Consider the following 288,358-nt stretch of genomic DNA (forward strand, 5'->3'; position numbering starts at 1 on the left):
ATCAGGGGGAATTAAAACATTTCCAGACCATCACTGAGTGGATTTCCAACCAAGGTACCAGCTTTCCAAAAAATACTAAAGGGAGCACTACAGGCAGATAGGAAAAGGCAGGAGTGAGGGGTCTTCAGAAGAGTGTAAAAATGAAGACTCTCAGTAAGGCTTAAAAGAGGAAAAAACTTTGATATGATGTGCAAAATCCAAAAGGCAAAATGGTAGAAGAAAGTATTGCCTTTACAGTAATAACACAAAAAGGTAATGGATTAAACTACCCAATCAAAAGACACAGAATGGCAGAATGCATTAAGAAAACAGGATACCCCCCCCACAAAAAAAATAATAAATCTATATGCTGTCTATGTGAGACTCATTTTAGACCCAAGGGCAAAAATAGGTTGAGAGTGAATAGGTGGGAAAAGATATTTCATGAAAACAACAATCAGAAAAGTAGCTGTACTAATATCTGACAATTTAGATTTCAGATGCAAAACAGTTAAAGAGACAAAGAAGGACACTATGTTTTGGTAAAAGGAAAAAATCAACAAAAAGACATAACAATGATACATATTAACGCATCGAGCCTGAGTGCTCCAAAATATGAGAGGCAAACACTGAAAACACTAAAGGGAGAAATAGACACCTCTATCATAATAGTTGGAGACTTCAAATCCCCACTCTCATCAATGGTAAGAGCATCTAGACAGAGGACCAACAAAGAAACAGAGACTTTAAATAATACAATAAATGGACTAGATTTAATGGACACTTACACAACATTCATGCCACCACAGCAGGATACACCTTTTTCTAAAGTACTCATGGATCATTCTCAAGAAAAGACTACATGCTGTGTCACAAAGTGAGTCTGAATAAATTTCAAAAGATGGAAATCATACAAAACACTGCCAAGGATAAAAAAGGAATTAACTTGGAAATCAAAAACATGCAGAGGGCCAGAAAATTGAAAAATGTATGAAAGAAAAACAAGCATACTCCTAAAAAAAATCAGTGGGTCAGAGAAGAAATTACAAGAGAAAGCAGTAGATATCATGAGGTAAGTAAAGATGAAAACACAACATATCAAAACTTATGGGATGCAGAAAAAGTAGTGCTAAGGTGAAAACTCATTGTCTTAAAAGCCTATGTCAAAACAGAAGAGAAAGAATCGAGAATTAAGCATTCACTTGAAAGGACTAGAGAAAGAACTGCAAACTAACCCCAAAGCAAACAAACAAAAGAAATAATGAAGATTAGAGGAGAAATAAGTGAAATGGAGAACAGGAAAACAATCAAGAAAATCTACAAATCACAAGATGGCCATTTGAGAAAATCAATAAAATTGATGGACCCTTAGCAGGGTTGACAAAAAGGAAAAGAGAAGAAGCAAATAAATAAAATCAGAAAAGGAAGAGGAGACATACCAATGACCCCACACAAATAAAGGAGGTAATGAGAGGACACTATGAGCAAATATATGCTAATCAACTAGACAACGTAGATGAAATGGACAACTGCCTAGAAAGGCTTGAACAATGAGCATTGACTCAAGAAGACAGAGATGACCTCAACAAACCAATCACAAGAAAAGAGATTGAATCTGTCAGCAAGAAGTGCCCAAAAAAGAAAAGTTCAGCACCAGCTGGCTTCACATGTGAATTCTACCAAGCATTCAAGAAAGAATTAGGACCAATCCTACTCAAACTCTTCAAAACTTTGGAGTGGGGAGAAGACTTCCTAACTCATGTAAACCCAACATCACCCTCATACCAAAGCCAGAAAAAGATACTAAAACAAGAAAAAGATAGACCAATCTCTCTAATGCACATGGGATGCAAAACTCCTCAAAAAAATTGTTGCCAATTGAATCTAGCAGAAGAAAAGTCTACCAAAGAATAGAGCAGAAATTAGTTAAATGGAGAATACAAAAGAGCAGAATCAATAAAACAAAATTTGGAATCTTTTACAGATCAATAAAATAAAAAACTCTTAACTGACAGAGACCAAAAGGGAAAAGACATCAACACAATCAGAAAAAAGTGGGGTGTGATTACCACAGAATCTGAAGAAAAAAAAAGTTCATGGAAGCTTACTATGAGCAACTGTATGCCAACAGACTAGATGACTTCAATAAAATGGACCACATCCTAGAAACATACTAAAAACATACATTGATTAGAGAAGAAATGGAAGACCTCAACCAACTCTCACAAGTAAGGAGATTGAATCAGTCGTCAAAAACTTCCTGTGCCAGAGTGAATCGATTATGAAACCCAGGAAAGCAATGTTTTAATCCTGGCCCAATCTTTTGGAGGCAGCCTGTTCTTTTAGTCCTATTTAATACATTCAATAGTTTAGGGGAGAAACTTTAGATTAGATTCTCACCACAGACATGTGACACACCCAATAGTAGGTGTGACTTTGGGATTAGATAGAGATGCGTGTCCACCCATTTTAGGTGAATTTTGATTAGCTTACGGGAGTCCTTGAGAAGACGGAACATTTTGGAGAGAGCTTAGATCTGACAGAGCAGAGCTGACATAGATGCCGACACTTGGAGAATAGAGACATGGATGTTTGGAGATGCTTGGAGCCCAGCAGACATCACCATGAGATGTTAAGCAAGCCAGAACCTGGACAGAACCAAGGGAAGCCAAAAGATGAAAGCCAGCCCTGGAGAAGAAAATGAGGAACCCCCACAGGAACAGAGCTGAAAGCAAAAGAACCCAGGACTAAGGGGCCAGTAGATGCCAGCGGCATGGCTAGCCAGCTGACAGAGGTGTTCCTCACCCATCAGCCTTCCTTGAATTAATGTATTGCTCCCTGAATCTGTTAGTTGGGACATTTTTATAGACTAAAAACTGTAGACTGGAGCTTAGTATATTCCTCATTTTAAAAGCCATTCCTCTTCTTGTATATTGCATTCCAGCAGCTTGCAAAGTAAAACAACTCCCAACAAAGAAAACATCAGATGGCATCACAGGCGAACTTTATCAAGCATTCCAATAAGAATTAATACCACTCCTGCCTGCACTCTTCCAAAAAATGGAGCATGAGGGAACAGTACTTAACCTCATTCTATGTAGCCAATATCACGCTAATAACAAAGCCTCAAAAAGATACTGTATGAAGAGAAAACTTCAGACCGATCTCTCTAATGAATAGAGATGTAAATATACATAACCAAATCCTTGCAAATCAAATCCAACTGCATACTAAGAGAATTATTCATCATCACCAATAGCTTTTATTCCAGGTATGCAAGGACACTTCAACACAAGAAAATCAGTTAATATAACTCATCACATTAACAAAGCAAAAGGGAAAAACTACATGATTATCTCATTTCATGCAGGAAAAGCAAATCACAAAATTCACCACCCTATCTTGATAAAAACACTTCAAAAAATAAGAATTGAAAGAAACATCCTCTAAATAATGAAGGGCTTATATGAAAAATAAACTGCTTGCATCTTACTAAATGGTAAGGGACTGAAAACTTTCCCTCTAAGATGGGGAACAAAGGATCCACATTGTCATCATTGTTATTCAACATTGGGCTAGAAGTTCTAGCAAGAACAATTTTGCAAGTAAAAGAAATAAAAGTCATTTAGACGGGGAAAGAAAGAAGTAAAACTTTCCATATTTGATGAAGACATGATGGTATATTTTGTCAAAACTGAAAAAAAAAACACCCCACAGCAATGCTACTTAAGCAGATCAATGATTTTAGCAATGTGGCAGGATACACGATCAACATGCAAAAATCTGTGCTGTCTCTCTTCAGTAGTAATGAGCTATCTCAGGGGGAAATCTAAAACAAATTCCTGTCAGAATACCAAATAGAAAAATCAAATATCTAGGAATAAACTTAGTGAAGAAGGTACAGGACCTGTACATAGAACATTGCAAAACACTGATAAAGGATATCAAAGAAGACTTAAATAAATAGATAGACAATCCACGTTTATGGATTGGAAGGCTAATTGTCCTTCAGATATCAATGCAATACCAAACAAAATGCCAAAGACTTACTATACAGAAATGGAAAAAGGAATTGTCAAATTAATTTGGATGGGAAATGGGCCTCAAATAGGCAAAAATATATTGAAACAGAAGATTGAAGTGGGAGGCCAAATCCTTCCCGACATTAGAGCATATCATAAAGCCACAGTGGTCTGTGCATCTTGAGACTCGCGTAAACGTGGATATATCAATCAATAGCATCAAATTGAGAATTCAGAAATGGACCCTTAGATCTATGGTCAATCGCTGTTTATTTTGGGTCTTTTGTGCATGGGCGGACACCGCGAATCAAACCCGGGTCTCTGGCATGGCAGGCAAGAACTCTGCCACTGAGCCACCACTGCCCATTCCACCTCCCATCTTAACGTTTTTAGTTTGCTGTCTCTGTGAGTTGTGACTACCATTCCCAGATTATATTGGGCCACTTCCTGCCCACTGGGAATAAGATATGTTCTTAAAGCAGTTGATTCTTATTAATTCAAACAGGAAAGTAAGCCCTGAGAACTACTCTTAGGGGTTTACAAAATTGCCATCCCAGATTCCATAGGTCTGACAAGGGAGGACATTCCAGAGCCAATATGGCCCAAGAATGTGCTTCCCAAAATGGGCTGCCATTCTGCCTATTATCCCCTGGATATGGGTACAGTGAAGCAATGGAATAGGCACTGTGAGTCTAGGCTCAGGACACTCACCAACTGAAACGTCAGCAGGACAGCCTTCTTTACCCTCACAGGTGGTCTAACTTCTCAGGAGTAGTCCTGTTTATGGTGCTGTGCCACTCCCATCACATGCTTCCTGATGGAATTCAGATAACAATTTAGTCAATACCTGGTTCAGTTCCCCAATTATACCCACCATAAACTTTTATTGTTGTTAAAAGGAGAGAAAATAGAAGCAGGTCTGTCATGTTGTCTAGATTGGGAAAATGAGAATATGGGAAAAGGTTAATGGACTGAGAAAAATATAGAAAACATTTGGTTATAAAATGACCACCCCAATGCCGTTTGCTTACAAATCTGGAGCAGCAATGTAATGAGAAACCATTAGTGTACAAAGACAGGAGCTATTTGTTCCCTTTTGGGGTAAGTTCCACAGTGTATGTCCTGTTACCCCCTATGTATCTGCCTGGGACAAAATGGCCAGATGGGGTAAGAGGGGGAGGACTGTGTTTGGAGGCCAATCATGGATTCTAATGATTCATTAATGCCTGATCACTGCTCAGAGACCATCTGTGAGGGGAACCTGGGTTGCAGGAAGTCTCACAACTAGGGGAGGGCTCATACTGCCGGGAGAAGATCACCAGTGGACAGAAACAAATGCTGAGCTAGCAGGCAGTGCCAGGGTTGCAACTCATTCAGCAGGGGTCAGCTGCATGCCCAAGGAGCTGAAGTTATGGACTGTATCCATGTGCCAAGGTGAACAGGAACAATGAAACTTATTTTCTTAGGCTTAGAGAAGTGGAAAGTTGTAGCAAAACTGTGGCATTCTGCTGGCCACACAGGCAAACAGACCAAGACTTTACCTTTAGTTTATTGGTATGTTAGTCGATAAATAAATGGCCCCTGCTCTGTGTCATAACTCTCTGTCTGGGAATTTACAAGGGATAGATGAGACAACCAGAAGTGTAAATTCATCATAGTTCTTTCAATGATTATTTTAATCTTTAACCTCCCCACTTAACGCTGTCCCTATCTTCTCCAACAGGCCCTAGTTTGTTTGTTTTATTGCCCCAGCTTGCACCCCTGGAATATTATTAATTGTGGATTCTTTCAAATTATCTGCCTTTGTTCAAAGGGACAGAAGATACCATTTCATATGTCTACTTTTCTAATGTGGGATTAGTTTATATTGGGTGGGGAATTTACATCCACATAATTAAATCACCAAATATTGCTGTGACAGCCTTTAGGCTATGGGAGATGCCAAGTGTATCAATCTATTGGCTGTAGGAAAATGGTGCAATTCACAAGGAGCAAAACTTAGTTTGTTCTATTTCAACAAGGTAATTTATATGTATTTGTAACTAAGAGAGGAAAGTAAAGTTAGAGATGTTCTACAGGCTTTATATCTTGCTTAAAATTGCCTGGAAATTGCCTCTGCATTTTGGATTGATAATTCCTCTAAAATATCATGGAAATTGGAGATACATTAGTTAATGGACCAGCAGAAGGACAAGTTCAAGAGATCTCAACTAATCTAGCCTTTGAGTCTTTATGAGACCCATTTGATGTCTTTACTGGTGACACTGAGTCCCTCATGACAAGGCCTGGGGCAGGATTGGGAAGCCTCCCACACTATTGTGTAAGTGGAGCCTGAATTAAATACCCGGTGGAGGTAGCCTGGAAAAGGAAAAGTAGGAGACAGAGATGACACAGGAGATCAACACTGAGATTTGCTCATAACGGACACTGACATCTTTTTTTTAACAGGAGTCATAGCTTAGTTGAGCTGTGTGTTTCCTTCAGACATGATTCAAATAACATTCCCCTTTGGCTCAGCCAGCTAGAAGACCTTGGACAAACCACTGGATCTCCCGGAGCTTGAGTTTCTGCATCTGTGAAAAGGCACTAATGGTGCCTGAGTCATAGGATTGTTGTGTGGGTTACATTAAACTCATAAGACCTGAGGCACCAAGACTGGCACAAAGTAACAGTTGGAAAAATAGTATAACTCTGTGGACAGGGTCCCATTTAGCTCAGTTTAATTTATTCTATTTAGTATCTTAGATTTTTCTTTTGTCTTCTCATAGACTCCTTAGAACTGAAAGGAACCTCAAAGGTCACGCAGCCCCACTCTCATTTTTAAAGGAAGAAATTCAGTCTGAGAAAGGTTATGTGCCTAGCCAAAGGCCACCCAGCTTTCTGACCCTTGAACTTCCCTCATCAGATCCATTCTGAGGTGTCTTCTCTGCTGACATCTCCTTTTAGGCTGAACAGAACAGACTCTACTTTCATATCCTGTTGACAATTACATCACTCATCATGTTATTTATAGCTTTGACTTTATATCTTTGGAAAGCACCTTAAAATACACTTGCAAACATTCTACCCATTTTAATATGCACTCCACATGCCTAATAATGAGGCTTTTAGTGGTGGCACAGGAGAGTAGCAAAATGACGGCTCATGTGAAATGAGAGATCTGAGGTTAATGGGATGTAGTAATAGACTTAGGGTGACACTAATTGTCTGATCATTAATCTGAAGTTATATTGGTACATTTTGTATTTTGGAATCATAAAATGTCAGGTCATTACTCAAATACTGGTTAAGAGTTCAATTATTTTGCACAATTGTAGCAAAGTACCTCAGGATTGTTTTTTTCCTTGTGCCAAGTGTTATTTTTGATGTTCCTGACATATGTTTAGAAGTTATATGTCCTATTATTTGTAGGTCTGTGCCCCCCAAAAGGCTCTATTTCTTATTATCTTTATAATTTGATTTTTCTATTCTTGTAGTAGAAATTCTAGTTGCTTTTAGATTTTTGACATACAGAAGATGTGCTATTAGCTTGCCAGCTTTAAATTTAGAGCATTCATTTTTTCATTGATTTTTCAAACTTTTATTGAAAATACTTATGTGGAAGGCACCAGAGCAGGTAAAAGGAATGTGAAAGTGAGTGAAACAGGGTCCTTATTGTCAAGGAACTCAGAGTCCCACGGAAGAGATAGCCATGGTTTTGACAAACAACTATGAGGAAAGACAGAATGTGCCCAGAGAAGATGACATGGGACTGAACTAGATCTGAAAGAATACCTGGACATATAGAAAGTAGAAAAGAGGTTTTGAGCATGGGAGTGGGAGGTCAGGAAGAGAGGTGAGGTGTGTGCATATCCAGATGGAGGACACAGGAAGAGCAAGGGATGAGGTTGGTAGGCGAGGAGAGGCAGGCAGAGATCTGATCATAAGGGGACTCGGAAGCTATGGTGTTTGTATCTTTCGATCAGTGGTGAGCTACGGGTGGGTCTTAAGCAAGCAAGTGACAGGATTAGATTTATGTTTTTAAAAAATAAAAAAATAGCCTATAGGGAAATAACCCCCCAATATGGCCTTTGGAGATGTATAAACACCTACTTTTATATTTGGACCGAATAACCAAATGTTTTTCTTAGTTTTGCTTCTTAACTCCCTCCCTTCGGAGTGGGTTCTTACCTAAAGCCCAGCTCCCTCAGGTGCACTCATTGTGCCTGGGCAACTGCCCTCACAGAGATCTCAGAAAGAAGACTCACCCTTTTCCCAAGCCAGGGCCGAAGGCACCCTGCTCTAGGACCTCAGAAGGAAAAATGGACAAATGTTATCATTTGCCAAACCTAAAGTTACCATTGCTTCCAAGATACCATGTGCTTGAATTTAACTAGCAAATGCAAATTATGTATCTTAAAATTTCATCTAAGGACTCCAGGCTAGATCAGCATTGTCAAAGAATAACAATTCTGAGGATACAAATTATCCTTCTTGCCACAACTGAAAACAAATTCCTGATTGATGGATATTTCCTGAATTTTGTTCTTTAAAGAGAGTCAGCCTGGAGAGAACCAGCTTGTCTCCTCAGTTTACCTCATCAAACTTCAACGCATTTTTTGGGCATTCACTTTCTTAGCCTATGAATAAAGTTGAGGAAAATAAAGACTTTCAGGCCCCTTAGCTCTTGTCATTCAATGACTTTGCCCAACTTTATCTGTTAATTGATAGGTTTCTTTGTGTTTTTGGTTACTTGTATAAATAGAAGCCATTTTCAGCAACTGCATTAACATAGGTGAATAGGAACTATCCACACAAAACAGGCCAAAAAGTCAGTAAATTTTTAAGGTTCAGTGTTTTTCATGGTATCAGTGGATACTTCCTACTAGCAGTTCCAACAGAGAGAGTTTTATATATCTGATTAGATTTTTTGAGTTCAACTGTAACTCAAAGGAGCAGGGACTTGTGATTAAAGGTGATGGGTTGAGAGTGCATTAAATCCACTCCCTCCCAACATTTCATTTAAATGAGACTGGATGGATTTTTTGTTTAAAAAAAACTTTCTACTTAGAAATAATTATAGATTCACAGGAAGTTGCAAAAATAATTATATAAAGGAAGCTTCCAAGTACCCTTCACTCAGTTTCTCCCAATGGTAACATCTTGCATATATATAGCATAGTATCACAACCAGGAAAATGACAATGGTAAAATCCACAGACCTTATTTAGAATTCACTGCGTTCACATGGGCCTGTGTGTGTGTGTGCATGTGTGCGTGTACTTCTATGTGTAGAGTTTTTGCAATCACCACAATCAGTATATAAAATTGTTCCACCACAAAAAGATACTTGAGGGATTCTTTTTAATAAGAATAAACCCAAAAGGACAACTGTGATTGGACAATAAGCTACACAATTTTAGACATTGGAGAATGGTAACTGACATAGCAACCTGAGAAAGCTGATTCCTTAGCTAGTTTAAGGGAAAGGAAAAAGGAAAACCAACCCAAGAACTGAGAACCAGCCCTGCTCATGAATAGATAGCACTAGAGTCTCTGAAAGTGGAACTTACCTCAGCAGAAATGATTGTAGTCTGATTGGGAAGCAGAGCTCTTCTATCGCTAAGGGTGGGCTATTGCCTCTCACCCTCTAGAATAATTGGGATTGTTGTTCAGCAAATATTCACCCCCTCTGCTTCCTACTGCGGGTGGAATGTATTTCCCTTCCCCATTGAAGTCAGATTTTCCGTGTGATTTGCTTTGGACTCTGAAATATATCATTGGATCGACTTAAATGTACTTGTCCTTTACCCTCTGGCAATCCACCATGAGAGGAGAACTGCTGTCCTACAGCCTTGCCCTAGAAGAGACACACATGGAGCAGGACTAAATCTGTTCTGAATCTGGGAGCCAGGTCCTGCTAAGCTGCATCCAGAGGCAGAGACACCACACTGAGCCTGCCATTGTTGGTTTGAAGATAGAGAGAGGGGGGCATGAGCCAAGGGATGCGTTGACCTCTAGAAGCTAAAAACAACACAGACTAACAGCCAGCAATGAAATGGGGACCTCGGTCAAGCAGCCACATGGGAGCAAATTCTGCCAGCAACCTGATGAGGTTGGAAGCAGGTCCATCCGCAGAGCCTCCAGAAAGGAACCCAGACTTTGCAACACCTCAATTTCAGCCTTGTGAGATGCTAAACAGATACCTGCTGAGTGATGCTGTGTGTAGACTTCTGACCCACAGGAACCATAATTTTAAAAATTTGTGGTTTCTTTTCCCTTTTTCTTTTTGAATAATAAAGTTTTAGAGCAGTTTTAGGTTTAAAGAAAAATTGCACAGAATTTATAGAGAATTGCCATATACCACTCCTCTTCCCCTGCCCTGGATTAACTTCCCCTATTGCTAACATCTTGTATTAGCATGAATACATTTATTAAAATTGATTGTGATACTCTAAAACAAAGCTAATACAGAGAGAGGAAATGGAGAAAAAGAAAAGAAGGAGAGAAAACCAAATGTCAGGAATCTAGGTACTACGTGATGCATTCTACATGTTGCTAATGAAACTGGCAACACAACTCCTTTAACAAACAAAAATAACCACCCTTTAATATTGATTGAGCTAAAACTTTTCATTCTAGGCTTCAGCTTCAAGGTGATGCATTTGCTTTTTTTTTTCAAGTGCATGGAAAGTGTGTTTTAGTCCCCTTTTTAGTTATGAGAGGATAGGGAAATAAGAATAGAAAAAATATGTTCCCTTTAAAAAAAAAGTGAAATATTTCAGAATGTGTTAAATGTTAAGGTTTTCTGTGGAAAATACTCAGTGTGGAATAATGGTTTGGTTTAAGTTTTGGGGAAACAGACATAAAAATAGCAGATGAGGTTGTCAAGCAGCCCCAGTTGGGTCCTTTTGGCAGCCTGGTGGTCTGGGAAGTTGCCTGATTAAGTGGGCTCTTGTGACTCAGCCAATTTTGTTTTCCATATTTGTGTGGAGTGACTTACAATAGGTGGGCATTTTTAGGAGAGACTTGCATAACTCCACAGAACCCTCAATCCCATGTTCTAATTCCCCTTGAATTTGAACCCACTACAATATGCAATTTTGTTGGAGGACCCAAATTTGTGATGTTGGACATTTTAACTTTTTACTGTCAGGAAATTGAGATTTTTAGTTTTTTTTTTTTATCTAGCCTGGTTATAGCAGTATCTTCAATGCATATGGGATTACTGATAAATAAAATTCCCTGAACCATTGGACCATACAGGAAAGGTGTGGCAAGGATGCTTGAGTATTCTCTATGCCCAGAGAGGGTACACTGGAAGGCAGCTGGGCTTGAGGTTGTTTGCAGTGTCCAAGAGTTGGGGCAACCCTAGCCACAAAGCCACAGGTTGTCCTCTGGGTGTGATTCGAGGATGTTATAGAGTCTGGGCAGTGAATTGTGTCTGCTTTGGAGGACCCCACTAGACCTGTGAAGAACTCAGACACAGTTCCTGAATACCACCAGTCACTCGTGTGAGCCAGCAAAGCAGTAAAAACCAACAGGGAGCTTTACAGCTGGGCCCAAATCTTGTCCCTAACTTTTGAACCCAACAAACTAAAGAAAAACTTGTTCTTTTCCTTCGCCCTGTTCCTCACGCCAACACACTGGAGGGGCTGTGCCTTGGAGAGCCAGGGGAGGTCAGTGTCCTAAAAGGTGACTGTAACCCCCACCTCTCACCTATCCACCTGATTAGGTCTCCCTCAGGCTATCACTGGAGGATGGGGAGAGATGAGGCTTCAGTCAAGTTTGAGAGTTTATCTATGGTGTGAGCTCAAAATATCATCAGGAAAGGAAATGGGGGATTTGACAGGGTCCTGCTAAAAATAGTCATTGGAGAAAAATATAACCCTTTTATGCTTACCTGACCCACCTCCCAGAGCTGAGACCCACTCAATAAATGAAGAATGTCATAAGGTAGAAAGATGACACTGGCTTTAGATTCCACTGACTCTAGATGGCCTCCTAAATTCTGGCTGTGATGGATTTGAACTTAACCAAATAAAATGACAAGTGGTTGAATAAGTTGACCAAAGAACAAGCTCCCTTTCTCTGGAAAGATGCAAACAGATAGGGGAGGTTGGAGCAGAAAGATGCTCCTTAAAGTCATTTCAAGCCTGAGGCTCCTCTTCCTCCTCTGGGATCCTTGGCAGAGGTAGGTCGGGGGTGAAGAGGGAGAGTATGTTGCTGGTGTGGTGGTGATCTGCAATTTGCTTCCTTGGGGTGAATGGACTTAGGACCTGCCTAGGCCTAGAGGTTAGTGACACAGCAGCTGAAGTCTCCTCCAGTTGCCCTTGTATAGACTAAGGACAAGCTCTTGTGCTGGTCATGACTTTCCCCCACTCTGGTCATAGATCCAGAAATTGTTGAACTAGTTGGCTGTTGGGTCTGGCCTGAGGACTCCAGGGGATATACAGCAGTGACAGGCCACCACAGGGAACACACCCAGAGCTCTTGTGTTCACTTTTATTTTAGGTGGCCTTCTGGCTGCACTGCCCCCACTCCTCAGTTCTGGTGGGGGGGGCAACTGCTCACTCCTCCAAGGTGGTGTGGTCTTGTCATCTCTTCTATAGATATAGATAAGGATGTGACTATATATAGATAAGCACAAGTTGGAAGGGTCTGCATGTGGAGCCTTGGCCACAGGCAGCCAGCAGACTGTGGTACTTAGTCTCGGGTCTTCACACCTTGGCTCACATGCTTAACCTGGCACAAGGAGTGGGAAAAGCTCAGGTCCATAGCTTCTGAGGACCTCCTTTATCTCCAAACCAATTTCTCTAAGGACTTTACAGCAATTCTTTTATATTTTCCTGCCCTCTTGACTATATAGAAAAGCCACCCCCACTCCCCAACCTTATCTTTCCTTGGCCCAATGACATCCTCTGTTATTTGTATGGGAAGTACATGTATTAAAGAAATCCATATTGGCTTTTGCAATGTGGCCAGGGTTGTCAGATCTAGCAAATGACAATATAGGATACCCAGTTATGTTTAAATTTCAGATGAACAATGAATAAGCTTTTAATATAAGCTTGTCCCAAGTATTGGATTGTTGTGTATCTGAAATTAAACTTTAACTGGGTGTCTGAAATTTGTTTTGCAACTCTAAATGGGGCTCACTTCCACAGTTTAAACTTCTTTCCCCAGAAGTAGTCAGAGCACCCAGTTTTGGGAGTGGGAATAATTCCCACTCCATTCTCTCTCTCTCTCTCTTGCAGGAGGAGATTTGAGCCCCTGGGTGTCACCTGAAGGACCTGAAGGTCCAGCTTAGGGCACAGACATGGTGAAGTCTTCTCTGAAAATTCTCATTTAGCCTGCAGTCCCCACTTGCCCATCTTAAAGACTGTCCAGAGTCTTCCTCACAGTATCCTTGTACCCTGGGGTTTATTCAGCCCTGTGTCCTAACATTAGGCAGCACTACCCTCCTCCTCACCCTGCAAAAACAACAACAATGGAATTAGGTCACTGTGCAATTGGACTAATTTGCCCTTCTGGGTTTGAGGTACCTTTGTCCAGTGCTGCAAGGGGCCCTTCACTCGGGCTGATCATTGGCAGGCCACGGTGGTTCTCCAAGGGAAGCCACTTGCACAGTTGGCTTCAGGTTGTGATGGTTCTGTGTCAGCGTGGCCCTGACCAGCCAGTCCTGGAGAGGATCTGGGCTTATAGGCCACAGACCCCTCTTTGCTCAGGATGTTTTCCTTTGGGGCTCTCCGCCCATTCCTGCCAGCTGACCTTGATCAGGATGCTCCATCTAACTTCTTTGTGGTTTCATTTGCTATCATGAAACCTCAAAGCAGCAGGTCAGTTCCTCATCTCGGTGCTCCTGGGCCATGTTCTGACCTCCACACTCCCCTCAGCACCCTGCCCTGCATATAAAGTAAAATTACAAAGGGTCCTTCTTAAGGCCTCAGGGCAGGGGAGGCCGGCTCACCTCACCTTTACATAACCTGGAGAGGTCACCTAAGCGACTTTCCAACAAAATGTGCTGGGCCTACTTAGTCAGAGAAGCAATTATGAATTTTAAGATGGCAATTTCTAATTTCTAATCGGAGAGATTAGGTTATCTACCTGAATCAGAGACAGAAAATAGGGGCCTCATGCTGAGTTTTGGTAAATCAGATTACCTCACAGTTTGTTGAAAAGAGTGTTTGCAGCTGGTTTGGAATTCCTATACCACAAAAGAGCATCCTGATGGGATACCTACATGCACATGTGCATGGTTGTATGTGTTTGTGTGTGTTTGTGTGTGTGTGTGTGTGTGTGTGTGTGTGTTTGGCATAAGTTCAACAAATCTTTGGATCTCCCTTAGAGATCCGTCAGGCCATTGGAACAGCCAGTCGGCAGGTCTCATGCCACAAAGCATTTCTCTAAAGCAGGAAATAAACATATAATCCATATTGTGTTTGAAGAAGACAACTGTTTCAGCGAGTTTGCTGGGCTGTTTCTAACATTAGAGTCTGGAAGGAAAATGATGTCATATGCTGGCAAGAGTGTCCAGATATTCCAATCAGACCACAGCTGAAGCATTCTTGTTTTTATTTGTTTCTTTCAGAGTTGGGATTGTTTGCAAAAATAAGTTGAGTATAAATCCCTCAATCCAGAAGGCTTTGCAACTTGAACTGTACCCAGGGCTGCACTGTCTCCTGTGTCTCCTGTGTCTTGTCAAACAGGGGTGAAAGCTCCTGCAAGCCAACCAACTTGATCAAACTGCATGAGCTAGTGGTAGAGGAGGAGGGATTGTCTCCTGATAGGGGATGGATTTACTCACAGAACAGCAAAAGGCCAGCCATATTAAAATGATCCTCATCAAGATTTTCTGACTCTGCTGTGTGATCTTGGGCAAGTTTCTAAACCTTTCTGATTTTCAATCATCTCATATGTAAAATTGGGTACTACCTACCTCAGAAGATTGTTGTGGGTAATGAAAAAAATAATGAATGAAATCTACTATTGCAGTGCATACTACTCAGTAGGTATTGAATAAATATTTGTTCCCTTCTCTCCTTTGTCTTTTCCAAGAATGCGTTTTATGTCCCACATTTTTTATTATGGAATAAAGGTTAAAAAGACACCTCCACCCCCTCAAGCCCTTCTAACCTAATGCCTTTAAGTGGAGAAGAGAACTCAGAAGAAATAAAGTCATGGTAGTATGTGGGGAAGGGAGAGAAAGTATAATTGTAATTTTTTTCCTGGCCCTTTGGGAGTCATGGCTCACCTTTCCTCATGAAATGGTGGTTTTATTGGCAGATAAGTGACATAGTCAATGCACTGGTTAGGGAATCCGGGAGCAGGTTTTTCATTTTAGCTTGTAAATTGCCTAAAAGAGGAAGGTCACTGCTCTTGGTCAGTACTCCCAGGGCAACCTGCTCTGGTATTTATGTTCGAGGCCATTGGATACCTGGGAGCCTCTGGGACATCCACTGGCCTCTTGGTGGGAATCATGCTGTCTAATGTTATTTCACTTTTGTTCTCTTGTCTGATTTTCTTCTTTATTTGTTTAAAATGGGGAGACTGGAGACAGTTGATGATTACTTTAGGGGGAAATTATTACTTTTTAGGAAACTCTTGAGACAGAAGGAAGAGAGGCAGGCATCAAGCAGGAGAGACAAGACTCTGCTTTCAGAACAGGAAGTCACACCTGCCCATTCCTTTCAGGGGGAGCATTGGTTCAGTTCTGGGCAGGAGTGGGAGAGTGGGTGGGGGTGAAGGATTATCAGTTCTCTACTGTCATATAAAATCTAGAAACAGACCCAGCTTCCTCCTCTCTTCTATTCACTGCTCATATAACAGCTACAGGCCAATAATTTTGTTTCATGACAGAGTTTCAGAAATGACCAATCATGGTGCTTTGGGGCAGCTTCAGGGCAGAGTGATTCAGGCAGGTGTTGACAGAAGTAGGAAAAGTGCCTGTTCTTATAAGAATGACGCTCCTGTCTACTGTTAACATTTATATCCAGACCTGCTTGCTTCACCTGATGGCTGAGTGGCAGACTTAGGCCACTGGTGTAGGCCAATAGGGGATAAGCACTAATGTACGATGGCCAACTAGGCTTGAGTGGACCCTGGGAGACCCAAAGGGAGCTCAGAGGATGGACACTTCAGTGGACTTGAAAGGTTAGGGAAGTCTTTCTGGAAGAAGTTAAGTTGGTGACGTGTAGGATGAACTTCACACTTGATGCCAGGCAAGAGGAGTAGAAATAGAAATAGAATTTGCAAAATTCAAAATTCTGGAGGAGAGTCAGTGCACAGAATTTTGAAGATGACTGCAACTGCTTAGTCTAGTTAGTGCAGAATGCATGAGGAGAAAAGGAAAAGGTTGGAGAGGGAAGCAGGGGCTGATCATATAAGGCTTCTTCTCAGACACAGTTGGGCCAGCTTGATTGAGATGCCCTCCCCATCAGTACCTCACACAGGATAAACATGGGAGTTGGAGATGTGGAACAAATGCCCCATCTATATCTTCTCATCTTTACTGTCTCAACTTTCATCAATGCCCAGACTAGCATTGCTTCACAGAAGCTCTTTCTTTGTCTTCCAAACTGCCTTTGCTACCAACATGTCAGATTGGAAGTGCCAAAAAATGAATGTCCCCAAAGCATCACTGAACTAGTGACTCTTAGGAGGGGGTGACTAAATACCCCAACTCCTTTGCCACCTTGAGAGGGATAAGTGAAGTGTTTGTTGCTAGCTTTCAGAGTTTTCCTATGGGATTAAACCCAATGTGTTTAAACTCAGACTTTCAAATGTGTTTAGAATGCAAACTTCACCTTCCCAATACCATTTTTAAAGAAAATTTTAAATCACTGGATACCCAAACTTCCAAAACATGATCTTTTATAGATGATTCTATTTGTAAGGAAATGATTTGACTGCTAAAGCACTAAAATAACAGTGTGTTAAGAAAGATAAAGATGGTTTTTCTCTCACCAATGTGAACAATTTAGTAGTGATGGTACTGATATGATTTCAGGGACCCAGCATCTTTTTAATTTGTTGCATGGTGTTTTAGTCAGGAAAGCCTAGATTATGCTACAATAATAAACAGTCCCCAAATCTCAGTGGTTTAAAAAAACAACAATTTCTTTCTCCCTTTTGCTACCTGTCCTCTAAGGATCAATGAAGGGGTGCTGTCTTCATCTGAAACCCAGGCTGATGGACTAGCCACTATCTGGAATATTTCTGGTGGTCATGATAGAGGCCTCATATCAGCAACTAAATGCTCAGGCTGGAAGTGACACACACAATGCAATCAACAGAACTAGTTATCTGGCCTCATCTCACTAAAAGGGAGCCAGGATGTGAAATCCTACAGGTGTGCCAGGAGGGAGATGAGAACTAATTACTGCCCAGCAGCACCATTGTCTACCATACTCTGCCATTCACAGCAGGTTTCCACCTTCTGGGTCTACAATGGCTGCTGTAGCTCTTACCAGCACATACACATTCCAGCCAGCAGTAGAGGCAAAAGAGAATTGGACAGCATGCTCTTTTCCTTTAAATTCATGACTCAGACATTGTACCCATCACCTCGAAGAAAATCCACTGGTCCCAATGTGGTGCCAGGGCCAGTTTAGCTGCCTGAGAAGCTGAGAATTGCAGTCTTTATGATAATGGCCATATAACCCAAGAAAACTTGCAGAAAATTGATAAATGGATTTTGGGAAATCTTACAGTCTCCACCATACAGATTGTTAGGAGGATACTTGGGCAGAAATGATAATTTCTACTGCTTTTGGTTGATATTGGGGTGTCTTGGAAAGATGTGGTAAGTGAACACAGTCTGCCTTCTAAGACTGCTTTACCCATTCTGTTTTCAGCTATAGAATATAAACTCCCCAAAGTAGAGAAGTTCTTTATGGTCTATTTTGTAAAATACTCAGAACATATGGGGGCTCGGTAAATGCCTTTCAAAGATACTTTGGGAGTTTACCCAGGATCTAGTTTTGAGCTGAGGGCCACGAGAGGTCATTAGTGCTCTTATTTATTACAGGTGGGTAATCTACTTTTAGGAACAACCATATCTTTTTATCATATTTGAAATAGGGGGGACCTGGTGAAGTTTTGTGAAGTTCAATGAATATTTCCTAAAACACAAGTTGGAATTTCAACCCACAGGAGGATTTTCTTTCTAATTAGAATAATGCCCATGTTAATCAGCAAACAAAGCAACTGCATTTCCTTTACCAGAAATGGTGACAATTGCTGGGCTGTGGGTGGGGATGGGTTAGATTTAGTTATCAGTTCAGAATCTACCATTAAAAGCCTGAGTGGCTATGGATAAGACCTTCCTGGGCCTCAGTTTCCTTATTTATAAAACAAAGTGTGGTGGACTGCAGATGGTTACAGAATCTTTGCTACTCTTCCCAATAAGAGGTGGGAGCTCATTTCTACCCCTCCTGACTCTGGACTAGCTCTAGTAACTTTCATGACTGATCCCCCCCACAATGTGGGAGTGATGCTCTGGGACCTCTGAGGCTGAGTCATAGGATGCCTTGCAGCTTTGGTGTGGGCCTCTAGGAAAGCTCACTCTTTGGACACTCCCTCTTTTTTTAAAAATATTTTTATTGAGAAATCTTCAGACACATACAGTCCATCCACAGTACATAATCAATGGCTCACAATATCATCACATAGCAGTATATTCATCACCATGATCATTTTTAGAACATTTGTATCATTCCAGAGAAAGACATAAAAAGAAAAAACTCATACATCCCATACCCCTTTCCCCACCCTCTCACTGACCACTAGTATTTCAATACAAATAAAATTACCAATTTATTTTATTCCTTACCCATTATTATTTATTTATTTATTTCCTTTTTTTTTTAACTCATCTGTCCATATCCTGGATAAAAGGAGCATCAGACACAAAGTTTTCATAATCATGTGGGGACAGTCCCTCTTGCAGCTCAGTTTCCAGGCTGTGAAAAGCCTAAGCCACATGGAGAAGGGTGTGTAGTCACTGAGGTCTCCAGTTCCAGCTGCACTTTCAGCGGACAGCCAGCCCCAAACATCCACCGTGCGAGGGAGCCACTGTGGATGTTCAGCCCAGTTCAGACCTCAGAAGATGCAGCCCCAGCCCACATCTGACTGCAGTCACATGAGAACCTTTATCTGCATCCAGTAAACCCACCAAACTATGAGAAATTATGTTATTGTTTTAAGCCACCAAGTTATGGGGTGGTTTGTTAAGCAGATGAAGCAATACATGACAGGAACATGAAGGATTTGTAGAGACATCCTTTAATGTGCTTTCAAGCTTTAATAAGTGCTGACTCTCTATAAGTGCAGGGGTAAGTCCTTCCATGAAAGGAGGTTAAGAACCTGGGATACACCACAGAGTTTTGGTGGGACATGATGGGTAGAGTGGTTCATCACACAGTCATCCTTCCAGTGCAAAGAGAAAGAATGATGAAGACATGGCTGTTTTCCCAAATACAGAAAAATGCTCTTTTTTTGAGGAAACATGAGATATTCTAACCATAGCTTTTTCTAATATCAGTAATTAGCTGCCATTTAAGGACGTATAATCCAAAGATGAGAGAAGAGACGTATATAAAAGAGGGGATTACCTTCTCCTGCACTTATGATAATGAAGATCAAGTGAGATTTATCCCAGGTATGCAAGGGCGGTTCCACAAAAAGGTCAGTCAACATAATACACCATATCAACACAATGTAGGGAAAAAATCCACATGATCATTGCAACTGATGCAGCAAAGCATGTGATGAACTCTTGCACTGCTTCTATTTTTAAAAAATATTTTATTGAGAAATCTTCATACACATACAGTCCATAAATGGCATACAATCAATGGCTCATAATATCATCACATAGTTGTGTATTCATCACCATGATCATTTTTAGAACATCTGCATCAACCCAGAAGAAAACTCATACATCCCATGCCCCAACCCCTCCCTCTCATTGACCACCAGTATTTCAATCTACTCAACTTTTTACTCTTTATCCCCCTATTATTTATTTAATTTTTATCCTTAGCACTTTTTTTTTTTACATCGGTTCATAACTTAGATAAAAGGAGCATCAGACCCTAGGTTTTCACAATCACACAGTCATACTGTGAAAGCTATATAGTTATATAATCATCTTCAAGAATCAAGGCTACTGGAACACAGCTCTAGTTTCAGGTACTTCCCTCTAGTCACTCAAATACACCATAAACTAAAAAGAGATATATATGTATATATAATGTGTAAGAATAACCTCCAGGATAACCTCTTGACTCTGAAATCTCTCAGCCACTGAAACTTTATTTTGTCTCATTTCTCTCTTTATGCTTTTGGTCAAGGAGGCTTTCTCAATCTCATGATGCCAAGTCCTGGCAAATTCCAGGATTTCTGTCCCAAAATGACAGGGAGAGTTACACCCCTAGGAATCATCTCTCATATGGGGGAGGGGGAGGGCAGTGAGTTCACCTGTAGAGCTAGCTTAGAGAGAGAGGTCACATCTGAACAACAAAAGAAGTTCTCCGGGGGTGACTCTCAGGCATGTGTGCCAGTTTGAAGATATTATGTATCCCAGAAAAGCCATGTTTTAATCCTGATCCAATCTTATGGGGGCAACCATTTCTTTTATACTCATTTGTTAAATCTTATCTTTTCTGTTATAATCCTTTTTCTCTTTAAAAAACTTACATACACAAAAGCAACAAATTTCAAAATATTTCACCACAATTAGTTGGGGAAGAGTTTAGAGGATGGTATAGGTTATAATTCCATAATTTTAGACTTTTATTTCTAGCTTCTCTAAGGTACTGGAGACCAAAAGAGTTATCAGTATAATGATTCAGCACTCATATTCATTTGTCAAACCTGATCTTCTCTGCATAACTCCACCATCTTCTTTGATCTTTCTCCCATTCTTTAGGGGTATCTGGGCTATGCCCACTGTAACTTTTTCATGTTGGAATAGGCTGCTGATACTATGGGATGGGGGATGGAACTAGATGATGTACTGGAGGGGCTGGCCCCTCTAGGTTTCAAGAGTTATCTGGTCCAGGGACACATCTGTAGGTTGTAGTTTCTGGAAAGTTACCCTAGTGCATGTAACCTTTTTAGAATCCTATATAATGCCCTAGGTATTCTTTAGCATTGGCAGGAATGGTTTTGGTTGGAGGTTGGCAGGTTATGATAGGTAGCAATGTCTAACGGAAGCATGTTTAGCCTCTTGACTCGATTTGAACTCTCTCAGTCACTGATACCTTATTTGTTACACCTCTTTTACCCCTTTTGGTCAGGATGGCATGGTTGATCCCATGGTGCCAGAGCCAGGTTCATCCCTAGGAGTCATCTCTCACACTGACAAGGAGACTTTCATCCCTGGATATCATGTCCCATGTAGGGGAGAAGGACAATGGTTTCACTTGTGAGTTGGGCTTAGAGTGAGAAAGGCCACATATGAGTTAAAAAAAGACATCCTCCAGAGGTGACTTTTAGGCATATTTATAGGTAGGCTAAGCTTCTTTGCTACATACGCTTCACAAATGCAAGCCTCAAGATCAAGGGCTTGGCCTATTGATTTGGATGCCCCTAATGTTTTACACAGTATGAAGGTTTCCCCGGTGGTAAAGTTTAATAGTTTCACATTTTTTCTCCCATCCCTCAAGGGACTTGGCCAGTACTTTTTGTTTATCTGTTCAATATACTCTGGACCGTACCCAGACATTACATCAAGCTACATAGATTAAAAGTCCTCATTCTTATTCTGGGCTCCCTCTGTTTCAATTGTGTACATGTGCTATCCAGACAGGTTGAGTTAGATTATGTGCTACAGAAAACCTAGGTTCTGGACATAATAAAACTATCTTCTTTTGGTTTCAAAGAATAGGTGAAGTTTTAAAATACAATGTCTTCCTTACCCCTGTATTCTGGATTACCTTAATCCTGACCTGATCAGCTTCATTCTTTTCTCTAAATACCAGGCTATACATATATAAAACAACCCATCAAAATCAAGAAATAACAGTTACCACTCTGGATGGATATGTGACTGGTATAAAGGCTTACAATATAGGCCCATGCTTCCTTACAAGTATTTTCTAAATGAGATCATCTTTTGTTTCTGGCTTATTTTGCCTCATCAGATGTCCCACAAGTTCACTCACATCATTTGCTGCCTCACAACTTCATTCCTTTTGATAGCAGCAATGTGTTTGATCTTATATTTACATCATCGTTCGCCAATCTACTTCTCAGTCAGTGCATCTTTCAACCACTTCCATCTACTGGGCCTCATGCATAATGTCCAAAGTAAACAGTCCATCAAAACTCTCAATTTTAGATCATTTCATTATCCCAAGAGAAAGACAGCCAATATACACAACCTCACCAAATAGGAAATCCAAACCTCATCCTAACTTTTGTCCCTCTCCCAATCATACAACCTTAGTATGTTGCAGAACTGTTGGTGTTTTCCTTGTGAAGCACAGCTCATAGCATGCAATAGTATGTTCCCACCTGTACCCCCAAATTATACACTCTTTGTTCAGAGACATTTCTTTCAATCCTTATTCAAGATTGTAGGGTAGAAATTTTGATTAGGCTTTCTCCATGGAGATGTGACACCCATACCGACAAGTGGGTGTGACCTTTGGTTAGATGGAGATGTGACTCTACCCATTCCAGGTGGGTTTTGATAAATTTATTGGAATCCTTTAAAAGAGGGAATGTTTTGTAGAGTTAGAAATGACATAAATAATAGAGATGACAGAAACATCACAGCAGGGCTGACATAGATTCCCACACTTGGAGGACAGAGACACGGACATCTGGAGATCCTTGGAGTCCACCAGATATTGCCATAGAGATGTTAAGCAGGCCAGAACCTGGAGAGAGCCAAGAGAAGCCAAAAGATGAAATCCAGCCTTAGAGAAAGAAAGTGAGGAACCCCCACAGGAACAGAGGCTGAAACCAATGGAGCCTAGGGGCAAGAGACCAGTAGATGCCAGCCACACGGCTACCCAGCTGAGAGAGGTGTTCCTGATCCATTGGCCTTCCTTGAATTAAGGTATCTTTCTCTGGATGCCTTAGTTTGGACTTTTTTATGGGCTTTGGACTGTAAACTTGTAACTTATTAAATTCCCTTCATAAAAGCTGTCCCGATTCTGATATACTGGTATATTGCATTCTGGTAGCTTAAAAACTAATATAGTCACTAAACCTTATTTTTAAACTATTCTTTCCTTCTTTTTGGTCAGCATGGCATTGTTGATCACATGGTGCCAGGGCCAGGCTCATCCCTGGGAGTCATACACCATGCTGCTCAGGAGACTTTCATCCTGGGATGTCAAGTCCCACGTAGGTGTGAGGGTAATGATTCCACTCAGAGTTTGGCTTAGAGAGAGAGAGAGAGAGAGATGCCACATGTGAGCAACAAAAGCAGTCTTCTGGAAGTAACGCTTAGGTATAACTATATGCAGGCTAAGCTTCTCGGCTACATAAATAAGCTTCACAAGAGCAAGCCTCAAGATCAAGCACTTGGCCTATTGACTTGGGAATCCCCAATGACCCACAACTTCTTGAATCAAACAAATAATATAAAATAAAGTTTGTTCAGCCTGAGAGACTAAAAAGAAAGACCATGGAAAACCATGCTGTTGTCTGACTTCAATTTCTGAGATATGAACTACAAGTCTATAGCCCTTTCAAAAATTAAGATTCTTATTATAGTAAGGCTGAACGCATTGTAGAAATTTTATATATTTGGGGAACATCATATATATGATAAGTTGACTGAGGATGAAAAATATCAAGCCTGGTTTACAGATCAGTCTGTATAATATGCTGACATCACCTAAAAGTGGTTAGCTGCAGCATTCCTACCCCACTCAGGGGTGACCCTGAAGGACAATGGTGAAGGGAATTCCTTCTGGTGTGCAGAATGTTAAGCAGCATATTATATTATAATACACACACGTACATATATAAGAAGAAGAAGAAGAAGATGGACAAAATGATGCTTTCTGCTGATGTGGGTTTCTTTCACCAGCCATCCCATGATTGATTTGGTTAATGGACCCATGAACGAAGTGGCCATCATTGACAGGGATGGAGAAATGCATGAACTCAACATGGACCTACCCTTATAAGGCTGAGCTGAGCTGGCTAACACTTCTGCTGAGTGCCTAACCTCCAACAGCACAAACCAATGTGAAAGTCCCTTTGGGTAGCTTCTCCAACACATGGTTCCTGAAATATACAGTGGCTACCGGCACCCCGTGGCCAGCACTTCTGATGAGATATCTCCCTGTAAACAGCTTTCTCCAGCACCATAGGGGAGTAGATTTCCTGCATGTTCCAGAGGACAAATTTCCAGCAAGTTCCACTGCAAGATGCAGCACCACAGCATCTTCTCTACCATCTTGTGAACCATGGCTGTGCCTTTTCCTATCATGTTCCAAATCTCAGCCCTAAGGATGTACAAAGAACAGAATAAATAAAAGTCTTGCAAGCCCAAGAAGCAGCACCTATGCTACACAAATGAAATTTATCACTCAATCAACAGAGGAAAATTTAGATTTTGTGGGACTTGCAGATATATAATTTTGGGTATACTGTTTACTCTTTTGTTTCCAATTTTATTTTTTTTTAGTTTGCATTATTACTTTAAAGAATTTTAAACAACTGAAGTTGATAGCACCTACCCTACCTTGACTCAAGCAATTTCAGTATATAGAATGACATTTTTCCTTACAGAATTGTTTGAGATTGTAAGTGCACTTTATAGTATTATTGTTTCAAAACTAAACATTGGACATATGATCTATATATTTCATTGACTTGCTTGCTTTTTAATAATATGCTGGACATTACAGGGTATTTCTCACATGTAAGAAGATAAACTTAATTTTGCCTTTTTATTTTTGTCTTTTACCTAATTAACAATTAGCTGATATGAGTATCAGTTATTCAGGTAGTCTTTTGGAAATGCTCAACATTAAATAGGAAAAGGAAGTACTTACAGTATATATTTGTGATTTTTGTTAAAAATAGAACACTTGCCTAGGTTCTAGGATTGGGAACCAGACCTGAAAATGATAGTAAGTTTATTTTCCCTTGCACTGTGGAGAAGCAGTCTAAAAGGTGTGGGTGTGGGGTGGGGTTGGGGGTAAGGCATAAAATTACATACAAATACAATTAAAATGAGAAATCACAGTATCTTGCTGGAGATATGGAGATTCACTTCCTTTTCTTCTGAGATCTGTTCCTGAAATTCACCAGAAATGTTTATGTAGAAATGCTTCATGATTACAATCTGGCTTCCTCTTCTCCCCTAGAAAATTCTATAACTTTCAGCAATTCAGCTACTCACAGGAGCCTGCTCAAGTAAGGAGTTGTCTTCATCCCTCATTTCATTTGCTTCAAGGTAAATCCATGTCTTTTCACAAAGTAAACTGACTGGGCTCCAGGTGAAGAACGCTGTTGAACAAAATGATTTTTAATAATTCCTAGTAATCTACTGTACTACATTTTACCCAGATGCTTTCTGCTGTACACTTAAAATGTCACTATAAGCCACTTTGGGATAACCATCTTTATAACTAAATATTTGCATGCTTCTCTGGCTATTTGCTTAAGGCAAATAAATGCCTGTAAGAGGATCAAAGGGTTTGACAAATTTTAAAGCTTTCGATTTGGTAGGAATATTTTTTCATTTTCTTTTTTTTTTTTTTTTGCATATTCATCATTTCTTAGAACATGGGCATCAATTCAGAAAAAGAAAGAAAAAGACAACAGAAAAAGAAATAAAATGAAAACAGAAAAAAAAGATTATACATACCATACCACTTACCCCTTGCTTTCATTAATTACTAGCATTTCAAACTAAATTTATTTTAACATTTGTTCCCTCTAGTATTTATTTTTATTCCATATGTTCTACTCATCTGTTGACAAGGTAGATAAAAGGAGCATCAGACACAAGGTTTTCACAATCACACAGTCACATTGTGAAAGCTATATCATTATTCAATCATCATCAAAAAACATGGCTACTGGAACACAGCTCTACATCTTCAGGCAGTTCCCTCCAGCCTCTCCATAACATCTTGAATAACAAGGTGATAGCTACTTAATGCGTAAGAATAACCTCCAGGATAACCTCTCGACTCTGTTTGGAATCTCTCAGCCATTGACACTTTGTCTCATTTCACTCTTCCCCCTTTTGGTTGAGAAGGTCTTCTCAATCCCTTGATGCTGAGTCTCAGCTCATTCTAGTGTTTTTCTCAATCCCTTGATGTGGAGTCCCAGCTCATTCTCAGTTTTTTGTTCCACATTGCCAGGAAGGTCCACACCCCTGGGAGTCATGTCCCACTTATCCAGGGGAAGGGCGGTGAGTTTGTTATGTTGTCTGGAGAGAGAGAGGCCACATCTGAGCAAGAAAAGAGGTTCTCTTGGGGGTGACTCTCAGCTCTAATTTTAAGTAGGCTTAACCTATCCTTTGTGGGGTTAAGTTTCATTTGAACAAACCCCAGGATTAGGGGATCTGCCTATTGATTTGGTTTTCTGGAGGCCTTTTTTCATTAGTCAGAATTTGTTAATTAATTTTGCACTTGGAACTTGGTTGTGCTCAGGCCCTTGCTGTTAGTAAAGTGTCTTTCCTTTCCCCTCTGGGACCCAACCTGTGTGAAAGGGGGGCCAGCCTTGGCAGCTTAGGATACTCATGGTTCTGGGTGGGCTTGCAGCTGGTCCAGCTTTTCCAGACTGCTGTACATAGTGTGTCACTAAATTCTGCACCTCACCAAGCCCCCATCTTGTTCTTATGCCATGGTCTTTTAATCCAATCCCTGCATGCAGATTTACTGTGGGTGGGATTTTTTGATTGGGTTATTTCCATGGAGTTGCAATGTACCCAGCTGCAGTTGGAACCTTTTGATTAGATTATTTCTGTGGAGATGTGACCCCCTCTCATTCAAGTTGGGTCTAAATTAGTTTATTGGAGTCCTTAAAAGTTGCAGAAGGAAATACCGCAGTAGACACCTGAAGCTGAGATAGCTGTTTGAAACCTCAAGCCAAGAGAGAAGGCCGGTAGATGTTCCCATGTGCCTTCCCATGTGAAAAAGAAATGATGGACAATATTGCCTTTCTTGAGTGAAGGTATTCTCCTGTTCATACTTTTCTTCTTCTTCTTCTTTTTTTTTTCACATGGGCAGGCAGTGGGAATTGAACCCGGGTCCTCTGGCATGGCAGGCAAGCATTCTTGCCTGCTGAGTCACTGGGGCCTCCCCTCTTGTTCATACTTTAATTTGAGCATCTTTATAGTCTTAGAACTACATTTTTAACTTATTAAACCCCCCTTATGAAAGTCAATTCGTTTCTGGTATATTGCATTCCAACAGCATTAGCAAACTGTAACAAGGATTATGTCATTTGGAAATAGGAAAAGTTTTTCTTCTTCCTTTCTGATTTGGATGTTTCTTGTAGGTTTCAGAACTCTCTCTTTGTCCTTGGGATTGGACAGTTTCACCACTATATGTCTGGGTATGTTTCTTTTTGAGTTTATCCTATTTGGACTTTATTGGGCTTCTTGAATGTGTTTCATTAAATTTGGGAAGTTTTTTGCTAAAAAATTAAGTTCTTTTTGGGAGTATTTTGACTCTTTCTTCTGCCCCTCTCTTTCTTTTCCTCCTGGGATTTCTATCATGCATATTATTGGTACACTTGATAGTGTCCCACATGTCTCTTAAGGCTTTGTTTACTTTTTAAATGATTTTTTCTTCTGCTTCTCAGCCTGAAGCATTTCAGTTGTCTTGTCTTTGAGTTCACTGATTATTTTTTCGGTTAGTCCCAATCTGTTGAAATCCTCTAGGGAATTTTTCATTTCAGTTAGTATGGTGTTCATTTCCAGTATTTGCTTCCTTTTTAAAATTTCTGTCTCTTTATTGAAATTCTCATATTGTATATTTATTATTTACCTGATACCATCTAGTTCTTTTTCTGAATTTTACTTTGATCTGTTTGAACATAGTCCAGTATGTCCAAAGTTGATGATATCTGGATATTTGTCTTGTTCCTTTTCATGAGTCATTTTCTTTTTCTTTGCTTGTCTTCTAATCTTTAGTTGCACACTCTTGTTTAATATGGAACTCTTGGTATTTTAAAGTGTAACTCTAGGATATAGTCCCTGATCTGTCAGTTCCTTAAGTTTACATGGAGGTACTGTAATTACAGAGATTTCCCTGTGTACCAGGAATGAAGAAAAACAAGCAAGCAAACAAACAAACAAAAAAACACCTCTCCAAGTGTTTTTAACTTGACTCCGTGCTGGCTGGTGCTCTCCTTCAGACTGTTGTCCTCCTATCAGAATCAACTTGAGGTGAATGTGAAGTGCAGATTCCTCTCCATCTTTTCTGATGTCTTGTTCTGGGCTTATGCTTACTCTTGGCCTTAAGTGTCCCCCCATTTACAGGAAATCAAATGCCCCCTCTATTCTTTGCGAAATAGACTTTCTCCCTGGGTGCTCTGTCATAGGACTTAAAGTAGGCAACTCTTTCCTGCAGACCACTTTGACATAATTGATCTTGTACTACTTTAGCTGTCTGCAAACTTCTGTTTTGCTTGCAGGACACATTTTTAAGGGGCGAGCCATAGAATAGTTTCCTAGTTTAGTGTATCAAACTGCCACCTGATGTATCGGCACCAAACACTGGCAACTTAGTATAAGCATAGGGATTACTCTGCTCTCTCTGGAACAGGGTCACAGACCCACATTGGGAGCAACCACTGGCTCTACAACATGCTGGGTAAGAGCCAAGAATGACACCATGATCTACCATTTTTTAAGCTACATTTCTTAATTCATCACTTCTTAGGCACTGCAACCCATTAACTGTTCTCTGGAGTTTTAAGAAGGGATATCTATATAATGCATAGGAATAACCTCCAGGATAACCTTGTAACTCTGAAATTTCTCAGCCATTGTAACTTTATTTTGTCTCATTTCTTTCTTCCCCCTTTTGGTCAAAAAGGCTTTCTCATCCTGGGCCCTAGCTCACCCCGTGATTCTGTCCCACATTGTCAGAAAACCTTATGCCCCTGTGAGTCATGTCCCAAGAGGGAAGGGCAGTGAGTTCACCCACCAAGTTGGCTTAGAGAGAGAGGCCACATCCGAGCCACAAAGGAGGTTCTCTGGGGGGTGATTCTTAGGCCTAATTTCAAGTAGACTTAGCCTGTGCTCTGCAGAAATAAGTTTTATAGGGGTGAACCCCAAGATCGAGGGCTCAGCCCATTGACTTGGTTAGCCACACTGCTTGTGAGAATATTGGGAATTCCTCAAGTGGGAAAGTTGACTATTTCCTCCTTTCTTCCCATTCTCCCAGAGGGACTTTGCAAATACTTCTTTATTCACTGCCCACATTTTTCTGGGATATATTGCAAATACTTTTGTTTTTCTCCTTAATACTATATAATTGTTTTAATATCAGCTATACCTAGAAAAAAGTAAATTCATAGAAACAGAAAGTATATTACAGGGTACTGGATAATTGTGGGGAGAAGGGGAGTCATTGCTTCATGGGTACAGAATTTCTGTTGGGGGTGGTGAAAAAGTTTTGGTAATGGATAGTGGCAATAGTAGAACAGTAATGTGGATGTAATTAATATCTCTGACTTGTACACATGAAAATGGTTCAAATGAGAAATTTTGTGTTTATATACATGTTAAACAAAATGTAAGAAAAATAGTTATTTTTGGTATTTTTGGTTAAGTTTTGACTTTAGGTGTTTTTGTTTCCTTGATTTTATTGTTTTTTAAATTAATTACTTTTATTATATATTATATATTCACATACCATGTAATCATCAAAAGTATACAATCAGTCATTCACATATCACCATATAGCTGTTATATGAAATTTATCATCACAATTTTTGTGAAAAATAACATATATACAAAAAAACAATAAATTTCAAAATATGTCACAACAGTTAGTTGTAGAACAGACTTTAGAATTTGGTATGCATTACAATTCCACAATTTCAGGTATTTACTTTTAACTGCTCTAAGATACTAGAAACTAAAGTGAATAGCAGTATACTGATTCAGCAATCATACTAGTTTGTTAAACCTGACCTTCTCTGCATAACTGCACCATCAGCTTTGATCTTTCTGTCCCACTCTTTAGGGGTATTTGGGCTATGCCCATTCTAACGTTTTCATGTAATAGGGGCTGTCTATAATATGGGATAGGAGGATGGAACTTGTTGATGTTCTGGAGAGGCTGGGCCCTCTGCATTTCAGGACTTACCCGGTCCAGGGACCCATCTGAAATTGTAGGTTCTGGAAAGTCACCGTAGTGCACGGAACCTTTGTAGAATCTTATATAATGCCCTAGGTGCTCTTTTTTTTTTAATTTAGAATATCTAATTAAAGTGATGATTTCTAAGAGCTTTATTTTCAAAAAGCAAACCAAATCAAAACAAAATCTAAACACCAACCATGAGACTAAGACTACCATAAACAAATAACTGCTAGACCTATTTTCAACTAAAACACAATAGTAGGACAGTATCTAATTCCAGAGGATTCAATGAAATGGTGGTGTTCAGTTTGTCTATACTAAACATATGTATATATAAAATGTTATCCTAGATGTTATAAAAATAACAATGTCTAATAAAAAATCAAATGTAGCATCAATTAAATAACAGCAGTTAAACTAAAATGAAAACAATTATAGTTACTTTTATTATTTATTTATTTATTTATTTTTACTATTTTTATTGATAATCAACATGCAAACACAAGCATTCTTAGCGTACAAACATTCCATACATGGTATACAATCAGTGGCTCACAATATCATCACATAGTTGTGTATTCATCACTGATAATTTCTGAGAACATTTGCAATACTCCAGAAAAAGAAATAAAAGAAAAAAGAAAAAAATTCATACATGCCATACCCCTTACCCCTTCCTCTCATTGACCACTAGTATTTCTATCTACCAATGTATTTTAACATTTGTCTCCCTATTATTTATTTTTAATCCATATTTTTTACTCATCTGTCCATACTGTAGATAAAAGGAGCATCAGACACAAGGTTTTTGCAATTACACAGTCACATTGCAAAAGCTATATCGGTATACAATCATCTTCATGAAACATGGCAACTGGAACACAGCTCTACGTTTTTAGGCCCTTCCCTCTAGCCTCTCTAATACACCTTAAACTAAAAAGGGGAAATCTGTAAAATGTGTAAGAATAACCTCCAGGTTAACCTGTTTTTACTTTGTTGAATTTGTAGATAATTATGTACAGATTTCATATTAAACTGATGCAAGATGATTTCCCCCTTGCTCTTGATGTTGTTTTAGGATTCTTGATGCTTGGTTGTGCACATAGGAAGTTAAAAACCTGCTGTAAAATTTCATTACTCTCCCATGGTTGGCATAGGATATTAGTGTTTCACAGAAATCCAGAACTTTTTCAGGAGGAGATCATTAAATATCATCTTGAGTGTGTTTTTCCTTCTTGACACCATCTTCTTAGCCTGAGTAGAAGAGTCAGAGAGAAGTTTTCTTACCCATTTTGTACCCGTTTGCTAAGAGAGGGAAAATACTGTACTATTTTGTTCAATTTTGTTCTTCCAGGTCAGCAAGTCCAATTAAAGCAAGTCTATAAAAATGTCCAAATTAAGGCACCCAAACTGTGTAGACTTGCAGACCGCCACCTGTCACCAAATTAAGGCACCAACAAGAGGTTACCTTCACTTAAGAAAGGTCAATAAAGTTCAGAGTTTCTCTCTCAATTGGAAAGGCACGTGGCAACATGGCAACATCTGCTAGCTTACTCTCCAGGCTTCTTGTTTCATGAAGTTCCCCCAGGCATTTTCCTTCTTCATCTCAAATGGTCTCTGACTGTGAACCATTGATTGTACACTCTTGATAATTGCATGGTATGTGAATATATAATATCATTTATATGTAAATATATAAAATTATTTTTATCAATAAAATTGCATTAAAATTAGAAACAAAAACAAAAAAATGAGAAAAAGAAAAAAGTCAGTCTTATGACTTTATAGTTATACATTGCATTTAAAATGTTTTCTAAGAATGTTTGGATATGTTAATGAGTTAAAATTGATTAATCACATATATATTTTAATAAATTATGTACTATCTTTAAAAAAAAAACCTCACCCATAATTGGGTGTGTCATATCTCCATGGAAACAACCCAATGAAAGATTCCATCCTAGATGTTAGGTCTACCCCACAAGATTGGATTAGGATTAAAAGAGCATGACTTTTCTTTTTTTTTAACAGAACAGAAAACCAGCACATTCTACCCTGTTTCAAACCAGCACATTATACCCTCTGAACCCCAAAAAGGCATGTTCTTTCCATATACAGAATATATTCATTGCATCACAATATCACAAAAGCTTTAAACTATTTCAGTAATAATAGAAAATCAGAAACAGTACAAAATCTCATCAAAATAAGCCACACACATAATTTGTCCTAAGGCAAAATTCTCTTCTGGCTGTGGACCTGTGAAGCTTAGAACAAGTTGTCTGCTTCCAGTACACAATGGAGGGGCAATCATAGGATGAACATTCTCATTGTCATAGGGAGAAATTGGAAGGAAAACAGGTCATTGGACCCAAACATTTCCAAAAAACTGCAGGGCAGACTTCCTTAGATTTCAAAGTCTGCAGGCCCTTTATCATCCTCAGGGCTTGGGAAAGGAGCAGTCCTACCCTTTACAAGCATTTCTGCAGTGGCCCTGATCTCTCCAATGTGGGAATGGCGCTTGCAACCTTGGGGAACATTGGGGAGACCACCTTTTTCTCAACTCCACTGCCTCCAAGCATTGGTGCAGCACTCTGACTCTCTTCCATCTCTGAGGCACATGCTCAACCCTCTCAGATCACTGCAGTGGCAGTGAGGCTCTGCCCAATGCTCCGGGAATGTGCTCTGCTTTCTCTGAGACTCAAGGAGATGAAACTCTTCTGCCTGTCCACTGCCTCCAGGGTAAACTCACCCTTTCCATGTGGATGTGCAGGTTCTTTCTCCTGGTCCGAGATTTCATGGCTTCAGACATTAGCTTCCATGGTTTTACTGCTGAAGTTTTTTTTCCTTCAGTTTGTCCATTTTAGTCCAGATTGGCAGTGGTTCTGTTTATACAGATCTCACAAAAAATATGTTGGTTTAGCATGTACTATACAGGGGTTAAAACCATCAGAAAATAGGACTTAACAGAGATCTTTTCTGTTTAACTCCCATCTCCAATCCTGGCTTATCCTGACATGGCTGACTGGTTCCATGTTTGGTTCAATCCTCATGTGTGCCATTGCTGCTGCTGCTGGGGTCTCTGTTTCTGAAAACTCAGAACTTTTCAGACCATCAATTTCTGGCTACTTTGTACCCAAGAGTTCAGTTCTCAATTTATCCCTTTCCTGTTGGATTTTAATCTAAGCTACAAGAAGAAGCCAGGTTGCATTTCCATATTTAGTTTGAAGATTTCCTCAACTAGATATCCTAGCTGGTTGCTTTCAAATTCTCCTTTCCATCTAGCACCAGGACTCAATTTTGCCAAATTCTCTGCAACTTTAAAACAAGGATCACCTTTCTTCCATTTTGCAGTGGCGCATTGCTCATTTCTAAGCCCTCATCAGAAGTATCTTTAATGTCCATATTTCTACCAACAGTCTCTTAAAAGCATTCTAGGCCTTCTCTGTCAAGTTCCTCACAACTCCTCCAGAATCTTCCCCTTTTCCTTTTCAAAAGCCTTTCCAACATGTTTGGTTTTTGCAAACCACAGCATCTCACTTCTCTGGTACCAAAATGTGTTTAAATCTGTTTTGGTTTGTTCAGGGTGCTGGAATGCAATATTCCAGAAATGAATTGTCTTTAATAAAGCAGATTAATTGTCAGAAGTTTACAGTTCTGTGCTGGCTTGAAATGATGTATGTACCCTAGAAAAGCCATCTTTTAATCCTAATCCCATTTTGTAAATGCAGCTGTTTTTTCCATTCCCTATTCAGTATTGTATGTTTGAAATGTAATGAGATCATCTCCCTAGAGATGTGATTTAATGAAGAGTGGTGGTTAAACTGGGTTAGGTAGAGGTGTGTCTCCACCCATATGGGTGTATCTTGATTAGTTTCTGAAGTCCTATATAAGAGGAAACATTTTGGAGAATGGGAGAGTCAGAGAGAGCAGATCAGAATGACATAGCCATGAGAAACAGAGTCCAAAAGCCAGAGACCTTTGGAGATGCAGAAAAATGTCTCCCAGGGAGCTTCATGAAACAGGAAACCAGGAGAAGAAGCTAGCAGATGATGCCATGTTTACCATGCACTCTTCCAGATGAGCGAGGAACCCGGACCATGTTCAAGATGTGCCTTTCCAGATGAGACTGTGTTTGCCATGTGCCTTCTCACTTGACAGAGAAACCCTGAATTTCATCAGCCTTCTTGAACCAAGGTATCTTTCCCTGGATGCCTTAGATTGTACATTTCTATAGACATGTTTTAATTGGGATAGTTTCTCAGCTTTGGAACTGTAAAATAGCATCCGATAAATTCCCCTTTTTAAAAGCCATTCTCTTTATGGTATATTGCATTCTGGCAGCTAGCAAAGTAGAAGAAGTTCTAAGACCATATAAATGTCAAAACTAAGCTTTCAAGAAAGATATTTTGATTCCACATAATGACCAAATGGCATCAGGGATTTCTTGTCAGCTGGGAAGGCATAAGGCTGGCACCTGAGGTTCTTGTTCCCTGTTCATTTCTTTGTTTCTGATTCCAGTGGCTTCCGCTCTGAGCATCTGTGGGCCCTCACTTAGCTACTCTGTATGGGCTTTCTCCAGGTTCTGGCTTGCTTAGCATCTCATGGGAAGGTATACAGCGACCCTTGCTGGGCTGTGGTTTCTAACATCTCTCCAAGCATCTCTGTTGGCATCCCAAGCATCTCCAAGTATCTGTGTCTGAGCTTTTACTCCAATATTTCCCTGTGTCGACTCTTTTAAGGACTGTAGTAAACTAAGACCCAACTTAAATGGGCAGGGCCAAACCTCCATGGAAATAATCTAATCAAAAGGTCACACCCACAATTGAGTAGACCACATCTCTGTGAAAACAGCCGAATCAAAATGTTCTACCCTAAACAATGGGCTTGCCCCCACACAATAGGATTAGAATTAATAGAATATGGCTTTTCTGGAGCACAGAACAGATTATAACCAGCTCAGGGGGAGACTAGTGACAACAACGGCTTGGACAAAGTGGTAGTAGTAGGTGTGGTGAAGTGATCAGATTGTGGATGTATTTTGAAAGCACAACTATTAGGACTTCTTGGTGGATTGAATGTTGGATGAAAGAACTCATACATCCTATATCCCTTACCCCTCCCTCTCATTACCACTAGTATGTTAATCCACCTCATTTTTTTAACCCCTAGTCCCCATCTGTTACTTATATTTGTCCTTATTTTTTTTGATCATCTGTCCATACCCTGGATAAAAAGGAACATCAGACACAAGATTTTCACAATCACATGGTCACACTGTAAAAGCTGTGTTATTATATAGTCATCTTCAAGAATCAAGGCTACTAGAATACAGTTCAACAGTTTCAGGTACTTCCTTCTAGCCACTCCAATATACTGTAAACTAAAAAGGGATATCTGTATAATGTATAAGAATAACCTCCAAGATAACTTCTTGACTGTGATTGAAATCTGTCAGCCTCTGAGGCTTTATTTTATCTCATTCCTCTCCTCCTGCTTTTGGTCAGGAAGTCTTTCTCAATCCTATGATGCTGGGTCCTGACTCATCCCTGAGAATCATGTTTCATGTAGTTAGCAAGATTTATACTCCTGGGAGTCGTGACCCACTAGGGGAGAGGGCTGTGAATTCTCTTGCTGAGTTGTCTTAGAGAGAAAGGTCACTCCTGAGCAACAAAAAAGGTTTTCTTGGGATGACTCTTAGGCATTATTATAAGTAGGCTTAGTCTATCCTTTGCAGGAATAAGCTTCATCAGGGTGAGCCCCAAGATCAAGGGCTCAGCCTGTTGAATTGGTTGTCCCCACTGCTTGTGAGAATATCAGAAATTCCCCAGATGGGGAAGTTGAATATTTCCTCCTTTCTCCCAAGCCCCCCAAGAGGACTTTGCAGATATATGTTTATTCTCTGCTCAGAAGAGAGAAATTCTTTTTTTTTTTTTTACCATTTTTTGTACTTTATTTTTATTAATTGTTAAATTTTTTTAAATACCAAAAAAATACCAAACGTGAACATTTGTAACTTTTGATCTTCTGTTCTACATATATAATCAGTAATTCACAATATCATCACATAGTTGCATATTCATCATTATGATCATTTGTTGGAATATTTGCATCTATTCAGAAAAGGAAATAAAAAGAAAACAGAAAAATATGAATACATACAATTACCCTCACCACTTCCCCTCACCGACTACCAGCATTTCACTCTAAATTTATTTTAACATTTGTTCCCCCTATTGTTCATCTTTATTCCATATGTTTTACTCGTCTGTTGATAAGGTAGATAAAAGGAGCATCAGACACAAGGTTTTCACAATCACACAGTCACATTGTGAAAGCTATATCATTATACAATCATCTTCAAGAAACATGGCTACTGGAATACAGCTCCACATTTTCAGGCTGTTCCTTCCAGTCTCTTCAGTACACCTTGACTAACAAGGTGATGTCTATTTAATGCATAAGAATAACCTCCAAGATAACCTCTTGACTCTGTTTGGAATCTCTCAGCCATTGACACTTAATTTGTCTCATTTCACTCTTCCCCCTTTTGGGTGAGGAGGTTTTCTCAATCCCTTGATGCCGAGTCTCAACTCATTCCAGGATTTCTGTTCCATATTGCCAGGAAGGTCCACACTCCTGAGAGTCATGTCCCATGTAGTCAGGGGTAGGCTTGAGCTGGCTGTGTTTGCTGGCTGGCACACGTGGGGCTCACTTGCTTTGTTCGACTTCTCTGCATAGGTGGGGAAATAAGCTGGCTTCCTTCTCCCTCTGAACACCTCTGGCCCAGAGGACACAGCAGTGTGCTTTCTCACGGACGTGCCCAGCCCAGCATGGCACACGCCCCTTGTGTTTCCCGGGACTTTCTCTCTGTCTTCTCACCTGTGTTCTGTTTTGTTTCTTGGATGTGCAGTTTTGTAAAGCAAGCTCGAGGTACTGTATCTCGCAGCTCATCTGCCTCCAGCGTGAACTCACCGTGAGTTACTCTGCTGCGATGTCCCAATGTGGCTTCATGAACACACTGCAAACATTTCCCTCCTCCCTTGACTCACTTGCTTAATGGGGTGGCTCCCGGGCAGCCTTCTCGTGTCCTGGCATCTTCATGCCCCCTGGCTCAGCCCCTCCTCTTCTTTCACTTGCGTTGTCTGTCCTGTGTCTGCTCTCTGTCCGTGTGCCATCACTCATATCTTGAGCGTGTCTGCCTCTTCTGAGTTGACTGCTCAGGCTGCAGCTGGCCTCATCATCTCTCTGTGGCTCACATGGAGCTGGGGACCCTGCTTGCCCAGCCAAAGGCCCTCAGAGGGCAGGGGTGGGTTGAAGCCAGAGAAACAGAAGGTAGGTCAGTTGCAGGAAGTCTCTGGAACAGGCCCAGCTGCACTTCCAGAGGGAGATGAGTAGATCCTGGCCTGGGGTGGCACATGCCTGCCAGGGCTGCGGTCAGATGGCCAGAGAGGCCACCCACACACTACCCTGCCTGGCCCCCAGACTGGGCTCCTCTGTTCTGTACAGATGTGTGAGGCACCCTCTGACATCGGCTCCCACACCCCTGCAGCCCAGACTTCTCTGAGAAGGGGCCAGGCTTGGTGCTCATTAGCCTCGGAGGCGCCAGCTGGAGGCCCAGCTCGTCCCAGCCCTCTGCAGGTCACCTGTGGCCTCCTTGGGCTGCGGCTCTGCCTTGTTGACCAGTGTGGCCAGGTCTGGCTAGACCACACATCTCCGTCAGATACTTGTCTCCTCTTTTGCCTGAACCTGGCTCCATGACTGCCTTGCTGAGGGGCCCTGAGCACATATCCCCTCCATAGGCTCAGTCCACTGATCTGTAAAATGGGGACAGCAGCAGTGCCTGGGGCTTGGAGTTGCTGTGAGGGTTGGGTGAAGGGAGGTGCAAGGAGCTGAGGCCTGCATGCCAGTTGGGAGAGTTCCTTGCGAGGCTGAAGGCTGTGGTGCTGGCTGAAAGAGGGGCGTGGGCTGGGGTCGCCTATCTGGGGGACTTATTCAATAGGAGCCAGATGCCAAAGGCTTCCCTTGCCCACTGGGGCTATAGAGTACACATAGGGTGGGGGAGGGGGTAAGGGCCTTTATTAGTCTGGAAGTGGGGCTGACACGGTGTTGCTGGCTCTATGTGGGCCAAAGAAAGGGGGCGTCGATGGCCAAGAGGGGCACATCCATGTCCCCATCCCTGCCCTAGTCCCAACTTTGGGCTCCTGAAAGGGGTGGCTGCCAGGCAGTGCTGAGTGCTCTGGTACACCACATACCTCGCATCGGCTCCACTGGGACTGGCTGTCCTGGCTTCCTTCACCTCAGAACGTCTCTCTCCTCCGACCCCCTCACAAATGCCTTCCTGCTTCTGGCTTGTGGCTTTTTTCCTGGGGGGTGGATATGGGGGAGTTCCTTTTGGAGAAATGGCTGCGTCTTTGGGCCCTTCCACTCAGGTCTCCCTGACAGGCTGGGAAACGGTGACTGCCTCCTGCCTCTCCATCATTCTGCCCCATTTGAATGGTGCTTTCCCTCCTTCCCCTCTTTTGTCTTTTCTGGGCTGAGGGTGCGAATCCTGGGAGCCAGTCTGTGCCATCTTGCTGCCTGCCAAGGCAGGCAGTCAGTCTGGGGGAGGTGAGGGACTCCGTGAAGGGCGTTCGGAAGCCGGTTCCCCAGAGCTCTGGGTGGGCCTCTCTAGATCTTCTTCTGCCTCGACTCTGAGGAGTCTTAAGGGCTCCTGCTGCCCCTCCTCCCTCCTTTCCTGGCACCACCCTCCAGCCCTCCATTGCTGCGTGTCCATCTGCCGCTTTCTCTAGGCTAGGCAGAGCGGCGGGGCAGCCGGCAGGCACAGGTGCCCGTCGCTCACCCATCGTCCTCCCCACAGCTGGCAGCAGAACTCGGCCAAGGCGCGCTCCGTGTGGGCACAGCGCGCCAGCCAGCTACGGCTGCAGAACCTGCGCGCCAGCTGCGAGGCCCCTACAGCGAGCTGGACCCTGAGGAGCGGCTGCTCTGGCCACCACGCTCCACCTGCGGCCCGACATGAAACCTGGACCGGCCCCTGGTGGCGTTGCCGGGCCGCGACGGCCCGCGCGCTCCCACGGGGGCCACGGCCCGGCCTGGTGCCTGTGGCTCCGACGCTGCCGAGCCCGCCCGGCCGCCGTGCACCCGGCCGACCCGCCCCGCAGGCACCACCGCCACCGTGACAAGGACAAGGCCCCGATCCCCGCGGCGGGGGGGGCAGGAGCGGAGCGAAGGCCCCAGGGCGGAGGGCAGGGAGCCCGGGGCCCGGGAGGAGCGGCCTCGGCCGCGCCGCAGCCACAGCAAGGAGGCCGCAGGCTCCCGGACCGCAGGGCTGAGCGCGCGCGGGGCCCGGGCCCGGAGGGCGGCCGGCGCCACCACCGCAGGGGCTCTCCGGAGGAAGCGCCCGAAAAGGAGCCGCGGCGCCACCGCGCCCACCGGCACGCGCCCGAGCGGGGCGAGGATGTCCCCGGTGCCGGGGCCAAGGCCGAGCGGCGGGCGCGGCAGCGCGGCGGCTCGCGGGCCGGCAACAGGGAGGCGGAGAGCGCCGAGGAGCCGGCGCGGTGGCACCGGCCGCGGCACAAGGCGTTGTCTGCCCGACTCCTTGGAGAAGGAGGTCGTGGAGAAGGAAGGCGAGGCTCTGGGCAAGGAGCAGGACGCCGGCCGGAACCATCAGCCCAGGTGAGTCCCTGGGCCCACAGGGGCGAGTCGGGGAGACAGCGGGGCAGCTCGGGTGTGGGGTGGAGACCTCCAGGCAGCCCGCCCTATCCCTTGCGGTGGTCTGCACGTACCTTTCAGGGCTAAGGTATGGAGCTTGCCAGACGGGTCTGATCATTGCAAGGAGCCCGGGAGGAAAAGAGGGCTTGTGGAGAGATTGTTGGGACTGGCTTGGGAGGCCCTGACTTGGGAATGGTAGGAGAGAATAAAGTGTCCAGGGAGAAGAGAAAATGAGGGAACACTGTGGAGGAGGGAGAGGTGGGAAAGAAGTATCCTGAGGGAGGCAGCCCCAGTGGGCTGGTCCTGGGCTGTGAGCACTTTGGGTCAAGGAGGCCTGGCTAAGCCAACCATCCTTATAAGCCCAGTGCATAGCTGGGAGGTCAGTGCAAGGCCTAACCTGGACTTTAGGAAGCATCAAACTCTAGGCGTCTTCATCCTGCAGAAGGCTTTGCTGCTCACGTGTGTGACGATGCCACTCTTGCCACCTTCCACACGCAAAGGCACAGAAGTGCACAGATGATATGAATTTTACGAAATGCCAGAGGAGCAGAGGAGGTGGTCAATGTTTTCTCAGTCTGGGTAGGGGACTAAGGAGCTGGGTTTGCATACTGAACAGGAGTCCGGGGCAGTGTCAGACCTTGGGATGTCATTCTTGGTTGCAGGGAGCCGCACTGCGACGTGGAGGCCAGTGGGATGATGGGTGTGGGCCCTGTGCACGCACTCCCCAGCACCTCTCTCCAGAAGGTGATGGAGCAGCCAGAAGATGGTGACAAGCAATGAAACATCTCTCGGATGGGCAGCCAGCCCTTGGACCCGAGTGCTACTATGCACACCCCAGTGATGCTGACAGGCCCTCCTGGAGAGAGCACGGTTGTCCCCAGTGAGTATCTCCCTGCTCCAGCAGGGCCCCCATCCTTCTCCGTTGGCAGCTGCCTGGGCACCCAGAGAACCAATGTGGTCACTCCCAGCTGGAGAGAAAGGCCTTTGCTGTCAACGCCTGTCCCTCTGTCCCTTGCTTCGAGGTGCCCAGAAGTAACTCAGGCTCTATTCTTGTCTTCCCAAAAGATTTGTAGGTTACTGGCTAAGTGCCAGTGCATGGTGAGGTGCTGGGGGACCAGCAGGAGGGAACAGTGGGTGCCAGGTGGGTGTCCAGTCTAGCTGAAGATGTACCACAATCATAGGTCTTTAGAGTTGTGCTCTAGAGTTACAAGGTTGTCTAAAGTTGTAAAAAAAAAACCCTTTTTTCCTTCCCAAATAAAATTTTTTTAATTAGAGAACTTGGCAGTGTTCAGAAAGATTATGGAGAAAATACTGAGTTCCCATACACTCACCCATATTTAAAAAAAAATTATTGATTAATCTTTACACACAGACATTCCATACGTAGTGTATAGTCAGTGGCTCACAATGTCATCACATCATCACCATGATCATTTTTTAGAACATTTACATCACTCCAGAGAAAGAAATAAAAACAAAAATGAAAACCTCATACATACCATACACCTTATCCCTCCCTCTCATTGACCACCAGTATTTCTATTTACCCAATTTATTTTACCCTTTATCCCCCATTATTTATTTATTTTTTCTTTTTATTTATTTTTCCTCACTGCCATTTTTAAAATTTTGCATTATTGTAGTACATTTGTTACAATTGAGAAAATATTATCATAATCACACTATTAAATATAGTTCATGGTTTAACATAGTTCACTTTTTGCATTGTCAGTTCAGTGGATTTTAAAAATTTTTTATTCTAGTTGTGTACGTGCGACATAGAATTTCTTCTTTAATCACGTTCAGATACGTAACTCAGTGCCATTAACTATGCTCACGTCATTGTGCCGCCATCACCGCCATCTATTATCAAAACTTTCCATCATCCCAAATAAAAATTGTTCATTTAAAAAAGTTTTTTATTGTGTAATAAAAGATTTAGACAAATGAAAGAAAAAGCAATAATTTTCAAAGTACTCTTTAACAGTTATTTACATAACAGATTTCAGACTTTGTCATGGGCTACCATTCCACTATTTCAGATTTTTCCTTCCAGCTACTTCAAAACACTGGAAACTAGAAGGAGAGTTAATGTAGTGATCCATCAGTTGTACGCGTTTGTTAAATCCTATTTTGTCTGTTATAACTCCTTCTCCTTTGATCCTTCTTCTAACCTATAGGGATCTTTAGGGAGTGCCCGTTCTGAATTTTTCACATTGAGAAGGGGTATCAACACTAAAGGATAGGGGGATGTAATTAATTGATAATCTTGGACAGCCTGGTCCCTCTGGGTTTCAGAATTTATGGCCTAGGAACCCTTTGGAAATTATGTGTTCCAGGAAAGCAAATTTTGTGCATGAAACCTTTATAGAGTCTCAGTTTGCACTCTAGGTGTTCTTAAGAGTTAACAGAAGTCATGTTGGTTGGCAAACCATGGCAGTTAGCACTGTCTAACTGAAGCTTGCAGAAGAGTAGCCTCCGGAATAGCCTCTCAAATCTATTTGATCTCTTAGCCACTTTCATTACCCTTTTTTTCTCCCTTTTGATCAGGAAAGCATTGTCAATCCTACAGTGCCAGGACCAGACTCATCCCTGGGAGTCACGCCCCACATTGTCAGGAGACTTTCATCCCTGAATGTCGTGTCCCATGGAGAGGGGACAGCAATGATTCTCCTTGCGGAGTTGGGCTTCGAGAGAGAGAGGCCATATCTGAGCAACAAAAGAGGTCCTTCAGAAGTAACCCTTAGGTCTCATTATAGGTGGTCTTAGTTTCTTCCCTACAGAAATAAGTTTCCTAAGGGCAAGCCTTAAAATCCAGGGCTTGGCCTATTTTCTAGGGAGTCCTCAGTGGTTGAGAGGGTACCTGGGTTTTCCCAGTTGGGAGGTTTAATAGTTTGAGTTTTTTTCCTTCAGACCCTCAAGAGGCTCTACCAATACTTTTTAATTATCAGTCCACCACAGTCTGAGATGTATCCTGGTATTATGTTAAGCTGTCTAGAATTACAAGCTCTCATTCCTGTTCTGGACTCCAGGAGTTTGGGTTGTTTAAATGAGCTATCCAGACAGGTTGATTTAGATTGTATGTTAAAGAAAATTTAGGTTCTACACATAATAAAGCTTTCAGCTTTTGATCTCATACAGTAGGTAAAGGTCTAAATGCTATACATTTTTTAAAAATTATGTATTTTTATTGATTTCTTTTTGTTAGGTTGTAGATTTACAAAAATATCATGCATAAAATACATTAAAAATGACATCTTCATACACTGCCCTATAACAGCTTGCCTTAGTGAAGTGTATTTATTATAATTCATGAAAGAATGTTTTATACTTGTACTATTAGCTATAGTTCATCATCCACAACAGGGTTCATTGTGTTGTACAGTCCTGTTTTTCCTTTTAATTTTCATTCTAGTAACATATATATGACTTAAAATTTCTCTTTTTAACCACATTCACATTTATAATTCAGTGCTGTTAATTATATTGACAATGCTGTGCTATCATCACCATCATCTATTCCCAAAACTTTGTAATCAAACCAAATAGAAATTCTGTAAAATTTAAACATTAACTACCCATTCCCTACCCCCAGTCCAGCCCCTGGTAACCTATATTCTAGATTCTGACTAGTTTTGCTTGTTCTAATTATTTCATATCAGTGAGCTCATACAATATTTGTCCTTTTGTATATGGCTTATTTCACTTAACATAATGTCTTCAAGGTTCATCCATGTTGTTGAATGAATCAGAACTTCATTCCTTTTTAATCCTGAATAATAATTTATTGTATGCCTATACCACATTGGGTTTATTCATGACTTGATGGACATGTGGGTCTCTTCCATCTTGTGGCAATTGTGAATAATTCCACTGTGAATATTGGCATGCAAATACCTGTTCAGGTCCCTGCTTTTGATTCTTTTGGGTATATATACCTAGTAGTGGGGTTGCTGGGTCATATGGTAATTCTGTACTTAACTTTCTGAAGAGTTTGAAACTATTCCACAGTGGCTATACCATTTTACACTCCCACCAGCGATAAATGAGTGTTCTATTTCTTTATATCCTAACACTTGTAATTTTCTGTTATTTTAATAGTAGCCATTCTAGTGGGTGTAAAATGGAATCTCATGATTTGGATTTGCATTTCCCTAATAGCTAATGCTGATGAGTATATTTTCACTGGCTTTTAAGCCATTTGGAAAAATGTCTATTCAAGTCTCTTGCCTGTTTTTAAATTGGATTGTTTTCTTTTTATAGTTGAGTTGAAGGATTTTTTTATATATTCAGAATATTAAACCCTTATTGGATACGTAGTGTCATGGTTAGGGACAGGTGTCAACTTGGCCAAGTTGTGGTACCTGTTCATCTGATTGGGCAAGCGCTGGCCTGTCTGTTGCAATGAGGACATTTCATAGGATTAGGTCATGATCACGTCAGCTACATCCACAGCTGATTCCATTTGTAATCAGCCAAAGGGGAGTGTCTTCTGCAATTAGTGATGCTAAATCCAATCATGGGAAGCTTTTTAAGGAGGACTCAGAGGAGACAGGTTCCATTCCTGCTTTGGCTGGTGAGCCTCTCCTGTGGAGTTCATCCAGGCCATCCATCAGAGTCATCAGCTTCGCAGCCTGCCCTGTGGATTTTGGACTCTGCATTCCTACGGTCATGTGAGACACTTTCATAAATTTTATATTTGCAAGTGTTCCCTGTTGATTCTGTTTCTCTAGAGAACCCTAACTAATACACGTAGTTTCCAAGTATTTTCTCCTGTTGTGTAGGTTATCTTTTCACTTTTGTGATGAAGTCCTTTGATGTACAAAAGTTTTAAGTTTTGAGGAGGTACCACTGATCTTTTTCTTTTGTTGCATGTGCTTTGGGTGTTAAAGTTTAAGAAACCATTGCCTAACACAAGATCCTTAAGGTGCTTATGATGCTTCCTTATGTTTTCTTCTAGGAGTTTTACAGTCCTGGTTTGTATATTTAGGTCTTTAATTCATTTTGAGTTAATTTTTATATATGGTGTGAGATAGGGATCCTCCTTCATTCTTTTACATATGGGTAACCTGCTCTCCCAGCACCATTTGTTGAAGAGACTGTTCTTTCCCAATTGAGTGGACCTGGCAGCCTTGTCAAAATCAATTGGCTACAGACTTGAGGGTCTATCTCTGTATTAGTTAGGGTTCTCTAGAGAAACAGAATCCACAGGGAACACTTGCAAATATAAAATTTATGAAAGTGTCTCACGTGACCGTAGGAATGCAGAGTCCAAAATCCACAGGGCAGGCTGCGAAGCCGACGACTCCAATGGATGGCCTGGATGAACTCCACAGGAGAGGCTCACCAGCCAAAGCAGGAATGCAACTTGTCTCCTCTGAGTCCTCCTTAAAAGGCTTCCCATGATTGGATTTAGCATCACTAATTGCAGAAGACACTCCCCTTTGGCTGATTACAAATGGAATCAGCTGTGGATGTAGCTGACGTGATCATGACCTAATCCTATGAAATGTCCTCATTGCAACAGACAGGCCAGCACTTGCCCAATCAGATGAACAGGTACCACAACTTGGCCAAGTTGACACCTGTCCCTAACCATGACAATCTCCAAACTCTCAATTTGATTCCATTGGTCTATATATCTATCCTTTCAAGCACTGTAGCTTTGTAATAACCTTCAAAGTCAGGAAGTCTGAGTCTTCCACTTTTATTCTTTTTCAAGATGTTTTTGGCTATTTAGGGCCCTTTACCATTCCAAATAATTTTGGTAATTGGCTTTCATTTCTGCAAAGTAGACTGTTGTCATTTTGATCAGGATTGCATTAAATCTGTAAATCATTTTGGGTAGAATTGACATCTTAATAATATTTAGTCTTCCAATCCATGAGCCTAGAATGTCCTTCCATTTACTTAACTCTTTTTTAAATTTCTTTTAGCAAAGTTTTGTAATTTTCCATATGTAAGACCCTTTACATTGTTGGCTAAATTTATTTGTAGATATTTGATTCTTTTGGTTGCTATTGCAAATGAAATTTTTTCTTCATTTACTCCTCAGTTTGCTCATTACTGGTGTGTAGAAACACTAATGATTTTCGTGTGTTCTTCTTGTACCCTGACAATTTGCTGAATTTCTTTAGTAGCTCTAGGAGCTTTTGGGGGGAGGATTTTTTAAAAACTTTTTAAAAAGTTTTGGTGTAGGTTATAGTTCCACGATTTTTCATTTTTTCTTCTAGCTGCTCTAAGACACTATAGACCAGCAGAAATATCAATATAATAATTCAGCACTTTGTTCATTTGTTAAATCCTGTCTTCTCTGTTATACTCCTCCTTCTCTTTAAATATGTTGTTGGCAAGTTATGATAGGTAGCAATGTCCAACTCCAGCATACGTACAAGTAACCTCTAGTGTAGCCTCTTGATTCTATTTGAAATCTCTCATCCACTGATATTTTATTTGTTACACTTCTTTTCCCCCATTTTGGTGATCTTGTAGCTTTGTTGTAGATTTTTCTGGACTTTCTTTATATATAGGATCATGCCATCTGCAAATAGTGAAAGTTTTACTTCCTCCTTTCCAATTTGGATGTTTCATTTCTTTTTCTTGCTTGATTGCTCTGGTTAGAACTTCCAATATAATTTGAATTACAGTGGTGAGCGCCTCTTTGTCTTGTTCCAGATCTTAGAGGGAAAAGCTTTCAGTCTTTCACTATTGAGTATGATGTTAGCAGTGGTTTTGTCATAAATACCCTTTATCATGATGAAAAAGTTTTCTTCTGTTCCTATCTTTGAAACTGTTTTTATTAAGAAAAGATACTGGATATTGTCACATGCCTTTTCTGTATCAATCAGGATGATCATGTGGTTTTTTTCCCTTTCATTTTGTTAATGTTGTGTATTACTTTAATTGATATTCTTATGTTGCATACCTTGCATACCTGGGATAAATCCCACTTGATCATGGTGTATAGTTATTTTAACTATACACTGCTCCTCCTGGCCGAGCCCCACGCCCCTAGACACACAAAGCTGGGCTCAGAACCCCAACCCTGAACCCGGGAAAGCACAGTCAGTGCCTGGGGCAGCCCTGGACTGGGGTCCCTGGGAGGGGCGGCCGGAGGGGCTTCTGAGGCTGTGGCAGAGGCAAGTGGAACTGGTGCCCCCCGCCCAGCACCAGCTAGGTGCTACCGTGCTCTGGTTTCTTGTTGGAGGGCCTGGGCCTGTCTCGGGGAGTCCCCGGGGGTCCCAGCACCCTGTACCCCTGGCACCAGGTGCCCAGGCGTGTGCGGAGAGCTTGGGTCATCCCCTCCATCAGCGTGTCTGAAAACTACAAGTGCATCCCTTACACCCTGGTGCAGGTGAGGGGCAGGGGGCACAGGGCGGGACGTGCAGGGCAGGAGCTGAGGTGTCCTCTTCGTCCCTCAAAGGTCTGCATGGAGGCTCTGTCCACTCCCATCCCACCCCCACTCCTGTTCCCAAATGTCTTCTGGGAACCCTGGGCCCAGCTCCCCCCGTCTCCCCCAGGGCTTTCTTGTTCTGGGCTGAAAGCAGGGCTCAGACCTCCCCACAACCAGGGCCATGCACCCCTGCACTCCCTCTGCCCCAAGGGTGTTCCCCCGTGGGCACACTCCTGTGACACACTCCCCCTCCGTACATGCTCCCCCCTCCCTGTGCACATGCTCCCCCTGCATACACCCTCCCCTGTGCACACCTCCCTTGTGCACACGCTCCCCTTTGCACACACTCCCACTTTGCACATGCTCCCCCATGCACACTCTCTCCCCGCCGCTGCACACACTCCCCCATGGACCCACAGATTCGGGTGAGGCCCTAGAGACCAGAGCCCACATCTGCCTAGGCTGTGTCCTGGGGGAGGCTTCAGGACCCCCCTGTGCCAGCACCACTCTGGATTGGGGTTGAGGTACCCCCCCCCCCAGGCCCGGGGTGCCTGCATCTCCCTGCCCTCAGTACGGAGGGGCCCCCAATCCTCTCCTTGCCCGTCTCCCCGCTCAGATCAAGTCTGACAAGCAGCAGCTGGGCAGCATCATCTACAGCATCCAGGACCCCGGTGTGGACAAGGAGCCCTGGGGCATCTTCTCCATCGACAAGTTCCCTGGGAAGGTCTTCCTCAACGCCACGCTGGACTGCCAGAAGACCAATTGCTTCAAGGTGGGCCGCGTGGGGAGCCCAGGTTCCATCCCAGGTTCCGCCTCATCCCTGAAGGGGCTGAGACCTTGGACCCGCCAAGCCCATGGCTTTCGGGACTGCTGCTCCTGTGGCACGGCCCCTGGAGGGGGCGAGCTCAGGCCCCAGGAGACGGTGCCCCAGGGATCCCGGGAAGTTGGGTAGAGCCACAAGCAACTGCCTTTTGATTCTCGGGGTGGGACTGGCCCCAGGGAGTTGCTCACAAGATCTGCCCCTGGGGGCTCGGGATTCTGGGGACCAAGGTGAGCTCCAGAGGGCGGAGGCCAGGAGGGGTGCCTGCTGGGGGGAAGAACCCCCACACCATCCTGCAGACGGTGGCCTGCCCTGGGCTGGGGAGAGGGGACTGCCCCCTGCGCTTCTCGGGAGGCATAAGACCCTTTTATGTGCCCTCAGTCTTCCTTCAGGCTTTGAGAGAACTCCTGATACTACACAGAGGACATGGAGTGTTTTCTTTTTCCTGGATATTCTATCATCCCCGTTCTCCAAAAAATAGAAGGCAGTTTAATTTAAATGTTCACGTATGCAGGGGAATTTAAAATAAACTTCAAGTGGAACCAAAACCATGTAGAGAAAGGGAGAGAGGCAGGACATGAGTGAATCCCTTCAGTCCAGCACTGAATGAGCTTCCTGGTGGCCAAGGCAAGCAGAGAAGTAGACAGTATCCTTGCTAAGAGAAAGCAGGCTCTTCTTCGGAGGAAGGGCCCACGTGCTGGGACAGGCCCCCACGCAGTGCCATTTCACACCTAAGTTGGCAGTGCCCCACTGGAGGCAAAGCTTGCCCTTACTGCCCTTTCGCATGATCCTGATGGGGTCACCCAAACGTGGGACCCCATGCCAGCCCTTGCTTCCTGCCTGACCAGCTAACGGCCTTTGCCCTGGACCTGGGAGGATCCATTCTGGAGGATCCCATGGACCTGGAGATTGTCCTTGTGGATCAGAACGGCATCCGGCCCATCTTCCAGGAGGAGGTGTTCACTGGCCACGTGCTGGAGACTGCCGCCCCAGGTGAGAAGGGGGAGGTGCCCAGGTGTGAAGGGGATGGCACCCCGGGTAAGAAGGGAGAGGCTCCACCCCAGGTGAGAAGGGGGAGGTGCCCTGGGTGAGAAGTGGGAGGTGCCCAGGTGAGAAGGGAGAGGTGCCCAGGTGAAAAAGGGGAGGTGCCCAGGTGTGAAGGGGGAGGCACCCCGGGTAAGAAGGGAGAGGCGCCACTCCAGGTGAGAAGGGGGAGGTGCCCAGGTGAGAAGGGAGAGGCGTCCCAGGTAAAAAGGGAGAGATGCCCAGGTAAGAAAGGGGGAGGTGCCCAGGCTAGGGTGGAGGTTCTCAGGAGAGAAGGGAGAGGTCCCGCCCCAGGTGAGAAGTGAGAGACATCCAAGTGAGAAGGGGGGAGTGCTGTCCCAGGTGAGGCTGGAGCCTTGAGGCCCCCCACCAGGGAGAGGGTGCCCTCTGCTAAGGAGCTCTGGGTGGGTCAGAGGTTCAGGATCTCCCTTGGGTGGGAATTTCAGAGGTTCTTCAAAGACTCTAACCCTAAGTAGAGTCATCAGGACCAAGAGAATTTCCACAAGTCAGGCCACTTTCCAGGTTGACATACATTTCAAACCTGAAATACAAGGGGAGGGTTGGTGGACGCAGCCCTCGGGTTGCTTTGTAACAGGGCATCTGGACTGCAGACAGGCCACAGCTCCCCTGGCAGAGAGCCCCGAGGCCCCCCAGGGCTGCTCCTTCCTGCCTCCCTGTCCAGGCAGGGCCACTCCCGACACATTCTGGGCAGTGGAAGGCTGGAAACCCTCTTTTCTATCCGTGCTTATGCCACCTCATCTTTTCTTCTGTTTGTTTTTTCCAGGCAGTTCTTTATCTTTTTGTTTAACTTTTTAAAAGAAAACAGTTATTTATTTAGACATAATTTCACAGTTACAGAAAAATTACAGAGGATTCCTATGCGCATTTCACAGCTTTAACCATTTTTCTTGTTTACTCCCCCCACCCTTTCCTTCTCTCCCTCTCCATCTCTCTTTTTCCCTGAACTCCCGGTGATGCCGTGAGCTGCCTTTCTATTTCCTACTATCCCAGCCACGATCGATGGTGAAAGTCAGGGGTTTACCATCAGCACACGCACCTAACCCTAATCCTAACCCTAACCCTAACCCCAACCCTAACCCCAACCCGAACCCTAACCCTAACCCAACCCCCACCCTAAACCCTAATCCTATCCCCAACCCTAACCCTACCCCAACCCTAACCCTAACCCTCCCATCTGCCGCCCTCTGCAGAACGGCCCGGCGGCCCCACGCACCTATTTTCAGCAAAAGTGGCACCACTTGGTGCACTGCCTGCAGCGTGCGGCTTCTTCTGCCTCCTTTAATCTGGTCTGTTTTCCCAGCCCCGTCCCCCAATCCCCGTCCCCTCTGCGCGGGCTCTGTTGATTGACGGGCCTCGGGCTGCTGCGATTCGGCTCCGTGTCCCTATGTCCCCAGCTTGCTTCTCTTCTCCGGCCACCGAGCAGCGGCACGGCTGCGGGGAACCGTGTCTGCCCGACCGGCACGGGCCACAAGCCCAGGTGGGAGCGCCTGGCCCAGGGCCCCCAGCTGGGGGCTGTGCGGCTCGACGGTCCCCACCTCATGCTCCAGCTAGGCCTTCACCCCAGCGGCCCCTACCCCTGGACCCTGCCGGCAGCGCTGCTGTGCACGGGGCCCATCCGGCTGGCGCTGGTGGGGCTGCTTCTCTCGCGTGTGCTTGGGGCTGGTCCCCCCACCCCGTGCCCCCAGCACCCCCACCCCCGCATCCCGGGCAAGGAGGCTGCTGTGCGGGAGGAGCACCCTGTGCCCCCAGCTGTGTGCTTCCTGCCCCCCTGCTGGTTTAGTGTCTCACACCTCAGGCAGGTGGGCGGGGTGTGGTGGCGGCCCTGTGCCCCAGGTGAGGACAGCTGCAGGGAGATTGGCTGCAGCCCCCTCTCCTGCGAGCTGGCCCAGAGCTGCCCGGGTCTCGGGCGGCATATGCCATGCAGCTGAGGTGGGAGCTGGGGGCCTGGGGGCCTGCTCTTCTCAGCCCCTCGGCCATCTTCCAGGGAACCCCTTTGTGAAGGGCTTGGGGTCACGCAGGTGGAAGGAGACACCAGCCTCACCCACTTGGCCTGAGCCAGGCCAAGGCCCGTGTGGCTTGGGGAGAGGTGCCCGGAGGCCAGGGCTGCACCCAGCACCCAGAGCCGACCGCTGCCAGCAGTACGGGCCCCCAGGCCCCACGACACCCTGAGCTTGGCCCCAGCACCTCCTGCCCCCACGCACCCCCTATTCTTCTCAGGCACCTTCGTGACCCGGTCCGAGGCCATGGATGCTGACAACCCCAAAAGGGACAACGCGGCGCTGCAGTACTCCATCGTGCTGCAAGGGGGATCCAAGCCCTTCAGCATCAACGAGCTCACAGGCGAGATCCGCACCATGCAAGTGGGGCTGGACAATGAGGTGAGCCCCCCACGACCGGCCACGCAGTCTGCCTGCCTGTGGATGTGGCCCTCCAGGCACCTCTCTTGTTTGTGCTTCTGTCCAGAGTCCCCACCAGGGCTCCCAGCCCCAGTTCAGCCTCATCTTAACTAGATGACTTCTGCAAAGACCCTCTTTCCAAACAAGGCCACCCCCATGGCACCTGGGGTGAGGACACGGACCTGTCTTTTGGGGGGACACTGTCCACCCCACCTCCCAAGATGCTGCGAATGCCTGGCCGCTGGCTGTGGACTCATTCCCAGCCCAGTCAGAGTCTGGTCTGGCCATGTGCTGCCTTCAGTGGGGACAGTGACCAGGGGAAGAGCCCAAGTCCTAGGGGAGTGTGTCTTCCCATCCGCCTGCTGAGCACATGACAGGGCCCCTCCCTTCGCGTGACACACTCTGGAGTGACTAATTTCTGTCTGCCTGTTCATCTGTCTGTCCTTTGTGCATCTCTGCTTCCTATTGGGACACCTACTGCTCCTGCTGCCTGAAGATTCCTCTTGGGAAACCTTCCTGAGACCTGGCCCAGCCTCAGTTTACCCACAGCTGCCCGGCATGGAGCTCTGTCTGGTCACTTGCTGTCTGTGTGGGCCTTGTCCATTTCTTTTGGCCTCTGCCACAAAATCATGGTCCCCAGGGGCAGGGACCAGTGTGTCAGTGCTGGCCTGGCCCGCCTCATGGACCATGTCTATGATTCTACGCAGCATGGCCCCTGGGCTCCTAGTCGGCAGCTCACAGCGTGTCATTGCCTGGACACAGGGTGGGATGCTCAGACTTGGGGGCCTCAGGACACTTGTAGGGCTGCCCTGGAGGAACTGACCCCCCCAACCTGAAGGGTCCCCAGCGCCCTCTCATGCCACTGCCTGTCCCCCAGGTGGTCGACGTGGACAACCTGACCCTGCAGGTGGCCGACATGTCTGGGGATGGCCTCACTGCCATGGCCTCTGCCCTCATCACCTTTGATGACATCAATGACCATGTTCCTGAGTTCACCAGGGATGAGGTGACCCCCAGGGCTGCCCTGTGGGAGGCACAGAGTCCCAGTGTGGGGCCAAAGACGAGAGACTGGAGGGGTGTCTGGGAGCCCAGGGGCTGGGAGCAGGGGCTGGTTTTCCCCAGACCCCTGCTGTGGGGTTGGGCGCCCTGCCTCCCGGGAGTAGGGAGCTCCCCAGCATCTGCATACACAGAGGCTCATGGGGCTGCCCGGGGGCGTGGAGAAAGTGAGGAAGCAGTTAGGGCGTCTTCCCCGCAGTGTGGGGGTGCAGAGGGGAGCTGGGAGAAGGGCGTCTGGACCGAGGTGAGTGACCCCTGGCATCCAGGCTGTGGGAGGCCCCCACTCTGTAATCCTGCAGGTAACTGGGGCACCTTCCTCAGTTTTTCTTGGAGGCAGTGGAGGCTGTGAGTGGCTTGGATGAGGGTCGGCTCAAGGTGCAGGATGCAGATCTGCCAGACTCCCCCAACTGGGTGGCCAGCTTCTCCATCCTGAAGGGTGACCCCGACGGCCACTTGGCCATCCGCACAGACCCAGGGACCAATGCTGTCATCCTGTCTGTGGCAAAGGGGGGGGCACCCCATCCTGTGTGGTGTGGAGGGCAGGGGGTGGCAGGGAAGCCCATTTCTGAGTTGCCAGCACTGACATGAGGAAAGGACTCAGGGGTGCAGATTCTGGGTGTGTCCTCAGGAGAGGGGAGAAGGTGCAGCCCCAGGACCTGCTCCCCCCACCGTTCTGCGTGTGTTGCCAGGCAGAATCGACATAGGTGGGCCATGCGGTGCACCTCTGCAAGCAGGGCTCGGCCTGAGGCACAGCCAGGGGTGGCTGTGTACGCATGTGTACACACACATGCGCAGACATACATGGACATGTAAGTACACACACATAAAGGGATTTGCTGTTGGGAATGGGCCTGGCAATGGTGGGGGACAGGCGCGGCTGGGGCGCGAGCTGGGCCCTACCTGCGAGCTGGTGACTGCTCAGAGCCACAGTGCACCTGTGCAGCCGCCTACCTGTGGAGCTGACCTCGTGGCACCCAGCAGATTTGGTTGGGGAGGTGGCTACCTGTCCTATTATTTTTACCTTTGTGCACACTTTTTATTTTTCAAGGTTAGAAGGGGAAGGACAGACTGCAGGGCTCTCAGCACAAGTCCGGGAACTGCCGCCCTGGGCCTTGGCCATCTCGGGCCTGCCCCGGGATAGGGTGGGTGCCCACGTGCCAGGCAGACGCCATCAGCCCTGCTCCTCCCACAGCCCCTGGCCCATGAGAGCTGCGCGCTCCACCAGCTCCGTGTGGCAGTGCAGAACGAGGCCCCGCTGCATGTGGCCGCCCCAAAAGCCAGGCGGGGCCAGGTCGCAGTCAGCGTGCAGGTGCAGGATGCCAACGAGGCCCCCGAGTTCCTGGAGAACCCACTTCGGACCAACCTGGCTGAGGGGGCGGCCCCGGGGACCCACGTGGCCATCTTCTCTGCCCGAGACCCCGACACCCAACACCTGCAGAGGCTCAGGTGGGGGCACCTGCATTTGTTGGGCTGAGGCGGTTGGGGGCACAGACGGCCTCAACCCTCCTTCCTGGCCAGGCCCAGGGCCCAGGTGCCTGGGCGGTGGGGGGCATGTGGAGTGCCCTGGAGCCCCGGAGCAGGATGGGATCCGTTCACAGGGGCCGCCTTAGCCAGTCAGTTCCTACCAGCCAGTCTGTCTGAGCTGCGTGGGCATCCACCTGGGAGTCCTGGCCGCCTCCCACCCCCACCTCCCCAGAAGTACTAGCGCCAGCTGAGGGCCGAGGGGGCCAGCCTGGGGAGCTGAGGAAGACCCTGATGGGGGGAGACTCAGGGCCGCCCCACCCGCCCCCAGCTACTCCAAGGACTATGGAACCCAAGGACTAGCTGCAGATGACCCGAGCCGCGGGCCGGGTCCAGATGCGGCGCGTGCTCAGCCCTGCCTCCCCCTTCCTCAGGAGCGGCTGGTACCGGGGCATCATCTTGGCCAGCGATGACGGTGAGTGGCCGCGCGGGTGGGGCGCCGCCGGGGCACCCCCTTAGAGTGGGGGCACGCCGAGCCCAGCCGGTGCCCCTGCCCGCAGCCTCCCCGCTGCGCATGGCCACAGGCACCCTGTCCATCTCGAGATCCAGGAGGTGAATGACCACGCGCCCGTGCTGAGCCTGCCAGCCGGCAGTCTGTGCGGCGACCCCGGCCGGGGCCCCGGCCTCCTGCTCGGGGCCAAGGTCGAGGACCTGCTCCTGCACGCGGCCCCCTTCCACTTTCAGCTGAGCCCCGGAGTCCCCAAGCTCGCCTGCCACTGGAGCGTCACGCAGGTTAACGGAGAGGCCCAGAATCCGGGGACCCGCCCGAGAGGAGGCGCGGGGCGCACCGTCCGCTGACGGCAACCCCCGTCCCCGCAGCGAGCCACGCGCGGCTGCGGCCGCGGCTCCGTGTCTCCGAGGGGCTGCACCACCTCAGCCTGCTGCTCCGGGACTCGGGACAGCCGCCCCGGCAGCGCCAGCAGCCCCTGAACGTGACTGTGTGCCGCTGCGCCCAGGACAGCGCCTGCCTGCCCGCCAACAACCCGCGCCGGGGCGCCGGCCTCAGCCTTGGGGCCCTACTCATCGCGCTGGCCAGCACCGCCCTGCTGCTGCGTGAGCCCCGCCCCTTCCTGTCCCGCCCCCTCCCTCCCGTCGGCCTCAGCCTATGCGCCCTGCTCGCTGCTCTGGCCAGTGCCGCCCTGCTGCTGCGTGAGCCCCACCCTGTCCCCCTCCTCCAGGCCCCTCCCCCTCCTGCTGGCCCCAGCCTCCCGCCGATTGCTCCTTCTCCTGGCTGCCCTCCTGGGGAGGTTCCGCCGGCATCTTCTGGACAAAACCCTTTTTGCACAGGCCACTGGACGACCCACGGGACAACGGCCTGGACTACCACGAGTAGGGGGGCGGGGAGGACGAACATGTGAGGGGCAGGGTGGCGTGGGTGCCGAGTCTGAGGAAGGGCTGCCTCGATCTGGCCAGGAGCCCCGGGCCAGTCCTTTCCTGGAGCCCATTCGGGCTGCCCAGAGACTCAGCATGGGGCCCCCGCCTGTGGTCCAGGGTTTGCTCCCCGCAGGATGCCTATGAGATAAACCAGCTGTGCCACCCAAAAGGGCTGAGGGCCCTGGGTGTCCCTCTGGGGTGGCCAACCCTGCGCTGTGATGCCCCATTCAGCCACAGCCCCCCCACCAGCCACCCTGAGGGCTGCCCAGCAGCCCCTTCGACATTGCCGACTTCGTCCGTGAGGTAGGTGTTCCTGGGAGCCGTGTGCACATGCACACTCACACAGTGCACTCAGAAAACGACATGCACACTGACATGCTCCTGAGAACAAGCCCCCACACCCTGTCAGTCAGAAGGGAAGGGGGGACGCAGAGGCAGGGCAGAGGGGCCTTGGGCGGCCCCTGAGGATGTGAGGGTTCCAGAGCAGCAGCCACCCAGACTGGTGGGGGAGCAGTCCCGTGGGGGAGAGCAGGGCAGGGCTGCCCTCTGCCCGGCACTGACAGGGGACAGATTGTCACAGTTGGGTGTGGCATGGGCAGCCAGACACCCAGGGCAGGCCTGGTCTGGGACCTGGCATCGGCCCTAGCCTCCCACCTCTACCTTGGAGGCCCAGTAGGGAGTATATGCGCATGGGTGGCCATGCCATGCTGGTGCTGGGTGCCACCCAAGCCCCCAGGGCTGTTTTGAGGTCCTCACTCGCTGTCAGCAGGAGCCTGGCATCTGGGTGGCTCCTCTGGGCACCACAAGGCTGACTCCCTGCCCCTGGCCGGGAGATGTCCCGAACAACATGGGAAACCAAACGCTGGGGGGCAGGGGGCTGTCCACGGGCCTCCTCTCCCTGCAAGGGGCAAGCAGGGGTGCAGGCTGTGGGACCAGCCAGGAGGCTGGGGAGATGCAGGGGTGGGGTGGGGGCAGGTTTTCCGGCTGGAGTGGGCATGGGGCTGAGATCAGTCCCATCTCATAGTGAGGCACCAAGGGGCTGGGGAGGAAGACGAGCTGCCCGAGTGAATCTGAATCCTGAGTGGGCACTCCTGACAGTGATGCAGTACCCCGTGCCCCAGCCACCTCTTGATGCCCCATCGGGCAGTGCCCATGCCCCTGGCTGACCTGGAGAAGGGGCCCTGCCACCTGACCTGAGTGGCTGCAGCATGGGAAGATGGTGCAGGGCCAGCCAGGGCTTGAGCTCCCTGGGGCCTCTCCGCCAGAAAGAGGGGGTGACGCCAGCATCCCCTCCTAAGACACAGCCCTCATCTATAACTATGAAGGGGACGGCTCTGTGGTGGGAATGCTGCGCTCCATCCTCCCCAGCCTGGTGACGAAGACCAGGGTTGCAACTACTTTCGGGACTGGGGTCCCCACTTCACTCGGCTGGTGGACATATATGACCATTCATGTCAGGCCAGGAGACAGCTGCTGGCCACAGTCTTCCCAAGCCAGGGAGGCAGGAGGCTACCTCCTGTGGGCACCTGAACCCACCTGCCCAAAGCCAAAGAGCCGGGAGCACCGTCCCCCGGAACCAGGGGCACATGTGACCATGGGGGACCCTGGCTGGAGCTGGACCAGGTCCCAGTGTCAGAACCAGAAACGTGGGCATAGGGCAGCCAGGGTGGGATCGCAGCACCTCCAGGGCCGGGCAGTCCCACTCCCAGCTGCCCCGCTGGGAGCACAGTCCCCCACTGTCCCCTTTGCCTCACCACTCTCACAGCCCCCGCCTGCCTCTGAAAGCATGCCGCCATTTTTGCCGAATTTGAATAAAAAACCTGGTAGTCTCTACGAGGTGGACCCTGGCCTCCAGCGCCACAATGCCCCCAAGTGGGGTTTCCAGGGGTCAGCCTGGAGGGGAGCTCCCAGCCTCATACCTTCCCAAGTTGCCCCAACTCCGGGATCAGTGCCAAAGTCAGGTCGTGAGACGGGGGGGGAGCATGGGCAGGCTCAGCGCGGTGGGGTGGGGGGCTGTGGCCACGGCGGAGGAAGGAGCAGGGCGAGCCCTTGCGGACCCGCCTTTATCCCCCTCACATGGAGGGCGTGGCTGGGAGGAGAGACCCCGCCCGCCCCTGCGCTGTCCCCAGTGTGCCGCCCTGCCTGCGGGGACACGAGTACCCGGCGGGGGCCCTCCCAAGCCGGGACGCTGGGACGCTCAGCTGGGCACCCCTTCCTGGTGCGGGGGCTCCGCCAGGCCGGAGTAGTGCTGCCGAGGGTCGCAGGTGGCCACACGGGGGGCTGGGGGGCGGCAGCAGGGGCTGGTGGGCCTGGGGGCGCGGGCGGCCGGGGAAGAGCGGGCCGCGGCAGAGCGGGCCGCGGCGGAGGCGCTCGGTATCGGGCAGCCTGCGGCTCTCAGGCAGCAGCGGGATGAAGACGAGCGCGAGCAGCGCGGAGGCGGCGAACAGCACGTGGCGCAGGAAGAAGCCGCGGCAGCCGTGGATGGCGGAGAGGGGCGCGGCCACCTGGTCCAGGAAGCCCGCGGCCAGCACCAGGCCCAGGCCCGCGCCCCTGCCGACGGACGGACAGACGGACGCCCGCCTGCGTCAACCCCCGGTGACCCGCCCCGGGGCGCGGCCAGCCCTTAGAGGTCAAGGCGCCCGGAAATTAGGAATAAATGAGGGGCTTGGGCAAGAGCTGCTCCCCGCCCTGGGAAGAGCTTTGCTGTGTAGTGAGGAAAATGGCGTCAACTTGCCCCTCAACTGCTACGCCTGTGAGGCTTTCCTGTCTCTTCCCCCACTCGGCCTGCATTGCCCCCGACCCCGACCCCGCCTGGCCGGGGCCCTCTTTGAGCAGGTCCCCACCCCCCACCCAGGAGGAGGGCTGGGAGGAGTGCATAAGCCTGGGGGTGTCCTCCCGGCCTCTCCCCTGCCTGGGGGCTCCCCATGCCGGGGCGCTCACCAGGTCACCGTGGGCAGGAGCTCCGCCGCGTAGAGGCAGCTGAGCTCGGACAGGGCCGGGGAGGCCACGAGACCCAGTGCAGCGGGCGGCAGCAGGGCCCAGCCGGGCAGGTCTGGAGGTGGAGGGCACAGGCACCCGCTCAGGCCCAGCTCCCTCCCACCCGTTACCAGCCTTCTCCAGCTTCCTGACCTTTGAAGGGTCCTGTCACACAGCAGGGCTTTCCCATCGCGCCCCCCACTGCGCCCTGTTCTGGCCTCCTCACCATGGGGCAACTGCAGGTCACCCCCACCTGTGGTGGCTCCTGCCCCCACCCTGCACCCTGTCTGGCCTGCATCCTGATATTTATCTCTGTCAGGTAGCAGCCTTCTTTGGGTGGGCCTTAGTTTCCCCGAGCACACAACACGCTAGATAGTTGGGATAAAAGGAATGACGGCCACCCAGTCACCTCCCCTGGGCCGCCAGCCTGGGCTCACACTGGGTCCTTGCGAACAGCAGCAGGGATGCTAGGCCAGTGGCCACGGTGGTCAGCAGCAGGACCGGCTGGCGTCCCCAGCGATATGCTGTCAGGAGCAGGAGCACTGTGGCCACCGCCTCCAGGCCAGCATCCAGGAAGTAGGGCAGGTAGAAGGACGGCTCTCGTGGGGCCAGAGTGCCCAGGAAGCAGAGCCTGATACCCCGGCCAATCAGCCTGGGAGGGAGGGCTGTGCTGGGGGCCCGGCAGACCCCAGAGTTCAGGGACCAAACCCGAGGGGTGATGGGGTGATAGCTGTCCACAGGGTAGGTGGGCACCAGTGACCAGGAGGGAAGGACACAGGTGTTCGCTATCAACCCCGCTGCAATCTGGCTACAATTCCTTACTAGCTCTAAAGTTTGTTAATTCTGTTGAGTTTTCTTGGGCTGTGATCATATTAGTAAAGAACTCAAATATTATTTGCAGTGAACTCTTACTTCATTTTGTCCCTTGTGTCTCTGGCTTGGCTGGCCAGGAACAGGCAGTGCCAGTCCCACCCAATGCTGTCAGTGACCGTGGGCATTCTTTTCTTATTCCCAATTTTAATGTTACTGCACCTAAAATGTCACATTAGTACAATGTTTTTGGGTATGAATGCCTCCAATTGTAGATTTTTAGTATAAAACATTTACAGTTAAGTTATTTTCTATGCCTAGTTTAAAGATACTTAAAAAAAAATGATACACCGGTGTTAAGCATCATGAAAGCCTCCGGGTTATGGGTTGTTTCCCTGGTCTTTACTGTGGTGACTGCTGCTGGCAGATTTTCTGGTGCCAAAACGCATCTCAATCCTGAGAGGAACTGTCAGCAGACTAACACCCTGCTAGGGTAGGTTATTTCTGATGCTGCTGAGAACTTCTGCACCCATCTTTACCTTGGTGTGCACTTCTAATTTTCTTTTCTTGTACTGATTGCTCTGACCTGGTGTGCATTAACTTCTTACAGAGTTTGGGAAGTTTTTATTCTTTATCTGTTTTCTAGAACAATTTACTCCTTAAAGGAGTATTCTGTAGAGTAGGCCTATTCTGTAAAGCCAGTTGGGCCTGTGGCTTTTGGAAATGGAAGACTTTGACTATCACTTTGGCTGTATTATTCAACTTTTCTGTGGTCTTGGGAATCAGCTTTGCCATATTTTTCTTTTAGGAGCTTACCTATTTTTCTAGGTTTTAATTTATTAATGTAGAGTTGTTTATAATACTCTTTAACATTTTTTACCCCTTGTCTGTAGGTAACCCTCCACCCCATTTCTTGCTCTACGTTTAGTTTATTTCCTGATTGGTCTTACAGGAAATAGGTTTAGCTTACTAATCCTAAGGAAGGTTGCTGAGGGCTTACTAATCTTTATATTTCACTCCTCTTTTCATTGATTTCTGCCCTCATCTTTATTAAAATCTTTCCTCTGCTTCTTTCAGTTACTCTGCTGATCTTTTTCCACTTTTGTTTAATAACTCATCTCATTTGTTTTTAAACATTCAGTTATCCTGATGAATTAATTTAAAATTAAATACACCACTAAATGTTATGTAATATATTACAGATTTTGATTTATAGGGTTTTTTTTGTCATTGAGCTCTATGTGTTTTGTACTTTCTTTTTACCTAACTTATTAGTTTTTGCAATTATGAAGTTTTACACTATTACTAGTTTATGTATGATTACATTATGTTCAGGTGATAAAATACAGAGAATTTGGATTTAACTGAGATTCACCTGTGACCTGTTATATGATCTACCTTTAAAAAATATCCTGTGTGTGCTAAAAAGAATATTCTCTGCTATTAGGTGAAAGGGCTATATCGTATCTAAAGGCTCATAATTAATTTTCTCAGATTCTCACCATCACACTTATATTGTTTTTAATTTGATCTATCAGTTTCTGAGAGGCATATGTTGAATTCTTCAACTATAGTTGTTGACATCTATTATTCTCTGTAGTTCTAATAGTTTTGACCTTGTATTTATTGAGGTATCTGTATATTAGTGATGATTATATCTATTTGATTTATTCTTCCTTTTATTTTTATATAATATCCCTTGTGAGTTCTACATATTGAGATATTAAGATTGTGTTCATAGCTCCCCTTAGTTTATTTTTGCCAATTATGTTTTTCTATCTTTGTGCTTCATTTTGCTTAAAGTGTCATTTATAGAGTACATCTAGTTGGATCTTATGTTTTATCTAATCTGAAAGCCTTTTAAGTGATTGATTTTATCCATTTAGATTTACTATAAGTTCTGTTATATTAGGACTTATTTCTGCCATCTTACTTTCTTTTCAATTATTTTTATTATTTGCTTTCCAATGAATAGGTCATCTTTTTTCTGGTGCTATTAAGTAGGTGCATTGTACTTTTGTCCTTTTTTTTTTAACTCAAGGCTCATATGCATTACTTTTTATTAATATGTGACTTTTTCCAAAGTTATGTCAACTTTTATAATTCATTTGTAAAAAAACAAATTTGTAAAAGCATCCACATTATTAAATTTTATGAAACATTGAGAGTTCTTGGCACAGAGAAATTGCTGAAAAATTCTTATTCTTATTCTTTGATTCTGGCTATTCACTGGTGACACTGCATAAAGAAAGTGTTGCATATTGATCATTTTTAGGGAGGTGGTGGTTTGGTTTTGTGCTGGTTTTTAGGAGCAATCCAGCTAAGCGGGCCTCGTGGCTAGCACGCGTACCTGCTGTGGCATGTTGGCATTCTCCTCCACGGCGGGCACACTCACGGTCTCCTCCTCCAAAATAGGCTGGCCCGTGTCCACCATGGCACTTCCAGGCCTGGCCCTGAAGGACTTCTGACTTCCCTGTGTGGATTTCTTCTTCACATGCAGTTCTTGCTCTTTTTTGGAGGCAGCATGAGTTAAAAGAATTTTCTTGCTAGCTGAAAAGGAGAAATGTTCATTACAAGTTAAAGTGTATGAAGGGCACAATGTCACCGACTGCACTGCTCCATTGGATCCATTTGTAAAGTGCACACAGAGGGAACACCCTTTCTGTGAAATAGGATGAAAACCAATACCACCGGCTTCCAGAAAGAGTCTGGTCTTAAAGAAATGTATTATAACAGCATGTAACCTGTACAGAGCAATGCATATTCTGAACCACTGAATATTAAAAGAATATATAATCTTATAACTCCTTATTCTTTCTGTGCCAAGAAATTACACTAAACCAACACTCCACACTAACTTTCAGTATTTAATATCACGTGTGCCTAAGTCATCTCACCTATAAAGCATCACACATAGAAATTATCATGATTTTTTCTCTACAGCCAGTATTTTGTAATTAGCAGATAATGCAAGTGCCACTGAGAGGGACAGACATATAAATGTGCTGAATGTCATGGATGAACTCATCAAGTAAGCAGTGAGTGCACAGAGGGGATGGCACAGGAAACCTCCAATTCCAGCCATTGCAGACTAATGGGCATTGGACTCATTATCACACCAAAAAATGATAAAACTGGACAAAATGCACAAGGCAACTGTTTTCAGTCATTGGACAACAGACTGCTGAGGCCTGTGCTGAGAATGGAGCTACCTGGGGCAGGTACCCCACTGCAGAGATGTTGGGGCCATAGAACTCAGACAGAGAGGAGCACGTGGCCAGGCTCAGCAGACAGAGATGGGAGCTGGGGCTCCTGATAAAATGACATTGTGTGGGGCAGGGCACCAGAGAGAGGCTCTCTGTGCAGCAAAGGAGCCCAGAAATATACTTAGGACCCACCTGAGCCTCCGGCTCACTTCTAGGCCTCACATGTGCAGGGTGCAGCTCCACTATGCTGCCCGAAGACTCCTCACCAGGGGCCTGTGGGCTGGGGGAGAGCTGAGGAGTACAACCCAGGGCAGGCCATGCTCTCAGCGTGCAGTTCCCCTAACGTGTGGCAATGAGGCTCAGGACCGCGTCCCCATAGGGTCACGCTAAGCTGTTGAAAACTAACTGCCTGCAGGACTGAGTGAGGCAGGGTGGTGGCCGAGGGGGCAGCAGGTGGGAGGGCGGTGGGAGTGGGCACTGGAGGAGGAGAAGAGGGGAGAGGCCGCGGGGCCCAGGGCAGGGAGCATTTACTGTGTTTACTGCATTCCTGCTTAATATGTGTCCTAATGGAAAGCACTGAGGCAGCCTATTTAAATGGGCAGGGATTTCAATTGTGCACTGCTGGGAGTTGCTTATATTATGCTAATATCACATGTTGGGGATGACCTATTTGTTAATGCATCTTTATAAATATATATATAATTTATATTTCATATATCTGTGCATTTTTGGTGGGGGTACTCCAGTAATTCATATCATAAGGAATTCATAAAGGTTATGCTTCAAAGAGAAGCAACAAAAAAATGGTCAGAAAGAAAACGGAATTTCAGTATCTGCTCATGTAATTCATCAATGCAAATTAATAGCATCTGTTTAAAATTAGATTGTGTTTGACATGTAAAGGAAGCAAATATCTAATTTACAATGACAGAGGCTATCAGTCTCTGGGGAGACAGCTTTAAATCTTCTACGTGAAAATAAAATAAATCATGAATAAATGGAAAGAAGTGGCCTTGACTTGGATACAAATTTAACACTGCGAAGGTGTCAGTTTTCAAGTTAATTTATACGTTCAAGACCATCAAAAGGAAAACAATGACAGACTGTACTAAAGCTCATCTGAAAGTACAAACGTGAAAATGGTGTGGCCTGTGTCTGAGGACAGCAGGCAGGGGACACCCAGGGGCTGTAAGCAGCAGGAGCCCGCGGGGTGGGGCGGCCGAGGCTCTGGCGGAGGGTGTAGGCATGACGCTGCAGCCCGCGGCCACCTGGGAGTGGATACCCACCAGGAGGTCCGGAGCAAATAGCCACAGATGGGCCACCCCGCTCGACCCCTCATGCTGAGGCCGAGGCTGATAGATATGATTATCCTCCAATGAGCGTGGCATGAGATGCAATCCATGCCAAGAAAGATGGAGGATGCTCAGAGGTCCTGTGGCATGACACAGGAGAGAGAGAGAGACAGAGAGAGAGAGAATTCCAGCCTACACAGTGTTCAAAGATTGTGTGATTAACACACTTGTTTGCAAGTATTACTTAAGAATACAGATGTAAAACAACCTCCATGAAGTGCTTGCAGATCACACCCACTGCTATTGTATTAGTCAGTGTTCTCCAAAGACACAGAACAATGTTGGCTGGGGGCAGTGGTGAGGCAACTGTGGCAAGTGGGCTCACAGACTCTCAAAACAGAACTGCCTGTGCCTGGCAGTCCACCCCCAGGGAGGATGATTCGGAGTCCAGGGTCTGCTCAGGGCTCATAGGTAGGCGTCCGCATGGGAAACCAAAGTGTCTTGGGGGCAGAACGGGTTTTGACCAGAGTGTCTTGTTCCACCTGGGGCCCTGATTACTGAGGGTGGGGCATCTCCTGGGCAGATGACCAAGCCTCAGTCACAGCCAAGTGGTCAGGGGAAGGAGGTCGCTGGGCCCACACCTCCAGGTGCCCCTAGAACCCTAAAACCCATTTCCCCTGGGGCTGCTTTCTCCCCCTGGGGGAAGATGGGTGTGCCCACGGAAAGCCTCTCAGCCCAGGCCCATGCTGGGGAGCGGACCCCAAGAGGGCAGAAGGATCCAAAGGGACCTATCCAACCCCGCACGTGGGGCAGCTTCCTGGAGGTAGTGGCCTTGGGGCTGAACCCTGTGTCCCCTCCAGAAGGCCACCCCCCACTCAGTTCTGACTGTGTCCTGGGGACACGGCTGAGGGCTAACCTTATTCATGCTTGTTTCTGGAACCCAAGAGGGCTAGGGGAGGTGGGCAGGCCCTGCTGCCCGTATTCAAAGCAGCCAAGGGTGGAGGGCAGCATCTGTGCCTTCGCCCTGAGGTCCCATGGTGCCCGTCCTGGGGGAGTCCGTGCTCCCTGGCCCACGGGACCTGACACAGGCTCGTCATGGGTGCCATTGCCCCTTCTGTGGCTCAGGTGTTGCTTTCTCGGCCGGGGTGCCTCATCTGTGCCCAGAGCTCTGCATGCTAGGACCCGGCTCATCCAGGGCGATTTGGGGCTCCACAACCAGCAGGAGGACCCCAGGGCCTAGAAATCCGAGTCCAGGAGGCAAGCCCACCACCCGCTGTGCCCGCTGCAGATCAAGGGCCCAGGGCATGTGCCCAGATGGTGGGCCTCCATGACTGGCCCTGTCATCCCACGGCCTGCTGCCCAGGGTCCCCAGTGACTGGCCCTGCCTCCTGCAGCCTGGCGGGTAGTGTTCCCTGTGACTGGCCCTGCCCTGGGCTTCTGTGGAGCCCCTCATCCAACCTGAAACATGGCCCAGCAGGCCATCTTGGCCAAGAGACCTGTGCCGAGCTCCCATGTACCGCCCGCTCTACAGAGTCCTCCAGACACTTCGGGGTGCTGCTGGTGTCTCCTGAGCTGCAGGGCCTGGTGCTGCAGTGTCCGGGCTGCCAGCCCCTCCCCGACCCTCAGCCGAGCAGACCTGGGACCCCGCACACTGCAGACCACCTGCGGGGGACTCAGGTTCCCATTTCCAAGGCCGCCGTCCTGCTCTAGGGATGCCGACTGGCCAAGGTGGCGAGTTGCGGCATGAGGTGGGGTCCCCGCGATCCAAGCCGGGAGGCGAGGGTCTGTTGGGCGCCCGGGCGGCCTACAGGGGCCGATGGCCAGAGCCGCCTGGGCAGGGATTGGGGTGGGTGAGGACCGCCACAGAGAGAGCGAGGGGTCCAGAGAATGAGAGGGGGCAGGAGAGTGGGGGAGAAGACGGGCAGGGGGACAGGAGAGCTGGGGTTAGTGAGCGCTCGGGCCGGGAGGGGGTGCCCGCGGGAATCGCCCTCCCTGAGAAAGTGCCCCTTCCCCTGTCCCTGAGCCCGGCGGCAGCAGCAGCAGGAGGTGTCCCCGCAGCCCCCGGCCGGCTGGCTGGAGGGAGCCGAGAACGCAGCCTGCTCCGGCACACCCAACTCCGCGGCGAGCCCTGGAGAAGCCGGGGGCGAGCAGGTCGGCACGGGCGGGTGAAGGCACGCGGGGCCCGGCCGAGCGGAGGCGGGATCGCAGCGAACGCGGGGTCGCTCGAAGGCACCGCCGGCCGCGGGCGGCTCCCAAGACCCTCCACCGCGGGAGGACATGGCTCTCGCGCTGCACGCCCGGCGCGCGGGAGGCGAAGCCTCGGACATGGACCAGCGCGCGCGGGCAGAGCGGCGGCCACCGCGGCCCCGGGGTGTGCCGGCCTTGCCCCGCCACCGGGCGCACCCAGAGCGGGCGCCCGCCGGGTGCTCGCTGCTGCTGCTCGGCAGCCCCTCGCTTCCGGAAGCATCACGCCTTGTCACCGCCAGCCGTGGGCGCCCGCGCGACCCAAGGACAACTTCCGCGCCGTCTGGCGGTCCCCGCGTGACAAGGCCAGAAGTTGGAGCGCCGGCGCCGGCATGGGCAGCAGCGTGGTTTAAAAGTGGCTGCGGGCGCCGCAGCTCGCGCAGTGCGCGCAGTCCTTCCTGGACAACGGCTACGACGACCTGGAGGTGTGCCGGCAGATCGGGGACCCCGACCTGGACGCCATCGGGGTGCTGGCGCCCGTGCACCGCCGCCGCCTCCTGGAGGACGTGGGCCACCTGCGGGAGCAGGACGAGGCCACCGCCGGCCTCTACTTCATGCTCAAGCTGCCGCCTCCGCCGACCCTGGGTCCCCCGAAGCCTTCCGAAGTCTCAGCCGCCGGAGCCAGCCCCGCAGGGACCCCCGCACCCGGGAGAGGATGAGCCACTCCCGGTTGAGGCAGAAGATCCTGATCCAGGACAAGCTGGTGCGCGATGGTTTGGGCCGGGGCAAGGCCCCGCACCCCACCAGGTGAGCAGGGGGCGGGGTTCCTGCCTGTGGCTTCTCTGCATTTTTCTCTCGCAGCTGCTCATTCCTTCCTTGCAGGATCACAGGTGCGGGTAAAGCGGACTCTGCACCCTTTGCTCTCCGCTGGGGCGGGGTTTCCACGCAGCCCCCAGTGCGCCCCTGGCGGAACCGAGTCCTGGGCTCCTGCGGTGCTCTGGGGGCCGTGGGTTCTGAAGGGCAGGAGAAGACTGGGTAATAGCTACCTTGTCTTGGGCCTTCCTTTTCTCCTTGTCTTTCTTTGCATTTTGAGTGACTCCAAAGAGAGACTGGCTGTAGTATGTCTTTGTGCTCCGTGTGCAAGGAAAGTGACCTCCCTTCTGCCCGGGACTCCCCCACAGCACACAGCGGCTCAATGTAAAGTTGCCAGGGTTGGGGCTAGGCGCGGGAGGTTGATGGGAGGGGCATTAATAAGGTGCAGGCAAGCTCCTTTGAGATGAGTTTTTTCCACTGAAGGGTATAGAATGCAGGCAGGCACTATGGCCTGAGGGTCCCAGGGCTCCCACACTTGGGAGGGGAAGGCTGTGCTCAAGGAGAGGAGCTTTTCAAGACTGAGGGAGGAGGGCGCCGGGAAGGGCCTGGAAGCTCCGTGGCTGCTGGGCGTGGCAGGCCCAAGGATGGGGCTTGGGTGTCAAAGTAACTAACAAAAAGACCCAGTTCCCAGCGGCGCGCAGTCCACCCAGAGTCTGCCTGGCGTGGGTCCCCATGGCTGCTCCACCGGCTCACCAAAGCCCTTCCCTGGGCACACTGGAAAGTGCACAGGCTCACGGGAAGACACCTGCCTGGGAAGCCCAGGAGGAACATGCAGAGGTGCTGGGGCCACAGCTGTGCAGAGCAGGGGTCCTGTTGACTTCAGGATGTGATGCCTGGATCCCAAGAAGTCCAAGCAAAAGTTTCATAGGCACAAGGTGACAGCAGGGTGAGGAGGGCAGAAGGGTTGATACATGTTGCCAACAAGATGGAGAGTTCAGATAAGCTGCCCCAGAGTAGATGTGGTTTTTACAGAGCCGAGGAGGGCAGTCTGCCTTCCACTGACACCTCTGCCTATCCTGTTGGCGCTGCCCCGCGAGTGGGGATAGGGCCCACCTCCACGCCCCACCATGGAAGGCTCTTCCCTTCAGGGGGCAGTTGTGGGGAGGAGGGATGATGCACTGGCTGCTGGCACCAGGGGAGGGAGGTGGGTACACCTGAGGGCATGGGGAGGGGGCTACCCAGAGTCAGCAGGGCCTCCTAAGGAGTAGGGGAGGGGGATAGCCAGGGCTCTAGGGGTAGGGGAGCCTGAAGGAGAAAAGTTGGATTCTGATTCTTGACATAAAAAAAGGCAGGCCCCAATGTCAAAGCTAGACATTGATTTTGAGGACAAATCCCTTTGAAGTCTGGGCGCAGACTCGGATGTGTGATGGGGGTGGTCTGAGCAAGCACAGCTTATGTGACTCATCCTCAGCGCATGTCTGAGCCGCCGCCTTTCATGGAGAGTGTTATTCAGTCAGTGTCACCTTCGTATGAGCCCCAGAGTGGTCACCCTTGGCCATGAACATACACCTGATTCACATTTTCTGCCTATGCGACTCTCCATCTCAAAGAACGTGTGGGAGAAACGGGACAGACGGGTTTTCATGACTTTCCTCACTGGTGCTCCGGCTGTGAACTGAAAATTCTGAGCTGGCAAACTTTATTGTAAGAAAGAATAACCTCCTACCGCCTGCCCCGTGCCGGTCCCCAGGAGCACGTGCACGTAGGCAGCATCACTGCAGCCCGTACATGGGAAGCTGAGCTAGAAGGGGACGTTCAAGGCCTGCTGCCTGTTTTGAGTCGGGTGCTTGTATGTCAGTTGCCTCTTAAGTTTGGATTTTAATTTTTTAAAGATTTTGTTTTCTGATGCGGCGTGATTCTCTGTGCTCAGGATCAGGACTTCATTGTCTGGTGACCTGTGACACCCTCTCCGGGCCCTTGGTTGGTGTCAGGGCTGGGCCACATGCCCTGAGACCCCACTTGTGGAGCGCTCCCTGTCTGGCTTGCTGGTGCTCCCGGGTTTGCTCCTGGGAGGAGATTGGGGGCTCCGTGGTGCTGATGCTCGGGGGCCCGTGCAGGAGCTCCGAAAGAGGCAGGTACGCCCTGAGCCATCCCCATTGTGGCAGTTGTCACATTCCCTTCAGGTGAGTGGAAGTGGGGCAAAGGGTGTCTGCAGGCATCGGACAGAGTGGCAAGTGTGTGGTATCCCCTACCCCGCTGCGACCGCTGATCTGTGAAATGCGGAGGCCACCTGCAGGTGATGACCCTCTCCTCCCAGGCACCAGGTCACCTCCACGCTTCAAGTCTGGCAGGGCAGGCAGTGACAGCCGAGAACTGATATCCTGGAGGGACCGAGTCCCTAGAAGAAGGGCCTGGAGGGAGGGAGGCGGGTGGCCGTGAGTAAGGGAAGGGCTTGTGGCTGGAGGTATTGCAGGGGTGGGGCTGGAGTGACAGCCAGTCACCAGTCCTGGTGGCCTGGAGGTCATACTCACGAGCCTGGACTGGGCTCTGAGGGCAGAGCTCAGTTCCTGACCAGTCCCAGCTGGGACAGTGAACAGTTAGGGGGGACAAGCTGGTGGTCGAGCCAGTGGAGATGATGGCAGAGGAGCCATGGCGGTCATTTGGGGCAATGAATGGACAGAGCTTGGGTGATGTAGACGAGGGAAGTGAGGTCAGGGACTCGCAGATTTCTGGTTTGGGATTGCCATGCCATTCTGAAGTAGGAGTCCTGGAAGCAGAGTGTGTTTGGAAAGAAATATGCCAAGTCCAGGCTCTCACATAAGGAGTTACGTGGCTTTCCAAATGCAGCTGTCTGGTGGGCACTTGATGATGTAGCAGTGGAGCAGAGGAGAGATGCTGGGTCAAGAGAGAGTGACGTGGGTGCAGTGGGCCCAGGGCAGCTGCGGGGATGTGACAGGCAGAGGCAGAGAAACGTCAGGGCGGCCTGACGGGGAGCAGAGGTCGGAGGAGAAGCAGAGGCATGGGGTTGTGGAGGCCCGCGGGGTGGGGGGTTTCCAGCAGGGCTGGTGAGGAGACCGGGAGGTGTGGAGAAGTCAGGAAGGACCAGAACCTGCCCTGTCTATGGGACAGGGCCACCAGGACAGCCGGGACCTCTAGGGCTGCAGGTCTGGGTGATGGGACCAACCGCTTCCATCAGCCGAGGCCTGTGGGGAGGAGAGGGAAGAAGCGGAGTGTACACGACTTTTTAACAAAGCCTGAGGAGAGCCAAGGCTGCAGCTACAGGAGGGACACTGGGGGCCAAGGGAAGGTGTTTTGGTTTCTCAGCTGCTGAAGCAAATGCACGCCGTGGGCTGCCTTAAGCCACATGGTTTATTGGTTCATGGTTTGAGGCCAGGAGATATCCAGATGGAGGCGTTGGCGCAGTGGTGTTCCGTGCTGGCTGCCGGTGGCCTTGGTGCTTGGCTTTTCATTGCCAGGCAAGGCGCATTCTGATGTCCTCTCCCTTCTCTTCCGAGTTCTGTGGACTTCTGGCTTCTTGCTCTTCCTGAGGTTTCTGCTCTGTGTCCAGTTGCCTCTGCTTATGGGGCTTCAGCCTAGGTGGCTGGGACCCTCCATCAGTCACTGTGGCCACACCCCAGCTCATGTGCTCAGAGGTCCCACCTCCAGGCGGGTTCACAGCCCCTGGACCTGGCCTTGGACTCTGAACCTGCCTTCTGCGGCTGAGTCCCCAGTGAAGGGGCTTGTGTGTGGGTTTGTGTGTTACCCTAAGTGTGCAGGAACCTGGGCTCCTGTGAGTGTTGGTCCCGGTGGAAAAGGAGACAGCGAAGAACTGGAGACAGCAGATGACCTAGAGTACCAGGTCCTCGAAGAGGCAGGCGGGTGGTGGCCAGAGTGGGGCCCGGGAAGGATAGGTCTGCCTGGGGGGCAGGGCCCCCACCTCAGTGGCTGGGGCAGGGGGGAGGTTGGTGGGGAGCCTGGGGAACCCAGCAGGTCTGCCTCTGGGCAGTGAGGGGAGAGGTGCAAGGATCCGAGGTGAAAGGACATGTTTGCATCAATGTACAAGTAGTTTTATCATGATGTGGTTTATACCTAAATAGAAACATTATTCAATAATGAGAAGTTACACGATCATACACGGTTGCACACAGCGGACAGTACCACCACCTTCTGTGAACTTGGGATGCAGGTTATGGGATGTTCACTGTTTATTGCACGCCGTGAAATGTGGCAGTGCTCGTGCAAGGGGCTGCTGTTAATGTGAGTGGGGGGCTGTGAAGGTGTTTTATTTAGCAGACTTGGAACAGCAGAAGGCAGGCCCTGGCCGGCAGGGTGAGCTTCACAACCTCTTCACCTGAAAACTCCCTCCTGGCCCACTGTGAGTTGGTGTGGCTGGGCAGGCACGCTGCGGGGGTGGTAGCTGCTGCTCACACCTTCGTGTGTATTTAAGTGATGATGCAGCTAAATGAGGCTGTTTGTGGGAATTTTGGAGAGAAGGCCTCGGGTGAGGTATTTGGGAGATAGAAGGTGTTGTGCAGGCATCTGCCTCTGGGATCACGGTATAGGAAAGTGAGAGATTGGGAAAGAGGCGCTGTCTCTCCTCTGGAGTTTTGCCTTCGGTTCTGGCAGAGACTGAAATGACAATAAAATTTCCTCCTTCACACAAATCCCTTCTGCCTTCTAAACAGATTTGAAGCTGGCAAACTTCAGTTTTCCTCAGTCAAACCAGTGTCCTCAAGTACCCTGTGCCTAAGCCATTTTAGGCCCCTCTTCACCTTTTTGTCTTTAGTCTCTGATTGGAGAATGGTGGTAAGAATGGAAAAAAAATGGAGCCGAGTGTGGGCATGGGGATGTGGTGCCTCTGTCTTCAGGCTCCTCATTGTATATCATCTCTATATTTCCCACCTACCATGTAAGCTTGGGTGGATGGGGTGCTGAGGGTCCTGGTAGGTGGGAAACACAGAGAAACATGATAAGGAGCTCGAAGACAGCGGCTCCACATCCCACGCCCACACTCGGCTCCATCTTTTCTCCATTCTTTCAACAGTGCTCCAATCAGAGACTAAAGACAAAAAGGCCAAGAGGGACCTTCAATGGCTTAGGCAGATGGTACTTGAGGACACCGGTTTGCCTGAGGAAAACTTAAATTTGCCAGCTTCAAATCTGTTCTGAAGGCAAAGGGATTCTTGGGAAGGTGGGAATTTTATTGTCGTTTCAGCTTCTGCCAGAACCCAAGGCAAAGCTCCAGAGGAGGGACAGTGCATCTTTGCCAATCTCTCACCTTCCTACACCACTATCCCAGAGGCAGATGCCTGCACAACACCTTCTATCTCACAAATCCCTCGCCCTAGCCCTTCTCTCCAAAATACCCCAAAACAGACTCATTTAGCTGCATCACATCACTTAAATGCACACGAAGGCGTGAGCAGTGGCCAGCACCCCCACAGTGTGCCTGCCCAGTTACACCAACTCACAGTGGGCCAGGAGGGAGTTTTCAGGTGAAGAGGTCGTGAAGCCCACCCTGCCAGCCAGGGCCTGCCTTCTGCTGCTCCAAGTCTGCTGGGAAATAAAACACCATCACAGCCCCCACCCACATTCACATCAGCCCCCTGCACGAGCACTGCCACACTTCACAGTGTGCAATAAACTCTGAACATACCATAACCTGCATCCCAAGTTCACAGAAGGTGGCAGTACTGTCCTCTGTGTGCAACTGTATATAATCATGTAAGTTTTTTTTACTGAATAATTGTATTTATGTATCATCATAAACCACATCATGATAAAACTCCTTGTGCCTTAATACAAACTTATCCTCTCACCTCAGATCCTTGCACCTCTCCCCTCACTGCCCAGAGAAAGACCTGCTGGGTTCCCAGACTCCCCATCCCCTTCCCCCTGCCCCAGCACTGAGGTGGGGGTCCTGCCCCCCAGGCAAATATACCCTTCCCAGACCCCACTCTGGCCACCACCCTCCTGCCTCCTCGAGGACCTATTCTGTAGGTCATCTGTTCTCTCCAGTTCTTCGTCATCTCCTATTCCATCATCACCAACACTCACAGGAGCCCAGGTTCCTGCACACTTAGGGTAACACACAAACCCACAAATCCCTTCGCTGGGGACTCAGCCACAGAAGGCAGGTTCAGAGCCCAAGGCCAGGTCCCGGGGCCGTGAACCCGCCTGGAGGTGGGACCTCTGAGCACATGAGCTAGGGTGCGGCCACAGCGACTGAGGGAGGATCCCAGCCAGCTGGACTGAAGCCTCATAAGCAGAGCCAACAGGACACAGAGTAGAAGCCTCAGGAAGAGCAGGAAGCCAGAAGTCCACAGAACTCGGAAGAGAAAGGAGAGGACATCAGAATGCTCCTTGCCTGGCAATGAAAAGCCATGTACCAAGGCCACCAGCAGCCAGCATGGAACACCACTGTGCCAACACCTCCATCTGGATGTCTCCTGGCCTCAAATCATGAACCAATAAACTGCATTGCTTAAGCACCCCATGGCATGCATTTGCTTCAGCAGCTGAGAAACCAAAACACCTTCCCTTGGCCCCCAGTGTCCCTCCTGTAGCTGCAGCCTTGGGTCTCCTCAGGCTTTGTTAAAAAGTCATGCACACTCTGCTCCTTCCCTTTCCTCCCCCAGGGCCTCGGCTGACGGAAGCTGTTGGTTCCATCACCCAGCCCTGCAGCTCCAGAGTGCCGTTTGTCCCCGCCCCACAGACGGAGCAGGTTCTGGTCCTTCCTGACTTCTCCATACCTCCAGGTTTCCTCACCAGCCCTGCTGGAAACCCCCCACCCCGTGGGCCTCCACAACCCCACGCCTCTGCTTCTCCTCCGACCTTGCCTCCCAGTCAGGCCGCCCTGACGTTTCTCTGCCTCTGCCTGTCACATCCCCACAGCTGCCCTGGGCCCACTGCACCCACGTCATTCTCTCTTGACCCAGGTACTCCTCTGCCCCCCTGCTGCGTCATCAAGTGCCCACCAGACAGCTGCATTTGGAAAGCCACAGGCTTTGGAAAGCCACGTAACTCTGTATGTTAGAGCCTGGACTTGGCAGCTTTCTCCACAAACATACTCTGCTTCCAGGACTCCTACTTCGGAATGGCATGGCAATCCCAAACCAGAAATCTGTCAGTCCCTGACCTCTCTTCCCTTGTCCCCATCAACCAAACTCTGTCTGTTCATTGCCCCCAATTACCGTCATGGCCTCTCTGCCACCATCTCCACTCGCTGACCCCCAGCCTATCCCTCCTAACTGTTCACTGTCCTGGCTAGGACTGGTCAGGAACTGCCCTCTGCCCTCAGAGCCCAGTCCAGGCTCTTGAGTATGACTTCCAAGCCACCAGGACTGGTGACTGGCTGTCACTCCAGCCCCACCCCTTCACTGCCTCCAGCCCAAAGCCCTTCCCCTGGGGACGTGGGCCCTCCAGGATGTAAACTCTGGGCTGCTGCTGCCCACCCTGCCAGGTCTTGAGGCGTGGAGATGGCCTGGTGCCTGGGAGGCGAGAGTGGTCACCTGCAGGTGGCTTCCCCATTTCACAGGCCAGCAGTCACTGCGAGGCAGGGGAAACCACACACCAGCCCCTCTTTCCGATGACTGCAGACATGCTTTACTCCACTTCCACTCACCTGAAGGGAACATGGCAACTGCCCAAAGGGCTCATGGACACACTGAGCCCTGAATCACCACAATGGGGACAGCTCGGGGTAGACCTGCCTCTTGTGGAACTCGTCTGTGGCCCTCGGAGCACTGGCACTACCGAGCCCCCCAATCTCCTCCCAAGAGCAAACCCGGGGGGTGCCAGCAAGCCAAACAGGAAGCACTCCACAAGCGGAGTCCCAGGGCACATGGCACAGTCCTGACGTCAGCCGAGGGCCCGGAGAGGTCATCACAGGTCACCAGTCAACAGTGCTGACACTGAGCACAGAGAAACATGCCGCATCAGACAACAAAATCTTTAACAAATTAAAATCCAAACTTGAGAGGTAACTTACATACAAGCAACCAATTCAAAACAGGCAGCAGGCCTGGAACGTCCCCTTCTAGCTCAGCTTCCCATGCACGGGCTGCAGTGACGCTGCCTCAGTGCACGTGCTGCTGGGGACCGGCATGGGTCAGGCAGTAGGAGGTTATTCTTTCTTATAATAAAATTTGCCAGCTTGAATTTTTCAGTTCCCATCCAGAGCGTCACTGAGGGAATCATGAAAACACATCTGTCCCTTTTCCCCCACACTTTTTTGAGATGGAGTGTCGCATAGGCAGAAAAGGTGAATCAGGTGTATGGTCATGGCTAATGGTGACCACTCTGGGGCTCATATGAAGGTGATGTTGACTGAATAACGCTCTCCATTAAAGGCAATGACTCAGACGCAAGCTGAGGATGAACCACATAGGCTGTGCTTGCTCAGACCACCCCCATCACACATCCGAGTCTGCGCCCAGACTTCTAAGGGATTTGTCCTCAAAATCAGTGTCTAAATTTGACATTGGGGCCTGACTTTTTTTATGTCAAGAACCAGAACCCAACTTTGCTCCTTCAGGCTCCCCCCACCAGAGCCCTGGCTATCCCCCACCCCCGCTCCCGAGGAGCCCCTGCTGACTCTCGGCAGCCCTCTCCCCATGCCCACGGCTGTTCCCACCTCCCTCCCCAGGTGCCAACAGCCAGTGTCTCATCCCTCCTCCCCCAAACTGCCCCCTGCAAGGAAGAGCATTCCATGGCGGGGCATAGAGGTGGGCCCTATCCCCACTCGTGGGGCAGTGCCAACAGGATAGGCAGACCTGTCAGTGGAAGTAGACTGCCCTCCTCGGCTCTGTAAAAAACACTTCTACTCTGGGGAAGCTTATCTGAACTCTCCATCTTGTTGGCAATATGTGTCAACCCCTCTGCGCTCTGCACCCCACTGTCACCCTGTATCTATGAAGCTTTCACTTGGACTTCCTAGGATCCAGGCATCACATCCTGAAGTCAACAGGACCGCCCCTCTGCACCGCTGCAGCCCTAGAACCTCTGCATGTTCCTCCTGGGCTTCCCAGACAGGTGTCTTCCCGCGAGCCTGTGCACTTTCCAGTGCACCCAGGGAAGGCTTAGGTGAGCCAGTGGAGGAGCCGTGGGGACCCATGCCAAGCAGGCTCTGGGCGGAAGCTGCGCCGCTGGGAACAGGGACTTTTTGGTAGTTACTTTGACACCCAAGCCCCAACCTTGGGCCTATCACGCCCAGCAGCCACGGAGCTTCCAGGCCCTTCCCATCGTCCTCCTCCCTCAGTCCTGAAAAGCTCCTCTCCTTGCGCACAGCCTTCCCCTCCCAAATGCAGGGACCCCCTGGGACCTTCAGGCCATAGCGCCTGCCTGCTGTGCTGTACCCTTTGGTGTAAAAAACTCATCCCAAGGGAGGGTGCATGCGCCTCATTAACGCACCCCATCCAACCCCCGCATCCCTGCCCGGACCCTGGGCATCTTTATAGATGTGATGCTGTGGGGGAGCCCCTGGGGGAAGGGGGGGTCACTTTCTGTGCACACTGAGTACAACGGCACAGGACAGTCAGTTCCTCTCTGGGAGTCACTCAAAATGCAAAGCCAGACAAGGAGAAAAGGGAGGCCCGAGTCAAGGTAACTATTACCCACTCTTGTCCTGCCCTTCAGATCCCACGGCCCCCAGAGCACCGGAGGAGTCCAGGACTCGGTTCCGCCAGGGGCCCACCGGGGGCTGCGCCGAGACACGGTCCCAATGGAGGGCGACGGGTGCAGAGTTCACCTCACGCAGAGGTGCAACCCTGGCAAGGAAGGAATGAGCAGACCCGGCAGAAAAAACACAGAGAAGCCACAGGCCGGACGCCCGCCCCAGCACGCCTGCTCACCTGCTCACCTGGCGCGGGTGCGGGTCCTTGCCCTGGCGCACACCATTGAAGGCACCAACTTGTCCCGGATCAGGATCTTCAGCTTCAGCCGAGGGTGGTTCACCTGCTCCTGGGTGCGGAGGTCCCTGCGGGGCTGGCTCTTGCGGCCGAGGGCTCAGAAAGCTCCGGGCGTCCCGGGGTTGGCGGGCGGCGGCGGCTGGAGCTTGAAGTAGAGGCCAGCGGTGCACGCATGCCAGCACCTCGATGGCGTCCAGGTCAGGGTGCACACCTCCAGGTTGTCGTAGCCATTGTCCAGGAAGGACTGCGGGTACTGCGCTAGCCGCAGTGCCTGCAGCCACTCGTACACCACGCTGCTGACCGTGCCGACGCGGGGGCTCCAACTTCGGGCCTCGGCACGTGGGGACCGCTAGACGGCGTGGAAGTTGTCCTCTGGCCGCGGCTGCGGATGGCGGTGACACAAGTGCAAGCTCCTCTGGAAGCGAGCGGCGGCTGAGAAGCAGCAGCGAGCCCAAGCAGCTGCCGACTCCGGGCACCAGCGCTGGGTGTGCACCAGGGCCACACCGCATGACTGCACTGGAGCAGCTGCACTCCGGGGTCGCGAGTGCAGCCTCTCCGCCCGCGTGTGCCAATCCCCGAGGCCCTGCCTGCAGCATCCCTGAGTCCCCTGGCAGCAACACAGCTCCCTGTGTAAGCCTGTGTGCCCGGCGTGCAGTGCCAAAGCCGCTGCCTCCCACGGGGAAGGATCCTGGGAGCCACCCGTGGCCTGCATCGCCTTCAAGTGCCCCCCGCATTCGCTGCAATCCCGCCTAGGCCCGGCCAGGCCCTGCACCACTTCACCCACCTGTCCCGGCCTACGCGCCCCCCAGCCGCTCCTGGGCCCGCCCATGGGGTGGGGCGCACTGGGTGTGGCTGTGACCTTAGCTCCCCTCGGCCATCCGGGGGCCGCGGGGACACCTCTCGCTGCTGCTGCTGTCACTTCCCACGGGTCCACCTCGAGGACGCAGCGGCAGGCGCAACTCACTCTGCAGGGCCTCACTCCTCCTGCCGCAGCACAGGTGCCTTCTCTCTTGAACCTACATCTTGGGCCACCATTTTGAAAAATATAAATATAATGCTTGAAGTTAAAATTCAATGGATGCAATGAACAATGAAAAAAAGAAAACATTCCCATTTTCAATAACATCAAAAGACTAAAATATCTAAGTATAATTTAATAAAATAAGTGCAAAACATATTCTGTAAACTACAGAACATTGCTTAAAGAAATGAAAGAAAGAAGTGGAAAGACATCCCATGTTCAAGGATCAGAACACTTAATTTTGCTAAAATGATAACATTTCCCAAATTGATTTATGAATTCAACACAATCCAAACCAAAATTCCTGCTGATTTGCTTGCAGAAATTCACAAGGTAAGTCAAAAATTCATACATAAATTCAAGGAACCCAGAATGGAAAAAAATCTTGAGAAAGAACAAAATAGAAGGTCTCATACTTCCTGTCATGGTCAAGTTTATGTCAGGTTCCAGTCAGGTGGTGGTGCCCGGTCATCTGGTTGGGCAAGTGCTGGCCTGTCTGTTGCTGTGAGGACATGTCATGGACTTAAGTTATGATTATGCTGGCTACATCCACAGCTGATTGCATTTGCAATCAACTAAGGGCAGTGTCTTCTGCAATGAGTGATGCTCAGTCTAATCACTGGGAGGCTTTTGAGGAGGATTCAGAAGGGACAGGCTCTCTTCCTGCTTCAGCCAGCCTCTCCTGAAGGTTTGTTGAGGACCTTCATTGGAGCCAGCTCGTGGTCTGCCCTGCAGACCTTGGACTCTTACATCCCCAAGGTTGCTTGCGACACCTTTATAAATTTTATATTTACAGTTATCTCTTGCTGATTCTGTTTTTCTTGAGAACCCTCACTAATACAATTTCCAATTTCAGAAACTGCTACACAGCAACATTAATGGAGATAGTATGGCATGTTATGGGACAGATACACAGATCAAGGGGATAAGATCAGGAGCTCAGAAATAAAGCCACGTACCCATGACCAACCACTCTTTGACAAAGTTGGCAAGACTATTCGAGGAGGATAGAATACTCTTTTTTTAATAAATGGTGCTAGGACAGCTGGCTATCCATATGCAGAGGCTAAAGTTGAAACCCCACCTCATACCATGTACAAAAATCAACTCAAAATGACCAAAAGCCTTGATGTGAGAGCTAAAATTATAAACTTAGGTGAAAACAAAGTCATAACATCTTCATGGCCTTGGTTTAGGCAATAGTTTCTTAGCTATAACAACAAAAGCACAAACAACCAAAGTAAAAATAGATAAATTGGAGTATATCAAAATTTAAAACTTTCATGTTTCAAAGGACACCATTAAAAAAGTGAACAGACATTCAATAGGATGGAAAAATATTTGCTAATCTTTTTCTGATAAGGACTTATGTGTAGAATACATAAAGAACAGTTACAAGTAAATAATAAAAGACAATTTAAACATGGATGAAGGATTAGACTAGACATTTCTCTAAAGAAGATATACAAATGGCTAAGAAGCACATGAAAAGACTGTCAACATTTCTAGCCATGAGGGAAAAGGAAAAAAGGAAATTAAAATCACAATGAGCTGCTTTGCCCTATGCCCAGTGTAAGCTGGATGTCATAGAACACACCCGTCGAGAGTGAGACTGTCTCTATCGACTGCTTCCGGTTGCTGGGAACCACGGGGCAGGCCAGCCCAGCATGCCCTCACCTGCTAGGAGATTGTGTTGCATCCCCCCTGACCCCAGGCTGACACACCTGGCCCTGAGCCTGGGTGATGTGGGGGCCAGGGGAGGCTGCAGGCTGCCTGGGCTCCCCCTCCAGCACACAGCCAATCCACCACAGCCATATCCTAGACCACGAGGACCTGGCCCCACAAAGACCTGGGCAGAGGCCCATCAGTTGATGATAAATAAAATGTGTGCATTCGTACAGGAAAGAGGGATGAAGCTCTGACACGCTACAATATGGTGACCCTTGAAGGACCATGCTCATGAAAGAAGCCAGTACAAAGCCATATTGTACGTTACCTTTTATGTGAAATGTCTGCAACAGGCAAATCTGTAGAAACCAAAAGTTGATTAGTACATGTCTAGGGCTGGGGTGGTGTTGAATTATAGTTGGTAGTTGCCACTCCCTCCTCTCCTGCTGCTCTGACACCTGGACAGGACCCAGAGAAGCTCTGGGAAGATTCCGATAGTGCATGGTAGCAGCAGACTGGGGACGGAGAATTCGTGTTACACCAAACGGCAGTGTTACAACAAATGGCAGTTAGTATCCCAGCTTTGCTCCGCTGTCCTCCAGCCTGAATGCAAAGCAGCATGGAACCCAGAACTGCCCAGAGAAGCTCCGACGAAGCTTTGTGTTACACCAAATGGCAGAGAAGCTCCAACGGAGATGCTCCAGGAAAAGCCCTCCTCATCTGTAAACTTTCCAGGAGAAGCAAGCAGACTTCTGCAGCTCAGGGAGCTCAATTCCTCAGCTCAGGGGGTATGTGTGGGGCTGGATGAGAAGCGCTGCTGAGCTTTGGGAACTAAGCTGGCTTGAAGCCCCCCATGGAAGGCAGGCTGGTGCTGTGGCCCGAACCCAGCCAGCATGGTTGTCCACTAAAATGAAAATCCCAACCCTCTCCATGGGCTCTCAGTGCTGCCCAGGGTCTCCAAGCTCTATGCTAAAACACCAGGACACAATCCCAAATCACTTGGCATGTGAAGAACCAACGAAGCCTCAGCCTGCATGGGAAAAGCCAATACTAAGAGGACCCAGATGCTGGAAGCATCTCCCCGCAGGACTGAGTTATGTGCCCCAGAAAACTGTCTTCTCTTACCCCTGTGGGCATGGCCATGGAGAGAGGCCCCCAGAAGGGGATGCTTCCAGCTCAGGGTGGCGGGCGGAAGGCGGCTGGGCGGGGCCTGCTTGGGTTCCTAGAGGTTGTAAAGAGGACCCAGGGCTGCTGGGAGCCGCGAGAGGGGAGGGCACCATGCGTGGTGTGACGTAGGGACCAGCCACGGAGGCCACAGATGGCAGCAGCCGGCCCTGGGCCGCAGCCGGCCCTGGGCCACAGCCAGCCAGAGAGAGGCGGTCTGTCAGCACCCGAGCTGCGAGGGAATAAATCCCCATTGCTGAAGCCGAACCGCTGTGGGGGAAGCTGCCATCATGGCCTGGAGCAGGAAGGCACCCACAAATACTGAAAGCAAAATTTCACAAATGCTCAAGTCAAGAGTTGTGAACATTCTGGAAACAAATGGAAAAATGGAAATGTAGGAGTTAAAAAGGTTATTGTTTAACCTAAAACTTGCAAACACAAGTCTGTGAGGAAATGCAGACTTGAGCTTTCAGGATCTGGAACTTCAATAGAAGCTGAGATATGCAGATAAAGCACAATGAGGTGTGGAAGAGACTTGCTTAAGGGAAATCAACATCCTAGCGTTAAAAGTATTTACTTCCTTGAATTTGTTTTTGCATTATATAGCTTTTGCATGCAAACAATCTTTATTACCTTTCTTTCTAGTATATAATTCTGTCCTTAGCTGAAAAATAAACTTGTCTGAAGACTGATGTCTATGGATCCCCTGATCCCAGTCTCTTTCTCTCATTTTACTTTAACATTCCTTAGGGTCATAGCTGTGGCCAACATGGAAAGTCTCCACAAAGAAATAGGAAGAAGAATGAAGCTGAAATTCTAGAACTGAAAATAAATAACCTAGATGAAGAACAAGGCAAGTATGTCCACTCTCTGCATTCCTACTGCACGTAGCGCTGGATGTGTGAGCAGGACAATCAGACAAGACAGACAGAAAGACAGACTGCTAGATGATAGGTGACAGACCGATAGATGGTAGGTAGGTGGGTAAATGATAGGTGGGTAGGTGGGTAGACGGTAGATGGGGGGAGACAGATAAACATCAACATGTGGGGCACCGTCCTCAGTGGGAGAAGACACGATCATCTGGGTAAAAATCCCAAGGAATATACAAAAACACTTTTAAAACTAATAAACAACATTAGTAAGTTGTAGGATAAAAGGTCAACACACAAAGAAGAATTGAATTGCATTTCTATGTAGTACCAACATATTGAGACCTTTTAAAATAGAACTATTTACAATATTTCATAAAAAGAGAAAAATTTAGGTATAGATCTAATAAAACAGATTCAGCATGCTGAAAACCACAGAACTGTGCAAAACATCTAAGCAGATAAATCACCAAAGAAGAGACACAAACGGCAAATGAGCACGTGGCGAAGTGCTCCACTGTACTCGTGATTGGGGTGTGCCAATTAAGGATGTGGAAGCCTTAAAACTGCTGAGAGTAATGCAAGCTTTGCAACCACTTTGGAAAACTGGCAGCTTTCCCAAAAGCAAACCTATGTGACTGCACAACCCAGCAATCCCCAGTGAAAGGCTGGGGAACTCTGCCCTAGATCACTGCACAAGTGCCCAGTTCCACAGCCAGACACTCCCTGGTAAGACGGTAACTCAAGGGAAGCTGGAGTTAGCATCACGGGGCTGACTCCCCAACTTAACTTAAAGTCATTTTCCGTCCAGAGAAGATGGTGTGATATGTTGGTGACTCAGAAATTGGGAATTCTCGATGACTGTTTCTCATAGAAAGTGACCCATTGTATTTCCACCTTTCCACACTCTCCCTTGATTGTTGCTTGCCCAGTCACCTTTGGTGACTGACTAAACCGTTTCTGGACCTGACAGCCTGATCACTCACTCAACCCTCCAGGGCTGGCCTCCAGGGCTCCTTCTCTACCGGATGCTCAAGGAATTCACCACGGCCCATGAATTTGTCTGGGAACCACAAAATGTTAGCAATTTAAAGGAGAAGGGCTTCCAAATCTATAGTCAACTGATTTTTGACAAGGCCCCCAAATCCAGTGAACTGAGACAAAACAGTCTTTTCAAAAAGCGGGCATGGGAGAACTGGATATCAATAGCCAAAAGAATGAAAGGGGACCCCTATCTTACACCCTACACAAAAATTAACTCAAAGTGCCTCAAACACCTAAATATAAGAACACCATAAAGCTCCTAGAAGAAAATGTAAGAAAACACCTTCAAGACCTAGTTATATGAGGTAGCTTCCTAAACTTTACACCCAAATTCCAAGCAAAAAGGAAAAACAGATAAATGGGAACTCCTCAAAATCAAATGCTTCTGTTCCTCAAAAGGCCTTGTCAAAAAGATGAGGAGGCAGCAAACTTAGTGGGAGAAAATATTTGGAAATCACACATTAGATAAATGTTTCATATCCTGTATACATAAATAAATCATAGAATCCAACAACAACAAGCAAACAACCCAATTATATAGTGGGCTAAAGATGAATAGGCATTTTTCTACAGAGCAAATACAGATTGCTCAAAAGCACATGAAGAGATGCTCATTTTCACTGGCTATAAAGGGAAATGCAGATCAAGACTACAATGAGATACCACCTCACACCTATAAGAATGGCTGCTGTTAAACAACCAGGAAACTATGAATATTGGAGACCGTGGAGAAACTGAGACACTCATGCACTGCTGGTGGGAATGTATGATGGTGCAGCCGCTATGGTACAGAGTTTGGCAGTTCCTTAGGAAACTAAATATCAAGCTGCCCTATGACCCAGCAATAGCACTACTTGGTATAGACCCAGAAGAGCTGAAAGCAGTGACACAAGCAGACATTTGCAAACTGATGTTCATAAAGGCATTATTCACATTTGCCAAAAGGTGGAAGCAATCCAAACGCCCATCAAGAGATGAGCATATTAACAACATGCGGGATAGACATGTGATGGGATATCGTGCAGCAGTCAGATGAAATGATGTCCTGAAGCACATGACAAGATGGATGAGCCTTGGGGACATGCTAACTTGGTGGATAAAGAACTCTTGGGTGAAAGCCTTTCTCTTTCAGGATCTAAAATATATCACACCACTGCCTTCTCACCTCTATGGTGCCTGTTGAGTGGTCTGAACTCAGGCTTATGGTGTTTTCTTTGTATGGAGTAGGTCACTTTTCTCTTGCCACTTTCAGGATTTTCTGCGTCTTTTCAGCATTTGATAGGCTGACTGGTATGGTCTCAGAGTAGAACTATTTGGATTTATTCTATTTGGGGTTCACTGGGCCTCTTTGATTTTCATATGTATGTCTTTTATAAAGGTTGGGAAGTTTTCTCTGACTGCATCTTCACCTAACCTTCCCAGCCGGGTACTCTTCTCCCTCCTTCTGGCACACCAGTGGTTCTTCTATTTGCATGACTCTTGTCCATCATCCCCCTGGGATCCAGTTCCAGTTTTTTCATCTGTCTTGCCATTTGTTCTTTTGAGAGCTCTAGTTCAATTATTCTGCTTTTAGCTCACTTGTTCTTTCTTCTGCTTCTTTGAATCTGCTACTGTGTGTTTCTAATATATTTCTAATTTGGTCTGCAGTCTCTTCCATTTCTGTGAGATCTGCTATTTTTCTACTTAATCTTTTGTATTCTTCTTTATGGTCTCCTAATGTCTTCTTAATATCCTTTACTGCTTTATACATACCCTTGAGTAATTATATCCTGTGTCCCTTCCAGGGTTTGATGTGGTCATTTAGCTGGGCCATTTCTTCCTGGATGTTCACATGCTTTGTGATTTTCTGTTGTGTTTGAGGCAGTTGATTATCTTAATGAGGTTATTTTGCAAGTCGGTTTCCTGCACTTGTGGAAAGTTTTGTATTTACTTGGGCTTGCATTGAAGGTCCCCTTTTGCACTTGGTTTGTCAGTCATTCCCTGTCAAACCAAGACCCAGATCTCATGTAGGGAGTGTGATTCTATCTGAGGGTCTATTAGAAGCTAGGCAGGGGTACACAGGCAGTTCAGTGGTGGAACGTCTGCTCGCCATGCAGGAGACCCAGACCCAGCTCCCAGCCCAGGCACCCCTTCCCACCCAACTAACCACCTCAGCAATACTGGGCTCCCAAAGCCAGAAGGAGACACCCCAAGATATTTTGGGAATGAACTCAGACTAGTGCTCACAGAAGAGAAGGAAACAAACAAACAAAAGAAATAAAAATTAAATTAAAAAAAAAACTATGCAGATAGGGAGTTTTTCAGACCGCACTTTCCATTTCTTCCCAGCAGATGGCACTCCTGAGCCCCCTGCCCCTCCTGGACTGCAGGGCTGGCTGGGCAAGATAATGTGTGTGGCGGGGGATGGCCAGTCCCAGTGCACAGGACAGAGCAGCCGACCACAGTGCCCAGTGTGGCAGATGACCACAGCGCCCAGAGGGGCAGCCAACCACAGTACCCAGTGGGACAGATGACCACAGTGCCCAGTGGGGCAGCCGAACACACTACCCAGTGGGACAGATGACCACAGTGCCCAGTGGGGCAGCCGATCACAGTACCCAGTGGGACAGATGACCACAGTGCCCAGTGGGGCAGCCGACCACAGTGCCCAGTGGGACAGATGACCACAGCATCCAGTGGGGCAGCCGACCACAGCACTCAGTGAGGGAGCTGACCACAGCACCCAAAGGAACAGATGACCACAGCGCCCAGTGTGGCAGATGACCACAGCGCCCAGTGGGGTAGATGACCACAGTGCCCAGTAGGGTAGATGACCACAGCACTCATTGGGGCAGCCAACCACAGAGCCCAGTGGAGTAGATGACCACAGCACCTAGTGAAGCAACCAACCACAGCACTCAATGGGGCAGCCGACTACAGTGCCCAGTGGGGCAGATGTCCACAGTGCCCAGTGGGGTAGATGACCACAGCACCCAGTGGGGCAGCTGACCACACGTGGGGCCACATGGGGAGGTCTCCCCAGCCAGCCACTGGAGTGGATAGATGGCCAGTTCCCTCAGAGCCCCACTTCCTGCATGCCGCCGCCCATCCCCAGTGGGTCGCAGTCATTCAGACACACCCTGCTCTCCTGTCCCGACCTCCCCACTGCTCTCATCCAGGCCCTCCCTGTGAAATGCCGAAGACCCTCTCTGATCATGCACCCTGGGCCTGTGGGCCTGGTCATTTTTTTTGTCCCCTTCTTGTTCCACGAGCAGGACTAACCCAGCCTACACTGTTCCACCATCTTCCTGGACTGTTTTATTCTACTTTTTAAATGATTGTTTGGAGTTTAAAAGTTCTATCACACAGTTTGATTTTTATTAACCAGGGGAAATAACAGACAATTTTAAAATTGGCAATGTTCACTTCTACTAATTAATAGAATTAATCATTCTAATTCAAACTAATAATGTGTTAATGGCCCTGGACTTTCATCGGGGAAGCTGCTTCTGCTCCCCATCCCCAGGGTAGGCAAGGGCCTCACGGGGTGGCGGCTCCACTGGGGCAGGGTCCCCTGGTGGTGTGGGCACAGACAGCCCTGATAAGTCAAGTTTGGAATTGCAAATGCATCTCACTAATTTGGATGTCTGTAGCACAGGTGCTTCCACCCCAGTTACCCCTCACCTTTATTAGTAAAGGCTTTTGCAAGCCCAGCCACAGGTGAACGCATGCTTTATTTATAAATTTATAAATTACATAAATTCCGATGTAATTGAAATTTCTAATCAATCGGCCTAAAACTAATTAAAAGGGAGGATTATCTGGGTGGGCCTGACCTAATCAGGGAACTCCTAACTCCTTTAAGAGATAATTTAGACCTTTTAAACTCAGAGACTCCTAAACAGCTTCAGAGCTTCCTTTCCCAACACCTGCCCTATAGACTTTCTTAGACAGTCTAAGAATTACATCCACAATTTCTATAAAACCATGTAAATCAATTCCTTGTAATAAAACCATATTTGTTTTTCTTTCTTGTAGGTTTTGTTGGGGACAAACCCACCTTGCGTGGATTCAAACCCCACTCTCAGTACCAAATTCTCTACCAGTTAAGGTTCAACCAGAGAAACAGAACCAGTAGGATACACAAACCTACAGAGACAAAGGTGGGCAAAAGAAAAACAAACCAAAAGCCTATCCATAAGTAAACAGAAGGGACTTGCAGAGAACAGGGAAAAGAAAACTGGGAGCCCAGAAACTTGATCCCAGCCTGCCCCTTTTATTTCATCTCACTGGATCTTGGTTTCCTCATATAGAAAATTAGGTCAGAAAATCCCTTTAAAGCCAACAGTAAAAAAAGACAAGCTCTTCTACACCTTGAAAACATTTCTGGCTGACATGAGTTATAGTGTTCCAATGTTAAGCAGCTTGCTAGATCAAAAATTAAGAAGATGGATTAGTTTGTAAGATTTTAAGGAAGAAAGAAAAATAACTCTTAAGACAATTTCCCCTCATACAATGCTCATATCATATCCCTATTTTTAAATTTATAAAACAAAAATAAAAAAGAAGAGGAAGAGGGCGGGCCGCGGTGGCTCAGCGGGCAAAGTGCTTGCCTGCTATGCCGGAGGACCTCGGTTCGATTCCCGGCCCTAGCCCATGTAACAAAAACGGAGAAACAGAATACAATAAAACAAGAAAATGTTTAAAAATGTTTCCCTTTCTTCCTTCCTTCCTTCCTTCTATCCTTCCTTCCTTCTCTCTGTCTTTCCTTTAAAAAAAAAAAAATAAAAAAAAAAAAAAAAAAAAAAAAAAAAAAAAAAAAAAAAAGAAGAGGAAGAAACATCATTAAATGTGTTGTACAGAAGAGGAAAGACTTGTTTACCTAAAACTCAGGGTGTTGATAGTTTTACTCTCTCTTACACATCAAAACCCTTTAATGCTTTTCTAAGATAAAAATTTTATGTAATGTGACAGAGTGTAAGAACAAAAACACACATCCCAGAACTAGAAAGCATACACTAGGCTGAACCGCTAAAGCCTACAAAAATGATGTATTACACTTCACTACTGTCCTTCAAAGTATACTGAGCTTCATATGACTTAGTCAATTTGACCAACAGAAATTTCATACTTTATCTTATTTTTAAAAGGTAAGTATTTGGTGAATTCACTTACTTTGAAGAATAACTAGACAAATGTGTTTGATTTTGAGAATGAGCTGGCTTGGCAGGCTCTGAGAGATGGCCAGCAGGAATGTGTGCAGATGGCTTGTTCTCAAAACTCCTTTGGTCAAAGTACGAGAGCTGTTTTTGATAATATTCTTCATCCTCATCAGGATCATAATGATGTGAACGAACAATATCTTCAGGTGGCTTCAACTGAGGTTTCTGAGGTTCTGGGATCCTGAAAGATAACAAATGACAAAAGGACAACTTTTAAGACTTTAACTTTACAAAGAAAATGGAATGTGTAAATAAACCTTATCCTGACCCTTCTACGATTGTCAAGAGTTTTCAGGATCTAACTTGGCAGTCCAACGTTGAGTGGATACTCCAAATCCCATGTGCTTAATGTTATATTTGCAAACTAATACACTGTTATGATACAATTTTAGAAAACTGGCATAAAAATAACCTTCAACAGGTTTCACACCCCAAGGACTAAGCTTTCAGTTATTACAAGTTAATTTTATGTAGAATATCTAATAATACTGGTTAAAGGAGACAATAGAGTATTTACATGTTTATGAGCAGCACTGGGCATCATTAAATGAAAGTAAATAGTTATATATTAGACAATTAGAAGTACAAATGTATATTCAACTAATAAATGAGTTAGATTAATTAAATGAAGAACTGTATTCAAATCCAATCTGTCAATAATTAACAGTATGATGAAGCCATGGTTAAGATCACAGGCTGAGGAGCTAGCCAGCAAGCCTGTAAGCCAGCCAGCCAGGGTCCGCTCCTAATTATAACCCAGTATTAAAAGCTGCTGAAACTGAGAGCCTAGCTATAAAATGGAAACAATTTTACTCATTGCACTGAAGGCTTGGCATAATAACAAGTAAGGGGTGCAAGTTTACTAAACGATTAATTTTAGTGTTATTTTAACCAATCTGAATTATTTTAACCACACTAATCCCATCCTTTCCCTGCCTCAAAAAACTAATATGTCTGAAAGTACTTTTAAAACTAAAAACTGTAATAGAAATGTTAAAAGCTTTATTTACTGAAGGTATAACAAGAATTTGTTACAGAGGTATAATAAAGCTCTTTATTTTTCTTTTTAGGACCTCTGTTTTAATTAGGTCAGTTGGTAATTTTTATTTAAGGACAAACAAGATTTTCTCCCCTCTCATACTTTTCTGCTAATATAATAAAAGCTTTTCTCACTGACAAGAGAGTCAAATTCTTGGTTAGTTATATACCCCAAAACTCGTGTGCAAAGCAGTACAGAACTGACCCACCTGTACAGCATTTTATCATGTTCACTGAATTGATTCTGAGGAGTGGATTTAGGACCAGTGATGGGAGGTTTAGAAGCTGTTTCTGGAGCCTGAAGAAAAATGAAACAAACATACCCAGGAGCAAATAATTACAAAACAGGCTTTGTTTAAGGGGAAGGAAGAGAGCTAAGAAGTATTTTGAACTACTCTTCAATTAATGTACCTCTATGAATCCAAAATAACAAAGACATATCTACCTTAAAACCAGCTGTGTCATTTACATCCTTCTTGCTCTCTAATGATATGGATCTTCTGTTTTCAAGTATTTTAACTCTAGTGAGTACAGGCTGTGGTTTCATTGCTGGTTCTTCCTCTTTTCAGTTAGGGTTGGGGGTGGAGGCAGTGGTTTGGTATTTGAAGGCAGAACTTCTGGCTTATGCTGAGATGAAGATATTAGGGGAGGAACAATTGCAGCACCATGGAGAGGCTCATATTGGCCTGCTGTAGAGTAAATCCTTGTGTCGGTGCTTGCTCATAACTTCATGGGTACTGGTCAGAATATTACCTGGGTTCAGAAGACTTAGGTCCTGCTGAAGGGTAGGGCTGTACTTCAGATCTGTATCTATTATGCATATCATACCCAGAAGCTGACTACTCTTCATGTTGTAGGGTGGAGGTTCGAGGTGGTGGTTCATACAGAGGTTTACTGTCATAAGATAGAGGGGTTGGCTCTTCAAAACATGGGAAATACCCTCATTCTGAGAACTCTTCAGGATGCTGTCTAGCATCAAGGTCTCGAGGGTGCTGATTATCAAAAGCAGGCCAAAGTTGGCAGGGCTGTTTGTCATTGTAATATGACCACTGGTCTTCGTATGCAGGGATGCGATCTTCACATCGCAGATGATGATCATAGTTTCGAGAAAACTGGTCTGTGTAGCTTGAGGAGTTGCATCTCTCTGTGGGCTCTTCAAGGTCTCTGCTGGTTTGTTTCTCCATGTGTGGGAGTTGGGGTTCACAGCTCAGAGCAGGATCTTTGTCTGGCCTGTGCCCTGGATGACTGACAGCTGCTGTTTCAAACATGATACTGTCTTATCACTTCCTCAGGATATGGATCCTTTCTATACACCTGTTTGAAAAATTCATGTTAAGAACAAATGCTTATTTTTAATCCTAGTCTGTTTCATTAGACAAAACTATGATTTAATAAGTAAAAATCGCATATTCTACCATTTATTACCAGAGAGACCAGATTAGTAGAGAAGGCTAGTTTAGTGAAAGCTCAAAGTTTGTAAGGTAGGTAGGTGCTTTATGTTTTAGCATGTACTAAATGAAAACTGAGTTGAAGTCACTGAATTACTAAATTTAGTAGGAAAACAAAAGCACTGATGTACTGATTTCCACTTGATTCTGACACTAAAAATTTTAAAAATTAAAGAAAATTTAGGACACCATAATTTACATAAAAATAAAAACTAATGTTTATGATGGGTCTTAACAACATATTAAGAATTTCTGAATGATATTGAAAACCAAAAATAAAATGCAGCTATGAAATAAAAATATTAAGCACAAATCTCAATTAAAAGCTGGTTTCTCAAATCATCTGTATACCACTGGAAGCCATGCAAACTACAAAACTGAAATGATTTGTAGTGATTTGAAAACACTAGAGTATAAGCCCATAGCAAAAAAGCAAAAGGAACACTTAGAGGGCAAAGCAAAAAGGATCATGTGCTAGACTGACGGAGAGCAACAAATTAGAGCAATACTGCAGCTCAGGTACCTTTTTTGTTGGGTCTATATGCGCCGACAAGTATGGGTCTTGATCTCTTAGCATTATGTGAGCTGCCTCAATGCTTGGTGTTCTTAAAGAATCAGCTTGTGGTGAGTAAGAGGTGGAAGGAGCTGGGGTGGGCTCCTCCAATTTGACATTAGTTAAATTTACATTGTGATTAACAGCAGAGGTTGATGATGCTGGGTTTATTTCAGGCAAAAGATAAGGGATTGGAGATGAGGATTCTGCTTTCTGTGAAGTGTTTAAAATATTTTAAATAGTGTTTCTGTTTATTGCTAACTTTACACTTCAATTTATAGTGGTTGGCAGACATACATTTTAAATGTGCTTAACAACAAAACCATGACCTCATATCCTAATTTGGTTTTTAATCCAGTATATTTCTGTGTAAGGTGAACACACAAAGTTTAGAATTAAAGTCCTTGGTACTCTCCAACTGAAATTAAAGATTAGTTCTTTATCTGGATAAAGGACAAAATAAAGTCTTTAACGCAATCACCACATTGTAAAATTTAATAACGCAACTCTAACTACAAAACGTTGAATGCTTACTGGTTACCTGTTAAGAGGTTGTTTTAAATCCAGGGGAGTCTATTCTGTGGATTGGCTATGGCTGCACTTGTGGTGAATAAGGAGGATATGCTTGGCTGTCATGATGCATCCAGAGGAGTCCTCTCTCACAGGACCGTGAGAGGACCTGTGTAATGGCAGACTCCGGGGGAGTCCCAACCTCATCATTAAGAGTTTCATCTAGTTCTTGATCAGTGTAGGTCCCACCTTCTGTATCTGTGCCTTCATAGTCAGAAGTGTGTCTACTGTCCATGCTGTACATTGAGTATTCACCACCTGGGGCTGACAAGTAGGACAGACGATCATCATGCAAACCAAGGTCATCACTTGTAGCACCATCCACCTGGGTGAAATAAAAGTAAATAAAAAATTTTGTTCAGTAGTTCTTTAAGAGATGGCCTTTATTTTACGAGGGAAATTGAAAAGAATTTTTTTTTTGGAGAAATCACGTCTATTTGCTTCAAATTATGGTGAGGGAAGGTCAAGAAGACTGCACAGGCACACATGCAGACACACAGATATCCCTCGAGATCTGAAGGGCTAGGGATGAACATAATGTTGGCTGGCCAACCAGAACAATGATGGACTCTGGGGCTCAGTTCTGAAGATAATGAAGGAACACGGGCACCACTCAGCCCAAAGCAAGGTGAAGAGGGAGAATGCCACTAAACCGAGCTCACGGAAACAAAGTCATTCTGACAGAACAGCACATGTGAGAATACCTATGAAAATATATGAAACAATTCAAGTTGTATAAGATCTACTATGTCCCTACATATTTTTGGAAAACAAAAAGAAAAAGTTGGTAGTTAGCCCAAAAATTAATGATACACGATAGAAAAGCATTGCCTACGTGGTGGCTGCCCCATTAAATTAGGAAGAACTTTTATTTTTCACAAAGCAGTGTCTTCAGAATAGACCAGAGAGAAAATGAGAAGTATTTGAGGGAAAGGGAACTATAAATTTGCAAGCAACAGGTTGTCACTGGATATTAGTTTGAAACTAGTGCTTGAATTAAGAAGAACTGAATAGCCCCTAGAGATCTTGCTTAGACACCGTGCCCATGTAGGCATGAGGTGAAGCATCTGGAATGCAAATTCAGAAAATACTTCCTCCATTTCAACATGGACTGATGGACAAACATAAGGCTCTTGTCTTCCAGAAAGATGCACTGCTCTTAAACAGCAGGCTTGGTGTGGCTCTGCAAGTCTGCTGGGCCAGGAACATGGTTCTTGAAAGCCAGTTGCCTGAATGAGCTTTCACAGCAGTCCCAGGTGTGGCTCTCTAAGAGTCTGACCCTGAGCACCAACTTCCTGGCTAGAGTGTGTTGGGTAGCCCTGTTGCTTTGGTTCTCAGCACATCACCTGTTGGGCTGGGGAAAGTGAGAATCCCAGGGCTTTGTCCTTTGTGAGATCAGAATCTCCTGTACTGAAATTTCAATTACTTTTAAACTCTGTGATGGTTACTGTAGAAGAAAAATTTTTTTTGCTATATACTTGTCATATACATCTCTAACTTGTTAGGGTTTTAGAAGACTATAACCCAGTAGAGCTTGCCAGGGAGAAATTTATGACCCGAGGAAGAAAAACTTGCAAATCACTAACCTACCTGTCTTTTGCAGCAGGTATGAAAATGTAAAAATGAGCAAGAATTACAGATTGTTTTGAACGAGGAGATGACATACGTTTACATATTAAGAAATCTCAGGATGATTCTTCTTGGTTTAGTAGGGAATATAAAAGACTGTATCAGATCTTGAGAAAAAGACTCTTCCTAGCAATTCAGTCAAAGCAGTGAGGTCAGGAAGGTCAATGTGGGGTGAAGGGGTTTTAGTTGAAGGATTTATTTATTTTAATAAAGTTATGCTTGAATGGAGGGAGAGAAATCAAGTTAGATTTAAATTACAACTTTTTCTGCTTTACAAAATGTATCAATCTCTCCTAAAAACAAAGAGCCTATTTTCCCTTATATAAAAAGCTGGGGGAATTAGACCTTCACTCTAAATCTAAACAAAGAAAGGAAGCATACAATAATATCATGAAGAGAAATTACAGTGAATTAAGATTTGCAGGTTAAAAAAAACAAAAAACTTCTCATATACATCAGAATGTATACTTCATATACTTTGTGAAGACATTTAAAGATTTCATCAGTGTAAGCTATTAACATTCTACCTGTGGAGGATGCTAACAAGACTGTTTGATGTGCATAGTAGTAAGAAGACTGCAATTCTTTTTATAAAACGCCACAAGAGTAAAAATTAGTAAACACTAATGTGTTGCTGTAAAGTGGTGTAGTGTTTTTATCTTCTCCACCTACAAATAAAATGTCTCAGCTGACATGTCAGTTATTCAAAATGGTCCTACGATCTCATATGTATGGTCCTTCCCCCAAACAGGTACTGATGAGAAAAAACATGGTCCTGACTCATCAATACAAGTGAGAACAGTCAGACACTACTTCTAGATGTAAATATTTTAACATTCCGCCTTGCAGAAGCTGTATGTTTTTTGGCACGGCAGTCCTGAGCATGCAGCATGCACTGCCAGAGCATCTGTAGCCATAGCCAGGCAGAGAAAGAGGCCATGCAGGGGGCAAAACACAACAAAAAACTAAACCAACAAAAAAATGTTAAAAATAATAATAAACAAGTGTCTCAATCTTCCCTAAAAAAAAAAAGCTTATTAATACTGCATTGATCTGAAGACAGTAAAAGACATTGAAAATAAGATTTCTTCAACTGTATATTGTCAAATATTAGCTCTTCCAACAAAAGAAAGACTGCTGTAGAGCCAGAAAGACTGACAACAGAAAGTAGTCATCATTTTAAGGCTGGTCATCTGTACATACATAAAATCAAACTTCAAAGCCAGAAGAGATCTATCACCTTGTCCAACATTCCCAGTGTGTTGTAAGCATGTTAACAGGTGTTGTGTAAAGAATTGGAAGAAATGCTGGGTTACCAAGTAGGCTACTTAAAAAAACAAAACCAAAAACCCACAAAGCTTCTCAGAAACTTTACATGCAGTGGACACCGTGATGCTTCTAAAGCAGGCCATGGTTTGCAATATTTTCTGTAAGTACTTGCCCTCAAAAGTGCCTTTTTTTTTCTCAGAGCAAGTTCTGAATCTAATGTGCTGAAGACAGCACTCTGGGAAACACTCATCCCTAGCTCATTCAACTCTCCTCCCTTTCAGAATAAACTGAAGCTCAGGTTCAAGGTCATTCCTCAGTCACATGCAGACAGAGTGAGAACTCAGCCCTGCTCCCAAATTATAATTTGGAAATTCTTTCAGAATCCCACTGCACTGGTAATTCAATAGGTGAGGGAAATATAGGAATCTTTTACCATTAAAAACAAATTTCACAACTCTATACACAAATGATAAAGACCTAAAAGTGAACTCAAAGGCATCTCTGATTAGTTACCTAATTCACTGAATGGGTAAAAAAAAAAAGGAAATTTCTTACCTTTTCCTCAGAAACCCATACCAGCTGGTTCTGTTGTTGTTGAATTGCTTCTTTTAGTGCACCATACCAACCATCATTCATTGAATTTAAATTAATTGCAGCTGAAAACAAAATAAATTAATAGTTTTATGGTTAGGACACTGCCAAAAGTCAGGTGAATTCATTCGAATTTGCTTAGAGATCAATCACTACTGATATTATTTATAAGACAAATACCCTTCATTTTGGCACAATATATTTTCTTTCAGCTGAACAGCAGTTCTTGATATAGCTCAACATTTTTGCCAACATTTTGTTGTCCAGATATTTTAAGCTGAAAGGAAGCCTTTAATATACTCACTTGTAAAAAGATGATGATGATTTTTATGACGTTTATGAGACCATTCATATAGCTTCCTACCACTTTTCCGTGATACTGGACATAACTTCATTCTCATTGTTTTCACACCTTGCTTAGAATAAGGGTTAAGGAATATCACAATTGGATAACACTGGGCATAATTCAGATGATCAACTGCATTTGGTGTTACATCTAATAAAGCATGTTTGTCCTAGAAATGGAAAGAAAAAAATACATAAGATCCCAAGACATAGTTAATTACTTAAGAATAATCATCTTCAGAAAAAGTCATAACCTATATTAAATTTTAATAGTACTGGACTTTTAATATGTGCTTTAATATGAATCAGTGGTATATATTAGAAAAATAATCATAGTTAACTCAATACAATTTCTAGTAAAATTAAAAACAAAAAGCTTTAACCAGCTCACTTTTAAGATATAGCCCCAATACCTGCAAGCTGACAGTATCAACTGTGTTCAGTCTGACTGAAAGTAAGTACTATAATTTACTGTTCCTGACATAATCTTACAGAATAACAGCATATTCTCCATTCATATAAATATCAAAGTGCAACCCAACTGTACAGATGTAACTGTAAACAGCCTGTTTCTTATCTGATCATCATATACATTTTTGTGGTAATGAATGGTTAGTGTGTAATGAGTGTAATAACTATTCCTTGAAGGTGATTCTCATAATGCCTTTTAGTAAGGGATTAGTTTTTTTATGGTATACCAATAATAATCTTAGGAAAACTACATTCTATCTTCACATTACCAAATCCCATCCACTGAAACACATCTCTTCTAAAACAATATTCGCAGTGTATAATGAAATACATAAATTTTTAATAACTTACTTGATCTATTATTTGCTTTATTGTATGAAGCCAAATAATGCCAGTGCTATGCTGGTCAGTTCCAGTATCTCGTGGTTCACTTTCTAGTCATGAAGTTTGGGACAAAAAAAAAAAAACATTATATTTCCATTGGTTAGATCAGGTTTCTCAACTACTGGGCACCAGCGGTGTGCAGGCTGGATAATTCTCTGTAGTAGGAGTTTTCTAGCATACAATGAAATGTTTAGAAGCATCCCTGGCCTCTATTCACTAGATACCAGTAGGTGTCCTCTCCAAAAAACGTCTCCAGGCGCAGCCAGTGTTCTCTGGGGGGCAGACTTGTCCCTGGCTGAGAACCACTGAATTAGATCAATGCTTCCCAATAGGGTGGGACCAGAACAAGGCAAAGTGAGGCAGTTATCTCAGAAACAAAATTTAAGGAACCCCACAAAGCCTCAGTAATCAAAATACCAAGGTAATATTTTGATGCAATAATTTTATTAAAAATCAATACAAATGCAAAAAAATCCACAAGGCACATCAAAATTTAAAGACAATCAGTAAGTGGAACTTCATTGAAAATGTTTCAAAATTGTCTCTTGGTCAAGAGAAATTGTCAAATATGGCAACTCTTGCAAATGAAAACGTGATAAAGAAGGAGATTTTGAAAATATTATGAATTTGCTTCCATTAAAGTCACAAAAACAAAAGGGTAATAAATTCTGTTTGGTATAAATAAAATATTTACACTTGAAATAATGTGAGTTTTAATGTACATTTTTTTCTTTTTTCAGTTTATTTTTCCAATTACATCAATTGATGTTCTGAGGAAAAAACTCAGCCATGAGAAAAACCAGAAAAACATTATATAGAGAGTGGCATGAGTCTTCAAAATGGCTCAGCATGGCACTAATTCCCAATCTTTCCCAATCTTGTGACATACAAAGAAAACATTTGTATGGCACACTGAGATCAACCAGAAAGGCTGTTCCTTGCCAGACACTGAGGGCTGAAAATATTTCATAGTCTATGGTTTACTTTTTCCTAATTTGAGAATTTAGTCTAAGAAAAGTATCATAAATTCAGAGCAACCTTTTTTCTTGAGGATTTAAATCATTTGAGAAACAGGGAAGAATATGGACAAGCAACAAAATACACTAGTTTTGCATTCTCTGTAACTGTAGAATATAAATTTGAAACAAACTACAGGAACAGAAAAACAGCTAATCAAGCCTCAAATTTGATTGCAAAATGGGTAATGAGATGAAAACATGCTATCATCTACTATGAAGGAAAACAGTATAAACTTTTCTAAACAATTATAAATAAAACTTTGCAAAATATATATTTACAAAAGGTGGGAGGAATGAAAGAATAGAAAATGGAATTTTAGGATGATGCTATATGTGAAAATTCATTTTTCTAACTTTATTTTCAAATAGAAAAGATTACTTTTATAATTAGAAAAAATAGTTTAAGTTTTTGCATCTAATTTAAAGCAAGCCAAAGTGGTGATGGTAACTAGGTTTGTATATTTAAACTACCGCAGTACCCAAACTAATGAAACAAAGGATTCTGTAAGCAAAATCTCTTATGCATATAAAGCACTAAACTCTCAACATTTATATTCAATGATAACTTACTATAAAGGTCTACAATAATAACTGACAATACAGACCATGCTTTTATTACCCCTTTGTATATATTCAAGGATTTCTGTTAGCTTAATGACTAAAGGCATTGTATTGAAGCCACAAAGAGATGGGGTCAAATCCTAGTTTTGTCACTCAACAGCTAATGTCATTGGGAGTGTTTAGACGAAAGAAATCTTTATGATCCCAATCCTAACCACCCTAAAGCTCAGTTTGTTCACCTTTAACAAGGATATTATAATACCAAACCTCAGAGTGTTACTGTGAGGATACAGTAAGATCATGAACATACACTGTACCAATCAGTTTTCACATAAAGTCAAGGATTTCATAAATGGTGATTCTTTTCATTAATGGGAACTGAAAGAACAAATTAACTTCATGGGGTAAATGAAATTTTCCACCTATCCAAAGTTTTATTTTATTCTTGTTAAGTGCCTGGATTAGACCCATCCTTTAGATGGGTAACTAGCAAAAACCCTCTCAATCTCCTCATTTTAAGAGAGTTTTGCAGCAACTTACTTGCACTCTGACAAATATCTGGTTCTTCTCTTGCCAGATTTTCTCTGGCAACATCAGCTATTGGTCCAAAGATGGTTACAGGCCTCAAAAATCCAGCTGGGGAGAAATTCAAATGAAAAGTAACACAGTTTATACTTTGCACTCTTAAACATACTGATAATAAAGTTAAGTTAGTCTATAGAAAATCACCTTCTCAGAGAACAACTCTCTCATAAGCTGGGAACTTTGAACTGGCTGAGCAGACATAGGTTCTCTGCTTTTTCTAAGATTTCTCTTGGAGCTTCGAAGACCTCGGAATCTCCAGAAGTCAGCACAGTCTCCTCCTGCTGGTTTTGGAAGTGTGTATTGTACACTGGCTAACTGCTCGGCTCTACAAATGAAAAGATAAAAATAAGGGTATTTAAAATAAACAAAATGGAAGAAGATTCACACTCAAATAAATTGCTGAAATGTTGGATAGAGCTTCAAATGTAGTTTAAATATTAATGGTTAAAATAAAGAGGAGTTTGTACAACCAAGTTAGTTATAGATATGGTAAATATAATGAAAAATGATTCTTTTCATTACTAAATTTCCTAGTGGGATACAAATTTTCTAAATGAATGATTTACCTAAAGTAAATATTTACTTATTAAATCACTAAACAAAAAGTATCCAAACTTCATACCTGTTCTTATTAGGAATGATGCCTCTTTCTACCTCCTTATGATTTTTGCCAATTCTAAGAGCAAGTCAAGAACCCAGTTTTCCATTGTACAATGTATCCATGACATGGAACACTCTCCTTTGTTAAAACTAAGTCCATATGGAGATCCCTTTTCATATTCAAAATGGGTTCTAATATAGAAAGAATCTCCTACATCTGATTCTACAATGTGATGATAAACTAAAAGGAAACAAAAACAGATGATTTGTAACCAACAGGATAAAAAGTAATGTGAAGAGAATGCATTACATGAAGATGCTACTGAAAATATTAATGACCAAAACAACAGTATTGAAAAAATATTGAATTCTTACTGTGTATCAAGTACTATACTCTGTACTTTATCTCACTTACTTACCACCATAACCTCATGGAACAGGAACTCTTAGCACCTCCATTTTGCAAATGAGAAAGCTGATGCAGAAACAGATTAAGTAACTGGTCCAGAACCACACATCTGCTTTCTGTTTAAACCATCTAATTTAACTGCAAACAGATATTTCCACTTTCTGTATCTGTGGTTCTCATATAGGGGAAACCGTACCTTAGGGGACATTCTGCAATATCTAGAAACACTTTTGGTTGTCACAATTCTATGTCTCTGTGTGTGCTACTGGCATCTAGTGGCAGAGGCCAGGGATACTGATAAACATCCCACGAATGTACAAGACAGCCCTCCCATTACCCCCTACCCCCTCTCAAATGTCATTAGTGTTATAGTTGAGAAAGTCTGTTCTATAATGAAAAGCATGCCTGCTTTTTATCAAGGACAACAAATATTGAACGTATCATTTAGAAAACACCAGTACAAAATGTGAAAGCTTCCCACATGAATGGTGTGGTTCTGATGGTTAATAAACAAATATGATTCTTCTAGGACTTGTAAGGGTTGGGTCATAATTTACTTAAATCATTTGCTCTTACTAATGTGCTCTACTAATGGGCATAGTGTAAGATTGTATGCACCTATACAAATTAGAAAATAATATTAACTCTGAGATGAATAGATTCATACATCATTCAATTTTGTGTGATTAAATAAGTAAATAAATTCTTTTGTAAGTACTCAAATTCCTATAAGTTTATTTTCTGACAATATCTCACCATCCATCTTCTTCTGAGCCAAAATGGTTACTTCTTCTCCTTTAGGGAGGTCAAGTAGGAAAAGCACAGCTTCTTCTCTTAAAATATTCATGAAGTCTACATTGTTTAACTGTAAAAAAAGATTTCTTAAATTATTCTCAGCTGTTCAAGATATATATATTTAATATAATACATTTGCATAAACTGGAAACAAATATTCATACGGTTCACCTACTTTAAAAATATTGTACCTTTAAGGGGGAAAATACATTTTACCTTGGAGAAAATATATTCTAATTTAAAACAAGCAGAAACTAAGAAAGTAAAAGGGAAGGCAAGTATAAGTTCCTTTAAAGATTTCTCATCTTAAACATTAAAGATGACCCACTGCAAAATTTAACCAATTTAGAACAAAAAAGTCAGTAATGGAGGCCATGGCAAGGAAAACGGTAGACTGGAAGGTGGGAGAGGAGAAGCTGGAGAAGCTGCAGTGATTCTGGAGCTGTTGGAGTAATGGAGGGGAATGACCCAGTTGCAGCATGGAGAAACAATCAGCTGAAGAAGCAGCTGGAGACCTCCCAGCAAAGCCTACAAAGATTTCCAAATTTGAATTTGCCACAGGTAGTCAGACAACAAAGAAATCATCAGCTATACCCATTAAACTTGGATCAAGTAAGCCTAAAGAAACTGTTCCAACTCTTGCTCCAAAAACCCTTCCGGTAGCAGCAGCTTTTAAAGAAGATGAAAATAGTGAGCCAGAAGAAATGCCTCCAAAAGCAAAGAGGAGGATGAAGAATATTGAAAGGTAGATACCAACGTCAGTAAGACTAAACTCTTTCAACAAAGGAAACCATGGGTTTTCTGATAACCAGAAGTTGTGGGAATGAAATATAAAATCATACCTTGGAACTGTCCATGACCAAGACAATTAAATGATGGGTTTTGAGACTGGGGTGTGGGGATGGATGTAAAGTTAAAAGGAACAGTTGCTTTTTTAAATGGTATAAAACTATCTTTGGAGCCATCTTTTTTATTTTTTTGTAAGATTGAGTGGTACACTAATCAATGAGTTTGAAATTAGAGGAAATTCATGTTTTATATACAAATTTGAAGACATTTGCTAATTTTGAAGTTTCATGTGATTAGCTTGCTAAGGTTACAGTAATAAAGAAATCAGAAATGGAATTAAAAAGTCAGTATCTACTTCTAAATATTTATTACTCAAAATCTCTGAAAAATCCTTGTGAATGTATAACAGAGTTCTACCTTTCACTAGTACCTGGAAAGAAATAAAAAATTTCTCAACAAGGAAAACTCCAGACCAGAGGGATTCACTGGTGCATCTTGCCAAACATTAAAAGTAGATTTGGCACTAATCTTTCTCAAACTCTTCCAAAAATTTGAAGAGAAGGGAACACTTTGTAACTCATTCTGAGTTACCTTAATGCCAGAGTCAGATAGAGGCATTACAAGAAAAGAAAATTACAGAGCCAATATCCCTTATGAATATAGATGCAAAAATCCTCAACTAAATACCAGCCAACTGAATCCAACGACACATTAAAAAGATTATACACCATGACCAAGTAGGATTTATATCCAGAAATGTAAGGGTGATTCAACATCAGAAAAACCAATCAAAATAGTATACCACATCAATTAAAAAGTAGAGAAAAAAACTGCATGATCAACTCCATTGATACAGAAAAGGGATTTGAAAAAATACAGCACCCTTTGCAAGGTACAGAAAGGAACTTCCTCAACATGATAAAGAACATACATAAAGAACTCACAGAAAACCTTAGACTCAAAATGAAAGCTTTTCCCCAAAGATGAGGAACAAGACAAAAGATGCTCACTTTCACCACTGTTATTTAACACTGTAATGGAAGTTCTAGCCAGAATGATTAGGCAATAGAAATAAAAGGCATCGAAATTGGAAAGGAAGAAGTAAAACTACCTCTCTTTACATAGCATGATCCTACTTGTAGAAAATTCCAAAGAACCTAGCAGAAATCTAGAGTGTTAACAAAGAATTCAGCAAGGTTTGTGGACAAGATTAGCATGTGAAAATTGTTTGTAATTCTACATACTGTTAAGGAACAATCTGAAAAAGAAATCAAGAAAACAATTTCATTTACAATAGGATCTAAAAAAAGAAAATTAAGGATATAAAAGACATGTGCATTGAAAACTGGAAAACATTGCTGAAAGAAATTTAAAATGATCTAGATAAATGGAAAGTCATCTCATGCTCACAGACTAAAAGACTTAGGATGGTTAAGATAGCAATACTGCCCAAAACAATTTACAGATTCAGTTCAATCCTAATCAAAAGTCCAGCAATTATTTCTGCAGAAATGGAAAGGCCAATCATCAAAGTCATATGGAATTGCAAAGGACCCTGAAGAGTCAAATTTACTTTGAAAAAGAACAAAGTAGGAGGCTAATAGTTCCCAATTTCAAAATTTAATTCAAACCTGCATAATCAAAACACTGATTGGCAAAAAGATAAACAAACAGACTAATGAAACAGAATCAAGAGTTCAGAAATGAATCTGTAGCAGGCAGGCCTTGCCCTCTTTCTGGTTTAGCTGTGCTCTCTGTGGAAAATCCCCAAACCCCCTCTCCTTGCAGGCAAGTGAGATAAGGTTTGTTTCCTGGTATAGAAACCCCCTCCCCTAGCCTTCAGGAACTGGTAAAAATGCACATAGGCAAAAGAAGACATTCCTGGGGTGGGGGCCCCTCAACAGTTCAGCTCTGGGCCATTCTCAACTTAGATCAGCCAATTGTGTACTTTGTCTTTATCATGTCAAAAAGTCTATAAAAGCTAAAGTTGTCTTTTGTTCAGGGCTCAGACTTTTGAGGTGACTTAGCTGGGCCCTCGTGTGCAGGAGCTAATAAAACCTACTTCCCGAAACCGCAGATCCTTAGTCTCAGCCTGTTCTAACTTCAAGGAACATTCCTGGAGGCCTGTGGCCTCGTTCCTGGTTTTCGGGCTACAAATCCACACATCTATGGGCAACTGATTTTGACAAAGGTGCCAAGTACTTTCAATGGGGAAAGAACAGTCTCTTCAACAAACAGTGCTGGAAAACTGGATATCCCATATGCAAAAGAATGAAAACAGACCCCTATACCTCAACACCATATATAAAAATTAATTCAAACTGGATCAACAATCCAAATATAAGAGTTAAATTCTTCATGTAACAACATGGATGGACCTAGAGAATATTATGCTGAGTGAGTCCAGCCAAAAACTAAAGGACAAATACCGTATGGTCCCACTGATGTGAACGGACATTCGAGAATAAACTTGAAATATGTCATTGGTAACAGAGTCCAGCAGGAGTTAGAAACAGGGTAAGATAATGGGTAATTGGAGCTGAAGGGATACAGACTGTGTAACAGGATTAGATACAAAAACTCAAAAATGGACAGCACAATAATACCTAATTGTAAAGTAATCATGTTAAAACACTGAATGAAGCTGCATCTGAGCTATAGGGTTTTTTTTTTGCTTTTTTTTTTGTTTTTTTTTTTTACTATTATTACTACTTTTATTTCTTTTCTCTATATTAACATTCTATATCTTTTTCTGTTGTGTTGCTAGTTCCTCTAAACCGATGCAAATGTACTAAGAAATGATGATCATGCATCTATGTGATGATGTTAAGAATTACTGATTGCATATGTAGAGTGGTATGATTTCTAAATGTTGTGTTGATTTCTTTTTTTTCTGTTAATTAATAAAAAAAAGAGTTAAATTCTTAAAATTCTTAGAATAAAACAGAGGGAATCTTTACAATTTGGTATTAGGAGATGGATTCTTAGATACGACACTAAAAGAAATAGAGGCATTGGATTTTATCAGAATTAAAAACTTCTGTAGTAAAAGAACATTAGTAAGAAAGTGAAGACTGGGGAAAAAATTGGCTAACCTTTTTTCTGATTAGTCTTAATACCCAGCATATATAAAGAACTACTGCCACTCAACAACAAAAGGACAAACCACCAGTCTTAATATCCAGAATATATAAAGAACTTCTACTACTCAAATACAAAAAGACAAACTACCCAATTAAACAATGGGCCCAGAACTTGAACAGACATTTCTCCAAAGAAGATATACAAATGGCCAATCAGTACATGAAAAGATGCTCAACAAAAGGAGCCATGAAGGAAATGCAAATCAAAACCATTTGAGAGATGCCACCTCAAAGCCATTAGGATGGCTATTATTTTCAAAAGACAAAAACAGAAAATAAGTGTTCAGAAGGATGTGGAAAAATAGGAACCCATGTGCATTGTTGGTGGAATGCATAAATGTGTAGCTGCTATGGACAAGTTTGGTGGTTTCACATGACCAAACAATCCTATTTCTTGGTATATACCCAAAAGAACTGAAAGCAGAAGCTTGACCAGGTATTTGTATACCAGTGTTTATAGTAATAACAATATTCACTACAGAAGCAACTGAGTGTCTGTAAACAGATGAATGGATAAACAAAATGTGGTATATACATACAATACAAAGGAATACATATTATATGTATACATACAGTGGAATATTATTAAGCGACAAAAAGCAATGAAGGTCTGGTATATGTTAAACATGGATGGACCTTAAAAATATCATGTTGAGTGAAGCCAGACCAAAAAGGGAAAATACTGCATGAAATACTTAGAATAAGCAAATTCATAGAGATAAGAAATAGACTACATGTTGCCCGGGGCAGGAGGTAGGGCAGGGTTGGGATCTGTGGGAAGCAGGGAAGGGAGAATTATTCCTTAATTGGTACAGAGTTTCTGTTTGGAGTGATGAAAAAGTTTTGATAATAGGAGGTAGGTGATGTTAGTACAACACTGCAAGTGTAATTAATCTCAATGAACAATGCACATGAAAGTAGTTAAAAGGTGAAATTTTGTGTCATATACATGTTAATCACAAAAAAAATTGAAAGAAAAAAACAAGAACAAAATGGGTCCACAAAAAAAAGTGGACTGGGATTAAAAAAGAGAAAACACACGTGCCTGGTGTCCCTGTAACAGCCTCTGAGTAATGCAGGCTTGATGTCTATTATGTCAATATGTATATCACAAGCTCCTAAGTCCCAAAAGGAAACTTTATCACAATGTCAACAGTGACCATGCATAAAACTCACAGGTAGATTTCCATTTTCCAACTTTGGGAAAATTTCCACAGTGAAAACAAAAACATGCACTACTTTAATAATACAAAACAAAAATAGTTAAGAAATATCCTTTATTTATTTATTTTTGGGGGCATGGGCAGGCTCTGGAAACCAAACATGGGTCTCCAGCATGGCAGGTGAGAATTCTGCCACTGAGCAACTGTTATACTGCCCAAGAAATATCTTTCAAATGCTGTTTGCTGTGATCACATCAAAAAAAGGATCTGAGGTAGGAATAGGTATGTTTTGTATAGCAGCTTTTATTATTCATGTTAATGTAACTGAAATGAAAACAATATAATTATTGTCAAAATGAATCAATACAATGGCAGGTGGAAATCAGTAAGTTAGAGAAGATGCCTTAACTTTTTGAGATGCTACATTTAAGGGGAATGGAGTGGGATCAAATGGAAATGGACATGTGTTGCTAGCACAGTCTGATGGGACTCAAGAGTGAGCTCCTCCTGAAAAGTTTCTAACAGGGAGCTCACTTAAGTGACCAAACCTGAGATGGAGACTGTGTAGGAAGAGATGACCATGGAGTTACTGATACTTCCTAAGTTGTAGAAGAATCAGAAAAGAAGGCTGAGAAAGGATAAAAAAGATTAGAAGACCTCCAGGGTCGCATTATTATAAAATCCAAGCACTTCAAGGAGGGTTATTTAGGAGTCAAAACACCACTGAGAAATAAAGAAGGATGAGAGCCCAGGTTGACAATAGACCACCAACAGGGCTTATGAAAATTCAGACTCTGTAGCAGTTAAGGTAGAAGCCAGACCTCAAAACTGTGGTATTTAGAACAGGCTTTCCTGAGTGTGTTGATGGCTTGTAACTAGGCTTGTCTCCTGTGTGAAGCCTCAAAGCCAGAAGAACATTTGCTGATGTAAGCCACATTTTCTAGCACCTAAGCCATCACCATCACCTGGGGTAAGGAAAGCACTACACAGCTGTGTGGACAGTGGAGAAGATTGAGTCTTGGGAGATAACCACCTGATGTTTCCCTACTTGCAAGCTGCAGACCGTTTTTCTAAAGAAGAATGGGGCCAAAGATGGCCTAGGGCAGTCTTGCCATTCTGAATGTTAGCTGAACTTAAAAAGACATACTGGGTGGACATTACAGGAGCCTAAAAGTTATTTTCTTACAGCTTCTATGAACATCAGCAGCTAAAATGAAACTGTGCTGGTTTGAAAATTTGTGCCACAGAAAAGCCATCCTGATCCAATCTTGGGAGGGTAGCCATTTGCAAGAACTGGGAGAGAGCCAAGGGAAGGCAAGAGAGAAAGCCAGTCCTGAAGAATCAAAGTGAGGAAAGCTCATAGAAACAGAAGGTGAAAGCAATGCAGCCTAGGAGCAAGGGACTAACAAGGGACCAGTGTGCCTTCCCAGCTGACAGAGGTGTTTCAGATGCATTGGCCTTTCTTGAATTAAGGTATCTTTCCCTGGATGCCTTAGTTCAGACATTTTCATAGACTTAGAACCGTAAACTTGTAATTTTCCCTTTATAAAAAATTCCCTTCATAAAAACAGTTCCATTTCTGGTATATTGCAATCCAGCAGCTTACAAACTAAAACAGATTTTGGTACTGGAGAAGTGGGATGCTGCTGCAGTTTGAAAATACCAAACATGTTGTAATGGTTTTTTTTAATGGATACAGGGGAGCATCTAGAAGAGCTGAAAGGAGCTTGTTAGAGAAGGCCTAGAATGCTTTGAAGAGACTGTTGGCAGAAATGTAGATTCTAGAGATACTTCTGATAAGGCCTTAAACAGAAATGATGCATGTGTTACTGCAAACTGGAAAGAAGGTGATCCATGGATCCATGTTTTAAAACGGCAGATAATCTGGCAAAATTGACCACTGGTTTTAGATGGAAGGCAGATTTTAAAAGCCACAAACTTGGACATTTAACAGATTTCCAAATTATATGTGTAAAGTGCAACCTAGTTTCTCTTTGTGGCTTACAGTGAAATACAACAGGCAAGAGATAAGCAGAGAACTGAACTCATAGGTACAAAGAAACCAGATATTGATGGTCTGGGAAATTTTAGGCTTCCAGAAAGGGACACCCCAGAGAATAGTGTTTCATGTGAGCATTTAACCAAACATGGCACCAGTCAGGCATTTCAGAAAAAGCCAGGCTTGGAGATGGAGTTATCTAGGAAGATTTGTGGAAAGTCCTACTGTCTGATGGTTATGATCCCAGGTACAACATAGAAAACCAATATGGGTGCTGTGGGATCTGTATAAATGGAACCACTGCCAGTCTGGACTAAAAGGGACAAATTGAAGGAAAAATTACTTCAAAGGCAGAACCATGGAAGTTAAGGTCTGAAGCCAAGAAACATCAGGCCAGGAGAGTGGACCTACCCATATGCTGGGAGAGCATGGAGCACATTCCTTGGGGATTGGGGAGTGCCTTGCTGCCACCACATAGTTCCAAGGAAGGTGAGTAAACGGTAGTCTCTAGAATGTCCTTCAAGGTTGCAATTTTCACCCAAGCATTTAGAGGGAACTGGGCCTTTGTGTAAGCCCTTGGAAAGGGTGGGACTGCCGCTTTCTATAGCCCCAAGGATAAATGACTTTCAGACTTTGAAATCTAATGGAGTTTGGCTCTGTTTTCCTTCCAATTTCTCTCTATGGAAATGGAAACACATATTGTTGACTGTCCCTTCTTTTTATGTCGGCAGCAGACAACTTTTTCTGAGTTTTACAGGTCCAGATCCAGAGGAGAATTCTGCCAAGGACAGACTGTGTCTGTATCTGACTTAGTTAAGATCTTGTACTGTTTCTGACTTTATACAGTGTTTGTATTGTTAATGAAATGGTTTTAAGGCTTTCTGTTCTGGTTTGCAAAAGCTGCTAGGATGCAATATACCAGAAATGGAATGGCTTTTAAAAAGGCAAGTTTATTAATTTGCAAGCTTACAGTTCTAAGGCCATGAAAATGTTCCAATCAAGGCAAGCCTATAAAAATGTCCAAATTAAGACATCCGGAAAGATACATTGGTCCAAGAAGGCCAATGATGTTCAGGGTTTCTCAGCTGGGAGGACACATGGCGATGCCTGCTAGTTTCCTCTCATCATTTCATAAGGTTTTCCCAGGGGCATTTTCCTTCTGCTCCAAACTCTCTCTGGCTGCGTGGGCTCTGTTGGTTCTGGTGGCTCTCAACCTTTTTACAAATGTTTCCTCTTAAAGAGCTCCGATAAGGAGCCAACTTAAATGGGTATAGACACATATCCATGGAAATCATCTAATCAAAAGTTACCACCCACATGCAACAGAATTGAGTGCAAAAATTCAGAAATGGACAGCACAATACTATCTGATTGTAGCACAGTAATGTAAATACACTGAATAAAGCTGCATGTGAGAATGACAGAGGAAGAAGGGCTGGGGCACACATGAAACCAGCTGGAAAGATAGACAATAAAGACTCAGATGGTATAATTTAGGAATGCCTAGAGTGTACAATGATAGTGACTAAATGTACAAATTAAAAAATGTTTTTGCATGAGGAAGAACAAAGGAATGTCAATACTGCAGGGTGTTGAAAACAGATGGTCATTCATATTTTAAAATTTCAATTTGTGTGAGACTAAAGCAAGAAATGTTTATTTGCTGCCAAATTTATAATTTGACTAATGCATTTCCTAATTTAACTTACATGGACAGTTTAACTGAACACCATAAGTACATGGAACCTTGAATAGGGCATGAGATTTTGTTGGTTTGTCCAGGTTAGTGTGATGCCCTGATAAATCCCAGAGTGATTTTAACAGTGAATAAAGAAGTATTTGCAAAGCCCCCTTGGGGGAATGGGGAGAAAGGGGGGAAAATTCAACTTCTCCATTCGGGGAATTCCTAATGTTCTTGCAAGCAGTGGAGACTAACAAAATCAACAGGCCAAACCCTCAACCTTGGGGTTTGCCCCTATGAAACTTATCCATGCAAAGTCAGGGTAAGCCTACTTAAAATTAGACCTTAGAGTCACCCCCAGAGAACCTCTTTTGTTGCTCAGATGTGTCCTATCTCTCAATCAGCTGACACAACAAGTGAACTCACTGCCCTTCCCTCTCTATGTGGGACATAACTTCCAAGGGTGTAAACTTCCCTGGCAATGTAAGTGAGAAATCTTAGGATGTGCTAGGACTCAGCACCATGGGATTGAGAAAACCTTCTCAACTAAAAGAGGGAAGAGAGAAATGAGACAAAAATAAAGTGTCAGTGGCGATGAGATTTTTCAGAGTACAGAGGTTATCCTGGAGGCTCTTCTTATTACAAAGGTATTCCCTTTTTAGTTTATGGTGTATTAGAGTGGCTAGAGGGAAGTACCTAAAACTGTAGAACCATGTTCCATGTAGCCATGTTTCTTGAAGATGACTGCATGATATAGCTTTTGCAATGTGACTGTGTGATTGTGAAAACTTTGTGTCTGATTCTCCTTTTATCTATGGTATAGACAGATGAGTAAAAAAAATGGATAAGAAACAAACAAATAATAGGTGGAACAAAGGTTAAAATAAATTGAGTAGACTGAAATATTAGTGTCAATGAGAGGGTAGGGTAAGGGGTATGGCATGTATGAGTTTATTCTTTTTTCTTTTGCTGGAGAGATCATTAAAAAAATGATCATGGTGATGAATACACAACTATGTGATGATACTGTGAGCCATTGATTGCAACCATGTCAAGAATGCATGTTTGTTAAACCTGTTTCATAGTCCTGATGTTATGTTGCTTTCTCTCCTAAAAAAAAAAAAAAGAATGCATGTTTGTTTGTTGTTTACAATATGAAAAAAAGTTACCACCCACAATTGGGTGGGTCACATCTCCATGGAAACCATCAAAAAGCTCCCACCCAGCAATACTGAATGAGGATTAAAGAACCTGGCGTTTCTGGGATACACAACAGATTGAAACCAGCATACTTTCTGATAGTGTTATGGAATGAACATATTTTGCATTTGTAAAGTACATATCTTTTGGGGGTCCATATGGTGGAATGTGCTCTTGTGAAGCTATTATGTACTCCAGAAAAGCTGTGTCATTTAATCCTCATTCAATACCCTGTAGGATCTTTGATTTGTTTCCATGAAGATATGTCCCACCCAATTGTGGGTGATAACTTTTGATTAGATGTTTTCCATGGAGATGTGTCTCCACCTGTTCAAGGTAGTGTTGCTTATTGGAGCCTTTTAAGAGGAAACCATCTTGGAAAATTTTTAGAGCCAACAGAACTCACACAGTCAAAGACCTTTGGTGATGCAGAAAGAATGAGCCCCCAGGGAAACCTTATGAAATGAAGAGAGAAAGCTAGCAGATGTCACCTTCCCAGCAAGAGAGAAACCCCAAACTTCATCGGCCCTTTCTTTGGAGTTAAAGTATCTTTTTCTGGATGCCTTAATTTGGACATTTTCATGGGCTTAGAACAGTAAATGTGCAATTTAATAAATTCTCTTTTTAAAAGCCGTTCTGTTTCTGGTATATTACATTTTGGCAGCTTACAGACTAAAACAAAACCAAAGCATCACACTGTGTAGTAACACATAACAAAGCAGTAAACAAGAGCAAATGCAGGAATGGAAAGTAATATATGCAGCACAAGCAAGACTTGATGGATCCTTAATTTGAATGTTTGGTTGGCTCAATAGACTAACACAGATTATAGTACAATACTTGGTTTGCATGTTTTCTAGAGATGCAAGAACTTTCAAACCCATGTGAGTTAATATACTGACATACCCTGAGAATTTGATCACCTTCTTCCAAGCCTTCTTTGGCTGCAGGGTTATCTTCTAGAACTCCAGCTACAGATATTCCAACATCATTGCCACCAGCAAGCCGCAAACCCACACTGTCTCCTTTTCTTAATTTTACCAATTTCATGCTGGGCCTGTTAAAATAGATTTATTTCATTTGAAACAGGAGAAGCTCAGAAAGTTATAGCAAAGTGCTATCATGGAAACCATATTCAGAATGAAATAAAGGTTCTTCTTTCATCTTTAAAATTTCTCATACACCACTAGTTTACTGAATAAAATTTAGTGGTAGAATTCAAAACCAGATTTAGTAGCACTTCCTTTTATCTCTTCATTAACGAAATATGTTTTGAGCTATCCAAGTGAAATAAATATTTAATATGCAAGAACTGCTATACATAACTTATTTATAAAATTGCTTTATAAAAATAACATCTCCCCTAACTTCCAGAGTCTTGGATATATATGGTGATTTCCTAGTGGCTATAAAAATCCCTGATTTTTTCTACTCCAATTCACACTATATCATATCTATTGAATAACTTGAAAGTCTCATTTTATAAAGGCAAAACAGAGTCAAAACCAGGCTCCAAGCATCATAACCTCTATATCCACTAATGTGTGGTTTTTAAATATGGCAGTTGGTGGACTCTTTCAGGTGTTCACATAGATCACTTATTCTGCTTCCCCTTTGAATTTTTATTTTTTGTATGGGCAGGCACCAGGAATTGAACCCAGGTTTCTGGCATGGCAGGTGAGATCTCTGCATGCTGAGCCACTGTGGGCTGCCCTTCCCTTTGAATTTTAAAACATAAATCTTATAACACTATTATTTGGATAAATAATAGAAAGTCCATTTCCAAGGAGGGTGGGAAATACACACCATATTTCTGTTAAACTTGCATTTTTAAATCAGTTGCTGAAACCTTTTCAACACCTGTACTCAATCCCACAGTCCTACAATTAGGTCAAATTTTCTTAGGCCAGTTTGGTCCATTTACTCAAAATTCAGTGAGTTTTTCTGGATTAGCCTTGTATCTAAAAGAAATCTCCAACGTTCTTGGTAGTGAAAGAATGGAAAGGAATCAATGTATGCACAACCTTCTATTATCAGTGTAGTGCTGAAACCTTGTGAAATTCCTCAAGGATGCTTAGAAGAATGACTGGGCAGAAACAGGTCACAATTACAAATGACCTTTATATTACTCTTCTAGAGTCCCATCACTGGTCCATATTCCTGACTAAGACAACACACTAATTATTTTACCTATTTTGACATGGGGTGTAGAAAAATAATTCATGAGTAATAACGAGCAAGTTATTAACAAACTAATAGAAAATAACTAAAAAACACCAAAGTAAATGAATGAATGAGTTGGGAGAAGAGAAATATTTAGCCCTGTTAAACTAATCAGAGAAAGTTTTAGCTTTTAAAATTTATAAGGTATTCACTCTTGACCCAGCAGGTTCCTCAACTGGACCTAATACTAACTAGACACACAAGTAAGAACCTGTAGGTTAGATGAAGCACTTACTGCTGCGGGGGTGGTGGTGGTGGTATCCTTGGCCCTCCCTGAAACCATTTACCAACTTTAAAACAGGGGGTCTGAGTCCCTTGATTGTACTAGTATCCTCCTTCTTCCTCCACCTTGGTCCAAAGACTTCTCACAGTTACCTCCCCTAAACCAGATGTTTAAAAACATTTCCTTAAAGTTCTTAAGACACTATGCCCGTAGAGTTTCTCTTCTTAATCTAGAGTGCCTGAAAAAATAAAAATGGTTGACTGCTGTCCTTACCCTTTAGTAAGATCTGGGTTTTTTAAACTACTGTTAGAGGACAGCTGCAGGTTAAATCTTACCAACTTTGGTGTGTTCCTAGGTGACAGACATTTTATATTTTGCCCTATCTGCACTGCATCAGTTATTTCCAATAATAAAAAGTAGACTTATTAATTCCTTCTGCTTACATGCAATCTACATTTCCTGGTTCAGCTACTAATCCTGCACTCATCCTCAAATACTCTTTAATATTTGTTTCTCATGGCCCCTGCTAGTAGCAATAGTACTCTGAAATCTTAGTATTAAAGTATTTCTAAATCTTAAAGAGGCAAATAATTGTCAAGAAAGGAAATATTCCTTCACAATTTATAAAATACTAATTTACCAGTTACCTAATATTAACAATACATACATTTAAAACTTCTGTGATACACATTCTTCTCAGGAGCTATTTCTTTCTACATAGCTGAACTAAAGTAACAAACGAATTTTGTTTAGCAGAGAAAAGATATGTAACTACAAATCTAACTTACCTGAGGAAATTTGATAATTTTCAATTACCCACATTATGCCCCTTCCATTACAGAGGCAACAAAAATCTAATGTGATAATCATCATGGTTTGAAATGTGGTTACACAATTTATATCCCAATTTCATCAAGTATAAAATATAAGGTAATAAAGGTGTAGAACACTAAAAACTTTCTTTTGAGTTGCTAACTAATCTAGAATAGTGGCTGTCAACCAGGAGCAATTTTACTCCCATGGGACAATTGGTAAAACCCTGAGACATTTCTGGTTGTCACAATTAGAAGGGCGCTACTGGCACCTACTGGGTAGAAGCCAGAAATGCAGCTAAATATGCCACAGAGCATAGGACAGCACATCCCCCACCCCTCAAAAAAGCCAAAAAAACTTTACAAGACTTGAGGCACTCCCAGGTTTGGAAATTCTCTCTTCTTCTCTGCTCCAGAGACTATATATTATTAAAATAAAAAAATCAGGAGCATAAGGATTCTGAAAATCCATTGTAAGAAAAGCTACAAAGACACTTTGAAAAACAATGAGAAAGAATTTGTATTCTACCAGCTATCAAAACATGATAAAAACCTAGTAGTTAAAACCAGAGTGGTACTGCCACAGAAAAAAATAGATCAAAGTGACAAAACTGAAAATGAAGAAATACATATACTATAATCAAGTTTATTATGGAAGTGGCATTCTAAAACTGTCATAAAAAAGACAGTATTTAATAAATGGTGCTGAGACAATGGTCCACAAACTTAGAAAAGTTAGATCCAAATGAATATCAGTGACAAAAATAAATTAATTCTAGATAAAATAAAGGTCTGAATATGAAATATATTTTTAAAAGTTTATATCAAGAGTAGGGAAGGCTTCTTACATAAAAGCCTAAGTATTGACAAATGTGATTATATACAAATTTTAAAATGCTGTTTTTATTTCTAATTAAAAACAGAATATTAGCATTGCATACAGTTTGACATAAAACACATGAGTCCAATATTAAGAATATGTTGACCCACAGATATAAACAGAAATCAGTATTTAGAATATATAAAGAACTAAAATTCAGTTAAAAAAAAACTCAAAAGAAAACAAATGTAAAGAATAGATAATTCACCAAAAGGATACATAAATATTCAATAAGCACATGAAATCATGTTCACCCTTATTGGCAACTGGGGAAATGTAAATTAAAATAACTACATATCTTCTTATAACCCATGAGAATGTTTAGATGGCAACAATACCAATGAGTAAAGGATATGGGGAAACAGACATTTATACAATGATGGTAAAAATGAGTATAAACCATTACAACTATTTGAAGGCAAAGCGTAAGCTATTCATCAAAACAAAAAATGCAAATAGGTAATATTGAATAATTCTACTTCTAGATTTATCCTAGAGAATCCTTACATAGGTGAGAAAGAAGACATTTATAAGTATGCTAATTTCAAATTCCATTTTAATATCAACAAATAAAACAACAAAAACTAAATGTCCAACAGTCTTCTCAGAAAAACAAATTATAAAGTTTGATACAAGACAATATATACACATTTTTTTAAAGGAAATGGCCAATCAGTAAACCTGACATAAGACAATTCAATTCAAAATCTACCTTCCCAAAAGGTATAGATTGTTTTACAGCTGAATATCTCCCAACCTCTAAGTAAGAAAATAAATTGTTTCAAAAATTATTCCAGACTACTAAAAATATAAAAAGCTCTCTAATTTAATTTTAAAAATCTTTACAATTTTATTTTCTATAATTTAAAATTATGGAAATTTCCAAACATAAGTAACAGAGAGAATGGTAAGAGAAACCCTTTGTACCATTTATCAATTTAACAATTTTTTATAACAATTTTAGTAATTAACAACATTTTGCTGATCAGCCATCTAATCTGAAACTAACATAAACTTAACACATAAACTTTGATAATTACAGTAAAATTTGAGAAAACAAGACATTTCAAAGTATAAGTGAAGGAAAAAAATTCCAAATAAAATACTAGCTAAGAGAATACAGCAGTGTATTAGAAGATAAACCACAAGAAGGGTATTTCAATAGTGTAAGGTCAGTTCAGTATTAGGAAATCTATCAAAAGAATTCATTATATCTAAATATTAAGAAAAAATGTCAATATTGGTCAAAGAGACATGAGAAATTCAGCATTCTTATTAAAAATAAAAAATGAAAGAGATAAAGGGTATAATTATTAAAAACAGCATTTTCCAAAACTTAGGGCAAATACACTATTAAATGTTAAAAGCTGAATGGATTTTTATACTAAAACAGTGAACAGGACGGAGACACCTGCTAACACCACTGTTACCACTAATTTGAAGATTTAGGTGATGTAATCATGAGATAATGGGTACAAAATATCAAAAAAATATTTAGTGATTATGAAAGACTACTCAAAAACTATTTGAATTAAGAGAATTGTAATTACATTAAAAACTAAAGATTTTTCTCAATAACATCAACAGATGGAAATAAACAGGAAAAAATATGCCAACAACAGTATTAAAAATCATAAAACGCCCATAGAAAATCTGTACAAATTGATGCTCCTTATTTCTGACTCCTGATTGTTTCCTGACTAATATATCAGGACTCCCATTCCTCATAAAGCCTTCCCTCATTTCTGTCACTCAAACATTGTTCCAAAGGACTGACTATGCTTCATTTGTAAAATACCTTTATAAAGAAAATGAAATAAAGCTGAGTATTTACTCTAAGTAAAGAATTCTTTTATAAATCCAACTCAACTCCTTGTTATATACTAAATGATTTATCCTACAAAACCAACTTATATACTTTTCAGAAACTTATTTATTGCATAAGTATAGGCAAGACCTACATAGCTTAGGTTGAAAACAAAAACTAGGTACTAATCTTTAAAGGCTTTTAGACTATTTCAGCCACAATTAACAATAAAGATATTTCAAAGACACTGAATTAACTGTACTTCAAAGCTTTTTTCCACTGACAGGAAGAGCTCAGTTTGGAGGGCTCTACTACACAGAAAGAAGAAAAATTTAAGGCACACTCTGACTACTTTAGAATGTTGCAAACCTAGGTTAATCCTCTAAATCTTACATGGAAACAAATACATTGACTCAATGAAGTTCCTCCTTTATTGCAATTAAAAATCATTTTCCTATTTCTGCACTGGCACAAAGAGAAAGTCAGAAAGATATAAAGCTTTTGGGCTCGGCACAGAAGTGAAAAAGAGTTGCTCAGGAAGTACACTGAAAAGACAGGGAGCATAATTACCTGATATCCACATAATCATGTTAGCAAGCTAATTTCTCACAATATAAATTCATTCCAAGTAATCTATTTCCTATAAATTTATGTGTATGTATGCATTTGAAAAAAATCTGAGAATACTGCTATTTTCACAAATGGTTTTCAGATAATTATCTAGATATAAGTTTTTATAAAGCTTGTTTTCTAGTTTCTTAGCTTGCATGTTCACTTATTGTAACTAATCTAGTCTACCCAAATTAGAATAAAAGATTTGTTTAAAAATTAACTTTGGTAGAAATGAACAATTTAAAAAAAAAATGAGGAAAGACGAAGGACGGCCATTTTCTTACCTAAGGGATAAGGGTGGTATTATAATAACTCTGCACTTCAATTTACATTTAGAGTAAAATAGCCCCTTCTTGTCTGGTGGTTTTGAGTTGACTTTCATAGTAGGAAAACAATGCCCCAGTACCCTGTTCCTTTTTATGAAGACTTCTTAAAGGCAATACAGAATCATCCTACATCATTTAAAACTGGAAATAAGACTTTTCATACATTTACTGCTTTTAGTCATATTAATAAGTGAAACAGTTTTTTTAACTTATTTTACATTTTATACTTGTACAAGAAAAGGGTTTTCAGTTGGTGGAATGAATAAAATTTATACTTTTTTAAACAGTTGATATTGGGGGAGGAACAAGAGTTGAAGGGAGGTTTGGATTATCTATTTGGTGAGGGTGTATTTATCAGTTTTTTTCTCTTGGGAGCAATGAAAATTGTCTAAAATTGACAGTGTTGATGGACTGTTGACTTTGCACATGACACATCATGCCCAAAGGATGGAGGTGGCTGAAGGATACACTGAGAAGCAGAATGGCAAACTGTGGGGTATATATGATCGAATATTGCACTGCTATAGAAAGGAATGAAGTTGTGAGATGTGCAATGTTGTGAATGAACTTTTGGGATATTATGTGCTGCAAAATAAGACAGAAACAAAAGAGCCAATACTGTATGTTCCCATTTAGAAAATACTTGTAAGAAAATTGGGGTCTAGATTATAAACTCTAGCAATAGCAGTCACATTTAGTCTGGAGTGGAAACATGCTATTTCTAGATTTTGAGAGGCTGTGCTGTAAATGTATAACCTGGTATTTCTCTGGAACTTTGGGTACCTGTGTGACATCCAAGACCCAGAGTAGGTGTGACATCCAAGACTCAGAGTAGGAGTTCTCCAGTTCTGAAGGTCAGCATTGCCACATACAACAACTCTTAAAGAAACTTAAAAAGAGATCAGGCTTCAATTAGAGGTAAGAATGAAGCCAATCAGGTTGGGACTAAGGAAAATCAGAACAGGGGTAAAGAAAACATTGTATTTTAGAACTTATGAGACCAAGGGAGAAAGGCTTCTTTTGTCCAGAACCTACATTTTCTGTAGCACATAATCTAACTCAACCTGTCTGGATAGATCATTTAAACAACTCAAACACAGGGAACTCAGAATGGGAATGAAGGCTTGTAATTCTATATAGCTTAACATAATGCCCTGATACATCTCAAAGTATCTTGGGCAGATAATTAAAAAATACTGGCCAAGTCCCTTGAGGGACAGGAGCAAAAATAGGGAACTATTAAACTTTACCACTGGGGAAACCCCTGATACTGTCTCAAATGTTAGGGATCCCCAAGTCAATAGGTCAAGTCCTTGAACATGAAGCTTCCTCTTGAAAAGTTTATTTATGAAGCAGAGAAGCTTAGCCTACCTATAGTTATCCCTAAGAGTTACTTCCAGAAGACCTCTTTTGTTGCTCAGATGCAGCCTCTCTCTCTCTCGAAGTCCAGCTCTGCAAGTGAAATCACTACCCTACCCCCTATGTGTAACAAGACATGCAAGGGTGAAAGTCTCCCTGGCAACATCAGAAATGACTCCCAGGGATGATCCTGGCCTTGGCACCATGGGATCAACAATGCCTTCCTGACCAAAATGGGGAAAAGAATTCTAACAAATAGAGTATCAGTGGCTGAGAGAGTTCAAAGAGACTCTGGAGGCTACTCTCACACAAGCTTCAGCCAGACATTGCTAGTCATTATGGTTTGCCAAATCCCAACCAAAACCATTCCTGCCAACCCTAAAAAACACCTAGAGTGTTATGTGAGAGTCTACAAAGGTTGTATGCCCCAGTTACTGTGATGGTTAGGTTCTGGTGTCAACTTGGCCAAATGATTATGCCCAGTTGACAGGTCAGGCAAGCAGTGGCCTAACTGTTGCTGCAAGGATATTTCATAGCTGGTTGATAAAACTGGAAGACTGGTATATTAAGTCATCAGTCAGGTGACTGCATCTGTGGCTGATTACATCCATGATCAACTAAGGCATGCCTACCCTAATGAGATAATCTAATCAGCTGATGACTTTTAAGGAAGAGAGACTTTTTACTACTTCTTCAGCCAATGAACCTCTCCTATGGATTCATCTAGACCCTTTATTGGTGCTTCCAGCTTCACAGCATGACCTATGGATTTTGGACTCTTCCACTCCCACAGTTGTGTGAGATATCTTTATAAATCTCATAAATACAGATCTCTCCTGTTGGTTGTGTTTCTCTAGAGAACCCTAACAATTACTTTCCAGAAACCTACAACCTCCAGATGGCTTCCTAGGCCAGGTAAGTCTTGAAACCCAAAGGGGTCAGCCTCCTCAGACATCAACTAGTTTTATCCTCCTTATCAACACCTGTTTCCAACATGACAAAGTTTAAATGGGCATAGCTAAAACACTCCTAAAGATCAAAGGATAAGGTAGAGTTATTAATAAGAAAATAGGATTTAACAAATGAGTATGATTGCTGAATCATTATACTGATATTTCTTTTAGTCTCCAGCATCTTGGAGCAGCTAGAAGTAAAAATCTAAAATTGGGGAATTGTAACCAATACCAGACTCTGAAATCTATTCTACAACTAATTATTGCAGTGTGCTTTGAAATTTATTGTTTTGCATGTTATTTTCACAATTAAAAGTTGGGGGGTGCAAGGGTAGTTAGTAGGAGAATCCTCACCAGCCCTGCGGGAGATCCAGGTTCAATTCCTGGCCGATGCACTCTCCATCCCACCCACACCAAATCAACAAATGGTGCTGCAATAATGGGGTAGTCACATGGAAAATGAATGAAATGTGACCCCCCACTACACAGCATACAAAAAATAAATAAACTAAAAAATTAAAAAGTTGGTGTAAGATACAATATTTAAGCTTGCCTGTCTACCCTAAGATCCATGATCTCCTCTTAAAGGTTAAAACCCATCCACAATCAGTGAACACATCATTACTACACTTGAGTTTCCATTCATGTGAAAAATGTGTCAACTCTGGTCTCTCCTCACCCTGGCCCCTGACAAGGCATATCAGAAACAAAACCTCAGACTAGAATTTAAATCTGGTAACCTAAAATTCTGAAGGACTGAAAACAGTAAACAGAAAATTCACTGTGCTTCCTGTTTATCACTCAAGCCAATTGCTTTAGTCCAGTTGTAAAGCACCGGAACCATGGGACAAACATCATCAAAGTACCCTGTCCTTCTATATGGCTGTTTCTGTCTTTCACAGATGAAGGGAAACCACAAAAAACAAAGCTGCAAGGCTTTACAGTGTTTATGAAAATAGAAATGTAGCAGTACCTACACTGAGTGAATTACTGCCATTATATACAGTTTTTGTTTGAGTAAGGTGCTACCAACTGGGAGGTAATGAGGCCTTTTTGATAAAGACACAGCACACTAAGAAGGAAGATCCATAAAAAGAAAATGGTCACTTCTCCACACTTTGTAACAATACAAAGAAATGTTCAATTGATATACATGGCTATTTCAACAATAGTTTTTAGCCTACTTGCAAAGTTACTGTGTATGTTCCAGAGAGATCTAAGCAAAATATAACAGAAATTACATATATGGGGATGCAAAACTAAAATATAACTCTCTGATATCAAAGAAAACAATCTGGAGGGTGACAGGAAGAAGGAAGTAAGGTGCGTAAATAAAAAAAACTAGATGCCTTATTTAAAAGCCAAGACTTCTCAAAGGTTTTTAAGGAGATACATTATATACCCTACTTGCATATATACTAGGACTTGCCTCTTGGAAAACAAGGTCATGAGCTTGAATTCAATTCCGCATAGTAAAAAAGTTTGGTAATAAGGGTGGAATATATAGGTAAGAGGTTTTGAACCCAAATATATGATCTTAACTTTGCTCAATACTTTGATTTAAGCTAGAAATTTCTTACTCATAAAATTCAATTTTAGCATTCAATTCCCAGACCCTGCCCATGCCAAAAAAAAAAAAGAATTCAATTTTACTGTTCTGTATTTCCTATAAGCCTTATCAATGTTGACACCACTAAATTCAGAATTCAGTGGTGGGATTTCTCTCAAGAGGAACAAACAATGAATAAAAGAGAATACTTACAAACTTTCAAGGACTTCCAAAGCAATCTCTTTTCATTTGAAAAGTGCTAAATATAAATTACACCTATTAGCTAGACCACCTTCCCTAAAATCTTCAGATAGCATCTTAAGCCTTAACTGAACTTTGTTAGTTTGATAGAATAAATGGGTATAAGTAATAAAAAATGTAAATCTTTACAATCCAAATTTCTCACAACTAGACTATATCCTAATTAGTCTGAGGCTTTTACTGTATATGAAAGAATTTTGTCAACATTGCATTTGCTTATAGTTAATCAGGAGAATCACGTGATTTTTGTACAATAGTTTATAGGACAGAGCAAAAAAGGTAAGCATGCTGTTCCCTCAAGGGAAAAGTCATAAATGGGTCTGTTGTAATAACTATAAATAAGGAAGAGAACACAATATAACCTAGCAGAGGCTTAAAACATATCCAGAAAATCAAATACTCTTCATTCATGTAGACTACAGTAATATCACTGAAGTAACCTTTTCAGTGATATCCACTCAGTATTGACTATGAAAGAGAGCCACCATCAATTGTGGACAATCTCAGTATTCCCAGCTCCCACAGTTATTGTCTTGGCCCTTAGTATGCTCTGAAACAATACTGAATAAAATATGAAACAAATAAAAAACAAAACAAGGCAAAACCAGCTACAAACATCTATGTATAAGAAAATCACTGTAATAATTCCTTCTTTATATACATAGTTTATTTAAATTTAAACAACAAAAACTAAAAAAAAAAATTTTAATAAGTTAAAAAAAAGGCCAACAACTATCAATTTAGATCAGAGGCTGACACACTCTTTCTGTACAAGCTTTGTGGGCCACACAGTCTCTGTTTTAACTTCTCAATTATGCTACTGGAGGGTGTATTCTGAAAGGTAGCAGAATGGATTTGGCCCATGGGCCGGTTTGCCAACCCCTATCCTAGACAGCAGTGAGGATACTTTGCTCGTCTTGTTGTAATGAAGAAACACATGCAAGCATTTTTTAAAAAAAACACTGTTCATATAACATTGGCTTTCTAAGAACATCTCACAGATGAACATAAATAGGTTATGTCAACAACAGACCTCGGAAGATTTTTGTTCCCTGAAGATAACCTTGCACTTTTCTTCTTGCTCTACACACCAGTAAGGTCAGAAACGTGATTCAAATGGCCAAGAGTTTTTTCAATCCTAACCTCAATCCCTTGTAATGTGTAACCTAGGTTTTTCATCACAATTTCTAAGCTTTAGTTTGCTTACCTAAAGAATGAGGAAATCATCTCAGAAAGGGTTTAAGAGCAGCTGTCAAGGCACATTCAGAAAATTTAACTCATTACTACTCTTAACATTTATGCCAGGTATTGTAGTAACTAATTTAAATCTCTCAACAACTTTGTCGCAAATTACCACCTGCACGTCACAGCAGAGGAGGAAGCTGAAAGCACCAGAGGTTTCAAAGCGTGGCAGTATGAGAGTTAAACCCTAGAATCTGGCTCCTAAGCCCAAATAAATCACTACATGCTATTTCCTCTGATTAAATGAAGATGCTAGTATTCTCACCAGATAATTTCATTACCTAGGAAATATACAAAATTACTGAGAAATCTAGAAAGGAAACAGAGCACTGCTGAGGTTTACCAAGGCAGGTCACTTTATGAACTAAATCAAAACTTTTCTAACAGAGAAGATCTCGTAAATTTTCTTTCAATTCTTGATCAGACAAAATTTAAATAGCATTTGTAAAACAAAGACAAAGACATTTGTGCAAATAATATTAAATTATAAAAACAGAAGGATTATATAGCAATCCCAGAGAATTTTTTGATACTAGGATTTTACTCTTATTATGTATCTAAAGTGTTTCTCAAGATGGAGGACACCCTCTAAATTAACTAAATAAGAACTCTATAATTACTTATATTTTAGCACTAATTTCAGAGTAGAAGTGAATTGAAACCTTTAACAATTGGTTCTATTTCACATCTTGACTGGAAAATTACTGAATTTTCAGGAATTAACACAAAAATTTGAAAAACCCTAAAAGCTTTTGCACCCTTCTGTAATTCAAAGGATTGTCTTTAGTATATGCTACCCAAGCTAGCCAGTATTTCCCAAATCTAGACACTTACAGAATAGGATCATCCAAGGAGCTTAAAAAAGGAAAAAACACTATGTGACCCTATCTCAGAAGAATTGAAAGCAGGACACAGGAACCTGTATTTTTAAAAGCTCCCCACATAACTTACAGAATACTTAAGGTTCCCAGGAGAAGTAAAAAACCTCTACATGAAGGCAGTTTATTTTAATTTAAGATTAAGTGTTAGGAAATCTAAATGAAAAAGCAGAAAGTTTCTAAGATACAGAATCTGCTCATAATCAAAACAAATGGCTAACATTTTGAAATTTTGATGAATATACTTTTTTTTTAAGGAAAATCATGTTCTAATTGTTTGATATCAGCATGGTTTCCAGGTCAGAGACATATTAAAATCATAGCTGCTCCCCACAAATCATCAAAGATATTAGTTATATTACTGTTTATGTGTGGTCCAGTAAACCTTTTCCTGACAACATCTATGATACACAGGGAGATTTTCATGATTAATATATTAACCAGAGTAGTAAAAATAATCATCAGTTATAAAAAAAATTAGCAAGTTTTACATTTGACATCCAATAACATTCATTTTGAAAAAATACTTCCACTTTAAAATAAAGATCAGACTTGACATAATTTATAAACCTAAAATTTGAAATTTGGAGACAATCAACTTCACTAATATCTAAAAACTATAAGGGACATAATATGCAATAATAACAATGACAGTCATAGCTGTTACTAGTCATTTTTTTAAACTATTAGTTCCTATTTTAGTTAAAAGCCAAACATCTTCACCAATATACACACTTAACAACTGTATCATTTATAGTTCTCAACAAATTTGAAAAGTTTTTTTCTGGCTAGGTACTCCTTCCTCTCTCCATCTATCTCCCTGTTCATCTACTCACAATTCTAAGGGAATGTGCTCCCTGTGGTCCTGTTTTCAGTCTTCTCATAATATACTATTTCTCCTAACAATTGCAGTAATTTCCCTGGCTTCAGCTACTATTTCTATGCAGATAAATCCCAAATCAACCTCTTTAATACTAAACAGTCTCCAGCTCTGAACCCCCATTTCCCAGTCCCTCCTGTTGTTAACTGTAAGCTAGATGAGTTGGTCTGCAGAGTTCTGGGAACCTTCAGAAACTAAATGCAAAACATTGCATTTATTTGCACATGTGCATTTTTCTGGAAAGAAGGGCCATAATTTCCTTCAGATTCTTAAAGGTAGAAGTGACCCCAAAGACAATATAAATTCAGGCAGGTCACCTACTGCTAGCCTACCATAGTCTCTGACATAAGTACCAGATAGTATATTTTTTTAATAGGAAAAGGCAGTCCAGGCTAATTTATATAGTAGAGGACTTCGACTCTAATTCATTTTCCCAAATAGCAAAGCAAATTTCTGAAGCTTCCTAGCATCTTCTAATTCAGGAGTTGGCAAACTAAGGCAGTGGGCTGTTTTTATAAAAAAAAATTTTATTGGAACATAGCTACTTCCACTCATTTGTGCTACAAAAGACAGAGTTGAGTAGTTGTGACAGAGACTGTGTGGCCTGCATGCAAAAGATATTTTATATCTGGCTGTTCAAGAAAAAGGCTGACTCCTTGTAGTCTACATAGAAATTCCTAAATTTGAAAAGGAAAAAGAACTCTAATCTTAAATGGCAAAAGGTAAATCTACTTCCTAATTCAATCATTTACATTATCAAATACACATTTCAAGCAAACATAACTGTTCTATTTTAAACACAATAGTGTTATTACCTGCCATTGCTGGGATGCTGTGGAGAGTGTCTGGAATGATCAGAAGGCTCTGACCTTTGGTCAGAAGAGTGGGACCGGCTTGGGTGGGGCCAGTCATGTGACCGACTGGAATGATCTGAAGCCAGTGACTGAATTTCTGAAATGTCTATTTAAATTAAAGGGTGCTATTTATCTTCCCATGAAATGATTATACTAACATATAAGGTACTCCAATGATAATGGCAGCAAGTTACAAAATATAATTTCATATAAAGTAGCTGATTTGAGCATTAACGTCATCAGCCAATGATCAAATTAATTGTGGTGACCTGCTTTCTAGAATTTAGGAAGTATAGGTCTCTTTCAAGGGACCCTCTACAGAGAACCATACTCACCATCTTTCTCTGAGGCATTAGCAGAATGGATGCTGTCAGAAAGATCAGGCACATTCAACAGGGTAGCCCATCCATCTCTCTGAACTACCATTTTTAACTTGCCTTTAGACCTTTCTATCAATGTCTCTGCATCTGTCAATGACATATTTTCTGTCACAGTACCATTTACCCGCAACAGAAAAGAAAGAGAGCTGAAAATAAATAACAAAAATACAGACGTTAAGTTAGTTCGGTTAGAATAGGAATATTCAAACTACTCCTTGATTTGTAGGAATCAAAATATTTCTTTTACATTTTTGTAAATTATCAAAGTATTCTCCCTTTCTGAAATAATGAAAAATTTTTGCTACACGGTTGCTTTGTCAAAACAACAACAAAACACCACCACCCAAATTAGCACACTCTTATTCGCTAAAAGCCTATCACTTTTCAAGTACTTATAAGCAAGATAATAGTCAAAAAATTCCGACAATGTGGAACAATTATCAAAACCACTTATTGTGGAAGAATACACACCTATCCACAAAGTAACTTCTGCTGGTGAATGACATATATTTCTAGAGGTTGATTTTCTCAGGATGATTCCACATCTAAAGCACCAGTGTTGACATGTAAAAATGGACACTGAAAAATCAGCTCCCCCTCTCCCAAAAATTTATTTTCAATTATTTTTGGCAAACTTGCTTCAAACATACGCAGTGACTGCATGGTCAAACTAGAACTCATTTTCTATTTCATTTTATTAAAATTTAAGAATACAACTATACCTTCAAAACAACATCGCCTTCTTGAATATTTCCATCTCTTGCTGCCAAACTATCTTGTGAAATTTCCTTTACAAATATATGGCTGGCCAATCGAAGACCATATTCTGAAATAATATATATTTAAATATCTTTAGTGTAAAATCCTAGACACTTAGAGTTTAAAAGTAAAAATCACTGCATGAAGATAGTTTTAAAATAAAATTTAAAGAAATTATTGTTGACTATCCCCACAAACAAGAAATTTCCTCTAATCGTCAAAAAATTCACAATGTCAATGTGAAGCAAAGTGGAAGTGTGTGACTCAGATGACTGCCATGTGCTGTTTCTATTTAATGAAAGGGAGAAAGCCCTGAAGAGAAAACCATTTCTTTCTGGCTATGCTGTACTGATATACTTGCTACCTTCTTAGAATTTGAATGATTATAATTCTAAAAAGTAAATTGCTTGAGATCTTGAAAAATCTTGGAAAGGTTAATGATTTTAATGATGCCTTGTGTTACCAAGCACATACTATTTTTGTATTTCCCAGCTCCTAAAGCAAAAATATTTCTGATCCTACGCACCTTTGACCATGGAAAGACACACTCAGAGCACCCATGTAAATTACTCCATAATCGTGCAAATACAGGATCACAACCAGTCAGGCAGGCATGGGCAGGAGAAATCCCTTCCTTTCCAACCAACCAAGTACCCAAGAGTAAGGAAACATTAACTTGTATTTATATATGAGGGAATTGGTAAAATAATAGCACAGTTACCAAGTGGAATCAAAGGCCCAGTTGCCTGCAACAGCTATAGCCATACTTCTTTAAAAACTAGATGAATGGCTATCAGTACAATGTCAACAGGACAAGGAGTGTCCCTCTCATTCTGTTGGGAGACAGAGAAGGACTCCAAGTCTTATTGTATAGAAGAAAAAAGAAGCAACACAAAAAATGTTTTTAATATGGGGTATGTTAGGAGATCTGCTTACTCAAGTAATTAAAAGGTGCATCTGAGTGAAAATTTAACCTAATGCAAGTATAAAGAGTGTTCACAAGCAGGAATGCCACCAGGATAACAAACAAACAAACAAAAAAGACTTTAGGGTATTGTGCCAGTTTGAAAGGATGTATGTACCCTAGAAAAACCATGTTATAATTCTAATCCCATTTTGTAAAGGCAGCCATTTCCTCTAATCCCTATTCAGCACTGTATGTTTGAAACACTACTTAGATTATCTCGTTAGAGATGTGACTCAGTCAAGAGTGGTTGTCAAACTGGATTAGGCAGAGACATGTCTCCATCCCTTCTAGATAGGTCTTGATTGGTTTTACTGGAATCCTTTAAAAAAGAAGCTCTTTGGAAAAAGCTAGAGAACAACAAGAGAGAAAGCCAGGGGAGATTCAGAGAGACAACAGAGGGATGACAGAATGCTGAAGAATCACAAAGCAGAGAGTTCACTGGCCAGCGACTTTTGGAAATGAAGAAGGAAAACACCTCCCAGGGAGCTGGAAAGGAAAATAGCAGATCATATTATGTTCACCATGTGCCCTTCCAGCTGAGGGAGAAATCCTGACTGTGTTTGCCACATACCTTTCCCCTTGACAGAGAAACCTTGAACTTCACTGGCCCTCTTGAATCGAGGTATCTTTCCCTGGATGCCTTAGATTGGATGTTTCTATAGACTTGCTTTAATTGAGACATTTTCTCAGCCTTAGAACTGTAAACTAGCAACTTATTAAATTCCCTTTTTAAAAGCCATTCCATTTCTGGTATATTGCATTTTGGCAGCTAGCAAACTAGAACAGGTGTCTAGGCAAGGAACTGGACCGCCAGTTTACATGTGCACTGGAAGCTGGACTGATACATTCACTGGGATATTTCATTAAGAAAACATGAAAAAATATTAAGCTGGAGATGATGAGTTTCTGTTGAGATGTGCTGACTTTGAAGGACCTATATATACCTAAGAGTCATCTGTATATATGTGGCTTGGAGCACAAAAGTATACAGATCTGAACTGGACATACAAGTTTTAGTCATCAAGAGCAGCTACTTGAGCAACGGGAATAGATAAGATTGCCTAATGAGGTTATGTTATGTGGGAAGAGATTCCAGGACAGAAACCTAAAGAATATTAAAGGGTAGAATGAGGAGAATGAGCTTACAAAGGATACTGAAAAGGGGAGGCATCCAGAAGGTTACAGTGTTACAGAACCTAAAAAACATTTTTAAAAAATCAAAGGCAGGTGTGCGGGAGGGAGTGGTTAATGATGTTAAATGGTACTGAGAAGGAAAGTTAATACAAAAGCTGAAAAGTTTCCACTGGATTTAGTGCCAGTAATCTTGGGGACAGAGAAGAGATACCAAGACCAGAAAGGGATGAAGAGCGGTAAAATGAAGTAGAAATACAGCAAGTATAGATAACTTGAATGAGAAGTTGAACGAGAAGTCTTGAGTGGGGGGCAAGAACCAGAAGATGTGTCAGCTTGTAAAACAGATCAAAGTGAGAGTTTGTAATATTTTACATAATACCCTTCTATCAAAATAATCAGTCATTAAGGTTTTTCTGCATTTGAGAGACATGTCCAAAGCAGGAAAAAGCCTCAATGAAATTCTTTTTTTTTTAAGTTTGATTAGGAGTAAGACAAGGCAACTGGACTTCAGTTTCAAAAAAATTTTTTAAAGTCCTGCTCTATAAGAGCACCTTTCTCCAGTCCTTATTTAATAAATATTTTCCAAAAAAACCCTAATAAATTCCAAGAATTCTCCCCATGGTTATACTACAACTGACCCTAAGGACAGCTAAGTAAAACAGTGAATTTCAATCTGGTGACAGTGTGATACTTCTTGTTAGCATAAATTGTATCTGGCTGTTCTGACTGCAAAAACAAATCTAAGATTCAACCACTAGAAAAACTATTTGAGGTGCTACCTGCTCAAGAAAATGACTGAGACAGAGAAAGTGCATGACCCTGTGTATGCCAAAACTGGATGCAACTTACAGCAATAGAATATGAACAAGAAGACAAAAGCAAAGATAAGAAGAGACAGCAGTTTTATTTCTCATAAAGATTAATCTTAACATTTTTATGGGAAAATAATGATAAAAGAGTAGAGGGTAGGCCACGGTCGCTCAGTAGGCAGTTCTCACCTGCCATGCCAGAGACCTGGGTTCAATTCCCGGTGCCTGCCATGCAAAAAAAGGAATGAGTAGAGAATACCTTCATTTTTCCAAGACTTCACCAATGTGGCTTTGGTTGGTTTGGAAGGTTGACTAGAAGTCAAAGATCATCGATCTGATCATGGAGACTAACTCCTCTCTCTACTCACACTTCTATCCCTCACCCAACTCTCCCCATTCCTACCACTATGGACACTTCTCGGGTCATGCACTTCCTCATCATAACTATCTTCTTCATTATCCGATACTGGTTCAGGACCAGGACGAGTTACTGGTGTCTGAACTTTCTTCTTCCTTCCAATGGTCTACAAATAAAATACTATGATTAAGTAATCTCTTGATTTTCACACATGCTCTTTCAGTTTCTAAGAGGAAGAAACAGTACATTTCCTTTTACCTACTATTAATTTAAATAGGAATCAGAGCTATATAATATACAAACAATGACAAGGAATTATTAAAGAACACATTTCCATAATGGCTGTGCATTCTGTTTTGTTTTTTTTTTTCTTTTTTTTTTCTCCATTGAGGATGATATTAGCTGTGGGTGTGCATTCTGTTTTCCTGATAAATCTGATCAAACACCTAATGAGGAATAGTAGGCTTAATAGTTACTTCAGAAAGATCAGGGTATCATAATCACAAGCTTTAAAGGGAATCTAGTAACTATGGTTTGAAAAGAATAGGAGCACCCCATCTAATGCAATAAAAAAAAAACTATACTTATACCAAAACCATAGCAAACTTAGAAGTTCAACTTGATTCCTTAAAAATTTCAGAATTCATCAGTATCAAGCCCCATGATTACCCTGTCAGATCTCTGAGAGATAATTTATTGTAATGCCACATTGACATTCAACTTAGTATGCTGGAGCATTATCTCAGTTATTCTTCACCACATACACACTGCTTTCAGTCTCTATATCTCTGTAATCTATAACTTCTGTTGTAGGTGCAAACTCCTTCTGATGGCATTCTTTCCTCAAACACTCAACCAAGGATACCTTTCACCATCCATCTTATTTCTGACTATCTCCATTCTCTCCTGTTCTCTCAGCTGTCAATTCCTTCCTAGTTCCAACTGCCTTCCTCCCACATTTGTATGACACACCATGCTCTAATATTTAAATGACTTTCTAGACTCTCCTGACCCCTCAATCCTCTGCCATGACATACTCCCAGGCCTGTAACTTTCTTCACCTTCTTATCACTTCATTTCCACACTTCGCAATTATGTCCTCTATAAATTTGTTTCACTTGACAGAATTCTCACTCTTGTTCCACAATCCCTTTATCCACCTCTTCTCTCTGTATGGAATTTGCTAATAAAAGTAACCAAATCCCTCAGCCTGATTTATAGAGATCAAGACCACTTCACATCCACTCTACTCCTAAATATTTCCATATCTCTTATCTTTGGTCCGTCTTCCTTCCAGTCTCAGAGACCAAGTGGAGCCTCTTCCTCTATGAACCAATCCCTCACATTTGAGTTTTTATTCTTATCCCTATCTACCTTCAAGATCTTTCATCATCAGTTACTATCCACCAAGTTGCTCCATCAATTTTAAACTTTACCTTTCTACCTCCAATCTAATATATTCAAATAATCTATTTATTGAATTAATCTAGTCTTGCTACTCACCTACATGTTATCATCTTATCTCTTCTCTTTGTGGCTGAAATTCTTCAGAGTGTAGCTCCTCACTAAATATTTTGCTGCTTCCACCTAGAGTGTCAGAGAAGGCCTTTCTGAAGAAACCCACTGAAGACAAATGTTGGCCAGAGGCCAACCAATGTAAAGTTAAGAACTGAAAAAAGGCTGTCCTTCCATCTCAGTGCCACCACAGGTGAGGTCTCTACCAAATATCACAACTGTAAACAATTCCTATCTGGTATCCCTGACTTTTAGTCTCACCTCTATTTCAAGGTCTAAACACACTATACTTAGAAGCAATACTTTACAACTGCTTTAATTTTCAGGGCCTCTTTATTAATGAAAAAACAAAAACAAAGTAGCCAGTTGAGCATTCCAGGATTTCCCCATCCATCCTATTAGTATGTCACCTGTTTGGAATTCTACTATTCTTGAACAACTTTAATCTGACATTGAGATGCATTATGGTTATTGTTATGCTTATCCACCAACCTACTAAGATTCAAGCTCCTTGGCAAGAAGGTCCTTGTCATGCATTTAACTGCACATATAATTGAAATATTTACACCTAGAAGATGTTTAATTTATTGAAAAATATCTTAAGATGTTATGATTCTCCATTTATGAGTTAACAGTTACAAACTCACATGAATAATATTTAGCAGGTTTGACAATTATACTTCATTTGAACACTACAGAAATGGTGAGGGAATATGCCTACTTCAAAATAGTTTAGCTGGATTAAAGATTCAAACTAAATAAAATAAAATGAAATCAAGCAAGTACTAGAAAAACAGAGACCATATACTTTTATAATTCTGGTAAGGCTTTTGTAAACATGGCACAAAAGGAACCAATAAAGTGAAAGTCTGACAAGTACGACAATACAAAAAAAACATTTTCATGCAGAAACATGTAAAGACAAACAAAACACCAGCACGAACCCATACACACATATGCACGCACACACACAAACAGGGAAACAACAGGTGCAGTCTATTTGACAAAAGGCTATCAACCTTAGTATGAACATGACACTACAGAAAGGCAAGGGACATGAACATGAAAAGAAGAAATATAAATGAGCAGTAAAAGCACTTGTAATTTAAAATGATATTTGATTTGAAATATTATGTTTAGTCTATCAATTTGGTGAGGATAAAAAACAGTTGATGAAAAATGGATTCTCCTGGTTTTCTAAAGGGCAAATTGGTAATACATCAAAAGTCTTAAAGTCATTCATGCCCTCTGACTCTGAAAATCCACTCCTACAAAATTATTTTTAAATGATAAGTGAACAAGTAGGCAGAAACACAATCATCTTTACCACAGCATGTTTTCCTATTACTTGTGGAAACTGGACACTGATACACCCATCAGTAAATGAGCTGGTTAACTAAGTACATACAGTGGAACACTATACAGCCATGTGGATATATACTGAAATGTTCACAGAGTGAGTTATCTCTGGGAAGGGGGTTTTGCCCCTTCATTTGCTTCATAATGCTTTTTGTTTTTAGTAAAAATTGTATATGCTCCTGTGTTATGAACTAAGCCATTTCTATTTTCCTTCACTTATAGTTAAATAGAATTAAGCATATTTGTGGTAGCTGTGTTGTCAAAAGAGTTCTAACATTATGATTAAAAGGAAAAGAAAGCATTTATTGAGCCTAATGCAAGTACTGGGTTGAGGTAAAAAAAAGATGACTAAAACAAAGCCTCTTTCCCTGAAGGGCTCTTAGTCTAGAAAGATAATCATAAAAACAATCACAATAATATAAAAACACAGAAGAGAAGACAAAGATGAGTATATTTTGAGGGATGTTAAAGAAGGGAGGAGGGGTTGGTTATTCAGAACAGGGCAAAAACATATATAATCACCTTGAAGTTATGGCTGGGAAAGAGGTAAGAAAGACACCTTACATTCTAAGACACTGGGATTTTATTTTGGAAATGGTTAGACTATGAAAGATTTAAAGTAAACTAAAGAGACAAGATCCAGTCTGTTCAAATTCAGAAATGAACAACTGCTCTTTGTTGATTAAACACTCCCCTCAACCACCTACAACTGTTTCCCACTGAGCAAAAATGCTTGCCCAAGCTTCTGGAATTCTGGCTTTCCAAGTGATATAGTTAAGTCACAGTCATGTACTTCTTCAGACACATTACAGGTTTTGAGTCTATTTCCTATAAAATCATTTCTCTAGAGAAAAGTCTAGAATGCAGCAACACAACTTTCTTGGATGTACTGTCTATGTGGGATATGCATGCTTAATATTTTGCATAGAGAAAATAAAACAAAATAAAGAACTCAACTTTTGAGAGGAACAGTGGGCTTAAAAAACTGTAGGTATGGGTTAAGCTCACAACCTCCACTACAGGAGAAAAACTCAATTTACATAAGGTGCTCACCTTGGAATGTGCAGAGACGCATATGAAAAACACTATGAAAAGTAATAATGATAATGTCCAGGATCAGCAGCTAAGGCAAGAAAGCGCAAGTTTATTAAAATCACAAAACCCAATAAAATTGGTCATCATAAAATTAGCGATTGGCTTACGCAAACACTATAATCTCATGTTATAAAAACTGTTTTAAAATGTTATCCACTATGCAGCTTATTAACCATAATTTAAAAATGCCATTACACCTGTACAAATACAAAGAAGTAGTGGAAATATAGACAAAATAGAAGATGTCTGTCATTTGAAACTATGCCATTAACCAAACACTGGCTTTACCACAATACGAGAAAACTCTAATCTCCCAGTGATAACACTGGTTCAGAGAACAGCCGTAGAGCATAAAGGCCTAGAGAGGGTGAGAGGGCCTAGCAAGTACAAGTGCACAGTCTCTGGGCACCCTCCTCTAGCTCTCACAGAGCTCCCCGAGGCCAAAACTCAATACAGGTCCCCCTCACCCAATCCCTATTCTTTCTGCTGGGTCAACTATGGTTCTGAGCTTCTGCTGGAAAGTAGAAAGGTTCTCAATGGACAAAGCAGGACAAACCATCTAGCTCTGTGGTCTTCTCCTCCTGCTCTGTACGCCTGAGCTACGACCCAAAGTCTCAAGCAGTGACTTAGACCCTTAAGGTGGGACAGAAACAGGGGAAGAGCAAAGTAGGTGGAACGGCTTAAGTACTTCTAAATGTAGAAATGATTTTAAATAGGACTTTTAGATCAAATCCATTCTGTGCAGACTTATCAGGTTTTAACTGTGATTTCAGGCCAATTATGGAGCATTAACTGAATTTCTCTTCCATTACTTAGAAAAAAAGACAAGCATGGAGATTTATCTATTGTAAAACCTATCATTTAATGTCCTCTAACCGCCTCTACCATGAAAATCTTATAACTTTCTCTTTCTTTAAACTACACCACAATATCCAGAAAAGTAGCTGATAATGTAAGTGTTCAACAGAAATGTATAATTTGCCCATTACACAAACCTTAAAACAGAAAACAGCCTACATATTTCAAACTGACTACCTATCAAGATCCAGTTTGATAGAAATACTTAAAAGGGAAGGAAATTTTAAGTCATAAAGAGATAATCAGATAAAAAATGCCTCCAACATTTCTTTCCAACTGAGAAAAATCCTTATATTTCAATGTTAAGAAAATGCACACCTGAATGATGAGACACAACATAAACATTTGAAGGACCATTCTTACTTTCATTCATCTAATTTTGGAATTTTCATTATCTTAAAGGGAAAGGATGAATTCAAATACCAGAAATGTATCAACAATAAAGTTAGTGCCTATCAGATTACTTGGTTAAAAAGATACTTAAAATTTTTGCATTTTTCCCACTTTTCCTTAGTTGTTGAACAGCAAAAGCATGTTCAACATTATTCATTGAAACCCTATTAACCATTGCAACTCGGTCATTCTCCCTAGGGGATAAAGACGGTACCAAAGTAACATGTTAGAGAAAAACACACAGATAAGCTGGTGAAGACATTGTAAAAATGGGTACTTCAAGAAAGTATTCTTAATTATAGGGCTATTAATCTGTGTGTTGTCAAATCACTGGTAATGTCAAAACATTTACTTTCAAATCTATCACAAGAACATTTAGTAAGTAATTAACCAATCACCCAGCTTTTCAGCTACTAACACAGTGTCCCCCCCACCCTCAACACACACAAAGGATTCAGCAGGGATTATAATACACAAAATGATTTCTAGTGATACAACTACAGTATACTGAATAATACTTAGAAAGCTGGAAGTATTCTGTTTCAAAAATAAAAAGACATTTTCCTTTCCTTTCAGTTACATTTTAATTCTTCAGATTACAGTCACTCTTGTTAATATGACTTTTGCTTCTCTTATCTTGCCAATCTGCTTAATAAAAAAAGCCAGACTCTGGGCAGGCCACAATGGCTCAGCAGACAGAGTTCTGGCCTGCCATGCTAGAGACCTGGGTTCGGTGTCCAGTGCCTGCCCATGCAAAAATAAAAAAAAAAGCCAGACTCGGGGAGACAGGCTCCTGATGGCAAGATTCTAACCAGAACTGAGTAACAGGTTTTCTTTTCACTATTTTTACTTTCAGTTACTTTCTATTTATGGCAAGTGATACTAGCTTTACATTTATAAAGCTTCCTTCTTAAATAAATATAAATGTGCTTTAATTCAAGGAAAACTATCAAATAATTCATAGCATAGGCACTATATGAATATGGCAAAACCACTGAAAACATGTGTCAGCGATGGGAAGTTAGGAATGGTGCTGGTAACAAAGGCACCGAGAGAAGAAGTGTGCTCACTGCAGCTGTCCTCCCGCTGGGCCTCCTTTCAGAACCTCTGAAATTACTACTGAGGTTTCCCCACTCTGAAAATGAGGATTATCTCTTCCACCAGATATTACAATTCCAAATCCAAATCCAGGAGCCTAAAGTAATAATGAGAGTTGATACTAAGTATGATAATTGTCCATTGTTTTATATTATACAATCTAGAGCAGTTAAAATATAAACTTACAATCTTACTATGTCTTCATGCACTTATTCACTTATATGGTTACATAGAAGGATTATCCATCCCTGGACAGAATGTATGCTTTAATAAAAAAATTACTGGGAATAATGAAATATTAAAAATTGTTAATTAAATTAATATTCTTTAAGAACTAAAATACACTAGTATTGCAATCTCTACCCAAATTATTTTTTTAGCCCTTTAGTCCCTCCCATTATTTATTTTCTTTTTATCCTTATTTGTTTACTCATCTGCCCATAATAAAAGGTGCATCAGGCACAAGGCTTACACCATTTCCAAGTCACACTGTAAAAGCTATATGGTTACACGACTGTCTTCACAAATCAAGGCTACTAGAATACAGTTCAACAGTTTCAGGTACTTCCTCTTGCCACTCCAATACACCAAAAACTGAGAAGGGTTATCTATATAAGGCATAAGAATAACCTTGAAGATAACCTTTCAACTCTATTGGAGTTCTCTCAGTCACTGAAACTTTTATCTCATTTTCCTCTTCCCCCTTCTGGTCAAGAAAGCATTCTCAATTCCTTGATGCCAGATCCCCACTCATCTCTGGGAGTCCTGTCCCACATTGCCACAGAGATCTACACCCCTGAGAGTCATGCCCCACATAGAGAGGAGGGCAGTGAGATCATCTGCCATGATGGCTTAGGGAGGCCACATCTAAGCAACAAAAAAGGTTCCCTGAGGGTGACACTTAGTCATAGTCAAAAGTAGACTTAGCTTCTCCTTTGCAAGAATAAGATCTAGGGCTCAGCCTATTGAATTGGTTATCCCTAATGATTGCCAGAATATGAGGAATATCCCAGATGCAAAAGTTTATATAATATTTCCTCCTTTTTCCCCAGTCCTCCAAGGGAACTTCACAAATATTTTTTTATTCTCTGCCCAAACTACTCTGGGATGCATTGGGGCATTGCACTATGTACAAACCAGCAAGATTTCACACCCTTTTCAAGATTCCATGTAATTATAGTGTTTGAATAAACTGACCAGGCATTAAATTAGAGAATGCGCTACCAAAAATAAAAATTTTGCATCAAAGAAACATCTCTTCCTTTAATCTCACACAGAAGTTGAAGTTTTAAAATAGTCATTATCATCCTTTACCCTGTATTCTGATTTACCTTAGTCCTATCCAGATCAGCTTCTTTCATATCTCTAGTGGACATGTGATAATTTTTTCAACTTTTTAAACAGCTGCTTTATACAGTAATGCTGACTTCACAGATTCAGAGCTCTAAATCTGAGTCTCAGGTGTCACACAAATACCCAAAGTTCCAGAAACGACCAGGTTATAGACAAAAAGCTCAGCAGAACACAATTCAGGAGTAACAGTTCAATCCCAGAATAGATGTGACTTCTGTAAGAGCTTACAATCTAAGAACCTTTACAACAGGCCCCAGTCTGATAACCCATAGTCTCAACTTCAAATCTCTGAGTTTGTATGTTAGTTATTCTGTATGAGTGAGGAATGCTATTTGTCTTTTTGTTTCTGACATTTCATTCAACATACTATCCACTCTCAAGGTTTATTCACCTAGTTGCATGCCTCACAACTTCCTTCCTTCTTGCAGCAGCCACTTAGTAATCTGTTATATGCATATACCACAGTTCCCCCATCATTCCTCAGTCAATGTACCCTTAGGTCATCTCCATCGATTGCAAATCACAAACACTGCTGCCATAAACACCAGTGTGCAAATGTCCATTCATGTCCCCACTCTAAGTTTCTCCACGTATATACTTAGTAACAGGTTGCAGGATCATATGGCAATCCCAACCCTAGCCTCCTGTGGAACCACCACACTGCTTTCCAAAAGGCTATACCACTCTATGTCCCTACCAAGGGTAAATAAACAGTACATCTTTTTCTCCACATTTTCTCCAGACCGATACATCAAAGAATACAACTTAAGTAAGAAATTAATGGTTCCTGGTATAAACACACAGCTATGCCTTTGCCACCACAATCTGTATGAGGACATTTCCTTTTCCACAATGAATCCCATACCCCTTCCCCATATCCCCCACTTATTGACATTCAGTTTTGGCACACTGCCTTTGCTACATTCAATAGAAGCATATTGCAGTGTTACTGTTAACTACAGACCATAGCATGCCTTGATCCTACTCACATTCAGCTTAATTCACTGAAATTATTGTTTCCATGAGAAAGTATGGTACTATATTTCTGAATTTCTCCAATCAAGCCTGTGGCACACACAATCTGTACTCCTTCAGTACCAAATGCCCGATCTCTACTCTCTTTCTATCTCCTGATAATATGTGTCCTTTATTTTAACTCTCAAAGTTCACTCATTAATGTTAATTCATGTTAGTGAGACCATTACAGTATTTGTCCTTTTGTTTCTTTAATTTCATATAGTATAATGTCTTCAAGGTTCATTCATATTATTACATGCTTTATGACTTTATTCTGTACTGCAGTTGCATAATATTCCATCATATGTATACACCACAGCTTGTTTAGCCACTCATCCATTGATGGACATTTGGACTATTACCATCTCTTGGCAATCATGAATAATGCCACTATAAACAGCAGTGTGCAAATGTCCCTTTGCATCCTTGCCTTCAGTTCCTAATAATGGGACTGCTGGATCCTACAGCAATTCTATACTTGCTTTCTGAGGACACGCCAAACTGCTTTCCAGAATGGTCACATGGTTCTACAATCCCACCAATAGGGAATAAGTGTGCCTCTTTCTCCACAACCTCTCCAGCACTTATCACAATGAGATATCATCTCATACTAGAATGGTCATTATCAAAAAATGTCTATTCGAATCCTCTGCCCATTTTCCAATCACGTTACTTCTTTTTTTGTTGTTGACTTATAAAGTTTTTTATATATTCTGGATACAAGTCCCTTATGGCTCTATGACCTGCATCTATTTTCTCCCATTTTACTGGTTTCCCTCTGTGTTCTTTGAAGTACAAAAGATTTTAGCTCTGATGAAGTCCAATTTACGAATTTTGCTTTTGGTGTCATAACTAAGAAGCCACTGCCTACCAATGTACAAAGATTTATTCCTGTGTTTTCTTCTAAGAGTTTTATAGTTTTAGCTCTTTCAGTTTGGTCCATAATCCATCCTGAGTTAATTTTTATATATGGTGTGAGGTAGAAGGATAAAGTAGTTCTGCAATTCCATATAAACAGATGTACCAAGACCATTTGTGAAAAAAGACTATTCTTTCTTCCACTTTCTTCCACTAAGGATGCACTGCCTTAGCATCCTTAGCCCAAGTTTACTTTTTATTCAATCACTTTCCTAGTTGAAAACTTATCATAGATTATCCATAAATTATCTCATAACTAGCTTCCTTGCTTTCAGCATACTTTCACCCTTTAATTCCTTGGTATACAGTGATTCATTTAATCTTTTACAATATTCTGTTTTTCAGAAAATAAAATCATTGCCTCTAGTAGAGATGACCAACCCATTCTTGAGAACTTACTTCATTTCTCAAAGGATTATAGAAACATGTATTTTCTAAAATAGAACATTTCAAACTACATATGTATGGGTATAAAAAGGTGGCAGGGTGTATTAGTTAGGGTTCTCTAGAGAAACAGAATCAACAGGGAACACTTGCAAATATAAAATCTATAAAAGTGTCTTATGTGACTGCAGGAATGCAGAGTCCAAAATCCACAGGGCAGGGTGTGAAGCCGATGACTCCGATGGAGGGTAGGGATGAACTCCGCAGGAGAGGCTCACCAGCCGAAGCAGGAATGGAACCTGTCTCCTCTGAGTCCTCCTTAAAAGGCTTCCTGTGATTAGATTTAGATTAGATGATCACATCAGTGTAGAAGACACTCCCCTTTGGCTGATTACAAATGGAATCAGCTGTGGATGCAGCTGATGTGATCATGACCTAATCCTATGAAATGTCCTCATTGCAACAGACAGGCCAGCACTTGCCCAATCAGATAAACAGGTACCACAACTTGGCCAAGTTGACACATGTCCATAACCATGACAGTCCACCCCTTGTCAACTTGGCACCTATATATATATCACCTTAAACCATACTTAATTTCCAAATGAAAACAACTGAACACACATTTTTTTTCTTTTACCTGACAATACTCAACTGTCCTGCATATAACTGGAAACACATTAAATCTCTCTAGAATAAGGGTGCAAATCTTTGGGCAACATTCATTCTTACAACTTAAACAGTAGAACATGAACCAAACAGCATTAGTCTTCGTTTCTGTAACTGATCACGTGGTCGAAGTTCATACTTATCACTACCTTCTTCCACTACCCATTCCATGTTCCCTTTACCCTCAGCAAGCACTTCAGCTGGCCATGGTTCTTCGCCTGGTGGGGTGACCCAAACCTTCATTCCTGAAGTTTCAGAGCCATTAGTAGTCCTACTGGGATTGTGTTGTTGCAGTTTTCCATTGATTTTAATCACAGGGCATGGTAGTACTAATAGATGCCCTAGGGGATCTCCTATATTCCAAGAAAACTCTTCTTTACCTCCATTATGTAGTTGCAGTCCTACTTCTTTCTGATAGTCAGGGTCAATTACCCCAAACAATAATGTAATCCCCTTATTGGCTTGTTGATCCAGTGGCATAAGTAGCCAAAGTGACCAGGTGGCAGTCTTAACTTCCAGTTCAGTGGAATCATTGTTGTTTCTCCAGCAGAACTCAGGATAGCAGGGAGAGGAAGCCAAAATTTTCATAGTGGATCACTAGGGGTAATAGTGAGTGGTACCACATCAATTTCCACCCCTTGATTCCTGGACCCATGGATCCTGGATATAGGAGAAACAGCACCATACAGCGGACACTGATTCAGAGCATATACAGCTTCCTGGAGAACATTACCCCAGCCTTTCAAGGTATTGCCACCTTGTTGGCACCATAACTGAGTTTTCAAAAGACCATCCACCGTTCTATCAATCCAGCTGCTTCTGGATGATGGGGAACATGGTAAGACCAGAGAATTCCATGAGCATGTGCCCATTCCCGCACTTCATTTGCTGTGAAGTGTGTTCTTTGATCCAAAGCAATGCTATGTGGAACACCATGATGATGGATAAGGCATTCTGTAAGCCCACGGATGGTAGTCTTGGCAGAAGCATTGCATGCAGGGAAAGCAAACCCATATCCAGAGTATGTGTCTATTCCAGTTAGAACAAATCGCTGCCCCTTCCATGAAGGGAGTGGTCCAATGTAATCAACCTGCCACCATGTAGCTGGCTGGTCACCTCGGGGAATGGTGCCATATTGGGGGCTGAGTGTGGGTCTCTGCTGCTGGCAGATTGGGTGCACAACAGTGGCTACAGCCAGGTCAGCCTTGGTGAGTGGAAGACCATGTTGCTGAGCCCAAGCATAACCTCCATCCCTACTACCATCACCACTTTGTTCAGGAGCCCATTGGGCAATGATAGGAGTTGCTGGGGAAAGAGGCTGACTGGTATCCACAGAACGGGTCATCTTATCCACTTGATTATTAAAATCTTCCTCTGCTGAAGTCACCCTCTGGTGTGCATTCACATGGGACACAAATATCTTCATGTTTTTAGCCCACTCAGAAAGGTCTATCCACGTATTTCTTCCCCAGACCTCTTTGTCACCAATTTTCCAATTATGGTCCTTCCAAGTCCCTGACTATCCGGCCAAACCATTAGCAACAGCCCATGAGTCAGTATACAAATGCACCTCTGGCCAGTTTTCCTTCCAAGCAAAATGAACAACCAGGTGCACTGCTCGAAGTTCTGCCCACTGGGAGGATTTCCTCTCACCATTGTCCTTCAAGGACACCCCAGAAAGGGGTTGTAATGCTGCAGCTGTTCACTTTCGGTGGTACCTGCATATCATGCTGAACCATCTGTAAACCAGGCCCGAGTTTTCTCTTCCTCAGTCAATTCACTGTAAGGAACTCCCCAAGAGGCCATAGCTCTGGTCTGGAAAAGAGAAGGTAATGTGGCAGCAGGAGTGGAAACCATGGGCATTTGTGCCATTTCTTCATGTAACTTACTTGTGCCTTCAGGACCTGCTCTGGCTCTATCTCGTATATACCATTTCCATTTTACAACAGAGTGCTGCCGTGCACGCCCAACTTTATGGCTTGGTGGGTCAGACAACACCCAACTCATGATAGGCAACTCAGGTCTCATGGTAACTTGGTGGCCCATGGTTAAGCGTTCAGTCTCTACTAAGGCCCAGTAGCAGGCCAAAAGCTATTTCTCAAAAGGAGAGTAGTTATCTGCAGCAGATGGTTAGGCTTTGCTCCAAAATCCTAAGGGTCTGCGTTGTGATTCTCCTATAGGGGCCTGCCAAAGGATCCAGACAGCATCTCTATTTGCCGCTGACACTTCCAGCACCATTGGATCTGCTGGATCATATGGCCCAAGTGGGAAAGCAGCTTGTACAGCAGCCTGGACCTGTCGCAGCGCCTCCTCTTGTTCAGGTCCCCACTCAAAATTAGCAGCTTTTCTGATCACTCGATAAATGGGCTGGAGTAGCACACCCAAATGAGGAATATGTTGTTGCCAAAATCCAAAAAGACCAAATAGGTGTTGTGCCGCTTTTTTGGTTGTAGAAGGGGCCAGATGCAGCAACTTATCCTTCACCTTAGAAGGGATATCTTGACATGCCCAACACCACTGGACACCTAGAAATGTCACCGAGGTGGAAGGCCCATGTATTTTTGTTGGATTTATCTCCTATCCTCTCACATGCAGATGCCTTACCAGTAAATCTAGAGTAGTTGCGACTTCTTGCTCACTAGGTCCAATCAACATGATATCATCAATATAATGGACCAGTGTGATGTCTTGTGGGAGGCAGAAATGATCAAGGTCTCTGCGAACAAGATTATGACATAGGGCTGGAGAGTTGATATACCCCTGAGGTAGTACAGTGAAAGTATATTGCTGACCTTGCCAGCTGAAAGCAAACTGTTTCTGTTGGTCCTTACTAATAGCTATTGAGAAAAAAGCATTTGCCAGATCAATAGCAGCATACCAGGTACCAGAGGATGTATTGATTTACTCAAGCAATGATACCACAACTGGAACAGCAGCTGCAATTGGAATTACCACCTGGTTGAGCTTATGATAATCCACTGTCATTCTCCAAGACCCATCTGTTTTCTGCACAGGACAAATAGGAGAGTTGAATGGGGATGTGGTGGAAATCACCACCCCTGCATCTTTCAAGTCCTTAAGAGTGGCAGTAATCTCTGCAATCCCTCCAGGAATAGAGTATTGCTTCTGATTTACTATTTTGCTCAGTAGAGGCAGTTCTAGTGGCTTCCATTTGGCCTTTCCCACCATAACAGCCCTCACTGCATGAGTTAGAGAACCAACATGGGGATTCTGCCAGTTGCTCATTATGTCTATGTCAATTATACCTTCCGGAACTGGGGAAATAACTACAGGATGGGTCCAGGGGCCCACTGGTCCCACTGTGAGACAAACCTGAGCTAAAACTCCATTGGTCACCTGGCATCCATAAGCCCCCACTCTGACTGATCATCCAGAGTGATGTGTTGGGTCCCCTGGAATTAATGTCACTTCTGAACCAGTGTCTAATAATCCCCAAAATATCTGATCATTTCCTTTTCCCCAATGCACAGTTACCCTGGTAAAAGGCCATCAGTCTCCTTGGGAAAGGCTTGGAGGAAGATTAACAGTATAAATTTGTGGCAGTGTAACAGGTTTCTCCTCCAAAGGGACCTGGCCTGCCCTTCATTCAAGGAGATATGGGTCTGTAAACTGTTTCAAGTCTGGAAAGTGATTAAGGGGCCATGACTCTGTGTTTCTGTAATCCAGGTTAGACTTCTGTTTACTTGACCTAGAACTCTTTTGTTTATACAGCTCAAGCAAGAATTTAGTAGACTGCCCTTCTATTGTATTTCTAGGTACCCCATGATTTACTAGCCAATGCCACAAATCTCTGCGTGTCATATAATTTTGATGTCTGCTTTGAGTTTGCTGTCTATTACAATAGCCACGTCTACCCTGTCTTTGGCGATTAAGTGCTGCCACCTGGCTTCTGCCAACTTGGGATCCTGTCATCCCCATTGTGTTTAAGAATTCCAGTTCAGTGATGGCAGTTCCTACAGTAATATCTGACCTACAAAGAAGTGCAACCACAGAGCTCTTGAGGGATGATGGTGCTAGTCTCACAAATTTATTTGTCACTGTTCTAGTAAAAGGTGCATCCTCCGGACATTCTTGGGGTGTGAGAGCAGGCTTTGCATGATAAATCCACTCTAACATTCCAATCTCCTTAAGCCTCTGGATCCCCTCATCTACATTATACCAGGGCAGTTCTGGCATTTCAACCTCAGGTAATGTTGGCCACCTTTTGATCCATGTGTCAACCAACCATCCAAATAAACTGTTAACACCTTTTCTAACTGCTCGAGTTATAACATTGAACACAGAATCTCTGCTTAGTGGGCCCATATCAATAAATTCAGCCTGATCCAGCCTTATATTCCTCCCACCATTATCCCACACTCTTAAAATCCATTGCCATACATATTCCCCTGATTTCTGTCTATATAAATTGGAAAACTCACACAGTTCTTTTGGAGTATATCACACTCCTCATGTGTGATACTTTGTACCTCACCTTTAGGGGCCTGTTGGGACTTTAGTCAAGTTATAGGTTTGGAAGAAATGAGGGGTAGTGGGGTGGGTCATGAAAAGAATTAGAAATATCTTCCAAGCCATTTGCTTCAGGGTCTTCATTTGCAGTTTCATCTGGTGAAACAGGATTAATCACTCTAGGGCTAATCCCTTCAGGAGGACGGTGGGTGGCCAATTCCTCAAGGCAGGCTGGAGGTGGGGCGGCTATGTCCTCAGGACAGACTACTGCAGGGTTATCTAGAGAAGACTCAGCATGGCCTAGGGTTTCAACCTCACCCCCAACATCATCAATCCATATGTCACCATCCCAGTTTTCAGGGTCCCACTCCTTTCCAATCAATGCCCTCACTTTAATGGCAGACACCATGCAAGACTGAGATTTCAGTTTATGTTGTAAAGTTGCTACTCTAACAATAAGATTCTGAGTCTGATTTTCAGAGATCTCAAGTCTACAGCTACAGGAAATAAGATTTTCCTTCAGGATACTCATAGAAACGTCTACATCTTTCACATGGCACTTAAGCTTCTTATTTGAAGCCTTAAGCCCATCCCTCTCACCCCTTAATGTAGCCAGTGTATCTAACAACAACCAACCAACATCTCTGTAACTCTTATTTCTACAAAACTCTGTAAAGGTGTCAAAAACATTATCCCCCAGAGTCTGGCTTCGTACAAGCGAAGCATTAGGAGAATCGAATGATGATATTTTGACGATCTCCTTTGCCAACTCACTCCATGGATTGGGAGTGCCATTCTGATTATGGGAATCAGAATCCTTAGTGTCTCTGAGTCCAAGTCAGAGTAGAAAACCACTCATAAAAACCCATTTTTAAGATTCTGTTTCTTAAGAACCACTCCTGGTACCAAGATGTATTAGTTAGGGTTCTCTAGAGAAACAGAATCAACAGGAAATACTTGCAAATATAAAATTTATAAAAGTGTCTCACATGACCACAGGAACGCAGAGTCCAAAATCCACAGGGCAGGTTGTGAAGCCTACGACTCCGATGGAGGGTCTGGATGAACTCCACAGGAGAGGCTCACCAGTCCAAGCAGGAATGGAACCTGTCTCCTCTGAGTCCTCCTTAAAAGGCTTCCCCTGATTAGATTTAGCATCACTAATTGTAGAAGACACTCCCCTTTGGCTGATTACAAATGGAATCAGCTGTGGATGCAGCTGACGTGATCATGACCTAGTCCTATGAAATGTCCTCATTGCAACAGACAGGTCAGCACTTGCCCAATCAGATAAACAGCTACCACAACTTGGCCAAGTTGACACATGTCCCTAACCATGACACAGGGGGAGACATGGTGGACACAGGACCCTGCAGACAAGGACCAAGAGGTTATAAAATTCAGTAAGTCTTCCTACCCTTAAGAAACTGGTAATTCAGTCAGAGATGAAGAAGACTACTACCTAAGATATATATTTATGTCATTGAGGACCAGCAGAGTGATCAAGTGCACAAGGCAAGGATTTCTCTAATACTATTCCAGGGCCTACCTCAGTGCATGGCATACAGTGGAACAACAAATAACTATTTAGTTTTGAAGAATAAAGAGGATTTCAATGGTTTAAAGTATTCTACAATAAAAAGTTTCCTCTGACAATGCAACTGAAATGATGAGGCAATTTTAAAGCATACTGTATATTAGTCCTGACAATAAATAGCAGAAAATGTTAAGAATTCTAATCTATGATTTTTTATTCTTTTAAAAGACCAAGTTATTTCTGCCTTTCATAACTTCATAAAATTCATAAGGATTTGCCCTTATCTGACAACAAAATATCTATACTCTGGGTTACTTAAAAAAACAAAAAAACAGAAACTAATTATCCCCTTTACCTACAAGCACTGTCAAAAGCACACTTGCTCATCTCAGTCTGTTTCTTTCCTCTGTCAGTCTTTCTTCAAGACGTGATGCCACGGGCCTCCATTTCAAGCAGTTATTTGTTTAAATGCATATGAGGGACCCTATCCCAGACAAACAGAATTAAAATATCTGGTGGATGGTTTGGGTTGATCCAGTTGAGTGCTTTTTATAATAAATGTGGAGAGCCACTGCTGTAGATTAGTTGTCAGAAAAGTATAAGGCTCACAGATGAAATCTGGCCAGTTGCCCATTTTTGTAAATAAAGTTTTATTAGGACACAGAAACACCTATTTGTTTACCTATTGACTATAGCTATTTTGCAATATGACTGCAAAGCTGAGTACTTGTAAAGAGATGCATGGTGCACAAAATACTTATTTACTACCTGCTCCTTCAGAAAAAATTTGCTAAGCCCTGCTATAGAGACCATCTAAATTTTATCCTGGACCAATTTAGAACCCCAAAGAACTGGATTACTTAAAAGCACTATTTTGCAGCCACAGGGAATGAAAAATTATGCTTCTACATAAACTTCTCCCTTTGCACTAACAGGACTATTAAAAATACCTAATAAAAACAATTCCTGGAGGGATAGCTGTTGAGAACTTCCATGTTTCCACACTCTTTGATGAGGCCCACAAGCAACATAGCTCTGTTTCCAGCACAATAGTTACCATGTTTCAAAACAAAAGTTACATTTCTTATCTCTATGTATCTTCTGATGACATTTTTCTGAGAACCCAATTACCACCACCTCCAAACACACACACACACACACACACACACACACACAGTGAAAGAAAGGTGAAACATAGGAAGAGGCCAGTTAGTTACAAAAGGGAACTTACACTCAACTTCTAGACTTGAGGCCTCACATTTGCCTGAGTGTGACCTATCATGATGAGCTGGTGTGACACTTTGAACATGTTCAGAAAAAAAGATTCTATTTTTTCAACATATGGACTCTTTTTCCACTTTCCCTAACTTAACAAAACACAGATCTATAGGAAATACGTTTGGTATTACTCTTATCTCAATCCTAACAAAACCAGGCAAAACAGTAGAAATGAAAAACATACTTTATTAAAATTAAGTAACTTATTTCACTTATATTTTCCCTATTTATAAACTGAAAAGGTTTTAAGAAAAACAAACTAATGTGATAGTGACAAATTATACTTAGGATCTCATATGATGTAACTTTCACCTTAAGAAACCATAAAAAGAGGAGCAATCTAAACCCAATGCAAGTAGGAGCTGTGTTCCAGTAGCCATGTTTCTTGAGGATGATTGAATAATGATATAGCTTTCACAATGTGACTGTGTGATTGTGAAAACCTTGCGTCTGATGCTCCTTTTATCTACCTTGTCAACAGATGAGTAGAACATATGGAATAAAAATAAATAATAGGGGGAACAAATGTTAAAATAAATTTAGTTTGAAATGCTAGTGATCAATGAAAGTGAGGGGTAAGAGGTATGGTATGTATAATCTTTTTTTTCTGTTTTTGCTTTATTTCTTTTTCTGCTGTCTTTTTATTTCTTTTTCTGAATTGATGCAAATGTTCTAAGAAATGCTGAATATGCAACTAAGTGATGATATTGTGAATTACTGATTATATATGTAGAATGGAATGATTACATAGTAATGTTTTAGTTTGTTTGTTGTTAATTTTTTTAATTAATAAATAAATTTTAAAAAAAGACCTGAGCTAAAAGAATTACTAATTACTGCAGATTGATAGGAAAAGACAGGTGAGTGGCTTGGTGTACTGTGAAGAAATGAAGACCTTTAGTAAAGGTAATGAAAAGGCTAAATACAAAACCCGAGTACTGTATCCTAAATACACAACTCTACTCTTTAACTCCCATAAGAATGAGAATACAATTGAACAAGAAAAAGGCATATCTCCTGAGAGAACACACAAAATATGAAGGAGTAATATGTAACAAAAACAACATAAAAAAGGGATACAGAGGGATAAGGAAGCACAGACAGAATGCATATGTTATTGAAGCTAAACTGATATCTGTTTAAATAAGGTCACGGGCTTAAGAAATACATAGAAACAGAAATCCTTACATAGGGATCACAAAAGATCAACTACATAGAAAAGGAAGTTGCAATAAAGGAAAAGAGAGACAAAAAAGATATGACATAATAACAAAGGACAATGAATGAATCTTGAGAACAGTTATGTTGAATGACATAAACCAGAAATGAAAAGACAAATATTATTATGCCTCACTAATATGGACCACCTATAATAAGCAAACCTTAATAACTGGATTCTAGAGCACAGGTTATCAGGTGAAAGCCTACTGTAAAGGTTCCTCCTAGATTATAAGATGTTACAGCAATCACATCTGTACCAGAGTTGTAACTATTATTTCTAAATTCTGAGATGCTGAGTGCTTTGTGTATAATCTCATCATTCCCTGGAACTTCAGGTATTTGTGTAACACCTGAGACTCAGAGGTAGACTTCTGTAGCAATGAAAATCAGCTTTACCCTATACAGCAACTGTTAAAAACACTGAAAATGTCATCAGACCAACTAGAGATATGAATGAAGCTGATCCGGTAGGACTAAGATAAAGCAGACTAAAGGGTAAAGGATGATACTGTCTATTTTAAAACTACAACTTCTGTGAGACCAAAGGAAGACATGTTTATTTAGTGCAAAATTTTATATTTTCACAGTAGCACACTATCTAATCTAACTTTTATGGTCACCCTATTCAAACACCATTAATTATATGGAACAGGGAATAGGGAGTGAGATCCTGCTGGTTTGTATAGGTTGGTGGGATGCCCTGATACATCTCAGGATACACTGGCAGAAGATTTAAAAGTATTTGCAAAGTCCCCATGAAGACCTTGGGGAAAAGGTAGAAATATTAAACTTCCCTACCTGGGGAAGACCTAATATTCTTAATCTGCTGGGCCAGGCCGATGATCGTGGGGCTTGGCCTTATGAAGTTTATTCCTGCAAAGGACAAACTAAGCCTATTTATAATTATGCCTTACAGTCAGGCCGAGAGAACATCTTTGGTTGCTCAGATGTACCCTCTCTAAGCCAGCTTCACAGGTCAGCTCACTGCCCTCCTTGTGACAGGACATGACTCCCAGGAGTGTAACTCTCTCTGGCAATGTGGGACATGACTCCTGGGGATGAGCCTGGCCCTGGCTTCGAGGGAGTGAGAAAGCCTTCTGGAACAAAACAGAGAAGAGAGAAATGAAACAAAATAAAGTTTTAGTGGCTGAGATATGTCAAACAGAGTTGAGAGGTCATTCTGGAGGTTATTCTTATATAGTATATAGACATCCCCCCCCTTTCAGTGTTGGTACACAAACAACAATATAAGAAAAGCAGATAAATGAGACCCCATCGAAATTAAAAACTTTTCTGCATCAAAGACTTTATCATGAAAGTGGAAAGACAATCTACTTAATGGGAAAAAATATTTGTAAACCACATATCTGATAAAAGTTTCATATACAGAATATATTTAAAAATACTACCACTCAAAAATAAAAAAAGAAACAACCCAAATTAAAAGTGGGCAGTCTCTTACTCTAAGCCCAACTCTGCAAGGAAAAACATTACCTGCTCCTCTATATGGGACATGACATTCAGGGGTGAAAGTCTCCCTGACAACATGGGACATGACTCCCAGGAATGCACCTGACCCTGGCACTGGGGATCAACAATGCCTTTGTGACCAAAAGGGGGAAAAGAAATGTAACAAAATAAGGAATCAGTGGCTAAGAATGTTCAACTAGATTTGAGAAACGATTCTGTAGGCTACTCTTATGCAAGCTTCAGCTAGATACTGCTAACTGCCATGATTTGCCAAACCCCAATGAACATCATTCCTGTTAACCCTAAAGAACACCTAGGGGTCTATCTGAGAGTCTACAGACATTTCATGCACTAAGTTTACCTTTCAAAAACCTATAACTTCTAGATGGCTCCTAGGCCAAATAAGTCCTGAAACCCAGAGGGGCCAGCCTGTCCAAGAACATCAACTAATTTCATTCTCTTCTCAAAGGAGAAGGAGGAGTTACAATAGAAAATATATGATTTAACAAATGAAAATGACTGTTGAATTGTTGTATTGATATTTCTTTTAGTCACCAGTGTCTTTGAGCAGCTAGAAGGAAAAACCTGAAATTGTGGAACTTTAACCCATACCAAACTTTGAAATCTGTTCCATAACTGCTTGTTAAAATGTACTTTGAAATTTTTTGCTTTTTTGTATATATATTATATTTCAAAATGTTCTAGTTTGCTAGCTGCCAGAATGCAATATGCCAGAAACAGAATGGCTTTTAAAAGGCAGATTTAATGAGTTTCTAGTTTATAGTTCTAAGGCTGAGAAAATGTCCCAATTAAAACAGGTCTATAGAAATGTCCAATCAAAGGCATCCAGGAAAGATACCTTGGTTCAAAAGGCTTTGATGAAAGCAGTGTCACCTTACACTTTAAATATAAAGTGATACATAAAATTTAACTTCACTATTCCTAGAGCTCAGTGCTGTTCTGATCAGTAAAGTGAATTCTGCTCCAAAGGAACTTGTTGCAGCATTTAAAGGATTTATTCACTTACAAATCTGATTAAGCATATCAAGCATACATAGGAAATCATTTGAGAAATATATAGCAGAGTATCTGTAACTTCATTCATTTATTCATTCATTCACTCAATCATTCAGAAATACTGATTGAATCTTTACAATAAAAAAGGCACTGGGGGTATAACAGAGTAACACAGATGGGCAATTTAGTGGGGGCACAGACATTAAACAACTAAGTACGGTACCTGGTGAGATGTGAATACCCGAGATAAAATGCCAAGGATAAAGGGGCCATGTGAGGTTGAGGGAATCAGAAGCACTGTTTTCAGGCCATCTGGACAGAGGTGGTGATTAGGAAGTCCTCTCTCCTCACCCTCAATCATCTTCCATCCTCACTAATGTTATATCTTCCAAAGTTTCCCATAGCCTGTCCTTTTAGATGTCTAAGACATTCACAGCTGTTCTGTCAGTCGCTGCAGTGATGTAGACATTGTCTGACACAAATCATGGTAAACTACTGAGCCAAATGCAAGCCTTCAAATCCATAGCTAATGGTTGTCTCTAATGATAACTAATCACCACATCAGAAGAAGTGTTGCAAAAAGAGGAGCCAAGATAAGCACAGAGACCTCAAGGTGCCCTTGGGCACCCACAGAGCTATGTGATTATTCAAGGACAGCTTGACTTAGGCACGATCGGCAGAAGGGGTTGAGTGTGTGCCCTGGAGATGGCAGAGTGCCAGGGTGCAGCCCGATGCTTGGAGAGGGTGGAGCCAAGAAAAAGGTGGTCTCCCCAATGTCCCCCTAGGTTGCATTCAAAGAGAAGCAGGCCTCTGTGAGAGAAGAATGACATAGCCATGAGAAGCAGAGAGCCCACCAGCCAGCAACTTTTAGAGATGAAGAAGGAAAATGCCTCACAGGGAGCATTATGAAATAGGAAGCCAGGACAGAAAGCTAGCAGATGACACTGTGCTCGCCATATGCCCTTCTAGCCAAGAGAGAAACTGTGATTGTGTTCTCCATGTGACTCCTCACTTGAGAGAGAGACCCTAAACGTCACTGGCCTTTTGAACCAAGGTATCTTTTACTGGATGCCTTTGATTGGACATTTCTATAGACTTGTTTTAATTGGGACATTTTCTCAGCCTTAGAACTGTAAACAAGCAACTCATTAAATCCCCCTTTTTAAAAGCCATTCCATTTCTGGTACATTGCATTCTGGCAGCTAACAAACTAGAACAGATTTGGTATAAGAGAAGTGGGTGCTGCTACAGTTTGCAAATACCAGATATGCTAGAACGGTTTTTTTGGATGGCTAAGGGAAAGATTTTGGAGGAACTTTGAAAAGAATGATGGAGAAGTCCTGGAGTGCTTGAAGAGACTGTTGGTATAAACGGAACCACTGCCAATCTGGACAAAAGGGGACACAAAAGGCACAAATTGGAGTTTGCAGAGTAAGAATCATAGAAGCTCAGGTCTGAAGCCAAGAAACCTCAGCCAGGAGAGTGGACACACCCATATACATGGAGAGGGCGAGTTTGCCCTGAGGGTGGAGGATGAGTCTCCCATCTCATTTCAGTGGAAGAATTCTGCTGCCTAAGGCCTTAGAAAAGGTACAGCACACTCCTTGGGGACTGGGGAGAGCCTGGTTACCACCACATGGAGGGGTTAAGTGATTGCCCTGGAAATGGCAGGGAGCCCAGGTGTGGCCATGATGTCTGGAGAGAGTGGAGCTCAGAAAAAGGTGGTCTCCTCAATGTTCCCCAAGGTTGATTTGGAAAGAGGTGGGCCAATGGGTAGGCCCTTGGAAAGGGTAGGACTGCCACTTTCTAAAGGTGAAGGATAAATGACTTTCAGACTTTAAAATCCAATGGTGTTTGCCCTGCAGGTTTTCCCTCCAATTTCTCCCTACAGATCCTGTGACTGTCCCTCCTTTGCATATTGGCATGAGATATCTTGTTTTGAGATTCACAGGTTCACAGCTAGAAGAGAATTTTTGCACCTTAATATTGTTTAAGGTGATGCATATAGTTGCCAAGTTGACAAGGGGTTGACATGTGGTAGCTAGATTCAGTTGTCAACTTGGCCAGGTGAAGGTGCCTAGATCTATTGCTGTGGACATGAGCCAATGGTACATCAACCTCATCTGTTGCTCATTACATCTGCAGTCAGCTAAGAGGTGTGCCTGCTATAATGTTTGATTTAATTGGTTGGTGCTTAAATGAGAGAGTTCAATGTAGCACAGCCCAAGCAGCTCAGCATACCTCATCTCAGCACTCGCAGCTCAGCCCAGGCCTTTGGAGATGCAGAAAGGAATCACCCTGGGGAAAGTTGTTGGAATCCAGAGGCCTGGATAGAAGGCCAGCAGAGATCACCCTGTGCCTTCCCACATAAGAAAGAACCTCAGTTGAAAGTTAGCTGCCTTTCCTCTGAAGAACTAACAAAATAAACCCCCTTTTATTAAAAGCCAATCTATCTCCGGTGTGTTGCATTCCAGCAGCTAGCAAACTAGAACACACAATTTTTTAAAAATGGCCAAAAGATGTGAATAGACATTGCTACAAAGAGGATACAGGTATGGCTAAAAGGTACATGAAAAGATGCTCAGAATCATGAGCTATTTGGGAAATGTAAATCAAAACCACGAGATATCATTTCACATGATCTAGAATGGTTATTCTTTTAAAAATAGAAAATTACAAACATTGGAGAGAATGTGGAGAAATAGGAACATTTATTTATTGCTGGCAGGAATATAAAATTGTGTAGCTGTTACAGAAAATAGTTTGTCAGTTCCTCGGAAAGGTAGGTATAGGTATATACTCAAAAGAATTGAAAGCAGGGACTTGAACAGGTATTTGCACATCGATATTCATAGCAGCATTATTCACAATTGCCAAAAGATGGAAGCAACCAAAGCATTCATCAACCAATGAATGGATATGTAAAATGTGGTATATACATACAATGGAATATTATTCAGCATTACAAAGGAATGAAGTTCTGATTCATGTGACAACACAGATGAACTCTGAAGGTATCATGTTGAGTGCAATAAGCCAGAAGAGAAAAAGACAAATATTGTATGAGCTCAATGATATGAAAGAATTACAATAAGTAAAGCTCAGAGTTAGAATGAGAATACAGATTACCAGAGGATGGGTGTGGGACAGAGAATGGGGAATTAATGCTTAATCTGGTGGTGATGGTAGACAACACTGTGAATGTAATGAAGAACACTAAATTATACCTGTGAGTGTGGTTAAGAGGGAAAAATTTAGGTCATATAAATGTTACAAGAATAAAAATTAAAAGCAAACACATAGAAGTGTATAACAGAACTAACCCTCCTAAAAGGATGGAACAAATGTATCTTATTACTACAAGGTATTAATAATAGGATGGTATGGAGGAACTCTGTATTATATACATTTTATGCATGATATTGCTTTAAAGCTATAAATTAAAAAATTAATACTAAATAAATGAATTAAAAATTTAAAAATGAAATACCTTCCAGAAGTTGGTGCCCTATAACACTGGTGAGATATGTAAATAATATTAACATGTTGATGTGGGCAATTTAGTAAGAAAAGAAAGAGCTATAATAACACTATGATATCATTAGTATAGAAAAGATTTAGTTAAACACTATCCCATTTTGCCTTAACAGAGAAAAATCTACTTTGTAAGAGTAATTTTCTACTATAAAAGTCCACATTTTATAAACTTGTAATATGAGTTGGAAATGTGTCTGTCAGAAGTTAAAAAAAAAAGACTATTACTTAAAAGAACACCGAGAAATATACAATACTTGAAAATAAATGTAGCAAAATATGTGCAGGATTTATATGCTGAAGACCACCAAACAGTGATTAAGCAAATCTGAGATCAGAGAGACAATGTGCATATGATTTGGAAGATTCCATACTGTTAACATGTCAATTCTTCCCCAAATTGATCCTTACATTCATTGCAATTCCAACAAAACTCCGAATTGATTTTTTGTTAATGGACAAGTTTTTTCTAAAGTTTATATAGAAAGGCAAAAAAACTTAGAACAGCCAAAACAATTTTGGGAGAAAAAAATTTTGAACAACTTGCACTAACTGATATGCAAATTTGATATAAAGCTACAGTAATCAAGATACAAGTGAATGGTAGAAGGATAGACACAGAGATTAACCGGAGCCTAGAGACAGCCCCACAACACATATACTCCAATTAGCTTTGACAAATGTACAAAGGCATTTCATTTTTCAACAAATGTTTGCTCAAAAAAGTGAATATTCATATACAAAAAAAAAACTTTCTACACATAACTCTTCATTTAAAATTTAACTCATAAAACTTCTAGAAGAAAACAAAGGGGAAGTAAAATCTTTGTGACATTGGGTTTGGCAAAGATTTCTCAGACACAAGAAAACAAACCTATGATTGATGAAAGCAAAATTAACAAATTGGGTTTTATCAAAATTAAAACCTTAGGCTCTACACAAAATACTGATAAGAGAAGGAAAAGGCAAGCCTAACTACAGATTGGGAAAAAATTTTGCAAAACAATATCTGATAATGGGATAATCACATGGAAAAGAATGAAACATGGCTGCCACTACAAAACATACAAAAAAAATCTGACAAAGAACTTGTTTATCCAGAACATAAAGGAACTCTCAAGACTCAATAAGAAAACAAACAACCTAATTTAAAATGGGCAAATGATTTGAAACATTCTACCAAAGAAAACATGGACGATATGCCGGTTTGAAAAGATGTATGTTCACTAGAAAAGCCATGTTTTAATCTAAATCCCATTTCATAAAGGCAGAATAATTATTATTCAATACCATATGTTTGAAACTGTAATCAGATCATCTCCCTGGATGATGTGACTTAGTCAAGAGTGGTTGTTAAACTGGATTAGGTGACGACATGTCTCCACCCATTTGGGTGGGTATAATTTCTGCAGCACTATAAAAAGAGAGAACATTTTGGAGAATGAGAACAATTTAGAGACAGCAGAGCAGAACAACATAGCCATGAGAAGCAGAATCCACCAGCCAGCAACCTTTGGAGATGAAGAAGGAAAATGTCTCCCAGGGAGGTTCATGAAACAGAAAGCCAGGAGAAAAAGCTAGAAGATGACACTGTGTTTGCCATGTGCCCTTTCAGTTGAGAGAGGAACCCTGACCACATTCACCATGTGCCTTTCCACATGAGAGAGAAACTCTGTGTTTACCATGTGCCTTTCCACTTGAGAGAGAAACCCTGAACTTCACCAGCCTTCTTGAACCAAGGTATCTTTCCCTGGATGCCTTTGAGTGGACATCTCTACAGACTTGCTTTAATTGGGATATTTTCTCAGCCTTAGAACTGTAAACTAGCAACTTATTAAATTCCCCCTTTTAAAAGCTATTCCGTTTATGGTATATTGCATTCTGGCACCTAGCAAACTAGAACAGATGACAAATGAGCACACAAACAGATGCTCACTAAATAGATGCAAACTAAAACCTTAAGATACCACTATGTATCTACTAGTATGTCTAAGATTAAAACTAAACCTAACAATATTATGTAATGACAAGAATATGGAGCAATTGGACCTTTTATAATCATTGCTGTCAGGACTACAAAATAGTACAGACAATTTGGGAAATAGTTTGGCAGTTTCTTATAAAACTAAACATCCACTTATCATACCACCAATAGCTGCATCTCCATTTCAGGTTATTTACCCAAGAGAAATGAAAAGTTATGTTCATACAAATTTCTGTACACCAAAGCAGGTTTTAATTACAGTCACCAAAAACTGGAAATGGCCCAAGTGTATAACAATTTGGAAAAGGATAAACAAAGTGTGGTAAATTCATACAGGGGAATACTACACAGGAATAAGGTGGAACTAGTGATACTAGGAACATTATGGATAAATTTCAAATGCATTAGGCTTAGTATTAGAAGCCAGTCTCACAAAGTTACATATTATAAGTCCATTTATATGGCACTCTGGAAAACATGAAACTATAGGAAGAAAAACAAATCAATGGTTGTTAAGGGTTGGGGTGCAGAGAGAGGTTAACTACAAATGGGCATAAAGGAAAGTTTGGGAGTGATGGAAGTGTTCTGTATTTTGATTGGGGTGGTGGTATGCATTTGTCAAACTCAGAAGTGTATACTAAGAAGGGTGAATTTTATTGTATACAGATTATACCAAAAAAAGTTTCAATTCTTGTATTTACCTACAAGTGGGATTTCTGGGTCATATAGTAATGCTATACTTAGCTTTCTAAGGAACTGCCAAAACTGTCTTCTACACTGGCCTCACCGTTTTACATTCCTGCCAACCATGAATGAGTGCCCCTCTTTCTCCACATCTCTCCAACAATTGCAATTTTGTGTTTTTTTTTTATAGTAATCATTCTAGTGCAAGTGAAATGATATCTCATGGTGGTTTTGATTTGCATTTCCCTAACAGCTCATGATTTTGAGCATCTTTTCATGTACTTTTTAGCCATACATACATGCTCTTTTTAGAAATGTCTATGCAAATCTTTTGTCTACTTTTAAATTGGGCTGTCTTCTTTTTTGTGTGTGTTGTAGGATTTCTTTGTATATTCTGGATATTAAACCCTTATTAGATATGTGGTTTCCAAATATTTTCTCCCATTAAGTAGACTGCCTGCTCATTTTCATTGTAAAATCTTTGATGCATAAAAGTTTTTAATTTTGATGAGGTTCCATTTATCTATTTTAAAGAAAAATCAATATAATGTGATAAAATACCAAAGTATTATATCACAACTATCTAGCCAATAGATTCTAGTTAAAAAGAGTATTTAAAGGCTAGCCAATTAAGTGATTACAAGGTACGAAGTTATTTAATGTTTAATCATATCTATCTGATTTAGATATATTACCCAAGCAGATTTTGAACAAAGGAAGTCCATATTTCAGCTATGTAAATTAGAAACCAAGGTACTACTTAGTGATTTCTTTCACCATTTTGTGAGGCATTTAAAAAGCCAACTATACCTAATCTCAAATAACTTTTATTTTTAGAGTTAATTTGCCCATTATCTCTTAGGCCCAGACTCAAACATTCTTGAGATTAGCACGGACAGAGTTCAGGTACATGCTACCCCCCACTTTCCATCATCCTAGTAAGTATACAGCCTATGCTTAAATATTCTCTAATCTCTTTTTATATGGTCTCTAAGAGGGAGAGTAATCATCACAGTCAGCTCTCTTGAAGGAGAAAGGAGAGTTATGGGAGGCACTTACTTTATGTCAAGTATAAATAACAAGCCTCATATTAAACATGTAAAAACCAAGGATTTAGAAGTGGGTTGGATCACTTGCTCAGGTTTCTAAAGCAAGAGAAAACAGCAGAACTGAGGTTCAAATTCAAGGCAGTCTCACTGCAGACAGCACTCTTACCAACTTTAAGCAATAGCAATATATATTTCAAATCAATAAGTATTTTGAGGGATTTTATTTTGCACATGACCCTAGATTACCTGACTTAATCTAAAGCCCCAAACCTATCATACATACATATATACTCAAAAAGATTAAAACACCTTACAATTTACACCAATGTACTGAGTCTAAATTTCAAAATTTATCAAATACATCATTTAATTTCTTAAGTAAAGAATAAAGACAGCACAAGATTATACAAATAACCAAAATGGCTATGTAAAAAGTAATCATGTTCACTTTTGACCTTAAAGAATGTAGTGCAATTCTAATTTTAAATAAAAGAATATAAAACTTTTTTCCCTGGTTTCCTGACATCTGGCTTTCCTCTACTGTTTTAAAAAGTTGCCTGTATCCTGAGTTATACACACATTATTTACTGCACAGAAGCTTACACTGTGAACCATCACTGTGTGTTGTTCCCATATAGCTGTTTCCTCCATTCTTGTGTTCTGATAAACAAAAAGAAAAACAAATCATTTACCTTTTAAGAAAATGCCTTTAATAACGTGAATGAGACTATCCAGCAAACAATTTAGTATACTGAAATTCCAAACTTCATACTACTAATAAAAGAAATACTCTGAAAAGAACATAATAATCATGGAAGGTTTTTTGTTTGTTTTGTTTTAAGAGACAAGAAATTACATACAGGAACTTCCTTTGTTTTCAACCTAGTGTGGACAAGGTACCTCATTATATTCATTTCATGCCAACTGAAATGCTACAAAAATCGGTATTCAAGCTACTTACAACTTTATAGCTAAAATTACATAGCAGAAAATAAATGTTGTAATATTATTTTTTAAATGCCCAGTGGAACATAAAAACATCGAAAAGCATTCCTTACATTGTGCAATGGAAAGAAAGGCCAAACACCTCTGAACTAGGTAATTATAAATACATGCTATAGGAAAACAGGTAAGACCATTTGACAGGTTTAGTTAAAAGTTGCTTTAATATCACAAACATTACTGCCCCACCTCATTTCAGTTTTACTACAGAATTATTTTCTCCAGCTTCATTTAAAACCATATAATGTAGGTATCTCATGTACACATGTGCACACATGCAAAAACAAGAAACAAAAAAGAAACATAACTAAAAAAACTCCAAGAATCACTATAAAATAAGTGACACGAGTTCCTAGTGCAAATCCTACTCAATCCACCATGTAGTTCAGGTTCTCCTGACACTAATTCTTCATTAAAGAGGAAAATAAATTATTATCTAAGGGATGAATATTAAAGAATTTGATATAAATTCCTAATAAAATTGTGCTGATATAACTGCTCTTGGAGGCTTAAAGTAATTTGGTCTCTCGTAATGTCATCATTTTATATAGTATTCCTAAAAATGTATTATTTATAGGCAAATTAAAAATAAAAGATTTCTCAGAGTTATCAAAAGGTAGGGTGGAAGGAGAGAAGGTTGAGCATATAACATTCTCAGAACATAACTCAGTTCTCCAGGTTATAAATGCCTATTTCACAAGTAAGATCTGTTTTCTGCTATACTACTGTCATTAGCATCAGTAAAATATGCCCACCAAAGAGAATGGGCCCATTTTTCTTTTTCTATAGCAACTTTAACCCAAGAATAGTAACAGTTTAGAAAACAAATCCCTATAAAGAAAGCATGCTTCCCTAAATTCAAAGCAACTAGGTTAACTTTCTTGCCAGATAAACAAGAGAGAAAGAATCTCTGTTCACTCCCAAAGGTAAGAACTGCCAAGCTTACCAGAATTTTGTTTCACTCTTCTAAAGAAATGCAACAAAACCTCCCTTTAATGAGACCTCTGCTGGAAACAATGCAGTTTTGTTTTTTAACAAAAATGTAACAAGGTTTATGAATGTATTTAAAAAATTTCTCCAGCAATGTATTTAAAAAATTTCTCCAGCAATGTGAAACAATGATATAATTCTGCTAAACATAAAGCGGCCCACTAAAATACACATGATAAAAATATCTGCAATAATTGCTTACTTGTTCAATCTCAACTGAGAACTACTTGCATAGATCTAAGCTCATCCTTTTTTTGATCCACTTCTTTGACCAGAAGCATTGCCTCACTGACTTGTTTTTAACAAGTCCAAGTAACAATTTCATTTTTGTTTACATCATTTGTGGTTTTGATAGTATTACTTCTTCAATGTAATTTTATTGAGATATATTCACACAGCATACAATCCATTCAACTATACAATCAATGGTTTACAGTATTATCACATAATTGTGCATTCATCACCATAATCATTTTTACAAAATTTGCATTGTTCCAGAAAAAGAAAAAAAAAAAAGAAAACCCCAAACATTGCATACCGCTGACTCCTCCCCTCTCTCTTACTGAACACTAGCATTGGACTCTACCCAATTTTAAGACTTACAATAGAGATAAGTTAACTAAGACAGTGTAATATTGTCATTCTTATCCTATATAACACTAGAACCGAACAAAACATCCAGACTGACAATGTTACTTTTAAATGAATCCATGGAAAGTTCATGTATTAAAAACAAAACATACAGGGAGTGGAAGAGTAGTTCAGTGGTAGAAGTTGCACCTGCCATGCAGGAGACCTGGGTTTGATTCCCAGCCCATGCACTTCCCAAAATAAATGAGCAAATAACAAGGAAACAAAAAAATTCAACAAATAGTGCTGCAATAAGGGGATACTCACATGGAAAAAGAAAGAATGTGACCCCATCATACAGCATACAAAAGAATAATAATAAAAATACAAAGTAAAACAGGCATCCAAATGTTGAGAATCATGCATATAGGGTGTGGTCAGTGCTATCCCTGAGTACCTTACCAACCTAAGAATTCACCATCAAATACCAGTTTCCTGTGCATCATACCCATATTCAGAGCATTCTATATACACACAAAATAACCCTTCTTTTGAAGCCACATCAGTACAAGACTTCAAAAGCAAACCTAAATGTCATCAAATTAATAGACAAATCCAATTTGAAGGCAATAACTAGGAAATAGGCAACATTGGGCATCTGATCTAAAGGCAAGATTATTCAATTTAGTAAAATACCACTGGGCCGGACTTCCAGGCCAAGGTGGTGACTTAACAATGTGCACATTTTAGTTTGTCCCCCAGAACAACTACTAAATAACCAGAAACAGTACAGAACAGCTCCTGGGGCCACATCAGTGACCAGACACACAGCCTACCCCAGTCTGGATCAACTGGACCAGCTGTGAGCCCCCCAGAACTATGAGTTTCCCAAGCCATGGTGGCCAGCACCCCTCCCCAACAGGCTGCTTCCCAGAGGGGAAAGGAAAGAGACTTTACCAGCAGCAGGGGCTGAACCCAACCAAACACCAATTGTGGAATTAATTAACAAATTCTGACTACTAAAAATAGGCCCCTAGCTCAGGTGAACCTGGTCAAAGTGGAGGTCACTCATTTTTGCCCCCATGCCAAGAGGGCAGGGCTGACTGAAAAAGAAAAAATAAAAAAGGAAACAGAGGTTTTTGTGGCTGTGTTCCTACAAAGGCTTGACTGCCTTTGGATACAGTGGTAGGGCTTCTCAGGCTGCAACTGCCCCAGGCATAGACAGAAACAAGCTCATTAGAGGGCTTGTCTGGAGACTGTGCCTTCCCCAGGGGAGGGGTGAAGCCCAACTCAGGTGGAATCCCTCCCTCAAGGAATTCAGACACCAGGGCTTGGTAATTTGAAACCATTAAAACCAGCCTACTACCTCTCCTCTGTCTCCACCACACCCCCAGCAGGGAGAGTCTGCTGAAGTTAAAGATACCACATCATCTTACGCTGGTGGGACCTGCAGGCAGACAAGTGCCACATACTGGGCAGGATAGTAAAAACAGAGTCCAGAGACTTCACAGGAAAGTCTTTCAACCTGCTGGGTCTCACCCTCAGGGAAGACTGATGCAGGTGACTCTTTCCTCCTGATAGGAAGCCAGTCTGGTCTGGGAAAATCTGGTTGGGGTCTATAATACCTAAGTAGACCCTCCTAAGTGTGAGTGGGGGGAGGAAGGCACCATACAAGCAGGGCAAGAAACAAGAACTGAAAAATTCTCCTCTGTTAAACAAAACCTAAGCTAGAGGTCCAGAAAAAGCTGAACTGAATGTTAAAGAACAGCTAGACAACAAATTCATCCAGCAAGAAAACCCTAGGTAAAATAAGTGAACGCAATCTCCAGAATAAACTAGTTAAGGCAATTAAATGTCTAGACACCAGCAAAAAATAACAAAGCACCCCAGGAAAATTGAAGATATGGCCCAAAGGAACAAACCAACAATTCAAATGAGATACAGGAGCTGAAACAATTAATTCAGAATATATGAACAGGCATGGAAAACCTCATCAAAAACCAAATCAATGAATTGAGGGAGGATATGAAGAAGGCAAGGAATGAACAAAAAAAAGAAATGGAAAGTCTTAAACAAATCACAGAACCTATGGGAATGAAAGGCACAGTAGAACAGATGAAAAAAACAATGGAAACATACAATGGTAGATTATGAGAGGCAGAGGATAGGATTAGCGAACTGGAGAACAGAACATCTGAAATCTGACAAGAAACAGAAACTACAGGGGAAAAAAATACGAAATTATGAGCAGGGACTCAGGGAACTGAATGACAATATGAAGCACATGAATATACGTGTTTTGGGTGTCCCAGAAGGAGAAGAGAAGGGAAAAGGAGGAGAAAAACTAATAGAGGAAATTATCACTGAAAATTTCCCAACTCTTATGAAAGACAAAATTACAGATCCAAGAAGTGCAGCATACCCCAAAGAGAATAGATCCAAATAGGTGTACTCCAAGAGACTTACTAATCAAAATGTCAAAAGTCAAATAGAAAGAGAGGATCTTGAAAGCAGCAAGAGAAAAGCAATCCATCACATACAAGGGAAACCCAATAAGACTATGTGTAGATTTCTCAGCAGAAACCATGGAGGCAAGAAGACAGTGGGATGATATATTTAAATTACTAAAAGAGAAAAACTGCCAACCAAGAATTCTATACCCAGCAAAATTGTCCTTCAAAAATGAAGGAGAAATTAAAGCATTATCAGACAAAAAAAATCACTGAGAGAATTTGTGACCAAGAGACCAGCTGTGCAAGAAATACTAAAGTGAGCACAAGAGACAGATAACAAAAAGACAAAAGAGAGAGGTATGGAGGAGAGTGTACCAAGGAAGACTATGAGTAAAGACAAAAAGAAGGAAAATTAGATCTGACATACAAAATCCAAAAGACAAAATGGTAGAAGAAAGTACTACCTGTACAGTAATAACACTAAATGTTAACGGATTGAACTCCCCAATCAAAAGACATAGACTGGCAGAATGGATTAAAAAACAGGACCCATCTATATGCTGTCTACAGGAAATACATCTTAGACCCAAAGATAAACATAGCTTGGAAAGTGAAAGGTTAGGAAAAGATATTTCATGCAAAATGCAATCAGAAAAGAGCAGGAGTAGCTATACTCATATCCAACAAATTAGACTTCAAATGCAAAACAGTTAAAAGAGACAAAGAAGGATACTATGTACTAATAAAAGGAACAATTCAACATGAAGACATAATAATCATAAATATTTATGCATTGAACCAGAATGCTCCAAAATACATTCAGCAAACACTAAAAAGAGAAATAGACACATCTACCATAATCGTTGGAGACTTCAATTCCCCACTCTCATCAATGGACAGAGCATCTAGACAGAGGATCAATAAAGAAACAGGGAATTTGAATAACACAATAAATGAGCTAGACTTAACGGACATTTATAGAACATTACACCCCACAATAGCAGGATACAACTTTTTCTCAAGTGCTCATGGATCATTCTCAAAGATAGACCATATGCTGGGTCAAAAAGCAAGTCTCAATAAATTTAAAAAGATTGAAATCATACAAAACACTTTCTCTGATAATAAAGGAATGAAGTTGGAAATCAATAATAGACAGAGGGCCAGAAAATTCATAAATATGTGGAGGCTCAACAACACACTCTTAAACAACCAGTGGGTCAAAGAAAAAATTACAAGAGAAATCAGTAAATCTCAGGGCAAATGAAAATGAAAATACAACATATCAAAACTTATGGGATACAGCAATGGCTGTGCTAAGAGGGAAATTTATTGCCCTAAATGCCTACAACAAAAAAGAAGGGCAAAAATCATGGAATTAACTGTCCACTTGTAAGAACTAGAGAAAGAACAGCAAACTAACCCCAAAGCAGGCAAAATGAAAGAAATAATGAAGATTACAGCAGAAATAAATGAAACTGAGAGCATGAAAACAGTTGAGAAAAATCAACAAAACCAGAAGTTGGTTTTATGAGAAAATCAATAAGACTGATGGACCCTTACCAAGATTGACAAAAAGCAGAACAGAGGGTGCAAATAAATAAGATTAGAAATGGAAGAAGAGACATAACCACTGACACCACAGAAATAAAGGAAGTAATGACAGGATACTATGAACAACTCATGCTAATAAATACAACAATGTAGATGAAATGGACAACTTCCTAGAAATGCATGAACAACCAACTTTGACTCGAGAAGAAATAGATAACTTCAACAAACCAATCACAAGTAAAGAAACTGAATCAGTCATTAAGATGCCCCCCAAAAAGAAAAGTCCAGGATCAGTTGGCTTCACAGGTGAATTCTACCAAACATTCCAAAAGAATTAGTACCAATTCTGCTCAAACTCTTCAAAAAAAATGAAGAGGAGGGAAAGCTACCTAACTCATTCTATGAGGCCAACATCACCCTCATACCAAAGCCAAACAAAGATATTACAAAAAAAGAAAACTACAGCCCAATCTCTCTAATGAATATAGATGCAAAAATCCTCAACAAAATTCTAGCAAATCAAATCCAGCAACACATTAAAAGAATTATACATCATGACCAAGTAGGATTCATCCCAGGTATGCAAGGATGGTTCAACTTAAGAAAAGCAATTAATGTAATACACCAGATCAACAAATCAAAGCAGAAAAACTGTGATTATCTGGATTGATGCAGAAAAGGCATTTGAAAAAATTCAACATTCTTTCCTGTTGAAAACATTTCAAAGGATAGGAATAGAAGGGAATTTCCTCAGCATGATAAAGGGAATATATGAAAAACCCATAGCTAACATCATCCTCAATGGGGAGAAACTGAAAACTTTCCCCCTAAAATCAGGAACAAGTCAAGGATGTCCACTATGAGCATTGTTATTCAACATTGTGTTGGAAGTTCTAGTCAGAGCAATTAGACAAGAAAAAGAAATACAAGGCAATAAAATTGGAATGGAAGAAGTAAAACTCTCACTGCTTGCAGAATATGATATTATATGTCAAAAACCCTGAAAAAGCCACAGCAAAACTACTAGAGCTAATAAATGAGTACAGCAAAGTGGCAGGCTACAAGAGCAATACTCAAAAATCTGTAGTGTTTCTACACACTAGTAATGAACAATCTGAGGGGGAAATCAAGAAAAGAATTCCATTTACAATTGCAACCAAAAGAATAAAATATTTAGGAATAAATTTAACTAAAGAGGCAAAAGACCTATACAACAAAAACTACAAGAAATTGTTCAAAGAAATCACAGAAGACCTAAATAGATGGAAGGGCATACTGTGTTCATGGATTGGAAGACTAAACATAGTTAAGATGTCAATTCTACCTAAACTGATTTACAGATGCAAAGCAATACCAATTAAAATCCAAAAACTTATTTTTCAGAAATAGAAAAACCAATAACCAAATTTATTTGGAAGGGCAGGGTGCCCCGAACAGCTAAAAGTATCCTGAGGGAAAAAAATGAAGTCAGAGGTCTCACACTACCTGACTTTAAGGCGTATTATGAAGCTACAGTAGTCAAAACAACATGGAACTGGCTTAAATATCGATATATTGACCAATGGAATCAAATAGAGTGTTCAGACATAGACCCTCTCATCCTTGGACAACTGATCTTTGAGAAGGCAGTCAAGCCAACTCACCTGGGACAGAACAGTCTCTTCAATAAATGGTAACTAGAGAACTGGATATCCATATGCAAAAGAATGAAAGAGGACCCAAATCTCACACCCTATACAAAAATTAACTCAAAATGGATCAAAGACCTAAACATTAGATCTAAGACCATAAAACTGTTAGAGGAAAATGTAGGGAAATATCTTATAAATCTTATACTTGGAGGTGGTTTTCTAGGCTTTACACCCAAAGCAAGAGCATTGAAGAAAAAAAGGAATAAATGCGAACTCCTCAAAATTAAACACTTTTGTGCATCAAAGAACTTCACCAAGAAAGTAAAAAAGCCTACACAATGGTAGACAATATTTGGAAACAAAGTATCAGATAAAGGTCTAGTATCCAGAATTTGTAAAGAGATTGTTCAACTCAACAACAAAAAGACAGCCAACCCAATTACAAAATGGGCAAAAGACTTGAACAGACACTTCTCAGAAGAGGAAATACAAATGGCTAAAAGGCACATGAATAGATGCTCAACTTCCCTGGCTATTAGAGAAATGCAAGTCAAAACCACAATGAGATATCATCTCACACCCACCAGAATGGCCATTATCAATAAAACAGAAAATGACAAGTGCTGGAGAGGATGTGGAGAAAGAGGCACACTTATCCACTGTTAGTGGGAATGTCAAATGGTACAACCACGGTGGAAGGCATTTTGGTGGTTCCTCAAAAAGCTAAATATAGAATTGCCATATGATCTGGCAATAACATTGCTAGGTATCTACTCAGAAGACATGAGGGCAAGGACACAAATGGACATTTGCACACCAACGTTTACCGCAGCATTATTTACAATTGCAAAGAGATGGAAACAGCCAAAATGCCTATCAACAGATGAGTGGTGAAACAAACTGTGTTATATACATACAATGAAATATTATGCAGCTGTAAGACAGAATAAAGTTATGAAGTATGTAACAACATTATGCTGAGTGAGATCAGCCAGAAACAAAAGGACAAATACTGTGTGGTCTCACTGATATGAACTGACATTAGTGAATAAACTTGGAGAATTTCATTGGTAACAGAGACCATCAGGAGATAGAAACAGGGTCAGATATTGGGTAATTGGAACTGAAGGGATATAGATTGTGCAACAGGACTGAATGTAAAAGCTCAGAAATGTACAGCACAATACTACCTAACTGTAATACAATTATGTTAAAACACTGAATGAAGCTGAATGTGAAAATGATAGAGGGAGGAGGTCTGGGGGCACAAACAAAATCAGAAAGAAAGATGATAAAGACTGAGATGGTATAATATAGGAATGCCTAGAGTGTATAATGATAGTGCTATATGTGCAAATTTTAAAAATGTTTTTGCATGAGGAAGAACAAAGAATGTCATTACTGCAGGGTGCTGGAAATAGATGGTAATTAATATTTTAAAATTTCAACTTATGTGTGAGACTAAAGCAAAAAAATGTTTATTTGTAAAAAATTTATATTTTGACTAGTGCATTTCCTAATATAATTTATGAAGAAAGCTTAACTGAACACCATAAGTACACGGAATCTTGAGTAGGACATGAGATTTTGTTGGTTTGTCCAGAGTGATGCCCTGATAAATCCCAGAGTGATTTGATCAGTGAATAAAAAAGTATTTGCAAAGTCCCCTTTGGGGAATGGTGAGAAAGGGGGAAAATTCAACTTCCCCCAAGTTGAATTCTTGATTCTCAGAAGCAGTGCGGACAACCACAGCTACAGGACGAACCCCCAGTCTTGGGGTTTGTTCATGTAGAACTTAACCCCGCAAGGGCTAGGTCAAGTCCACTTGAAATCAGGCCTGGGAGTCACCCCCAAGAGAACCTCTTTTGTTGCTCAGATGTGGCCTCTCTCTCCAGCCAACACAAAAGCAAACTCACCACCCTCCCCCTGTCTATGTGGGACATGACTCCCAGGGATGTGGATCTTCCTGGCAACGTGGGACAGAAATCCCAGAAAGAGCCAACACTCAGCATCAAGGGATTGAGAAAAACCCTAGAATGAGCCAAGACTCAGCATCAAGGGATTGAGAAAACCTTCTTGAACAAAAGGGGGAAGAGTGAAATGAGACAAAGTATCAATGGCTGAGAGATTCCAAACAGAGTGGAGACCTTATCCTGGAGGTTATTCTTACACATTAAGTAGATATCACCTTGTTATTCAAGATGTAATGGAGAGGCTGGAAGGAACTGCCTGAAAATGTAGAGCTGTGTTCCAGTAGCCATGTTTCTTGATGACTGAATGATATAGCTTTCACAATGTGACTGTGTGATTGTGTAAACCTTTTGTCTGATGCTCCTTTTATCTACCTTGTCAACAGATGAGTAGAACATATGGAATAAAAATAAATAATAGGGGGAACAAGTGTTAAAATAAATTTAGTTTGAAATGCTAGTGATCAATGAGATGGAGGGGTAACGGGTATGGTATGTATGAATTCTTTTCTGTTTTCTTTTTATTTTTCTGAATAGATGCAAATGTTCCAAGAAATGATCATGATGATGAATATGCAGCTATGTGATGATATTGTGAATTACTGATTATATATGTAGAATGGAATGATCAAAATAGGAATGTTTGTGTTTATTTGGAGTTTTTTGGTATTTAAATAAAATAAAAAATTATTTATGAAAAATTATTTTAAAAAATTAGAAGGAGGTAGAATTGGCTTAATACATCATCAGAAATGAGAGATCCAGCATCTCCTAAGAAGTGTAGAAAGTATATAGTGCACTTAAGTGTACTTTTTCACATCATCTGAAGACCACTGGAATGAAATCTCTAATTAGAACACCTTGCAGCCAGGTTAAGCTGGCAGCATGACTGATCTCACTTTTGTTAAAAGGAAAGAAATGAAATGTAGCACAGACTGTTTGTTCTTATGTTCACTCTTTCCATTGTATCAACACTTACCTAACAAAAGTAATCATTAGGAGGGCACTTTATTAAAGGAGAGAGATTATACTCACAATAAGTCTGAGGTATTCAATTTACAATTACTTCCAGTTGAGGCTAAGAGAAGTAAGCAATTTAGCCAAGGTCACAGTCAACAAATTGTAGAGCCACTATTTACTCAAATTCTGCATGCTTTTCACTAGAGTACCCTACTTCTTTTGTGCCTTTACTAGAAAATATACTTGCAATTTACTATGCAAAGACACATGCTTAAGTTTTTAAAAGAGGTGGAAGTTAGTCTGAATAAAATCTAAATGTAGGCTCCAGTGATTTTATTACACTTGTGGGAAGTTGGGCAGAAGAAAGTATTATTGAAATTCCTCAAGAGGAGGCAGTTTTTTTTCAGCTTTGTAGGTATCAGAAAGTCATATTTAAAGTGTCAGAAAAAGATTAAGATGACAGTCTCAGGTCTAATAAATTCAGAAGCTACTATTGCTTAACTTATTTAGATGTAGTTTTTATTCACAGAGTATTTCTTAACACAAAATGCTGGATTCTGGAAATCCAGTGTGAACAGTTGTTGATGTTTAATAGATAATATTTATTGACATGAATGAGGACAAGATGTTAAATGAAAGCAGCATCCTGGATGAAATAACAGAAATGTTCTTGAAAGGAAAAAAAAAACACCACCACCCTGGCTTCTGACAAACAGAAAGGCCAGAATTTCACTGGGACTATTGACCCACCATCCAGTCTTTACACTGCTTCTTCTCTCGTCAAGTAATATTACAACATATTTCTAAGGCTAGAAAATGGTGATCAGGGGATTGAAGCTCTGCTCTTTAGAGGCCACAAAGCTCGTATGCTCTCTTTTCTATCCTCTGCTAGAATGTGAAAAACTGTAAAGTTAAACAAGAGGTATTATAAGAAATGGTGATCAAGGGACTCTCTCCGTTAAAGTACAATTAAATAAAATGATAGCCAATGAAGAATTCTCCCTGCTTTTAACCATTAACTTCTAAAATACACAAACCTTCATTTCTTTGGTTTATATACAATTTCATAAAAACACTGACCTTATTTTAGGGACACAAACACATGTAAGAAAATCCTGGTAACTGCTAGAGCGAAAGAACCAGTTCAAGAAAAACGTTTTAAAAGCAGAGCTTGCTACTTATACTTACGCCAAAGAGTCACCCCTATAGGACTTCTTCTGTTGCTCAGAGGTGGCCTGTCTCTCTAAACCAACTCAGCAGGTGAACTCATTGTCCTCCCCACTACGTGTGACATAACTCCCAGGGACATAAATCTCCCTGGCAACATGGAACAGAACACCCAGGATGAGCCAGGACCCGGTATTACCAGACTGAGAAAGTCTTCTTGACCAAAAGAAGAAGGAGAGAAATGAGACAAAGTTTCAGTGGCTGAGAGATTTCAAACAGTTGAGAGGTCATCCTGGAGATTATTTTTATGCATTATATAGCTATCCCTTTTTAGTTTATGGTGCATTGGAGTGGCTGGAGGGAAGTACCTGCTGTGCTGTGTTCCAGTAGCCTTGATTCTTGAAGACGGTTATGTAATGACATAGCTTTTACAATGTGACTGTGTGACTGTGAAATCCTTGTGCCTGCTGCTCTTTTTATCCAGGGAATAAAGAGATGAGTAAAAAAAAATGGATAAAAAAATAAATAAGAGGGGGGATAAGGGGTAAAATAAATTGAGTAGACTGAAATACTAGTGGTCAATGAAAGGGATGTATGGTATATATGAGTATTTTTTTTAGTTTTTTATTTTTCTGGAGTGATGCAAATATTCCAAAAATTATCATGGTGATGAATACACAACTATATGATGATATTGTGAGCCACTGATTTACACCATGTATGAACTGTATTTGTGTGAAGATTTTATCAATAAAAAGTTTAAGGAAAAAAACGACAACAGAGCTTGTCCTATGGTCCTCACTTCTGTCTTATAGATGATATTACAGTGTCTTTACAGATGTAGAAGACACTGCCCCATGGATCTGTCTAGAGTTAAGCCTCTTCTGCTGGAAGGATTTAAAGACAGATTAAAATGAAGAAATAACTAAAGAGAAACTAAAAGATTAGAATGTATTCATATTAGTAGGCCCCAAAAGTATAAGTCCTAGAATAATTTAAGAATTTGGTAATTAATAGGTAATACTTCTGAGAAATCATAAAAGTTGAGCATGTAAGATTCTTTTTTTTAAATATTTTTATTATATACAATGAACTGACATAACCAACATTCTTGACATGGTTACAATCAAAGGAGCATACATCATCACATAGTTGTGTATTCATCACAATGACCATTTTTTTGAACATTTATATCTCTCCAGAAAAAGAAAGAAAAAAGAAAAAGACTCATACATGTCATACCCCTTAACACTCCCTTTTATTGACCACTAGTATTTCAATCTACTCAATTAATTTTAACCTTTGTTCCCCTTATTATTTATTTTTTATCCATTTTTCCCCACTCACCTGTCTATACCATAGATAGCAGGAGCATCAGACACAAAGGTAAGTTCCTTGAGTACATGTTTTTCTTATTTCAGTGATCCCCAGAAGATGGGAGCAGGGGTGGAGTGTGGAGGGCAATTCTGTTTGTAATCTAAACAGACTTCAGATCAAAGGATTAGCTCGCTCAAAATAATATTTTGCTTGAGAAATAAACTGATTTAGAAAATATTCCAATATGGATCATCACTATTTTCATTTTCATCTTACTAAGGAAATAAATTTTAAAACAATGTGAGTTTTTTGCAGCATTTATTTCTTTAATAAATAAATATTTTCTTTGAATCCAGACTCAGGACCTCCATAGGAATTTAGTGGTATTATCTTGCCAGAGCCTCTAGTCTACAAAGAATGAACTAAAAATTCAGTTCCATTTAAGGAATAAGGGCTGGGCCAAATTGGTCCTGAAAATCCTCTGACTTTTTATCCTTATCTAGTACTCTTTTTTCTCCATTGCTTGACTCTAGTTATTAAAAGGTTTTCAGATATCTCCACCTTCAAATTTCAGATACTTTGGAGTACCTATCTCAATTGTAAAAGAAAAGCAATCACTCACATTTTGCTATAGTACTCAGAATTTCACTGTAATACTCATTGCAACTAAAGATGAACTCAATTCCTTTTATTCTGATTCAAATTTACTATCTTTATCAAGGAGAATAGTATAAAATTACTTGGCAGTCTCTCATAAAACTGTATTTCAGGGTAGACCCAAACAGTCCTAGTTGATAAAGGTCTTCTTTATAGAATTCTTGCCAATAAATACGGAAGAGATGACACAATAAGATAATCACCATTTTGCCACCACAAATGAAATCACTGATACTGACATTATCAACAGTAGGATCTTTTAGCATCACTAGAAGTAGGGTAGTCAGCCATAGTGGGCCTCTGAATAAGATACAGTATTAAGCACTAGTAAGCAGTCTTATCAGAAACCTTAATTCTTAAGTCTGATTTTAATCAGGCCTTGTATTAGTTAGGGTTCTCTAGAGAAACAGAATCAACAGGGAACACTTGCAAATATAAAATTTATAAAAGTGTCTCACGTGACCACAGGAACGCAGAGTCCAAATCCACAGGGCAGGCTGTGAAGCCTACAACTCCAATGGAGGGTCTGGATGAACTCCGCAGGAGAGGCTCACCAGCAGAAGCAGGAATGGGGCCTGTCTCCTCTGAGTCCTCCTTAAAAGACTTCCCGTGATTAGATTTAGCATCACTAATTGTAGAAGACACTCCCCTTTGGCTGATTACAAATGGAATCAGCTGTGGATGCAGCTGATGTGCTCATGACCTAATCCTATGAAATGTCCTCACTGCAACAGACAGGCCAGTACTTGCCCAATCAGATAAACAGCTACCACAACTTGGCCAAGTTGACACATGTCCCTAACCATGACAAGCCTCTAGAACTAACTTCCACTTATAGGAAATACAGAGAACAGAGCAACAAATCGACACCAAAATGAAGTAAACAAAGCCCAAATGTAAGTAAGTACATAAGATACGTGACCCAGTTCCTGCAACTAGTCCATCTCTCTCTCTCTCTCTCTCTCTATCTCTCTCTCTCTCTCTCACACACACACACACACACACACACACACACACACACACACACACAGGCGAGGGAAGGGAGGGGAGTGAGGAACTGCCCTAGATTAACATAGACATAAGGCATAAAATGACCAAATGTGATCTGTGGCCTCAATCCCGATGTGAACAAATCATCTGTAAAAAAACATTCTTGGAGCAAGGACAAACATGAACACGGTCTAGCTATCAGATGATACCAAGGACTTGGCTTGATATAAAATATGTTATCAAGTAATAAAAATGACCAAACTGCTAGGAAACTCTATAGGGTCCTCTTCTGTAGATCATTTCACCAATCTATCCCTGGGTGATCTGGGGAATAGAGAGGGAAAGAATCAGAAAAAAAAAACCAAAACAACAGAGTCCAATTCATAGCCAGTATACCCTAAGAGATATCAGCACTCTGAACAAAAATACAATGACCAACTACAGTCACATATTATAAATTGAAGAAGTCTATACAAATAACTATATTATTTTTATTGAGTTTACTCCAAAGCCATGTCTCCTTTGACCACATAACAAACACAAAGGGTAATAATAATACTATTATTATTTCCATCTTACAGATGGAGAGATTAGGAAACTGCCCACGGTCACATGCCATAAAGAGAAAAAGCTGGAATTCAAGTCCAAGCAGTTTGAATCCAAATTCTAGATGCTAGATGCCAACACTAAATTCTATTTATAAAAGAATGAAACATAATGTAACCTAAAGAAAAATTCAACATTTAACATAGCTTTCATAAATTTTTCAATTCAATTTTCAACTTTGCAGCAAAAAGTAATAACAAATTTAAAAAACTGAAAATTAATTTTCTTTACAATTTTTTAATTTTTCTGAACAGTGTTGAACAGAACTGATGAGGTAACCTTCTAGTGGGGGTAAGAGACAAAAACCAGTCAACACAGAAATCCTAGAATGAGCTGAGACTCAATATCAAGGAATTGAGAAAACCTTCTCGACCAAAAGGGGGAAGAGAGAAATGAGACAAAATAAGGTGTCAATGGCTGAGAGATTCCAGAGTCGAGAGCTTATCCTGGAGGTTTTTCTTATGCATTAGATATCACCCTGTTAGTCAAGATGTAATGGAGAGGCTGGGGGGAACTGCCTGAAAATGTAGAGCTGTGTTCCAGTAGCCATGTTTCTTGAAGATGATTGTATAATGATATAGTTTTCACAATGTGACTGTGTGATTGTGAAAACCTTGTGTCTGATGCTCCTTTTATCTACCTTATCAACAGATGAGTAGAACATATGGAATAAAAATAAATAATAGGGGAACAAATGTTAAAATAAATTTAGATTGAAATGTTAGTGATCAATGGAAAGGAGGGGTAAGGGGTATGGTATGTATGAATTTTTTTCTGTCATCTTTTTGTTTCTTTTTCTGAATTGATACAAATGTTCTAAGAAATGATCATGATGATGAATATGCAACTATGCAATGATATTATGAATTACTGATTATACATATAGAATGGAATGATCATAAGTTAAGAATGTTTCTGTTTGTTGGTTGTTATATATATTTTTTTAATTAATTAATAAATAAAAACCAGTCAACAACAGAATTTCAGAGAGTGACAGGTACTACAGAGGAGACAGGGAGGAAATGTATATTTTCCTTTGGAGACATTTAACTGTAAAGGTAAACAGAAGGGTGGATAGGCAGTCAGAGGAAAATTGTTTGTTGTAATTTTTTATTGTCTGTAAAGATGAGCAATATCAGAGCCTGTATACAAGCTGACAGAGATGACCTGCTGGAGGGGTGCTGCTGATGTAAGAGAGGGCACAAATGCAGGAGCCAAGTCCTTGAGAAAATATGAAGAGATATGAGGCAGGGCAAGGACCTGGCATCTGAGAAGAACAGATGCACTTCTATATTATAAAGAAAAGGAAGATAACAAACTTGGGTCCTAAAGAAGGTGGGTTTCTAGATGTGGTGAGGGGAAAATAACAGAACGTCTCTGAGAGCTTCTAAACCCTTCATGAAGTATGAAACCAACTTAACTGAGTGGAGAGGGATAGGCTGCTGAAGAGTTTACAGGGTGGTGAGAAGTTTGAAATAGTTATAGGCAAAACAATCTTCTTAGGAATCAGCACTAGCTCTTTTGGACAGCACAGAGTGCCCACTTCCAATTTTTGGCTTTGAATCTCGAGTTCTCTAACAATATTTAACCACTCGAGGGCAGTTATAGAAAAACCAGATAAAGGGCAAGACAGCTGAAAATAGAGGAAAAAAATTATGAGTTAAAAAAACACAACATATCCATGAGACAAACATGAAAGCCACAGTGTCGAATCAAGCCATGGTCTACATATCTCTATGAAGGAATTCTTCCAAACAATATATTTGTTATATTTAGTTATGACATAATCATGAAGATTAAAGATAGTTTCTTTTTGGTCATGAAGTGCCAGGAGTCACTTATTATTATTTTTTTTAATGTTCCCTGATAAACTGCATGTTGATTCCAGAGATGATTACATTTCATGCTTGAAGAAACTCTCTGATGTTCACTGACATTTTCAGTGATGATTTCATTTAAAAGCAAAAAATAAAATGTAAATAGCTCCTCACCTCCACGAATACACACATATCTACATTGCTTAATCTCAAAATGCCCAAATAGCTGTCACAAGGCAAATGGGAAGGCAGATGCTTGCATAGATTGACTCCTAGCACCTAGTAGAAGCCACTATTCAGGTGCATGTTCCACAATGCTGGCTGAAGACCCAAAACATTTTGGGGAGTATGCATGTTCTCCCTATATTCAAGGGGGAAGAAATAAAGACCCCACATCTCAATGGAGGCATGTTAACACCATAAGGAAGAACATTTGGGTGGGATAGTGTATGTTTATATAGATGGCCATTTTTGGAAAATAAAATCTGCCACACTAGAAGAATCTATATCAAGGCAAATTATGAAATGTCAGAACATCAGGGATAAACAGAGGATCCAAAGTAGGAGAAAATGGTCATACACAAGGGAATGGGGATTAGAATGACATCAGACTTTTCAACAGCAACACCTGAAGCTAATGGAACAATGACTTCTGAAGAGGGAATCTAATTTTCAATCTAGAATTCAACACCCAGCTAAACCACATTCAAGTGTGAGGGTAAAATGAAGCTATTTCCAGACATTAAACTTCTGAATTCAAGATGGAGTTTCAGACTTTAATGTGTCTTTTCTCAGGAAACTACTAAACAATATGGAAAACATGGGATCCAAGAAAATGGGCGTCAACAAAGGAGGAAGGCACAAAAAATTCCCAAGATGATGTCAAGGGAAAGTCCCAGGATAAATGTGTAGCAGTCCAGAGAGCAAACCACTCCAGATTGGAGTATGAGAGGGAAAGTTCCAGGAGGACCATCTCCAAGAAAAAAAGAAATGAAACTGAGGGATTACCTGAATATATTGAAAGATTATCAGTTCTTTCATAGAGTTTGAGGATGAATCAATGAGTGTGCAGAGAAAATAAGCAAATGTAAAACCAGCAACAAAAGAGGCACTTATTTAATTCATGAGAAACAAAAGTAATGTAAAAGAAATGTAATAATAGGGGGTGCAAGGGGAGTTCAGTGGTAGAATTCTCACCTGCCATGCGAGAGACCAGAGTTCGATTCCTGACCCATGTACTTTCCAGAAACAAACAAAAATTCAACAAATGGTGCTGCAATTAATGGGATACTCACATGGAAAAAGAATGAAATGTGACCCCAGGCATATAGTATACAAAAAATTTAAAAAATAACAGTATCTTGCATAGCTCATTTGTGAAGAATGGGTATACAGTCATAGTCACATATATACACTGAATACTGCCTTAACTGGGAACTGTAAAGTATGAATGAGTAGAGAATGGACGAGTGGTTGTGTGGGAGACCTAAGTCATCAAATTCCAAAGTAGAAATCCACAGATAATATCTAAAGTTGAAAAATTAAGAAACAGCAGTATAAGCATTAAAAACAAAATAATTTGAAGGTAAAAATACCAGAAGGAATTGCTAAGAGTTTAAAGTGGTGGCCTCAAGGGGAATGGAAAAAAGGAATGGGGAAGGATGGGACAGGGGAATGCTTTTTTCTTTACAAGCCTGTTAGTACACTCTTTTTCTTCTATGCACATAATTAACTTTGTTAAAACAGAAAAAAAATTTTCAAACATTTAAGTCTGCTGATTTTGAATCAATATGTCCTTAAATATGTCACATTATCTCTGTACTATCTGGTTAATAAAGAATATACCTCTATTCCTATTCACAAAGGATAAAAGGAAATAAAACAACAAACATAAAAGGCACTGAGCACCATAGACCCTACGTGTAATTGTCCTTCAAACATGCTACTGTTAGGTTATGAAACTGCTGGTATTTGACCATTTCTTAGTCTAAAAAATGGCAATTTCATATGGTTCAAACTAATAAATTATAATACTATATTACTGAATTAAAAATTGAGCTGTTATTTAAAGCAAAAACAATTACTGATATGAACGTTCCATGGAAAAAATTCTACTTTTAGTTATTAGAACTTGTTTTGCTTAACAAAGTATTACCATATATGCTATTACCATCACTAACACATCATTATTAGTGTTTCTAATGAATGTAAATAATACATTGAATAAAATAGCAGTTAACATAATAGAATCTATTTTGATGACACAAGTTATTTTAGAATTTTTCTTCATTATACTACAGAAATCCTAAGCTGAGATGGTAAAGATTTTGACTGACAGAAAGCTGAATAAAAGGTTAGGTTGTGTTAGGTCCTTTGGTTGATACAAAAATTAGCTAAGTCACTCTTGCAAAATGAAAGTTCCACAATATTGTGGTATAGTACAAGTCTATTTCAATGATAATTCCGGTTATGCTCTTGTTTATCTAAGAGTTCCCCTTATGGTCTGTTTGAAGGGGATTCCTAAAAAATGTCTTAGCCAGTCAAGATACGCAGATTATAAATGTATTGGGGATGCCTCGATATTAGAGACACTAGCTAAAGAAGCTCTGTTTTTAAATGAACTAAACCGAGTTAAATTCATTGAAATTAAAAATGTATTTAATTCCTACATCATAAAACCAAAACATCCCCAATTGAAAAAATCAATTTTTATCAACTTTAGCAAAAAAAGAATTTAACCATGGTAACGTAAGGCTAAGGGCTTTGCCAAGCATAATGGATCCTGTTCCAATCAATGGAAATTTTCCCCTTCAAATTAAAAGCAAATGTTTGAAACAGAAGGAATACACATAAACAGATGCTATGGGAAATTGTTTAGTTTACATTTCATTTTTACACTCAAATTTCAGAAATTAAAATACATGTGACTAAAAAATATTCTTTAAGAGACTCTTAAAACGTATCAACATGCAATATAAGAACCTCTTAATTTCTTTACCACCATTATTTTAAACCACAAGATCATAATAAATATTTTGGAGGTGTGTTTCTTATAATGGGGTTTAACTAATTTCCCACTTCTTTGCAAAATTTTAAGGGCAAAAAGAAACTGAAAATCATTATGCAACCAAAAGTAGTAACTTCTGAAACTTACATAATATAGGTTAAAAAATAAAGGCCCCAAAGAAATAGCTAGCTACAACTATTACAATCACCTCTTTTTAATTAGTCTACATCAACTAACACCTCATACCTTTACTAAGACAAATAGCAAAGTCAGTCAGTCAGTCCAACTGAGCCAAAGTCTATAACGAACCTGGAGAACTTCCTTCTCTCTCTGGGGATAAGGACAATGAAAAAAAAAAGGTGCTCTGTTTTCTGTAGTCTGGTAAGCGGAGCCATTGAGCTGGGCTGCACATCAGACAACAGAACTCAGGAAAATTTAGATCAAAGCCAGGGCCATGCCAAGGTAATATGCAACAAAACCTTTTGCCAAAGCATTAAGAAGAAGGAAAAAAAAAGGCAAGGAGAACCTGCTGGACCACCTTGTTATTATCACAGGGAGGCGGGAAGAAACAAAATCTGCAGGTACCGAGGAGTGAGAAAATACTGTCCTGGATATATGGGTATCTATTTACACATATCATTATTATATTATCATTAACCAAACCTAGAAAGCAGTGTCCTATATGTATTGGAGTCCTATGTACATATATATATTACCATTAATTAAGCCCCCAAAGCCAAGTGCTCTTGATGTGCACGTATATAACAATATAGACATATTTTCATTAATAAAACTCGCTGGTTTTACCAGTAAGGAACAGAAAACTGCTGTTTGAAATAACATCAGAAATAGAACTGGGTAAAGGTCTGAGGAAGCAATGTCTTTTTCCTTATACCCTCTTTGATGATCTCCGATTTTCATTACATAATTTGCCTCCAACACACACACACACACACACACACACACACACACACACACACACACACCCTATTAGGTCTCCGGAAACATAGGACGGTCCTTAATTCTCCGGTCTGTGGAAACACAGGCGCCCGCCCCCACAGATGATGAGGCCCCCACGTGACTCCTATTAACTAGCGCGCCAAAGCGAGAGGTCTCAACCTAGACCACCGCCATGGCGACGGTAACAAACCGGCACGACAAGCGCCGCAAGGAAAGGGGAGGAGTAGCTCAGGACCAGGGAAACACTGCCACAGCCGCGCGTCCCCAAGACGCATTCCCCTCGCCGACACCCAGGCAGCCGTCTTCGCCATCCTCGTCCCCCTCCTCATCCCAGACGCCTCCCACGCTAGGGAACTCAATGCCGGGACACGGGCTAGCAAGGGGGGGCCGCTCGCCCGATGCGCCCCCTGCAAGCCCAGCCTGCGCAAGGGAGGGAGCGGAACCCCTCCATGACCGCCTGGTGACAGCCCCGTGCCGCCCTTTGGGACATATCCGCCCCCGGGCCGCGCCGGACCTTACTCCGCTTCCCTCCCGAGCCCGGGCCGGTGCCCCCACTCCTCCGCGAGCCCCCGCGGGCCCACCGAGGCGTCCAAGAGGGTGCGGGAGCCTGGCGCGGGCCCGCTGTCTCCTCAGCATCACGGACCCACCCTCACTCCTCAGCCCCAGTCCGGGTTCCCCGCGCTCGTTCGCTCACTTACTCCGGCGCGCCGGTGGCGGTGGTGGGCGTGAGGGACAGTCAGCGACTAGCAGCGGGCGGCGAGCTTCTGTCGGCACCGAGAGGGCTGAGACGGCAACGGTAGACTGTACTTGGCAGACCCCGGCAAGGGACGAACCCACCCGCGAAGGGGCAGACACCGCGCCTCTTATTCATGAAGCGGGGGCGGGGTGGGGGACCCGGATGCCCGACAGCCCCCGCCCACTTTGCAGAGTGCCATTGGCTTCAGAGTCGGCACTGCGCAGGCGCCGTGCTTCTTGCCCGGCCTGGCTCTGCCCATCCGCGCTGGCTGGCCAGGTCCAGTGGATTTGTGGAGCAGAATAGCTGGGTATCGGCCTGCGAGCGGAGCTGTTGCGGATAGGCCCTCTCCCTTCTTTCTTTTGTACAGGCCTACCTCGTGTTATTGTGCTTTGCAGATACTGCTTTTTCACAAATTGAAGGTTTGTGGCAACCCTGCACTGATTTATTGGGCTTTGCATATACTGCATTTTCACAAATTAAAGGTTTGTGGCAACCCTGCATTGATTTATTGTGCTTTTGCAAATACCGCGTTTTCACAAATTAAAGGTTTGTGGTAACCCTTCGGCCAGCAAGTTTTCTCAACGCCATTTTCCCAACAGCATGAGTTCTCTTCCGGTCTCTGTCATTTTAATTAAGATGTGTACATTGTTCGTTTTTAGACATAATACTATTGCACACTTAATCAGTTACAGTATAGTGTAAATATAACCTGTGTGCACTGGGAAACAAAACAGTTTGAGTGAGTTGCTTTATTGCTACAGTCTGGAACCAAACCAGCAGTATCTCCGAGGTGTGTCTGCCTTTTCCCATGTCCTAAAAGCATTTTTTTAATATATATTTTATTTACCCTTTTTTTTCATGGGCAGGCACCGGGAAAGGAACCCTGGTCTCCAGCATGGCAGGCGAGAACTCTGCCACTGTGCCACCATTGCCGGCCTAAAAACATTTTATAAAGTGAAACCTTAGAAGGCCATCTCCTCCGTAGGACCCAGCCTGCCAGTTCCCAGGGTCATAGAGATGGGCACCCTGGTGCGCAGTAGTTTGATGGGAGTGACAGTATCCCCCACCTTCATCCTCCATCTGTCCCTCCTGCAACAGGTCCTTTCAGCAAAGCGTTGGGTTCATGGTAATGATTAAGAGCCAGAATCCGCCCAGATATTAGAGAGAAGTGTGCACGACAGACAGTGCATCCCTTTACTTACTTACGTTAACCTGGTACCCTAATCTCCTAGCTCTCATTCCACAGGGTAGGCAGGAAATTGACTTTGGTTTTGGGGGACTCCACCTTTCCTGCAATACTAAAGCCTAGGGCCTCAAGCAGCTCCAAGGACTAGGGAGGCCTCTGTACCCTGTGGCAGGCACTATATTCTGTGAAGACACGCACTCCTGTTTCCAGCCCCATTGTCCTTTCCCTCCTGGGCACAGGAATCTGGCTAGTTTGGGGACCCATGCAGCCCTCACAGGCAGCCCTACTGAGGCTTTGTAATAGAGTGTGTGGGCCCTGCAGCTCAGGGCTTGTAGAAATGATTGCTTGCTTTTCCTTAGGCCCCATGTCCCCACTCTGAGGTTCTCCCCTATCCTACCCTCCAGACCCCCTCCCATAAACCATAAAAGCTCGGTAGCTAACTTTAGGTAGCAAAAGAGCCAGTGTGGGAAGTGCCCACAGGCAAGTTCCCTTTGCTTTGGCAAACCAAAAACCTCCAAGGCGAGGGGGAAATAAAGAGAGAAACATAAATAGGTGTCTTAAGTGTCCTGACACTGACACCCTATGGTCACAATTCCCCAAGGTAAGTGAGAGCTGGAGGCATGTGCTAGGTAGAGTGTGGCAAAGGGAAGGTGCAAAAGGCCCATTCTTCCTCTACAGGGGCCTGTCCAGTGCTGTGGCACCCCACCCTCTGCCACCCAAGCCAGGAACCTAGTGTCAGGTCCTGTTCCCTGATCTCAATCCTAGCAATTGCTAAGTCAGCCTTCTCTACTCCACTTCTGATACCTATCCCTGTCTTCATAAGGTCTCTTCAAATGTCTCCTCGGCTAATGCAGAAGTTTCAGTCCATTCTCATGCTAGCCGATTGTCGTGACCTGCAAATCCATCTGTGTTACTGTCCTTTCTTCTTTCTCTGCCCCCCTGACACCTTGAGCCTTATTCCCAGCCGTTTCCCAAACAGTACCATGGTATTCACCCCTCCATGCCCGTGCTTATGTTCCTGCTGATCCTTCTGCACACATTTTGTGACACTTCTTTGTGTAGTCTTCCTTCCTGCCCCACCTTGCTGGCAGATTTCCTTTGGAATCCCCGCCTGTGCCCTATTCCAGCTTCCCTGCCAGCACCAGGCTCACGTTGGGGTACCTCCTCTTTCATTCCTCACCTGTCAGAATGTGAGCCCTTCAACACCAGGGGCAGTGTCTCCTCAGGACCTCACAGGTGATACATCCACATTGTTACTGATGGGGTGATGTTCCCTGGGGGCCAGGCTCCCTTTGCTTTCTCCTCCCTTCTTGACTCTTCCTTCCCCTGCCCATGCTTGGAAACCTCGTTTTTTGCTGTTGTTTAGTAAGTTTGGCTAGAATGGAAAAAATAATTTGCCAGTCCAAACTATAGAGGGTGGAATGCTCCAGCTTCATGCCTTTTTCCCTTGTGAAAATGAGGTAAGAGCAAGAGTATGTAAGGAGCAAGGGCCATGTTGTTGCTATTTTCAGGGACATGTTGTGGAGGTGTTAGTTGGTCCAAATTTGGGTTCAAGAAAAACTCCCCCCTTAGGCTGTCTGGTAGAACCTGGCCTCACAGTCTCTACATGGGCAGGGTGAGCTGTACCTCATGCCCCTTGTGGGGAAGTCAGAGTTTGGGGTCTCCTGGTATCTCTAGCTGGAGACTCACTGGCCAGTCTATGATCCTGTCTGCCTAGTGATGTACAAAGCTCTGCTTCCTCCCCACCTTCCACCCAGCCACCTTCTCCAGGCAAAACGAATATGGGGGTGGGTTGTGTCCAGGGAGGTGTGGGCAGTTCTTTTGCTGAAGGGCTTAGGTGGGTATCCCCCAGAGCAGCAGACATCCAGGGTTTGAAGTAGTGGCTTACTTAGCTAACAGGCTTTCTTGTTTCACATTAGGACTTCAGAGGCTATCTGTCTTTCTCTCTATCCCCTTCACCCAGTCCTTTCCCATCTCCTTCCTATATTTTACCTCTTTTTAGGTATTTCCCTCATTCCAACCCATCTCTCAGAAAATTGCCCCTACCCTACATGGTGAGAAGTGCAGGCCCATGTTTTTTGCTCATGTCTTGCAAATCCTGACATGGTGCCTGTTATCTGGGTGGCTTCCAGGGTTTTCCTATGCCCAGGCAATGAAGAAAGAAGGGCAGAGCTCTGATCCCATGGTGGGGGGGAGGGGAGGGAGCGACAGTTGTGATTCTAGGTGGGTCTCTCCCCCAGTGATGGCTGCAGACAGACTCCTTCTGAATGACTTAAGGATAAATACACCTCACCACTTAAGGACATAATTTTCATTTGAATATAGCATGGTCTAGTCTCACATGATTGCCCAATAACACGATTTCCAGCTTGATCTTTATAAAACAATAGTCCTATACTTCTTGAGTTAAAGAAACATTAACCCAGTGATCAAAGTTAACATCACCAGTAATAAGACATATCAACATTATGTACCATCCATTTTGATGTGCTGAGAAAGGTATATCTTCACTTCTGGGGTATTCTTGCCAAAAATGCACTTTCAATTTAATCATGAGAAAACATCAGATAAGCCTAAATTAAGAAATGGTTTACAAAGTAACAAGTACTCTTCAAAAGTGTCAAGGTCAGGAAGACAAGGAAAGAACTGTCACAGATTGGAGGAGACATGACAACAAACTGCAATGTGGGATCCTGGATTGTACCCTGGAGCAGAAAAAAAAAAGACATTAAAGGAAAAAATGGTGAAACCAAAATAGTTGATTATAACTCCTTGTCCTACTAACATCGTACTTGGCCATATGATGCTCTAGCCAATGAAATGTGAGTGAAAGGGCCGTGACTCATCTCCAGGCAGAACTTTAAGAGCTGGTGTGTGGTTGTGTAAGCTGTTCTCCATCTGTGGCTGGTCTCAGCTAGGAAACCCCCACATGGAATCCTGAACACATTTATATTTTCAGGAATTCTGAGTTCCATTTGAGTGATTGGGTCTGAATGGGGCCAGAAAGGCACCGTGGCTTACGGTGGCCAGAGAAAAAGAATTCCTGGCTCCCACCTCCATCTCTGGCTAAGAGTGGACACAAAGCTCTGCCTGAGAGCTCTGTGTACATAGGAGTCCATACTTCCCACAACCTGCCTTGATAAACAACTCCATCCATCCCTCTGCAGGCAGGGTTGCTCCCACCTAGAGGTCAGCCTGGGCTATGAGGAGGGCGGACCATCCAGAGAGTCCTAAGCAGGAGTCTGCTTGGATGGAATTCCTGGATGAAGGGGTTCAGTAACCAGCAGCACATCTCAGGCTCTTACAGAAACGGTGGGACTCCCCTGCTGATCTAGCCCGAGGGGTTAAACATTGCATGAACAATGGGTCATTCAGAGCACTGGACAATTAGCCAGTCAAGTGATTGAACAGTAGGAGGGGTGGACATAGGGTGAACAGTGCCCACCACCCAACTGATGGACTGGCCCCACAGGCAGGGCGGATTGGCAAAGGGGTTGGGTTGTGAACAACCATTGATCTCTAACTTTCATCTAAGAGACTGATTTGGCCTTGACCAGTCACGCAGTCATTCAACAAACCTCTATTGAGTCCCAGATCCTAAGATGACAAGGATCAGCCCCTGCTCTCACTACAGTTATCATTCAGAAAGTTGTTGTTCCAAAAACAGTCACAGGCATGTGATTTAAAATTGGATATTTCTTTTCTTTTCCAGATGGTGGAAAAACTTGAACGAATGGTTACCATAGCCCTCCCACACACATGTGCAGCTGCGACTCACCCACAGGAAACTCATGTGTGGGTTTGCAGCAGAAGATGGGCACTTGCCTCTGAGCTGCCTGCCCAGAAGCAGGGCTCTCCTTTTCTGCCCTTTTGGGGTCTTCATGATCATCTCCCCCAAATACTGTCTTTAACTGCCTCCCAGGTCCTCTTCCTCCTTCCTCTCTACTCACAGGTTGGCTTCTCTGAGGCACTTCTCTGGTCATCTCACCACCCAAGGAAGTAAGCAAGTACAAACTCCTCATGCTGGTCACCAATTTCTGCTTCAGTCTCTTTTTAGACTCATCTTCTTCCTGTGATCCAATCTCAAGAACTCCCTTGGTTCCTGCCTCAAATCAGTGCAATCTTATTCAACTGAGAGAAAAAGGGACCCACTTATGCTGATATGCCACATATGGAGCTGTGCTATGACCCATAAGATGGATAAGAAGTTATTGAATGGGGCTTCAGGGAAGCTCCTTAAAATGGATCCAACTCAACTGACTTGGATTCTTTTGTCCTTCCCACCTTCCTCTTTTTTCATGCCTGGAATGTTAGTGTGATGACTGGAGTTCCAGCATTTGTAATGTACCCATGAGGCGACCTTAAAAATAGAAGTCATGTGATAAGGAGGCAGAGCAGAAAGATAGAAGGAGTCTGGACTACTGATAACTTTGCAGAGCTGCTGTGACAGCCCTAGCCTGGTTATTTCTGGGTTTCACATACTTGAGAGAAAAATGAATCATAGGTGTTTATGTCAGTGTAAAAAGGTCTCTGTTCCTCTCAGTTGATTGTGACTCCACTGATTCAGGCAGGAACTAAGGGAGTTCTTGAGATTGGATGATAGAAAGGTGATAAATCTAAAAAGATGGATGGAAGCCATAAATTGGTGACCAGCAATAAGAAGTTAGTACTCGTGTAATTCCATAAGCAGTGAGATGACTAGAGGAGTGGCTTAGAGAGACCAAACTCTGAGTAGAATGGAAGGAAAAGGAGAGTCTTGGAATTTCTTTCTTCTGGGCACATTGCTGCCCCCACAGATTAGGATCCTCTGTCAAGAAAGAATGGAGAATGTGCACAGGTGAAACAATGAGCTGTTTATGCTGCTCTGTTTTCCAAGCCAAGTAGTTGGTCTCTTGTTGATTTGCTAAGTTCTCAATTGTCTTCTAAAAAATCAGACTTTTGATTAAAATAGCCATAATTGGTTTATGTCACTTACAACCAAGAAATCAATAATGTCACTGTCTGTCTACTCGCGTCCTCCAAGGTGTCTTTGTTGCCACCTCTCCTGGTGGAGCCACACTGGACCATGTGGTATTTTTTTTTGTCCCAGCTGCAAAGTACTTCATACCTGCTGGCACTTTATGCCATGTTCTTTCTGCCCAGTACAGGGAACATTCCCTGTGAGGTGGGGGTGCCTAAGGGCCCACATATCCAACTGCCATATGCAGACATTCCTTCCACACCCACATCTCGCTGGGCACAGAGCATCTCAGAGGTCTTGCTGCTTTCCCTGGATGGCTGCCAAGGCCTGGAAGCTGGCAAGAGGGAAAGGCAGCAGGCTAGGGAAGCCCTGTTTTCCCATCATCATGCAACCTTCCACATCGAGTGTTTATGTCCAGAATTTATTCCGTATGTTTTTCTAACTTCCCTCGTCCTTAAAACCAGGACTTGGCTTTTGAAATTCCAAAGTTAAAAACTGGGATCCTCTTTCTACTGCCACCAGTCCCTGAAGCAATGGATTCTGCATGTCTAACTGTCCAAATTGAGGGAAAGGTAGAAAATTATGGATTGGTATAATGAAAATATCACATAATAATAATAATATCTGCCCCTTAGACTTCCTTATTGATTTTTTTCCCTGTGTACCCACCCTTATTCTAACACCACCATCACCACTATATTTGTTCCTTTTTAATTTCTGTCTCCCAGTTGTGTCATTGCCTTTTGTCTCAGCAGCGTTCTTAGGTCTGAAGTTAAAGGAGGAAGAAGAAAAGTGAGATGATATCTTTGCCCACAACTCATTTTAGGAAAAAGGAGCTATAGTGGCTTTTATTTCCCCCCGCTTTCAACTTATCCAACCTACACAAACAGCTTCCAACCACTACCTCCTCATCCCAAAGCAAGGGATAGGGAAAAGAGACAGGGCGAGAAAGCAGACAGGTTTTCTGGAATGATTTCTCTAGAGCTACAGAGACAGAGAAGCAGAGTTAGAAGAAGTGGGCTCATTCATCAGAAAAATGAGGAAACTGTATGGGTAAGTAAACTCAGCATCCTTTGCTTCTCTCACTGCAGGACTTCAGCCTGGCAGCCTTCCCTAGTTTATCTTGATTTCACACCCTTAGAGGCTGGTGAGGCTGTGACTAGGGGAAGGCTGTCTGATTTAGATGCTTTTTATCTATTTTTCTTGCCTAATTGCTCTAACACAATGTCAACTAACAGTGGTGAAAGTGAGCATCCTTGATGCAGTCCCAATCTTAGGGGAAGATTTTCAGTCTCTCACCATTGAGTATGATGCTGGCTGTGATTTTTTCATATATGCTTTTTATCATATTGAGGAAGTTTCCTTCAATTCCTACTTTTTGAAGTGTTTTTATCAGAAAATTATGCTGAATTTTTCCAAATGCTTTTTCAGGGCCAATTGAGATGATCATGTGATTTTTCCCCTTTGATTTGTTAATGTTTTGTATTACATTGATTAATTTTCTTGTGTTGAACCACCCTTGTATGCCTGGGATAAACCCCACTTGGTCATGTTGTATAATTCTTTTAATGTGTTATTGGAATTCAAGTTGCAAATCTTTTGTTGAGAATTTTGCATCTGTACTCATTAGGGGATTGGCCTGTAGTTTTCCTTTCTTGTAGTATCTTTATCTGGTTTTGATATTAGAGGGATGTTAGCTTCATAAAATGTGTTAGGTAGTGTTCCTTTTTCCTCAGTTTTTTGGAAGAATTTGAGCAGGAATGGTATTAATTATTTTTAGAATATTCAGTAAAATTCCCCTGTGCAGCCATCTGGCCCTGGGCTTTTCATTGTAGGAAGGTTTTTGATGATTGATTGACTCTCTTTACTTATGACTGGTTTGCTGCAGTTTTCTATTTCTTCTTGAGTCGGCATAGGTTTTTTTATGTGTTTCTAGGAAATTGTCCATTTCACTGGTTTGTTGTCCATTGTCCATTGCCTAGTTTGTTGGTGAATAGTAGTTCATAGCATCTTATGATTTTTTAAATTTCTTCATTATCCATTGTAATGACCCCTGTTTTTATTTATTTGCATCCTCTCTCTTTTTTTCTTTGTCAGCCTAGCTAAGGGTCTGTTGGTTTTATTGATTTTTCTCAAAGAACCAACTTTTGGTTCTCTCTATTGTTTTTCTGTTGCCCAGTTCATTTACGATGGCTTTAATCTTTGTTATTTCTTTTCTTCTACTTGCTTTGCCAATCTGTTCCCTACAAGGTGATCAGAATGCTCTTTCTAAGATAAAACTCTCTTCAAGAGTTATAATCCTCTAGTGTCTCTACTAGTCTTCAGAACAGAGACAAAAGTAACAAGGAATTCTAATTCTATAATTTAAAGCCCTTTGTGATCTGGCTCCTATTTGTCTTTCCAGCTGTCACTACCCTTACCTTATTCAAGTCACCACCACCAATATCATCACTGCCCTCATAATCATCACTAATATTCAGTCACATATTAGTTCAAAGCCTATTGAAATCCATACAGTTCTTTTACCAACACGATTTTGCATATGAACTTCCACTGTGCCCTGTTAATTTCCACTCATCTTTCAAGTCCCATCTTAGATATTCCTTTCTCCAGAAGCCCTTACAAGACTTCTGTTGGCATCCATCCTATTTCCAGGGTATGTAGTACTGCACCTTCCATCAAAATTGCACATGAACACACCTACTTGCTCCATTGGATTTTAAGCTTCTTGAAGGCTTTAACTGTGTTGCTCATCAAGTTTTATGATGTAAGTCTAATGTTATTCCCTCATCATGGTATGCATATGTTAGTGAATACTTTATGATGGGCCAGAATTAAGTGAAACTATGAAACATCTTTGAATGACATAGTTCGTTAATTAGTACATAACATAAATATATTTCCTTATTACACAAACATGGTCATTTTTATGAAGTAAATGAGAAAATTATACCGGTCAAAAATAAATGAGAATTTTTTTCAGTTCAGAGTGTCTGTGCCTGTAGATTCTTGGATAAAATCTCAGTTGAAGGGAGTTCTTGAGAAGAAAATGTTGTGAAGCACTTCCTTATCCTTTTTCTGTTTTTTATATTTCTGGGCTATTCCAGAGACTTTTAGCCACCATTTTCACTCTCATGATATCATTTTGGCTATCTACTTCATTGCCATACCTTTTTTTTCTTCTTACCTTCTCATATCCTAAATAGTGCAAGTTCTTTTCATAATCTTATTTTTATTTTTCTCTTAAGAGTCATGGTAAGGGTGATAAAGTCTTCATTCAGTGGTGAGACATCAATTCTATAAAATGTCTGAATGAGTCCTTAAATAAATTCTGTTAATGGAATACCATTCTACTTATTTACATAATCTAATGAAGAGCTGTTTGAAATTTAAGAGTTTAAGAACTCCGTGCTCAAAAAAAAAAAAGAACTCTGTGCTCCCCTGGAACACAGGGAGAATAGATCACTAGAGAAAAAAGTAATTTAGTAAAAGTCACAAATTTCAAGAATCTCTGATGAATAAGTTCATTTGAGTCCTATGACTCTTATAGATGTGTCAATTGCTTGGGAAGATAATCCAAGCAAGTAGAAATAGAAGACACCCCATCATATATTGTATAAGACATATGGTAAACTTATAAAATTGAATACTTGCATACAAGTACAAAGTTACCTATTAGATCTATCACCATCAAATAGGTGAGATAATCAAATCGGTTGGATTTATACGGTCAGTTAACCAAATCAGTTGGATTCATAAGGTCAGTTTTCCTCACATTAGAGATCTCATCCAGTAACCAGTTGTCAAGGATTGAATCATATCTCCCACAAAAGGCATAGTCAGGTCCCAGCTGCTGGTCCTGTCAGTGTGGACCCATTTTTATTGTTTATATATAACTATGAATATAATTATAGCAAATAGATTAGAGCAGATTTGTAAATGCAAAGTTAAAAATAATGATTGGAATAAAGTAATTTAGACAACCATCTATGGTTTAAATTTAAAAGTATTTCTAGAGGGAAATTTATGAATGAAGAGGCTTTAGCAATGAAATAGAAAATTAAAAATATCTAATGTGTTTAGATATATTTTCTATTTTGTTTTACTTCTAACTATAAATTGCTTGGACTATTGAATTAGTAGTTCCCTATGCTAGTGAGAGCATCAGAAATTTCTCATGTGGGGAAGTTTAATATTTCCACCCTTGTCCCCAGTCCCTAATGGGGATTTTGCAAATACTTTCTTTATTTTCTGCCCTGATAACTCTGGTATGTATCAGGGCATCAAACAAACCTTTAAAAACTAACAAGATCCCATCCCCTACTATGTGATAAACTGATCATATAAGTTAAATTAGATAATGTGCTACAGAAAATATAAATTTTGCACCAAATAAACATCACTTCCTTTGGCCTCACAAAGAAGTTGAAGTTTTAAAACATCCTTTACCATTTAATCTGATTTACATTAGCCCTAGCTAGATTGGCTCCATTCATATTTCTGATTGAAGTCTGGTATCTTTTTCAACTTTTTAAGCAGTTGCTTTATGGAGAAATACTGACTCTGAGAGCTGTAGAATTCTTGCTGAGTCTCAGGTGTCATGCAGATATCTGAAGTTCCAGGGGATACCAGGTTATACACAAAGAGCATAGCATCTCAGAATTTAGAAATAACTGTTACCACTTAGAAATAGATGTGACTGCTGTAAGAGCTTGTAGTCTAGGAATCTCTACAATAAGTCATCCCCTGCAAACCTATGCTCATTTAAAAATATATTTTTTTATTGAGAAATCTTCATGTATATACAGTTCATACATGGTATAAAAATCAATGGTGCACAATATCATCATATAGTTGTGTATTCATCATCATGAACAATTTTTAGAACATTTGCATCACTCCAGAAAAAGAAAAAAGAAAAAACTCATACATCCTGTGCTGGTTTGAATTTATGGTGGACCCCAGAAAAGCCAAGTCCATTAATCCTCATTTAGTATTGCTAGATGGGAGCTTTTTGATTGTTCCCATGGAGATGTGACCCATCCATTTGTGGATGGAAACATTTCAATAGATGGTTTCAATGCAGATGTGCCTCCACCCATTCAAGGTGGGGCTGCTTACTGGAGCCCTTTAAGAGGGATCCATTTTGGAGAAAGCTTTAGAGCCACAAGAACCTACACAGCCAGAGACTTTTTGAGATTGTAGAAGGAAAACGCCCCTGGGGAGCTTCATGAAACAAGAAGCTTGGAGCGAAAGCTAGTAGACATCACCATGTTTGCCACATGCCTTTCCAGATGGAGGAGAAACCCTGAATATCTTCGGCCTTCTTGGACTGATGTATCTTTTCTTGGATGCCTTAGATTAGACATTCTCTTAGGCTTGGCTTAATTTGGACATCTTCACAGCCTTAGAACTTTAAAATTGCAACTTAATAAATTCCCCCCTTTTTAAAAGCCATTCCATTCTTGTATATCACATTCCAGCAACTTTCAAACTAGAATATATCCCATACCCCTTAAATTTCCTTCTCCTTGGCCACTAGTATTTCAATCTACTGAATGTTTTACACTTCATCTGCTCCTGTTATTTATTTATTTTTTGTCCTTAATTTTCTACCCATCTGTTCATACCCTGGATAAAAGGAGCACCACACACAAGATTTTCACTTGTGTTCTCAACTTTAACTCTCAAAATTTGTTCATTAATGTTAGTTCATATTACTGAAGATCTTACAGTATTTGTTCTTTTGTTTATTGCTAATTTCATGCAAAATAATGTCCTCAAGTTTCATCCACATTGCTGCATGCATCATGATTTTATTTTGTACCCTTACTGATAGTTTTCATCTCTACTGTCTTCTCCAGATCTCTCTCTCCTGTCTTTTCCTATTTTCCTGCAGTGTTCCCTTTACTATTGCTGTTAGAGTAGGTCTCTTCTTCACAAATTAACTCAATGTATTTGAAAATATTTTAAACCCTCCCTGATTTTTGAAGGACAGCTTTAAGGATTAAGAATTCCTGATTGGCAGTTTTTCTCTTTCAGTAACAAATATATCATACCACTGCCTTCTCACCTCCATGGTTTCTACTGAGAAATCCACATGCAGTCTTATTTAGCTTCCCTTATATGTGATGGATTGCTTTTCTCTTAATGCTTTCAGAATTATCTCTTTGTCTTTGACATTTGATATCTGATTTGTCTTGGAATAAGTCTATTCAGATCTATTCTGTTTGGGATATGTTGTACATCTTTGAGCTGTAATTTTATGTCTTTCATTAGAGATGGGGAATTTTGTCATTATTTTCTCCATATTCTTTCTGCCCCTTTTCCATTGTCTTCTCTTTCTGGGATACTTATCATACATACATTTGTGTGCTTCACATTGTCATTCATTTCCCTGAGACCCTGCTCATACTTTTTCTTTCTTTTCCCTATCTGTTCTTTTGTGTGTGAAATTTCAGATGTCCTGTCCTCTAGTTCACTAATCCTTTCTACTGCCTCTTGAAATCTGCTGTTGTACATCTCCATTATGTTTTTCATCTCTTCCATTGTGCCTTTCATTCCCATAAATCCTGCCATTTGTTTTAGCAAGCTTTTGAGTTCTTCTTTATTGTTGCTCGATGTCTTCTTTATGTCTTTCATCTCTTTTGCACATCTTCCTTCAACTTATTGATTTGACTTTTTATTTGATTTAGCAAGTTTGTTTAAATATTTTTAGTTGTTTCAACTCCTGTATCTCATTTGAAGTGTTAAATTGTTCTTTTGACTGGCCATATTTGCTTATCCTAGTATGATTCATAATTTTTGGTGGTGCCTAGGCATTTGGCTTCCTTGATTAGTTTATTCTGGAAGTCATTTTCACTCTTTTACATAGGATTTTCTTGTTGGTTTCTTTTGTTCTTTATTTATTCCTTGGATTTCACTTCAGCTTATTCTATACCTCTAATATGGCCTCTGTTTAACTGAAAAGAATTTTTCAGCTCTTGTTTTTCTTGTTCTTGCCCTGCCTATATGGAAACTTTTCTTTTTGAGGAAGGTCTCCTCAGATATGATTAACCCCAATCAGATTTTCCCAGACCAGACAGTCCCAGGTCTCAGGAAGAGGGTATGACCAATATCAAGTTTTCATAATGATCAGACCCCATAGGTTGTCAGACTTTCCTTGAAGTCTATAGACTTTGTGCTTTTCCTATCTTGCCCAGGCTATGGTGCTTGTCACCCTGCAACTCCCCACCAGCATTAAGTGGAGCAGAGCCTTTAATTCTCAGAAGACCCGTCTCTGCTAGGGGCATGGTTGAGGCAGAAACTAAGGCTGAAGGCAAGCTTAAGTTGTTTATGTTTTGCAGCCCTAGGGTCTGAATTCTCTGAATGAGGGATGCTACCTGAGCTGGGCCCACACCACCCTTTTCTTAGGGTAAAATAGCCCTTTAGAGAATTATCTCCCTCACTTGACTAGTTACTTTGTCTCTCAGAACTACTTAACTCCACCCTTGCCTGGTTCAGTGCTGACAATTGAAAATGCCTGAGGATTTCTCTAATGAATTACTTAGAATAGTTTTAAAAAAAAAGAAAAGAAAAGAAAAAGAAATCCCTTATCAGAGCCAGTCCCTAGCCTCCAAGTTTCACCAGTCAAGAGCCAGAGTTGGCTCCTAGCTCAATGCATTCCTTTCCTTGGGGAACAGCCCTTTCACAATATTCTGAGCTCAGCTGTCTCCAAAAGCCTCCTCTTTTTTTTGTCAGCCACACCTCCTCTCTGCTAGGAGAAATCTCAGGGTTCATTTCTTGCTGCTCTAGGCTTATCTGTGCTCAGAGCTTGTATTCACCAGTCCATATTTTGATTTATAATTAAATCATAATTAAAACTTGGTTGAGCTACCTTCCCTTGTTCTTAGTACAGACTGCTTCTTTTTCCTATGGAGAAGTATCTCCAACACAGCCTGCAATGCCATTTGGGGATAGACTCCAGACTGTGCTGTTAGGGAACTTCATTTACAGTTCTGCACTGTGATCTTAGTCCTTCCACCTGTTCTGGACTGGTGTATAATGTGTGTGTCCTGCCATGCATGTTCCTCCAAACAGTTATTCCAGGTAGTTCCTGGCTAATTACTAGCTGCTCTAGAGGACTAACTAAATTCTACACCTTCATATGCTGCTATCTTGCCCCACATTTCACATTTGTTTTAAAGTCTACATGTAGTTACATAATCCAGATCCCCTACATGACTTTTTATATTTTATGTTTCTCTTGTATTTTGAGAATTTTTTCTTGTTTCCTCATATTACTGCTTCTTTTTTGGATTCTTGACATTTTATATAAAAACTATGCAGATAATGATAAGCATGATGTCATCTTATGTCAGATAAGATTTTATTTGATTTTTGCAGGAAGTTAGGGGCATTAGCAATCCAGGATTACATTAATCCAACCAGAAACTTAGATGAACTGAGGACTGCTCATTTTGGATTCAATTTGACTTCTTGGGAGTAATCAATTGGTTTCCCAACAGAATCCATGAGCAATTTACCAGGAACCTCCTTTCTTCATGAGCCCTGTATTCTAATTCTGGTACTGATTGCCCTATGAGACATCAAATATTTCAGTTTTTCAACCATCTCTTTTCTAATTAGTAGATAGCTCTATGGGGGTAGTGACCACAAGTGTCTGGGTTATTATCATTTTATGTACTACCCTTCCTTTGAAATTAAGACATATATTTTTTCATTAATCTTCAGTCCTTTGTTTTATATTATTTTGTTTCTCAGATTTTTATTAAACTTCTCTAGAGTTGGTTTATTACTTGACTTGCAATTATCAGAATTGAATTACTCTATGATAAAAGAGATTTGTGTTTACTTAATGAAAATATCAGCATAAAGCAGATGTTCAGGTTTCAGGGGAGAATATCTATGGTTAGGTTAGCAAGGAAGATTTGGAAAGAATAATTATTTTGGACATCTGCTGTGAAATGCTTGCTGTTGTAGGTGTGCATGAAGTTGTGTACCCCACAAAAACATCTTTTTAATCTTAACTCATTCTGTGGGTATGAAATCATTTTAAATAGGACCTATTTATGAAGTTAGTTCATTTAAGGTCTGGCCCTATTGACAATGATAGGTCTTAATCCTGTTACTGGAGGTCTTATAGAGAAGGCCACAGGAAGCAGCCAGAAGCTGCTTTCTAGAAGAAAACCCAGAATAGAACATTGTTGCTATGTCTATTTTTATGTGACAAAAAAAAACCAACAAAGATAGCTGGCAGTCAGCCCCAGATGGTCACCATTTTCAGGGCAAAAGCATTGCCTTGCTAAGTCTTGATTATGGACTTGCTCCAGCTTCAAAACCATGAGCCAATGAACTTCCATTGTTTGAGCCAACCCATTGTGTGGTATTTGTTTTAACAGCGGGAAGCTAAAATAAAGGTACTAATGAAAAGCTAGTTAGAAATTGTTTGGAAAACTGCATGAAATTGTGTATTGTATTAATTTAAAGTGAACCAGATTTTCACATACCTGATATTGATCAATTAATTTTCTTTCACTCAGAAGTAGACATGATGTGGTTTCCTTAGTTCAATTTAGTCAGATATTAGTCATTGAATTTCTAATACATATTATCACCACAAATTCTTTGGGATATTCAAAGATGAATAAGATTCATTCATAATTCTGCAGGAAATAATGTTGTGTAAATGTAGTTGTTGAAACAAATTGAAAGCATATCAAAATTGAAGTAAATTCAGGGGTTGAAAGCAGATTCCACTTAACTATAGTTTGAATGCTCAGTTCAACCTATTGGCTTGTTTAATCGTAAGCTGCCAATACAACAATATGTGATGACCAGGTCAAAGGAACACAATATATTTAAAAGTGAGGATACCAATTTCTCAAAAGCCCATCAGCCCAAGGGCTGCAAAAATGAAAATACATCTGTAAGGGGTGGTCTCAGGAATTGGTCATCAGTGGAGGTTCTAAAGCCAATTCTGGAAGGCTCTGGTCTGAGTGCAGCAGCAGGAGCAACAGTGAACTTCTTCACAACAAAATATAGGCATTGAAGCCAAGAGTCAGAGTGACTGGGTGTCAATCTTCCTCAAGCTGATACTCACCAAAGTGGCATTTGCTCTGGGTTCTGGCCAGCATCAAACCATTCTATGTCATAGTCTCACACAAATATCTGGTCAACATGTTTTTAAAGCTTTTTGTGATTCAAGATCATTAATGTCATTTCAATATACAACAATTCACAATCCAGTGTGTGTGTTTTGTTCTTATGTGTGTATCAACATGCATGTAGATACTGGGTGGGAAAGACAACTGAAAACTGTATTTAGCTTTAATAATACCAGGTATATTGGGATAATTGTTATAGAGAATACAATGGGTTTATGGAAAAAAGAACTAAATAATTACTGAAGAAATATCATGGAAATTCTCCAGAGAAGTACGGCCTTTGCTGGTCCAAGCAAGTTGGAGAATTATGGCAGATATTGGGGATAGGAAGTACATTCCAGGCTTCTGAGAACAGCTTGAGAAAATGCCTTCTTGTGGTAATAAAATGTTGAATGGTATCCCTTCAGCTGCCAGAGTGATTTGAACAGTGAATAAAAAAGTATTTCCCTCTTGGGGGAATGGTGAGAAAGGGGGAAAGCTCAACTTCCCCAAGTGGAGAATTCTTGATATTCTCACAGGTGGTGGGGACAACCAAAGCAATAGGCGGAACCCTCAATCTGGGGGTTTGTCCATATGAAACTTAACCCCACAAAAGATAGGCTAAGTCTACTTAAAATTAGACCTAAGAGTCACCCCAGAGGACCTCTTTTGTTGCTCAGATATGGCCTCTCTCTCTCAGCCAACATGACAAGCAGACTCACTGTACTCCCCCCTGTCTACATGGGACATGACTCCCAGGGGTGTGGACCTTCCTGGCAACATGGGACAGAAATCCTAGAATGAGTTGGGACTCAGCATCAAGGGATTGGGAAAACCCTCTCAACCAAAAGGGGGAAGAGTGAAATGAGACAAAATAAAGTGTCAGTGGCTGAGAGATTCCAGTCAAGAGGTTATCCTGGAGGTTATACCTTCCTCATTATATAGGTATCACCTTTTTAGCTAAGGTGTAATGGAGAGGCTGGAGGGAGTTGCCTGAAAACAGAGCTGTGTTCCAGTAGCCATGTTTTTTGAAGATGATTGTATAATGATATAGAATCATTATACAATGATTGTGACTGTGTGATTGTGAAAAAAAAATTGAATGGTAACAATTGGAGTAAATCTTAAATGAAGAGCATTGCAGTATGGTAGTAAGGTCATATTAAAAAGACTGACCAGAGAAGTCTAGCTAATTGAAGATTAAATTATAATGACATGAAGAATCTTATTTACCATAAATTCCTATAGAAAAAATTCACAATAACCATTAGCATTAAAAGAGAGAGACTACATTACACCGAGAGGTCTCTTGGTGTTTCCTTACTGAGGAGAAATGGAAGAGCATAGGGCATCACCAGTCCTTAGTCACTTTTAGACTGCCCTAGTGCAGCTGATGATTTGCTGAGCAAATATTAAAGACAGAATTGTGAGGAAAAAAAGCTTATATTTAAAAAGAGACCATGCCCAACCCTTCATCTGTGTCTCAATTGCTTTAAATACCTTTAGCCACTTCTGCTAACTACCGCCTTCATATTTCTATTGCTTGATATATAGTTAGCTCTTTGGGATATTATCTTTTGGCTTCTTCTCCTGTAGATGAAATTAACCTCTCTTACAACACATACCCCACTCTTTCATTCAATCAATATAATTTTATCTGAATTTTAATGAGTGTTTACCCTATTAAGATAATTGCGAATTGTCAAGAACTTTATTGTAAAAGTTAAATATGTAGACTTTGTTTAATTTTTAACTTGCTTACATTTCTATAAACCTATCCCTAAATTCAGCCCAATCATATTCAGCATACACTTTTCAAATCTGTTTCCCCCAAATATTAAAACTCATCAGATATTGATTCTTTTTTCCTTATCTTCTAATTTCCAACTATTCTCAAGACCTGCTGCACATCTGTTAGCCCGAAATTTCCCTTTATTGCTCTCTTGTGTTAGATATCTGTTTCCTGGGCTTCTTATCTTCCTTTTTCTTTGTTATTTCCTTATATATAGTACCCACTTAGTAGTTGTCTAAGGAGAGGAAGGGTGTATTTCTGAAATTTCAATGTATACAGATTTATTCTAATCACATAATTGAGTAATCAGTTGTCTGAGTCTAGCATTACAGATTGATACTCAGAATTTTGAAGAATTATTCCATTGTCTTCTAGCATGTTTTTTTTTAAGTGTCATCATTCGTTCTTTTTACATATATTACTTGCTTTTTCTGCTTTAGGTTTTTACCATATCCACCTTAATCTTTAAAGTCCTAAATATTCATGGTTTTCTGTGTTAATACAGATATTTTTCTCATTCAGCTGGCTGGCTATTGAGAGGGTATCTTTAAGCTAAATTCTCATGTTTTAAGGATTTTCTTCTTCTTTTACTTACTTGCTAACATTTTTTCTTTTACTTTTTCTGTTATTTTTCTCTGGAAGCTTTAAAATCAGAAATTGATCTTCTAATTTTGTTTTCTTTCTTTCTTTCTTCTCCTACCTTCCTCAGTCCTTTCCCCACCCCCCACCCCAGCCCTGCTTTCTACTTTTTTGGAGTTAGCTTTGATAACCTCCTTTCAGATTTCTATGAATGTTTCATTTCTGTTCTTCATTTTTATTTCTGAAAGAGTTTTTTGTTGTTTCATTCTCATTTCTTATAAGTATTATCCTGCTTTTGTTTTATGGATGAAAGTTTTTGTGTTATTTCTGAGAAAGTATGAGAGAAAATTTTCTTTGAAGTTTTCTTCTGTTTCACCTATGTTTCTTCAGAATCAATTTTTTTCCATTTTTATATTGTTATTTCTCTTTTTTGTTGTTGGCTGATTCATGAATTCCCTAGTGATCCTTGCTTGGAGGAGTACATATAAGCATTGGACAAATTCCCTCATTAGCTTAATTTTAGAATCTGCAAATAGATGGTGTATGTTCACAGGGCCACTCCATCATGGCTGGTTGTAGAGATTTTTTTCTTTAGGAGGAGTCTGGTTCTTCAGAGAAGGGCCTTTCCAATTGCTCCTGGTTTAGGAGGAATAGGAAGGGGTTGAGCAAGCATTCAGCTGCCTCTTCTCTGAGAGTAGAGATGTGAATAGGGGGCAAGGGGATTAATAATTTCTCATGTTAACTTTCACCATATCTGAGTACTTGGCGTCTACAAGTCCAGTAATACTTACTATCCAATTTCTCCAAAGGAAAAAGAAATAGTCTCTCTCTGAATGAAGGGAAGGAAGAAGAGGGGAGGAGGTAGTATGACCTTTGTATAGGACAAAAGGCAGGCTGACCCATATCTGATGCACATTCATAAGTTTTACTCTAATCTTCTCCTTAGAGTTCTAAATCCCTTCATTCTCCCTACTAACCCATGAGTGACGGTCTACTGTTTTAATTATCTCCTCACTGTTTGGACCACATGCTTCTCAAAACAATTCCAGAAATAAATGTTCTGAATGCCTTCTACAGACACGCTATTATACAAAACATTGTTTACTTCCTCATTGGTATTTTTTAGCTTTTAAATTGTCATTGTCTTATTGCAAAAATCTATGAAGACAAATGCCACTTGTGATTGATGATAATGACTGCTTTCAGTGCTGCTTAAATAGGAGTGTAAGGTTAATTCCAGCATAGAAGAAACAGGCTTGCAGTGGGCAACAGAATGGGGCATGTGGAGCTAATGCTGTGTGCTTGCTGACACTGATGAGGTTTACTTCCACTGCAGACCACAAACTCATCTCAATTTCACTTTTCCCTTTCTCTGTTTTTTTACCCCCCCTCATTTCTGAAGCTGACTCATTTGTCTAACCAACAAATTTTCTTTATCACAAAGCGTAAAGACATATTGTTACCAAAAGCACTATATAATTTTTCACCATCGTCAATGAATATATACTCATTGGAGGCAAAAAAAGATAAGCTGTTAGTTATTACTGCTCACTAGCCAATATCTATGACAAAGCTTTGCACATAGTAGTTGTAAAATAAATATTTGTGGTTTGTGTAGTGCCATTCACTTGCTGTATGTAACTTTGTGTACGTGTCTGTGTGAGTGGGAGCTGGTGGTGGTAGTTTCTATAACTTCACTAGGACTTAATCAATAAATTATTATGCTGAAAAGTTTAACATAATTGATAGTGGTTTTTGGCATTTATCTTTTGCAGTATAACTTCCTTGGGGGGTGAAAACAATTGTATCTCTTCCTATCTAGCAAATTATTTAATAAAAGTGCTGCACTGTAAACTTGTAATAAATAGTAATTAATGTTGATGAATTAGCCTGATGAAATATTCCCTAAATAACATCCTATAAGACTATGAAAGATGACTTGTTCTGAAGTCAGAAATAAAGGCTGCTAGTACACTAATCCCTCCCAAATTTTTTTTTCATCTTAGGATAAAATGAGTTTATATTTGCCAGAGGTCTACTTAGCCATTTGCCAGTTTCTACACATTTATTTGCTTTAAAGTCATGTTCATTCTACCAAATTTAAAGCATTCCTATCAAAATGTTGTTGGACATAGGATTATTATTAAGAATGCTAAAAAACTTCCCAGTTCATTGCTTCATTACAGCACAGAGAACTACGTACATATTTAAACTAAAAATGACCATATTCCCTGATTCCCCCCAGTTCTATTCTGCTCCACTTTCTGAATTTTCAAATCACTCCTAATAAATCATATTTTATTTACCCATTAAAGCAAAGAAACCTCTAATCATGCTCATTCTTTGTTTCTCCTTGACTACTATAATCATTAGTCATATACCAAGATACTCAATTTGACTTCCTACATCCTTTGAATTCTTTCTCTTCAACCCTACTGTTACAAACTTTGTTCAGGGCATTATGATTTTTAGGGGAAAATGGCCACAACCTTTCAACTGCTCTTTCTGATTCTTTCCTTTTCTTCAAATTACTGTTAATGCTGCATCAAATTTACCTTTCAAAATCTAGCTGTAATAGTGTCACACCCCTATTTCAAAACCTGTCAGATGACCACTGCCTGCAACATAAACAAGAAATTCCTTTATAATCTGATTCTAATCTATTTTATTAACTACCCCCACTCCCACTGCTTTCTCCCCTTTCCCAAAAATGTATATTCCTGCCATACTGAACATTTCAGCACTTGTCTCATTTATACTTCTGTTCCATAGCACATGGTCTTCTCTTTCCCTGGAATGTTTTCCTTTGTGTTCATTGTGGAAAATAATCTATTGATCCCTCAGAATTTCAAACTGGTAGCTGTTGAGCAGACACTGTCTGCAAATGTTACTTGTTGAGGACAAGCACAACATTAAAATAAATTACATTTTAATGACTTTAGACATGCTCTTACTTTCTAATGTCCTCAGGTCCCACTATTTCCAAATATCTTACTCTGTCCTGGTTCAAACATATTTATATATTCCTGGCACATTTCCGTATGCTTCCAGTTCATGTATCATAGACTGGGCATATGCATTGTTTTAGAAAATTGTCTGACATCCCATAAGGTTAGTGAATGTTAGAAATAATGGTAGTAACAATGGTAATAGTCAGCATTATTTTTAAATCTTTGTCCTCAAATATCTCTTCTTACTGAATAATTTTCTGATTTAGGTTGTTCAACTGTCCCGGTTTGTCTAGAACTGTCCCAGTTCTAGCATTGAAAGTCTGGAATCCAGAGAAATCCCTCAGTCTCAGACAAAAAAAAGACAATTATTCATTTCTACCTCAGATTGCTTCATAGCTATGCATGCTTCTTTTCACAGAACTTCACACATTCTGTGTGTGTGTATAACATCATTTTGTTTCCCCAACTCCAAGTACTTAGTGATTTTTTTTTTTGGTACCCTCTATTCCCAAAGCCGCACCCTACATACCAAATTATGAGCTCCTGTTCTGGAAAAATACACATTTTTGGATGAATATTTACTTTTAATGGGATGACTTTGGCAGATAATCTGTTGATAGAATGGAGGAAGTAGAAAATCCATCTGGCATGTGCCCCTGCTGTTAATGTGCTCGAATAAAACTAAATGAACCTATGACCAGAGTAGCTCTTGCCTAGACATTAGACTCTGCATCCTAATGCAACTCTTCCTGGAAATAGGAGCCATACAAAAATTTGTCTTTCTTCCTATATATTATAAATATAATTTTGCTTTTACTCTGATGAAACGGTTCATCTCAACTCTTCAAATAATCTATCCAAATTGTTGAAATGCTTTGCCATTGCTGGTTACATAAGCTAATTACTTATTTGGTTAATAGGATCATGTGGAGAAAACAATCATATATTTGTAATTCATGTATGTTGGCAATATATTTTTTAGTAAATATTGAAAAAGATTAAACTGTTTTTAATATTTTCTAATGTTAATGAAATATAATTTTACTGAAGCTAAGAGTCAGATAGCAATTATCTTTTTCTGACAAAATTATTCTAAAGGAGGGGCACATTTCCTTCAAGGCTTAAGTCATGCCTCCTCCTTCTGAAGGCAGGAAAATATAGCAATCAGCACACTGGGTTCTTGTAATTGACCATCTTAGCCATGAATTTGAATTCTAAGATTTACTAGCTATGTAACCTTAGAATATGTCTATCATTTCTGAAGTTCAGCTGTGAAATAGAAACAATAATATCTACCTATCTAGATTTCTGTAAATTAAATAAGATACTACTAATTAGGCATTTAGTAACAAAAGTATCACGTAGCACATCCTTGAAAAATTCCAGTAGTTATTTTTATTTGAATTTGTATTGCCAATGGCTGTATAAATGTATAGATTCTAAAAGTCACAAAATTTTCACAATATTTGTTTCCTTAAATCTGTTTCAAATATCCAAATAATTGCATTTATTACTTATGTATTTCCAGATCTAAACACATAACCAGTTTAAATCCTGACTCAACTGAATACTCAGTTGTTACAAATTTCAAATGGATTAGAATGAATAGTAATAATAATGGTGGTAGTGATAACTTAATCTGTACCATTTTACAGATTAGAGGACATTTTTATATATGTTGTGTCTTTAGAACACTGATAAATAACACCCTCACTTTCTTTCCCACATTTCCTACTGATTGAAAGACATGCCCAAATGAGATAGATGAAGATCAAGATTCCACTTTCTTAGTGCTAGAAACGGGACTGCTGGACAGAGCTTCCTTGTACAGCTACAATGTGCTTCCTAATATTTCACCCCAGAATGAACCTACTTTCCCAAACTGCAAGGCTCATTCTCACCGAGACAAAGCCTGCCTCAGTATGATTATCATACAACAGATCACTTTGCTCCCTGGGGTCAGTCAGATTCTGAATGGGGAGTAGCCACAGGCACTGAGTTAATACCTCAGTCCCATTCCCTTGGCAGGAGTGAGTGAGGTAAAGAAAAGATAAAGGTGTCTCTCGGAGCTTTTGCCTCTTGGTAGTGCAATAGAAATCCCTCCCCTCTGTGGATAAATGATTAGTGGGGACTGAGGGTTTCTCCCTGATAATCTAATTGTATTCTATGTCTGTTGAATGATATTTGTCTCATTTTACTGATATTAATATTGTCTGATAAAGGCAGTAACAACCAGACAAATAGCAATATGACAACTAATTTTGTTATGCAATTCTAATTATGAAACAAGGTAGGAAAAGAGCAATTGTATAAATTATTTGAGATTCCTAGAATACAAATACTCTTTGCTCACTATATAACCATACGAAAGACCACACATCTTTTAGATTGTCAAAAAAAAAAAAAGAATAGTAGTTCACAAAGTCCATAATTGTCCCCAGAACAATACATATAAACCCAAAGTGTGCTGTTTGGGAAATTCAAAGAAACAATCTAAAAGCTTCTCCTTCAAAGGAGAGAGAAGATCAGGGGAAATGGGTGAGAGGCAAAGTGGCATTCTTAAAGAGGGATAATGTGCAGTTCGTGGTTTTTCCTAAGTGCTGACATAGGCACACACTCCAGGGAAAGGAGGGCATCAGTGATCTAGTAAAATATGGATGGTCTTTAGCTAAAGGTCAAATGAAATTGTACTGGAAACCTTGGGGATACTTGAAAGTGGGAGCTGAAGACAGAGGGCTGCTCATTAGAGCTTGTGCTTAAGTACCAGTTTCACTTTATCTGGGAAATTGTTCATTTTGGTGAAAATTTGAGCTCTGTCAGTTTGCCAAGTGGGCCGGGCCCAGGGGTGATCTCAGGCTCACAGGTTCCTGCAGAAGTTAAAGCTACCTGGGGACTATTTTCAAAGGACACTGCCAAGGTTAGCAAACCCAAAATCTGACCTTCCCCTTTTTCCTTTCCATTTATGTCTGTTTGTAAAGTTCAAAGTGATCTCTTTTTTCCCAAAAAAGGAAGCACTTCAAATGCAATAAAATGATAAAAGATTCCAAAGGGATGCAGCTATAAAAAGAGAAGGTGAAGTAAAACGTTTCTCCTAAGAAGGTTCGTTGTTTAGGGAAATGTAATTCAGATAGCTAGGTGACAATTACTGTATTTCTTAGATTAGATTTAGCCTGGACATTTTATTGTGCTACTTCCTTTAACCAGATCCAAATATTATTGCCAAAGGATTAATGAACAAAAAGAGAGAGAGGCTTTTCATAGGCTATACAGAGAAGCTAATAAATAATTAGGAATCTTTTAGATTGTCCAAATGTATGGAACCCCTTATAATATATTCATAGAAATAAAGCTCCAAAAGAAAGGAATTATGCTGTGATTAAATGACATGCATATATAATGATGAAAGAAACAAAGTTGAATTTAAAAAATCTGTTATGTACCTACTACATGCTAAGATTTTTTTCATCTCTATCTGAAATTCTTCTACCTTTGAATTTATCAACCTGCTTATTATCAGTCTCTTACTAATGTATTTGCTTCAAGATGGAATGTACTTTATCTTGTTCACTGCTGTATTCCCAAATCTAAAACAGAACCTGACATGATATTTGTTTGTACTTTTTCTACATGTACCTATTGGTTCTATTTTACTTTTTCTTTAATGAATAAGTACACATAACTGACATGCCCAAACACATGATCTCATGTAATCATTTTAACAACCATGTTAACTAGTTTTTTATGATATGAAAATGTTTCCTCTCATAGCTATTAAGTAGTAAAAATGGAACTGCCATCTAATTCCAATGGACTTTGTATTGTGTATTCCAATAGAGTATCTTTTATTTATACAGAGTATTTTTATTTATACAATTAGCATAAATGGAGCCCTAAATAATTTCCTTACAATAACTTAAATTACTGTGAGTCAATCACTTTATTGGGAGCTTTATATATATTATCTTTGTGTGTGTGTGTGTGTGTGTGGCAGAGCTATTATTAGGTTGAACAATAAGAAATTGTCAATACTTTACCATTTTTACATAAATAGCAAATTTATGCAAATTTGCTATTTATGTCTAATATTAATTCTATATTAATTAATATTAGACAAATATTATTTGTTGGTGCTACGCTTTAATATTAATTTTAACATTAACTGCATTTTACAGGGAGGAACTGAGGTTCAGAGAATTTAATAATGTGTACATGGTTCAATTCCAGTAAGCAATAAACTGAACCAGTTTTGAATTAAAAATGCCTGTTCTTTCCCTTGCTTCTCAAATATGGCTTTCACAGTGGAATCCCAAGAATACTGAAGTAAGTGATAAACATGTCATAATGTTTTGGATATTCCCTTTCTTTTGAAAAAAGTATGGCTACATATAGAGTACAACCCAGAATGACTTGAATTCTTACGAGGACAGGTAGGCACTGGAAGCACTCCACGCTGTGTGGGATCACTTGATTAGAATGCTCTACTAGGAAACCTGCATAAGCAGAACGTGTTTCCCCAGGCCGGGAACCTAGAACCATCTTAATTAGAGTAAATGTCCATGCTGAGATCAGCCATTGATAAACACAACTGTCTGATCTGCTGGGAACCAGTAAAAGATCATTCTCTTTGAAGGAAAAAAATGCTGACTTTACATAAATGTCATCGATATGCTATGGTTGACTTGGACAGGTTAGTCAATGTAAAAGTCATATTGGCAAAATAGTTCAGAAATGAAAATAGATGGATGTGGATTGTACCTAGGAAGTATGTATAATTTGGGAAAATTAAGAGAGATGTTATCCCTTTCCAATTGTTTATTTATAATTTTTTCTTCTTCCCTTCTCAAACTATTTTTAAATATCACAAATTATAGTTGTTGCATTGCTTTTATGCTAATATCATTGAAATTAAAGAATATTTTTGAAAAGCTTCTTTTTTCTTTTTTTTTTTCGCGTGGGCAGGCACTGAGAATCAAACCAGGCTTCCTGCGGGGCAGGTGAGAATTCTACCATGGAGCCACCACCGCACAGCCCTATTTTTGAAAAGATTTTAATTGCTTTTGAAGGTGTATTGCAATTTAAAAGCTGTAAAAAACCTATAAACTTTCCTAATATTTTTTTGTTTTACTTTTTAGTAAAATTCAAAGTAAATTTTCAGAAAATTCAAAGATACACTTACAAAGACACAGTACAGTGACCCAGGTGTTATTTATAGAAGTAATTATCTCAATTGGCTTTCAATGAAAAGCATTCCTTTTCAATTGGAAGTCTGAGTGGGATCACATAAATTATTTAATGAACTGATTACCAAGGTTATAGTCTTCAAATACAGCTTTGCGAACAGCCTCACTTTCCTAAAATAACAAGTATTCTCTAAAGACATATTAAAAACATAATACAGACCCACGGAGGAGGTGCCCATAGCTCGTGGAGTACTTGGGCCATGTGGATGCACAAAGAATTGAACCAAGGGCTCCAGCATGACAGATGATCACACTTTCAGCTGCATTAAAGGAGAGTCCTCCATGAAAATTTTACCTTTTCCCAACTGATAAAGAACATCTGAGTGTAGAATTTGATGAAAGTATCATCATTTTGCTTACCTAGTGCTTATCTTGTTGTGAGTGTAAACCCAGAGGAAGACAATTCTCAGCTGAGCTGTTGACCATGCAGCCACTGGAGTTAGTGAAATTGAAAGATGTAGTTATAGAATTTACTCAGGCAGAGTGGGTCATGCTGGATTCATCCCAGAGAAGGCTGTTCAGAGATGTGATGCTGGAGAAAATCAGTCACCTGCTCTCAGTGGGATATCAAGTCTGTAAACCAGATGTAGCTTTAAAGTTGGTTCAAGGGGAAGAACTGTGTGAAGAAGGAATTGGATTTTTTCAAAACCAAAATTCAGAAATCACCAAACAAATGCAAACATTCCTATTTCGATCATTCCGTTCTGTGGATACAATGAGGAATTCACAAGATCATCACGTGGTTGCATATTGATCATCATGATCATGTCTTGGAACATTTGCATCTGATCAGAAGAAGAAATAAAAAGAAAACAGAAAAGAATTTAAGCATTCTGGACCCCTTATCCCTCCCTTTCATTGATCACTAGCATTACCAAATAAAACTGATGTTTGAAAAAAAAAAAAGAAAAAGAAACATAATACATCTTTGACCTCTGCTGTCATGTTTTTGCCTTAAATTCTCTCTCATTTAGTGAGTAAAGGATTATGCTGAGAATTAAGTTTGGATGTGATTTTATGATTAGCTGATTTCTATTCTGTACTTACATGCCTGAAATTTTCCTTTTATTAAAGCAATTGTGTCAAAATTTCTTGCACAGAAATCACATTTTACCTTTCCAGGATGTTTTATCAAGAAGCCAAAAGGAGGGTAGAAATGGTGTTTGTTTTTAAGTTGGGTATAACGTGACAGGGGATGACTTTCATAATCCTCAAAAGGGACAGACAGTTTATTTTTCCCCTAAGGAGATGGAAAAGGTAAAGTCACGCTGAACACTCAGAGCTGAAATGAGGTGCTTAACACCAACAAATACACAGTGCCTTTCACTCCCAGCCAGCTAATTCCTTTAGTTATGCTAATACTGTCCTCCAGAGGAAGTCTGCAGGAATTTGAAAGGGTTACAAAAGAAGGAACAGGGAATATTGAAGGCTGTGAAAACAATGAATTTAAACCCAGGCTCTAAAAAAAAATAAATGCCATTTCAATCTGATTTTATCTTATCTTAAAGGATAACTAATTTTTAACTTTCTTTAAAAATTGGAGCTGAAGCCAACACTTTATCCATGACTATGAATATCAACAAGCATACTCTGAAGTTTTCCACTTATATATTAATATTCTTGGTAAATCTGAAATATAATGATCTCACATACATTTTGAAAGTAAATTTAGATCAAGGAAACAGTAAAGGACTGAGATTAAGCAATTAAAAATAGTGGTCCTGTTATTACTTTTCCTTCATGGTATTTCTTTTGGCAAGTCTTTAGAATTCAGTGTACATAAAACTATCATCTTATATTAGCATCACTAAAATGACTCAAAATTTTAATTATCACAATTGGAAGTAATTTGAAATGAGGAAACCCAAGCTATTTGATTATAGTTAGCAAACCCAAAGTAGTAGTATAAAATATCAACAAATCAAATTTAAACATCAAAAAGGTAAAATAAGTACATGAAAATATGATAATATGCCTCCCTATGTAAAGATTTATCATTTAAATATTCAAACTTTCCTAATATTAGAGAATATATAATTATTCCACATGATTTATTTTCACCTTCACTAATATTGCTTTTACTATTTTATAGTGCTAGACACTGAGGCTAATGAATGCTGGGGAAATAGAATTCATGTTTAATGATTTGACTGACTTCCACTTTACTCATCGTCAGACCACCATGTAATGTTTTTCTGCATTTGAATTCTTGGAGGAGCAAAGCAAATCATAAGAAAGTTTCTCAGTATTTTACTAAAAAAACTGTAAAGAGTTTTTAAAAAAATCTTTATCTTGAAGTATGATACCAGAGTTCCTCTTCGAGGAAAAGTACTTTGTGTTGAAAAATATTTCAATAAATAAGCTGCTTGGCATAAGCGTGATGACAGGCAGCAAAACCTAATAGTTCAGAAGCGCCAAATTAAAACAAGAGATATTTTTAATCTTTTTTTCCTCAGAAAAAAAAGGGAAACAGAGAAGTGATGGGAAGCAAGAGGACCAGAGAAGTAGGTTGCTCTGCATTTTAACTGGGATCGGCAGAAAATACCAGCGGAGAGGTGGTCAAGAGGGCTCGGGAGCGCTGCATAACAACTCTTCCTCTTCTCTGGCTGCAAAGTCGTCGACCAAAGGATTATGCTATAGATATTTAAAGCATGCAGAAAATACAGAATATATGCAACAAGTATGAGTGTGCACACTGAGTATAACAGACAGTACCATATCGTCCATATTTGTTTCATATATCTCTCGTATTAAAAAGAAAAAAATACAAATATAGTTAAAACCGAACACACTCTCATCTCTTTCCCTCTTCCTTCTTCCCCACAGGGAACCACTATCCTGAAGTTAATGTGCATATTCCTCTAAATATTTTTCATACTTTAACTATACATGGCTATATCCACAATTTGGCTTACAGTAATTAGAATGTACAGAATTGTTATACTACAGGGATATTTTACCAATTTTTTCACTTAAGATTATATTTTCTTATTTTTTATTTATATATATAAAAATCTAGTTCATTTATTTAAATATAAATACTATATTTATTCATTACCCTACTGGCATACCATTAGCCATTTATATTTTATCACTATCACAAGCACATTGCAATAAATATCCTGCCTCATTTCTCTTCAAACATCTTTGGAACATCACCAACTGCTGATATCTAAAAGCAAAATTAATATGTCATACGGTATGAGTATCATAGTGATAATTAAATCAAATGGATCTCTGGTGTAATTTTAATGATATACACTTCCACTAGTAATGTTTGCGTACCTATTTTCTACCTTTGGCAATGCTTGTGACCAGAGTTTTAAGTGTTTGAAAATATTATGGTTGTGGTATGATATCTCAGATTGTGAGTTATGTTGAACAGCTTTGTTTGTGATTATTCCTCAGTCAAAATCCTCTTCTGTGAATTGCTTGTTCATATATTTTGCCTATTTTTTCATTTAGTTATATTCTTTTCATGCTTTTAATACTAAGCCGTTGTCAATTAAATGTAAAGGAAAAAATCCCTCCTTGTCTTTGTCAGATCATTTTACTTTATAGTGTCCTTTCTAATATAATCAAGTGTATCCATCTTTTAAGAATTGTGATTTTTCTACCTTCCTTAAGAAATCATTCATTAACCTATTTGTGTAAGACATTTTACCTAAAAGGTCTTCATCTAAATGTTTTAAGGAACTTTATGTATTTAAGGAATTAATTATATAGACACTGCTTCACATGTGGTGTGAAGAAGGAACATAAATTCATCCATTTCTGTAAATATAGCCAATTACCTTCACTTGAAGACTCAATCCATTTTCCACCATCAATTTGTAGTTTTGTAATACCACTACATTTTTCACACAATCACACATACACACACATACATATGCATAAACATATGCTTATATGCATATATAGTTTATATACGTATATATTTATGCATACATATTAGCTTATATCTCAAGCTCTACTCAAACCCGTATTATTTAAATTACTATAGTACTATATTTACATTTAGTCTAGAAATATGGATATTTAAGCTTTTCTTATATAACTCTTATTTTCATATTTATCTAAGCCAGGCTTGTCCCTTTGTGTTCCAAATGAATTTTAGAGAAGCTTATCAAATTTCATAAATGAACATGTAGAGAGATTTTTAATGAGACTTGCATTCACTTAGTAGTTTAATTTGAGGAACATTGGTATCTTCATGATGTTTAGTGTTTACATCACAACAAATGATAACTCTGATAACATGTCTTATTTTGTCAACAGTAGATTTCTCTGTAGTGATGACGTATTTCCTCATATTTGTTCATAAGAATATTAATGATTCTGTGTTGCAAATGGTACCTGCATTTTAAATTACCTTTTTAGTTGTTCATTTCAAACACTGGAACATTTAATTTTTTTATGTTTACTCTGCGACCAGAATTTTGGCGATATTTCATTTATTCTAATTGTTTGTAGAATCCCTTGGCCTTTCTATAGAGGCTATCACATTATAAGAGTATGACAAGTATTCTTTCATCCAATTATCTTTTCTTTTTCTTATCCTATTGTGAAAACTAGAACCTCCAGTGCTATATTGATTAGAAGGTTATGTTGGTAGTTTTCCTTATCTTATTCCTTGCAGACATATAAATGTTTTAAATAGTTCACCTTTGTGTAATGTATATACATCTTTCTGTTAGATACACTAGTAGGGTGAGGAGTTTCTCATACATCCCAAGTGTGCTAAGGGTTTTTATCTTGAATTAAGTGTAAAATTTTAGTTAAAAAATTTCTGCCTCTACTATAATAATCATATAGTTTTCCTCTACTTGACAGTTAAGATGTAAAAAGACTTCAATAGGTTTATAAATGTTATAACAGTCCTGGGTTAAAATTTACTGGATTATGAGAAGCAATTTTATTTTCATACCTTCCCTGGTTCCTATTTTAAGTAGATTTTTTCCCCTAAATTTTATAAAATAAAGTTGAACTATAGTTTTCCCTTTCCTAATCTTTTGTTGATTTGTTTTTGCTGTCCAGATTATATTAAACCTCATGATAGTGTTGGTAAATTTTCTCTTTTCCATTTTCTAGAAAAATTTATGCACAATGGAATTATCTGTTCCCTCAAGGTTTTGAAAATCTAGTATAAATGCATTAAAAATAAGAACAAAAAACACTTTTACTGTATGTTGGGGGCATATCCATTGGCTCAAATTTGTTTTCATGATTGTATTCCTCAAATAATAGTCCTTGAAATCATCATTTGCTTTAGCAAATTAAAATAATGTTTTTTTGACATGGGCAGGCACTGGGAATTGAACTCGGATCTCCAGCATGGCAGGTGAGAACTTTACCTAGTGAGCCACTGTGGCCCGCTTTGGCAATTTTTTTTTCTTTTAACATGGGCAGACACTGGGAATTGAACCCAGGTCCTCGGGCATGGCAGGCAAGCATTCTTACCTGCTGAGCCACCGTGGCCTGCCCTTGCTTTAGCAATTTTCAAATAGTCAGACTAAGATCTCAAAAACTTAAAAATTATAATTATCTCATTTTAATTATTTTAATTTTTACTCTGCAAGTTTGAACTTTGATGTTGCTAAGTTCATTGAGGTGTGGGATTTTTATTCCTTCTAGTAAAACTTTTAAATCATACATGTAGAAATACTTATTTCTTCCCTAGTAATGTTTCTCATATTCGTTCAGATATATCAATTTCTTTTGAAAAGTATCTACTCGACATGTTATTTTACATTAATTATTTTCTTTAAGTGTTCTCTCTTTTAAATGTGGTCTATGTTTAATATATTTTGCCTTTTATATAACATATTTATTTACAATTCATTGTTTCTCACACTCAAAGTTTCATTCCATGAGGACAGAAATGTTTGTCTGTTTGATCAATGATGTGCTGAGTGCATTTAAAACAGTGTCTGTCACAATAGTAGGGTCTCCAGAAATATTTGTTGAATTAGTTTTAAAAAATTTCATTTAACTGAATGCCTTTACATATTAGCACAAATTCAGAATTATGATTTGTAACTGGAAAATTTCTTCCTCTGTTATTTATTATAATTAACAACATATTCAGATTTACTTCTGCATCTTATTTTGTGATTTCTATTTACCAAGATATTTTTTATTAATATATTTAAGCCCACTCATTTTTTAAATTCTCTTATTTTAGCTTACTTTGCTTTATTCCATTTTTATTGATTTGGGAATATACATGTCATTTCTATTTACATAGGGGTTACAGTTAAAATTTTTTACATGCTTATGTATGTACTTAACGAAGTCTAAAATGAATCAATAGCTCTACCACAATGTCAATCTTTAGCTCTCATCACACTTATATCTCATTTAATTTTATCTAGTATGCTATCTTACCCTGTTTAAACCTCCAAAATTTGTCACATTATTATTGGTGTTGTATTGTTATTATTTACAGCCAGTAATTCTTAATAACATCACATAGTTGCATATTCATCATTTCTTAGTACATTTGCATCGATTTAGAAAAAGAAATAAAAAGACAACAGAATAAGAATTAAAACAATAATAGAAAGAAAAAAAACAAAAAAAAACAAAAACAAAAAACCTATACCTCACATGCAGCTTCATTCAGTGTTTTAACATAATTGCATTACAATTGGGTAGTATTGTGCTGTCCATTTCTGAGTTTTTATATCCAGTCCCGTTGTACAGTCTGTATCCCTTCATCTCCAATTATCCCTTCTCTCTTTTTTTTTTTTTAATTAACGGAAAAAAAGAAATTAACCCAACATTTAGAGATCATAACATTCTACACATGCAATCATTAATTCTTAACATCATCACATAGATGCATGATCATCATTTCTTAGTACATTTGCATTGGTTTAGAAGAACTAGCAACATAACCGAAAAAGATATAGAATGTTAATATAGAGAAAAAAATAAAAGTAATAATAGTAAAATCAAAACAAAACAACACAAAACAAAACAAAAACCTATAGCTCAGATGCAGCTTCATTCAGTGTTTTAACATGATTACTTTACAATTAGGTATTATTGTGCTGTCCATTTTTGAGTTTTTGTATCTAGTCCTGTTGCACAGTCTGTATCCCTTCAGCTTCAATTACCCATTGTCTTACCCTGTTTCTAACTCCTGCTGAACTCTGTTACCAATGACATATTTCAAGTTTATTCTCGAATGTCCGTTCACATCAGTGGGACCATACAGTATTTGTCCTTTAGTTTTTGGCTGGATTCACTCAGCATAATATTCTCTAGGTCCATCCATGTTATTACATGGTTCATAAGTTTATCTTGTCTTAAAGCTGCATAATATTCCATCGTATGTATATACCACAGTTTGTTTAGCCACTCTTCTGTTGATGGAGATTTTGGCTGTTTCCATCTCTTTGCAATTGTAAATAATGCTGCTATAAACATTGGTGTGCAAATGTCCGTTTGTGTCTTTGCCCTTAAGTCCTTTGAGTAGATACCTAGCAATGGTATTGCTGGGTCGTATGGCAGTTCTATATTCAGCTTTTTGAGGAACCGCCAAACTGCCTTCCACAGTGGTTGCACCCTTTGACACTCCCACCAACAGTGGATAAGTGTGCCTCTTTCTCCGCATCCTCTCCAGCACTTGTCATTTTCTGTTTTGTTGATAATGGCCATTCTGGTGGGTGTGAGATGATATCTCATTGTGGTTTTGATTTGCATTTCTCTAATGGCCAGGGACATTGAGCATCTCTTCATGTGCCTCTTGGCCATCCGTATTTCCTCTTCTGAGAGGTGTCTGTTCAAGTCTTTTTCCCATTTTGTAATTGGGTTGGCTGTCTTTTTGTTGTTGAGATGAACAATCTCTTTATAAATTCTGGATACTAGACCTTTATCTGATATATCATTCCAAATATTGTCTCCCATTGTGAAGGCTGTCTTTCTACTTTCTTGATGAAGTTCTTTGATGCACAAAAGTGTTTAATTTTGAGGAGTTCCCATTTATTTATTTCCTTCTTCAGTGCTCTTGCTTTAGGTTTAAGGTCCATAAAACCGCCTCCAGTTGTAAGATCCATAAGATATCTCCCAACATTTTCCTCTAACTGTTTTATGGTCTTAGACCTAATGTTTAGATCTTTGATCCATTTTGAGTTAACTTTTGTATAGGGTGTGAGAGATGGGTCTTCTTTCATTCTTTTGCATATGGATATCCAGTTCTCTAGGCACCATTTATTGAAGAGACTGCTCTGTCCCAGGTGAGTTGGCTTGACTGCCTTATCAAAGATCAAATGTCCATAGATGAGAGGGTCTATATCTGAGCACTCTATTCGATTCCATTGGTCGATATATCTATCTTTATGCCAATACCATGCTGTTTTGACCACTGTGGCTTCATAATATGCCTTAAAGTCAGGCAGCGCGAGACCTCCAGCTTTGTTTTTTTTCCTCAAGATGTTTTTAGCAATTCGGGGCACCCTGCCCTTCCAGATAAATTTGCTTATTGGTTTTTCTATTTCTGAATTTTCATGTAGATATGGATATTTACTAATTATTTCTTTAACTATTGTTATTCAAATTCTTCTCTTTCCTGAGTTTGGTTATTATTACAGTATATACTTTAGAATTTCTCTTGTGAGAGCATTTGGGTGGCATATTCTCTCACACTTTGCTGAAAATACCCTTATTTGTCACTTAATTTGTGAAAACCAACTTAATTTGGTAAAAAAGTCTAAGTTTTCTATTATTTCCTCTCAGCAACTTGAAAATATTATTCTGTTATCTGTATGGCTGCTGGTGCTGCTTCTCAGAAGTCCTCCCGCAGACTAATTTTTATTTTATTTAATATTGCTTTTAAATTTAAAGAAAATTTTATTTTTCTTCCTTTTTGGCATTCTAGAGTTTCACAGTGATTTGTATAGATTTGAATTTATATTTATTCTTCTTGCTTGGTGCTTGAGTTTGGTTTTTCAAAATGAGGTTTCTTACCTTTCATCAGCTCTGGAAAACATTTCTCATATATCTGGAAGTTTTCTCTCTGAGAATTTCTCTAGCCTCTCCTTTCAGAATTCTTATGTAATATATATTTTTCTTCATATTGCTTAACCATGTCTTAAATTCTTCATTATTTTATACTTCTGTGCAGTCATTACAAATAATTCCCTTAGAACAACTTTTCAGAGTGCTAATTATTGCTTTAGCTGAGTCTAAGGTACCACTTACCCATTTATTGAATGTTTGTTTTATTTCAATTATATTTTTAAGTTTAATTTAATTATTTCACTCTTTTCCAAATCTTTTCCCAAATATCTATGTTTCCAAAATGATATATATTTATATTATTTTGTCCTATCCTTATAATTTTTATGCCTTCTTTTATCACTTCAGTCATTAAAAAATACTAGTTTTGTTTTATCACTTTAATTTTAGCTCTATCATGCAAGAATTTGGATTCTTTTCATTATAACTGATGATTTATTCATGGCACCTTGTTCATTCATCTATGCTGTGATTTATTTTAAAATTGCACGCTCCTCTTTTTTCAGGACATGTGAATTTTTCTTTCCTCTTCATAATTCCTTTCAGCATCTGAAAGGGCTATTGTAGAGTGGTGTTTCATTTTTCCAAGAATATCTCTGGTCTGGAGACAACTTACATGGAATCTTTAATCTAGGACTTTCTGTAGCACATAGAGTTGTGTTCATTTAGCATAACAGGTACTGATTTCTCTTAGGAAGATATTTTTCTTTACCTAAAGCCACAGCAAGGAAACGTTTTGACCACTCTGATGAAAAGAATGTGTCTAGCTCCTCTTTCATCCACTGGGAAGCCCTCTGTTGATTTAAATTTATTATGAGGGTCTCAGATTCAATTTGCTGCCCCAAATTAACCACAGGATCAACTTGTATTCTTAACATTCTAGTTTGATCCCCTCTGTGGCACTGGGACTGAGAGTTTTCGTTTCTTTCATGAGAACCCAGATGAGTAGTTTACAATATTCAGTGTTTCTAATTGTTTCTAGGAATAAAGGAGAGGTTTTCTGCATTAGCTTAGATGTCAAATTTATGGAAAGAGAAGTTTTGTTGCTGTAGTTTACTATACTAAGAATGCTAGGTATAAAAGAATTTTAATTAAAAGAGATAAAGATTCTAAAACAAATATCTGAAATTGACTTGATACAGAATAGATACTATGTGTAAGAGTAGAATTTAAAAATGTAAGTGAAACCTAAAGTATCACAATACTTACAGAACTATTACAGAGTTCTGAAGTCCACAAGGTATATAATTGGGAATTCAAGCGAGTCTCATCTACTAATACTGAGTAAAGTTCTATAGTGGGATAAATTCTGTAGTGTGATGTAGGTTCCAAATGATGGTGCTCACTCATTGTGTGTTTTGTAATAACCTACTGTATCAGGTGTCCCAAAGTCCACACTCATGTCTGAGGATTCACTAAAAGACTCACAAAACTCAGAAAAGATGATGTTCACAAAAGGACCAAATCAGTGAAGGAAAAAGGTAAGAGTTGCACAGACAGTGCTTAATTCTCCTAGCAACAGTGTGTAACAACATATACGAAGTATTGTCCACCATGGAAAGCTCACTTGAATCTTGGTATCCAGTGTTTTTGATAGGGTCAGTCACAAAGGCACAAATTGCCTTAGGAGAGCAAAACAGGCATTCATTATAAATCACATTCTTAGCATAAACTATGTGGGTTGGCCCAAGTTCTCTGGTATACAAAGACACTTTTCAGGCAGCATATTCTGAGATTCAAAGATTCTAGCCCAGGAGATATTAAAGCCCAGTCTTTCCTTGGATTGTGCAGGATTCTATCCCTTAGCTCACCAAGTTAACCCTTTCTTTTACACCTACAAAAGGAAAAATTATGATTAACAATAGACCTAGAAAAGAGATGTGCACTAGTACACTGCTAACATAGACTGAAGTCTTAGATATACTTCTTAATACTAATCATATCCAGCAATAGAATTCAATTAACTTGAAAATGCTACTACCACTTTTTCTAAGCAGTTTTGGAAATAAGATTCTCATAATAGATTCTCATTAAATTTTTAATTAAATAAAAGATGGAGAAGCAGCACTGTACTACATACTAATCCTATTTCTACTTACTAATTTGAAATAATGTAAAGTTTCCATTTGAATATAACAAAAACACTATTAACTTTCATGTAATTTGGGTGAATTATCAGTAATATCTATGCTCATGCTTTAGCAAATAAAGGTATACTTCATTAATTAAGCACATGAAATATTTATTCAGTTTTTTCCTTATGTGGGCTCTGTAGTAAATCACTCATTTAGTTGGTTCTAATGAGAACAATGTAATTAATATATACATATTTATGACAATATTTTAGTTATCTGAGGAACTTAGCCATGAGCCCCTTAACTTTATATAGATGAAGAAACAGATATGACCAGTTAAGAAACTTACATGAAATTACAAAATAATTTTGGCAAAACTTGGTCTACCACATGGGCCTCCTAACTCTTGACTAAAGCTCTTTTCAATAGACCAGTTCTCAAAGTGTGGACCACAAACCTGTGGTCCCCAAAGATACTTTGAGTTGGTCCATGATGACAAAGTATTTGCATAAAAATGTAAAAGATTATTTGCCTTTTTCACTTTGTTGACATTTGCACTGATGGTGCAAAGACAATGGTGGATGAAGTTCTTACCACAAATCAAAGCTGTGGCACCAAATTGTTTTAGTTGTCATTGTGTTCTTCAATGGCACAAACTAGCAGGAAAAACTTGGTTTCATTCAGAATGAAAGCACAAGAAATATTTTAATAAAATCAATAAAGTAAAAATATTTTTAGAAAGTCTCAATGGTTTTAAACAAGTTGTTTTAATATTGTGTAATTTAATGGGAATTTCACATAAACCACCTGTTGCATATCAAAATGCAATGCTTGTCTTTAGGGAAAGCAAACATGCAATTACTTGAGTTGACAGCTGAATGAGCCCCTTTTCAAAGGAATATCATATTTATTTGAAAGGATGAATCATAGACAAACTATGACCATTCAGACTCGGATATGGAGTATTTTAAAAAATGAATCAAGGTTTCTCAGTTTTCTTACCTGTCTTTGCAAGAGTGCCTGCATGTCCTATCATGTGTGCTCAATAAATTTCTACCTGCTTGCTCTAAGAAAAAAAGTGAATCAAGTGAACTTGTAACTGTAAGGAAACAACTAACTGTATTTGTTGCCAATAATAAAAGTCAATCTCTGAAGCAGAAATTTGATTTTTGGAAAACTTTTAGCCATCACTGTGAGCTTGATGTGTTCCCAGTATTTAAAGACTTAGATTGGTGGTGTTATTTACAAATGCGATAATTTTTTTATATTACATAATGAAATATATCATCATTTGGAAGATATGAATAACTTATCAAGCCAATAGTTTCCAAATGACTAGTGTTATAAAACCATACATAAGTAAAAGTCAGATTGCAAGATAAGCAGATGAATTAATGTAATCAAATGTAAAGAGTTTATTAATATAGTTTCAGATTCCATATCACGGCAAACATTTAGGAAACAACAATTTATTGAGTTTTGATGTAGTAGCTTAGAAGACTATTCAGAATGATCTGGAAAAACTATTCAAATATTTTTCCCTTTCCAATTATATATCTGCATAAAGCCAGCTCCAAACAGATTGAATGCAGAAGTAGATGTCAAAATCCAACTGTCTTCTATAAAAACAGACATTAAGGAATTTTGCAAAAAAAAGTGAAACAATGTCAATCTTCTTTTATTTTTTCCTTTTGAAAATATAGTTACTTTTTTAATTTAAAAAAATGTGCTATTCATGTAACCATGTCATGATTTATTTTGGTTGTTTTGAGTAAATTAATAAATGCATATTAAGTTTTCTTAACTTCAGTTTCTAATATGGTAATTCTTAATAAATATAATCTATGAGCAAAAGCACTTCAGCGTCCTCAATAATTATTAAAAACATAAAAGAACCTTGAAATCAAAAGTTTTGAGAACTTCTGCATTCAATTTAATTGAATTTCTTAAGAGACAAATGAAACTAGGAATCTCCTTATGGAGGGGAAGTATATTGTAAAGTTCTAGAATACATTTTTAACTCTGGCCAGCTAACTTATCAATAGAACCTCAAGAATTTATGGGTGACAGCAAAAGGTGACTGTCAAAGAACCATAAAACTTCCGAGAGAAGTTTTGAAAGTCCTTTTTATAACCTTGATTTCCCTATCCCAGTCCTTGGGAGTTAGGGAAAGAGGAGAATTAAACTCTTAGATTATTACTGGTTACAGTTTAGTTGTATAAATTAAGTGTGTCAAAAGTAAGTGTCAACAGAAGATTTTAGGAAAACAGTTTTGATAGGTGTCATGCTAATCAGTAAAGTGTGCAAACTAAGCTTGTGAACATGTAATTTTATTTGTGATAACAAAGAAGATAAAATCAAGGTGAACAAAACCCCTCTCATAGGATTGAAGTGAGTCACTAAACCTGAAATGAGATCCTGAGTTAGATCTGTTGGCATTTCTAAAGGGGAGGGAAAATATAAGGGCAATCATACTAATCTACAGTGTTTGAGGAAATACACTTTGTATCTTGAGGCTTTAAATATCAAGACCATTTAGTTTATGATTATAGAAATGCCTAAATAGAGAAATTATTATTCAGAATGGACATACAAAGTCTCACAGGTAAATTGCTTTTGCTATGTATGTCTTTATTTTTTTCCTAATTTCCAGGGATAATTTTTTTTTTGGTTTTTGGATAAGCATTGAGAGAATAGGGTAAAACAGGAATAACTTGTATGATCATTTAAGTAAGGATTTTATATTGAAACTTTTCTTTTAGAAATGGAACTCTAAAACCCAGAGAGGTTAAATGATATAATAGATATCTGACTTCCACCTGGTCCAAAGCACAGCCCACTAATTTAAAGAAAGAAGGGAATAAAACAATAATTGTAGAAACACAGAGAATGGGGACAGTTAGCCCCAGTAGAATTGTGCAGTTGAAGAACACTAGTTTGTGACAAGTCCTGAACACTCAAAAAAACAGTGGAAATGATCTCAGATGGAGTAAATAAGGTCAAAAAGGAGAACCAAACTGTTTCAAACAAACAGCAGAAGGACTATGGAAAATATAATTCACAGTGTGTCCAGCATAAGCGACTCTGGAGGCGGATCTGAGTTCAGATCCCACGTTTGCATTTTATTAGCTCTGTGACTTTGGGGATGCAACTTAACCTCTCTGATGCTCCATGGTCTCATCTATAAAATGAGGAAAATACATGTGCCTACTTTGCAGCACAGTTGTAAAATTCAAAGACATAAAACAGTTAAAGCCTGCAGCCACATGCCTGACAGAGTAAACACTTAGAAAGGTGTTAGTGATTAATGATATTGAGCCAACAAGCACAAGCCAGCTTAGTATGCACTGGCCCATCTTTAAAAGATCAGAAGTAAAAAAGTGAGATGATGCCCAGCACAGGACCACCCTCTGCTCCCCATCAATATAAAATGAAGGGAATTTTCCTGGAGGGGTAAAGTGGACATCAAATAATTCAATCCCCCTCTATAATGTTCCTCATATGTCCACTTTCCTGTTTAATTACCTCTGGTGATAGGCACCTCACTACTTGGGAGTAGTCCATTTCTAAGTACTAAAACATCTAGGTTAATCAAAACCCTCTTTTTTGCCCCAAATTATTTTGCCCCACATAGTTCTGTTCTTAAATTACCTTAAAACCAGAAACCCTGGCCTCTTTACTATAAAAAATATACACATGGAAAAAATGAAAAATCATGGAATTGTAACCCATACCAAACTTTAAAATCTGTTCTATAACTACTTGTTAAAATGTACTTGGAAATGTATTGCTTTGTTGTATATATGTTATATTTCACAATAAAAAAGTTTATATAAAAAGAAATAAAAACAAAAGTGGAAAGATGATAAAAGTCCTTATTATAGAGTCATCACTTTGAATTTTTTTCATCTTCTAGATTATGAAATTGGCTTTATGGTTAGATAGTAAGATTATCCCCAACTTCTGTTATTACAAATCATTCTGAATTATCATATTGCTTTCCCATTTCCTTAATTTATTTCATTAATTTAAATTCCCAGGTTAGGTTTAATAAGTTAAAGTATATATATATATATTATGGAATGATTTGAGCTACTTTGTTACTACCACTAGCATAATACTGCACAATTTTCATTAGACTCAATATCTATGATTTTATGATACAAAAATTTTGATATCTTATTATGAGTAAAATTTATTGTCCTTTCTATTCTGACTATCATCAAAAGTGACTATTTCCTCTATTCTAATGATTAATCATACTGTTGGGTGAATTTTCTGCTTTTATTCTTTTTTTCATTTTTAAATATCACATAAGGTATGATTTATTTTACCCACCTCAAGGTTATCTGCTTGCTTACCTTACTCTCTTTGTCCTTTCTTTCCTTCCTTTTTTTATTCTTCAACTTTCATTTATTTTTCCCTCTTCCTTCCACCCATCTATGCTTCCTTCTTTCCCTCCTTCTTGGGAAATAAAAGATCCAATTCTAAGTGAAAACATTAACAGATTAAAAATTGAAATTCAAATCTTAGGATGTGTGTGGTTTTTATTTAAAAGTATTCATTATGCATTCTTATATAATTTGTATCTATATATTTAGGTAAAGAAGTGAATAATTCTCTAAGGCAAATAATTGGAGCTAAAAATTCTAAGAGAAAATGATTGATATGAAAGAGAGCGAGGAGGAGGGAGAAAAAGAGGGAAAGGAAGGGAAAAGAAGGAAAAGGAGGCAAGAAAGTCAGAAGGAAAAGAAAGCAAGGGGGTGAGAGAGAAGGAAGAAGGAAAGAAAAGAGAAAGGACAGAGAAAGATTCAAGATGTAAAATATAATTCTTTGGAATAATTTGCTTTGATATTTACTTCTGGGGAGTTAAAGACTTTTTTAGAGAAATGTTTTCCAAGTGCACAGTTAAAAATTGAAAGAAAGATTTTTAACTGAGAAATAAATTTTAATTAGAAATATTTAAAAACATGACAAAATTATTCAAGCCATAGAACTTGTTCAAGCTTGCAGGGACAGAGAACAGAGCCTGACTCACCCCTTACATAGTCAACCCACAAATGGTATAACTGAGGGCCAAAATTCACCTTCAATGGGACACTTGGGTGCCTCCAACGCAAGGGAGCTGACGACCTGCCAGGTCAGTGCAGCATAACTAGTTACATGTACCAAGGTTTGGGATCAAAATTTACTAGTATTGCATGCTTAGAAAGCCAGTGCTGCAGCACATTAGTGGATTCATCTTTCATGGACACAGTACCTGAGGTGGTAAATTACGATGATACATAAAACCAGGATCCAACCTAGAACTTTACCACTGGAAACATGACTGTCTTACAGCCTGCAGTTCTCTGACAGCTCTAGGACACTCTCTCTCCACAGGCACACTTAGAAGGTGACTCAAACTATAGTCAAAGGTTTGCTTGGCAGCCTGTAAAGCAGAAAAGAGAGCTTTAGAATTTGAATATTTAATGACATAGGCAAAGATGATGAGATTAATTTATTATTTTAAAAATTCTTTCATTGGTCCTTTATTTGATATTGTAGCTAAAAGGTCATCACCAAGCACAAAGTGATAGAGATTATTCCCTATTTCTTTTACTAAAATTTTATTTTATGTTTTAGTTAGGTCAGTGTTGCTTAGTTTACTTTTTATGTTGATGATAGTCTACTCCAGCATTCCTCAAACCATACTACAATGGCCCAAAGCTGAAAACGATATACTGTATAAACCATACTGAGTACTCAGTAAACTCTGGAAATTTGCTTCCATACTCTAGGGCTTCCCAAGCATTTACTATGCCATTGTGCATTCTTACTATCTCTGAGGGAAATCTCTTAGGTCCTGTTTACCAAACATATTTGATTATGGATATTTTGCTTTGTTAGAACACCTATTGATATCTCCCAAAATTGGACAACCAGGAAACCTAAATTTAGGCTGTAAACTTATATTTGAAAGTGCCAATTTTTTTCTCTTAGGATGTTGTGAACATCTGTTTTGGGGCATGCCCAACATCTATTTCATCTTCATAATAGCACTACAATTGCCAACTATACCTCCTCCCCACCATCTCTCTGTCAACATGATTGAGTAAAGATACCTCAACCCCAGTTTCAGGAGTGCACAAATGACTCCAATCCAGCCACCCATCACACTGCAGCCCCCTCTCTCCAGAGCTTACTTAGTTCATGGAAGGGAGCCAGGTCAATCGGAATGTGTGAAACTCACATTAGATTCATTAGTTAGAATTGTCTGGAAGTAGAATCTCATTGCCAAGATTGCAGACTAGGAAAATGCTGCCTGAGAGCTGCAAGGTTACCTGGGACTAGAGCAGACCCAGAGGAAGACAGAGGGGAGCCAGGAGGAGAGACCGGGTCCTGGTGACTGTACTGAATTCTTAAGTCAAAGCAGTGTCTGAGTTGGCCATACTCCTGCATTTTTAAGTTATGTGCACTGTAAATTCTATTATTCTCTGACTCTTTCCCACTCTCTCCCACTCTCTGTCTCCATCTCTCTCCAAAACAAACCAGTTACATTTTTGTCACTTGCAACCAAAATAATCTTTCCTGATAAACATGGGCGATGTTTGGATAGGTTCTGACATCTTTGCTTCTGGGCTGCTTTTCATCTGCTTCTATATCTGACCAATCCCCTTAAGATCATCATATTCTTTACGTATGCCAGGGCTATATATTATAGTTAAAGACAGTATTTTTATCATGCCTTGTTCTTTTCTTATATTTCTTTTAGGTGTCTGCTCTGAACCAGTCATTATATATTGATTTTAAATTTAACTCTCAATGTAATTTTGTTTTCTTTATATGCTTCTTTTTCCCTGTTTTAACCTTCTGCAGGCATATTAGTGAATTTAATGAAATGTTTCAGACACTTCTATATTTGTACATCTCTCGGACACAGTGGGTGATTTTTGTTTTGGGGCTCCAGTACATATTCTTCTGTAACTAAGCATCCAAAATGGTATCTGTCACTTAATCTATTGGTTTGAAGAATGTTGGATTTTTCCAAGGCACTCAGAGTCATCAATCTGATATTTTCTCTTCCTATATGTTCTCTTTGGATTGTATACTATGCCCAAAATTTCAGTCAGCTCTGCCCTCCCTTAGACATGTTCCCAATGTGGCTGATGATGCTAATTTTTAAAGAAATAAATATGATAAAAGTATTACTGATGGGCATAGTATGATGGTGTTGACCTTTTGTGGATATCTACAGTTGACTGAGCATTGCTTTCAAAAGAATGAATAGCTAATGATGGAATTTAACTGAAGATAGTTTGAGACTATATACTCCATTTGCCAACTTAAATTTTATTAGGAATGCGCTACTTTTCTACCTCTCCTTTACAACTGATAGTAACCTCACTCTTCCTTTTTTCTCCACTTTCATTTCAAGTATTTTTTCTGTTTCATCCTTTTTTTGGTCCCTCCGGACCCTAAAAAATCAATAAATTCCATTTCATAAATGAACTCTATTCTATTGAGAATAGCTATTTGGAACAAAGTGTTGTAAAAACCATTTCCTAGCTTAGTGAGAAACAGAACCAAGATCAGTTTGTGATATCTGCCAGGGGCAGGAAGCTGTTCGTGCCCAACACACTTGCTCCTTAAGACTCAGTCAAACGTTTGCACAATAGTGTGAAGTTCACATAATCTTACATTTGCATAATATTAAAGAAACCAGAGTTAGAATTGAAAACAGGAACAGAAGAATCTTGAAAAATCTTCACCTGATTTTTTTCATTAAAAGAGTGAAACCTTAAACACCCCACATGTCACAAGGTTGAAGTTTCAGAATTAGAACTGTCATCTTTTTTTAAACTTTTTTTTTGCATTCCCATCTTTACCCCAATATGTTTTCAATGGAAAAATACCAATAGTTCCTTTTTAAAAACTTTTAATAATTTTTCTGTGAAAATATAATTTTCTTGGAAGTGGAAAATGCAGAATGCCCTGGATTCAAACCTGAACTCTAATTAATTACAAACTTACCTAGCTCTCTATAGTTAGAATTAGTCAGAAAAGTCTGGCTGCCTTGTGCTTATAGGAAACAAAATGTATTTTCACTAATTGGCTTTAGAGAATATATTCTAAATATTCTGGAACTGCTAATGTTTAGTTTATCCTTAATAGTGTTAACAATAGGGATAAGTATTTCTGTGTATTTTACTAGTCATAAAAATGCCATATAATATAGAAGAAGCTAGACTTAGTTATTTAGTTATAACAAGAGAAAAAGGTGAAATTGATGGAATTTTATTTCTAATACAGCAGTCAAATATATGTTCATTCATTCTGCCATTTGCCACACATCATTGTCTTTTCTTAAACTTTAAGGAGCATGTATTTCTTATGAGTCATGATTTTTCTCAGAACTGAGTCATGCGCCTGCCCACAAACACAATGAGCTGCTTTTGGACATTTAGAGAAGCATTTCATTTCCAGAAGGTGGCACTCTGGAATAGTCAGAAGCCCAGGATTGTCTCCATCTGAAACAAAGCAGATGTGTATTCATGAACATTTAATTTAACTGAAATTCTGGAAACACAGAATCAGTATTCATAGCAAATAAATGCTCTGCTGCCCTTTCTTTGCTAACATTTAGAACTACATATTTTCCTATGATTGTGACCTAATTTATTGTCTGGGAAAACTAGTGACACAATGTTTAGATATTGCAGCATTAAAACAAAATAAGACAAAAATATAAAGGAACATGTTGGAAAAGTAGGACATTTTTACATGACAAAACACCAGCTTCTATTTTGACTTTAATAAAGTTCATTTATAAATGCATTCAAATAACATTTAATGGCATATAATTGTGAAAATCAACGAATTATAGAAAATTGCAACCTTCCAGTGGTAATTAAAAGTGTATCTGAGGCTAGAAAAATGAGGGTTTGTAAGAAGCATATGGAGATGCTGAAAAAAAAAAGACAGAAAAAGGCAGGGGAGATGTAAAAGAGAACTTCTTCAGGTAGGAAAGGAGAATTTTATTAATTCTTGACTTTTTTTTATCTAGAGTTCTTAGAACCTTTGCCTAGTAGAAATGCATATGGCATTAGAGAAGGTAATAAATTTTTACAACACTAAACTGATCCAATTTCTAACCAGAAATGGATTGGGAACATTTATGTTGATGCCCAGGATTGTGAATATTTCCAACACATTTATTTATCCATGTTAGCTATAAGGATTCATTCATCAGTCAATGAAAAGCTATTATATTCATAAGGTCAAAGCCTCCTTACAACTAATAATTTTCTGAAGGAACTGGATGCTTTGATCATAATATTTTATGTCCTGAGAGCTATTTTGTTTGAGTTAGTTATTTACTAGTCTTTATGTCTCATGAACCAAAGATGCAGCTCTAATATAACAGTAATCTAGGTGATGGCATTAGAGGATGACAGGAAAACATCTTTGAAACTCATGTGACATTTTCTTAGTATAGCCATTAGTATCACAATGAGTCCAACTCTTATTTTTGCAGAATGATCATTAAGATGGTAGATAGTTTAAATTATCAGTTGAGATTGAAAACATCTGTCACCCACTTAAATATTTGAAGATTCATGCTGTTATTTGAATTCATCTTTCTCGAGATATGTAGCAAAGAGGTTTAGATTGTTCAAAATTGATTATAATTTGGTCTTGGTTATGTTATAATTTCTCCATAGTCTCAATTTACAATATATTAGAGGAATTTGTCCTCCACACTCATTTTTAAGGATCTAGAAGAATGATTTCAAATGAAACCAGGAATTTATCTTAAGGGAAGAGAACTGAGAGTACCAAAATGATATGTGACCCTCTGGTAATATTCCTATCACTGCTAAAAATTTATCTCTGAATGTAATAAAATGCTCAGTTATTTAAACACATCTAGAATTATGTGTGTTCTTCTTTACGTATTTTTTAAATTGGAGCTATTCACAGAAAAATTGGTATAAGGAACACAGTTTAAAAAACTACAAAACACAATGATTTTCCAATATTAATGTTCAGAATTAAGTAGGCCAAATATTCATATTCAGATGAATGTCTTCAGGTCTCAGGTAAATATAGACATATTACTACAGTTCTTGAAGAAGCATATAACTGCCTATGTACAGGATACAACTGGGGCTATAAAAATAATATGGTGATATTTTCTGACTCTATTTTGCTAAAAGTTTGGAAAGAGAAGAGTACTACATTTTAATTAAGCCCAATGTGTTATATATTGCATGCATACAATTTTAAGATCAAATATAGCACCTTCAGTAAAATTCATACTTGCTGGGATCCAGCTGAGACTCCTCTGCCAAAAGGGTGGTTTACTGGAAAAGCTTGAGAAGTGATAAAAGTATATTTTATCCTCCCAAATATATTTTTTTCTAGAATTACACTGTCTTTTATTGAGTTGAGTTTACCTACCATGTGTATGTTTTTAAATTGTTAGGATATTAATCATACTGAAGAGTTAGGATTTTACTTACACTGAAGTTTTATCATTTGTGAGAAGAGTTATATTATTCAAAGATTATTTAAACCTAAAACAACCATATAAGATAGAGATGGAATGCATTATTCTATTTTTAAGGAGGGTTTATCAACCAAGATGGAATGTCAAAAAATGTATCAGTAAAAATTAACCTCATTATGAGACTTTTAGTTCTGGCCATGATAGTGTAATGTTTATCAGACCATTCTGCTGTATACAATGTAATACTGAGAAAAACTGGAAAACAGCAGGTTCAGTGTCATAATTATCAAGAGAAAAGAAAGACAAAAAATAAGTTCTACATGCAGCCTAATTTTTATCAGAGAGCACTTTCCATACAAAGGGAAGTGGAATCCAAATAAAGAACAGCAATCGCACTGAGTAAAAGAGACAGATTGGAGGTCAGTGTTTGCCAAGGTGTTCTTGTCTGCCGAAGCTGCCAGAATGCAACACACCAGAGATGGATTGGCTTTTCATAAAGGGGGGGCTAGGTTATTTAGTTAAAAACTTATAGTTCTTTAGAGTAGAGGCTGCTAGCTTTCATCTGAGGTTCTCTCTTATAAGGGAAGGCACAGGGTAATCTCTGTTTCTCTGCTGGCCTTCTCTCCCAGCTTCTGTGTTCCCACAGCTTTCCCCAGGGTGATTCCTTTCTACATCTCCAAAGGTCTGGGCCAAGCTGTGTGTGCGGAGATGAGGTATGCTGAGCTGCTTGGGCTGTGCTGCGTTGAGCTCTCTCATGTAAGCATCCGGGCAATTAAATTAAACATCATTCACTGCAGAAGTCATGCCCCTTAGCCAGACCACAGATGTCATCAGTGATAGATGAGTTTCACATGCCAATGGGTCATGCCCACAGCAACAGAACAAGGAATCCTCACCTGGTCAAGTTGACACCCAAACCTAACTACCACACAGGTATCTCTAATTGGTGGGGAAAGATTCCATAGAATCATTCCATAGAATCAGATGGATTCTGAACTTCGCAAATGAGTGAGTGTCCTCCACAGCCTTTGTCTAAATTCTAAACTATGTGTGCAGAAGAGACCACAGGCCTTGTGAAGATGAGCTAATGTGGAGTTATGAACCCAACAGAGTCTCTGGATGGAGAAGTGCCGTGATATACCATAGACCTTATCAGCCAGAAGGCAGAGACCTTGTTGAATGCCCTAGATGTTCCATTGAAACTCCAGAATTACCACACCTTAGGAGCAGGGCTGGTCTACCCTATACTCTAATCAACCCCCAAACAATCAAGTTGAGACAACCATAAATTCACGGATTGCTAGAGCAAAATTAAAGACTTCTGCAGAAGATAACAGAACTATTCCATAGTGACAGAAACTAGAACAGTGATTGCCTCTGGGAGGAAAGGTGAGGACAGTTTGGGAAAGAACATGAGGAAACATTCCCTGGAATAATGGAACTATCTTGATAGAGGTGTAGCTTAGACAGGTCTAGGCATTATCATCAAACTCTATACTTAACTCATCAAACACTATACTTAAAATCTATGCATTTCATTGGATACAAATTATACTTTGAGAAAAATGTTTAAATTCAAACAATACATAGATAAAAGGAGCATTTTAAAAGTTATTCTAAAAATTTCCATTGCGTCAATTTTTGCTCCAGAGAGCAACAGCATGAACGAGGAATAAGCAAATCAATGAATAAAAAAACTTTTTAACAAATGCATGCAGTTAAGTAAAAATAATGCAATAAGTACACGGAAATATGCAAAGGCCAGAAGCAGGATCAAGAACAACAGACAATTAATTAAAAAAATTGATGTTTGTAACGTTCAAGAACCAAGAAGTTCTGAATATAATTCAGACTCCATAGTAAAGCAAAACATAAAGAAAATATGTGCATTATAATACAAGGCATATAGTAATGTATGTCTCAAGTGTTATCTAGATAAAGAGTAATACAATCTCAGAAGAAAAGAAGATATAAAGAAGGGTTTTATCCAGATGACTTAACTTTAAAAAGTGAGAATAGAATCAAAAAGGAAAATAACTACCCTGTTGTCAGCGACCATCATGGCCTGTAGTTGTAGCCGATCCCTGAAGGATGTGCTATCCGTGATGGCCTAGAAACATCCGTGCATTTCCCTAATGCCCACACTGAGCTTCCAGTCTGTTATCAGTATCACATGTTCAATATTCTAATCATCTGGAAAGTGTCATAAAACATAATAATTAGGAAAAAGAAGTAGCCCATTTATTATCTAGTGGCTTCTTCTAATTTCCTTTTGCTTTTAAGAGAACTGTTAGACTAATTTTATTTTCTGCTCTTCACTCAGACTGCATATTTCAATTTTGCTCTCACCCTGGCAACCCCACCAGAGATCAGGCAGTGAGAATTTTCTCAGGCTACTTCTAAGAGCCAAAGAGCAAGAGGAAAATTCATGTTAACCCTTAGTTCTTGGGTTTGAAATCATAGGCAGTTTAATTTAATCAAAAGGTTTAATCATAGAGGAATGTATGTTTGTTTTGTTTTTATTAAAAAAATTAGATTTTTCTAGCCATGTCACACTGAGAAAAAAATTTGAATTCCTTCTAAAATCAATTCCTTATTTCTTTTTGTGCACTCTATTAATTATTGAACATGAATTTCATATTGAATTAATCTAAAATAGATTGCTACTTTTTTTTTAGATTGGAACTCTAGACTTTGTACATTTCAGGTGGTTCATATATTACTATGTCTTATACCAAACCACGTGGAATTTTGTAATAGGCTAAGATGTGAACATGTGATAAAATGTTTGTTGGAATTAATTTAAATTATTAGTGGCATTCAGATTCACTGGATGAATTCTTTATTCCAAATATCCACTGGAGATAATTATTTAGGTTCTAAATTATGGATTAACAACATTTTGCAATATTCTCATTTTGAACTTGTGCCTTGAAATAGTCAAGTTGAATATATTCTTACTCAATTTTCAAAAGTAATATTAGCAAAATGTTGAGAAAAATAATTTTTGACTTTATGACTACTGTGATAATTAATGCAGTTTTAATCGAAGTTCTGTAGCAAAGATACCAAAAACATAGGGGTGTTAGCAAAACAGAATTTTCTGTCTCATGTTTTGCCTCCCTTCTTTTATATATAAAACGATCTTAAGAACCAGCAGTTTAGCATTACCATTCTCAACACAAGATTTCCATTTCTTGGTCCAAGGTGGCTTATTCCATTTCTCACCATCTCCCAGGGGCAGCAACTGGAAAAGTAGACAGAAGGGAGCACATGCAATCCTTTTAAGAGCACAACTGTTTTATGGGTCATGTAACACTTCTTTTCACATCTCATCTAGAACTAGTAACTTGGCCACATCTAGCTGAGAGAGAGGTGGGAAATGTGGCCTTTTATAGCTTGGCCAGTACTATGGAAGGAGAGGGAAAAGGATACTGGAGAACAACTTGCAGTTTGCCACCCAAATACATGGTTAGACACTTCTTTCCACACACCTACTTCTCTTACACACAAAAACACTATATTTTAAAGTCCAATTCAGAAATTGTAAGGATAGGAAAAATACATCTCATTTTTCAAGGCAATAATCAAATTCTGCTGCATGGGAATTTCAAACGTTCTCTGTCCTGGCAATGAAATAGTTTCTTAGATTAAACCTTGGTTGTGTTATCTGGGAGGGATTTCTTTGTTGCTTGTCATTTATAGTTCCCGCTTCTACCCCCCACTCTGGACAGCCTCCTTTGTCCGTTATTTTTACAATGAGGTCTGGTTTGCCTGTGGCAATCCTGATTTATACTCATTGTTCTGGTATATCAGAACTCAATGAATGAATTCTTTATTCTAAATAAAGAATTTATTTTATTTGATCCCCCTTATGATCTCCTTAAGAGAATTGAATAATATTCCCTCACTGGAGGACGCACATATTCTGTGGCCTTCTACAAGACTAGTTGAGAGGCTCAGGTGTTGCTTTAAAGGTCAAACATATATTGGCTTTTGCAGATCAATACAATTCACTACAAAGCTGAGTCTGCTTTCAGTCTAGCTGTTTACAGTCAGTTCCATGGGAAAACCACCATAACCAAAGATCTGATCTAAAACAAGACACCTTGCTAGCAGTCTACCCTCTTTTATTCACTGGTCTTTGCCTCAATGCATTTTGTGCTTCCTGAATTTAATGATGCCTCCTTTAAAGCTATTTGAAGACATTTATTTAGCTGAGAGAGCATCACACCTACTCTAACCTTTAAAACTAGAATAGACTCCAAATAACTTAAAGTTTTAATATGAGCACTTGAGGAAAAGTGAGGCCTATTTATTGCTAAAATTGCTTCTTTAAACTCATTTCTTAAAAATAGATCAAGTTGGAATGTGAGGTTAGTTTGGTGGTAGAATTCTTGCCTGCCATGTGGGAGAGCCGGATTCAATTCCTGGTCCATGCAGTTTCCAAACAAACAAAGAAATCAACAAAAACAAGCAAAAATTTCAACAAATGGTGCTGCAATAATGGTACTCACACAAAAAGAGAATGAAATGCGACCCCACAATACAGTATACAAAAGGAAAAAAGCAATAAACCAAGTGCATCCCTCTCATAGAACTTTGTACAACAAGAAACAATCCACATCTCTCAGATTTTGTGTTTTTCAGCATTCTTAGTTTTCCCAAACTGTTTATGAATGTTGCATGTTCTTTTGGCAAATAGTCTGCTTTTTTAAGGAGTGCAAGTGATAGTTTTACCAATGTTTTACCCCTGCATAATAAGGACCACAAGCTTTCCAGCCTGCAAATCAGCATTATTGCTACCTACTACCCAATTGCTAAGCCAATGCCTGATATTGTTTATAATGGTGGAGCCCCACTGCTAGTAACCAAGTTACGTATTATTTTAAGAGTTGATCTCACCTATATGAAATACCTAGAAAAAGCAAATTGCACAAAGATGGACTGTAGATTATAGGTTACCAGAGCCACAGTTGGAGTTGGGAGAGGGAAAGTTATTGCTTAGTGGGCACTGAGTTTCTGTTTGAGGTGACAAAAAAGTTGGAGTAATAGATGTTGCTAACACCAGCACAAATTATGAATGTGATTAATACTACTGACTTGGACACATGAAAGTAGTTAAAATAGGAAATATTTTTGTATATATGTTGCTACAATAAGAAGTCTTAAAAAGAAGAGAGCCCAAAATCAGCATTTTATGCAAGATATAATTTTATGGTTGATAAAATAATCCAGTGGCAGGTGGTCCAGTGCTTGTCCCAGTCTACCATTCTCAGCATATGACTTCTATCTCTAGATTCAGGGAAGCTGCTCTTTCTCTTGCCATGGTAACAACCCTCAGAAAGAAAGAAAGATGCCAGAAGATGGTGCGTTCACTCCCTTTAAGGACATAAGCCAAAAGTACTGATGTAACTTCTGTTTGAGTTTCATTGTCCAGAACTTGGACACATGATCAAGGGAGGCTGGAAAGGAAGTTTTTAATTGGATGATCATATGACTTATTAAAATTCTATTACAGGAAGAAATTGAGGACAGATGGTGGGCAACACCTCACAGCCTGACACTCAACAGCATGATTTAGAGACATATATAAATAAAACAGGAAATTATTTAATACAGAGAATATCACAAAAATAATGCAAGGAAGCCAGAGTTGTGGGCTCTAGGCCGGATCTCCTGGAAAAGACACTCAGAACACCACAGGAGTGTCACCTCAGCATCGAGGCCACCACTGGAACTATCAAGTGTGAACTTATTCCACTTATTACAACTCGCAAATCAGAAAGCTGGGAATTAGCTGCCACCAGTACTTTTACCATAGCTGCTTCTCAACACCAAGGGACATATAGAGTGGACATGGGATATGGCTTTAGAAATCAAGATCTCGATTGCCAATGGGAAAAATAAAGCCAAAAGCAACACAAATACTACTGGTGTCCATGTGTCAAAATCTGTGCAAATGCATCTTAGTGGCGGAAGCTGATTCTCATCCTGCCCTATGGTTGTGACGGCCTATGGACAGTGTAATTTTCAGCTTTTCAGGATGCAGTGAGGTATGCACCCAGGAAAGGGGGTGTTTACCAAGCCAATCCATGGCATCCACCACTGTCACTAAACAGTGGGTACCCCAGCAGAGCATATGTTGTTAAAGCATATTCCAAATGAATAATGAATGAAAAATAAATCATGAAGAAAAGCCCCAAATGATGGCTCAATAGATACTCTTAAATGATTCTTCCATCTGTTTGTATTCTTTAGTAGTGGAATAATCCTTTAAAATAATATATTGTATTAATTTCTCAAAAAAGATGTGAAGAGACTCTGAGTAAGGTTTGGAAATACCAATATCAATTTCTTGCTACTTTATACTCGATTTTAAACAAGTAATTTCTGAAGGTCTTGAAGTTGTAGCTTTCTAAAACTTCATATTCTTTCCCTCCTCTGAAACTACAGTGAATGAAAGAATAGGCAATTTACTTTTCATGTAGCAACAATGCAACCAGCACTGGATTTCCAATTAATGTGATCAAAGCATTCCCATTTCTTTGTCCATTTCCTATATTTGAAATAGAAGTATACAAATAGCATCATATCTGTATTTGCATTCATTTGTTTTCAACGTGGTACTAACTAGGTTCAGATGACTCTCATTGATGGTAGAGACAGGGGGAGGAAGTCATGGTTGTAAGCTCAATGATGGCAGGGACTTGTCAGTCTCATTTACCACACTGTACCCACCACCAAGTAGGTGCTATGAACCCAGTAGGTACTCTATAAGATTTTTTAATTTAATAAATGAGGTCTTGCAAGAGTACAATCTGACTAGCAAGGACATTTATAAATTTATCTCAGAATGTGTTCTGAAAGTTAAGGCAGTTTGAACAAAGAAACTATAGAAAAAACAAAGTAGTTTGTGTGGACTTGGACTTGATTTCTTAATGCAGTGAGAAGGAAAGTTCTAGGAGGCTTTACATCAAGACACTTCAAACTCTTGTTTCTAACACTTTTTACACTTTGTATCTTATAAGAAAATGCATAGACAAAATAACCCGAAGGAATAATTAATGCAGGGAAATTGAATAAACTGGCATTGGAATGATTGGTTTTTTTTAATTTGCAATTTTACTGTTGAAGGCTGATCATTTTGTCTTAGATGCTTTGCTTGAAAAAATGATTAGACTACTACCAGGTAAAGCTTTGTTTTTTAAAAAAGTTGTATGCATGGGAAAGTCATGAAAAAGTAAATTATAGAAGTGATATAATTATCTATGAGATTTCATTTTTAATTGAAAGTTCTACTAAAATAGGCAAGCAGGTAGTCAACTGAGGACCTAGAGGAGATTGGAAGTGTGTATTTTCAAAGAAAACAAAAAACAACATACATGTTGGTACCTTTTATTGATAATGAATAACAATAATGAGATGGTGCTAACCCTGATCTTTCATTCTTATTGAGATTAGATTGTTTCTTTTTAACCTGGCTCAGCTCTCTTAGCTCCTTCTCTGAAATATACATGGGACCACTCTAACATATGGTAAGAGATTTTGCTGGTACAAAAATTTCAAATTTTTCATGTTACTAATTTGCTAAAAATTACTGACTCATTTTAGGAATTAATTTAAAGAGATTTTAAATGTTAGCTCAAATTTACTAAGGAAAAACTCATTACGTGTGTAGTGATTTTTAAACCCCTCTACCTCTCCGGAATTCCCACATTAACCATTTTAATTGAGGGTAATACTAGGCTATAATGAGGCGATTATTTTCCCGTGTGGCTCCACCTCCATTTTTAGTTTATGTTTCTGCTCTGCCTTAACCTTTCACACTTGTTGAGTGCTATAAGGTAAGGACTAGAAAGAAGGAATGTATAACACTGAAGCTTTTGTATTATAAATATCTTTTCATAAGAGCACCGAAAGAGAATGTGGTTCTCAATTTTCTTTTCTCTATCCTTCTGTCTAAGCAACCAATCCTTAAAAACTGATACAAAATTAAAAAGAAAGAAAAAAGAGAAAAAATGCAGATTTTATGAAATATTTTTGGTAATAAAAAAGCAATCTGATTTATTTTTGGTTTCTAAAACTTCCCCCAGTAAAGCAAGCATGCTTCTTGCTGAACCTAGCTTATAGATCCAATTACATAATTTCATGTAATTTATAATTCATGCTGTCTCAAAATCTCATTTTTATACAGCAGTAGACTACCAACAATACAACTACTTAAATATACTTTCTTGCTGGTCATGTAAAGACTCATCTTTTACCCTTTCGTTTCTAATATGGTTAATGAAAAGCTAGCTTTGAACATAGATTTTCTATGTAGGTTCTGAGGCTGAACATACAAAAATTAACATTTTCTTAAACTAGAAAACAAAGTGGACATATTAAATCCTAATTAAATGAAGAGAATAACTTGAAAGTCTAAACTAGAAGCCTCACCTCTGCCTCTGTAAGTTGAAACCACTAGTTCCATGTCCTCCCCTAAACCCCACGCTCAAATGTATGAGCAAAACTAGTGTTCTAGTTTGCTAGCTGCTGGGATGCAATATACCAGAAATGGAATGGCCTTTAAAAGGGAGAATTTAATGAGTTGCAAGTTTACAGTTCTAAGGCCAAGAAAATGTCCCAATTACAACAAGTCTATAGAAGTGTCCAGTCACAGGCATCCAGGGAAAGATATCTTGGTTCAAGAAGGCTAATGAAGTTCAGGGTTTCTCTTGCAAGTGAGAAGGCACATAGCAAACACAGTCAGGGCTTCTCTCTCAGCTAGAAGGGCACATGGTGAACAAGGCATCATCATCTGCTAGTTTTCTCTCCAGGCTTCTGGTTTCATGAAGCGCCCTGGAAGGCGTTTTCCTTCTTTATCTCCAAAGGTTGCTAGCTCATGGACTCTCTGCATCTCATGGCTACATCATTCTGCTCTCTCTGAATCTCTTTCTCCAAAATGTTTCCTCTTTCATAGGACTCCAATAAACCAATCAAGACCCACCCAAATGGGTGGAGAGATGTCATCCCCTAATCCAGTTTAACAACCACTCTTGACTAAATCACATATCATGCAGGAAGATGATCTCATTACAGTTTCAAACACACAGTATTGAATAGAGATTATTCTGCCTTTATGAAATGATATTCTGATTAAAACATGGCTTTTCTAGGGGCATATTTCCTTTCTAACCAGCACAACTAGTTTAAAGATAAATATTTGTACCTTACACATTTCTTTTTCAAAAATATTTTTTGTTTGTAAGTTGTTGTTCTGTACCTTTTGGCACAAATTCTGTTATGAACAGAGAAGTTAATCCATTGTTAGATTTTTGACTTCCTGTATTTGTTATGTAGGTGCCAAATCTTTCTCCATATAACCCTCCAGGGTTTGATGAAAAATAGAATCCTAAACATACCAAACCTGCCTAACAGGAATAAAGCTTCCAATGAAAGCATCATATTCCCTTGAAGTACAAATGTTTTAGCTTGCATGAGCATATTTGACTTTTGAAAAAGAATGGAGATGTTTCATTTCAGGTAGATACATGCTTCAGGTAAGAGTTTGAAACAAATGAGAGCCATTCTTCACTAAATGCATAAGCGAATATTTTAGTTCAAATATATGATTAAGGAAAAGTAGCTATTGAATTACATTGTGAAACTTAAATGGTGTGTGGGTCTAAAATCTAAGTTTGTGACATATTTTGAAATAAGTATATCTGGTTTGTAAATATTTTTCAGAATCTTCAACCTGAAAATCTTTCCTGAAGAATTGATTATTTTTCCTGCCTGTCTTCCCTATTTCTTTTCTCCCCTTCTCCCCCTCTCCCCTGTGTTCACTCCTCCCTGTTTCTCCTCCCTCCCTCCCTCTCCCCTCCCCCCCTCTCCTCTCCCCATCTCTCTCTGTTTGCCTCTCTCTCTATTTTTTTTTACCTTGATGAGTTGTCTTATTCCTTTGTAAGTTTGAGTCAATTTCCAACATTCCATCATTTACATTTTCAACATTGTGAAATATCTGCTATAGTTCTTCTAATGTGAAGTTTTTTCTAGGATCCCTTTCTGTAGGAATCTTCATCAAAATCACTTTCCTCATTTATGTTGATATGTTCATTTTTGCCAAGTTCCTCTGACTGTGCACATGTATAAAAATTAATTCAAAATGGAACATGTGAGGAGCCTGAGTGGCCTCGCTGGGCTCTACCCTAACTTTGGCCACTGCTGCAGCCCCCGGAGCCAGTAGGAAACCCCGACTTCTGTGACTTTGTCACACAGGACGCACATGGGGGACGATGGCACCAGGACCCTCAGCCACAGCTGAGAGGGAAAGGCCAGGCCTGTGCCTACCTGGCACAATGACACACCGTCCGTGGCCCTGTGTGGGGAAGCACCCTGCAGGGAGGACAAGGGGAGGGATGCCATGCTGCCTGGTAAGCAACAGTCCATGCGAGTTTTTGCTTTGGTGCTTCTATAGCAGGTGACAAACCTTTCCTCTCTGCCCCTCACCTGATGCAGGCTAACAGGCACTTTCAGTGGACATGAGGGGTTGGCAATTTCCATGGTGAGTTTTAGCTGCTCAAGAGCTGTCAGCCTCACAAGTCAAGTGCTATATGAGATAGCAGAGGTTTCCTTTGGGGAACTCCTGTCTTTCCTCACCAATGTGAATCAATTAAAAAAGAATCTCCTGAGCCACCAGGTCAACCCACATCTTCAGTCCCCAGCAGGAGTGCAGAGAAGGCAGTAGGACGGGGTGCTTAGAGAACACTGCCTGGTGTTTCCCGAAATGTTGCTTCTAAAATTATGGTCCTTTACCTGTGACAGGCCCTACTAAGTGAACGGATGAAAAGGCAGGATCTGTAAAGGGAAATGGTCCTGGGACAGGGCAGTCCTCCCTGACCCTTCCCCCATCTCTAGCCCTCACTTTGATTCCTGAGTCTACAACAACAGGGTTTTGGAAATATTCTCAAACTAAAATTAACGTCTAAATATATTCAGTACAATAGACAACTAGAAGTTGACCACAAAAAGGGCTCCTTCTAGAGAATATGCACCAACTTTGCATAAAACTACAAAATCAGGCAACATGTTTCACCAAATGTAACTGCCCTTTGAGATCCCAGAGATGTTATTTCTAGGAGTGGAATGTGAAGGAAAGCTGTGGCCTCTGGCTGCCGGAACATTCTGGCTAATTTGGACTCTCACTTGCAGGCATTGTTCAATGGCATACAAATTCTACACTGATTTTGTAAGTTTTACATTACTTGACACCAGGAAATAAATTCTAATGTGCTCATCCTTCAGATCTGCCTTTCAAACTGCCCCCCATGCCCAGCATGGGGGGGGGGCAGTTTGAAATATCCTTGAGACATTTCTTGAGGAGAATCATTTGCCTTATGTATTGACAGCTCCCTTCATCTTGATGGAAAGCAATGCACTTTTGGAAATCTGAAGATTTAGAACCTAAGAGAGAAAACCAGCCCTGGTGGAGGGAACTGATCAAGCCTAGAAAGCTTAGACATTGTCTAAGAGTGTGTCCCAGGCGGTACTCACGCCGAAAGCTGGCAGGGCATGATGAGCCAAATTTCCACCCATCCAGGGCCACCCACAGCATTAGCAGCACAATTCCAAGGGAGCAGGGGCAATGAATCTGTCTCTCATGCCTGACCTGATTCCCCAGAGGATTTGGACAACCACAGCAGAAAAACAAGAATGAAAAACACCCTAAACAATGAACAAGAAATTGCCACCTCTACTGAATCAACAGCATCACATGGACACTGTGGACAGATGTTCCTGCCCATTTTGTATGAAGGAAGGTAAAGCTGGGGGGGGGGCAGAGGACACCTCAGCGGTGCTTAGCAAGGAGCCATGCCTGGGGACTAGCATCTCCCTCTTTGGGCAGTGTCAGCACCTGGCAGCCTGCTGGCTGGGGGCCAGACTCTGCAAAGTCAGAGGGGCTCACACTGGGTGAGTGCCAGACTCCCTTAGGGCCGCAGGGGCACATGCTGGCTGAGCCAGTTGCCCTTAGGGTCATGGGGGCACATCTGGTTCCCCATGGCACCTCCTGCAAGTGGGCCCTGGTTTCTCATGGCATGTTCCTGTGGGATTGGAGGGGGTCTGGAAGGGAGCTCCAGGGACGTGGAGTGGGAACACAGGCTGAAACTGGACACGTGTGCAGACCCCTAACCCCACAGCAGCCCCCATTCTTTGTGGAGGTGATGGAGACACCTGGTGATGTGGGAAGTTGCTGAGGCCCGGCACTGGGCCCATGACAAGAGCAGCACAAGGGCATGGGACACACATCGCAGCAACTTCCAGGAACAACATCGTCTGCAGAAGAAATGGAGAAAGGCTTTCTATGTCCGCTAGGTGTCCACCACTGGACCTGAGATGATGGGAGACAGACGCGTGGCTGACATCGCTGGCTGAAAGGTGGATGATGGTCTTGGCTTGGCTTCTGTTACTGTCGCCCCCACTCTGTGACCTTTACATAATCCCACAGATGGTTTCTGCAGCTGAGCCGGCACCCATGTACTCCTGTGCTCCACTGTTAGGGCATGTGAGAAGGGAAAGAGATGAATCAATTCATTCAGATAATTCATTTGCCGGATGTAATATCAGCCTCATTTCGGAAGCCTTCTGCTTAGTAACTCCTGACTTCATAGCCGAAGGTAAAATTCGTCTCCTTCTCCCAAGCCCTCTACCTGGTAACTCTTGACCTCACATCACACCACTCTCTTCTCGCTCTCTGATAGGCTCAACCTTCATTACAACACCCATTCCATTCGCCAATCACAGCCTTCCCCAACTCCCCCTCCCTATTTCCGCCACCCCGCTATATAAACCCCAGCACTTCCCCTAATAAACGTTCGATGTGTGCACGTCCACTCGTTCCCGCGACTGTTTCTTTACCGTCGCGCGCCCTCCAGACCTTCGAGCCCCCGGAACCCGATAGCGGATCGCGACCGCCAGGGTTCCCCCTCTCGCCGGGAGGAAGACCCCAAGCGGCAGAGACGACCTTCTCCTCTCCCGCATTCATTTTCTTTCTATCTGGAAGTTACATATTTATATAGATGTCATTCATATAAATAAGAACCACATTTAAGATGCCATTCCTATAAAAATCACATTTAAGCTAATAAAATACAGTGCAGAGTTTTACCGAATGAGGCTCTTTGGTCCCCTTTGGTCTTTGTGTTCCCCTTAGCCAATGACCACGGTCTGGTCTTGGACAGTTTAGGCAGCCAACTTCTCCTGCAGCTGACCAGAAGCCTTGGGGGTGCTTTGACCAGCTGGAGGAGTTATAGACACTAAGTCTTCACTGTTCAAAAATGCACAGATTTCATCCAAATTCCAAGGATTTCAAAATAAAGTATAATTTTTATGAATAACTGTAAATAGGTATTTTCAAATATTGCATCTGCTTAAAAATCTGCAAGTCCCGCGTTAAATAGCATCACCCACTAAGAGAGCTGTTGAATTCTGTTCACACAATTTCTGTGGTCAGCATGTGTTGTAGGAAATGTGTTTTCCTACTCAGCGTCTGATACAACACCCACTCCTTAAATCTGGACCTTCTCAAGTGATCTTCCGAGCCAGGCTTGTGCCCCAGAGCCCCAGTGGGGGGCCAGAGCCAGGCGCTCAGCAGAGGGTGAGGGGGTGGACCAGACGAGCGCGGGACTGACGCCCACGAGAGGTGGCCGCGGGGGGCCAAGCGCAGCCAGGAGGAAGGACGCACTATTGACTGAGTGATAACCAGCACTTCCCCCCACTGGACCGTTATGTGAAAACCAAGGTAATGAATGTCTGCAGAGTCAACGTCAAAATCGGAAAGCGGCTCTGTCGTTCTCCACCAACCCGCTGCCTGCCTGTGGGTCAGCGAAGGAAGGGAAGCCGGGGGTCACCTCTGCCTCATCTTTCCCTGGATGGGTCAAAGAAGTAATCAAATGATAAATTAGAACACATTTTGCAATAAATAAAGATGAAAACACAAGATATCAAAACACATGAGGTGCCACTAAAACAGTATGTAAGGAAAAACTTATTGCACCAGGTGCCTAATTAGAAAAGAAGAAAAATCTCAAATTAATGACTTCTGCTTTCACATAAGAAACTATAGAAATAAGAGCAATGAAGGCAAAACTTAATAGAAGACCGGAAATATTAAAATCAGTGTGGGAATCAATAAAATTGAAGATAGAAAAACAAAAGAAAATTAATAAAACCAAAATCTTGTTTCTTTGAGAAGATCAATAAAAATAAAATAAAGTAGGGGAAAGTAAAAGACAACAAAGAGAGTATTGTGTCCTGCATCTCCTTTTTATAAACTCAATATTTCTCAGTGGCTTTGATTTTTAACCACAAATCTGCTGCAGGGCAGAGAGGTTGACAAATGCCAATTAGATAAAGTTGTTGGACAGTGCTGCTCAAATCTTTTGTGTCCTTACTGATTTTCTTTCTACTGGTTCTATCAATTATTGAGACAGGGATATTGAAATCTCTGGCAATAATTAGGAATTTTTCTTCATCTCCTTGCATTTTGATCAGTTTTTTCTGCATGTATTTTGAAGTTCTGGTATTTGGTGTTTACTTTATAATTTTTATGGCCTCTTTATGACTTGACCCATTTATCATTAAAAATTGCTCTTTTTATTCCTGGCAATAGCCTTTGCTCTGAGTCAACTCTTTCTGGCATCAGTGGTGCCACTGCAGCTTTCCTTTTGCGTGTTAGCATTGCACGTCTCTTTCCAGCTTTTCCTCTGAACCTATTTGCATCCTTATGTTTTAAGTGTGTCTCTTACAGGCAGCATAGAGTCAGGATAGTTTTAAATCCAATCTGAGTATCTCTGCTGCTTACTTTGGGTTTTAGATTGTTTGCAATTATTGTGATTATCGATAGGATAAGCATAAGTCTGCTGATTGTTTTTGGCCCCAATAGTCCAAGTGAGTCCAAACATGCTAACATTTACTACTTAGACTGGAAGAGTTGGAACAAAATTGGGAGACCCTCTAGTTCAACGCCTTCTCTCATTCCAGAAACTCCCCTGTGATGCTCTCACCTTGTGAATGCACTGAGGGAAAATCAGAGTGAAGAAAAACTTCTTTGCGAGGGTTACCCTTCCAGCTTCCAGGGCAGTTGCTTCCCTCTGGCACATGCTCTTTGGGCCGGATCATGACTTAGCTGGAGACGACCTTCTAACAGGAGCCCTCTCAGTTATCTGAAGGCATATTCTTGACTTAAATATTGTCTTCTCTAAGAAAAACATCTTTAAGTGGCTCTGACAGCATCACAATTGAAGGTCTTTGTCCGGTTGCCATAGACCGCTGTATTGTAGATGCATCTTCACATCTTCATGTCTTCACTTCACGTATCCAGCATTTCACACCATCCTGTGATCCAAAACCTGGCCCATCTTCAGAGCAAGTTTCAAGGCCAATTACCTTTATGCAGGTGTTCACTCAGCAAGAACTAAGGCATGCACAGAGTATAACCCAATGAGTGCTGACCAGATGTGAAGCCTCCACCAGGAGCCTGTTTCCTGGTGCTCCCAAAAGCTGTCGTGGCTGAGGAAGCCTTGGAGTCTGTCCTCCGGATGCCCCGAGCACAGAGCTGACAGCGGCTGCCTCGCTTGGGCTCACTTTGTTCTCACCTGTTGGCCAGAGCAGGGGGTATGCTGACCAGGGGGTCGCCTCAAAGCCACTGGGAAATACTGAGTTTATAAAAAGGAGATGCAGGATGCAATGCTCTCTTTGTTCTCTTTTACTCTTCCCTTCTGTTTTAGTTTCAAGAAATGAGTTGCTATAATCCCCGTGAATGGAGGAGGCCATCTTTATCTCCTGGGCACAGAGGGAGTGTGAAATCTGTGGTCATTGTTAATCTAACATTTTCCCCAACCACAAACAGGAAACTTTATGTTTTGAAATTCTTACAGTGTTTTCCTAATTATAAAAACAAGTCTATTGTAAAAAATTATGCAATAAAGAAAAGAATAAACAGAGGACAGAAATCACCACTAACTGTAGTTAACATAGTCACACAAATCCTTCCTCCAAATTGTTACATTATACATTTTGTTTTTCAAAATTGGAATTGTGTTATGAACACTGCTTTTTAAAAAAATATATTTCTATTTAGGTTTCTTCACACACATGCAGTCCATCCAGAGTATACAGCTAGTGCCTCACCATATCACACAGTGTGCGTCCATAATCATGACCATTTTTAGAACATTTGCATTGCTACAGAAAAAGGCAAAAGAAAAACATACATCCCGTACCCCTTGTCCCCTCTCACTGACCACTAGTATTTTGATCTACCCAGGTTTTACCCTTTGTCTCCCCTTATTATTTATTTTTTATGTTTTTTTTATTCATCTCTCTATACCCTGGAAAAAAGGAGCATCAGACACAAGGTTTTCACAATCACACAGTCACACAGTGAAAGCTATATCATTATACAATCATCTTCAAGAATCAAGGCTACTGGAACACAGCTCAGCTGTTTCAGGTACTTCCCTCCAGCCACTCTAATGCACCAAAAACTGAAAAGGTGATGTCTATATAATGCTTAAGAATAACCTCCAGGATAACCTCTCCACTCTATCTGAAATCTCTCAGCCACTGAGACTTTATTCTGTCCCATTTCTCTCTTCTCCCTTTTGGTCAAGAAGATTTTCTTATTCCCTTGATGCCGGGTCCTGGCTCATCCCAGGATTTCTGTCCCACAGGGCCAGGGGGGTTTACACTCCCAGGAGTCATGTCCCATGTACAGGGTGGGGCTCAGAGATGAACGATGTTTTTAATCTGCTTTACTTCACTTAACAATATGTCAGGGGCATTTTCTATGTAAATACATTTTCTTTGCATTTTAGAGCTCTCGTGCCCTTTTTGAACATGGACAAAAGTTTATGCCATGCCTACAGCTCGGAGGGGTGGCCTGTCCTGAGTCCTGCTCCCACCAGGGGCCATGCCTGTTGGCAATGGGTGTGGGGCCAGGCCTGTGATGTGGGGGTCGCAGCCCCCACAGGGTGCCCAGATGGGGGCATGGGTGGCAGGGACTGCAGGGCCAGGAGGCTGCCTGAGCACCTGTGTCTGTCACCTAAGATGCTGCTGTCTGCTCGGCTGTTCTGCTGACCATCCCCTGGTCACATCAGTGAGAGGATTTACGTGGCACAGGAGGCGGCTCCTGGTGGGTGCGTTCCGATGCAGATGCAGGCCGAGACCCTTTTACAGTGCTGTGACCTGTCGGTTGCATCAATTCGGATATAATCAATTCAGACTTAATGGTAATATTTCCAGTTTAATCACCTTCTTAGAAAATCATGTTACTGGAACAATGGATACCAAGAACTTATTGAAGAAATTAGACACATGTTCATAATACAAAATGTAAATACTCAAGAAATGTCACATAATCGTTCTCAGATCTTGAAATATTTTTTACAGTATGTCTGAATAGAAAGATAGAATTACAACTAGTTGGCCACACTTTAAACTTTTTGACACCATCGTTTGCTGTGCTGACATTAAATATGAAGCTCTGGATACATCCCATACCTAAAGCCTTCCCTGATGGCAGGGGCTGACCCAGCTTGTGAACCCCAAATGCATCACCTGCAGCCTGTGCTCTGAGGCTCTACTTTCTAATAACTTCAGGGACTGAAGTAGAGACATGGTTTCAAATTCAGAATACAGCCCAATTTTATAATAACTTAAACCAAGGCAACCTGCAGCTGAGGATGGGGTGCTTGACATGATATTGTTTTCTTTAAGGCAAATGTGCCAACTAGCTGAGAATGCATTGCTGCACGTTCTTAATCCCATTGTTGAAATATTACCCTCCCATAATTAAAGAGGCCTTTTTAAGAAAGCTCTTACATGGTGTCATGGTCAGGTTCATGTGTCAACTTGGCCAAGTTGTGGTACCTGTTTGTCTGGTTGGGCAAGTGCTGGCCTGTCTGTTGCAATGAAATTTCATAGAATTAGATAATCAGCATCCACAGCTGATTCCACTTGTAAACAGCCAAAGGGGAGTGTCTTCTGCAATAAGTGATGCTTAATCTAATCACGGGAAGCCTTTTAAGGAGGATTCAGAAGAGACACGTGCTATTCCTGCTTCGGCTGGTGAGCCTCTCCTGTGGAGTTCGTCCAGACCATCCGTTGGAGTCATCAGCTTCACAGCCTGCCCTGTGGATTTTGGACTCTTCATTCCCATGGTCATGTGAGACACTTTCATACATTTTATATTTGTGAGTGTTCCCTGTTGATTCTGTTTCTCTAGAGAACCCTAACTAATACACATGGAATTGTATTTCTTCTAGTAAAAACAACAAGCTTAATTTTAGTGTCAATCTCTGCTGGATTATTTCAAAACCAGTTAATTTTCATCTCTGAGAAGTCCTAGATTTTCTAAACTTATCATATAATATTTTAGTAGGTTTTATTTAATACTCATAATAAATTGCTTTGGTATGTTAACTTTAATAAACTCATAATAAATACAGTCTGTATCACGTTGGCTTTTCAAAGCTGGAAAACCAGAAAGCTTGCTGGTTTTATTTTCTCAAAGATTCATTTCAATAGCACTCATGTCACAGTTCCTTTGGGTTTTTATGTAAAAATAAAGGCATGTGAAGGCAAGTTTACACAAACTTATTCAAACATACACAGCAAAGGATCCAAACAGCTCTGAGCGCGCTTGGGCCTGACTGGTGTCTTTCTTTCATCTTCGTTCCGGCACATCTTAGGTTACGAGAATTCCACCCCCCACCTTCCCACGAGCCCCATCACCCAGCCCCAGAGCTGAAAACCAGACGCAGCCACCCCCAGCACCGTCCCCAGGCACCCACAACGCAGCTCCCAGGCACCCACGGCCCACAGCCCCTCCGCCCTCAGCTCCCCTGACCACCATCCTGCCCTGTCAGGTGGCCTCAACATGGGCAGTGTGCCTCATGGCCCTGGGGCGGACACCACAGATGTGCCCCCAGCTCCATGGAAAGCTGCACACACTGGGCTGGCTGTGATCAACTTGGACAATTAGCCTAAAGGGACGTGCGATGATTCAATGCCAGCACCGAGTCAGGCCCTTTGCTGCCAGGGAGCACAACACTGAGAGCAGGATGACGTACCGTGCTGCACCCATGAAAACCCAAGCCCTCCTGTGCTGTCTTCCCTCAGGGAAAAGCACAAGTTTCTTTCTGAGACCAGAAGATAATGACAACTGTTGAAACAGAGCAAAGGACCAAATGAGCCTCCTGCTCCACTGGGCTATTTACTAAATGCTGAGATGCCCACAGGAAGTATAAGAAATGCTTTTAAAATAATGCCCTCAAAATTAGATTGTAATTTGCCTCTTTCTGATTGTATCTGAGCACAAAATGGCACCTGTGAATTTTTCCCCTCAAAATCATAGGAAGTATCTTCACTATAAATAGAAAATTTTATCACTAATGGAGCTTCTGGTTATGTTAGATCACTAAAATCCAGCATTATGAAAAAATTTATGATGGTTGTTCTAGTTTGCTAGCTGCCAAAATGCAACACATGAGAGATGGATTGGCTTTCAATAAATGGGGATTTATTTAGTTAACATATAGTTCTTCAGAGGAAAGGCAGCTAACTCTCATCTGAGGTACTTTTGTAAGTGGGAAAGGCACAGGGCAATCTCTGCTGGCCTTCTCTCCAGGCCTCTGGGTTCCAACAACTTTCCCAGGGGTGATTCCTTTCTGCATCTCCAGAGGCCTGGGCTGAGCTGCGAGTGCTGAGATGAGGTATGCTGAGCTGGTTGGGCTGTGCTACTTTGAGTCTCTCATTTAAGCAGAGCCAATTAAATCAGACATCATTGATTGCAGCAGGCATGCCTCCTTGCTGATTGTAGATGTAATCAGGAACAGATGAAGTTCATATGCCATTGGTTCATGTCCACAGCAATAGAACTAGGCATCTTCACCTGGCCAAGTTGACACCTGAACCTCCTACCACAGTAGTGGACAGTGAACTCTGATGCCTTTGGTTGATCCCAGACACACATGGTGAATAATTCTGAATTGGGCCATAGGATCTAAAGCCAGGTTTCAAGCCACAACACTAGAGTGGAGTCCCTGTGGCAGAGCCCTACAGCCTGGATGCTGGAAATATTTACTACCTGGCCCTTTGCAGAAGAAGTTGGCCTCCTGCTGACCTAATGGATTCCAAGTTGGGCAGCATTTCCGACTTTGTAAGAGAAAAGAAATCCAACCTCAGGGGCTTACACACTCCATGTGAACATCATTCCCAAGCTCCACCAAGAGACAGGACACCTGGCTCAGCTGCCACTGATCTGGCTCATAGGCCACACAGGTGGGGCCAGGCACTGCATCTTCGCCCCACATGGGAATCAATGCTGGAAGCCACTTCTTAACACTCTGGGCTCAGTTCGTGTAGCTTGGTAGGTAACCAGGCTCAGTGTTGAGAGCCCAGTCTCTGGAGCCAGAGGGGGCTGGAGGGAGCCTGGAGGGAAGAGGAGGTGAGTGTGCCATGGGCCACTCAGTGGTCTTGAAGTGCCCTGAAGAGGTGCACATACTGAGGGGTGGTGAGGACAGAGTTCACGCATCTGCTGTGCACAGCGGCCAAGGAAAATCCTAGGTGCTGCTCTTACTACTTGCTGGGTTGCCTACATTTACAACCAAAACAAGTGCTAAATTTCTCTTAGACATCATGTAAAATAAAGATGGAGAATGTGTCCCATCCAAGTTCAAGGCATCCAGCTGAGGCACCTGATTTAGAAGACGTGCTCTGAGATGGCAACACCAGGAAGGTCCGTTCCAGCTCAAAGCCCAGCAAGCTTCCCAAGGGCCAGCCCATCCCACACATGCCCCGTGCTGCCTGGGGAGGAGAGGGGCATCCCCCTCCCGGACTGTGTCCAGCTGCCCCGAGAGCCCTCCCCAGGGACACAGCGGAAAGCCAGAAATGGCGAGGGCTGCGAAGCCTCCCTGCGCCCCGTGCTTCTGTGCTGGCAGGTGCTCGGCCCTGCGCTGCCTGTCCCAGTTCTGGGGATCACAAATGCCACCAAGCCAGCCAGAGCCTCTGGCAAGAGCCCATCCTGAGCCCTGAGAATGCGGTGCGGCCGATGGCACCGGCTGCTGCATTTGGTGGCTGCCCGGTGCCTGCCAGAGCGTTGGGCCAATGCATGGAAGATGCACCCAGTGCCTGAGGCAGGGGGCTCCCTCCGCCAGCCTGGCCGAGGTCGGGACTGAGTGCTGGGGCAGCCAGGTGGGCAGTGGTTCATCAGATTGGTGCCAGCTCTGGCTGGGGTGGACAGTGACCGGACCTCCATCCGGGCTCTTCTGTGCTTTTTCTCTGACCTGCTGTCCAGAGAAGGGTCCACCTGCCCACGCACGTCCCCAGTGGAGCCCCTGCCTGGGCCCTCCCCTCACAGACACCAGCCTGGAGCCACCCATTCATGCCAGCTTTCACCTAGCATGAACCGAGAACAAGGACTGCTGCACTCTCCCAGCAAAGCGAGAGGAAAATGCAGTTACTGGTCACAGGGTTTCACCTTAGCACTTGCTTCTGTTAATTTAAAAACAGGCTGGATGGCAGGAAAAGCAATTTCCTCCCTTAATGTCAGCTTGTTCTGCTGTTCTTTGTTCAAGAAATGTCTTCAGGGCCCGAACCCCTGTGAACAGGAGGCAGAGACTCAAGCCCACATGCCGTTAAATGCAAACTCAAAATCCAGACTGATCTACTGTGTTTGGAGCCTGTTTGAGCTTGAGCTTTAAATAAAAACACAACAAATGCTCTGGCTGTGCATTTTGCTGCTTGGCTCAGGTGCAATCTCCCTTGACCATCGGGGTAATTAAAGCCGAGGCAGCACCTTGAAGGACACGCCTTAAGTGACCACAGACTAAGTCACAGTTGGGCCCCCGGATGAGGCGGCTGACACGTGCCACAGGTGCCGCACAACCACGAATCGCAGGACCATTTGCCCTCTCTCAAATCTTGATCAGGATGAGCTGTATGTGGTTCTGAGGAAAACAGCTCTTTGTGTTCCTTTTTAACTGTGCTGTGTCTTTTGAATAAACATGTTTGACTTTCCTAATTCAGAATCTGGCTCTTTTCCAATTTTCCATTAGTATTTTGTCCCGACTGATATGTCCGCACAGACAAAGCCCTCTTTCTTATATCCCTCGCCCCCAAAACCAGACCTTCTCTCCACTCCACCCTGGCTGCCTTCTGCTGGTCTCCCAGATTCTCAGGCTTCAAAAAAACCTTGGGATAAGTATCAATAACTACGTTCTTAAGCATTTGTATGCAGGTCTATATTTTACCATGTGCTGCTATTTCCTCGAGAGACATACCATTAACCCTATTTCACCAAGTTCCAGCAGAGGCAGTCCTCAAATTCCCAATTGCTGTGCCATCCCCCCACTCCTCCACTCCGATGGGTGTAGGTGCTTGCATGATATACGCTCCCCAGGATGACACATGCTCCCCAGGGTGACACGTGCTCTTCTGAAACCCCATCTTTGCACACAGCATCCTTGTCACAGATGCTAGAAGTGAAGGCACATAAAGGTTTCTGTCTCACCACGCATTGCACCTGCAACAAACACCCAATAAACAAGCTTTCTGCAGAAGGACCCTGGGTCTACACCCAGAGCCCCTGACCAGCCATCAAACACTCCCCAGTCTTCTCTGGGGCATCGGGCCAAAGCAAATGTGAGTGGAAAACTCAGCAAGTGTCAACAGGTTGTAAGTAGTCCCATGGCCCAGGGCACAGGCATTTACATATACAGACATTCCCTCTGATGATCACTGGGCCTTATCACAAAAAGTTGCTGCTGGGAAAAGAGGACTCAGGAGAAATGTGATGAGGAAGCCTGGGCTTCGGGTCAATGGCCTGGCTTCCAGATTTGCCCTGGACTCTGCCAGGTGACCCGAGGCTCCCGAGCACCAGTCTCCTCATTTCAAAACAGGCCCTGTAAGGGCTCCCTCCTGGGCACTGGGAGCAAAAGGTGTCACGGCCCATGTGGCTTTAGCAGTGGGCTCTGGGGAAGTGCAGTCCCATCCTTCCTTCTCTTAGCTCAGACTGGTCATGTCCAAGTTTTATTTTTTAAGAACTGACCGACCACCTAATTGTTCCAGATGTAACACTTATAAGATTCTCTATAAGCAGGTTACAAACGTGGAAACTTAAAAACAACTTAATAAAGATTTGCTTTAGGACACTGAAGCCTTCTAAACTGGCCTGGGCAGGAAGTGGGCACGGTAGGTGCCAGCTGCCTCCTGGGCAAGGGAAGAGGATGCCACGAGCGCTTGTGACCTGGAGCTCAGCATGGAGGGCGAGGGGCACACCTGTGCACATCCCGACCCAGGCGACCTGAGCAGCAGCACCGTGGATGCCTGACCAGGGGAAGGGCTCACAGGGGGATGTTTCCAAGGCTGGGCAGCACTGACGGCTCAGGGCTGCAACATCCAGACAAGTCCAGAAGTGCACAGAAACCTGAGTCTCCTGCCAAGGTGTGTCAGTGGCCTGCACATGTGGGCTGAGTGTCGGCAGTGTGCACGCATGGGCTGTGTTCCAGTCCAGGCACTTGGACCCAGGGATGCCCATCCCCACTCTGGCCCTCTTCCACCCTCTGATGGTGTGACTTTCCTGTGTTCACAGATTTCATTGGACACTCAGGATTTCAGCATTCTACTTCTCTGAGCAGCATATAATTTTGATGCTTTCAAAAGCATTAGAAGGAAACCCTGTGCAAGGGCCCAGCTCAGGAAATGGGAATATCTACAAGCCAACCACCCAGGATACTGCCCAGGACCAGTCCATCAGCAGCTCCCCTTGGCTTGCCTGGCTTCCCAGGGTGCACACTTGGTGGCAGCAGTTCTAAACTCCCATCTGTGTTTCTTCCAGCACCCCAGGGGCTGGATGGAGTCCAGGGACTGAGGGCAGGGACTGGGGGACAGGGGCTGGGGAACAGGTAAGCAGTGAGAGAGCAAGTGGCCATCAGTTGAGTCTTGAGAGGATGATGTCCCAGAGGTCACTAACGAAAGCAGACCTGGGCTGGGGGTGCTTCAGCATGGATGGCTGCCCCATTTCCCCAAGCACAGGGGCCAGGCCATGCCCACTGGTTTCCCAGGAGGGCCGCTATCCCACGGGGCCCACAGCAGTGCCAAATCTCCCCGAAGCGCTGACTCAGCTGTCCCTGCAGCCTTCACTGGCTACAGCTGGGCAGGCCACTGGAGACTCTGTCATGCCCGTGGCCAGGGCATGGCTGCCCCACAGGCTCCTGCTTCATTTCTGCCACTCAGGCGCCTGGGCCCTGTCGCGAAGGCAGGTGGGCTAACAAGTCCCCCTCAGCCATGCACACCGTGTCTGAGATTCTGCCACCTCTGGCTGCCCCACCCCCTGCAACCTGTCAGCCCTGGACCCTGCCCCTGCCCCCGCAGCCTCTCAGCCCTGGATCCTGCACCGCCGCCCCCCTCCCCCGCAGCCTGTCAGCCCTGGACCCTGCCCACCCTGCAGCCTGTCAGCCCTGGACCCTGCCCCCTCTGCAGCCCATCAGCCTTGGACCCTGCACCCCCAGTGCCCCCAGGCCAGGGGAAGCGGGCGGCAGCCTCAGCCACCCTTCGGGCAGGGGCATGAGATTATTCACCTGCCCTGTGGTTTACGGATTATTTTATGCTCAGAAACACGGGCGTGTGTGGACCGCACAGACCCGGCCTCCCCTGCTCCTGCTGCAGTGACTTAGCTTGTAAAGGTCAAAGCACAGCCGTGAAGGGCGCCCACCGTCCACCTTCTCTGGCATCCTCAGATGCTCACGCAATTAAAAGTCCCTGTCCTGGGGCTCCTGCTGTCTGACCCGCTGTGTCCCCTCCTCAGGGTGCCCGAGAGGCGACGCCACCACGGCCATCAAGATCAGACGCGAGGCACTGACAAGCGCCCGATTGCACTGAGCCCTGCCTCGGTCAGCGGGACGCTAGACCACAGCTGGGGAGGGGCCCGGGTGGGAGCACAGCCACCGGCCTGGCCCACCTGAAAGGTTGCTTGGCTCCTGGTTTAAACCCACCGCGCACCCGGGAAAGGGCCGAGGTTCACGTCGAACCCTCAGCCGAGCCCCTGTGCCCACGTGGCCGCTGCGGGTCCCCTTGGCTGCCCCGGGAGGGCTCAGCATGGGTTTGCCAGCCAGACCCGCATCGCTTTACATGAAATGCGCACCCAGCCTGGGAAAATGAGCCACCCAAACCAGGCCCTCCTCCGTCTCCCCAAAGCTGGAGGTTTGAGGACTCCACCACCCAGCACTGACCCCCAGGCAGCCCCCAGCCTCCTCTGAGAGGCCGCAGGTACAGGGAAATGCAGGCAGGAATGAGGGCGACAGCCGAGGACACAGGTGACAGGAAGGACAGTGCCTCAGCCAGGGAACGGCAGTGGGGGCCGGATGGGGCATCTGTCACAGAGGCCAGGGGGGCTCATACAGAGAGGCCACTTTTAAAACATAAAGGCAGCAGCCCTGCTAAATAAGATACTGTTACTTTACTTCTACAAAGAACAACTTAAAATGAAAATGTGGAAAGGCTTCATCTCAGAGTAAAGATTATCAGGTAAACTTAGCTTAATTACTGACTCACCACCTTATTATTATTTTTCTCACAGCGGGGAAGTTCCTCAGAGCCCAGGAGTGGGGTGCCATGGGCCAGGGCCAAGAAGGGGAACATTTCCCCTGAGATAAGCCCACTGGGGTGAAGTTTTAACTACACCGGTGTGCAGCGGTACCAGGTGGGGCCAGGAGGCCTGGGGACACTTGTGCCCCTAAGCCGAGGAAATGCACATCTCCAAGGCGAGGGACAAACGCAGTGGAAGTGATCACATGGGTAAAGGTCCCTCCTATCCCTAATACTGAAAGAGAATTGGCATACATTAATAAACTCAGTAAAATAACACTCTCATGGAAAGGAGAAAAGCATTAAAATTAAATCTACTTCTGGGCAGTGCAATGGTGGCTAAGTGGTAAGAATTCTCACCTGCTGAGCCATGACATGAGTTCAATTCCTGGAGCCTGTACATGTGGGAAAAAAAATTAAACCTGCTTTTATACCTGAAAATGTTTTGTGAGTCCTAAGGGCACTTCTCCACAACTGCAGCTAATCTCAGTCTGCAGTTTTATTCTCACCTTAAATGACAGTTACATCTTTTCCCTTCCTTACTTTTTTACACTGTCACAGCATTCAGATTAAACTATGTTAGCATCACACTAACAGGGGAGCTGAGATTCCACTGAAATTAAAAAATATACAGATGCAACTTCTTGAAAGATGAGGCTTAAGATCGTCTCTTGAAGCATTTAATAAAATACGAGATTAAAATCTTGGTTCCTTCTGATAAGGAACCACCGGTGCTGCACCACGAGAAGGGGTCCCTCCTCCGACTGCTGCACTCTTCACATGTCCACTAAAGCCCTGGGCTGGGGCGAGCACCTGGCACTGCCCCCACCAGCCACGTGGACCCGGCGGTCCTGAAAGTAACCCTGCCTCCCTGGGCCCAGGCCCCGGCCATCTCCAGTCGCAGAGCTGCTCTCACTCAGATGGAATCCAAGTTCTTGAGGTTGGGCTGGGGGCTCATCCCCCACAAAGAGGACCCGACACCCCTTCCTCCCAAGCTGGAGACAGCGGGGCAGAGGCTCTAGGGGAGCTGGGCCCCCAGCAGGCTGTGGGGGAAATTCTCCTATGTGACTCCTCACTGCTCACCTATTAGTGAACTTACCCCTAAGATGTGAAAATTGATGTGTGGCAGAGCAGAGAGGAAGAGGATGTACAGCAGACAATCTGACCTACCTTTTCATCAGATTTGGAGTATTTGATATTTTTATTCCATAGACAACCTCTTTTTCTGCTTTATTTTTAAGATTAAAAATGCTGAACTTCTCTTGGGGCTTGTGTCCTTTATTTAAAAATGAACGTTTGAGTCAGATCTAAATAGTTTTCATCCTCAATGCAGAACAGAAGGGGAAACTGCCCCATTCCTATGGGAATCCCTGTGTCCATGTCGATGCTTCACGCACAGGATGCCATGTCCCCTAAGAAAGTGGGGGGCAAGGCAGAGCATCCTGGAAAAGCCACCAGGGAGAAGCCGCACAACCTGCTGTGGGCGTAGCTGCCCCCGTGGCAACCAGAGCTTCCTGACAGAGGTCACCCTCAGCCCGGCTCAGCAGGGGAAGAGTAGCTGCGGCTCTGTGGACTGGTCCCTACGTTGTCTCCAGGAGCAGAAGCTTTTGCCTCCAGCCACAGCACCCAAAGGAGGGGTGCAAGGTGGTGAGCAGGGCCCCTGGGGCCACAGGACGTGGAGCCCGGGACTCTCCTCCCGCCCGTTTACCCCATCTTGCATCCCCAGCCCAGAGACGGGGGCAGGTCACCTGTTTCCACACACAGCTGGAAGCAGGGGGCACCAACCCCTTCCCTGGCTGCCGAGAACCCCTCCTGCCTTCCTGCATGGCACACCCAGGGCACCATGAGGCCTTCCCACCAGAGACTCCCACTCTCCACCCTACCTCCCAGAATCATGGTGTACACGCACACCACACACGTGCACACTGCAATGTGTATGCACCACGCACATGCATGTACATGCACACATGTGCACACACACATGTGCACACCACTACATGCATGTACCACACACATGCACACACTGTACACATGCACACATGTGCACACATCACAGCATGCATGCGAGTGCACACCATGACATGCATACACCACGACATACATGCACCACACCCCACACATTTGCACACATGTGCACACACCATACACACACATGCATACCACAACATGCATGCAACACACACATTCACACACACCCCACACATGCACATGCATACACATACATGCACATATGCATGCAAACACACCCATACACGTACACACCCCACACAGATACCCACACACATGTGTATATGTGCATACACACATGCACACCCCACACACCTCACACATGTTCACTCACACCAATGCACACAGCACACAGTGCACATACATCACACATGCACATGCACACACATCATGCAAAGTCATGTACCTATGCATCTGCTTAGACTTGTATAAGTGTATGTGTGTAAATACTCCCCGTCTTTTGGGCCCAATCATTGTCGACTAGACTTGAGTAAGGAAAGCAAACATATCGGGAGATGTCATGGGGGTCTGCTCGCCCCACTTGAGGCCCATCCCCCCAGGCAGTGTCTGAGATACCCCCGCCCCCCCCTCCTCTGCCGGTCAGTCCTGCCCAGAGCTGCCAGTGGCCCAGCAGCCAGCCCAGTCCCTTCTCCACACAAACTCCTACCACCAGGAACCTGTCTTTCCAGTGGAAGCTTACGGGGTGCTGTGCACATGCCACGGGTGCACATGACACAGGGTCATATGACATGGGTCACATGACATGGGTCACACAAGACACGGGGTCACACGACATGGGTCACATGACATGAGCTGCACACAACATGGGGTGCATACGACATGGGGCCACATGACATGGGTCACACGACATAAGCTGCCATGCTTGGGGAAGTGGTGCAGGGCCAAGGCCCACCCACACCCCCTCCTTGAAATGCACTCACTTGTCCTAATTCCCTCCCCTTGTCTCCCTACACACTTTCCCTAGCCAAGGGCGATGAAGGGATTAGGGCTTCTGCTGGAAACCACCCTGTGGTCACTATAGTCCCTTCCATGCTGTGGACAGAGGTGGCTGTAGCAGTTAGTTGCCCTCAGCAAATCCAGGCTGTATGCACATTGAGACTGCTGCCAAGTTCACGGCACATGCTGGGACGGGGCAGCTGACCACGCAGGGCACCTGGGATGGCCCAAGACCCAATGCAATGGACATGAAGCATGACTGGGAAGGACCACAGCCACAGGGACTCAGGAGCTGCCCCCCTTTGTTAGGCTGAGCATTAACATGGGAGGTAGAGACAGGACACCGGACCAAGTCCCTACTGCTGCTCAGGGACTCGGAATTGAAGCCCTCGACCATGCTGGTGCTGAGCAAGGCTGCAGCCAGCCACGGGGGTTCCCAAGGAAGGCCTAAAGGGGCCGTCCCTGCACACTAGCATGGCTGGCGAGGCAGCTGCAGGGCTGCAGCAGATGGAAGTTGTCCTACTTCCCCCGCACATGGCTTGAGATGACAGGTCACCGGGCAGCTTCTCTGCAGAAGCAGGGACGGCCAGGGCCTGCGGGGACCGCAGCACCCCAATGCAGGCTGTGGGAAGTGGTGAGCATGACCCTGCATGCTCTCGCCAGGCTCCAGGCATGAGCTGCTCAGGTCTGCAGGGCTGAACCCAGCGGTTGCCATGGAAACCACAGCATCAGCCAGGTGCCTGGGGAAGCAGGTTCCCACGGCAACGTTGTCCTTCTGAGCTGGTGGCCTCTGAACTACCTGTGCCAGCACATGTCACTACCAGCAGGTGCACAGACCAGGTGAATCAAGTTCAATATTTGCTCAACTACAAGTTGTAATCATGGGGAAAGTAAATGAACTAAAATCAATTTCTAGGGGAAGCTTGCAGAGATAGGGTTTGTGGTCATAGCAGCACTTCTGCAGGGGTAAGTAGATGAAGCATGAATAGATTCTGTTCTTCCCTTAGATTCACAGGGCACAGGAATCCCCCCAAATCTAGGGTTTTTTTAAAGTTAAAAGTAGACCTTCAACTCATAGTTCTCAGACAAGATTAAATCACTCAGACCTACTAAAGGAAACTGAGATCCCGTTATCTGCCGTCATGGAACCAATTGCCACTGAGCAGAGGAAAAGTCGTCGGGTTCAATCAGTGCTCTGTGAGCTCAGCTAACAAAACCTGCTTGTCGAGATATTTATGATAATTGTCATTTCTGGAGCCCCATTATATATATAACACCATTATAAATGTGCCAAGAACCAAATTAAGAAAAGCTTTCCCTTCCTCTCCCACCAATAATGCAGAAAGTCATGACTTAAAGTTCATTACCCACAGGAAGTGCCAAAGCATGGCCCAGGCTGCAGGGTGCGGACACCAGGCCAGGCTGCTCCCCACTATCACAGGCTCCAGATGACACGGAAAGTGCCCAGCAGGTCAGGGCGGGCCAGGGCGCTGGACAGGTCAGGCCAGGGCACTGGGCGGGTCAGGGTGGGTTAGGGCCCTGCGTGGGTCCATCCCAGGGACTGTCAAACTGGCCGTGTAACCCAGAGTTGCACATTTCCAAAAGTACATATACAATTTGCATGATCCAGATGGTAATTTCCCACCAGTTCACCTGTAAATTCAGCAATGCCCCCTCATGCTTTCAGGGTGTTCTGTAGTTAGGGCCCCCCCTTATCGGGTGCCCACCCCTGCTTTACACTCTATATTCGATCATTTAAATGCCCCAGGAGAACTCAGCTCACAAGGGAGCCCCAGGGACTTTTTACAAAGGAAAGAACTCATTTGTTAAAATGCAATTAGCATGCTCCTGGCTTCCTTGCTCTGTGAGTTACATTTTCCTGCTGAGGTTTTCTTTGAGGGGCATACTGGACACTCTTGTATCCTGAACGCTGATCTTACCTTTTCAAAAGGTCTTAAGCCAAATTTCATGGAAACTCTCCTAGTTTCCCAAAGATGCAGAAATGTAAAGTTTCAAAATGTGACCACAGTTATCAAACTCATTTCCAAATTTCATGCATTAGAATTATATTCTTGAGAGATTAGCGTATAATAACTGCAAAGGAATTTTGCATAAGTGCAAAGGAATCCTTCGGCTGCAGCTTAAGATGGCATTTACAGCTGGAGGATGCATCCATGGTGGGGGTGGGGTGGCTGGGGTGGTCAGCACCCAGGCCAGGGCTTGGCCCAGGCCTCCAGCTCCCGACAGCTTCATGCAGGGGTGTGGAGGCAGAGGAGAGCACATGCCAGTGTGCATGGACTTCTCTCTGAGCACACCAGTGCAGCCTCTTCTTCTGGCCTGGAGGAAGATGGGAGGCCACCCCATGCTCGTGAGTCTAGAACTTGCTGCTGTGGGATGGCATGGAGCCGTCCACCTGGCCTGTTCACCTGCAGCTGCAGGCCGAGGCTTCAATGTCTATTTCCTACGTGCAAGAGGCTGTGTGCACATCACCAGCCTTTATGCCCTGAAGTGTTTCAATTCTATTTTAGGTGTTTTTTAAAGCCCTTGGAGTTAGACTCTAAAAGCTCCAAAGAATCAAAGCAATTCCAATAGTTTTTAATTTTAGGACCTCTTAGAGTTGGGAAAATTGGGGTTGGGGTATGATACTCTTGGTGAACCCACTAGAAGGCTTAAGTTTCCCAAAGTTTATCACAGGCAAATGCTCCAGAGTTTTTCAGCTATCTACTGAAAAAACATGATTTGTTTTAAGAAATTCAGAAACTTTATTCTTTTCATCAGATCGGAAATAAAATAACTAAAAATAGTAAATCCAGCATATGTGAGCTATTATTTAGATGATTTCTGAATCAGGCCCATGAACTCCTCATGCACTATTTTATTTATGTGCTATCACTGAGCACATATACTGAGCATTTCTTAAACTTGGGGGCAGGCAGGGTTGGGGCACAGCGTGGCTACCAGCGTTGCATAGTCTTTGAAAAATGTAAAATTCTGGGTCACCAGATGACCCGGAACTGACAAGCAAGAAGTGATGCCAAGTTGTCCCACAGCAAACCCAGTGGCCTTAGGACAGCATGGCCGCCAGCAAAGAGCTGGGAGCCCTGAGTGGCCTGCATGCACCGAGGCGGCTGCAATCCCCCTGGATGGTGGGTTTTTTTGGTTTTTTTTTTGCATGGACAGGAACCAGGAATTGAACCTGGGTCTCTGGCATGGCAGGCAAAAACTCTGCCACTGAGCCACCATCATCTGCCTTGGACAGTGGTGTTAAATCACAACAGAGACTCAAATTCACATTTACTGTCAAAGGGTAAAAAACAAGACAATGATGGTGACTCAGAGAATGGTCCATCACACTCAAGACAAAAAACAGGCAAACAGTTAAGAGTTTTAAGTCAAAACGAGTCTCGGAAAGCCACCTGGCTTGTCACGTTAAATCTGCTTTAGTGCAATGGGACTATTACACAGATCAGGGTGTGTGTTACACACCCCGCTGACCTCGCGGCACAATCACCAGGCACGCGGACGGCAGCACAACACGCACATAAGTCAATGCTGTACACACTCACAGTATCCTGTGAAATGTGTGCTTCTATTGTTTCATTCTGAGACAGACCTGTGGTGGCTTGGAGAGGTGTGTACCCAGAAAACCTGTTCCTGAGCTGGGTGCCCCGTGGGTGTTGGCCCCTGCAAGGAGGCCCCATCAGGTCAGGGGGTCTCACTCCTGTCGTGGGGGTCTCCTGATGAGCACATCGAGCCTCAGCAGGCGGAGGGCCCTGGGAGCGGAGCCTGCACATCAGCAGAGCCGGGCAGAGGGGCTGGAGGGCATCCGAGGGCCTGGGGGGGGGGGGGTACAGGGCCAGCGCCCGGGGAGCAGAGGCTGTGGGGGAAAAGCAGCAAGCACCCTGAGGGCACCGTGACCGGCCTTTTCCATTTGGTACCGGAGCCATCGCAATCGCGCCGTCCACGTCCCGCTGCGGAACCTGCTGGAGCAGCAAAGGAAACTCAGACACCTGCTCAACGCAAAGCCCAGGGCCACAAAGCTGGGGGCCCCTATGGAGGAAGGGGTGGTCTAGGTGTGGGTCTTTACACTTATACACACGTGATGTGCAGTACGGCATGCTGGGAAAGGGGGAGTCTAGAAGAGGAGAGACCAAAACCTTCTTTTTCAATTTTGCAGAAACCAAATGAACAAAAGAGATCACCTCTAACAGCTACGGGGCAAGGACACTGCAGGGGACCCCCACTCGACTTCTGGTTTACGTGGAAACTGCCATCTGTCCACTGCAGATGCAGCAGCGGGGGGAGGGGGCGATGGCAATGGGAAGGGCAGCCCCGACTGACGAGGCACCCGACGGCAGCCCCCCAACAGCCCGCAGCCGAGCCCCTGCACCGACACCCTGCACCGACACCCATGGCTCGGGGCCTTGGAACTCACATCCGGGCTCCGAATCCTCAACCAACCTAACATGCGCCGAGGATATAAACGTTTTCTAACAACTGCCAAGTAAGAGAAGTCTATTTCTAAATTTCTAAAGACATACACTTGATCTCAAAGTAATTTTATATCCGTGGACGAAGGCAACGTGTTCATTTTGCTACAAGAAAATTAAATAAAATAAACATTTTAGATAAAAATATGAGGTGCCCTCCCAGGTGCGTGGTGTCCTGGTGACTCAGCTGTCGGCACCCATTCCCCGAGCCCCTGCCGTGCTGGGAAAGCACCCACTACGGAAATCATACTAACAGGGCCGCCCGGTGGGGTGAGCTGCGGGACTCCAGGCAGACCCGTCCGTAGGGTGCGTCAGCTGCAGGGTGGCCCTGCCATCTGGACGGGTCTCAGCCCTGGTCATGGGCACCCTTGGTGAGCAGAAAGCAACCCAGACGCCCATGGGAGGCCACGGACGTGCAAGGCTGGATGGCCAGAGCCGGAGAAGGGAGGCGGGAGGGGGGCCACGGGAGGGGGACCATGGCAGGCTGGGGACCAGCCAAGGATCGGGGCGTGGCACCGGGAGGTGGGGGTCGTTGGGGGGAAGGCAGGGTCGTTGGGGGGGGGGGTGACGTGGCAGTTGGGAGACAGGTTGTGGCAACCCGGAAGACCCCTGGCTCCTGGGAGAAATGGGGAGGTCTCGCTTCTGAATTCTGCACCTCTAAACCAGGAGCCATCAATTCCCCTTGCTGTAGCCAAATCATTGCGCAGTATTTCCTCGAGCACCCCAGGAAAAGAAAACCTTTACATTTCTTAAGTCCTTCTTTTTTATTGGCAGAAACCTCTTGCTGTTTCTAAATAAATCGGTTGAAGGATGCCCACCCTTTGCCAGGACATACCTGGGGACCCCGGGCCACGCTGGCTGCTCAGCCATTGGGGCTGGGCGTGCTCAGCTTTGCTGTCCTCTTGCGCTGGCACGTGTGGCGCCAGGCTCAGCGATGCGGCTCCCACACCGAAACCCTCCCCATCGCCGCACAGTGCACGGAACCCGGGTGTGTGCAGGAGAGTCCTTCGCTCAGGGGACCACGCCCCCAGGTGTGACCACCTCATGGAGCCGATGCCGGGGGGGTGGAGTCTGGACACCACACACACAAAGGTCGCCCGGCTGCTGACATCTGCGCATGCCCACGAATTAGCAGGAGCCGCCTTAAAATGGAAAATGAAACTGAACCTGGAAGAAAAAAGCCTGTTTAGTGTGGATTAAAGTTAATTACACTTATACTGTTCCAGCCCACAGAGGGCGATCAGCTTTGCATTAGATGCTCGGCAGAGTAGAAGGGGTGCATTGTAAAGTTCTCTTAAACGTGTGGACACTGGATGGATGGCAGTTTGCCAAATGTCCACTTGTAGAACAATACATCTGGCATGAAGCAGAAATATTTTGGGGGCAGGAGAATAAGAAATAATGAAGGTAAAGGAAGGGATCATTTCTTCAGCTGAAGGTGACAAAGACATTCTTACCAACCCCTCCACAGCCCCCATTTATGCCTCCAGAAGCCACCTCAACCCTCAGACCTCCCCTGTATACATCCAGAGCCCCCCACACTTGTGCAGAGCCCCACAGCCCACCCAGAGACCCCCACACCTGATCAATGACCCCCACACTCAGCCTGGACCCCTGCCCTGTCTCCCGCATGCTCTGGAGGCCACAGCTCCTCTCGTATCGCTGTTCCCCCCATGCAGACCCCCCGTTTCTGGCCCCCACCCCCCACCCCTCTGGATGTGCACTCCTTCTCAGGCTCTGGAATGGACACTGGAGGCATGACCCAGGCTTAGGCTGGGAAGGATGGGCAGAGCCTCGTCTGTCTTCCCTGCTCACATGCTCTCTCTTTCCTCAAAATTTATCCAGAATTGGTCAACTTTTTCCCTTTTGCTCTATTGCTGCAGCGTTGTCCAAGCAGCAAGAAAAGTCCTGAGAAGCCCACTCAAAGGGCAAATCTGAAATGCAGGTGTCATCTGAAATTCCAGACCCTGCGGAGTGTGTCAGGTGGAAGGGCCAGGAGTCACTAACTTGCTGGATCCAGCCCTGGATGACCAGGCTCCCCCTCGCCGGCTGGGCTCCCTGCCCCCCAGGCCTGAGGCCAGTCCAGGGGAGTGGGGTCTGCATGGAAGCCACGAACTGCATTCAGTTTCTCGTTTCCATGGTGCTGGCTGCTGGGCTCCCTGTTGCATTTAGTGGATACAGCTGGAGTTTAGCCGGCATTGGCAGCTGTTCACAAGATGGGCACGAGTGCTTTCCAGCCCCGAGCTCCCAGCGGCCTTTTGCTTATTTGCTTGCAAACAGCTTTATGGAGGTGTGAGTGAAAGACACCTGCATGTATTTAAAGTGTGCAAGTTGCTCAGTACTGACACGTGTACATACCAGTTAACCATCCACAACTAAGACACTGAGACTCCGTCAACCCCAAAAGTGCTGGGGAACCCTGTCCACCTCTCCAGCACCGTGAAATGTTGAGCAGAGCCCACCACCTGCCCCCAACAGCATCGCAAGTGCAGGCTGGGTCCGTTCCACAGGACCCTGCCCCGTCAGGGCCCCTGCACCTCCTACTTAACTGTGCAGACCTCAGCAGGGTGTGAGTGTGTGCCTGTGTGTATGCGGCCATTTGTGCATACATGTGAGTGTGTACACTTGATTGAGTGCATATGAGTACACATGAGTGTGTCAGGAGTGTGTCCTTGTGAGTTCATTTGTGTGTGTACATGTGTGAGTGCATGTCTGTTCATAAGTGTCCCCTGTGTGCACACACTTGTATGTGCATGTGTGAGTGTACGCTGCATGCATGTGAATGTGCACAGGTGTAGGTCATGTGAGCCTGCATGAGTGTGTGGAGTGTGCCCTATGTGAGTACATTTGTGGGCACATGTGTGTGTGCACATGTATGAGTGTGCATGAGTGTGTTCACACATATGCTTTAGTGTGACTCACACTAGAAGTAGTCTTTTCTTCCCCAAATTAAGCTACCCTTTTCACTTGAGTAAATTTTTCTGGAAGGTTCTCCTCTCACTGCAATGTCTTGCCTTTTCCTTTCTCTGCATGGAGCCAGCCTTTCTGGCACATCCTCACTTCAGACATAGAAACTCTGCCACTCAGATTCGAGCCAGCCAGTGGATTGTTCTGTGAACCAGGAGCCTTCCTGGGGCTGACGGTCAGCACAGGACATACCCAGTGCCTCACTCACTGTGTGAAAACTTGATGACACGGAGGGTGTGGGCATGCTGCCACCAACCACGTAATTCCTGGGTGTCACGGGGAAGCTGGGCCCCACGGGGCATGAGGCTCTGGCCGGACCCCACCAATGCTGACTTCCATGTAGCATCTCATGCAAACCATGCAACTGTGGTTTAGACAAGTGAGCTGCCTTTCTCCCATTTTCCCAAAAGGGACCTATTTTTTTCTGCTTAGGAGGCAGCATGATCTAAGCAAAGACTTAGAAAAGTCACCACATGCACATCAGAGCCCAGGTGGCAACTGGACGCTGCATCAATCATTCACTCACTCACTCAATCAATCAATATATACTTGCCAAGATTGGATGTTGCCACTTTTTTTCAGGAATCCCCTCATCAGGTTTATAAAATGAGCAGCTCGCCAGAGCCTGCCATGAAATTTCGTTGCTCACGACGGCGAGCAAAGCCTCGCACGCTGGACCGTTCACACCTCCGCATCTCACCTCTGCCGGGCATGGCACTGCGAGACTCCCAGAGGACAGGTCATGTGGGGTCACACACGGCCTGCACATGAGTGCTCACCCCGACCAGGGCGTCGGTGTGGGGTCTCACAAGCCCATGTGTGTTAGCTGCTTCCAGTCGTGGTGGCACTGACATCAGGCCTCAGTTTCCCCCCGACAGCCATGCTCCTGGCCCACCTGCACCCTGCGGCATCTGGAGCGCAGGCCCAGCATAGCTCTCCTCCCTCCTCAGACCCTCTGCCCTGCAGTACAGCCCCTGGAGCCCTGATGAGAACGCAGGTGGCCGGGACGGGTTTTAAAACGTTGGGCCGACACTTTACAAACATGCAAGGGTCACAGTCAACACAAACCCAGACTTTTCTTCTGAAAAGCAAAACTGCTGGCCATGCCTGGCTGGCCACCCACACGGCAAAAAGGTGATGCAGAAGGGGAGGCTGCACACACCACACACCCAGGAGGCATGCACAGGCGCGTGTATCCACACACAGCACACAGGCATATGGACACACTTGCACACGTGTAACAGGTACACACACACATTGTCCATCTTTAGAGCCTGCCCCAAGGCTGGCAGTTGCCATGAGCATTTGCCCCCATGCTCCACAAGCTCCGGCCGCTTCTCCCAGCACCAGTCCTCACTGCCCTGGCCTTCTCCTTCACAGATCAGATGCATGGACACACACCCCGTGACTAGGGACCCCCACATCCCTCCACAGCCCGCTGCCCTCTTCCTCCCCCTTCCCCTTCCCTGCCTTCCCCCTCTCCTTCACCCTCCCCTCCTTCTCCTTCCCTCTCCTTCACCCACCCCTTCACCCTCCTCCCCTCTCCATGCAGGAGCCTACCTGCTTCTCTGGACACCACCCAGCTTCTTGTACCCTCCCTGGTCTCTGCAGTGTCCCTGCCTGAAGGCCCGTGGCTGCCCCCATGAGACCCACCCTTCCCCAGGCCTTCCATCCTGAGGCCCCCCACCGCGGGGCTCCTGCCCACTCGCAGTTCTGTCCTGGAAAGGCGCTATTTGTCCCACATCCCCAGACACAGCTGTGCTCAAATCTGCCACACCCCAGTGAGTGATGGCGAAGGCCCCACCTGACAAGCCCCCACGGCCTGCGCTGGAGCCGGCTCCATCCACTTTGCACCCCTGCCACCCCCCAGGCCCCAACAACCCACCCACCGGTGCCCTGGTCCTTGGCTTTCTGCTGACCTCCCCGGGGTTCTCTTACTGGGAACACCTCTCCCCGTAACCTCCACCGCAAACCCCCTCCCCTGATCTGCCCTCCCCTGGCCTCCCCTGATCCACCCTCCCCCACTCCACCCTGGGCTCCACGGCTGCCCCCGCTGGCCCCATGCCCCTACCCTGGAGATCACCCGCCTCTCTGCCCCCACCTGCCCTGTGGCATGTGCGCTCCTGCTAGAATTTTGGGAGGGACACGCAGTGGCCGCAGCAGCCCCCCAGGGTGGGTTAAAGCCCTGGTGCACAGTAGGGGGCTGTACGGGCCTCCCCAGTCCTGGGTGGGGCTGCTGCTGACAGGTCCCCCAAGGTGAGGGTGCACCTGTGCCTGGGCCCTTCCACACCTGTCGAGGTGAGGCCAGGGGTGCAGGGTGGGCCAAGGCCCACAAGGTGAGTCCCAGAAGCAGAGGGTGCAACACAGAGATCTGCAGCCAGCGATGGGCCGCAGACACGAGAGCCGGGAGAACAAGCCCTGCAGCTCCGCACCCCACGCAGGACTCCGGGCCCCAAACCTGGGGACAGGTAAGCGGATGGCATTGTGCGTCTTGCCCCCAGGACAGATGCACTCAAGCTGCAGGTGCTGGGGCCCCATGACAGCCTGGCTGGACCCCCCAGTTCTCCCACCCCCCACCTGGACAAGTCACATACACACACACACTGTCCTCCCATGGCTGCAGATGAGTCACAGTGACCAGCCAGGATGGCTGGGTGCCTGCCCGCCACAGCCCGCTTTCAGGGTCCCCCAGGCTCAGCACCCTCAGGAGGACAGGGAGGAGGCCACAGACAGGGTTGTGGCCAGGGTGATGGCAGGTGCCAGTCTTCGCACTTATTTTGTACCATCATCACACTGCATGGAGGAGGAGAGGAAGGAACCCGCAGTGGCATGGGTTCCAGCTCATTCCAGGATCTCTGTCCCATGTTGCCAGGAAGGTCCACACCCCTGGGAGTCATGTCCCACGTAGAGAGGGGGAGGGTGGTGAGACTGCTCATCGCGTTGGCTGGAGAGAGAGACCACATCTGAGCAACAAAAGAGGCTCTCTTGGGGGTGACTCTTAGGCCTAAATTTTAAGTAGACATGATCTATCCTTTGTGGGGTAAAGTTTCATATGAACAAACCCCAAGACTGGGGGCTCAGCCTATAGCTTTGGTTGTCCACACTGCTTGTGAGAATATCAAGAATTCAACTTGGGGAAGTTGAATTTCTCCCCGTTCTCACCATTCCCCGAAGAGGGCTTTGCAGATACTTTTCCACTCACTGACTGAATCACTCTGGGATTCATCGGGGCATCACTCTGGACAAACCAGCAAAATCTCATGTCCCACCTGAGATTCCAAGTACTTATGGCATTCAATCAAACTATCTACATAAGTTATGTTAGGAAATGCACTAGTCAAAATATAAATTTTGTAACTAATAAACATTTTTTGCTTTAGTCTCACACAGAAGATGACATTTTAAAATATTAATTACCATCTATTTTCAGTACCCTGCAATAATGACATTCCTTTGTTCTTCCTCATGCAAAGACATCAAATTATTTTCTTAATGTTAGGTCGGGGGAATAAGGGAGGGCTCTATGGCTGGACTCATGAAGTTACTTCAGAATGGAACGGGAGGTTACAACCAAGGTCTTTACCACCCGCTGCTCAACGCACTAGCATAATGATTCTTTGTTTAATGTGCTGCCCCATTCATGCCATCACCTAACCCCTGCCCTTAAAAACTGCACTCGCCAAAGCCCACGCACAGACTCACCTCATTCCCTCTTGGGTTCGGTGAGCTCTTCCCGGGAGTGCAGACAATAAAGCACACTCACTTAAAATCATTTTGTCTACTTTCCTTTCTCTCAAATACCTCATATCTTAAAATCTTTTACTTAATAGCTTTACTAATTAGTATTTCCCAATAATTAACTCTCCTTAATTCTTGGGATAAACTTTATTTGGTTATGGAAGGTAATTACCTTAAATACTATTCCATTTTACTAGCATTTAAAAAAAATACTTTTGTGTATATATTCATAAGTAAGAATGGTTTATAGTTTTTTGTATGTTTATGCTGTCAGGTTTAAGTTATTAGCGATATGCTAATGTTCAAAATGTAAACCAGCAACTTTATGCCTTTTTTCTATTTCTGAAACAGATGAGAAAGTATGAAAATTATTTTCTTGAAAGCTTAAACATTTCAACTAGAATACACAAGAAATGGAAAATTACAATCTCAAAGACAGGCCAATTAGGCTCTTCTTGTCTCCTTGCAGTCCATAGGATGAGATAGTTCTTTTCCAGTAGATTTTTATGTAATTTCTACTCTACTTTCATTTCATCATTAAGGAAGATCTTTAGTCATCTAGATCTTTGTTCCCTGCTTCCAATATTTATCACTCTATTTCTCATTATTTTCTTCTCTTTGCTTCTGCATTTTAGGGATGTTCTTATGTTCATACTCCCCATTGCTAGCTCAATGTTCTACAATGCAAAACATATTTCACAACCCATACTCTTTATTTTCTCTCTAAGTGCTGAAATTCAAAACCGGACAGCACTGCCCTCCCTTTCCTAAAAAGTTAAATAGCCTAGGATCAGGTAGTTGCTAGTAGTGCAATTTGTGCAATAAGCAACTTCTTGATCAGCCATCTTGATTTCAAAACAAACAAACTTTCATACAAATCCAAATTTACCTCCAGGCAAGTTATTTCACATTTTTGAACCTCTGTTATTACAACTGTAAAACAGGGACAGGATCACTTTCCTTATAAGACTGGGATACTTCCTTATCCCCATTTTATAGATAAGGAACTAAAACTCAGACAAGTTGGGTAATGTGCCCAAGACTGCACAGCTGGTAAGCAGTGATGCCGACATAAACCAGACAGTCTGACTTTAGAAACTTCATGACATAAGCAGTGCCTGACTTACCTCATCATCATGTTATCATCAGCTGAATGTTAATTTATAAACATATTTACTCATAAAAATTTAAGAAAATTACCTTCAGTGCTTCTAAGGACAAAAATCCAAAGTGTGAAAGAAAAAGGCATGCTGTTTGGAATTCCTGTGCAGGAGGTGGGGGCTTACAGTCCGTAATTGGATCAGGAAAGCTTTTCTTTCGCAATTCCTCCTCACTTTGTTGTTCGAGGTGTATTTCATAAGCAATCTGCTGGGCTATGCCATTCCTTAATTTTTCATGTCGTTAACTGAATTAAACCAAATAATTAATTTTTAGCGTTATTATCAAAGTTATAGGGTCAATTTAATTTTTAAATGAAAACAAAACTACAAGCAACAAAGTAAATGGAGATAATTCTCAGAGTCCAACAATGAATTTCAGCTCAATATAGAGTATACAACCAAGCAAAAATGTTCCCAGGCTAAAATCAAAACCAAAATACAACAACAAACCTGCCCTATAGCCTCAACAATCACTTCTTCATCTCTTCACTATAAATGAAATCCTTCATTCTTTTACTGCTTCCTTTCAAACAAGCAAGAAAAGGGAGCAGAGTTGGTGCCCCCACCCCCTCTTCCAGATTACTATCTTCACCCTGCAGTAACCCCCACCTGTTTGAAGTCCCCATACGAATTATTGGACTATAACCTGGGATACTCCCTCGTGTTCCCTCCCTTTCCCTTTGACCAATCCTAGTTTAAAATTCTACCCTTTTTAGATGAGCAATGACTCTTCCAACAACCTGTCTTACATTTCTAAAACCTTCTTCATCTTCACAACTTTGGTCATTCATGTGCACACTCTGTTCTACCTTCAAGAACTACAATGCGGAAATTCTGTCCTTAAAGCATAAACCCCTTCCTGGAGCCTTTCCACAACTTCACTTCTCCTAAGCTTGTGCTTCATGATCACTGAGACCTTGAGGCACTGCAATCCTCCCCAGGTCATTGGCATCCTTCTGGTTTCATCTACTTTCCAACAAAGCCGAAATCCCAAAATATAACAATTTAATATGACCTCCTAATAAGCACATAAAATGGCTCTACCATCCCTTATCCTTCCATATTCCCACCCTTGTCAATCTTCACACCATTCAAGTTATTTATCTATGCTCCCAAACCCCAAGGATTTTGAAGAAAGTGAGTAGAGTGAGTTAAGTAACTTCACTACAGATTATGCTTCTTAACTTCAGCTGGGTCCTCAGTGCTGCCTGGTAATTTTAAGAACCATCTTTAATTCATTCCCTATTATACTGACTCCAAGAACTAAGATGAAGAGCTACATAAACTCCACCAAGTTCTCTCTTTCCTACCTCTAACTTTCTCTGAACTTCACCAACTCTCTTCTTCCTTTCTGCTTTACCAAAGCATATCCCTTTTTTAGGCCCAATCACCAAGACTCTTGACTGTACTGCCTCTTGGGCCTTACTCTATCTTATAATTTCCCCATTCTATTTGGGGAGAAGACCCCTCTCCACCGGTTTCTTCCTTTCAACCTATATAATAAGCACATTCATATTCTTCTCATCCTTGAATTAAAAAAGAAAAGGAAAAAAAACAGCCTTCCCTTCCTTAGCTATGCTACTTCCTTATGCTACTATCCATTCTGTACACTTCTTTTTACTGCTAACAGTGTAGTTAATACTCATTGCCTCTATGTTATTAACCATTAATCCCTCTGCCCCTTATACTCTGCCACTCACTTTGTCATTCCTTTGAACCTTCTCTTAAAGATCACGTTATGCCAAAATCTAGGAACCTTTTATTACTCCTCAATCTCCCTGAGAGCTCTAGGCACTTAATAATGTTGGCAGCCTCCATACCTGCCCTTTCATTTTCTCATGTCCTAACATACCTCTTTCCTCCATCTCTTAAAATTCTAAGACTTTGGCTTAATAAATCAATATACTAAAAGATAGACTTCTAAGCGAAATTAATCTAATACCAAATACATTTTCCAATTTCCCCAAACCTTTCCTTTTCCTAATATTCACATTTTTTGTGAATGACACTGATACTTTGTCACTCAAGCTCAAAATCTAAAGTTCTGTGGCTCTTTTCCTTCCCTCATCAATCCAAGACTACTTGGATCTACCTCTGCAACATATTTCATATATTTATAACTTCCACTATCAGTACAGTAGCTCTTCCCCTCCTTAGATTATTATAATAGTCTCTGAACTGATATCCCTTCTCCATGATGGATATATAATGGTGATATCCACCATTACCAGGGTATAATCATGTTATCACTCTACTGAAACCTACCAGCACAGGCAGTCCAGTGATACCTCTCTTTAAGACAGATGTTTAACCAGCTACTTTAAATCAGCCACAGTCTATACTTGCTTTATTACATGGCAACCTCCTTGAGGACAGAAAACTCAGGTCATCTTATGAACTACCTCCAGTACCACGAAGCAGTATCTTGACCATGTTATTTAAGATTATTTATATCTATTCCCTTGACAAGAGCCAAAAGTAATTTGTCTTATTTCTTTAGTGACAATTTCATGCAAATCTGGAATGCTCAGATCTGCCTTCGCAAAAGGAATTTTGTCCACCTCTTCAGGAAATGGTCGATGTTTCACAGTATACTTAAATCCAACGTCATTTTTAGGAACTGGACGAGATTCAGACACAAAAAGCTATCAAAATAAAATGAAAACATTCTGTTTATTATATATGACCCAATACTCATTTGTAATGGTGTGTATTTCTCTTGTCTCTTAGACGCCTATGTTTCCTTAGGTTTGTATATCTGCCCATTTCTTCTACAGTGAAAACACATAATTTGTGTACCAGGTACCTCAAGGATAGGGTGACCTGAAATCCAACATTTGCTTTGGCTTTCTCATCTGTTCTAATGTTTAGTAGGCTTCACCATATACTCACTTTTCTCTCACTTCCAGGAGTCCAAAATCATCAGGTTACCTACCCCTCCCCCAAACTGCACTTCTGAGATATTATCTGAGAACATTTCAGCCAGTGGCCTTATTAGATACACTGATACATTAAAACAAAAATGTGTACAACTAATAGTACACAACTTAGTACAGTGGCTTTCAAATTTTTTTGACAGCAAACCCCAGCAAAAACTATTTTATATTGTGCCTCAGCATGCACTCACAAAATACAAGCATTACACTCTTGTGCTTTTTAAGTTTACTCAACTCTATTTATTTTTATAAAAAAACTTTATTTATTTTTTAAATTATTTTTAAAAAATTTATAAAAAAATTTTTTTTAAAATCATCAACTTATTATAGATTTCATGACTCATAAAAGCATTGTGGCCCTCTACTGTCCCAGGCCTGAATCTCCCATCACCAGTGGTAGATCAGGTACTTTGGAGTATAGGGTCCAAACTTTCTTCTTCCCTAAGAGCTCTCAAATCATATCATAAAGTACAAGCTTAGTTAGGTTCACTGGGCATCTCTAGAAAGCAAGTTCAAGTAAATTTTAGCATGGCCTAACTGAAAGAAAATGAGCACCAACATCTAAGCTCCAAAATTCTGCTTTAATATATATTGGCTGTATGACCTCAGTTTCACACCTGCAAATAAGAAAGAACCTATCACAAGGTGGTTGTGAGAATTAAGTGAAAATGTGAATGGTACATATTAAACCATTAACAAATTTTATTTCCTTTCCTGATCTCCTCTCTCTTCAGTCTTCAATGCTAACTTAGTGGCTTTCAAAGCTGCTCACACGATGTTATCTGCATGATGCCATGAGAGAAAAAAGGGTGATAAAGACATTCCATCTAACAGAGACATCTAGACATTAAACAATTTTAGACAACTGCTCCAATTTTGTGGGTTTTTCTCTTAAAAGCTGTTGAAATTTTATGAAGCATGGTTTAAACAATTTTTAGTAATATAAGTAAAGCTTACAATGTAATAAGGGAAAAGAGCAGTATACAAAAATAATTCAAATTTTATTGAAGTAATACTGTGTACAAAAAGAAAGAAAGAAAAAGATTGGAAGGAAATTCACTAAAATATTAACAGTGGTTAAATACCTATGCAAAGTGAGTGGCATAAAAGTGATTTAAATTTCTTCTGTTATTTGCATTTTCCAACTTTTCTTTCATGAACAAGTATTATTCACATAATTACAACATAAGTGCTATAAATAAAATAAAAAGTGTCATCCCAAAAGAAGGTATCACTAAATTCTACAGTGCATTTCCAATTATACAGGAATAAATGATATAAAACAATGTAAAACTAAATCTTGTTGCCACAGACATCAAGGTGTGATAACATTTTTTTCATATATGGTTTGTACTTGACTTCTATTATATTTAATACTACATGAAAAAAAATTAGGGGCATTGCTCAAGACAGTAGTTCTTGATTATAAGTGGACATAAGAATCACCTGGATATGTATGAGTTTTTTCTTCTTTCTTTTTATTTCTTGTTCTGGAGTGATGCAAATGTTCTAAAAAATGATCATGGTGATGAGTCTACTACTATGTGATGATATTGCAAGCCACTGATTGTACACGTATGGAATGTTTGTATGTTAAGAATGTTCGTGTTTGTATATTGTCTTGGCTTGTCAATGAAAAATAAATAAATTAAAAAATTAAAAAAGAAAATCACCTGGAAAGCTTTTTGAACATGCACCTGCTTCAAGGATGTCTTTAAAGAATAATTTGGTAGGTCTGGAATTCTAGCCTGCTATATGGATTCTAATATAAACCCAATGACTGAGAATTGGTGGAAGCAAGGAATCCCTACATCTAATTAATTCCAATGAATATCCACATTTAGATGGCACATTATAAGGACTTTAATCTTTCTCTAAACACAATAATGCTTTCTTTTTCTTTTATTCACATGATTTCTAAGTATATTTTTCATGCACAGTAGTTTTCAACCTTGATGTACAGTGACTGTGTACTTGACTAGAGATAAAAAGTATTTCTCTGTGGTTTTTGTTGGGACGTTATTTAACCTTTAAAATCACAAACACCCAAAGACATACATGCTCCTAGACATTTCCCTATACCTTCTGATTTGCTTTTGCTCCTCTGGATGGAAGGCAAAGCTGTTGTGCCCAAGCAAGTCTTCCAGACATTCCCCGGACCAGCACAGTGACTGAAGGGAAAAAAATCATCTGGAATAAAATGTGTAAAAGTTTCTGTTTTAGACAACAACAATTTCAAATAAACCTGTTATCAACTACACAGCTTCTAATAATCAAAGCCTTAGCACAATGTTTCCCAAACTTTAGTTTTCTGTGTACCATCTTTGTGATTGCTGCCAAATCCAGGTACCATAAATACCATTATTAGCTCTTCTTTTTTTTTTCTTACATTTATTTAAAAATCAAATTCTGTTTCATTACTTTACATGAAAAATCCTGAGTTTGGTGTGCTAGTTATATATTTTAAAAATGCATTACAAAAATACGTAAAATAGAGTTCACTAACATCATCTCATATACCTTCAGTAGCAAATATAATGTTTTTTGGAAACACTGTCCTAGAAAACACTCTTAACTTCCTGATGTTGGGAACAACCTAAATGCAGAAAGACAGACTAGATGTTTGCAGTGTTGATGTTACTTTTAGCCTTGCCTTTTGGCATGCCATTGTCCACCAGACAGGTATTATTTCATCCCAGTAGAAGAACAGAAAGAGGCATAGAGAATTTAGAGTGGGCTTCTTGAGTGACCCACATTGCTGCTTATTCCTTTTTTTTTTTTTTTAAATATATATCTGGTGTGGAAGCCGAACTTGTTCAAATTTCTCTCTCATTTCTTCTATTATAACTACTACAACAAACTAATAAAATACCCTTCTAAGTCTATAAAATTCCAACTGTATATATTTTTGGTAACCTCCCTATGCAGTAAAATCCCTGGGATGAGGATAGGGGAGTCCTAAAACACCTGGAAATGGGTTATACTTACCTTTCAGGCCAGGAAGCCAGAAGGGGATACTAGGGTTTTGCAGCCTCCTTAGTAGGTGCTTTGGGAGTAAGGCAAGAGGAATCATGATTAATAGGCACTGATGAGGGGAGAAAAGCCCAAGCAAGTCCTAGGTCTGGGGTAGAGAAGATGTGACTGTGGAAAGACTTGGGATGAGCACTTCTGGAGCTTGGAAAAAAGATTCAAAGATTTCATATTAAGATTTTTATTTTAACACATGCAATGGACACTTGGGCATTCATTCACCCCTGCAGGAGAGTATTTCACTTTCATTTTATGGATTTATGCAACTTATGCGATCCTACTCATATATACTCAAAAGAATTTGCATTTGGTTCTTAAGACCCTTTCCACCTACGCAAAGGTAAGAAGGCAAGTTTCTAATCACTGAGCAAATCCCATCACTGTGGGGCAGCAAAACAGAAGGGACAGTATGGAATTCAGAAAATCTGAGTTCTAGACGTAGGCCATACCACATACTTCTAAAGTAGCCCTGGACACCTTATGAACCCTAGTTTTGTAACTTAATAAGGAAATAGTATACTTGGTGATTCACTGGTTTCCTTTATGCCCAGAGATTCTGTAACTGTCACTCTTTTTCGTCTTCTCAACAAGAAGAGTCTCCCTGAAAACATTCTTCCTTTACACACTGGCTGATGCCAATTACCATCAGGAAAAAATATACTTTGATTAGCCTGGGTTGCAGTGGTAATCACATATCTTGAGATGGTTTATAATTGGAAGGTGTGGGGAGGAAACAGTGCACATTCTGTCAATGGAGAATCACTGAAGGGTGTTCTCAGCAGGGTGGTGGGCCTGGTTAGAGCTGTATTTAGAGATGAATACTATGGCATTAACAGTAAGGATGGAGGAAAGGGAAAACAAATTTTGCAAGGCAAGGGTGGGGTAATCAAACCATTCAGTATGCAACTAGGTAAGAAATAATCTAGGTAAGAAATAATAAGGCCTTGCCTTTGGGTGTACTGGCAGAAGTGCAGAGGAAAGGAAAGATTCAAGAGTTACTGGGGAGGTAAAAACTTGGAAACCAATTACAGAGAAGAGTAACAGGAAGGAGCAGGCAAAGATGACTCCCCAAATTTCCAATCTGTTTGGATGCCATCAGTAACTGAACAATGAGGGGAGAGGGGCAAGGGAATAAATGGGCAGGATTCAAACTTCAAAAGGGAAGGAAGAATGACAATGATTTTTATACATAACAAACAACATAAACTATCCCATTAAAATAACCCTTTATATAAAACTACAGATCCCTTTTCTAATATTTTGGATACACATAAAGACCCTTTAAAAGAGTCTATTTCATATACATTTTCCATTTTCTGAGTTTCTATTTTTCACTTATCTATCTATCTATAGATAGATTTATCTATCTATCTTAGCTATCGTCTAACAGCTAAAAGTCTTTTCAATAAATGCAAAATTACTTAAAACTTGTAGGCTTTCCTTCCCAGGTCCTGGGAATACCTTGATAGTACTGATGAACACATTCTGATTTAGCAGTAAGAAGACTCAAAGGTACTACAACTTACTCTGTTCATTTCCAAGAGGTTGCTCCAGCATTGCTAGGATGACACTGTTATCCAAGACAAAGTACCGGAAACTATGCTTGTTGATGGTTGGTAGTCCGGAGTATTTAATCAAAGTGGTCTTATTCACCAGACTACAAGGAGAGGCAGGACCACTGGGTGAAGGAAATGCATCAAGCAGCTGCATGATACTATGGAGATTGGAAAAGTCATCAGTTAATTAACAAAGCAACACTATCAGTTTACCTCATGTACCAATGTGCCCTTTTACTTTTTTGAATTTTAGTAGATTACAGTCATGATCTTTGCAAGTTAGGTTTACTCCCTGTAGTGTATGTCATGGTGTGTTATCTGGATTCCTCTCCTCCAAGACTGAAAGACCCATTTCCCAAGATGCAGGGAGTTAGTGGCCACAAATCTTAGCTCAGTTCCTCTCCAAGACCTATCCTTGGCCAAAGAGAACCACCTCACTGAAGATTATACCTCCTTCCAATGATTGATGCAGGGATATAAAGTCCCAGTCCCCTTCCTTCAATGCAAGACAACTGTGAAGGCCCATCCTAGCTCTAAGCTCCCTGTAAGACTGGCTAGTGAGACCTTTGTTGCAACTGCATCACAGTTCAGCTCCTTCCTCTGCCTTACCCTACTCCCTTTACTCCACCATAGGAATTGATCCCAAGAGCACCTTGCAATAAACTTCTTGCAAGCAAATTTCTCTCTCAGAGACTACTTCCCAGGGAACCTGACTAACCACACTTTCATATCACAAAACTCCTAAAGATGTATTTAAAACATCTTGCATGCTCCAGGTTTCAGGATTATGTTAGCCATAAAAATAAAAGCCTTCTAGACCTAAAAAAGGACCCAGAGATCACTCAAACCCCATCTTTTTCAGATGAGGAAACTTAGACTCCAGAGAGATAAGTTACCATTGAGAAACCAAAAACAGGGGCCTGCTGCATCTCACTGTGTGGCTGTGAGTTGACATTATCCTCATTTTAAGATGAAGAACTTCAAGTATTGACAGTTTCATCTCATAGAACTGTTGTAATTATTATATGAGAATATATATGAAAAAATGCTTTGTAAAGTGGAATTCAACTGATCAAGCCTCACCATTCAGAAATGTTTATAACCGTACAGGTTTCCGCAAACACCCAATGCATTAAAAACCTAACTTACATAGCACTTTTCTAAATACTTTACACACATTATTCCATTTGGGTTTCATAAGAAACCTTTGAAGATGGTGCTATTATTATACCCATTTTATAAAGAGGAAACTTAGGCATAGGAAGAATCTTATAACAAGGAATTTAGTTTGTGGTCCTAATATCAACTGACCCTTCACGTGCATCTCATTTGGAGAACTAATATTCTAAAAATACCACTTTTTTTCCAGCCGTTTCATTATTTTTTATCACAGCTACTGCTGACAGTCCATTTTGACAGCTATGTTGATGAAAACAGTGTCAATAGTCAATGCACTTTAACGGAACATGAACTATTCTGATGAATGGAGAGAAAGGGAGTAAGAAAAGTTTTTAGACTTTAAGTTCTGTGGTAAGGCCAGGAAGAAAGCAGAAGTAGCAGCTCTGGCAGTGACTGGTAAAGACAGTAGGAAGGGAGCTTCAGGGGTCTGTCTGCCACCTCTTCATACCCAGGGTGGGGTTTGAGACTCTTATTGCTCAATATGGAACAGGAATTTATTTGAAGGGGATACCATGAATAGTTCAAAACTTTTATCATGGTCTGGCCTCTGTTCATGGACCAGTATTTAGGAGAACCACTCTTCCAAAGGAGTTATCCTGTTTGTTTTTCCAAGATAATCTACAGAAGGCCCAGACAAAGGCCCATTGTTTTCTCCAGGGCAGCTGTATTGCATTGTGCTAAGGATGGGTAGTGGAAACCTGCAGGACCCTGGCCTAGGCCAAACACCATTTTTTAAAATCATCTCAATCCTCAACAGTGGACTTTCAACTTCTCTTTCATTTTACTGCGTGAGCCCAAACATCTCGATTATGGAAGTGGCACTGCTTTCTCTTTCCTTTCTTTTTTTTTCCTTCCACGTTCTTTCTCAAGAGGATACTCTAAAAATTTCAAGAACTAGGAAAACATGATGACGATATTACTCAGGCTTCTTAAAGATTTGGGGAAAATAGGAGAAACATCACCAGCAGACTAATAATGAGAAAATGTGTTTCGGTTTTCTAAAGTAAGACAGAGATGGATGTCACAAAGAATAAAGACCAAGTGACCTTGTTCGTGTTCCATGCAAGATCCTAAAACATTATTAAATGGCTTGCTGGCAACGGAAAAAGTCAAATCATACCAGCCTAACCACATTTTATTTTCTTGATAGTGATCAGACTGGAAAGGCAGATATATAAATATCTGACAGTGTCTCATAATAGACAAGAGTAAAAGATCCCTGAGGACCTAATATGTGCTCAGAATAAGTAGTAAGCCCAGGGATGCTTCCCCCACCTAGCCAATAGATATTCTAGATAGTTCATCTGTTCATTTTCAGCTGTCTCATTTCTTCTGGCAACTATACAAATATTATCTCCAGTTTTCAGTTTTAGGAGTATCCTGAAGAATTCTGTCATCAGGGACACAGTTGTCCCATATATCAGAGAAAAAGCCAAAGATCTATGTTTGCATAGCTGAAAAAACAGCGGCGATACTGACATAAAACAGCATTTGTGAGGTAACAGGGAAATTTAGTTTTGGACTTGTTTCCCAACGATAGAAGTCATTTCTAATTATACTTTCATGAAAATGCACCAGCCAGGCTAAAATGGAGCAAACTTATTCTTGTATAATGCAGACTTCTTAGTAAGAAATGCCCTTCCCCTTCCTCTCCATAACCTTATTCTCTAAGGCTACATCAAAACCTACTCCAACATACATGGTCTTTTCTCTGAAGTTGTATTTTTAATATTCAGCATCTGTATAACAAATGCTTAAGTAGCTCCATTCATATTTTTCTGGTTATTTTCTAGCTATTAGTTAAAACACCTTAAAGTGAAAGCTCAGCATTAGCACAGTAAACAGGCCTAAATTAAAGCAACTACCCCTCTCCCACTCTCTCTCCACCCTCCAAAATTCAGTGAATGATCTAAAAGCCTATGAGGAACAGAAGTGAATCTAACTTCATAGTGCATTCAAGTAAATAACAGGCCATTGAATTCACAAAAGATGATGGGATCCTTAGCAATGGTTCATTTACATTCAAATATTCAAGCAGTCTTGTCTGTCACTTAATTAAGAAGACCAAGCTCAACCAACCCAGACTGACTTGACATTCCTGGTTTTATAATTTGTGTCTACATTCACCTGCCCTTTCCAAAGCCCTATTTTACCATTTGCACCCTGATTCCACCTGATCTTCATGTAAATCTTCCCTCTGGCTCATAAATGTACTTAAATCACCTTCCTTCTTCTTTCACTCTCCTTACTCATCAGCCAACCATAAACTCTCAACTCTCAGCTACTCCTTCAAAGTACTAACCTCTGTTTCTATCTCTTCACTAACAAAATATGTGAAAAAATAGACTTCTCATGTGGCCTTCTCAATCACTCTATAATCTGGCTTCTAGTTCAAACTTTACCTACCCAGCAAGAATCCGGTTAGAATCTTACTTTGATTTTTCTTTATTTGAAAGTAACTGTTCCCTCCTTCCAACTCTCAACATTTTATTTGTACCTCTTTATCTTGGAGCACATATTTTTTCATCTAATATCACAGTTATTTATGGTCACACCTTATTTTCTCTACTGGACAAGAAGCTCTTTGGGAATGGAGACTGAATCAGATTCGTCTTTAAGACCCTGTTACCAGTTTATAAGAGAAATTTCATAAACCTTGCCTGAAATGACCCTATGATATATAACATAAATGATGTGGCACAGAATACAGATCACTGAACTGGGAAACAGGAGACCTAGCAGTAGGAATGCTAATAGATCCTCTCTCTGGACTCAACGACCAGTGAGGGGACAGAATAAGGTTCTCCAAAATCCTGTACAGCTCTAATATGATATGACTGAATTAATGTTAACCAGCAGAGCAAAACAGGGATCCAAACTGTCAGTCCAAAGAAGAGATGAAACAACATGGATCACAGCTAACCTCATCTAATTTCTAGAACAATTCCTGTGCAATCAGTTTCATACCATGTTAGGGTGGCTTCAGCAGCATCCTTTACCCTCACAGAGGCAGGGTTTGGTTCCTTATCTCCTTTGTACTTGACCTCTTGTTCACTATTCTTGGACTTGCTTCCTGAGATACCCAGTTCCACAATCTCAAGCACTTCTTTAAGGCAGTCCTAAAAGCAGGAGAGGGAGATTAATTTTTGTAACAAATCTATCTTATGAGTACATAAGGAAATACATCAAAATGCAAACAGTGTGGTAGCCCATGACGAACTTTGAGATCTGTCCTGTAACTACTTGTTGAAGAGTACTTTGAAAACTACTGCTTTAAAAAATGTTGTTAAAAAAAAAAGCAAAAAGTGGTTGTGTTTTGGTGGTGGGGCTCAAGTTTCTTTCTAATTTTCTCTAACAAGTAAATATTAATGTCAAAATAATATAATAAACTTTGTCTTCCCCCTCACTCTGCATATTTCTCTTTAAGGAACTAAGCACTCAGAAAGTTAGATAATAACTAATAGTTATTAAATTCAATTTTACCAGTCACAATTTTTTTATAATTATTTTATTTTTTTAAACACCCAAAAAACACCAAATAAATGCAAATATTCTTATTTTGATCATTTCATTCTACATATATAATCAGTAATTCACAATATCGCATAGTTGCATATTCATCATCATGATCATTTCTTAGAACATTTGCATCTATTCAGAAAAAGAAATAAAGCAAAAACAGAAAAAAAAATTACACATACCATACCCCTTACCCCTCCTTTTCATTGATTACTAGCATTTCAAACTAAATTTATTTTAACATTTGTTCCCCCTATTATTTATTTTTGTTCCATAAGTTCTACTCATCTGTTGACAAGGTAGATAAAAGGAGCATCAGACACAAAGTTTTCACAATCATGCAGTCACACTGTGAAAGCTATATTATTATATAATCATCTTCAAGAAACATGGCTATTGGAACACAGCTCTACATTTTCAGGCAATTCCCTACAGCCTCTCCATTACATCTTGAATAACAAGGTGATATCTACTTAATGCGTAAGAATAACCTCGAGGATAACCTCTCGACTCTGGAATCTCTCAGCCATTGACACTTTGTCTCATTTCACTCTTTCCCCTTTTGGTTGAGAAGGTTTTCTCAATCCCTTGATGCTAAATCTCAGCTCATTCTAGGGTTTTTCTCAATTCCTTGATGCTGAGTCTCAGCTCATTCTAGGATTTCTGTCCCACGTTGCCAGAAAGGTCCACACCCCTGGGATTCATGTCCCACATAGACAGGGGGAGGGTGGTGAGTTTGCTTGTTGTGTTGGCTGGAGAGAAAGGCCACATCTGAGCAAAAAAAGAGGTTCTCTTGGGGGTGATTTTAGGCCTAATTTTAAGTAGGCTTGACCTATTCCCTGTGGGGTTAAGTTTCATATGAACAAACCCCAAGACTGGGGGCTCAGCCTATAGCTTTGGTTGTCTACATTGCTTGTGAGAATATCAAGAATTCAACTTGGGGAGGTTGAATTTTCCCCAGTTCTCACCATTCCCTGAAGGGGACTTTGCAAATACTTTTTTATTCACTGATCAAATCACTCTGGGATTTATTGGGGCATCACTCTGGACAAACCAACAAAATCTCATGTCTTACTCAAGGTTCCGTGTACTTATGGTGTTCAATTAGGCTGCCTACATAAGTTACATTAGGAAATGCACTAGTCAAAATATAAATTTTGTACCAAATAAGCATTTTTTGCTTTAGTCTCACACATAAGTTGAAATTTTAAAATATTAATTACCATCTATTTTCAGCACCCTGCAGTATGACATTCCTTTGTTCTTCCTCATGCAAAAACTTTAAAATTTGTACATTTAGTCACTATCATTATATACTCTAGGCATTCCTAGATTATACCATCTCAATCTTTATCATCTATCTTTCTGATTTCATTTGTGTCCCCAGCCCTCCTCCCTCTGTCATTCTCACATTCAGCTTCATTCAGAGTCACAATTTTTTTTTTCACATGGGCAGGTACCAGGAATCGAACCCGGGTCCTCTGGCATAGCAGGCAAGCATTCTTGCCTGCTGAGCCACCGTGGCCTGCCCTAGAGTCACAATTTTTTAACGCTACCATGGACTGTAAATCATGAAAGCCCAAGTGAAAGAGATGTAACAGGAATTCAGTTTAACCTGCGATGGTTCAAGACATGCTAGATTATTCAAAAAGAGGCTCATCAATTACTGACATTTTAAAGCAATTTCTGATATCATAACTTTAGAAACCAAAATGAAAATACTAACAATTATCAATAGCACTATTTCCAAAACTATATATATAGTTATATATACAGCAACCTTTATATATAGCGTACAAGCTGTGCTCTAGGGTGGCAGGTTGGATATTAAATGCCCTACTTGATTTGGTGACCAAAGTGCCTACTACTAGCTGTCCCAAGGCTGCCATCTTTTCAAATAAGAATGTTGTTGACAGTTCATACAAATTAGAGAAGGTTCCATCTTTCCAAAGAGTTAATTGCAACCTATGCATTAATTTGCAACCAAATATAAGCAAGATGACAGTTTTCAAATTGTGCTCAAAAGGACAAGTGGTCTTCTGAAACCAAACAAGCATATTCAGTTTAAAGTGCACAATAGTATATTTAAATTTAGATATTCTTTTTAAAGGCATTTTCCCAACCTACATTTTGTTTCCATATAATGATTCAAGATCTAGTAAACTCACCTTTTCATCAAGCATATCAGGGTGCTCTGTCAGCCAGACACAGAGACACTAAAAAGCTGCAACTATCATGGAGTGCAGATCCCGGGAGTGAAGAGGAGCTGGCCGACTATACTGGTACAGCTGGCCGACTACACTGGTACACAATGTAGCTGCACACAGAACTAATGGCTTGCTTCCGGTCTCCTGAGTCAACCATCACCTTCACCTAAGCATATTAATTTGGAGAACAAAAACAGTGAGCTAGAAACTAACTGTACCAATTTCAAAGTACCTGCACTGAGACCTGTCCTGTTTGAGAATGTTATACCATGGTAAACATTTTTTTACATTATTTATATACAGATGCAGAATACTTGAGATGTACTGTCACATGATAGTCCACAAAAATAGTGTTATTTTTCAAACCCTAAAACAGAATTCTATTATTTATTTTTTTTTTGCATGGGCAGGTACCAGGAATCAAACCCGGGCCCACCCTGATACTTTATTTAAACACAGAATTTCATGTCCTAACACCTAAACTCCTTGGGCACACCAAATCATCATTGCCAGAGGTTGATAGCATAGCTGGCAATGGAATGTGGGTACATTTTTAAAGTCTTGATATGGACTGAACTGTATCCCCCAGAGATATGTTAAAGGCCTAAACCCCAGTACTCAGAATGTGACCTTATGTGGAAACAGGATCACTTTTAGACGGAATTAGGAAAGTTAAAATGAGGTCCTACTGGAGTAAGATGGGTCCTTAAATCCAATATGTCTGGTATCCTAAGAAGTAGAAATCTGGATAAAGAGGTAGTCAGAGGGAAGAATGTAATGGATTCCTGGTAAGCTACCACCAGAAACTCAAAACAAGAAATTTCCCTACAGACTTCAAAGAAAGCATGGCCCTGCCAACAGCTTGATTTTGGACTTTCTCCAGCCTCCAGAACTCTGATACAATATATTTGTTTTGTTTTGAGCCATCTTGTTACAGCAGCCTTAGGAAACTAATTTTCAGCATGACTTTTCATACCATTATAGGATCATCTAATTTTAATAAACAAATACAAGTTTAATAGATGGAGAGAAGGAGCTCTTTTTATAAAGAATTCTTCCATCTTCTGGCACCTCTTTCAGTACTTTCTTATCTGTAAAATGCTTATTATCTTGTAACGTGGTAATAAGCTATCCCACTGTGATGTTCTATGAGCTACAAAGTTCTGTGTAGCGGCTCAGAGGTAAGACTGGACACACACATGTAAATGTACAATTTCCTAAGTTTTCACATGTGTACATCTATGAAGGTATTACCATAATTCATTTAGTGAATATCTTCAAAAATCTCCTCATGCATCTTTGTTATCCCTCCCTCCCACTCCTCTTCATACCCCCAGCCCCTCAAGCAACCACTCATCTGCTTTCTGTCACTATAAATAAGATTGCATTTTCTATAGTTTTATATAAATAACATAAAGTATGTGCTCTTTTTTGTCTGGCTTCTTTCATTCAGCATAACTACTTTGAGATCCATCCACACTTTTGCATGTATCAGTTATTCATTCCTTTTTATTCCTGAGTAGTGTTTCATAGTATGAACATATACCATTCACCTGTTGAAGGACATCTGGGTTGCTTCTAGAGTCTTCATATTACAAATAAAGCTGCTAAGAACATTCACATACAAGTCTTTCTATGGACAGATGTTCTCTTATAAATTCCTCCAAGTACAAAGTCTGAGTAATATGGCAGGTGTATGTTATTTAAGCAATTGCCAAGCAATTGTTTGATTTTACATTCCCATCAAAAATATGAAAGTTCCAGTTCCTCTATGTCCCCACTAATCTTTTTAATTTTAGTCATTCTAATAGGTACATAATGGTACCTCACCAGAGTTTTAATTGCATTTCCCTAATGACTAATAATGTTGAGCATCTTTTCAGGTGCTTATTATTGTTTGATAAAGTGTCTGCTCATCTGTTCCCATGTGTGCTGGTTTGAAGCTATTAGGTATCCCAGAAAAGCTATGTCCTTTAATCTTCATTCAATATTGCTGGGTGGGATCTTTTTTATTGTTTCCATGGAGATGTGACCCACCCAACTATGGGTGGTAACTTTTTTTTTTTTTAATTAACGGAAAGAAAGAAAAAAAAAAGAAATTAACACAATATTTAGAAATCATACCGTTCTACATAGGCACTCAGTAATTCTTAACATCATCACATAGATGCATGATCATTGTTTCTTAGTACATTTGCAACGGTTTAGAGGAACTAGCAACACAACAGAAAAAGATATAAAATGTTAATATAGAGAAAAGAAATAAAAGTAGTAATAATAGTAAAAAACAAACAAAAAAAACCCTATAGCTCAGATGCAGCTTCATTCAGTGTTTTAACATGATTACTTTACAATTAGGTGTTATTGTGCTGTCCATTTTTGAGTTTTTGTATCTAGTCCTGTTGCACAGTCTGTATCCCTTCCGCTCCAATTATCCATTATCTTACCCTGTTTCTAACTCCTGCTGGACTCTGTTACCAATGACATATTTCAAGTTTATTCTCGAATGTCCATTCACATCAGTGGGACCATACTTATTTGTCCTTTAGTTTTTGGCTGGACTCACTCAGCATAATATTCTCTAGGTCCATCCATGTTATTACATGCTTCATAAGTTTATCTTGTCTTAAAGCTGCATAATATTCCATCGTATGTATATACCACAGTTTGTTTAGCCATTCTTCTGTTGATGGACATTTTGGCTGTTTCCATCTCTTTGCAATTGTAAATAACGCCGCTATAAACATTGGTGTACAAATGTCCGTTTGTGCCTTTGCCCTTATCCTTTGAGTAGATACCTAGCAATGGTATTTCTGGGTCGTATGGCAATTCTATATTCAGCTTTTTGAGGAACCGCCAAACTGCCTTCCACAGTGGTTGCACCATTTGACATTCCCACCAACAGTGGATAAGTGTGCCTCTTTCTCCGCATCCTCTCCTCTCCAGCACTTGTCATTTTCTGTTTTGTTGATAATGGCCATTCTGGTGGGTGTGAGATGATATCTCATTGTGGTTTTGATTTGCATTTCTCTAATGGCCAGGGACATTGAGCATCTCTTCATGTGCCTCTTGGCCATCTGTATTTTCTCTTCTGGTAGGTGTCTGTTCAAGTCTTTTTCCCATTTTGTAATTGGGTTGGCTGTCTTTTTGTTGTTGAGTTGAACAATCTCTTTATATATTCTGGATACTAGACCTTTATCTGATATGTCATTTCCAAATATTATCTCCCATTGCGTAGGCTGTCTTTCTACTTTCTTGATGAAGTTCTTTGATGCACAAAAGTGTTTAATTTTGAGGAGCTCCCATTTATTTATTTCTTTCTTCAGTGCTCTTGCTTTAGGTTTAAGGTCCATAAAACCACCTCCAGTTGTAAGATTCATAAGATATCTCCCTACATTTTCCTCTAACTGTTTTATGGTCTTAGACCTAATGTTTAGATCTTTGATCCATTTTGAGTTAACTTTTGTATAAGGTGTGAGATGCGGGTCTTCTTTCATTCTTTTACATATGGATATCCAGTTCTCTAGGCACCATTTATTGAAGAGACTGTTCTGTCCCAGGTGAGTTGGCTTGACTGCCTTATCAAAGATCAAATGTCCATAGATGAGAGGGTCTATATCTGAGCACTCTATTCGATTCCATTGGTCGATATATCTATCTTTATGCCAATACCATGCTGTTTTGACCACTGTGGCTTCATAATATGCCTTAAAGTCAGGCAGCGCGAGACCTCCAGCTTCGTTTTTTTTCCCTCAAGATGCTTTAGCAATTCGGGGCAACCTGCCCTTCCAGATAAATTTGCTTATTGGTTTTTCTATTTCTGAAAAATAAGTTGTTGGGATTTTGATTGGTATTGCATTGAATCTGTAGATCAGTTTAGGTAGGATTGACATCTTAACTATATTTAGTCTTCCAATCCATGAACACGGTATGCCCTTCCATCTATTTAGGTCTTCTGTGATT

General features: G+C 41.5%; 3 protein-coding genes, 2 long non-coding RNA genes and 2 pseudogenes across 15 annotated transcripts in view; 3 read left to right on the plus strand and 4 right to left on the minus strand.

The window, feature by feature from the left end:
• Window positions 1-39,298: 39,298 nt before the first annotated feature.
• Window positions 39,299-57,542, plus strand: LOC143651328 (cadherin-15-like; annotated as a pseudogene).
• Window positions 57,543-57,691: 149 nt separating this feature from the next.
• On the minus strand, window positions 57,692-61,839 carry LOC143651329 (putative solute carrier family 22 member 31). Its single transcript, XM_077122284.1, has 4 exons — window positions 61,756-61,839; window positions 59,033-59,420; window positions 58,560-58,671; window positions 57,692-58,169 (listed from the first exon to the last, which is right to left on the minus strand). Exons 1-4 carry the CDS (start codon window positions 61,837-61,839, stop codon window positions 57,692-57,694), a joined length of 1,062 nt encoding a protein of 353 aa, XP_076978399.1.
• LOC143651331 (tight junction protein 1-like) lies at window positions 59,325-112,176 on the minus strand (annotated as a pseudogene). The gene is made up of 13 exons (XR_013159966.1): window positions 112,169-112,176; window positions 110,927-111,077; window positions 100,007-100,115; window positions 98,864-99,082; window positions 98,386-98,566; window positions 98,197-98,292; window positions 96,044-96,126; window positions 95,181-95,391; window positions 94,841-94,941; window positions 91,577-91,712; window positions 89,026-89,114; window positions 87,732-87,959; window positions 59,325-61,955 (listed from the first exon to the last, which is right to left on the minus strand). The product of XR_013159966.1 is annotated as a tight junction protein 1-like (transcript).
• Window positions 66,181-76,963, plus strand: LOC143651330 (uncharacterized). The gene is made up of 3 exons (XM_077122285.1): window positions 66,181-66,391; window positions 66,453-66,894; window positions 76,537-76,963. The coding sequence occupies exons 1-3, from the start codon at window positions 66,181-66,183 to the stop codon at window positions 76,961-76,963; spliced, it is 1,080 nt and encodes a 359-aa protein (XP_076978400.1).
• A 317-nt stretch (window positions 112,177-112,493) lies between the features above and the next one.
• On the minus strand, window positions 112,494-173,519 carry LOC143651829 (uncharacterized). Of its 2 annotated transcripts, XR_013160256.1 has the most exons (5): window positions 170,508-173,519; window positions 158,769-158,849; window positions 125,982-126,085; window positions 125,215-125,405; window positions 112,494-112,623 (listed from the first exon to the last, which is right to left on the minus strand). It is a non-coding gene; the product is annotated as an uncharacterized LOC143651829 (long non-coding RNA). The 2 variants fall into 2 exon arrangements; XR_013160255.1 differs by lacking the exon at window positions 112,494-112,623 and having other exon boundaries at window positions 124,661-125,405.
• Window positions 173,520-258,360: 84,841 nt separating this feature from the next.
• LOC143651835 (uncharacterized) lies at window positions 258,361-263,571 on the plus strand. The gene is made up of 3 exons (XR_013160264.1): window positions 258,361-258,453; window positions 261,791-262,117; window positions 262,878-263,571. It is a non-coding gene; the product is annotated as an uncharacterized LOC143651835 (long non-coding RNA).
• The window catches only part of LOC143651831 (ral GTPase-activating protein subunit beta-like), a 29,848-nt gene continuing 4,161 nt past the window's right edge, over window positions 262,672-288,358 (minus strand). The window contains exons 1-8 of one of the 9 annotated variants that reach the window (XR_013160261.1): window positions 286,843-287,784; window positions 284,357-284,561; window positions 281,637-281,788; window positions 277,461-277,648; window positions 275,893-275,950; window positions 274,987-275,094; window positions 270,009-270,213; window positions 262,672-263,270 (exon numbers count right to left, since the gene is read on the minus strand). Coding sequence is in view for 4 of the 9 variants with exons in the window: in XM_077122653.1 (XP_076978768.1) it covers window positions 274,928-275,094; window positions 277,461-277,648; window positions 281,637-281,788; window positions 284,357-284,371 (522 nt within the window). In the remaining 5 variants the exon portion in view is untranslated. The other 8 variants (XR_013160260.1, XR_013160259.1, XR_013160258.1 and 5 more) reach the window with 8 other exon arrangements.

This window comes from Tamandua tetradactyla, chromosome 12, assembly GCF_023851605.1.
Source record: "Tamandua tetradactyla isolate mTamTet1 chromosome 12, mTamTet1.pri, whole genome shotgun sequence".
Classification (NCBI taxonomy): Eukaryota; Metazoa; Chordata; class Mammalia; order Pilosa; family Myrmecophagidae; genus Tamandua; species Tamandua tetradactyla.

Coding starts and splice junctions, on each gene's coding strand:
- LOC143651329 (XM_077122284.1), bottom strand. CDS start 61,839: ATGGTGGACACGGGCCAGCCTATTTTGGAGGAGGAGACCGTGAGTGTG. Junction 59,421..61,755: donor ATGCCAACATGCCACAGCAG/GTACGCGTGCTA, acceptor CAAACTTTAGAG/CTAGTAAGGAATTGTAGCCA. Junction 58,672..59,032: donor GCTGTTCGCAAGGACCCAGT/GTGAGCCCAGGC, acceptor CTCCACCTCCAG/ACCTGCCCGGCTGGGCCCTG.
- LOC143651330 (XM_077122285.1), top strand. CDS start 66,181: ATGGCTCTCGCGCTGCACGCCCGGCGCGCGGGAGGCGAAGCCTCGGAC. Junction 66,392..66,452: donor ACGCCTTGTCACCGCCAGCC/GTGGGCGCCCGC, acceptor CCGCGTGACAAG/GCCAGAAGTTGGAGCGCCGG. Junction 66,895..76,536: donor AAGGCCCCGCACCCCACCAG/GTGAGCAGGGGG, acceptor CCTGCCCTTCAG/ATCCCACGGCCCCCAGAGCA.